Source organism: Eumetopias jubatus, unplaced genomic scaffold (genome assembly GCF_037043125.1).
Source record: "Eumetopias jubatus isolate StellerSeaLion01/CBP00866 unplaced genomic scaffold, mEumJub1_p1.0 scaffold_10, whole genome shotgun sequence".
In the NCBI taxonomy this organism is placed as follows: domain Eukaryota; kingdom Metazoa; phylum Chordata; class Mammalia; order Carnivora; family Otariidae; genus Eumetopias; species Eumetopias jubatus.
This window is the reverse complement of record NW_028274816.1, coordinates 74001181-74244973: the sequence shown is the minus strand read 5'-3', so window position 1 is coordinate 74244973 and position 243793 is coordinate 74001181. Positions and strand designations below refer to the sequence as shown.

The window sequence follows — 243793 nt, the reverse complement described above, 5'->3', positions numbered from 1 at the left end:
TTGGGGTCACAGGCCTCTGTGGGAACGAGGAAAGCTCTGTGTCCCCCAACCTCCCCGGTGCACACACATTCCTAATGGTGCACACCGCATTAGGCCCCGCGGGCCGGCCCGCAGCCCCGGGGCAGCACTCCCGCCCGCCTTCCCTCCTAGTCGAGCACCGGCGCCCTGGGCGGTTCTGCGGCTCTGCAGCTGGCCGGGCTCCGCGTCAGGCGCGGGCGGGGGCGTGCCAGGGGGCGTGTCCGGGGCGGGGCGGGGGCGGGCTCAAGGCGGGCTCTGGCCGCGCCCCTCGGCCGTGCGAGAGGCCGAGCTTGCTGCATTGCAGCCGCCGCGGCGCCGCTCGGCTCCTCACTCCCAACAATGGCGGCTCCGAGCCCGAGCGGCGGCGGCGGCGGCTCCGGGGGCGGCAGCGGCAGCGGCACCCCGGGCCCCGTGGGGCCCCCGGCGCCGGGCCACCCGGCCGTCAGCAGCATGCAGGGTAAGGAACGCGCCAGCGCCGCGACCCCGGTCCCCCCGGCGCGGCCGTCGGCGTTGTCGCGGCCTGTCCCCGCGGCCGCGGACACCCCCGGACCCGGCGGAGGAAGCCACCGGAGCCGCCCGCGCCGGCTCCCCGCCCTCCCTCGCGCTTCCCGCCGCGCGCCCGGCCCTGCCCCGGCCCCGGCCCGGGCCCCGCGTGCAGGCCCGGGGCCGCGGCCTCCGCCTCCGCCCGCGCCCGGCGGCTCGGCGCCGCCGGCCCTGCGCGCGGGGCCCACCTGGCCCGGGACCGCCCCCGCAGCCGCCCCCGCCGCCGCCGCTCACCTGGCGCCGCGTTTCCGGGCCCGCGCCCGCCTGGTCCCGGGGCCCGGCCGCGCAGGTAGGCGGCGGCGGCGGGGCGGCGGTGGCGTCCCAGCCCCAGCCCGGCGCCCCCCGGCGCTCCGCCGCCGCCGCCGCAGTGGGGCCCCGCTCAGGGCCATCTTGGCTCCCCGCGGGGCGCAGCTGGAGCCGGCCCGCCCGCCGAGCTGACCTCCCCTCCCGGCGCTCCTGCGGGACCCCGCGCCTCCAAACTTTCGCGGGGGTTCTGTGCGCCGGGAGGGCGAGGGGGGTGGGGGAGGGGGTGCTCAGGCCTGTGCCACCTGTAAGGTGGCGGTGTAGACAGCCGCGGGCCCGGGAGAGGCGGTTTGTCCGGGGCCGGGGGTGCCCGTGTTGGCATGGCAGGCACAAAATACCAGTACAGAAGCGAGAAGAGCGGATTCGGTTTACATGGAGAGGTGCAGGAAATAGAAAGGCAGGGGCCAAAGTGGTACTGTGTCGTGTCTGGACATCCGAGGCAGCTTCCTAATTAATGGCTTTCCCCACTGGGAATGCGCGTTTAGATCCGTATAGCTCCTGACAAGGGGGGGTGTTGTGAAAATACCAGGCCCCAGCCCATCGGGGGCCATTTCCTTAAGTTTCCTGTGGAATTTCGAGTAGTAATGTTATTTTTAAAACAGGGAATCTCAGAAATCTCTTGGCGACTTCAGCTAACTGCTTATGTTACATTATTAGAGGAATCCGTCGGGGTACCCTTGGTGGTCAGTGTCGCCATGGTTACTCTTTGATGAAAATCTTCCTAAAAGGCGCTTTGGTCTATCTTAACCGTGTGTCTAGGCGCGTCTGAACCGTGTTAGGTTCAACTGTCTATTTCGTGTTTATGAGAGTGTCTGTGATTCGGGAAGCAGAGACAGGATTTTATTCATTTTTATATCTCGGTTGCCCTCCCTATGAGATAATTTTAATACGCGTAAAAGAATGGTGATATATAGACAGGATGATGTCAGAGCTCAGAGGACACTTTCTGTGCAGGCTCTCATAATTAATTCAAATTGAATTAGTTATTGGATGCTACTGTGTTGCACAACATACTATACAGACGAAGTAAAATATGGATATCCTGATCTTACAGCTTTTCAGTCTAGTTGTTGCTGGTGGGGAAATGAAATAGCAAAATGACAACTTAGGATTGTATTGCTTATGCAAAATGGGTGACTTACAAAGCTTATAAAAATAATGCAAGTTTTTTTTGGCAGGGAGCTCATGGGGGAGGGTAGGAAGGCTGATAGTTTGAAAAAGATGTATATAAATGTATTCATTTTTGTTGTTCAAAAAAATTTATTGAGCATCTGCCCAGTGCTGGTCATAGGGTGTAGTGCCAGGTATACAGAAAAGAGTGAGCGGGGCAGTCGCATCCCTGGTGGAGCTTACCCTCCAGGTGGGATGGGGGAGGGAAGACAATCTGCAGGTAGATAATGGAGAAAAGTGTTACAAAGGTAACAAGCTGGGTTTGTGATGGAAGGTAATGGGGAAGGGTAGACTGCTTTGATGAGATGGTTTAAGAAGACCTGTCTGATGACGCTAATGCTAAAGGCAGAAGAGAACAGTGTGTATGAAGGCTCTAAAGTGGGAAAGAGCTTGGAGTGCTCCAGGAACGCAAAGGCCTTGTGGCTGGGCACTATTCTGACATTCTCCATTCTTTTCCGCCACCCCTGAGTTTCGGTGCCTCGTAAACTAAACTTTCTAATAAGCCGAACCTATTTTCAAAGGAAGAAGGAGGACGTAAGACTTCTCTTTGAATTATTGATGAATTTTCTTTTACCACTATGTCTAGCCTTGACTGATTCAGGAACCTGCTAGTTATGTCTTGTTCTTGAACCTGTTTCGCTTCCTCAGAATGAAGAGAAACATTTGAAAGTCTTAGGATGTTGTCTAGCACAGTCCAGGTTATAGACCATGAGCTTAACAGCAATTTAGGATCTTTTTTGGTTGTTTTGTATGGGTAGAGCCTAACCTTTCATGCTTCATCTACCCTAGAGATCTTCAGTTTTAAATCAGACTTCAGAGCCTTAGAACGTTTGGTATATAGTACCCCCTTCCTCCAGTTTACTACTTGTCACCCAAAAACACTGCCTTTCTGAGAGGTGTTAATAACCCCCCCTCCCCCGCCCCAAACAGCTAGTTGTAGGACATAGGGAATACATTTCATCTAACAGACATTAGAGGTCCTTCTGTGTGATAAGCCCTGTCCTGGGCACTGGATAACCCTGTACACTTTTTTCATGTCTTGAGGTTTGTGGCCCAGGAATGGCCCAAGTTGGGAAGCATTGTTTTCTTAATATCATGTTTCAGAACCAGAGCTCTAGAATACCGGATTTGAATCCCCTCATCCGGATTTAAGATTTTTGTGAGCTAGGGCAAGATACTTAACTTCTCCAAGCCTCAGTTTCTCATTTGGAATGTAGGAATAATGCTTACGTCACAGCTTCTTTGAGAATGCACGTAGAGCATGGGCCTGACATATAGTAAGGATGTGATACATGCCAGCCATCACCATTGTTAATAGCAACAATGCTGTTATTTGTAAGGGTGCCATTAATGGTCTCTTTCATTATTAGTAGAACATGTCCCTAACCCCTCACGATCCACTACAGTTTCTTCAGCTTCATTATTACTGGGTCCTACTCTTCTCACTAATCTGTTGATTTCCACTTTTCATTATTGAGCCTTTCCTTTAAGAATATTCCTGATGAGTTTTTATTCTACCTGGATCCAGGTAACTGCTCAGTCATGTACAAGCTCTGTGACTTGGGGCTATTACTCACCTTCTCTGAACTCTGAGTTTCTCATCGATTAAAATAGGGATACAACCTACCTGACAGGGCTGTTGTGAGGGTCACATTATTAGATTAAAGCACACGGAAGTGCTTGGAAAATTATAAACTCTAAGTATGTAAGGATTTTTTTTCTTAAGATTTTATTTATTTATTTATTTGACAGAGAGACACAGCTGAAGAGGGAACACAAGCAAAGGGAGTGGGAGAGGGAGAAGCAGGCTTCCCACGGAACAGGGAGTCAGCCCAATGTGGGGCTCGATCCCAGGACCCTGGCTGGGATCATGACCCGAGCTGAAGGCAGATGCTTAACGACTGAGCGAGCCACCCAGGCACCCCGGATGTAAGGATTGTTAATAGACATGGCTATGTACCTGCTTGAGTTACCAATCGCTTAAAATGTATAAAGATCTCATAAATACAAGAAGTTTATTTTAGAAGACTTAAAGTAGGGAAAAAATAAAACTTATATAAACTCAGCTGAGAAGTGTCAGTTTTTAAAACAATTTTTTATTTTTATTTATTTATTTATTTTTTAAATATTAGAGAGAGAGAGAGAGAGAGAGAGCGAGCACATGAGAGGGAGGAGGGTCAGAGGGAGAAGCTGACTCCCCGCGGAGCAGGGAGCCCGATGCAGGACTTGATCCAGGGACTCCAGGATCATGACCTGAGCCGAAGGCAGTCGCTCAACCAGCTGAGCCACCCAGGCGCCCCTAAGACAGTATTTTAAATGTGGTTAGAATAGTTAGAATCTACAGTTGATTCTGAAAAACCTGGAGGCATTTGGAAAGTACTTGTTACAGGAAATAGTTATAAAGTATACATTGTAGGTACCTCTGATTCTCTTAATGAACTGTTCTAGGCAGGCAGTTTTTCCTTTTTTCTTCTTGGGTCTCAGATGTAGATTCTAACAACACTTATGGACTAGTCTAGTCCTTGCTTACTCACCTTCACCTGAACAATATATAAATATCAATTTAAGTAAAAAGATGATTGCTTGGTTCTCCTTAAAAAACACACTCATACGGGGCGACTGGGTGGCTCAGTTGGTTAGGCATCCAACTCTTGATTTCAGCTCAGGTCTTGATCTCAGGGTGATGAGTTCAAGCCCCATTTTGGGGGCCACGATGAAGTGTAGCCTATTTAAAGACAAAAACAGGGCACCTGGGTGGCTCAGTTGGTTAAGCGACTGCCTTCAGCTCAGGTCATGATCCTGGAGTCCTGGGATCAAGTCCCACGTCAGGCTCCTTGCTCAGCAGGGAGTCTGCTTCTCCCTCTGACCCTCTTCCCTCTCGTGCTCTCTATTTCTCATTCTCTCTCTCTCAAATAAATAGATAAAATCTTAAAAAAAAAGACAAAAACAAAACCAGAAACACACACACAGTACTGTACAGCATGGCACCTATCGTTAATAATACTATATTGCATATTTGAAAGTTGCTAAGAGTAAATCTTAAAGTTCTCATCACAAGAGTACAAGTTCTTTGTGTATGGTGATGGATGTTAACCAGACTTATTATGGTGATCATTTTGTGATATGTACAAATATCGAATCATTAAGTTGTACACCTGAAACTAATGTAATGGTGTATGTCAATTATACCTCAGTAGTAAAAAAAATTAAAAGAAACACAACACTTTCAGGTGTAATGTTGCATGTCTGTTAAGAAAAAAGATTTAAAATCAGCATACTTTTTTCCTCTCAATAATATTTAAATATATAAAATATGTGTGAAACATTCTATTTGTGATTGTATTAGACAGTTTTACCATTTAGTCTGTGGTTTCCAAGAACCATAGGAAGATGCCTTTATCTGGATTTTAAAGAACTGAATTGTGCAGACAATGGATATAGTCCCAAACCCTAGAATTGCTTGCCTTTCCTTCCCAGCATGTGAGTACTATTCCTTTAGCATTTATGTGACATAACCTGATACAAAGTCCAGCTCAGCAAATTGGTCCTCCCTCAAAGCACATTGTATTTCTCTGTGTTCTCTTAAAAATGAGAGCAACCCTAGTATTAAAAGAGAAAAAGTACAAAACAATGCTTTCAAGATACTTATTTTCTCACCTTTTCCTCTCATGTACCTTCAAGTGAATGTGTACTAAACTCATTTTAAGATGGGATGTTAGTTAATCCTGTATTTTGAGTCCTGTTTTCTTTTCTGATAAATTTCCCTATTTTCCTTCCGTTTCTTTTACCTAATGTGAGAAGCTGGATTGATTTGGGCTCATAGAGTTTTCCCTGCTTCCTAGGGGTCAGGAGATCATAATCAGCTCCATCATACATAACGCAGGTAAATCTCTGAAGTCTCCATCTCTTGGACATAGAATTTCAGCCCAAGTTACACAACCTGGGAAACCCTAATTCAGATTTAAAGTTAAGAAGGGAAACTAATAGTCAACACAGCTGTTTTTCACTGTCTTTGCCTAATTTGATGCCCATAAGCACCCTTTAGGGTAAGTGGGCATAGTGCCCTTTCATAGATTAGGGAACTAACTTTCAATAAGGTTATATGCTCTGGTGGAGGTGGGTTTTGACCCACCCATGTGACTGGTAGCCTTTCTTCTTCTTATTGCTCAATGACACAGGTTCACACAGGTTTTTTGAGCTCGAAGCCGTTTCAGCCATTCAGGTCCGGGAGAAGAATTTTTGCCAGAAGTGATGCAGATTCAGGAATAGAAAGGGGAAATTATTTTAGGTTTCAGTCGGGGGTGGAAGCTCTAAGCAGCCAGCCATGTTTGGGTTGATTTTGGAGCCTTGTTGCTTCCTGATGTTCCTTTATGTTATAGAGTTCTAAACTTGCTGTCGAGGTGACAGTGGCATTTTGAATTAGGAGGCATTTTGATTGGAAATCTACAAGTAAGTAGAAGATTTTAATTAGGCAACGGCGCAGGAGGCCAGTATAGATTCACAAGGTAATAGAACTCTTTCAACACTATACATAATATGTAAAAGGAACCCATTTAGCATAAGAGTTAATAATTTATGTTGCCATCCTGACTACATTTGTCATCTGGGGCAAGTGACCGTCCTGCCAATGGGCATGGGTTCGCTTCTACCCTTGTCCCCCACCCCGGGAGTCCAGAAAGTCTTCACGTGTTGTCTCTTCACACTCTTGGCAAGGTAGAGAATTAATGTGTACTTACAGAAAGGCTTCAAGGGCCAGGAGTTAAAAGATTGGCCTACCTTGTGGCCACACAGTGAAAGGGACCATTGGTTAGTAGTTAACTCAAGATGGGCCTCTTGAAAGAAGATAACATTCATATCATACACAGCTTGATTCCTGACAAGCACACCGTTCCCCACTACATGGAAAGGTGATCAAAGTAGGCACCAAGCAGCTTTTTCAAGGCATATTATGTTTCAGCTTACCAAAGATCACTCAAATAAAATTTATAAAAGGGAGAAACAAGAGAAGTGTTACCAGATATAGCTGATATGCATTCATTGTCTGACTTTATCCTAAAAAAGAAGTGACATTAATTGGCTCCCCGCTGTGTGCTGGTATCTCTGAAATCTGGTTTAGGTTCCTGCCAGGGAAAGTATCCGCCTTCTTGGACACCAGAACGCCAGGCTGTGTCTGGGAAGGACTGCAGCAGAATGTAAAGCCTGGGGTGGGGATCCCCATGCTGTCTGGAGTCCCTCCCTTTTACCTCTCTCAGGGTGCCAGGGAATGAAAGGAGAGGGGCTGGTTTTGCGTGGGTGGAGCTGGTCTGATGGGGAAGGTGCCACAATCATTGCTCACCCGAGGGAGAGACCAGGAATGATCACTATGATAATTACCTGCATTATTCCAGGCTCTGTGTTGGACATCTTAGATATATTGCTTAATCGTCACAAAGCACTTTTAGGTATTGCTGTTTATTTTACAGATGAGAACATCGAGGCTCATGGAGGTTAGATACCGGCCCACAGTCACATAGTTAATCAGTTGCCCTCCCTGGGTGCACTCAGGATTCACTGAACAGGCTGGAGATGATAATATAGCATTTAGTTACATGGCCAAAGAGTAAATGAGGTAGTCATTGGCCAGAGGCAGGAAAAAGAAATGACTTATGAGGACTGACATGATCCCAAATTAAAAACAACTATAGAAAGGATTTGATCAGTATGTCAAATCATGAATGGTTCTGGATGATGCAAACAAGCTGGGATTAACTGAGTTAAGGTGGCTCCCCCTTAAGTTTGAGAATGGTGAAGCAAGGAAAGCAAAAGGAAACAATGCAGCAGGAATCAGATCTTGTGGAAACCACTCTAAGGACAGTGCACATAACAAATTTCAGACAAGCCGAGATAAATCCTTAGATGTAAATCCTTAGATGTTAGAGCTGTAATGATGTACGCTCAGTAACTTTGCAGTTGAGGCCACAGGCCACAATTTTGAGGTTGAATTTGGAAGGCAGCAAACAACTAGACTCTTCATGCTTGTGTCAGAAGGAAGACTTGGTAGCTTGCTCTATGGACATGGCCCAGTAAGGCGGCTCCGATTTTTTTTACACTAGTGTGGCTTCATTCTGTAGTTCATAGTCCATTGTCAGCAGTACCCAAATCTGGGATGTCCAGGAAGCTGGAAGGAACCTCTGAGGAAGTGGGAAACCACTTACACCCCTGCCCTACACTCTCTCTGGGTTTATACCATCAACCCAGAGAAGGGGACCGGGGGGAATGCACAACCCCATAGGGGCCATTACATGGGCAAAGTAGGTGCACACACACTGTCTCCAAATTCTAAGATAAGATTACCTTTTTTTTTTTTTTTTTAAAGTAGGCTCCACACTCATGGAGCCCAACGCCAGTCCTGAACTCACGACCCTGAGATCGAGACCTGAGCTGGGATTAGGAGTCTGACACTTAACCGACTGAACCACATAGGTGTCCCATCCTGATACTATTTTTAATTTTATAGTTAAAGAAGGAAACTGGGTCTCAAGTGAAATGACTTGACTTTCACACTTGGAACTAGGACCCCGGGCTGACATTTCTCCTTTCATTTTTTACTTTCACAAAGACTGTTTGCCCTTTGTTTTTCTATACACTTAATGCACATCGTAAACAGCCTTCTGTGCTAACGTAGACAAGCTCGCATTATCTGGCCAATACGGTAATGGTGGGTTTTGAGTCATGGCCAGTGAAGGGCTGTCACGATTGAGGTAAGAGTGTGAGAATGAGGAGGAATGTGGGAAAGCAGGTGGCCCAGGGAGAAGGAGGAGAGGAGAAAGCCTCACAGAGCTCCGTTTCTCTCATCGGCTTCCTCACACTGCCAAATGTATACTTCTGGATCCTTAATCTTGGGGTCTAAGATTTAATGCAAGTAAACTCACCTGGGGCCAGATAAAAGGAAAAAGACTCAAATTCGAAGCAGAGGATCTTGTAGAATTTAGACCCAGCGTACAGACACCAGGATAAAAAAGAAGGAGGCACCTGAAATATTCAAGATTAACTGGTTACTAGCAACAGATTCAACTGATACCTAAAGTGTTTGGATGGGAAGGCAGAATTTAGACAGAATTTCTGAGATACAGGAGACCTCAAAAATGGAACATGTATGTGAATGAATATTAATGGACTAAGTATGGAATACCCACGACTGGCTTTGTATATAGCTGAGGGTCTGGAAGTTTTCCTCACTGTTTCTTTCCCGTTGTCTTTCTGTTCTTGTATAGGATTGCTGGCGGTCCCCTCAGCCCCTCCCTGCCCTTTGAGTATAAGGAGCTAGGGGAGGTCTAGACAGATTTAGCTAATAGCCTTTTATCTGATCTAATCGACAAGACTAAATGGAATTCCAAGGTGAGCCATTATGTTTGAGTTTGTTTAGCCTTCATTGCCTGTGAACTCTGGGTCTGTTAGCATGTTTTTTCTGAGTGAGAAATGATGCAGAGGCCTCAGAATCCGTTCACCTGGTCACTTTGTCCGTACTTAGATAAAAAGAGCAAGTCTTGTAGTGACGCTGTGAGAATTTCAGCCTCCTCGCTTTTTAGCTACCTGCATTGATTCTGTGCTTAAAGTGGGTTGAATCCGCATGTGTTAGAGCAGTAATTGTTGACATTCTAACATTGTCAGTTACATCTACCTTTACACATTTTTTCTATTTCTTAAAATTATCCTGTAACTTATTTTTATATAATTGTGCAGACAGATCCAGCTCATTCTTTTTCCTATACCTTTCAAGTTTATTTATCTTGCTCTTCTGTTTGCCTCTCCTCCCACCATTTATTTTTTGCTACTTAAGAGCAACCAGTGAGCTAAGAAGAAAAGAATGACTGTTGTCTTAAACTTGTTTCAACCTTCCCTTCACTTCCTCTCCAGTTGTTGCAGGTGAATTTTCCCTTCTCCCCAGGGTAGAGGGAGGGAGGGTAGTGGGAGACCGGCTTCTGACCCCCGACCCCCGGGGCTGAAGCTCCACTTTGCTCTATCTCTGTGTATGTCTGTCTGCTTCCAGAGAGCCAGTTTCTTCTCCTGAACCTGTGCTCTCCTCATTTTGCCCAGTAGGAGGCTGGCTGGCATTTAGTTGCTTAGGCTTCTAAGACCTGTGGATCTCCGACTTTTTTTCTCTTTCTGAAGTCTCTTCCTGCTGTACATCTGGTGGGGTAGTAACTTGAGCTTGAGGGGTAGCTGTGTCCAGTTTTGCCCCCAGGACTTCTGCCCGTGAGGTCTCTCCATTCCCACTCCCTCCTGCTTTGTCATTTGTGTGATTAGGTAGTAAGCAGTGGGTTACCTTTGCGCAAAGTAGCTGCCTTAAGATTTTTCAGGTTTTGTACATTATAAGTGAGATCTTTATCTTAGGATCTTAAGCATTTTAGTAATTGGATGGAAAAGACAACTTAAACACATCCTTCCTTTAGTCCTGGCTCTTTTCCTCTAAGTTTTGATTGTGTTTGCATAAATACAAGCTTGAGTGATCCTCATTCTGAATTTCCCCATGTTGTTCCCTAAAGCATTAATAAACGCAGGCATAGATAGACTACTACGAAAACCAAACCCGCTTAAACCGAGGGGGTGAGAGCATATTTTGAGAAGGTTTTGTCATAAACAGCCTATTTTACTGAGTGCATTTTACAAAAAAATTACATCCGTATGAATGTAGGCATAAGGTATAACCAGGTCCAGCTGGATTTGAGAAACGAGTTCAAGTTCCCGAGGAGAATTCACAGGTTTTCTTCCTGTAACTTGTAAGGTTCTATTCTGCTGTATCATTCCTAGGGACACAGTCTTCTTGTCAGGCCTCCTTTAGAAGAATGTCAGCTCCTCCTCAGTAGTTCACTGTCTTACGCTCGAAGTTAGCGAATTGACTAGAAAATGTTGCTTCACAATTTATGAACTACTTTTGAAGCTTTTGAATCAAAGGTAGCAATTAATCATGAATAGTTCTAAGTCAGTAATTTCAGTTAATAAAAATAACTGGTAATATGTTATGAATTTGTAGATTGAAAAAATTCACAAGATTATTTTAAAAGTTACTCTTGACATCCAGGAGCTGGTAGCTATTCTATTTATCGGATAGATGTGAAAAATTAAGGTAATGGCAGAATTTAGAATTTAAACTTGTCTTCAGCTCCGCTTAATAAAGTAAAGGACTTCTAAGCCTGTATGTCACAGTTATTGTGATGGTGGGGTTATGTGATTTGAACTGTGCTTGAATTGGTTTTTTTCAGATGTAACATAAAAATGCAATGTCATGTTCTAATTTTGGTTTGTTTGATTTACAGTCAATGAACTGGAACTTATCTCTTTTACTTTAGGCTTTCAGATAAACTTCTGTGAAAAGGCACAAAGTAAGCTACAAATTTTATGATACTATGCTACTTATTTTTTTTCATATCCATCTTGGTATTGGGAATGTGTCCACTATTGTTTCAACTAACCAACCATGGCAATTTGACATTAAAAGAGCTTCCATTTCTCATTCTTTTTCCAAATAAAAACAAAATTGTGTTGTTATATTCTTGATTGTAAATTGTTCTTGTTTTCACTTGAAATTGAAATAGAAAGATACAGGCATCCAAATGTTTGTAAGTATAGAAAGACGTATATAGATATGCAGCTGTATTAGAAATTGAGATGTAGACAGGTGCAGAAAGCAGACTAGAGTTAGAAAGGTGTGCACAGGTGTAGGAAGATTTATTTATGTGATGTAGTTATAAAAAGATATACATAGGTATTTGGACTTAATCATAATTTAGACTACAAGTTGAGGAAACTTAATATCGTGGTGCAAAAAGTATGTAACTACTCAGAGGTTTCATGCTTTTAAAATTGATTTTTTTGATCCATACGTTTAGAGCATTTTAACTTTTTTCTTTGAAACAAAATTTGTTTCTTCCTCCTGCCTCCCCCATCCCAATATAGACTAGTGTTCTATATTAGGATGCCAGTCATTATAGAATACAGAATAAGTTTTCTATTAAGAAAGCAAATTTTTAAGCTAAAACAAATTCATTTTAAAGTTAAATATCACTTGTAGAAATGCAGTTTCAAAAAGTCCTCATTCAGGGAGGCTACTCTCCAGTTAAACATAAAAAATCCCAAAATATAATGTAACTGGTTTCATCTTCTGCTTATTTATTCACAGAATGAGGAAGAATGGGGACCACTTTTTGATATACATCATTCTTTCCCCCACCAGCTTTATTGAGATATAATTGACATATAACATTTATGTGAATTTTAAGGTGTACAGTGTGATGATTTGATACACTTATATATTGCAAAATGATTATCACAGTAGGGTTAGTTAACACCTCCCTCACCTCACATAATTAGTATTTCTTTTTGTGCTGAGACCATTTAAGATTTACTCTTTTTTTTACTTAAAATTTTTTATTGTTATGTTAATCACCATACATTACATCGTTAGTTTTTGCTGTAGTGTTCCATGATTCTAAGATTTATTCTTTTAGGGGCGCCTGGGTGGCTCAGTCGGTTAAATGCATGCCTTCTGCCTTGGCTCAGGTCATGATCCCAGGGTCATGAGACCCACTGCAACCTCCCCTCCCCCCCTCCCCCCCACCGTGCTGTTCTCGCTCAGAACGCAACAGCAGAGCAAAGGTGCCCAGTACACCTGTCTTCCTACACCACCCCACCCTGGGTTCAGCTGCTAGTCAATCTATAGCATCAGCAGCTGAACACTCCAAACCAACCCAGGATCAACTCAAGTCCACTACACTGCGAGTCCCCTAACGGCAAGGACCTAACTTGTTTCTGGACCAATCATTTCCCTCTCTTTATGCACCAAGGTGTCCAAAAGGCGTTTCGTGAATGAATGTATCAAACTGTGTTGAATCCCAAAAGCTGGAAAACAGCCCTAAGGGCCAGCTCGCTGTACCCCCCGCCCCCCACACTGTGCTGTTCTCACTCAGAACACAACAGCAGAGCAAAGGTACCCAGTACACTGATCTTGGAAAAAAGTTAATGTATGTAAGCAACTGAAAACTTACAGTTTAGTACAAAAATAGATGCTGTCAACTTAGAGCTGGCCATACCAGGGATGGAGCCGTAGGGCCGGCTCCCTGCTCAGCAGGGAGTCTACTCCCTCTCACACTCTCTCTCAAATAAACAAATAAAATCTTAAAAAAAGATTTACTCTTTTAGCAATTTTCAAGTATATCATAGTGTTGTTAACAGTAGTCACTGTGCTGTACATTTTAGATCCCCCAATATAGATCATTCATTTTTTTTTAAAGATTTTATTTATTTATTCATGAGAGACAGAGAGAGAGAGAGAGAGAGAGAGAGAGAGGCAGAGGGAGAAGCAGACTCAGGGAGCCCGATGTGGGACTTGATCCCAGGACCCTGGGATCATGACCTGAGACTAAGGCAGACGCTTAACCATCTGAGCCACCCAGGCGACCCCAATATAGATCATTCTTAAGTTAGTTAGTTCAAAGGAAACAATGTTTTACCTAGAGAAAACATTTCTGCTGTTTTAAAATTTTCTGATGGAATCAAAATGTTTATAATTTCCATTGGTTGAACAATGTGACTTCCTTTGAAATGTAGCTAGTAAAAATTTATCTCTGGAATGGTTCACTCGTGATAGAGAGTAGGGCAGCTAAGCCCTAGGATAAATTTTTTTTAATTGGTTCATTATTATCATCCTTCTCTTACCTTTAAAAATATTATGCGATTTCCTGCCCATAATGAACCTACATGTGTGATATACATCTATATGTAATGAAGTTACAACTTCTGTTTTATGCTGTTTTTAATTTTAATACACTTCAACAATTTTTAGTTTAAAAATATTTCTGTTCAATGTTTAATATAATTTTTACTTATGTATTGATAAAATCTAAGAAAAATGCTGACATTTTTAAAATTTAAAGCTGCATTCACATTGTTGTCCTTTTTTCTAACTTAGCCCAATTGTGGACACAAAACAAGAGAAATGTATTCATTTTATTAAGTTTAAAATTGTGTGTGCAGTGCCCGTGAAAGGCTCTGTAGCTAGATGAAAAGTGCTTCCATACCGTCTAGATGGTTCTGTGCCTTTTCCATTGTTACAGAAACAGTAGATTGGCAGTGCCACCCACATGGAAGTGGGGAACGAGGAAGCCCATATATCCCCACTTTGATACTCACTTTTGGTTGTTTTCACGACCCCTTCACCCAGCCTTCTCATGTCTCCTTTTTTGCTCTCCCCACTCCCACGTGGGAGGTTGGCCTCTTTGTTTTCCAGCTTTTGGGATTCAACACAGTTTGATACATTCATTCACGAAACGCCTTTTGGACACCTTGGTGCATAAAGAGAGGGAAATGATTGGTCCAGAAACAAGTTAGGTCCTTGCCGTTAGGGGACTCGCAGTGTAGTGGACCTGAGTTGATCCTGGGTTGGTTCGGAGTGTTCAGCTTCTGATGCTATGGATTGACTAGCAGCTGAACCCAGGGTGGGGTGGTGTAGGAAGACAGGTGTACTGGGCACCTTTGCTCTGCTGTTGCGTTCTGAGCGAGAACAGCACGGTGAGGGTGGGGGGTGGGGGTGGAGGGGAAGTTGCAGTGGGTCTCATGAGAGCTGCTTTCCTGATTGGAGAAAGTGGCTCAGAGATCCAACAATGGGCCTGCCCTACTTTGGAGTTAAGCAGAGCTGTCTGTGGCTGGGACCTCAGTGGAAGACTCCAGGGGAGCGGGCACGCATATCAGGGAGGGTTGGAGGAGGGATGTTGGTAGGTATGGCCAGCTCTAAGTTGACAGCATTTATTTTTGTACTAAACTGTAAGTTTTCAGTTGCTTATATACATTAACTTTTTTCCAAGATCGGTCGTGCCTTAAAAAATTAAAGTACGGCTTTGTAATGTTTGCAGTCAGTCTTACATTTGAAATATAGACATTCACTCAATATTAAAAGTGGTCATTGTCTCTTTAAAAATAAAGGGCTTGAAATCACTAAGGTAGTCTTTTCTCATCTAATAAGGCATACTGTAGTGCCAGAATCTTCTGTTTTATTCTAAGGATGTTTCAAAATTATCAGAAGACCTTATATTTAATTCATTAAGAATATTTATATGTCATACAATAGTTGTAGGAGGGGATGGGGCTCAGAGAGCACAAAATTAGATATTGTTAAAAGTCAGTGAGTGAGTACAACCGCTTCAAACGTTCAGTTCTCCACCATAAATCAGAAGGACTTATTGTAAGATGATTCTCATGACTAATGGAAGCTCTGAAGGATTAATTTTTCCCATTGTTTGACTTTCACATAGTTTTTGTTTTTTTATATTGTTGCATCACTATTCCAATTAGTTTATTACAATTGCCTGTTATAAGTTAGTGGAGTTTTATTGGAAATGTGTGTGTGGATATTTACACACACAGTATGAGATTGCATATTTAATTTTGGAACCAGATTTTCATAGAAATTCAATAAAAATCCACTTTGCACCTCATGGTCTTTTTTTTTTATCAATTATAGTTTGCATTTATTTGCTTTTTGGTTTTCTAAATATATTTGTTTAAGATAATATGCATTTAAGATAAGTAAATAAATGTTATAATTAAGACAACAGTGTTATATTTCTTTCAACACTGTTGGATTGTCACATCTTTCTGAAGTCTGAATGTAAGACTACGTTAGGGAAAAATATTCTTTTTGATTTAGAGTGCCTACATTTAGAAGGTTGATTAATTCATCATTTATCATTTGGAGATAATGATTTTGTACTTGTAAAGGTGTTTATGTGACTTCTGACCAAGTTTGGATGATCCTATCTCGATGGCTTTAATCAGCTAACCTAAACACAGTTCTTTAGGATATGATTTGCTTTGCTTTGTAAAATCTATTTTTTTTTTTCTTTTTGATGGGGGGGGATATGCCTAGAAACACTTTTTGAGAAGTGCTTTTATAGATGTCAAATTTACCCTAGTGTATTAGCATTCTGATTTTTTTGTTTGGATGAGAATTATGACTTTTTAAGGAGCCCATGCTATAGGGTTGTTGAGTGTTAAGACAAGTTTGGGTAGTCTTGCAGCTTTTCTGTAGCCTTTACTCTTTTGGTAGCTTTGAAAACATTTCTTAGTGGCTTTTAAAAATTGTTTTACTTGGGAAAGTTTACTTAAACAAGAAGATCTTTATTTAGAAAATTTTGTGCTCCAGAGCTGACTTTTATTCTTGAAGTCACTAATAGAAATTGGATTATAGGTAGTGATTGCTTTTGGTAACATTGCACATCAGAGTATTTGGAGAAAAAAATGGAGGTATCCTAATGACAGATTCTCATTTAATTGTGAAACTACTCTTTAAAAAAAAAAAGATTTTATTTATTTATTTGAGAGAGACAGAGAAAGCATGAATGGAGAGAGGGGCAGAGGGAGAGGAAGAAGTATACTCCCCGCTGAGCAGGAAGCCTGACTCAGGGCTCGATCCCAGGACCCTAACTGACTGAGCCACCCAGGTGCCCCGAGAAACTACTCTTTACAATAAGTATCCCTAATTGTCTTTAAGTTGATAATAATAAAAAGGAAGCCATAAAGAGGAGGAAGGATGTTTTGTGAATCTTTCCAGAACTTTAAGGAAGTCATTAATAAGTTTACTGACCTGATAAGAAGTGCCTATAAAAGATGATGTTTTGCTCAAGAGAATATTTTACTGTATTGGAGGTAGAGTGTGTAGAAAATCAGGAAGGAAGAAGTGGAGGGAGAGAGTCAAGCCATCCTGCATTTAAGCTAAGAGCTTAGAAAATTCAACTGATTACATTTCTGATTTTCCATTTTATGTTGCAAAAATCTATGCCCAATGGCCAAAATTTCATCATTTGGAACTTATAAAACTCAGCTAAGTTTTTAGCAATCATAAGAAACAGAATGCTGCTATGGGAGGCTAACAAGTTTTATTTAAATTTATATAGTTTACATAGAATTTAATATTTGTATTTTAAATTTATATGCTGAAGTTAGTTTAAAAATGAGACTTTTGTAGGATTTGCCATAAGCCAGACTAGCATCCAGAATATTCATCACTATCTTTGTGGACCATAATAAACTGCCAATGGAAAATCCATCTGCTTGGAAACAGTTTTTATACAAATTAAGCCCAAGAATTGTTGTAGTGGTATAGTCAGAGTCAAGGTTCACACAATCCCTTTATACCATATATCATTCCAAGGGGAATGTTGCCTAATTGTCTTTGATCTTCAAAGTGATGGGAACATTAATTCCTCCTGAAGAATGGTTTTTGTTGCTAGGAGAAGGAAGGTTTTGAGGAATAGCTATTGTACCTTAAAAATCTTTTGAAGAAGCTTAATGTGTGGTATTTTTGAGCGAGAAAAAAGTGAGTGATAATCCCACAGTGCAGAAAGTGTCCCTTCACCAGCCCATTGAACTTGACTACTAGCAGTGTGGGCTGTTGGACAGAACTTTGTAGTTGGGCAGCTACAGGGCAGAAATGATGTGGAAGGTTTCCAGAGTGTATTCCCAGCTAAATCTCCAGTTAATCAAAGTGGTTTTTAATTTAGCTTATAAATTTAGGGTGATGGTTTTCAAACAAGGTGTAGCAAGTACTTGAGATTCTCATGTGCTTTCAATTTCCAGTGCTTTTACAAGTGCTTCCAGTGATCTTACAAGTGCTTTCAAAATCCAGACACAAGTGTCTAGATGAAAAGGTGTACTAGAAGAAACTTTTACAAGAAATTTTACACAACCCAGGTTGGTGTGGATCTTCTCATTAGGTAGAATTTGGTGAACATTAATCAGAAATGAAAATCAAGTATATATAAGGATGTTCTCTGCCCTGTAGAGAACCTTGTATAAGGTTAGATAAACAGAGGCACAAATGTAACATTTAACAATACTGCTAATGATAAGAGGCACTGGGGTCTTTAAAGATGAATTCGATCTAGAGCCTACTCTGAGGGAGCTTATGTTCTTTGAGAGACTGAACATGTAGAGACAGACTGACAGAAATGATAATAATAATAGGTAACCCATTTACTGTGTGCCAAACCCTGTTCTGAGCATGTTCTGTTAACTCCTTTAATTCCTATAACCTCATGAGGTAGGTATAGTAACTATTATAGAGGAGTAAACAGAAGCACAGAAAGGCTAATAAGTAAATCTTCCAAAGTCAGCCAGCTAATCAGTGACAGAACTGTGTGACCTTGCTCTGGTCACAGTCGACATGCTGTAAACCATCCTGTTTTCCTAATTCTTGAAAGAAAGCAGGGGTGCTCCTAGGATTGATTTTCTTTTTTCTTTTTTTTAAAAATTTTTTATTGTTATGTTAATCACCATACATTACATCATTAGTTTTTGATGTAGTGTTCCATGATTCATTGTTTGTGCATAACACCCAGGGCTCCATGCAGAACGTGCCCTCCCCAATACCCATCACCAGGCTAACCCATCCCCCCACCCCCTCCCCTCTAGAACCCTCAGTTTGTTTTTCAGAGTCCATCGTCTCTCATGGTTCTTCTCCCCCTCCGATTTACTCCCCTTCATTCTTCCCCTCCTACTATCTTCTTTGTTTTTTCTTAACATATATTGCATTATTTGTTTCAGAGGTACAGATCTGTGATTCAACAGTCTTGCACACTTCACAGTGCTCACCATAGCACATACCCTCCCCAATGTCTATCACCCAGCCACCCCATCCCTCCCACCCGACCCCCACTCCAGCAACCCTCAGTTTGTTTCCTGAAATTAAGAATTCCTCATATCAGTGAGGTCATATGATACATGTCTTTCTCTGATTGACTTATTTCACTCAGCATAACACCATCCAGTTCCATCCACATCGTTGCAAATGGCAAGATCTCATTCCTTTTGATGGCTGCATAATATTCCATTGTATATATGTACCACATCTTCTTTACTGTAGGATTGATTTTCTGAACCAGATGGCTTTCGGGCGGCCTTCACTTGTAAATGGTCATGAGATCTGGACTCATCATGTGTATCATTTCTGATTTTCTGGCCCTGGAGAGTTTCATAGTGTTCTCTAATTAGCCTGGCTGAACGTTAAGTGGAAAGAAAGATTTCTTCTTCTGTCTCTGAATTTGGGACATAGGGGATCTATCACTAGGAGAAAACTGTTTAATTAAAAAATATGTATTATCCTGGCCTAGACAGACACAGAATGAATTGCTTCAGGATTCTCAAATGACTTTGTATGTCCAGGGAGCAGTTGACCAAGATGAGACACGAGAGTCAGGGAACCAGGTGGCGTAGCCGTGCACTGCGTGGGGATGGATTTGTGTACAGACTCTTAACAACTCACTGATGCTCTTGGCAAAAGATTTATGTGCCTCTGACTTTCTGACCATTAAGGATGGAAGAAAGAACATTGTTTAATTTTTAAAAACTTGAGATGAAAGACGTTTTTAAGCCTACCCAACAATGGAATAGTATTCACAACCCCCCACGTACCTATTACGTCACAGCCGCGGTTACCACCATGTGGCCCCTCTTATTTCATGAGTTTTCCTCCCTCCACCTGCGTCTACTGAAGTGTCGTCAAGCTGACTCTGATTTTCATGATGTCATCCTCATCTGTGTCAGTCACAGTCTTCTCAGTGATAAGGACTCAAACACATAACCTCAGACCATTGTCACTCTGGTAATAAATAAAACAATATTATCAGGTAGGCTCTCGGTGTTCAGATCTCCTTAGTGCCGTATGGATGCCTGTTTACCCTTGATTTGTTCAAGTTAAGATCTCAACAAGGTCCACACATACTGCATTTGGTTGATATGTCTTCTGTTTCTTTCAACCTGTAGCGGTTCCCACTTCTCTCTTTTTTTCTCTTGTCATTTATTCCTTGAAAAAATTGGGTCATGCATTTTGTAGCATTTTGCATATTTTGGATTTGGCTGATTATATCCTTTTAGTAATTAGTGATTGACAGGTTCCTCTTTGCCCTGTAGCTCCTGTTAATTGGCAGTTAGAGATAGAGGCTTGATCACATAGAGATTCAGGGTTTTGGCAGGAACGCTTTAATAGGTGGTGCTGTGTATTTCCTGTTGCATCACATCAGGAGGCATATGATTTCTTATTGTAGCTCTTGTTAAGATTAATCACTGGTTTTAGGTGCTGTCAGTGAGAAAGGTCCCCATCAGCTATTCACCTGATGGTTTTGGCCATCATCAATCATTTTTGTCTAAATTATTTCGTTAGGGACTGGTTAACTCATACTGCCAAACATTTGTGGGCTCTGCAAATAGTAGCTATACTCAGCCAAAAAAACAGCATTTGTGTTTGGGCATACCATGGAATGCAGATTAAATGAAGCATTAATCATCTCTGACTTGACTGCACCAGTGTTGAAGAAAATGAACGTATGTGTCTCTGGGCACACACATACACACAGACATTTATTGTGCTTTGAATTGAGACTGGAAATCATTCTATATACCCTGGAACATAAGTCAACCTCTTCTTTAATTGGGGTTCTTTTTCATTTTTTAAAATCTCTGAAGCTCTGAAGATCATTAAAAAACATGTCAAATACTTATTCTTGACATTTTTTGGTGAAGTTGAAGAATCAGTGGGTATGTGAGACCAGTTCTGCCAAATTAGGATCCAATTCCAAACTGGAGTCTGGCTTTGTTTATTAATTTCTATTCAGTGCTTAGAATGCTCAGGTCCTCTAGGGCATTGCCTTCCCATTACTTGGGAGCCAGCATTAGTCATCAAAAGGCAGGTTGGTGAGAATAGAAGTAAGTAAGAGCTCTCATCCAGGATATAAAAAAACCTGGGGAACTACTTGGCCTTCCAGTGAACAATTGTCTTTGCAGTGATGGTATGGGCTTGTCCAACAGGTGTCATCCGTCACCCTTCAGTAGCAGCAGTGTCTTCCCCAGCTCTCATTTTCCACTATCCTGTGTAGTTACCCATCTTGTAACTAAATTATCGAAGTCTCCCCTTTATGATGTTCTACAACTGATTTGATCACGTCCGATTTATAAATAACCAGTTGGAGAAATTGCCTCCAAAGGAAGCAGAAGGGATACAGTGTATCCTCTTTGAGTGCCATTTATTCTAACCTTTCAAAAACCCTCAAATCATAGGATACATTCATAGGCAACAAATAGTATTTGTGTTTGCTAAGAAATGAAAGTGTTACCTCTTAGTGTTTTTTTTTTAATTGAGAGGAATTATTCAGTGGTCCAAAGAAGCTCTTCAAATGCTAATAATGAGAGGAGTATAATAGTGTTGTAGTTGTTGTTTGTACGTATATAGTATTAGCTTTGTGTGCAAGATGCTTACTCATTTTCCACCTTTGTTATTTGCTTTGGTAGTAACACAGTTGGATTTGAATTTCAATTTAGATCACAGATTATTACTTAAAAATTAAAAAGTATATATAGTGTAATGCAGCATTGAAATGGAAAAGTCATTTGAGTATACAAAAGATTGTCACATGTCATGCAACCCAAGGCTATTAAAAACACCAAGTATCTGTGGTGCCTGGCAGGCTCAGTCAGTAGAGTAGGTGACTCTTGATCTCAGGGTTGTGAGTTCAACCCCATGTTGGGTATAGAGATTACTTTAAAAAAATCTTAAAAAATAAAAATAACCCCTGCCCCCCAAAAAACACCAGATACCTTTTTTTCCTTTAAATTTTTTTATTATGTTAATCACCATACATTACATCATTAGTTTTTGATGTAGTGTTCCATGAGTCAAACACCAGATACCTTTTTGAAAGCCAGAACATGGCTGACTAATTTATGTGCCATGAAATTCTGTCAGGAGCATTTCTCTAGCTAAAGCTTCTGGCTAACTTCTTCAGAGAACTTAGTTAATTTCTAGTTACACATATTTTGATTAAGGAGAAAAAAAAGCAAAACTCGAGCTTGGATTACTCATTTATTCAAGAAATATTTGCATTCTTGTGATACGCTGTTCTGAGAAGTACTGAATCACTGGAGTGCTAGATCTAATTACCAATGGTCAGAAATCATCCAGATGAATATATAGGTTCTGCACATGCTATATTCAAATGTTGGCTGTGTTCCTGAAGAGAGAGGCTGTTGTATCGATAAAGGATGACTAATTAAAAATGATATAGTGTGTTTTCTTTTTTCTTTTTTTTTTTTTTTGCCCCTCCTCTGCAGTTACTAAATTATTGCTGAGCTACTGCTGGTGTGTTAGAATTGGGGAAACTAACTTCGAAATAAGGCTTTACTTCTGCGTTAGGTAGCTCAAGCTACCAGAAGAAGGCTTATATTCCACTGCTTTGCAGCAATAAGTAGTGAGTGAGTTTGGGTGCAGGTTGTCTTTTCATCAGTACCTATAGTCAGTAAAAGTTAACCTTCTTGTCATTTAGGAGTGCCATTTAGTGGTAAAAGATTACCTGAAGGCTCTCCATATTATCTTAATTGAATGAAAATATATGCTCATATATGTATGAACATATGTATATATGTATGCTCATATACATATATGAACATATATGAATATATGTTCATATATGTATATGAACAAAATTGATTTCTGCCTTTACCTTTCTGGATTTCTAAGGACATATGGTGGGAAAAAGAAAAAAGGGTATTACAGGTGAAATTTGATATGCTGTTATGAACTTTTTGCTTTGGGATAAGTGAATTGGGCAATAGGTTAAGGGAGTCAGGTGTTTCCTGGAGACCAGGGAGAAGTCAGCTTGGAATAAAAAGTTAGCTGTGATCATTGTGGAGCTAGATAGAAAGGAAAAGAAGTAAATAAGACCCTCTATCTGATTTCCCTGAGCTAGCCTAATGTGTTCATGTATGTTCATTCTTTTTTCTAGGAAGACCTTTCTTAAATCAACTGAATAAGTTGATAATATGTTATGTCCATTCAGTTTATAAATTGACTATTGATACATATATCAATAGTCACATGTCATGCAACCCAAGGCCATTAAAAACCAAGTAGAGAAAATATATTCATAAGCCATATTTTCCTACTTTAATTGAATTGTAATATTTTAAACCCGTTTTTAGGCTTGATTATAGATTTGGATAGCATAAAAAATCAACCACAAGTATTAATGGAAATATGAAAATACTTATTTCTTCAAACTGACTTAATATTCATCACTTCTCAGTGTTTCAAATGTTGACACTGCAGTGTTTTCTGACACCAAGCAGTACTCCAATTTTTTTATGTCAGCTGGGTGTCCCAACAATTCAGTTCCATTCTGACAGTACCTAGCTGTAGTTAGCATCAGATCCCCCAAGTTAAAGGGGTCAGCCCCACAAAACTGCTCCCACTTCAGATCCAGCTGCAAATGGGGTGCCCAGTTCTGCTGGGCCAATCGTGAATTAGAGGCTCCCATGATTCCACCCCCAGGTTCAATTATTTGCTAGAATGGCTCACAGAACTCAGGAAAACACTTATTTTTATCAGTTTCTTATAAAAGAAACAACTCAGGAATAGTAAAAAAAAATGGAAGAGATGCGTAGGGCAAGGTGTGGAGAGAGGGCGTAGAGCTTCCCTGCCTTCTCTGGGTACATCATCCTCCTAGTACTTAGATTGTTCACCAACCTGGAAGCTCCTGGAACTTGTTGTTTTGCGGGGGAAAGGGGGGTTATGGAAGTTGCATTGTAGGCACAATTGTGTTGTAGGCACATTGGCCATTGGATGATGCAACTCAATTTCTAGCCCTTCTCCCCTCCTTGGAGGTTAGGGGGTGGGGCTAAAAGTTGCTCTTATCACTAGGTTGGTTTTTCTGGAGACCAGCCCCCTATCCTGAAATTATGTAGGTGTAGTGCCTGTGGGGGAGTCCCCCTGCCCTGTCACCTCATTAGCATAATCTCTGGTTTGGTGGAAAGGGGCTTGTTGTGAATAGCAAAAGACTCTTCTATCACTGGAATATTCCAGTGTTTTTAGGAGCTCTGTGCCAGGTACCTGGGACAAGTACCAACTATATTTTTTATTATATTACAGACACTGTAGCAAAACTACCTTGCACACAACAGACCCATCGCTTTGAATCTGTAAGCTTTCCACAAGGGTCAGTCTACACTTACACCTAGAAAGAAGAATGGGTACGTATCATTGAGGCATTGGATGGTTGATTTTCTGTTGTGAAAAGGATCAGTATGCCCCATCCCCTAGGACCATAGGGGTACCTTCACTATGATGCTAAATTACAGTTTTCTTTATCCTAACTTACTTGTTAGTGAAGTTCATATAGGACCGAGTCTGGAAGAGTTATTTAGGACTGGTGGGAATCCTCATTGGTATTTCAGGCAAACAGAGGAAGAAATTAATGTTTGATAAAAACCTGACTTTGTTTTGTGGCTACTATTTTTCTAAGTAAACTCTTCAAAAAGGAGAAGTCCAATCTGGTTGTTTTAGTGGCTCCTCAATTTGAGTGCAACTGTGAATGTGTTACCTGTCAGCTGAAATGTAGCTTGCCTTGGCCTGTGGCCTGGAGCTATTCGCTGGAGCTCAGGTCAGTGGCCTTTAGCCAAGAACAGACTTGTGTTTCCTCCCCTGTGTTGTACAAGTGTTCTTTCCTTCACATCATGGCACATACAAAAAGGTTTGAAGCACTGATTGAAACAATACTGATGGCGTAGTTAGGAAATACGGTTAACGTGCTTGTTTCATTTATGGGGGGCCGGAAGTTACAATGGTCGTGATAGGATGTTGTGGGGTTTACCAAGCAGGAGGAATAAATGTGGCCTGAGACCAGTGGGCACTTTGGCTCCTTGTTAGAGTTCAAGCTATCTGTTCTGAGAATCTCTGCCGTGTGATGTGTGCCTCCACTGGACCGGTGAGGTGGGCTGGAAGCTAATGGCGTGGGCTCTGGGGCATTGGTGACAGCCAGAACAAGCCTTGTGACTTTCCTTGCCCCAGTTTTTATAAGTGTACGTGTTATGTGCCTTGTCCCACTAGAAAGATGGCTACCAAGAAGTATGAGTCCATCATGTGGATGATTTTCCAGAAATCCTAATATCTTGCTACTGGTACATGGTCAGATAGTAACTTGAAACTTTGGGGAGCTGATGAAGAGCTTAAATAGAATGTTGAGGGGTCTGATTGGGAGGCAGAGGTCACCACACGGCCTGTGTATATCACAGAAGAAAGGATCACTGACCATCCTGCACAGCAAGTTTTGTTGGGTTTGATCAACACAGCATTTATGTCTCACTTGTCCCCATGGGGCCCCCGTTGATATGTTCAGAGATTTAAGGCTTAGTGTAAATGCCTTGTGGGTTTGGCCGTTTTAGGCATGACATGGACTTAAAGTGTTCTGAGCACCCGGACAGGGTGCTGAGTACCTTTACCAACTCACTGTGCTTTAAACATTCCCCCTTCCTGGCTAGGACCCTCAGCACCCTAGCAGCAGCTGTGTATCTGTGGGAATGGCATTTGTGCAGGTGTGTAGCAGGTCAGGCCTGTTTGTTTTTTTTTTAAGATTTTATTTATTTATCTGATAGAGAAGGAGAGCAGGGGAGAAGCAGAGCAAAAGGGAGAAGCAGACTCTGTGCTGAGCATGGAGCCTGACACAGGGCTCGAACTCGGGATCCTGTGATCATGACCTGAGCAGAAACCAAGAGTCCGATGTTCAAACCAGCTGTGCCACCCAGGCACCCCCAGGTCAGGTCTGTTGTATGAAGAAAGAGTTGTGAAGGGCGGTGGTAGAAAAGAGAACTCTATGCGAGCTGGAGACAAATGAAGAACTCAGAATTATTAGCACATTCTTTCTTTTCTCCCCTGAACTGGGGGTGGACCCGTGCTGGCAGTAATGGGTGACATCTTTTGGGTATCCGTTGGAACCTTCTCAAGGTGGGTTTTTAACTGGAATTCCCACTCTCAGATTCCCGTGGAGGCTGTGCTTCCAAAATCATTGGTGCATGAAATTTGGAGGGAAGGAATTGTGTTGGATAAGTTTTTCCTGTTTTGCTGGAGATTAAAATATTGTTAACTTTAGCTGATACACCTTAAAAAAAAATCTCAAAAGATATCATTTTTGAAATATTACCAGGTTTTAGGGGTATGGAGATGTCCCGAGTTGTATGAGCAGAAATATGAAAGTGCCTGTATTTGTATTTTTTTTTTAAAGACTTTTTTTATTTGACAGAGAGAGACACAGCAAGAGAGGGAACACAAGCAGGGGGAGTGGGAGAGGGAGAAGCAGGCTTCCCGCTGAGCAGGGAGCCCGATGCGGGGGGATCCATCCCAGGCTCGATCCCTGGGATCATGACCTGAGCCAAAGGCAGTCGCTTAATGACTGAGCCACCCAGGTGCCCCGCCTGTATTTGTATTTTTAAGGCCATTTTACTTATTCTCTAGGCCTCAGTAAGTTTGGGTTTAAACAGATTGGTCTCTTAGAAAAATCTGTTTTGAGTATCAAGGAGGTTATAATTGAAACAGAAACAGTAAATGCTTAGTGTATAAAAACGGAAACACAGAAAAGTAAAAAAAAAAAAATCACCTATAATTCTAGCACCTTCAACTAATCACCAGTTGTACTTTTTGGAGAATGACCTGTGTATATATTATAAATGGTTATATGCACATATGCTTCACTAAAATAATTTATCAGACACATTATTTACTGCTTGATTGAAAAAAAAAGACCCTTACTATTACTAATATTTCCTCACGTCAGTAGTCTTTTATGGTGTTTTTTTGGGTGGTAGTGTAGTATTCCGGGTATGGATGATTTTTCATGTAATTTAACATAAATATCACTGCTTTCAATAACTTTCCTTGCATAATCCTTAACTTCCTAAAGGTTGACTTCTTAGGAAATGGAATCACTGCAGTAATCATCAAGGACATTTTGAAATGTTTGCAAGATACTGTCCTCCAGAAAGTGGGGCAGTTTATATTCACAGCAATAATTTGTTCATTTATTTGCCTCTGTTCATTTGTTTACTGAACGGACATTAAGGATTTACACGTCAGGTGTAATTCTAGGCATGGAGGCTACCTGTAGAAACTCATAATCGTGACATTGTGCATCATTGAGGCAAAATTACTGGTGACCATAGAGGGGCATGTAATCAATGTCAGAGTTGATGGGTTAGTGGAATCCGAGAATGAAGAACCAGTATGAGTTTCTAACGTTAGGTTCGGAAGAATGTTAGGGCATATTGTGTGCTTCATTTCATGAAACTTGGTAAACTCTCCATTTTACTATGATGGAAGATGAGTTAAAAATTTTTTTTTCCTTGTTGGACAATCCCCTTTGGGAGTGAGTTGGGGGCTTTTCAGTGTTCACACTCTCTCTGAGGATTTTTGTTAACCAAACAAGGTCTCCTAGTCAAATGCAGTCTCCAGCAAGTAAAATGCTTCTTTTGCCTTTGCGGGGAGTCCACAGACTCTGCTAGAAATTATTACATCTTTGTGTCAGAGCAGTGCCCCTTCAGGCACTGACAGAGGAAGGGCAGAGTCTTGGTATTCCAGGTTACAAAAATCTTTCTACCTGAGGAGAGCTGTATGAATCATCTGTCAGAGGTGGGCAAGGCTGAAAGTGAATTGTTTCGGTTCTTTCTTTAGCAGCAGAGCCTCTGAGGCCCAAGCTTGAGGTGAGGAAAATGTTTAACGTTTAGGAAGCACTGGTGTCAGTGACCCCCCGCCCTGGTTCAGGACTTTGCCACTGTAAACCCAGACACAACTGATAATACAAGGTGGGAACCAATGGGTGACAGCTGACTGTCGTCCGCAGTAACACCTTTGCTCCTGCCAGCCCTGCTCTGAGGAGGGGACCATTAGTCCCATGTGGCAGGAATGGGGACGGCGGCAGAGAGGTGAAGTCACTTGCCCAAGAGTACATAGCTAATCTGCGCTGGAGCTGGGCCTCAAGACTAGGTAGCCTGGCTTTACCACTCCACAGTGGTTTTCCTAAGCTTCTAGTTGGACACCATTGGGATGTTGGCTTTGGGTAAGAACAGGGATTTTTATTAGCACAGGAGTTAAAAGGAATCTTCAAAGCAAGCTGAATTTCTTTCTTTCTTTGTTGCTCATATATTTTGTTGGCTTAAAAGGTATCAGACACATTCCAGTTTTTTCCTTTTTAGAGAATTTAATAATTTAATGAACTTTTCAATTAGATTTTAATACAGTTAATATCAGAGTAGTTACCATTTTTTCATAGTTACTGTTTACCCGCCATTGCATTTTTAAGGTGTGTGAATGCCCAGCACAGCGTCACACAGCAGGTCCTAAGGGACTATTTTTCTCTTGGTTTTACAGATGTGTCAGGTACTTGACCCCAGAAACACCCCTGTTTTATCTTTATCAGTATTTTAGTGATAGTCATTTAGCATCTAGCAGAGGTAATTTTCTCCCCTATTCCTGCCATTTAGCCTCCTCCTACCATGTTCCTTTTTAATTTTGCTAAGATACCAGGCAAACAGTCTTTGTGCACAGGTCAGCTGCCTTCTCTGGCTTTTTGTCTGCACTACCTGGCACGACAGCTGGTGTGTAAGTGTGATCTTTCTGCACCTGTGGCTGTGCCAGTTATCAACCCCCCACCCCCGAATCCATCTTGCACACAAACGTGTTGAACTGGGTGCTGAAAGGGCCTGTTGGCATATTTTTGTTTGTTTGTTTCTTAAACTCAGAACAATCCAGTTTCCAAACTGCTTAGCTGCATGGATGAATGACCGTGTTTTCTTGATGGGAGTTCAGAGTTCTAAGTGAGATTTTTATAAATTTTTGGAACTTGTTCACTCTTATGTATCTAAGGCTGGAGGAGGAGATGGACAATATAGTATTAGCTGACAGGGTCCCATCTAATATTTGGATTGCCTGAGCCTGCAGTCTGGGAAGGAACTGACAGTCATCCGTTTCTTCCCATTCCAAGTCTCTCATCCTTCCTGTCTTATTCTCTTGAGCTTATCAAATAAGTTAGGGCACTCACCACTGTAGGAATTGTGGTAGGAAAGGGAATGGGGGCAAGTTCTTGTCCACCACTTTATTTCCTCATTTCTGAGATTGTTTGAATATAAAGTTGCTTAGTTGAAATTGTGTGTTCCTCATTTTATAACCAGTGATTGCAGATAATTTAACAAGTGACTTTGGGTACTCTGTTTTGAAAATGAGGTACTAAGAGTTAGAGCCAAGAGAGAAATGAGAATTTCAGGCAGTCTTTTTTCCCTCCGCCCCTGGTGGGATTCTCTGGTTCCTGGTAGGTCAGTCACTCATGTTTTTGAAGGTATTCTATGAGCGACTTGTACATTGTAGTGCCAGTTCGCACTTTTTCCTATGCTAGGTTCTAGGAAATCCCTTGTGGGGGCAGTGGGGCTTCCTTAAGAAGGACTGATTCTTACTGCTTTTTGATGCTTCCTCCCTAGCTCCTTTGGCTTCTGGGTAGTGATTTTAAAGAGCAGCTGTTTAATTTTTATGATTCTGTTTGTTAGTTGGCTGGTGGTTATGCTGGTCTCGCCCGGGCTCTGTAACGTGTCTGCGTTTAGCTAGTAGGTCTGGTGGAGACTAAGCCCAGACAGGATGGCCGGGACCTCTGGACCTCTTGCTGCATGTGGATTTCCATCATCAAGGAAGCTAGACTGAGCCGCTTCATCTTTAGACTTGGTCACTTTGCAAGAGGGTGAACGTGGAAGGCTTAGCTCTGGAAGTCCTACGACATCCTTTCTGCTATATTCTTGGGATCACAGTGAGTCCAAAGCCCAGCCTGATTCAAGAAGTACAGAAATAGACTCCACCTCTTGATGGGACGAGCAGTAAAGTCACATTGTAAAGAGGTGATTCTTTGGTGGCTCTTTTGGTAACAATCTAGCACATAAAGCACGGTGATCCATTAACATTATATCAAAAAGGCCACCTTCTAGATGCATCTATTGCCCATCTTTCAGTCATCTTTATCGCCAGCGACAATAAGAAATTTTACTGTTGCTTTTTCATTTGGTGAAATCACTGGTGTTGAAGATATGTAGATTGACTACAATAGTTTGGAGATGGTCTCCATTCTTACAGGTTGGGTGGGAAGATTCTGGTTCTCTGATTCTTACTGTAAGGATAGCAGAATCTTGCTTTCCTATGATATAAAAGGAAATAAGCCCACTAGGTTGTATGAGAGGGTAGTGCAGTGTTGGTAAAAAAAAAAAAATCTAATAATTCTAATTCAGTAAATGTTTGTTGAACTGCCATTTTGTTGTAGCTACCCGTTACAGGTGATTTGTAGAATTCAAAGATAAATCAAGATAGTTAGACATTTAGAACAGAAAATTGCTCACAATTTGATGATGGAACAGGCTCGAGAAGGATGAGAGAGGTGACCAGGCGGACCCCGTGTAAACATAGCATCTCTCCTGAGGACAGGCTGGTTTTGATGTTTTGGAAACTAGAGATAGTGCTTAGGAAATGCTACTTTTTCCTCGTTTGTGGAAGGATAATCTAGGTTATCCCTAGATTGCAGAGAGTGGGCATCATCCATAGCTGATGGGTTGGTAGACTCTCAGCTGCCCTTGGATGGAATTTTTGGCCAAGGTTGAACTCAACTACTGGGTCAGCTTAGCTGATTGTGGAAAGTGATGTTAAAGATTTTATTGCTTGAGAAGTTAATGGAGGGAGAATATTCAGGGCTCTTTGTCCTCTTGCTTAAGGCTAAATAAAGTTGAAAGATGTCTTCCTTCCACCGTTAGTATTCTGTGAGTCTGTGAGTTGCTCTCTGATCAGAATAAGAGCAAACACATTCCCAGGCCTTAGTGAGTCTGGATATTCTTGGATAAATCCTTGTTCTTCAGAATCATGGTTTGGAATCTTCTTCAAGATCCCACACTTGATACTGCTTCTCTCATGAGAAGCCTGAAGAAGAAGTTGGATATGGATGATATAGGAAAGGTTGTTTAAAATCTATGGATGTTTTCTTAAGACAGAGCTTTGAAACCAGAACCTTAAGGGGGGTGCAGAGAGGTTGACCCCCAGTCTTTGGAGTGGCAGCGTGGGGCATGAGGCTGCTGAGCCACTTCGCTCAGCCACTGAACCGACTGTGATTTTGATCCTCCCAGTGTGTTGAACAGGTGTCCTCATATTCTGTATGAGCCACGGCTGATAATAAAGCTGGGCGGTATTACCCTCAGGGACATAGCAGTGCCTTGGACGTATGATGGGATGACGACAGGTGCTGTTGTCCTTAAGAATCAGGGTCCTGGAATACAAACAGCAGAAATAGTCTAGCTAATTTGCCCCACATCGGAGTTATCTGGGGCTATCCATGTGAAATTTATTGTTAGACTGATCTAATCCACATTTGAAAGCATTTTCTGTATCGGGTGCTGAACTTAGTTTTTAAGTATACAAAGACAGTCTTCTCTCACAGGAAGCTCCTTCCGTATGAATAATTTAAGATGTTTAATCATGCCTGGTTTCTGTCCTGCTCTAGATAAAGAGGAGGCTCTGTTTATCTCTGCTGATGGGTTAGGAAATGATTATTTGGTGACAGTCTCACCAAAGGGGGAATTATGATCACAAATGTATAATCTCTTTTGATCAACATTTGTTGTACTAATACTTTAATCTCTGTTAGCCTCTAAAAATCTCCCCAGGCCGTTTGTAGTATCACTTCCTCCCTTATGCCCTTTATCCCCGTGGAAGTTGTTGCAGGCTTTTGAAAAAAATCCATATTGCTCTAATGTCGTATTTGCTTGTAGTTTTGGCTTTAAAAATAAGTGCGTGCATAGGGATGGGTTGGTTGCCTTTCGGGTTTAGGTTTTGTGGGACCTTGAGAAAGAGAAGTAAAGATGAGAAGGACGAGTCCTAATAATATTTCCTACTTAGAGAAAGCAAATGGGAGAAGAAGAAGTGCTGGGGGGGGGGGGGAGAAAAAAAAAAAGCTCATCAACAGCCAGAGGTAGCCTCACTGAAGTATTGTAAAAGCTGTCTCTTTCTGCCTCTCCCTGAACCTCGTTCTTGACTGACTGGGGTCTTCCTTCTCCTCCTCAAGACTGCCTTGTGAGTTAGTCTCAAAATGAGCATCCTTTGGAGAGTGGGGAGACCTGCTGGAAGAGCCCACGTAACTTGACCTTACCCTACACCCCCTGGCACCAGTTTCAAGCACTGAGTCAGCTCTGCTTATGCCGTGAACTTTTATAGAATTATTTAGCACATTTTTGTTGGTAGACGATCAGAATATATGCTTGGACAGTTCTCAAGATAGTTGCAGATGTGTTTGAAGTGTGGAGTGTGTCCACATCTAACTTATGTAAACCACATTGTGTTGCATTTGTGTGCTTGTCCATTTATGCAGGAAATGTCCTTTAAAGGCCCCCGTTTATTTTTGTTTAAATGTGAATGCAGTGCTGAAAAGAATGTGTGTGTGTTTATATAAATATTTATTTTCAAGGAAACAGTTCGAGCGAGTTTTAATTGCTGTAATAGAATTTATCTGCCTGCAGAGGTTAGCTACTGTCCCCTCAAATGGAGCTTTTGAAGAAAGGGCCAATTTTGGTGTTTTTCTCTGGATGGTTTTCACGATGATTCTGCGTTCTGTTATTGTCCTGCCTTTGATCCTAGTGTGTTTTCAGTTTTTCACCATATAGAGATTGTCGTGGTTTCAGACATACCACGTGACAGGTGGTGTTCAGCTTTTGATTTGGGGAGTTTGTGGGCATTGAGCTCATTCAGATGTATGATTACAAAGGTCCTGGGATTGGGCCCCACATTACCTTATTTTTATCTCCAGAAACCTTGCCCTATAAAGTAACATTCATAGGTTCCAGGAATTGGTTAGGACCTGGTGTCTTTGAGGGCTACCATTTTCACTTACATCTCACTTACAGTACACGTCCGCCCCATGCACAAAGTACGTTCACACTGCTCCGGCATCCCCCGGAGTGTCAGCTCCTTACGGTGTCAGCACGAACCCACATCTGATCTAGACACCATCTGCTCCACAGGCTCCAGTCTCATCAGAATCATCCATATCAGGTGTGGGCGAGATGGAGCCTGATCCATTCTGACACAGAATTCCTCTCCCTCTGCAGACCTGGAAACAAGACAGGTCGCTTGCTTCCAAACCACAGGGGTGGGTCAGGCTTTGGAACCCGGTTCTAGAGAGACTGGTTTAAAACGGGAAACACTGGAGGAAGAAAGGAGGCAGCCGACCCAAGCAGTTTCCAAATCCAGCAGGCAGATTCCATTAGGTTGCAAGGCCTGGGGACAGTCCTCTGCCTTTAAATATTTCCTGAAGACACATTTCTAAGAAGTAAAAGAGCCAGTTTCATGAAAAGTTTTTTCTTGTATATTGCTGAACCTTTCATGAGAAAAACTTCTATCAGTTTACTTTTTTTTTTTACCAGCAATGTATTGTACTAGTGATTCTTTTACCTGTCACGTTGATTAGCACATTATCATTGAAAAAAAATTGGTGTATGTATAAAATGAGACCTAAGCTTTGCCAATTTCACATGAACAAAACCTTTTTTTTTTTTTTTAAGATTTTATTTATTTGAGAGAGAGAGTATGTGGAGGGTGGGGAGGGGGGTTGGGAAGGGGCAGAGGGAGAGAGAGAATCCCAAGCAGACCCTTCACTGAGCATGGAGCCTGATTTGGGGCCCAATCCCAGGACCCTGAGATCATGACCTGAGCTGAAATCAAGAGTCAGCCACTTACTAGACTTAACAGACCAGGCACCCCTTGCATAAATAAAACTTTTAACTGTTTTTGGTGTTAGTGAGTGCCTTTCATAATTTTTTCTGTTTTGCTTTACTGTTCACACCCTTGCCAATTTTTCTATTTTTCTTGACTTGTATGATGTCTTTTTATATTTAGAGTTTCTCATTTTGTATTGGAAGGATTTTCCCCAGCTTTCATTTAAATTTTTTTAAGTTTTGTTGTGTTTTTTTTTTTCTTTTGGTAATGTACAGAGTTTGCTTTTCAGTACAGCCAAATTTGCTGTAAAAAGAGTACCTTTTGCATGTATAGGTTGACTGTCCTTCCTCTGCTCGCTGTCAAATAAAACTTAATTTAAAACTCTTGTGAGGATATGTATTAAAATTGATATAAATCTAATCTGGGGAAAGTTGGCCTCTTACAGAATAGGTTCTTATTATCGGGAAATGTTGTGTCCCTTCACGTACTAAAGATTTTTAAGTTACTCAGGAGAATATTATCATTTTCCTCATAAAGATGCTATATATTTCTGGCTACATTTATTCTTTGTTACTATTATAAATGGGATTTTTTTCTATTATTATTTTCAAACAAATTTGTCTTGGCATAAATTAAAGTTATTTCTCTTTAATAATTTGATAACCAGGAGCCTTTACAATTCTCTGTAGAGGGGGCGCCTGGGTGGCTCAGTTGGTCAAGCGTCTGCCTTCAGCTCAGGTCATGATCCCAGGGTCCTTGAGATCCAGCCCCGCATCGGGCTCCCTGCTCAGCAGAGAGCCTGCTTCTCCCTCTCCCACTCCCTCTGCCTGCCCCTCTGCCTACTTGTGCTCTCTCTCTGTCAAATAAATAAAAATCTTTAAAAAATAAAATATATGTTTCGTACCTGAATGGGCAAGTTACATAGGAAATTCAGGTTGTAGTATGCTTACTTCTGAAAATGTGTCTGGTCTTCTTGGGAATTCACGTTATCCTGCAGACAGGCCCATCCCTGAGAGCTGATCCAGGGGCCGCGGCCAGGAGCTCTGTGCTCTTGTCTACAGTCCTGCCCAACTGGTATGGCACGGTGAAACTTGCAGATCTCACTGAAAGCACCAGGCCGAACAGAATGAGCCCCTTCATACATCTTCCAAATCCACTGAGGTGGGAAAGTGGATTGCAGAGGAGTTGTTTGAGAAGGCAGATAAAGGCATAATAAACTATGAAGAGTATATGCTGGAAAAAGTATCCTTAATAGATCGGTGTGAAACTAAGATGTGCTACAAATGCTTAAAAACCCAACTATGTTGCAGAGTCTCCATACAGTACAATCCCCAAGAAATGATTTTTAAGATCTACTGACATAGTCATGGTCAATGAGTAAAGCATGTTACAAAACGTATTGTGGTCTGATTTTAATTGTAGAGAAAAAAATGTGTATCTCCATAAGGACAGTAGTTTCTAAGAGACAATGATTATTTTGGGATAATTGAACTTAGAAATGTAGGTAATATACATATATTTAAAAAACCCATATATTCTGTAGGTGTATATATAATATTTTGTATATTTTTGTTTTCTTTATCTTTTCTGAATTTTCCGGCTTTTCTGTACCAGACATATTTTGTTTGTATAATATAAAACAATGTTACCTCCCTATCCCAAAGAAATTGCTCCAAATAAGTGATTATTTGATATACCTGTGTTACCAACTTGAAGCTGACAGTGCCATGATGGTTTTGTGTTTTGTTTTTTTTAGCTCGTTATGGTTGTAGACTGCTTCTCGGATTCTTCACTCAGTTGTTCATATTATGTTTGAGGGAAAATCATTTTATTAAATGAAGGCGTTGAAGTGTAACCCTGGAAAGGTGGTAATGTTTTAGTATTTTCAGTGTATCTGTTGAGGTATATGATTTTTATAGTGGTATTTTCATTTGCAGAAGTGTTAGCATCTCTGAACAATATGAACTTGAAGCATTGTTTTGTATTGGAGCATAACAGGTGATTTGTGGTTAATAACTTTAGTTCATTTCTGTTCACATTTTCTTAATTTTGAGAAATTCTTTGTTGCCTTTCAAAATATGATATTAACTATATGTTAAAGCAAATTTTTCTGCTTTTTGGTGTGAATTTCTTATGCCCTCAGAATAGTATCTGTTTTATAGTACTTGAAACTTTTACTTTTTATTTGTTATTTCTTAGGTAAACGCAAAGCACTGAAGTTGAATTTTGCAAATCCACCTTTCAAATCTACAGCAAGGTTTACTCTGAATCCCAACCCTACAGGAGTTCAAAACCCACACATGTGAGTATTCCTGGTAATCAACTAAAAGGCTCAACTCAAGCAGAGGTTTCAAAGTTAATTGTATTTTATGAATTTTTCCAAGTCGAGGTGTTGGTATTTCCATTATCTTATGGGCCATTTGAAATATTACTATTTGAACTTAAATAGAAAGCTGTTGATTCTGTAGTCTGAAGTAGGTGAACACAATTTTCCTTGTTAAAGTTTACTTGAAGGGGAAAAGAGCAGAAGATCTAGATATATTGATATCTTTTCAGTTTTTCTCTCAATGAACTCTGAGAATGTTGTTTAAACCTTTCCTTCTGGATCTCCAGTTAAATTGTAAGTGGTATTTAGGAAACGTACCTCTCTCCTGTACATCTGCACAAATCATCCCCACTTACTGGGTGATCAAGTAGAGTCCCATTCTGGTTAAATGACATTCCTGTAAGATTTTCATGTCACAGTAAATTGAAAGAATGTGTATGTGTCGGGGTATAGGTGTCAGTGATTACTTTTAAAATTTGTTCCCTAAATATATATATATATATATTTTTCCCCTAAATATTTTTTATTAAAATACAAAAATGATGTTTTAGCATCTCAGTGAAGGTCATTTAAAGTATTAGAAACATCTGTTAATTTAAAATAATACCATCAGAGTAATATTTATAGACCTTTGAATTGAAGTGATGTATTAAATAATGATGCCTCCCTCCTCCCCCCATAAGACCTATCAGGAGCATGAAGGGTCAAAGCCAGTGGCTTTGCATTTATACTCATAAAAATAATTTTTACGTAGTTCTGTTATTGAGAACAATAAAGCAAATGATGGAAGGTATGGTTAAAAAAAAGCGGTCAGAATATATTATCTTACAGTTTTTAATTCCTCAACAATTTTTATTCAAGCCTTATTAGACTACAAATATATTCATGCTTCCCCAAAAGGGCACATTTATTTCTGGTTCCTTTCCTTTTGATATCTGGCATACATTGTATTTGCAAACAGTAACAGATTGGTAGAAGGTAGAGTGTTCTGCAGTAGGAATGCTGAAAATATATTGTGATTTTTAAAACAGTCTGTGGAAGGGAGCAATGTGGATGTGTGTGTATATGCTTTTAGGCTTTCACCTGTAACTTTAAAACAAATGAAAACTGGAGTAACAGTTCACTTGCCTGGGAATAGTGTCTTTTAATTTTATTAAATCATAAAATCATAATGAGATTTCTTGTCGGAGCTCAGCTTAGAGTCCTAGCCTTTTTACCTCCTTTGAAACATCGAGTGGGGGCTATGTTGAGGAAGGAAACTCTTAGTACCTCTTAATTAGTCAGAGCTCTGGCAGCAAGGAAACATTCTTAAAAGAACCTCCTTCCTCATTTCCTAGAATTTCTAGTGAAAGCTAGTACAAAACTAATTCTTGAACCCGGTCTATTTCTATTACCTTGATAGCTAGCTGAACCACTATTCCGAGTCTGAGAAAGAAAAGATACGTGGTTACTGCCAGACTTAACAGCTCTTTCTTTGTTTCTTTCTTTCTTTTTTTTTTTTAATCCCTTTTGGACACAAAGAAAGACAACCTGACTTTCATTTAGAATTGCAAAAACATTTACGTACTTAATACTCTCTTCCTTTGAGAGTTTCATGTATTAGGGAATTCATGGACAAGATCTTCCCCCCCACCCCCAAATAGTAAACTGAGTGGAAAAAAGCTTTCTTCCAAAGCTTGAGTCAATCAAATTTTTTTTTTTAACCTAACCACTTTATAATATTCCTATAACCACCTAGGGTTCTTATCTTTTGTCTCTTCCCAGCACATGTTAAAAGTTTGAGAGGACATGGTAATAAGCATTTTTACTTTATGATAGAATCTTTAGGGGCGCCTGGGTGGCTCAGTCATTAAGCATCTGCCTTCGGCTCAGGTCATGATCCCAGGGTCCTGGGATCGAGCCCCGCATGGGGCTCCCTGCTCCGCGGGAGGCCTGCTTCTCCCTCTCCCACTCCCCCTGCTTGTGTTCCCTCTCTCGCTGTGTCTCTCTCTGTCAAATAAATAAATAAAATCTTTTTTTTTTTTTTAAAGAATCTTTAGATTTTGATTCTGGTATGTAAAAATTTTAGATCCAGACCTTGTTTGAATTTTATTATTGCACTGGTCTGTTGTTATGTAGATCAGGAGCGGGTAACTACTAGCATTGATATTCGTCAAAGACAGTTGTTTCACTACTTAGGGCAGCATATCTCCTTGACCTCCCTACCCCCTTCCATAAGGGATCCTTTTGTGTTATTCCTTTGAGTTGTACTATCAGGTAGTAAAAACCACTGTCGGCCACTGTTTGGGGTGGGTAGTTTGCAATTAGAAAATATAACTTGCAGTATGTGGGGGTTTGAAAAAGATACCTCTGTGTCACTTACCTGTGTTTCCTTCTTCTAAAATGTCCTTGAAATTTAGTTACAGATATAAATAGAAAACTTGCTCATGAATTTAGGAAAAGATAAGATGAAATGTAAGCAACTAAATGAAGTTAAGATATGCTCCAGGAACTACTTTCACATCCATCTGGCATTTGATGTCTTCTGGGTGCAGATTCTGTAGAAGATTTAAAATTTTAAGACCGTGTCCTTATTTTCTGAGAACCAAGAGTTTAAATAAAATTCTAAGAAATAAAGTTGGGTATAGCAATTCAAGAAGTGAGGCATAAGGTGATACAGATTGAATGTCAAATGGATGGTGCAGGAGGGGGTAAGATCACTTTAGGATAAACAGCTTGGTGAAACACTTCACAGAGGAACAAGATTTGAATTAGATTTTGAAAGACACGTAGAGAAGGGAGAATGGCATTCTGGTGAGTGGATGTAGAAGATAAGTTTTGGGGACTATGTATAGATCTGTTTGATTACAGCAGTGATGTTACTTATAGATTACCTATTTCTATCACTGGAAACTTTTAGCATTTTTTTCTTTATTCTTGGTGTTCTGCAGTTATATGAAGATACATCTAGGTCTGGATCATCTTTCTGTACACTAGAATTTAGTTTCAAGATTCACGTATCTGTTTCTGAGAAAATTTTTGCTTTTCTTTTGATTGATTCCTTCATGTTTTTCCTAGTCTCCTGTTGTTTGGACATTGGACTTTTCTGAATTTCCTGGATCTGTGACTTTTTTCCATACTTTTTATCTTTGTGTTTTCTTTTTCTATAGATCTTTCTTTCTTTCTTTCTTTCTTTCTTTCTTTCTTTCTTTCTTTCTTTCTTTCTTTCCTCCCTCCCTCTCTCTCTTTCTCTCTCTCTTTCTTTTCTTTTCTTTTCTTCCTTCCTTCCTTCCTTCCTTCCTTCCTTCCTTCCTTCCTTCCTTCCTTCTTCCTTCCTCCCTCCCTCCCTCCCTTCCCTTCCCTTCCCTTCCCTTCCCTTCCTTCCTTTCTAGAAAGAGAGAGAGTGCACATGACCGGGGTGGGGAGGGGGGCAGGGGAGGGGCAGAATGAGGTGGAGAGAGATAATCTTAAGCAGGCTCCACCTGCAGTGCAGAGTCTTATGTCTGGCTCAGTGTCATGACCCTGAGATTGTGACCTAAGCCGAAGTCAAGAGTTGGATGTTAACTGACAGCCACTCAGGCGCCCCCCTTTATTTTCTGATCCTTCTATGAAATACTCTATTTTGGCAATTGATTTTAACTTCCAGGAGTTGATTGTGGCTTCTTCTTAGTATCTTATTCTTAATTTATGGATGTAAAATCTGGAATTTTGAAGATCTTTCTCTATCCACTAGGCAGTCCATTTCTTCAAGGGTCAGTTTTTCTTTAATCTTTGTCTTTCTTCTTTGTGTTAGTTGTTTTCCATGTATCTTGTAATTCTTGGTTGTCTACTGATAGTTGAGGATGAGGAAATTAGAAGGCTGGTTGGTAGCTCTGGTATAGGTGGTCAGCTGGTGCACTTGACTACTTTTCTGTGAATGGTTTGAGAGCTGGCTGTTAGGTCAGGAATGTTCAAATGCCTGAATGAGTGGAGCCAACATTCACCCTAGGAGGACTTGTTCTCTCCAGATAATATATTTATTTTCCTTAAAGATATGCCCTCTTTCTATTTTAGGGGGAAGGTGGAGAGAAAAGGAGGAACTGACTAGACCTTTCTTAGAGAAAGAATTTTAATGAACTCTTCTGCTTCTAGGTGTTCATACCTTCAACTTTGCATCCTCTCTACAGTTCTGTTGGGATCATTGTTTATTTCTCATCTCTGCTGCATGTTCCCCTCCTACCATGTGTTATGGGTAGTACTTTTCTCTATTACTGTTTCATTCTTTTTTTTTTAAGGGAATTCTCTCCTTTTTTTTTTTTTTTAAAGTGATGGGCAGGGTTCAAATTTTAATGAAGATGAATTTTTTTTTGAAGATTTTATTTTTAATCTCTGCACCCAACGTGGGGCTCCAGCTCACAACCCCAAGATCAAGAGTTGCACGCTTCACTGACTGAGCCAGCCAGGCCCCCCTATTACTGTTGTTTTTTTATTGTTTTTAACTGCTTATTATGGTAAGTTGCAAATATATCCAGAACTAGAGAGTGATAGATGGATCTGTATGTATTTATCAATCAGTTTTAGAAGCTTCAGTAGTTAATTGGTTTTATCTGTTCCTCCACCCTCCTTATTTTTAACCAAACCTCAGACATGATTCCACCTATAACTATTTCGACATATATTTCCAAAAGATAAGGACTCCTTTTTAAAAACATAATCACAATACCATTATTATATCTAGTAGAATAATTCTTTAATATCATAATATAAGTAGGTTACTTTATCAAAAAAAATTTTTTATAGTTTGAAGCAGGATCTAAAGAAGGTCCTCCACTGCAAATGGCTAATAAGTCTTTGAGACTATGAAGTCCCTTCTCTTGGAGTTGATTAGTTTTTGCTTTGTCTACACATTTTTGTCTGCTTTCAGGCATTCAGAAATTTGCCAAAATCTCTGTTTTTTCTTTTTTTTTTTTCCCATTGTTCTTTTCCTGTGAGTCCTTAGAGAGTGAGGAGACAACCTGAACAGGAAATGTAGGTTCTTAATTATCACTGATTAAAATTATAAGTATTTCCCACACATTAAAATAGAAAAAAGTGTTGTAATAGAGACTCTTGAAGCTACTACCTGGATGTAGCAGATGTTAACATTTTGTCCTTTGGCTCTTTAAATGAAAGATTAAGCTGTAAACATAAAGAGTATATAAGGAAAAGCTAAAGGAAAAATGTATGGCTACCTTTTAATTTCTGTCAGGATTGAATTATAGGAGGTGCTATAGGTCTCTGATACCACAGGGGTATTGTTATAAATAGGGCAGACTTGTGCTATGGTCTTGTTCTGTATATAAATTTGACATGAACAGAAGTTAGGTATTCTACTGTTAGGTCTGTGCTTTCATCACACCCAGTAACTGTGTGAGTGCTGTCAGTGCACTGAATCATTGAGAATGCATCAAGTACAATTGTTACCCTGAAAGAACAGCCCTTTCATCTTCTCAACATATCAGAATTGTACAAGAAGAAACACTAGCTTCAATGCTGACATGAGAAATAAATAATGATGAGGACAGATACATTTTGGGGCTTGAGCTAAACATTTTGAAACCGTATGTTCTAAGTTTAAAGGAATCTCTTTGTTGAGACCAAGAAGATGTCTGGGAGCTCATTTATCTTCATTACATTTGAGCACAAAAAGGCTCACTTGTGCTATCGAACATCTAGGAAGTAGTTTTAAAGAAGTTTTAAAGTCCCCAGTAATAACTAGTGGTGTTCTTAATTTCATGATAACTCTACCCAGTAGAGCTTTATTGTAAAGCATAGAATAGCAATTACAAACTATCTAGCCACTATTCCCAATGAAATTATGGATACCTTATCTTTTAAACTTTATTATTTTGAATTAACCATTTTAGTTAATACTGAAGTCCTGGTTTCTGTCTCAGCATCATCAGCATCATCTCTGTGACCTTGAGTGTGTCACTTAGCGCTTTGATGTCAATTCAGGTATTGAATTAGAAGTGACTTTCGTTATTTTATTTAATTTATTTTTTTGAAAGAGGGAGTTGGGAATGGGAGGGGAAGTGGCAGAGGGAGAGAGAGAGGTTTTTTTTTTTAAAAAGATTTTATTTATTTATTTGGCAGAGAGAGACACAGCAAGAGAGGGAACACAAGCAGGGGGAGTGGGAGAGGGAGAAGCAGGCTTCCCGTGGAGCAGGGAGCTGGATTCGGGGCTTGATCCCAGGACCCCGGGATCATGACCTGAGTGGAAGGCAGACACTTAATGACTGAGCCACCCAGCCGCCCCAAGAGAGAGATTTTTAAGCAGGCTCCACGCCCAACGCAAAGCCCAACTTGGGCTCGATCTCAAGACCCCGCGATTGTGACCTGAGCTGAAATCAAGAGTTGGATGCTTAACTGACTGAGTCACCCAGGCACCCTGTGACTTTCGTTCTTTTGGATGGTGAATTAGGGGAGCGAGAGAAAGCCAGGTTTGTACTACTTTCTTCAAATAAAATGTTATGGACAAGCCTCGTAGGCTAAGTGTTTCTGAGGAGGGAGAGAGCTCTGTAGTCTTAACTGCCCTCATTCCCTAAAGTAGCCCCTTAGGACACCTCTGGTTAATTCCTAAGTGTGAAAACCATGAGTCTACATGAGCTTAAAAGTTTTTTTCCCCATCTCTGAGATTTTTTTGATGCAGTCGTAGTAATTTGGAATCTCTACACTTCTGTGGTAGAGCACTTTCACAAAATGGCAGTCATCGTAGAAATATTTATAGGTACAAAGTAGTACTCCAAAATTGAAAACACCAAATGTATGAAATTAAGGGGTCTTTTAACTTTTGGCTGATTTAGATTTACTGCTGTAAACTTTTTCTTTCTGACTCTCTGTTCTAAATATACACAACACAACATTTACCATTTTAACCACCATCTTAACCATTTCCAAGTGTACAGCTCATTGGCATTAAGTATATTCACATTACTGTACAACCGCCATTACCATCCACCTCCAGGACGCTTTCATTTTCTCCAACTCAAAGTGTATTCGTTAAACACTAACTTCGCCTCCCTCTTCCTGCTGGCCTTGGTTCTTTTTTTTGTTTGTTTGTTTCTAATTTTCTGCTATTTTATTTTTTTTTATTTTTAATTTTTTATTGTTATGTTAATCACCATATATTACATAATTTGTTTTGGTGTACTGTTCCATGATTCATTGTTTGTTCATAACACCCAGTGCTCCATGCAGAATGTGCCCTCCTCAATACCCATCACCAGGCTAACCCATCCCCCCAGCCCCTCCCCTCTAGAACCCTCAGTTTGTTTTTCAGAGTCCATCATCTCTCCTGGTTCGTCTCCCCCTCTGACTTACTCCCCTTCATTCTTCCTCTCCTGCTATCTTCTTTTTCTTTTTTCTTAAAATATGTTGCGTTATTTGTTTCAGAAGTACAGATCTGTGATTCAACAGTCTTACACAATTCACAGTGCTCACCGTAGCACATACCTTCCCCAATGTCCATCACCCAGCCACCCCATCCCTCCCACCGCCCCCACCACTCCAGCAACACTCAGTTTGTTCCTGAGATTAAGAATTCCTCATATCAGTGAGGTCATATGATACATGTCTTTCTCTGATTGACTTATTTCACTCAGCATAACACCCTCCAGTTCCATCCACGTCGTTGCAAATGGCAAGCTCTCATTCCTTTTGATGGCTGCATAATATTCCATTGTGTATACCACATCTTCTTTATCCATTCATCTGTCGATGGACATCTTGGCTCTTTCCACAGTTTGGCTATTGTGGACATTGCTGCTATAAACATTGGGGTGCACGTACCCCTTCGGGTCCCTACATTTGTATCTTTGGGGTAAATACCCAGTAGTGCAATTGCTGGATCATAGGGTAGCTCTAGTTTCAACTGTTTGAGGAACCTCCATACTGTTTTCCAGAGGGGTTGCACCAGCTTGCATTCCCACCAACAGTGTAGGAGGGTTCCCCTTTCTCCACATCCCCGCCAACATCTGTCGTTTCCTGACTTGTTAATTTTAGCCATTCTGACTGGTGTGAGGTGGTATCTCATTGAGGTTTTGATTTGGATTTCCCTGATGCCGAGCGATGTGGAGCACTTTTTCATGTGCCTGTTGGCCATTTGGATGTCTTCTTTGGAAAAATGTCTGTTCATGTCTACTGCCCATTTCTTGATTGGATTATTTGTTCTTTGGGTGTTGAGTTTGATAAGTTCTTTATAGATTTTGGATATTAGCCCTTTATCTGATATGTCATTTGCAAATATTTTCTCCCATTCTGTCGGTTGTCTTTTGGTTTTGTGGACTGTTTCTTTTGCTGTGCAAAAGCTTTTTATCTTGATGAAATCCCAATAGTTCATTTTTGCCCTGGCTTCCTGTGCCTTTGGTGATGTTTCTAGGAAGAAGTTGCTGCGGCTGAGGTCGAAGAGGTTGCTGCCTGTGTTCTCCTTTAGGATTTGGATGGACTCCTGTCTCACGTTTAGGTCTTTCAACCATTTGGAGTCTATTTTTGTGTGTGGTGTAAGGAAATGGTCCAGTTTCATTCTTCTGCATGTGGCTGTCCAATTTTCCCAACACCATTTGTTGAAGAGACTGTCTTTTTTCCACTGGACATTCTTTCCTGCTTTGTCAAAGATGAGTTGACCATAGAGTTGAGGGTCCATTTCTGGGCTCTCGATTCTGTTCCATTGATCTATGTGTCTGTTTTTGTGTTGCTGGCCTTGGTTCTACTTCGTCTCCGAATCTGGTCATTCTAGGCACCTCATATAAGCAGAATTATACAGTATTTGTTCTTTTGTGTCTGGCTTATTTCACTCAACATAACGTCTTCACACTCTATCCATGTGTAGTATGTGTCACAATTTCCTTTTTAAGGCTGAATAGTATTGAATTTATATATGGCATCTTGTTTATCTGTTCATACGTTGATGGACATTGGGGCATTTCTACCTTTTGACTCTAGGGAATAATCCTGCTGAGTGAGATCATCTTCCAGAGCTTGCATTATTGTACTTCTTAAAGTTCAGAGGTATTTAATCTTTTCCTCAGTCCCACATCCTACCTTGTGCACCTGATGGTTGTGGTATGTCTCCTTAAGTTAGAGATTCACGGGAGACGGGATTCTCAACAGAGCATAGCGGTAATAGCTGTGGTTGAACTGAATCTCTGTGTGGGCCCCCACCCCCCAACCCCACCCCTGGAGATTCACTAGTATAATTCTCCTCAAGCTGGATGTTTATAGCTGAGATATTGGGTGTTTGTTCTGGAATATTTCAAGAAATTAATAATAAATGCTGTTTAGTTGCTTGTCTACTAAAAATGAATTTCGTTTTGGTGTTCTAAAGTGTCTTTGTTCTTGAGCCAGATACTCAGGCTGACCTTGAAAGGTGTCCCTGATTCTTTAACCTATAGAGCCGCAAAGCTCTGTTCTTTAAAGAAATCTGATTTCTTTGTTTTTCATGAGCTTTTCAACTGTTTCTGATCTGGCAGTAAGACTTTGAGTTCCGATTTAGTTCAAAATGCTGTAGAAGTCCTTTGCTTTTGTATTGTAGGCATATTTCTGGAAACCTCTCTTTTAATAAGGAGTTATACTATTTGAAGGAGACATTGTATCTTTTCAGAGTGTTCTTTTTTATTATCGTTTACAACTGAGTCAGTAAGATTACATTACTGTTCTCGTTCAAATTTGTTTTCCTCAGAGTTAATAATTTCCCCATTTAATGGTTCACTGTGAATCTTCTCTCAACATGAAACAGTAGGTGATCATTCAGTTCTTCCTTTTTTAAGAGTTGTCTATCCAGCCATAATCTTGCTGTAATCTGGAGTGGTTGCATATTAGGCTAGCTTCAAAGGCTGTTGGCATTGGTTTGTGAATGTCTGTATTACTCTCCTGATTTTGATTCCCTGGCTTGGGATTTCGTGTATGTATATATGTATGTCTTTCTGTCTTTTTCATTGGTTTTTAGTTTCCCTCCATTTTGAGGGATTGTCTTCTAATAGCTTCCCGAGATAAGTTTTCTTTCCTAGTAAGTAGGGTTTTGGGGTCTTTGCAAGTCTGAAAATGCCTTTATCTAACCTTCTTGATAGATTAGTAACTTTATTGGCCTTAGAATTTCAGGGTAGAAATTGTTCTTCAGAGTTTTGAAGGCTTTGCTCTAATGTTTTCAACCTTCCAGGGTTACTATTAAAAACTTATATGCCATTGTGATTCCTGAGCTCTGGAATGTGACCTGTTTTTTCCTTTGTGAATGACTGTAGGGTTGGGCTTTTTCCCCCATGTCTGAAATCTCACTTTCCTGCTTTGGTTTTATTGTCCTTTCTTTTCCCTTCTTCCTTTCTTCTTTCCTTCCACTGAGCTCTTGGTGTGGTCTCTATCAAACCACTATCTTTCATTCTAGAGTACACGATTTATTCTTCTCTTATTCTTTTCATTTTCTCTTTTCCAGAAGCTCTTCTACTAGAACCCTACTTCAGGCTTTGGATCTCTTAGTTTGAGCCCCTAGTTTTCTGAAAGCCCCTAGGTCCTTTCAGAAAAGGACCTTTTCTGTCCTTCAGCTTTGTATTTTCACTTCTTTGTTCTTGTCTTTTTTGATCCTTGTCTCTCTCTCTCTCTCTCTCTCTTTCTCTCTCTCTCTCTCTCTCTCTCTCTCTCTCTCTCTCACACACACACACACACACACATACGTAAACGCACACACAAAATGAGGCAACAAAAAGTTGATTAGAAACTTTGTGATTTTATTGGGAGAACTCATGGTGAGGTGAAGGAGAGAGATCTGATTATTTCCTTTGGAAGATTCCCAGATGTCAGATCTGAAGGTCTTCTTCTCTTTTCTTGTGGGCAAATCTCTTTTTTTTTTTTCCTAGGGGAGGAAAAAGCGAGGAGGGGATTAGCCTGGGTTGCTGAGAGAAGGTATATATGTCAGGCTGCTAAAATTCTGCAGGAGATCTAAGCAAAGGAGGCTACGTATATCTCTGTTGTATAGGCTTTTACTTGATCCACCTTACTACATTTTCTTCTGGTAGTTTCTCTAAAATATACAGCCTTGTTTACCAGCTGAGGGAAAGGAGAGATCATCACCTGGTTGGGGGAATCCAGGGGTCTAATTGCACAATATGTAGATTTTAATACTGCCTTTGGATTTAACTCCATCCCTCATCCCTAACTGATACTTCTCATTTTTGAACTTTTCTGGGTTTCTATAGTACAAATCAACTTACTTTTTTTGGTATCCTCTGTTTGCAGGCAATTTTTAGTTTTACTTTTTTTCTGCCTTGTTAAACGTTCATTTACTTTTGATCTTCCAAAAATGTGTTGCAACTTCTCACGTAGTGTGGTCTCTTCTAGTCTCTTTTACATTGTGAGTTTGGGTATTTTAAAAATCCCTTTGTGTTGTTACACTGGTGTTTCAGGAGAGAGGGGAGACTGATGACTGTTTATCTGAAAATCTCTTCATTAATAGGCTTTTAAAATTTAAAATTAAGATAGTAGGAAGGGGAAAACGAAGGGAGGGAAATCGGAGGGGGAGACGAACCATGAGAGACGATGGACTCTGAAAAACAAAGTGAGGGTTCTAGAGGGGAGAGGGGAGGGGGGATGGGTTAGCCTGGTGATGGGTATTAAAGAGGGCACGTTCTGCATGGAGCACTGGGTGTTATACACAAACAATGAATCATGGAACACTACATCAAAAACTAATGATGTAATGTATGGTGATTAACATAACAATAAAAAATTTAAAGAAAACTAATGATGTAATGTATGGTGATTAACCTAACAATAAAAATTAAAAAAAAACAAAATAAAATTAAGCTTCTTGATGTAATAAGAATTATGTCGAGCATTATATGCTTCTTTTACAACTAATCATCTAAATATTTGTTTATTAATTTAGGGATAAAAGAAATGAGCATGAATTAAGCTCATTTGAAGGACTGATTACAGATTCTGAACAAATCAGAAAGAAACAGGAAGTGTGATGATATTGTTCCCAAATATTTATATGTCTAGGCAAAGCACAAACACAGAATCACTGGAAAGAGTAACAAAACCATCCAGGAGTTAGGAAAAGATGAGCAAATGAAACCCAAAATAAGTAGAAGAAAGGAAATAATAAAGATAAGAGTGGAGAGCAATGAAATAGAAAATGAACAAATTCAAAAGTTGTTTCTTGGAAAGGTCAATAAAAGTGATGAACACCCCAACAGGACTGATGAAATTGAAAAGAGGAAGCTCAGGTTATCACTGTCAGGAATGAAAGAAGGACTATCGCTACACTAAAAGAGTAATAAGGAAATATGATAAATAATTTTATGCCAAAAATTCAGTAACCTGAATGATGGAGACAGATTCCTTAAAAGGTAGAAGTATCAAACCTGACCCAAGAAGAAATAGAAAATCTTGAATATCCCTATATCTGTTTAAAAATTGAATTTGCAATTAAAATCTTTCACACAAAGGAAACGTGAGGTCCCAGATGGTTTTCCTGGTAAATTTTACCAAACATTAAAATAAAAAGATTAAGCTTCCACAAATTTTTCAGGAATAAAGGAGTAGGGAATATTTTCCACCTCATTGTATGAGCCCAGCATAACCCTGATACCAAATTAGAGAAAGATATTATTAAAAAAGAATACCACAGACCCCTATCCCTCATGAACATACACTTGAAAATCCCCAACAAAATATTCACAAATGGAATCCATCAATATATAGAAAGGACAATACATCACAACAAAATGGGATTCATTTTAATTTTACACTGGAAAATTATCAATATAATTCACCACATTAATAAAATAAAGGAGAACAATTATGTAATCATTTCAGTAGATGCAGAAAAAGCATTTGACAACATTCAATATCCATTCGTGATAGAAATTCTCATTAAAGTAGGAAAAGGGGAATTTTTCAGCCTTTTAAAGGACGTTATGAAAAATCTATAGCTAATATACTTAATGTTGAAAGACTTAAAGCGTTCTCTGTGAAAACCAGTGCTATTCAATACTAGACCGGAGGCCCTACCCAGTGCAATAAAGTAAGAATAGTAATTGAAAGACAGAAAGATGGGAAAGAGAAGCAAACAGCCTTTTTTTTTTTTTTAGATGATATGATTGTAAATACAGAAAATCCTAATTAGAGAACATTACGAGCATTATTGAGTGACTTTAGCAAGGTTGAAGGATATGTGATCATTGTTCCAAAATCCATTAAAAAAATACACTTGGAAAAGTGAAATTAAAAAAAATGATTGTAGTACCATGAAAAAGTATAAAATACTTGCAGATAAATTTAACGTCAGTTGTGTAAGGCTTTTCTAATGAAAACTTTAAATCATTGCTGAGAGAAATTAAAGACCTATATTTGGATCAGGATGCCATGCTTGTGGCTTGGAAGGTACGGTATTACTAGGATATCTGTTCTTCCCACATGGATCTACTGATTCACTGAGATCCCAAAGAAATTCCAGCAAACTTAAAAAAAACATGTAATTTGACACAATGATTCTAAAATTTATGTGGACATGCAAAACACCTAGAATAGCCAAAAGCAATTTTGTAAAAGAAAAACTAAACTGGAGGACATATACCTGATTTCCAGATTTACTATAAAGCTACAGTAATGGCTTTGTAGGAGGACATTAGGATACATAGATAGATCAGTGGAACAGAATAGGAAGTCCGATAGGCACGCACACACATAGTCAGTTGTTTTTTGATCGGGATGCGATGCCTGTACAGTTCAGGGGGAGAAAGGATAGACTTTTCATGGTGGTGGAACAACTGGAAATCGGTGTGGAACAGAATAAATATTGATTCCTGTTTCATATCACGTGCAAAAATTCGTTTGAGATGGGGCATAGTCCTAAAAGCAAAAATTCTGTAATGCTTCTCAAAAAAAAAAAAAAAAAATCTGGATATATTTGTGATCGGGCATAGGCAAGTACTTCTTTTTTCTAAAATTTTAAAAAGATTTTATTTACTTATTAGGGAGAGAGAGCGTGTGCCCATGAGCCAGGGGAGGGGCAGAGGGAGAGGCAGACTCCCCACTGAGCAAGGAGCCCAAAGCCACCCCAAATCCAGGACCCTGGGATCATGACCTGAGCTGAAGGCAGACGCTTCACGGACTGAGCCACCCAGGCGCCCTGGGCAAATATTTCTTTGACAGGACAAAGAAAGACACTACCACTACAAATCAATAAATCAGATTTTACCAGAATTAGAAATTTCTGCTCTTCAGAAATTTCCTAAGAAAATAAGTAGCCAAGTTATAAACTGGGAGAAAAATATTCCTAGTTTATATCTACAAAAGCCTTTAATGTATGTCATGAACTACAACACAAAACAAAGAACCCATTTAAAAATACAGGTTAGAGATTTAATGCATTTCACAAAGGAGGTTTAGGAGTAGATAATAAGTACATGAAAAATGTGCTTCACAACATTAGTAATTAGGGAAATGCAAATTCAAACCACAAGGAGATACTGTTTGCAAATGAAAAAACTCAGATTTCCCACCAGTGTAAGGGAAGAACCCAGATCAGTGTGTTTCTTCCCCGTGAGTCTCCTTTGCTTCTCTCACAGAACACTTCACTCTGACATTTCTGGTCACCAGATGTGTGTGGGGTTTTCCCACAGCAGCAACCAAGTCTCCAGCACTAGCTGGGTGTCCTACAGTTTGCCTCAGTCTGACACTGTGCAGGGGCAGAATCAGATCCCATAGGTACAGGCTCAATCCTACAAGACTACCCCACTCCCTACTTCAGCTGCCAGCCAAAGCCTCTATTGCCACCTGTGCTGGCAACTTGACTATAGATCAGAGGTTCCAACAACCCCCTTGGGTTCGATAACTTGCTGGAGTGGCTCACAGAACTCAGGGTAGCACTTAGTTTTACCAGTTTATCTGAGGACATGATAAAGGATACAGATGAACAGCCAGATGAAGAGATACATAGGGTGAGGCACGGAAGTGTCCCGAGCACCAGAACCTCTGTGGAGTTGGGGTGCATCACTCTCCTGTTGTGGGTGTGTCCACCAAGCTGAAAGCTCTTTGAACTCCTTACTGTTGGGATTTTATGGAGACTTTGTCATGTGGGTGTGATGAATCATTAATTCCACTACCAGCCCCTCTCCTCTTTCTGGAGGATGGGGCAGGGGTGGGAATGAAAATTCCAAACTTCTAATCCTGGCTTGGTCTTTATGGTGACTGGTCCCATCCAGGAGCCTTCCAGGGTTGTCTCTTTAGGTCGAGAGATGCAGCTAGTGTTCTTATCACTCAGGAAATTACAAGGGTTTTAGGAACTCTGTGCCAGGAGCTGGGGGCAGAGACCAAGATATGTATTTTCTATTATCTGACATTATTACACACCCCTCAGAATGGATAAAGTTTGAAAGACCACACAGTGTATTAACAAGTATGTGGTATAGCCAGAATTCTCATATATTATTGGGGAAGCAGACAATGGTACAACCACTTTAGAAAGATCTTTGATAGTCACTTATTTAAATTAAACATACACCTGCCCAATAACTCAGCAGTTCTACTTCTTGATATTTACCCAAGATAGAAATGTCCTCAGAAAGACTTGTTGTATATGAATGTTCACGAAAACTTAATTCATAATAACCCTCAAACTAGAAACAACCCAGGTGTCCAATGAGGGAAGAATGGTTAAACAACTTGTGGCATATTATTCAGTGAAATACTTTTCAGCAATATGGATGCCTGTAATTACATTGGCAAATCTCCAGAAATGCTGAGCTGAAGTCAGGCATAAGAGAAAACTGCTTCATTTTATCTGTATGAAATACTAGACAAAACTAACCCATGGCGATCGAAATCAGAGCAGTATTTGTCCGTGGAGGGGACTGATAAGAATGGCTTGAGAGAACGTGCCAGGGTGATGTTCTACCTCTTGTTAGGGTGTGAGATACAAGGGTGTGTGCATTTGGTGACTCAGCCAACTGTATACTTACGATTTGTGCATCTCAGTATTTGAAAATGACACTTCAATTAAAAACAGAAAACAAAAAACACCAGAAGGGCACCTGGGTGGCTCAGTCGGTTAAGCATGTGACTCTTGATTTTGGCTCAGGTCATGATCTCAGGGTCGTGAGACTGAGCCCCACGTTGTGCTCCACGTTCAGCTGGGAGTCTGCTTTGGATCCTTTCTTCTCCCTCTGCTCCTCCCCCAGCTTGTGTGTGTGCTCTCGAAAGAAAGAAAAGAAAGAAAGAAAGGAAGAAAGAAAGAGAGAAAGAGAGAGAGAGAGAGAAAGAAAGAAAGAAAATCTTTGAAAATAAAAAGGCAGAAGAATAACAATAAAAATTATGTGTAAATCATACCATTTACTTTCATTGAATGGTACCTGTGGTTTTCTGTTCTTGTTCTTAAAGCACCCACATATTTCAACAATCACTCGATAAGTATACGAACACTGTTTTTAATGAATTCAGCTCTTAGGCCCATAGAACAATACTGTGACAAATTTTATTTCTGCCCACTTGGTTTCCCTTGTCATGACGTTTGAAACAAGCCTAGAGTGAAATTCCTAAGAAGTTATCAAATGTCATCTGAGGATTAATGTGTAGCGTCTGTGGAGTCACATTAGGCCCCTGAGTAGTTGGAGCCCCTAGAAGAAGTGTGGGGACATGTGAGGGGCGCCTGGCTGGCTCAGTTGGTGGAGCGTGCAGCTCCTGATCTTGGGGTTGTGAGTTCCAGTCCCACGCCGGGTGAGAGATTACTTAAAAAAAAAAAAAAAAAAAAAATCTTTAAAGAAAATAAAAAGAACGTTTACTAGTGTTTCTTTTCTTTTTTTTTTCCTTCTTCCTTTGAAGATTTTATTTATTTGAGAAAGAGAATGAGAGAGAGCACAAGCAGGGGGGAGGGACAGAGGAAGAGGGAGAAGCAGACCCCCCGCTGAGCAGGGGACCCAACGTGGGGCGCAATCCCGGGATGACCGGAGCTGAGGGCAGACGCTTAACCAACTGAGCCACCCTGGCGCCCTTTTTCTTGTCTTTTTTTTAATACAGAAAAGTTTAAAGAAGAAAACCAGAATGCCCCATAATCTTACCATCCAGATAGTTCATGTTGCCCTTTTAAAAATGAGTAATATATGCTTCTGGTAAGAGAATTCAATTGGAACAGAAAGTTATAGAGTAAAGTAAAAGCCTCTTGCCCTTCCTATTTTTCTCTAAAGATAAAACCCTATTAAGGGTAATATGTCCTTAGAGAAAAACTTGTTCAGATACCAAAATATATAATAATTGATATAAATCCTTGAAAATATTTATACAAAAAGCAGTTTAGTACACTACTTTGTAGCTTGATTTTTTCACTTAGTAGATTTTGAAGAAATTTCTAAATTAGCACATACCTTATTCATTTTCAGAAGTCAGTTGTATATATCTTTTCTTTTTTTTTTAAGATTTTATTTACTTATTTGACAGAGAGAGACACAGCGAGAGAGGGAACACAAGCAGGGGGAGGGTCAGAGGGAGAAGCAGGCTTCCCGCGGAGCAGGGAGCCCGATGCGGGGCTCGATCCCAGGACCCTGGGATCATGACCTGAGCCGAAGGCAGACGCTTAACGACTGAGCCACCCAGGCGCCCCTGTATATATCTTTTCATTACATTTATGTAGGTGTATTATATATTTAATGAGTTCCTTACTGATAACTATTTATTTATTTTTAAAGATTTATTTATTTGGGAGAGAGAGCAGGAGTGCGGGGTGGGGGGGCAGAGGGAGAGAAACTCAAGCAGACTCCACACTGAGCACAGAGCTAATGCAGGGCTCAGTCTCAGGACCCTGAGATCATGACCTGAGCCAAAACCAAGAGTTGGATGTTTAAATGTGCACCCCAGGCGACTCCCCCGCCCCAGATTTTATTTTTAAGCCATCTCTACACTCAACCTGGGGCTCAAACTTACAACCCTGAGGTCAAGAGTTGCACAGTCCACCAACTGAGCCAGCCAGGTGCCCCATGAGATGTTACATTTCTTTGATTACATAATGTCTGATCCTTCCTAGACTGACAGTTTTTGGCCCTGCTGTCTTAGGAAGCAGCTGTATCTTCTCAACCTTGGCACTATTGACATTTTAGGCTGGGTAATTCTGTTATAGGAGACTTGGCCTGTGCATTGTAGGATGCTTACTGGTATCTGTAGACTCTACCCACTGGATAGATGCCAGTAGCACTCTCCTCCCCCAGCAGTAACAACTGAAATTGTCTCCAGACATTGCCACCTGACCCCTGGATGTGCAAAATTGCCTGTGGCTGAGGACCATTGATACAGAGAAACCTTGCAGGTTCATACAAATGGCAGCTAGAGCCTCTCTCCCCACCTAGGAGCTGCTGAAGTCAGATGTCAGTGGTCTGTTCCTCCGTATCTTGGGTTTTGATTGGATGCAAAAAGAGAGGGCGCTTAGGGGATGCTTATAGGGGTATCTCAGGGAGTCCAGGGAGTGCATCGAAGCTTTGTGAGCAACTGACTTGATAGCTGTCAGAAACCAAAGCAGCCCAGTACATATTCTATTATACATTCAGCAAGTGTTTGTTGAATGCCTGCCATCTGCTAGATACTGTGGTGGGCACTGGGTATGTCATGTTGAAAAAAAGAGATGCTATTTGCCACTTCATGGAACTTAAGGTTTAAAGGTGACACATTCAGGAAATATGCTATTGAAGGAAAAGGACCAGCCATGAGAGTATATAAAAGGGGCCTGATTGAGAATGGAGATGGTAAAGAGGTAGTGTCCTTGAAGGCTCCTGAACCCCGAGTAGGCTTTTACTAGACTTGGGGAAGGGACTGAGGAGTGTTCCAAGTGCAGGGAGTAGTAGGTATTTAGGGTTGCAAGATACCAAGGTGGGAAAGATTCAGCTTTTCATGGAACTGAAAAGACACCAATGTGATCAGAGAAGGAGAAGGAAAAGTGGATTTAGGGGTAGAGAAGTATTCATGGGCCAGGTAACGTGGGGCCTTATAGGTAAGGAGTTGGGATGGCACTCAAAGGGAGCGGGAAGCTGTGCAAGGATTATAAGCGGACGAGTGACACCATCTGATAACCTCCCAGTGTGATAATTTTGACCGTTGTGCGGAGTATGTGTTGGAGGGAGGCAAGAAAGGAATTCAGGAGTCCTCATAAGGCTATGTGGTGGTGTCATAAGGCTGTGTGGTGGTGTCATAAGGCTATGTGGTGGTGTCATAAGGCTGTGTGGTGGTGTCATAAGGCTATGTGGTGGTGTCATAAGGCTGTGTGGTAGTGTTATAAGGCTATGTGGTGGTGTCATAAGGCTGTGTGGTAGTGTCATAAGGCTATGTGGTGGTGTCATAAGGCTGTGTGGTAGTGTCATAAGGCTATGTGGTGGTGTCATAAGGCTATGTGGTAGTGTCATAAGGCTATGTGGTAGTGTCATAAGGCTATGTGGTAGTGTCATAAGGCTATGTGGTGGTGTCATAAGGCTATGTGGTGGTGTCATAAGGCTATGTGGTGGTGTCATAAGGCTATGTGGTGGTGTCATAAGGCCATGTGGTGGTGTCATAAGGCCATGTGGTGGTGTCATAAGGCCATGTGGTGGTGTCATAAGGCCATGTGGTGGTGTCATAAGGCTATGTGGTGGTGTCATAAGGCTATGTGGTAGTGTCACCGGGTGATAATCATATTAGGTTGGTGACAGTGGCGGTAGAGGGAAATGGACATATCACAAAGGAATTTTGAAAATAGCATTAACAAAAATCAGTAGCAATTTGAACGTGGATGGTAAAGAGGGGAAGATGTTCCTGGCGACTTCCAGAATTCTGGGTTGAATGATGGGTCCGGTTGCCATCGCAGAAATGAGGACCACGGGGTGTGGAACATCTGTGGGTGAGAACACAGAAGTGCAAGAGGTCAGCTTGACATATATTAAGTTTGAGATGCCCGTGAAATATCCTCTTAGGTCAAGGAGATAATAGAGCGCACACTCTGGTGTTGGAAATATGATTCTGCTACCCAGAGGAGAGGGGAAAGTGTGGAGATTAAAGGTTGAGAATTGTCAGCACGTAGATGCTAACGTTGTCTGGGAAGAGTGTATCTTGATGAGGGAATTGGATCCAGGGCTGAGCCCTGAGGAAATCTAACATGTCGAGGTTGAATAGAAGAGGAGCTGTAGGCAAAGAAAACAAAGATGCTGGAGAGGTAGGAAGCAGATCGTTAGGTGTGATGTCAGAGACCAAGCATTGTTTCCAAGGGCAGGTGGGAAGGGGCTGTAGTCAGCTGTGTTACTGTTCTGAGAGTACTAGTAAGGTGGCTTTCTTGGAGCCTCCTCCTGAGATCGACTTTTAAGGACTCCGATTTCTTATATACTAGCAGGGAAAGGGTTTTAGCCACCAGTGGAGATTGGGGCCCAGACAGGGAAAGGATCTAAGGAAAACTTGTAACCTGTTGGTTGAGGGCAGCTTTCTTAACTTTCTCTATAAGAAGCATAGCCCAGAAAAACTGTTCTAACAGTAAGCTCTCAGTATAGCTGACGCACGTTGAGCTCGGAGGGACTGTGCTGTCTGGAGCAGCAGGATGCAAACACGAACGCTTGCCTCACACATTCTACTATTACTCTTTTCCTTGGTGGTAAAACACTGCTGTCTGCTTCCTAAATCAGTACTGCTTCAGAGCGCTGCAGATTCGTGTAATTAGTATCTCCTGTTCACTGAATACGAATATCAGAATGTGAAAATTTATATTTGGAGTGTTTGAGCAATTCTTCTGGGCATCTCTCTTTTTTCCAATTCTTCCCTTTGCCTCATCTTAAATCTGAGCAAAGATACTCATTTTGTTAGCAGTGCCAGGAAGCAGGCAGTTTCCATGGCAACTGACAGACCGGGTTTACTGTGGAAATTTCCGGAATTAACAGAGCTGCATTGCAGAAGGATGCATAAAGCAGTATTCATCTAGGGATCCTAACAGTACGGACACAGAAGAACAGTTGCAGTGATGTGCAGGGTATGTGTTCTGTTTATTTTCCTGTAAGGAGGATTACGAGTTATATATATAGATATATGCTGAGGAGAGCGTACAGCGGCTTGAGGCATTTTAGTGTGTGCTGGCTTGATAAAAATCAAGGAGGCTTAGGGGAAAAGGAGGAATAAATAATTTGGAGAGAAAGACATGTCTGATAGCATTGGGAGGAAATCAAGATTAAGATAAATGAAGAAGAATGTGGTAATGAAAGAAGGGGCGAAAACACACGTCAAGCTAATTAGATAATAGAAGGTTCTGGGCACAAGGAGATATTTATTTATCAAAGGAAGATCTGTAGGCAGTGGCAGGGTTGGGGAATCAAGTTCCCATGTGCAGGAGGAGGAAATGGGGTAAGGTCATTAGCTGTTACTTGCTGAAGGATACGTAGATGGGAGGGGTGGCTAAGGCTTCGAGCTAGTTGATTTACCTATGAGGTGAGAGAGCCACGGATGGGTTATCAGACCCCTGCCTCCACTGCCTGTTGATTTGTGTGTGTGTTGTGGGGGGGGGGTGTTGGGGATTAAGAAAAAGCCAGAAATGTATCTCGAGATTAATTCTAGATATAAAACTGTAAGATTTGGGTACATGACTGGCGTTTCTTATCTCTTATCCAGATTTAAGACTGGAGCATAATTGTAAATTTGAAAGAGGAAGGGTACAAAAAACGAATAGGTACAATACAGATCATTTTAACGATAGGTGTCACTTAGATCATGGACACAAACTACAGCCCAGGGGCCAAATGTGGCCTGCAGCTAGTTTTTGTAAATAAAGTTTTATTGGAACGTAGCCACACCTGTTTGGGTGTGTAGTTGCTACAGAGACTGGCTCGCAAAGCCTAAAATACTTACTATCTGTTTCTTTACAGAAAAAGTTTGGTGACTCGTGGTTTAGATGGTGTATTGGATTCCTGCAGCTACTGTAACAAATTATCACAGATCTGGCGGCTTAAAACAACAGAAATGTATTCTCTTGCAGTTTCGGAAACCAGAAGTCCAAAGTCAGGGTGTTGGCAGGGTGATGCTTCTTCCAAAGGCTCCAAGGACGATCCTTCCTTCCCTCCTCCAGCTCTAGTGTTCCTTGGCTTGTGGTAGCATGCCTCTTACCACAACCCCTGTCGCTTCCTCTGTCCTTGCCTGGCATTCTTCCCTGTCTCCCTGTGTCTCCCTGTGTCTCCCTGTGTCTCTGTCTTCTTTTTTGTCTCTTACCGGGATGCTTGCCATTATATTTAGGGTCTGCCCGAATCCAGGATGACCTTTTCTCAAGATCCTTATCTTAATGATACCTGTAAAGATAAGGTCACCTTCTGAGATTGCAAATGGACAAATCTGTTGTTGGGGGCGGATGGATCCCAGTTTGGCCCAGTGCACGTGGTATTGAAGGACTGGGTTTTGGCTTCTCGGACCATATTCTGTGTCAAGAGTAGCTAGCTAGCTCCTGGCAAGTGTCCTTTGGAAATCTGTGGAGCATATGCTCTGCAGTAGACTTGGCCTGCTGGAGAGGATGTCACACTTGCTCTTCAAGGACAGAGTGGGACAGGCACAGTTAAAATCAGAGCAGACAGCCTCTGGGATGCAAACCCGGGTAGCAGGGTAGAGGTAGTCCTAGAACAGCACAGGAGAAAAAGTACCAAAGTCTTCGCGGGAAACTGAGCAAGGCCAGGGTCTGATGCTTCATACCAGTCTCTCCTTGGCTCCCACCCCCCAAACCAACACAGTGGATTTGGCATTCCATTGAAAGACAGTTGGCATCAACAGAATCAGAGTTCTGAGGAGTTAGACTTTTGTCCCGATTACGACAGTGGGGAGTGTTGGTGTGGTGCAGAGTAAGTAGACTTCGTGAGCTGCGGAGGAGTGCCAGTGTGGGACGTACGCGGCGGTCCACAGGGCTGTGAGTCTGAGCCTTGACTCTGGGTGCGGGGGTCTGTGTCGTGGTGGGAGGGGGCAGGAGGCGTCCGTGGTGTTCTCCTCCCATGAGTGGAGCGTCTTCGGACGCTGTGGTGACAGGAGTAGACGTCTGTCCTTGCTTCCCTGGGCTGCTTCCTTTAGCACACCTGGGCGTATTTGGGAATGTTTAAGAAGTGATACACACCCGCGGTGAAGAATATAGTAGAAGACAAGGGGTTCCAGCGTGGATGCCGGACCTGCAGGGAAAACCCTCTTTATTCCGTCATTTGAGGGACCCTGGCCTATTGCCCTTATCCTCACCTGTGTCCCTTAAAAGGAAACCTCTGAGTTAGACTCTGTGGAGATAACTATCAGAAGAGTTAAGCAAAATGGTTAGAAGTGGATCCACATTAGGGTTCACCAAGAATACGCAGTACCAGACTAGCCTAGTATACATTAAAACAAACAAAACGTGTTGCTGGGACTGTAGATCAGGAATTTGCCATGGACTGGGTGTTTCTTCATTTCAGCATCTGTGGGTCCCTAGGAGGAACATTAGGCCCAATGCAGGGTTTTCAGGCAGAGTTTCCTGAAGGACAAGACTAGATGAAATCTTTATTTCCTTTCTGATCGCATTCTGTTAGTCTCTGACAGTGTGTATTTTGGACACCAAATTGAAAGGTCCAGAAGCTGTGAGGATGAAAGTTTTCTTCTTTTTCCCTTTCACAGAATATTTTGCTCATTAACTACCACACATTTTGAATTGCATGCTTTAGCTTAGATAGCTTCGCAGAAAAATTCAAATTCAACTGCAGTTAGATTTTAACTATTTGTATTTTTCTCTTGTCATCTAGAGTACACATAAGGAAATAGAACGAGTTAAGGTTTAAAGCATAGACTGGTATTAAATTAAGCTGGTTTGATCATAGTTCATCCAAGCTAAAACTTAAGCACTATAAGAGGTTCAAAAATACCCTCAGTTTCAAGTAGGTATATTACATAAAATAGCATGTGTTCCTAAATGTGTCTGTTAATAAAGTTTATTTCTATAAAATCTTTTTTTCTCACTGACTTGTTTGGATAAATGTCTCCCCCCTCAGCCCAGAATAATAAAAGTAAGCTTCAGAATGTTTCATAGTTAGGTGTTTAAAAGACAATTCATGTAGCTTCACGTTGGGACTGAAAAGTAGTTAAGACTCTTGCTTCTTATTTGCTTCAGGGACTAAAGTTCTGACTTTGTAAAAGCAATTTCAGATTTATAGTGCAAAATGATGTAGGAGTAGCAGCATCTTGCTAAAATATTTATTAAGAAACAAGGATGAATATATGAAACACAGAAAATTAAGACAATTTGATCCTAAACTCTATATATAGGATCTCTGTAGGAATAAAGAAAAATGTATAGAGGGTTTCTCTTAATAGCATTTCTTTCTTTTTTTTAAGATTTTATTTATTTTTATTTATTTGACACAGAGAGAGAGAGAGTGAGAGAGAGAGCACAAGCAGGGGGAGCGGCAGGCAGAGGGAGCGGGAGAAGCAGGCTCTCCGCGGAGCAAGGAGCCCGATGCGGGGCTCGATTCCAGGACCCTGGGATCATGACCTGAGCCGGAGGCAGCTGCTTAACCAACTGAGCCACCCAGGCTCCTCTCTTAATAGCACTTCTGCAGACCGCGGGAGGAAAGGTGGCCTCTTCTGAGCAGGGGCTTTCAAATGTTTCAAAGACAGAGCACCTTTACCCCTTCCCTGCCCTCCCCGCTCACTGGTAACTACCGGAAAATAGCCATGGGGAGGGGTGGGAGGAGGGAGGCGAGATGGATGCAGGAACATTGTATTTGAGCAGGGTGATCATTCTGAGAAGGGTCGTAGTGGCGCAGTAGACAGGATTGTATTATATTTGCTACTGTCAGTTGAAGAGTACAGTATTTGAGAACAAGGAGATCAGGAGAGGAGAATTTGCCTTTGGAGCAGGGTGTGCTCTGATTGGTAATAGGCTGAGCCCTGAGGGCCTAGAACTACGGACATGGTTTGAACTATAGACACATGATAGACCAATAAATCCCTTTCACACAAAAGAGGGAGAAAGACAATCTCTTTCTTTTTTCTCTTTCCTATCAATTTTGTTGAGGTATAATTAACATACAATAAACTGGATAGTTGAAGTGTACAATTTGCTAAATTTTGACGTGCACACACCTGTGAAACCATCACTACAGGCAAGATCGTGAACATACCCATCACCCCGAAGATTCCTCCTACCCTGCTGTAGCTTTTCTATCTAGATGTTTGACTTCGTTCTTTTTTGCATATTCCATGTTTGTTTAACGTATTCTCTCTGTCCTTTAGTTTCTCGAACACTCAGAATACAGTAATCAACACAGTTTCAATGTCGTTGTCTACTAATTCTAGCATCCCTGTCGTTTCTGAATCAGAACTGAGTGATTTTTCTCTTCAGTTTGGGTCGTGTTATTTTGCTTCTCTGCATACTGGGTGAGTTTTAGATTGCAGGTCAGACGTCGGGTGCTGGATGTTTTTGCATTCTTTTTTTTTTTTTTAAGATTTTTATTTATTTATTTTTTTTGAGAGAGAGAGAACATGGGCAGGGGGAGGGGCAGAGGGAGAGGGGGAAGCAGACTCCTCACTAAGCAGGGAGCCTGACGTGTGGCTCGATCCCAGGACCCTGAGATCGTGACCTGAGCCAAAGGCAGAAGCTTAACTGACTGAGCCACCCAGGTGCCCCCGTTTTTGCATTCTTATAAATATTTTAAAGCTTTGCTCTTCAGTTAAGTTACTTGGAAATAGTTGGATCCTTCGGGTCTTGCATTTGAGCTTTAGTGGGTGTTCTGAGCCTGGGTATTTTCCCCTCTAATCCTTTTGGATGGTTCTTCCCCCAGGCTTGTGTAGGTTCGTTGTAAGGGTGTGCTGACCAAGGGTATTTGTGGGGTTCTCTTTCTCTGCAGCTCCCTCTCATCCGTACTCTGCCTCTCGGACTCTAGCGACCTTGGTCTCCTCAGGTGCCCAGATCCATCTCCTCAACACAGGAGTACTGCCAGGGTCCCCTGACCGCCATCACAGTCTGTGAGCCCTTCCAGACAGGAAGCTGGGGGCAGTTAGAGGGCTCACCTTGTGTATTTCCTGTCTGTCGGTGTTCACTGCCCCTTTGTTGTCTGTTGTCCAGTGTCTCCAAGACCGTCTCATGTTTTGTCTGTTTTCTGTGGCTGTTTCAGGTGAGAGTAAGTCTGCGTGCTGATGCTCTGCAGTAGCCCCGGCACGAGTGCCACATGGGTCCTCCTTGTGAGATAGGAGTAGGAGTTAGGGAGCTTGGGAGCCACATCTGCATGACTTTGAGAAAGAGCATCTCTGAATATGATATTTTGCAGCTTTCCTAATAGAGTAGAAGACATCACGGTATTTATAAAGAAAGGATTGGCAAGTCTCGAGGAGAGAGCAAATGTGGATAAATGGGCAACAGGACTGCTGATAGGGTGATAGAAGAGAAGAGACGCCGTTGTGGGAAAGCTGAAAATGCTGTGGTGAAATGAAGCCCACATTGCACGCGGAAGTGAATGTAAATGGGACTGCGTGGCAGCAGAGGACAAGAATGGAATGGAGTGATGGATTTGAAAGCATATACACATTTCTGAATTTTTTAAAGAAGATTTTATTTCAGAGAGAGAGAGCGCGCTGCATGTGTGCGTGCGGGGCGGGGGCGGGTAAGGGGCAGAGGGGGAGAGAGAATCTCAAGCAGACTCTGGGCGCACGCCCGATGCGGGGCTCGATCTCATGACCCTGAGATCATGACCTGAGCCAAAATCAAGAGTCTGACGCTCAACCAACTGAGCCGCCCAGGCGCTCCCTGAATTTTTTACATGTATAAATACATAAATAGAATGGGGAAGTAGACAGCGCCCTGGAGAAATATTTACAATGCAGGACCAAGAGTTGATCTGTAGGTTAATAAATGCCTCCTGTCAGAAGTAGCAAAGGCAAAACAGACTCTGGGTAAGGGGCTCAGGGTCGTTCCCTCAGGCAGTTAACCAACGAAGGGAAAAGCTTGTTCACCAGATGGCAAAAACTATCCGACTCTAAGGGTAAGAAATCGTAATGCAGCTTAAAAGAGTGATGTCACCCTTCTCACCTTTCAGGCTGGCATGAGGGAAAGGGTGCTGTGGCCAGGGCTCCATGGGCACTCGCTGGTGGTGCCGCTGACTCGGGGCTGACTGGCCGAGCCTCACAGCAGTAACCACGTGGACCAGGTCATGGCTAAAAGGTCAAAAACATACAAAGTGAAGTCTATCAAGCAATAGGTGTGAGATCTCATTTTGTATCCTCACCACATAGTACAGAAAGATACAAAGGGTGTACGCTAAATTGTTGAGAGTGGTTTGCTCTGCATTGTGATTGAGTTTTCCGTTTTTCCTTTATCTTTTACCTGTGTGGCATTAGGAGGGATTTAGGATGACATGGTCGGGTGGGAAAAAGAGGTTTGCGTACTTGTCCTGCTGCTGGATTGGCACAGCAGAACACTGGATTTAGCAGAGGGTGGCGGGTGGAGGGTGTGGCTAGAGCTAGCCCAGGTAACCTGGGCTGTGCCGAGTGTGATTCTTCGGAACACAGGTCGACGTACCTATGCGCAAAGCCCCGGGCCGCTGCATTAGACACTTCAGATAGAAATAAAGCTTTTCTTGGTGCCCAGGCTGATGAGTGCTCTGAACATTATGTCACAACTTCTTGTTTTTGGGGGGAATTGTCGGATTTCAGAAATTAATAAATCAGTCTGGGTCAGTGAAAGGATGATAGCTAAAACAGTGGTGACGAGTCAGTGTTTGCTAAGTAGTAACTAGACAAGTCGGTCGTTTCTACCTGGAGGATTGGCCATCAAAGAAGGTACACAGAGGACTTCTGTGCAAACACGTGGGCTCAGAAATGACAGTTTTTGGGTTTTCATGTAACAAGATAATTCCCTGATTTCAAAAAGTAATTTCTGTATATCGAATTGTGTTTTAATAAGGTCTGTATTGCATAGATTCGAACATTCTACCCATCATTTTGCATGTTTTGTAAGAAACACACCTATTCCACTTATTTGCAACGCCCATAGCATCTGTGTCCGTTGTTTCTGTGTGTGTGTGTGTGTGTGTGTGTGTGTGTGTGTGTTGTTTGCCCTAAGTATGGAACTGCTGGTCTCTGGGAACACAAAAGATTAGGTATGGGATTTAGGTGAGCTGTAAGAAATCAGAGACACCAAGGCTAAGGATTTTATTCAGGAAGTGTTTTTGTCCTGTTTGTAACTGGCCTGTGGGTCTGAAGCGAGTCAGCATCATTGGTCATCAGCCACTAAACGCTCGTAGCACTTCCCAGTCATCGTGATGACCAGCCTGTGGCCTGTGGCCTCTTCCCTCCCTCCCCACCACTTCCAGATGCTGGATACCTCCTTCTATGACAGTCCCTGGGAAATAAAATAGTGTTAGGGGCTCTGTTAATTGGAAATAAGTCAGTTTGCATATAAACAACCTGAAGACAAATGATGGCTTAAATAAGAGTTTCTTTCTTTCTGGGGATGCGGTCTGGAGATAGGCAGGTCTAGGGGTGGTATAACGGCTTCACGGTCATCAGAGTCTAGAGAGCTTTAATTTCTTGCTCCCTCATTCTCAGTACATGAGTTCCCTTCTCAGGGGCCTTGAGGGTGGCTGGAACTCCAGGCGACAAGGAGAAGGGGGGAAAGAAAAAAAAAAAAGACCTTCCGACTGAGTCAGCTCCTTTTCAATACTCCATTTTATTACTGCTTCTAACTGCAAGGAAGTTTGACTTCTTTGTCTGCTTGGGCCATCACAACAAAATACTACACATTGGGTGGCTTAAACATCAGAAATTTGTTTCCAGTGGTTCTGGAGGCTGGGAAGATCAGGGTGCTGACAAGGTGGGTTTCATTCTGAGGCTTCTTCTCTTGGCCTCCGTCTTGCTAGGTGCTCACGTGACCTTGGTATAAGTATGTGGGTGGGGGAGAGACTCCACTGGGAACAGCTGTGTGGTGTCCTTCTTACAAGGACGCTAATCCTACATCAGACCAGGGCTCCATCCTTATGACCTCATTTAACCTTAATTACCTCCTTATAGGCCCTGTCTGCAATTCAGTCACACCGGGGGTTAAGGCTTTGACATGAATTTTGGCGGGACGGGGGAGGGCTCAGGTGCAATTCATTCCATAGCAGTTGGGAAGTGTAGCGTGTTAGCTGGGTGTATTGCTGCCCCAGCAAAGGAAGACCCTATCAAGAAGAGGATGGGTGTTGGGTGGCAGCTGGCTCAGTTCCCCTGCTGGATCATCAGGTGCTTGAAGTTGGAACCCTATGGAGTATTCACTGAAAGCAGCTCAGGATAGTCTGTATAAGATTATCCACAGAGAACTGGGAAAGGGAGAGCGATTTAGAAGTTATTGCTGATAAAACACAGCCCCTCTTCTCAAGAAAGTGATATCCCAAGGAGAAGTCAGGAAACCTTTTTTCTCCTTAAGAGTGTAGCCAAAGGCAGTTTTAAATTGCCGCTGGTTTTTCCTTTTTCCCGGTCTTCTTCCTGAGTGTGTTTTCTGCTGTTCATATATTTTTTTTTTCCTCTAGGCCTGCTATTTAGTTTAGGACAGAACTTGTATCTTAGGACAGAAATCGCCATCAGCAGACTGCACATAATCTCCTTGTTGCCCTTGAGACTCTTGGTGAACTTTTTCTAGAAGTGGAATAAACCGGGACTTTGAAGCCACAGGTATAACTCAGGTCACCAAAAATATTTGTCTTTTGTGCTTCTGTGAAATTCTGCAACGGGGCTAAAGGGAGTTGGTTGTAGGCTATAGGTTCAGTTGCAGAGCTCTGAAACTCTTGGCTCCTGGAAGCTCTTAGGTCACATGGAAATCGTTCATTCTCTCCGAACTCTAGGAATTGCATGCTTGCATTTCGTTTTCTTACTATCCAATACTTTGTTAACATTTTCAAAAGTTTTGGGTTTTGGTTATATGGAAGTCTAGTTAAAAATGAAAAAGTCTCCTTTCCATTTGTGTTTGGCACCAATTGAGAGAGATGCAGGAGCCAGACATAGGGAGATTATAAGATTTATCATATTCTTTTTTTTTTAAGAATTTATTTATTTATTTGAGAGAGAGCGAGCTCACCTGTGTGCTGGGGAGGGGAAGGGACAGAGGGGGGGGAGAGGGAGAGAATACCAAGCAGACTCCCCGCCTGAGGTGGAGCCTGAAGCAGGGCTCGATCTCATGACCTGAGATCATGACCTGAGCCTGAGCCGAAACCAAGAGTCAGATGCTTAACCAACTGAGCCACCTAGGCGCCCCAAGATTTAGCGTATTTTTTTTTTAAAGATTTTATTTGTTTATTAGAGAGAGAGAGAGAGCATGAGCGGGTAGGAGAGGGAGAAGCAGGCTCTCCACCGAGCAGGGAGCCTGACGTGGGGCTCGATCCCAGAACCCCGGGATCATGACCTGACCCAAAGGCAGATGCTTAACCATCTGAGTCACCCAGGCTTTCTTGATAAAATTGGAAATGTAGCTCTGCGTTTGAGGCCAGAATAGTTCTTTGAGGCCAGAATAGTTCGCTAACTCCTCCTGGCCTCACATACATAATTAGACTTACCCATCCCTTGAGTGCAGCCTCTTATAAGGGACAGCCAGAGCATATGTACTGTCTCTGTAGGAAGGCTGGCTTTAAAAGGGAGGAATTGAACGGAGTGGGTTCAGTTTTTTCTTCCATATTCACTGGTCAGTCAGTAGGGCTCAGGTGAGAGGCCCGATCCCTCTCCATGGAAAGATGAAGCATGGGGTGGGGTGGGGGGGGAGTGTTCCCTTAAACAATTGGGAGAGGTAAGCCCTAAAATCTTTAATTTTTTTTCAGTCATTCATGTGGCATCCCTTTACAAAGCCAGGGAATAGAGTCTTTGGAAAAGGAACGTGAACATACTAACCACAGGGGACACGGACCCAGCCTGTTTACGTTAATCAGCGAATCTGGTAGTAAGATGCAGCATGTCCATGAATTGATTTTCCAAATTTGATTCGAATCAATTAATAAAGTTTTTTGTGCTTGGGTTTTGTTAGGTTTTAATCCTTCGTGTTGGTGTCTGTAGGTTTCACCAAAGTTTGTAATTGCCACTAAAGTTCTACTTACCATTATATGGGAGAAAATATTTTAATGGTGACATCAGTCTGTATCTGAACAGCTTCCTTGGTGGTAATGTCTGTCCCCAAATGCTACTCTTGGAAATACTGTGTTCAACAGAGGTGCCCTTTCAACCAGGTCTGTGATCTGTACGCATTACAAAATATAGGTGTATAGCTAACTTTTTTACTGGAATGTGTATCATATGATAGTCTAATTACAAGTCCTGTTACAACAAAGACCACTCTAACTTGTTTTCATATTAAAGGCTCCTAAATCTAGAGGAGAATGTCACCCATTTTCTTAGGGACTTTTCTGTGTACGTGGTTAGATATGGGGCTGGGGATTGTGCTCCTGTATGAGATTTGGGTGACATTGAGACTTGGAACCTTAGTCCCTTGCTTGTTTCCTGAATAGAGCCCAGCAGAGGGAATGGTGAGATGTCTGGGTTAAGAATTGCTCATGTGGAGCCCTTAATATACATTTCAGAAGGATGAACGTGAGAATAAATATAAGGTCATAGGCTGAACTTAGTTACTGTTGAGGCAGAGGCATTCGAGCTAACTTAACAGGTTTGTGGAGTTGAGCTGAACTGATTTTCAGATAAATTAATAGTGAAATCTGGGAGTTTTTGACCCTGGCTAGTAGAAGTAGAACTTAAATACCGTTTGACACATTCACCCCGAGATCAAAAATTGCAGCCAAGGTCTTGGACACTCAGTACAGTTGCCTCAGTGATTGACTGCTCTAGTGTAATGGTGAACGGTCAGGTCAGGCTTCTAGGTGCGGCCACCACAGTGCCGCATCTCTGTCCAGTCCTTCTTTGGAAGCCGTCAGGGCTGGACTAACTCTTAAAGCAATAACTGTGAGTTCGGACTCAGTTTCACAGGAAAGATTGCCAGCCTGATATGAGTGGAGACTCCATGAACATGCCTTCATGATGGCATAACCATAGCATGTTTTTCTGTGGTTTTCTGTTAAATGAGAAGATGGACTCTGGGGAATAGCCACATTGTGCTGTTCATCTTTTGTTTTAGCAGCTTTATTGAGATATAATTCATGTATCATGTGGTTTACTCCTTAGACTCTACAATTCAGCTGCTTTTCCTATATTCAGAGTTGTGCGTCTATTTGCATCAGCCCAAGAAGGTAACTCGCGTCCCTTAGCCGTCAACCTGTTCACTTGAAAAAAAAAAGACCTCATCCAGAAATTACACAGTAGACTACAGTAAACCGAGCTATTAGTAGAGATATTCCATAATTCTAAAAATTATCTTACAGTAAAAGTTAATATTGTAACTGTTGTTATTCTGTGGTTTATATAATAGTGAAGTACCCCATGTCTCAGGAATGCTGGCAACAGATGCATTCAAACACAATGTATTCATGCGAGTGACATCCTTTGCCATATTCTGTTGGTTAGAAGCAAGTTGCAGGTGCAGGTCTTGTCCCCACTCAGAGAGAGGAGCTTACACAGTGCTGTGAAACCCAGGGAAGTGCAGTTCATGGGGAGCACCTCAGAGCCTGTCTGCCACGTCCCGTGAATTAGTGAATAATGTAAAAATGTTGCTTCCGATTTTTTAAAAAGATTTTATTTATTTATTTGAGAGAGAGCACACGTGCCAGGATGAGTGGGGGAAGGGGCAGAGGGAGAAGCCGACTCCCCACTGAGCGGGGAACCCGATGCAGGGACCCTGGGATCATGACCTGAGCCAAAGGCAGATGCTTAACTGACTGAGCCACCCAGGAGCCCCAAAATGTTGCTTCTAATTTGCACGTAATTTAAACTAACTTTTTTCAGCTACCCTCAGCAATTAGCCGGTGCTGTATATTTTACCAGTGATTAAACTGAGCCACAGAGATGGTGTTTACATGCCAGTGATCATAGAACAATAATTATTGCAAATGAATTCCTTTGTGTCAGGATATTTCTACGTCATGAAAAAGATTGCTAAGAAAATTAGTCACTAGGCTCGACTGGTGGAAGTATGTTGTAAACAGAAAAGAACTTGTGTGAAAAAAAGCTGGTATTATGACTTACTATGATCTGGGAATCTGGCACTTGGAATGCTGGTTCACTACGTGGTTATTTAGACAAAGTGTATTAAGTCTTTGAACTATAACCCTGAATCATGGTTATTATTAATACTAGTATATACAGTAATTCTGGGGAAATGATTTTGAAATTCTGAATATTTTGAGAACCTTAAAAGTAGCTGCAAAAAACAGTTCTGCTAGCCTGAGAAAACATTTCTAAATTTCGGAAGAAGAAAAATAAATAACCAAGCATGTAAATTTTTCTTACTTGTATTACTGGATCAGATCTTAAAGAGTCTATTTAATATGAAATTGACAAAATGTAGATGATCGTCAGTGGAATCTTTTTCTCCGTGTATCTTGCACTCTCTAGTTTGAGACAGTTCATTTCTACACATTGGTGTCTGGGGAGCGGGAGGAAAGAGAGAGAAGAATGAGATTGTTTTTACATTTTTCATTGGATTTGCTTTTTTACAAAGCGTGGTTACAAGTTAATGCTTTGATCTCCAGGTTGGAATTTAATTTAATGAAAATCTGTTAACGAGATTTTTATCCACGAATCATTTGTTTTTCACCTTATCGCTCTATCTAGGCTGACGGGTTCAGTTTTGATTGGTATGTGACAGTTTTTCTCCTAGATCCAGCTGCCGTTCATTTAACTGTCCCCCTACCTCAGCGTGGCATTAGCAGGAACAGGGCAGTATGGTAAGGTGCTATTTCCCAGACTTTGCCAGAATCGCCTGGGGATCTTTAAAAATACTGTTTTTTGACTCCTGTTCCCAGATACTCTGATTTAATTGCTATGAGATGATACCTGGGCATCTGGATTTTAAGAACCTCGCCACGTAATTCTAACGTGCAGGAAAGTTCAGGAGCAGCTGTACTAAGGATGGAGGGCCTGGGGTCATTAATGTCGGGTAAGGTAGGATAAGAACTTTTTGGAAATGAGGTTCGTAGCTCCTGGGATTCTGCACTTGATAACGCAGTTTTGCAAAGTTTGAAAAAGAGCTTGTATTTGGAAATGAAAACTGGTTTACGTAATTAGTCTCTTCGATAACTGGAAACTTGGTTTTCTGAATCTTATTAAAGCTGTGTTTATTGACTTCCTAAGTTTAGGCCTTTCTTAATGAGTTCAGTGTGTAAAAAACCAAGACGATGTAAACAAAAAACTCCAGAAACCTGGAGGTCAGATTGTGTTAGCAACTTGAAAAGCAGATTTTCCCACGCATTCATCAGTGCTAGCTATAAGAAAAAAGTCAAAACCTATTTAAAATGTGGAAAAATTGCTTCCCAATATTTTAACAGAGAGAGACTGAGAACACACAGCATTGAATCATCAGGAAAACTGAAGATCTCCCCTGAGCAACACTGGGATTTCACAGCGGAGGACTTGAAAGACCTTGGAGAAATTGGACGAGGAGCTTATGGTTCTGTCAACAAAATGGTCCACAAACCAAGTGGGCAAATAATGGCAGTTAAAGTAGGTGAAGCCCATCATTCTTTTTGGCGCTTTCCTCCATTAGGTGCAATTTCTTGGTGCAGTGATACCCCTGTTGTTCTGTTCTTGCTTGTGTTTGTAAAACTGTTTCTCCAAATCCTTTGGGGGCGTTTTGTAGGGAGGTTGTCTTGTTGGTGGCACGTTTGCTATTGCTCTGGACCGTGAGTGTATGAAGCACGCATGTTCTCTGCCCCTTTGCCGTGATGCATTAACGTGTTTTAAACTTCAGGCCCTTCCACTGCCAAGGTGAGTTCAGGCCGGGCGGCCGCACCCCTGGGAGCAGGGCAGTGCTGCACTGAGCCAGGCGGGGAGCTGGAAGAAGAGGCAGTACACTGGGTTGGGCAAGGTGCGGGGCTAGGGCTAACAGCAGTCTTACTGAAGGTTTCCCGGAAACCACGCACATGCTGTTGCCACTAACCTCAACCTTACTCGGTCCTGACCGGCTCGGCTCCTGTTTGTTTATGTCATCTCCACTCAGTACTGCCCTGTTCCCTGGTTTGAAAGTTGTATCGAAATGCATACCTTGTGATAATGCTGTCACCTTCTGTCCTTGCTGTGAGTGCCATGCCACTTAATATGTTCGTTTAAAAAAAAAAAGTCAAGAATGGCCAGAAATGGAGATTGGCCCGTAGACTGTACCTGGCAGGCTGATGTGGGTACCTGTTATGAACTGATTGGTCTCCACCCGACGCCTGTGGGCCCATGTAGTTGTAATGTGTTCACCTGTTTGTTTAGATGTTGAACAGATGTTTGCAGTGTGTAAAGAAAATCGACAATGTCGGGGGCGGCAGTTTAAAAAGAAAAAGGACAAATGAGATATATCCATTCCCTTATCAACTGAAAATCCTTAGGGGAACCAGTAATGCCTCTACACAATTGAGAATGGGTCTACAGACAGTGTGAGCTCATCAGCTTCCTGTCAGTGCCCTATTTGGAGAGTTTGTCGCAGTGACCTAGGGATAGGGGAGGAGCCTCAGTTTCGTAATTGACTTTTGGGAGGGGATTTGTATCACATTAATATGAAATGCTATCTGTGCTGAACTTTATTGTGAGCAAAATGTTACTCTGACTCTTTTTGCCTCCTTCATTGTTGAGCATTTCTGTTTGCTGGGTCATATGAAACTAATAAGAAATTAATGATGGGGGGAAAATTTTATGATTCTCCTTACGGGTTCTTAACCTTGTTTTTGGTCATAGTTCTTTTGCAATGTGCTGACACCCATGGACTTTTTTCTTAGGATTACGCATACATAGACAAGATTTTGCACAGAACTGGTGGACCTCTAAGGAAGCAGAGGCTAAGGCCTCTGCTTTGGATTATCTGTTGAAATAAAATAGTGTTTTTCTTGCAATGTGGAATGATTTCTCTCTTTTTATTTTATGCCACTGCAGTGTAAGTGGAAAGTTACTTTATTTAGATTTCTTTGGATGGGTGTTGTATTGCTCTTATGTACTGTCTGCACGTGACATCTGCTTTTCCTTGGCTAGGTCTTAAGGGAGAGCTAGCCTATCTAACTAAAGTTCTAAACTTTTTTTTCAAGATACTAGGGAAAGAACTTTTAAATAATTATGTACTGCTTTTTTCACTCTGTGCTCTCTGCTTTACCATGTTGATCAACATCATAATCTGTTTTAGTAATCTGGATAGACTTGAGCCATGGTCAGTAGGTTTTTAAGATAAGGAAGGGGGACTTCATTGTGACTTGAAAAAATTTTTTCCTAATTTGATAACATTTGGAACTGTGTAATGCTTACTCGAGTTTTGCAGGAATTTAGGAGTGAATATAGGGAATTGCTGTCTGCCACTTGTAATTTGAACTCATTTTGAGAGCGCTGGTGGAATGCCTTTAAAATCCCAGCTCTTAAGAAGTACTTCTGAGGTGGACATGGGACCCACAGACTGGTAACTGTCACATCTGTACCTACCCGTTGACACTTTCAACCTTCGTTTGTGACCTTGAATTCTTGAGCAAGCATGTTAGTCTAGCATGGGGAGGGTGGTGATACGACATATCCACCAACTTGTCAGTGGGGCATAGCACTGGATTCCATGACATCATATAATACTTGAAGAGAGTTTTTCTCCCTTAATATACATTAGAGTTTGATACCAATTTGATGATTGATAGATGACATCTACTATTTTTATTTATTTATTTATTTTAAAGATTTTATTTATTTGAGAAGGGGAGAGAGCACAAGCAGCAGGGAAGGGCAGAGGGAGAGGGAGAAGCAGGCTCCCCACTGGAAAGGGAGCCCAGTGCAGGGCTCGATCCCAAGACCCTGGGACCATGACCCGAGCCAAAGGCAGAAGGTTAACCGACTGAATCACCCAGGCGCCCCTAGTTTTTAAATGTGTATCTTGTTGGTCTCTGAAAAAGCTTGGCCTTTTGTCACACCTGAGAGAGTTTGTTCCTTTATCATGAAGGCCCACGAACCAGAATGATAAGTACACACACAGGGGCAGTGTGTGGTTAAGGAGTTCTGTTTGACATTTTCCATGTAGACAGTTTGATGACTAAGCACCCGCCATGTTTAGCTTTGAGATAAGGACTATAGAGATTTAAAAGAGTGGGAGGCAGTGGTTCACACTCCTGTGAGTTTTCCATTGTTGTTGGTAAAATGAGAAATGCATTTGAAGTGCCTCTATACTAGTTTTTTTTTTAATTTTTTGTTGTTATGTTAATCACCACACATTACATCATTAGTTTTTGATGTAGTGTTATACTAGTGTTTTAATATGCGCTTTAACAGGGAAGGATTACTTGATTAGATATTAAGCTTATCTTGGAAGTACATTATCCTTAAGGTTTACTTGCAGTATCTGTACAGAAGTGAACTGTGCTTTTAGCCTGGTTTTTATTATTCTTTTTCTTCCTCATTTTTAGTTTTGAGGGAGCCCTTTCCCAAATTTATTTTGCCACATAGAAGAAATGCTTGAAAAGATGATTTGTTACCAGAAACAGTGATCTCCAAGACGTAATTTAAAAACCAGTTAAGATCTAATAAATCAGATTTAGCAAGATAACACACAGCATGTGTAAGAGTTGTACTTACAACAATTTCATGACCTTTGGCCTGAGGACAGTTCTTCAAGCTGCCAGTGAGGTTCTGCATTAGGCCCTAAGATGGGGAAAATTTTGAACCTTCAGTTTTAATTTCACACGCCTGGGGAAACAGGTCTTAACTCTTCTGCGAGTGGGAGGGAGTGTTATGACTGGTTTGTCTAACTGCTTGAATGAATCATGGGGCTGTGGAGGGCAAAGCCATTCCTGCCATAGCATCTTCTGAAGCTCAGGAAGGACGACCTTGGTCTCTGGTTGGGAACATCAGGCTTCGCTCAGCATCCTCTGCAACTAACGTTTATTTAAGGTCCCATTTTGCGTGACAGTGGAATAACCACTGAATGATGATTACGTTTCTGGGCCAGGGTCAGAGAAATTGGGATCTGGGAGAAACACCCAGCAGAGTCAGGTCCACAGATGATTTGCACGTCAGAGCAAATCTGGGGATGCAGGAGTAAAGTGTTAGGAAGAGTGGCTGCAGGCCGTAGCTCAGGCCTGTGGGCTGGAACGGAGCAGTAAGATGGACACAGGTTGCTGACAGAGGGAGGAATGAGCCTCCAGGACCTGACAGCATGTGCTTCACCTGACCCTGCCTACAGCATAAACCCTGTACCCACACTAGACTACCAGCTTCCCTGTTGTTTCCTAACAGACCGTGTACAGATTGACTCTTGAAGGTCTCCTTGTGTCTGTTTGTGGCCTTGTCGGCAGGGAGTAGACAAGAATGCAGAGGAGAGGGAATCTAAGGGGGTGATATTGATGCCCCCAAAGATGGAAGGCAGTGGGATTGTTACTTAGAGGGGTGACCCTGGAGTGAAGCTGTCACGTAACGGGCCAGTGGAACGGATGGTGGGCAGGTAGCTGGGGATGGGAAGGTGTCATGTTGAGGTTGTCACGGTTGATATTCACGGCTGAACTTCCAGTCTTCTACCTAAGAAGTCATCTGTGTTAATCAGGGAGACGGCCTGGCTATTTGAGGTTAGGTGCTTAGGTCAGCCTGAGTGACCGAAGTGAAGGGTTTCGGGTGTTTTCCCTTTCTTGCTCGTGGGCCTAATTGGTCTTATTCCTTCAACCCTCAGGGTGTTTTCTCTACTCTTGCAACTCTTCTGTTGCATTGATTTGAGTCCTGACTGATCCTAGGCTGATAACTTGACCTCGATTCCTGCATTCCTGCCTCTCTGTGGTATTTGCATCGTGCCTTCCGTGTCCTTTGGGAGTTGAAACGTAGGTCAACCCTCCTGCCTGGTGGGAAGCACCAGAGTCCTCCGCCTGCCCATATCAGCAGCCCCCCCAGCTCCGCCCTTGCCTGAGCAGTGTGGGGCTTCCATCTGCTCAGTAGAGAGGCCTCCTTGATGCGGACAGTGCTGCATGTGTGGGAACGCAGGGGTCAGCGAAGGACGGTTGCTCATTTTCCCTGCCACTGCAGACCCCTTGCCATTTCTACCAGAAGTTCCGTTACTGAATAATTCTGGTAGGAACTGTGAGCCTTCTTGCACGAAGTTCATTTTAGTCCTTAAACATTGGTCTTGCACACTGTTCTGAAAGCACTAGAATGATAGTTGACAGGAGTGGCCTTAAATTGGAAAAGCTCCTTTCTGTGAGTATAGAATGCTTTGTTAGGCAATCTCGTTGAGTTTTAGAAGCCCACAGTGCTAGTGTTTGATATTCCAGATCACTTGTGGGGTGCAGAAGTCGTGGCTGTCTGGTTTTGATTTGAGACTTGATTCCAGCACCTTCCACTCTTACTTGATTGGCTAGATCATGTGGCTTAATTAAGAAATCTGTGGTTGGTGGAACCGAAAGAAGCCATGGTGTGAAACCATACTGTTGGATGCTTCTTAAGGTTGCTTGAATGTTGCGGTGTTGCAGATGAAAAGCGTTAAGTGGAGCCCTTCTGGGAGCGGGCAGATCCAAAGGACGCAGCAGGGCTGTCCTTCCGTCAGCCTTGGTTTTGAACTCAGGTACCTTGTGTGGTTGGGGTTGGAACTCCTCATATACACATGTTTCTTTTGCTCCTAGGGGTTTTCACAGCATGGCTTCTTTCAGTTAACAGAATTGTATATAGACCCTAATAAATAATATAGACAAAATAGCACTTTTTTGGCCAATGTAAAGGGATAGGAGATGGTAACCCCGGCTGCCCATATTGGAAGCTCTTGGGACATGAACTCTGAGGAAAGCTCTGGGATCTGTATCTCAGCTGATGTAGTAATTTGGAGAAAAACCTTACCACACTTCACTCTAAATGAGGATCATCTCACCCCATACTTGATATACCTTCTCCACATTTTATGTCATTTTTGTTGTGGTGGCCTTATGGCCATGCCTCCAAAATTGGTTATACATCAGATTTCCTCTCGTATCGCACTTTAGTGTCACGGGTACCGAAGTAATGATCTGTTGTTTATGATCTTCAGGCCCTTGCAAAATGTTAGTGCTAAGATTGTGCCCTTAGTATGTGGATGATGTAATTAGTAAAGAGGAAGAAGATGATACCATCCTTAATCAAGACATATCCAGCTTGTCCCATCAACTTTGCCCTCAGGGCAGCTCTGCCCATGATGTAGTAAATACCCCATGTATTTTTGGAACTGATCTCCCAAATTCTCAGGTGATGGGTAACAGAGCCTGTGTAGAGCTAGGAATTAATTGGGCCTCAATACCCTCAGTGAGGAGAATAGGAGGTATTATTGTTAATTAATTTGATTAAGATACAACTGAGAGTTCACTAAATTGATTCTAAAGACTTGGGTGATTTTGTGATTAAGAATTAGTATGCTTTCTTCCTGCCTTAGTAGAAACATGTTTTCATTTAAAACAATCGATTTAACAGACACTTGTTCCTTGTTACTCTTTGACATGAAAGCCAGTTTTGCATCTGTGATCAGCATTCCAAATAACTTGGCTTTTTTAAACTGTTTCGGCTAATGTTGCTCTCTGCTTTGACCTCATTAGTGATGGCATTGTGAGGCAGAGACAGTGGACATTTTTGTATGTGATCTATTTAGAAGGCTCTAGCAGCTGAGGATGAACCTGTGTAGCAGGGATAAATAAGTCTTCCTGCCTCTGTGGGATATGGAATCTTTGTTTGACCTTAGGAACGTAAGAATGCCTGAGATTTCCTGCAGCCCAGAGGAAGGGGTCATAGCACACTGAGGTGCTGCAGAGGTTTCTGGGGTTTTCCATCTTTGTATTAGAACTGACTTCTGGTTGTTTCTGCTGGGAAAACAGTGTATTTGCAGGGATCCACTGGGGCACTTGGGGATCTGAGTGTGATCCTCGCTCTCCTGTCCTCCACATCAGTGATCCATGTTGGCCTGAAGTCAGCTACTGACTGGCAGTACACTCCCCTTCATATCTTATTCACAGATACTAACCTTAGGAGGGTTTTTTAGCAAGGGATTCTTAAGGAACAGGGTGCACTCCTGGCTTGACAGTGTTGGGTTTGTAGGTTCCAGGAATAGCACACATTTTCAAAATATTATCACAACTGTTTCATTTAAGATAATCCTTATTCTTTTCATGTTTTGATTTGATTTTTTTTTAAACATTTATTTATTTTAGAGGAGGGATGGACAGAGGGAGAGGGAAAGAGAGAATCTCAGACTCCCTGCTGAGCGTGGAGCTTGAGGTGGGGCTCGATCCCACGACCCTGAGACCATGACCTGAGCCGAAATCAAGAGTTGGACACTTAACCAACTGAGCCACCCAGGCACCCCCTCACCTTTTGATTTTAAATGATATAGTTGCTGTGGAGAGGTGTTCCACCTAAGATCCCACGTGATCTGCTTGCTCACGTACCAGTTCAAAGATTTCTGCATGGGTGATATTTATCAACGTCTGCTTGGTACAGAAGGTCAACCCAGGGAGCTTTTGGTTTCATTCTTGTCCGGGGAGTGGTTGTTCTAGCTGTCATACCACTCTGGCAAGACATTTGGCAATTACTTGAAACATGGAATCCTAATGTTTTGGTAACCTTCGAAGATGATGGGTGCTTACGCGGGTAGGAATGAGCCACAATCATGGAGATGAGTTTTAGCTACCTGCCAGTGATTGCAGATCCCACACTGCTTTGCTGAAGAGTATATACCTTCTGGTGCTCCGATTTGGCTTGGTGGCAAGTTGAAAATGACACTTTGCCATGCTAAGGGTCGAAATCCTAATAGCTGGCATCATTTTATCTGATGTCAAATTATCTTAATCAATGCCTAGATAGTCTTTGAAGCCATCCACTGATTTCCTGTACGGTGATTGAACCTGTCACCTTGCTGAGTCTTGTCGTATCCATGCCCTAATTTCTCATCGGCGAACCCACTTCTCTTTTCACTTTGAGTACTCCAGGTAGCTGAAGAGGAACATGTGTAGCAGGGCTATGAGTCACCGACCTTACTCCTACGACCTTGTTATACTGCCCTCTGGATGTTCAGCTGAGTCCCACGCAAACCTGACATGAATTTGTGAGAATTTAGACACCTTGTCTACTGGGACTAGCAGTCGTGCCCTTCCGCATTAATTATCCCATTTCTTCTGTTTTCCCCACATCTCATCCCCCCCATATATTTTCTCCATTTCAAAATAAAATCCAAACAAGAATATCAGAATAAGTAGATATTTTGTATGTTTCTTTGAGTGTGTTGCTGTTTTCAAGTCTGCCTTTCTAAAGTTCCTTCCTGGACTCCTCAGTTCTTGATTCCTGATCTGTTTGCAGATGACTTGTATCTTTTTTGCCTGGAATGATCCGATCCTAGGAACTAACATCTGTCACACACATTGTGGAGCTGCTGTTTTTAATCAAGAGCATCTATGACTTGTCATCAGTTTTGCCTTATTCTGAGTTTTTTGAGCATATGATGAGCTCTTTCCCCTTTTCTGAGCAGGAATGGGATCAGGTAACCCAGAGGGCCTTCCCCACACCCACATTGTCCAAGAGATAGAGCTTGTCATCTGTCTGACCTTTCCTTATACCTTGAGTTCCTTATACCTTTCCTTATACCTTAAAGAAGAACTCTGGGTTTTTGGTGAGGGTCAGAAGTTCTCACACCAGGACCCAGACAGACATGGACTGGGTCATTGCAAGGCAAGCCCTAGAGCTTTGGTGTATACCTGGCCTCTCCAGCAACTGAGGTATCTTTGAGGACTCTGACATGGAGATGTAAGGGTTAACTCTGAGTCACAGTGAGTGGTGTGCACCACTAGCAGCTGGGTATTTAGTTAGCACCTAGCAAAATGTTCCTTGGTGATCTGCTTCTGAGGCCCTACCCTGTGGTCCTGTCTTATTTTGCTTTCTCTACAGCGTGTCCCTTAGCCATTGTGTTGCAACCTTTCTTCCTTTTCTCTTTGCCACAGTTGGGCCGTCCTGGCCTTATCTCAGAACAGTGATTGGGTCATCATGACACTCTTTCCTTTTATTCCTTCTCATGTTTCTTCTGACCCCTGAAAATCCATTTAGGAAAGGAAGAGAAACAAAAAATGAATGAATGGTTTCTTTGAGAGTGTCTACTGCTTGTTTCCATCCATCTCGTTTGCTTCTCCCCCCCAGTCCTTCAGTGAATGTAGTTTTAATAATTCCCACAATCCTTTTCCATTAGAACAACGGGTCTTAATCTACTGGAAAGTTCTTCCTACATATGTTAGTTTTATCCCTACCTATTCATCCCTGATGGGTACCAACAAATTGTGTGGGGGAGATTGGGTTGGCTGGGTTTAGAGATGATGTGCAAGAACCATCTCCGCGTGAATGTCCCAGTATATTTAGAGGCCATGTGGAACTACGCCACATTTAAATAGTTGTTCATTATCAGTAAAGGAGTATTTATGCTTTAAATTTAAATTGTTAAACATCGAGGCATTCCAAATGAAGGCCAACTATAAGCTGCCAACATTTAAATTTACCAATGACTTCCAGATGCCATGTTGTGCAGAGAGAAGGAAGGCAACCTTTCAACCAGGTCTTGGTATTTCTGTCTGCATGATTTGGACTGTTCTCAGAGTGGACATTGTTGTGTCTTGTGCACGAGGTAGGACAGGGCAAGAAGACAATTTCTAACTTAAATTTTTTAGCTTGTCCCATGGAACCTGTCCGCTTTCTATCACTGCAGCTTAATCTGTATGGAATTCCTAGTATCTGAGTTTGTGGCTGCTGCGGCCAATGGCATGAATTGGGTGGGCTGTCTTAGAAAAGTGAAGCTCTGTGGACTTTTAAATTTTTTTAATTTTCAAATTTTTAAATTTTTTTGAGAGGGAGAGATGGAGAACAGGTGGGAGGAGGGGTGGCAGAGGGAGAGGGAGAAGAGAGTCTTAGGCAGGTTCCACACCCTGTGTGGAGCCTGACACAGGGCTCGATCTCACGCCCCTGAGATCATGACCTGAGCCAAAACCAAGAGTCGGACGTTTAACCGACGGAGCCACCTAGGCGCCCTTGGGCTAATTTTTAATTTTTAATTGGCTAAGAACCATGTATATAACTCCAATAGTCATAAAAACAGAGAACTGGGTATTTATTCAGTTTGTCCTTTTTCTGTGTCTCTGGAAGACTTCATTGGAGTTATTTTGATGTTGCTGATCTGTAGCTACATGTGGTTTTTATTGGCATTTACCTGCTTTTGTTTGGAGTATGAAACGACCTTCAATACAAATTTGGACGACAAAAAATTTTTTTACCTTCAAGTATATCAATTTCTTCACTGTGGAAAATAGCTTCTAATGTAGGGTAGTAATTCTTGTTTTGGTTTGAAGGGTTTTCTCTGTATTTTGTTCCAAATAAAGTAAATCTTGTGATAATTTGAAAATACTTTATTATTGGAAAAGCTGTGTGGATTGATTTTCAAAAAGTATAATTTGTCCCGAGAGCATGTAATAACTGGAGCTAGGTTAATGAAATAGTGACAAGTAAAAGAGCTCAATAGTCCCATAGTGAAAAAATTAGTGATTTTAATGAGTTCTGATATTTGGTTGAAAATGAAACTTTTTAAAAAAAACTTAAGGTTCGGGGCGCCTGGGTGCCTCAGTCATTAAGCGTCTGCCTTCGGCTCAGGTCATGATCCCAGGGTCCTGTGATCGAGCCCTGCATCGAGCTCCCTGCTCAGCGGGAAGCCTGCTTCTCCCTCTCCCACTCCCCCTGCTTGTGTTCCCTCTCTCGCTGTGTCTCTCTCTGTCAAATAAATAAAATCTTTAAAAACAAAAAAAAACCCTTAAGGTTCTTGAGATGATTTTCTTAAATATTTTGTGGTCTTGTATGAGCTTTTCAACCCCATTCTTTACGAGGAAGAAATAAAAAGGTTTTCCGAACTCAAATAAACATCAGTCTTATTTAACTTTTAAATTTATGATATAAATAAAAGTTTTCTTTGATTCAAGACATTTATCAGTACATTTGCTTTCCGAACATTCTAATTATGAGAGATTTTTATGTATAATTGGTGTCACCTTTGGGCTTCCATTTTCCATTCTCCTCCCTCTATTAAGGAAGGCTTTTTTCTTCCTCCTTAATTTGGAGATCTAATTGGCTTTTATGAAATGATTCATGAATCAGGCAGGATCTCATCTAGCAAGGAGAGGGGAGCTCCCAAGGACAGTTTCATAAAGGGAAGGGAAGTTTGTTCTTGTTCATGTGTTCCAATTTGGGTGATTATTCTCCCTTAATATTAGAAAGTCCTGGCTGTACTTATTTCCAGTGATAAAAATCTTATCCATACACATTGTTTTGTTCCATTAGAGAAGCGTTCCTGGTCACGACTCTTACTATTAAGAATTCTTTCATTTGAGTCATTGATGATTGTTAAGTATTCTCCAACTTGAACTTTATTTTGAATTAATTGAGTTAAAATAACTAATTTGAAGTGACCACTGTTGTAGGCGTGGGCTTGTGGTTAATCCCCTTTCTGAGTCCTTTAGGCCTTTTGAATTAGTTTATTTTATTACGTGCTCACATATAATACATGTTGCAGTATAATCCTAGAACTTCTGTATAATGAAGAGTTAGGTCACTTGCTTAGCCGCAAACAATTCTGATGCCATACCAGCAGCTACTCCTCTACCCGCTCCCTGTCCCTTGGACCAGATGTTCAGAGAGCACGAAGAGATGATGATCCGTTGACCAGTGTCCAAGAGCGGAGTCCATTTCCTGGTAGACCAGTAGGCCATCCAGCAGCCCCGTGTTCTGTTTTGTACTACCGGTGGCATTAAAGAATAGTTTACAGATGAATAGATTTTACTGCTGTGCTGATGAGCTCAAAGGTTTGAGCTGTGCCAGGAACTCTGTCCATTCCGGTTCATGCTAATCTGGTCCAGGATTGAGAATTAGATACCGATCCCATGCTGAGACTTCAGTCAGGCCTCCAGGCCGTGCAGTAACATGCATCCTTTCAGTAGCTACTGCAGTATGTGTGGAAATTGTCCTCAAGAGTCAGTTATTGATGATAATGATCAAGGTTTTGGCTGTAATATGCTTTCCAGTAGTTGAAATACAAGCATTTGTACAAATGGAAATTTAGAAAACCGTATAACCAGTTTGGGGAAACAAATTAGGAAAGAGGACATCTTTTATAATAGTGTCCTGTGAGTGTGAGTTAGTGTATTTATACTTGCCCATATAGCCGTACAAGTGAAAATAGAAAAAAAATATTTTTAAACCTTTTAATAGTGAGAATTCTTTGGTTGGTGGAAATCTTCCCCAGAGTATCATTTTCTTTTTCTTCTCCATTTGTCTTTAGTTACCCGCTCTCTTTTAAATGTAGATATATGAAGTTGTTAAGTTTTTATTAAAAAATTGCCTTCCCAAACTAGTATTTTCACAGCTATCCTTTTAGTGTTATTGTTTTAAAAACAGGAATAAATGTAATTAAAATGTTTACCAAAATTATCGATGTCATGGTTTTGAACTAATAACAAATTACATCTCTGGGCTATTTTGACTTTTTAAAAATACACTTTTTGAGCAAACATTATCCTGATGTTGATTTAAAAGAAAGCCCATTAATCTCCAAACTATGAAAATATAGAAATGAGAGAAAGGAGGCAATTTTTCTTAATTTTAGAAGGATCAGTCTTATTTTGTCGTTATTTTTTGTTCTTCTTATGTATTTATCATTTCTTGTTTATCTGGGTAGTGATATTCAGTGTAAAAGTCTTAAATAAATCAGTGTATACAAAGACGGATGCTAGTTAGTAAATTTTATTTGATATGAAGTGCTGTAGCTAGCAGGCTATAAATTTTAAATAGCAAAATTAAATGTGTTTGTATTTGGAATATATGGAATTCCTCATTTAGTGGGGAGAGAGGAAAATGCAAGAACCTGCCTCTATTCCTTCTGCAACTGCTTATCATCATGTTACGTGGAATACATCTTTTGTATCTCTCTGTGCCTCTGGTTTCTCTTCTGTAAAATGGGCTCAAGAATTTAATTGTCTGCCTTCATCCCTTTCAAGAACATTGAGGACAGATACCTTGAAGTCTTTGGAAGACAAAATGCCACCTTGTGTAGTTTTTGGTATACTAACTTGCCTTGTAAGTATGTACTATGTGTTGTACACAGTGGCGCGGTGTGACATTGTGAACTTTTTTTATGGAAAAAAGTTGTTTGCATGCCTTGATGTGAAACTATAACTTCATTATTCATGTTTTACGTTTCCTGAACTTGATTCTTTCCTATCTCTCTCTCGTGCAGCGGGAACTGTCCCTCTGAACGTCTCCGTGTACCCTGCTGTTCCCGGGTGGGCAGTGGGCGGTGGGGGTACTGGTTTTTCGCGGCAGTCTTTTAGAAGTGTGCAGAGAAATTGTACAGGTGGGTTAGGGTTATACTGCAGGTCTGCCTTGTACAAAGAAGAGGGCCTCATCAGTGTAGGAACAGGCAAAGAGCCCTCCCTCGTCTGTAGGTTTTCTTCCACATGTTCCTGCTGCCCTCCATTCTGACCCATGGGGTGGAGAGTCAGGTAGAACTTTTTGTTCTTAGCATATAGAAAATGTGGTGAAGGGGGAGAATTGCAGCATAGGATTTGGGAGGCTGGGAATGCTGTCTGTGTGCTGCACCTACACTGATTCCCATTGTGACCTGTTCTGGATTATTTTCCATCTCTAACGAATGAGGATGCTAGGCGGTAAGGTTGCCAGGGAGCAAGGAGGGCTGTTCTTGCATTGAATACCTAGATTCCATACAATAAAGGTATCTGTGAAGCTGACTATGCGCATGAAAACTGTTTAAAGTATAGCTCCTGACGCTTTTCTTTATATTTGCATGTGAGGGTTAATTTTCACTGCTTAGGAACTTCGTTACATAACTTCCAACGTCATCCGTGGATGCTTGTGGTTAAAAAGCCCTGTGTCCTTTAAAGAATTCCTAAGTGCTATTTTGTTTAAAAAAAAAAAAATCCTAAGTGCTATTTTGTTTTTCTGTGATAAAAATTGTTCTTGTAAAGTCTAAGGAAGATGATAATTTTTATGTCTGGTTAGTATTTATGACGTTTGCTTAGAAATTTTTAGTCTTGTTGTGGTAGTGGTTTTTCTTAGGTTTCTAAAGTTGTTTTATGTTTTTGTGACATCTTTTGTCATTCTTTTCCAGAGAATTCGGTCAACAGTGGATGAAAAAGAACAAAAACAACTTCTTATGGATTTGGATGTAGTAATGCGGAGTAGTGATTGCCCGTACATTGTTCAGTTTTATGGTGCACTCTTCAGAGAGGTAGGAATAAACAATTTGGGGTTTTAGCTGACAAATAAATATCTCATTGGAATAAATAAGAGGATGGCAGGCTTAGATTCTAATCTTCAGCTAATTGTCATACATCAGCAATAAGCTGATTTCTCAATATTTTAGTATATAGGCTGTGAAAATCTACACATTCATTTCTGGCACTCATTGTTCCTTAGTTAAGGGGTGAATCTCATACTTTTCAAATATATATTTATGGGTGTCACTTGTGAATCCCACATTTCCTTTCTTCACTTGCAGTTTCTGTTCTTTAAGACCCCGACAGATCAGCTGACTTCTGAATGTTAACCCTTTGCCATAGATTGAGCTCTCTCTCTCTTGGCTTTGAACTCCCTCAGCGTTGCCCCCATCCCCTTTTAAAAACTTTTATTTATTTGTATCATCAGCTGTATCTGCATTTAAGGTAAGCATTTACTCGCCCTCAGTACAGCCCATGAGGAACTTCACAAGTACGGTAGACATTCTCTTAGCCAAACTTGTCTGGATTTTTGAGTAGAGACTGTATGGTCTCGGGATCACGTGTCTCCTTTTGGCCTCTGGTTATTCTGTGTCCTGATGTAGCTCGTCACTTCTGCCTCCAGCTGTCAGACCCGCATCCTCACTTCCAGTCATCCCACTGCCTGAAGCAGGGAAGGGAGTTAGGGCAGCGGCTAGAGCCGGAGCTGGGCCTGAATGAGACACTTGACGGTGTCAGGACCGTCCTCACACACTTGTGATACTTAGGTGAGGAGGACTTCAGCTGGATGAACCCCGAAGCGCTTTTAATACTCTTTATAAAATACCATTCTCACTCTGAAAATGTTAGGATTGTGGTGGTGGGGTCCTTATGAGCCGGTGAGAACCTCCCCCTTCTTCTTTTTGGGACAGGATCACAAAATATGTATGTAGCTTTGGGGGTTTTGTTGTAGTTACTAACTTAAAAAATACTGGGTTGTAAGATAGGACTGACTGTCACACTGACTAGAAATATATGTACTTGTCATTGGAGACGACCTTTGAGGTTAGTCAATTAATTGCCCCACTCAGTCCCTACATTTTTATTTATTTGTTTTTCTGTGCTTCCTAATAGGTAACACTAGTAGGTGGAAGCGTCCATTGCTTTGTTGAGTCACTGATTAATCACTGTTAATTCTAGACTCCTGTAGTTTCTTTCTACTTCTGTCCTGGTACTTTTTATGACTCGAATCATTGTTTTTGTGACCAGATACACCGAATTTGTGAACAGCACCGGTAGTACCTTGCAACAGTATGCAGTCGTGTATTCAGGGCCATACCTGTATCCTGGACCGAAGTTTTCCATAATGCCGTGCTGTTTGTAAGATCGCAGATCTGGAACTTTCTTCACGTTGCACAAGAGTCTCCCTTCTTCCCCCAAACCATGAATTTAGTCTTTTTTTTTTTTTAAGATTTTATTTATTTGACAGAGAGAGACACAGCGAGAGCAGGAACACAAGCAGGGGGAGTGGGAGAGGGAGAAGCAGGCTTTCCGCGGAGCAGGGAGCCTGATGCGGGGCTCGATCCCAGGACCCTGGGATCATGACCTGAGCCGAAGGCAGACGCCCAATGACTGAGCCACCCAGACACCCCGAATTTAGTCTTTATAATCACTAAATCCTCTGGCCGTGTTACTCTTCAGATCGTATGCAGAGCAGGGGATTGGACTAGAGTTTCTGTCCTAACTGGATTCCACAGTCAGCTTTTCCAGTGCTCTGATCCCTGCCCCTCGAGGCTCCTACTGGCTCTAACTGTATTTCACCTCCATAGAGCTCAGGGACGCCAACCTAGTTCTCATGTTCATTGTTTAATTGTCCCTTTAAGCAGCATTTAGGTGTATAACCCCAGCCTACACAGGGTAGAAGTCTGATTTTATGAAAAGAAGGCAGAGTAAGTGATACTCAGGATTGCAGAGTATTGGAAACAACACAGAAGGCTTGGAATAGTATCTGAACAGTGTCCTCATTGTTTCTTAGGAGAAGCTGGGTAAAATTCAGTGTTAATATCTCAGGGAGGTTGAAGGGAGCTGAGATATGCAGCCGTAAGCACAAACATCTGTTGAATGTTCTATAGTTTTCACGCATTTTCTCTTTGTAACAGTCTCAGGATGTTCGGGGGCATTATCCCCTTCTCCAAAGAGGAGGCCGAGGTTTGATGGGAGTCACATAGCCATTATGTGGCAGAGATGGGACTTCGGGGACAAAAATCTCACTGTTCTTTCTGTTATAGAACAAGTGGTCCAGGGATGAGGAACTTTCAGCTTCATTAAAAAAAATAATCTACTTTTTAACATTGCTACAGTTTTTGAGTATGATCAGATGAAGGCTGAGGAACTGTACAGTTAAGCTGTATAAAGTCACAAAATGCCCAGAGAGGCTGAACATGAACTCCCCCTCCCCCAGCCCACCCCAAGAAGTAATAAGTACTTTCTGAATTAAAAAAATGAAGTTTAGGGGCACCTGGGTGGCTCAGTTTAGCATCGGCCTTCGGCTCAGGTCATGCATCGGGCTCCCTGCTCGGCAGGAAGCCTGCTTCTCCCTCTCCCACTCCCCCTGCTTGTGTTCCCTCTCTCGCTGTGTCTCTCTCTGTCAAATAAATAAAATCTTTACAAAAATGAAGTTTAGAAGCAAAAAGTTCACCTTCAAAGAATGCATAGGCAGAGTGTGTTTCCTATGGTTACAAAGGATAAAAGTGTTAAACATTTAATAAGGGTTTAGAGAAACATTTTTCTTTTGAGATTGATCACTTTTAAAAGGATCTTTTTGGTGACATGACCTTCAGTTCTAATAATAGACCCACCATTCTGGGTTTATGAAAGGAAAGAGTAGAAGTGAACATATGCAGTCTGGACTGCTTCCCTAGCCACTCCTGTAAGACAAATGGCCTTTAATTCCCGTCTCTGAGGAACCCTCCAGAACATTTCATTTTATAATTTGTATCCACATCAGTTCGTGGTCTGGTTCAGTCAGCCATCAATCAAGGAGCTTGTGAGATGTTTTCTTCTTCTGGCAGCTTCTCTGTAGAGATTAATCTTGCTGGTGAGTAATAATTGAGCCTCTGCAGGATCCATAGCTTTGCTCAGAGCAGTGACTGAATAATATTTAATACTGAAGCTGGAAACTTATTTTTTGCCATTGTCTCCAACCCTTTATACTTCTTTCTGAATGGAACTGAACTCAGATAAAAAGCTCAAAGTACAACTTGGATTTGATGTAGAAAAATTCTATGACACCTAATTGCACAGGTTTCTAAATTCCTTTTCAGACTTTGTAGACGGGAAAACAAAGAGCCTGACAGTACTGAATAATAAACATAACTCCTAGCCTATAGCTTGCATCAAGGTCCGCAACTTCCATTTATCTTATCAACACTGAAACCTGGAATCACTTGAAAAATGTCCTTTAATATATACATTTTCAGAACTTAAAAGCATGGAAGCCCTTACTTCAAGTATCTTTTGAGGTTGGAGAAATTCTAGTGAGGGAAATACTACTCTGAGTAACTTGTGATTATAGAAGGTCATTGGACTATGTAAGAGGCATTGATGTTAGCTGCGTTTAGTGTCCTCCTTCCCATCCCTGCTACTGCTCATGTTCTTTCCTTTCCTTCCCCCTTGCACAGCCTTATGGAGGTAAAATCAGCAGACGATAAAATGCACATATTTAAGGGGAACAGTTTCATATGTGTGAACAAGTGTTTGCACGTGAGGAATTATCACCGTAATCAAGATGGTGCACATTTCCATCACTCACACGTTTCCTTGTGCCTGTGGGTCATACACACTTCCCTTCTGCCGCTAGACATGAATGTGCGTTTTCTAGAATTTCGTGTAAATAGAATCATACGGTGTGTATGTTTTGTGTTCCTTACTCTGCAGAATTGTTTGCAAGTCCCGTTGTGGTGCGTGTCAGCAGTTCAGTTACATTGCCGAGTAGTGGAAGTAGTCATATCCCATGGTGGGGTACACTCTAGTTGGTTTACTCCTTCACCCGCTGAGGGGCTTCTGGATTTCTCTGGTTTCTGTCTGTTATAAATAATGCTGCTATGAGTGTTTGTGTACAAGTCTGTGAGCGGATGTGTGCTCTCACTTCCCTCGGGTAAATACCCGGGAGTGGAATGGCTGGATCATGTGGTAGGTGAATGTTTAACTGTTTAAAACTGTTTTCCAAAGTAGTTGTACTATTTTCAACCTTCACCATTAATGTTTGAGACTTCTCTTTCTTCCACATCTTTCCCAACACTTGGGATGGTCTTTTTATTTTTATTTTTATTTATTTATTTATTTTTAAGATTTTATTTATTTATTTGATAGAGACACAGCGAGAGAGGGAACACAAGCAGGGGGAGGGGGAGAGGGAGAAGCAGACTCCCTACTGAGCAGGGAGCCCGATGCGGGGCTCGATCCCAGGACCCTGGAATCGCTTAATGACTGAGCCACCCACGCGCCCCTGGGATGGTCTTTCAATTTTTAGCCATTGTAATTAGTGCAGACTAGAATCTCATTGTATTTTAAATTTGTTTCTTTTCTTTTTTTTAATTTTTAAATTTTAAAAAATTTATTCTATTTTTTTAAAAGATTTTATTTATTTGAGAGAGAGTGTGCATGCATGAGTGGGGGTATGGGGATGGGGGCGGCACACTCCCTGCTAAGCAGGGAGCCTGACGTGGGGCTCCATCCCAGGACCCTGGGATCACGACCTGAGCTGAAGGCGGCAGACACTTAACACAGCCACCCAGGTGCCCCAAGATTGATTTATTTGAGAGAGAGTGAGTGTGTGCACTCATGCAATAGTAAGCAGGGTGGGGGCGGGGTAGAGGGAGAGGGAGAGAAGCAGATTCCCACTCAGTGTGGAGCCCTACAAGGGGCTCGATCCCAGGATCCTGAGATCATGACCTGAGTCCAAATCAAGAGTTGGCTACTTACCCAACTGAGCCACCCAGGCACCCCTAAATTTGTGTTTCTTTAATGGCTAGTGATGTTGAAAGCTTTTCATGTGCTTGTTTACTAACCATATGTCTTCTCTGATGAAGTTCCTTTTCCAACTTCTGTCCATTTTTTAAAAAAACTTGTTTTTTGTTTCTTCTTGAGTTTTGGGAGTTTTTATGTTTATTTTTTAAAGATTTATTTATTTGAGAGAGAGAGAGAGAGCATGCATGCACAGGGGGAACGGGTGGAGGGAGAGGGAATGAGAGTCCCAAGCAGACTCTGTGTTCAGCATGGAGCCTGACTTGGGGCTCGATCTCACAACCCTGAGATCATGGCCTCAGCCGAAACCAAGAGTCAGACACTTAACTGACTGAGCCACCCAGGTGCCCCTTGGGAATTTTTAAAACAAATCTATTCTGGATATAGGTTTATTATCAGATATATGATTGTAAATATTTGCTGCCGCGCCTATGGCTTATCCATTATACTCTTAACAGCATTTTTTTTTTGGAAAGTGAAGGTTCCTAATGCTGTTGTAGGCCGGCTTGTTGGTTTTTTGTGTTTTTTTTTTAATGTATTGTGTTTTTGGTGTTGTAGCAAAGGAATCTTTGCTTAACTCAAAGTCATTCAGATTTTCTTTTATGTTTTCTTATCGCAGTTTTATAGTGTCAGATATCACGTTTATATTAATCATCCATTTGGGGTTAATTTTTATATGGTCGAAGGTATGGATTGATGTTTGCTTTTTTGCATGTGGATATCCTTTGCACTTTTGTCAGAAGTCAGTTGTCCCCATCTGTGTAGGTCTATTTTTGGACTGTCTAGTCTTTTCCATTGATCTGTTTGTTCTGTATTTATACCAATTCCACACTGTCTTGATTCCTTTAGCTAGTCTTAATATCAGGTAGTACTGGTTTTTAAACTTGATTCCTTTTAAAGTTGTTTTGGCTCTTTAAGGTTTTCTCTTTGTTTGTTTTGTTTTTTTTTTTTAACACTGGGTATGGAGCCTAACGTGGAGCTTGGACTCACAACTGTGAGATCAAGACCTGAGCTGAGATCAACAGTCAGACACTTAACCGACTGAGACACCCAGGTGCCCCGTTTTATTCTGTTCCTCTATGAATTTTGGAATCTGCTTGTCAGTTTCTACAAAACACAATCCCTGGGATTTTGATTGGGATTATGCTGAATCTGTAGGTCAGTTGGAGGAGTATCGATATTTTAACAACATTCAGTCTAATGACTCATTAACATGGTATTTTACTTCATTAACATTTCTTTAATTTTTCTCAGCAATTTTTATAGCTTTCACTGTATAGGACTTTCTCTTTTTTTGTTGAATTTATCCTTGTTTTTAATATTTTTTGATGCTTTGCTAAATGATACTTTAAAGAAATTTGTCTCCTCTTGTTTTGTGACTAACATAAAGAAATACAATTGATTTTTGTTTATCTTGTGTACTGTAACCTTGTTAAACTCACGAGTTCTGGTAGCTTTTTGTAGATTCCATCACGTTTCAGATTATCATGTTGTCTGTGAATAAAGAGAGTTTTCTTCTTCTTTTCAATTTGGGTTCCATTTATTCATTTATGTCTTGCCTTATTGTGCTGGCTAGGTCCTCTAGTCCATAGATATAGTGACAGTGGACATCCTTGTCTTGTTTCTGATCTTAGGGAGAAAGCATTCAGGGTTTCACCAGGAAGGGTGATGTTAGCTATAGGTTTTTCATAGATGTTCTTTATCAAGTTGAAGAAGTGCTCTTCTATTCCTAATTTGCTGAGATTTTATTTTTTTTAAGATCAGGCATATATGTTAGAGTTTTTTCCCATTCTTGTTCTTTTTTTTCCCCATTCTTTTTCTACATCTTTAAGGTGATTGTATGGTGTTAAAGAAATTCTTTTTTTCATATAGTAAGTTACACGGATTGCTTTTCGTATGTTAGACAACCTTGCATTTCTCGGATCAATCCACCAGATTATAATATATTACCTTCTTAATATATTGTTGCATTAAATTTGCTAAAATTTTATTTAGAAGTTCTTTTGTAAAATTTTTATTATTTATTTAAGTAGGCTCCACACCTAGTGTGGGGCTTGAACTCACAACCCTGAGATGAAGAGTTGTGAGCTCTACCGACTACACCAGCCAGGCATCCCTATTATGAAGTTTTATATCTGTTCTTGAGAGATACTGATCCGTAGTTTTCTTACAGTGTTTGTTTTTGGCTTTTTATCAGTGTAGCCGTTTGTATCAATGCTATAGCTGTACAGAATGATTTGGAAAATATTCCCTCGTTCGCAGTTTTCTGGGAGACTTTATATAGAATTGGTATTATTTCTTCTGTAAATGTTTGGTAGAATTCCCCAGTGGAGCCGTTTGAATTTGGAGTTTGCTTTGTGGGAGGATTTTTAACTACAAATTCAGTTTCTTTCAAAGATAGAATTCTATTCAAGTTATGTTTCTTCTGGAGTGAAATTTGGTAGTTTGTTTCTCCAAAGAAATTTGTCCCTTTCATCTAAATTGTCAAAGTAATTGGCAATTTAATGGGTAATTTCCATCTTTTCTATTTTTTCCTGATGGATCTGGCTAGAGATTTATCAGTTTTTTATCGATCTTTCAGTGAGCCAGCTTTCAGTTGTATTACTTTTCTATATGGTTTTTCTGTTTAAAAATTTTTTCATTCTGATCAATCTTCCTGTTTTCTGCATATTTTGGTTTAATTTGCTCATCTTTTTCTAGTTTCTTAAGGTAGCTCTTGCTTTTTTATTTTTATTTATTTATTTATTTATTTAAAGATTTTATTTATTTATTTATTTGAGAGAGAGAATGAGATAGAGAGAGAGCATGAGAGGGGAGAGGGTCAGAGGGAGAAGCAGACTCCCCGCCGAGCAGGGAGCCCGATGCGGGACTCGATCCCGGGACTCCAGGATCATGACCTGAGCCGAAGGCAGTCGCTTAACCAACTGAGCCACCCCGGCGCCCCGGTAGCTCTTGCTTTTTTAAAATTGTGAAGTATTTCAAACATATAGAAACTTCTACGGGAATCACAGTGTACCCAGCACCTCAGATGAGCACTTTGGCATTTTTACTCTTTATCTGTATTTAAATTATATAGTGGAAGACCTCGTCCTAATCCCCCTTTCACTTTACAGATCTAAACACTACCTTGAAGTTAATATTTCCCTCCACTTCTTCATTTAGGCTTTCCATATATGTATCGTTCCCTAAGTAATGCATAGTATTGCTTTCTATATTCTTAAAGTTTACATAAATGAAATTATCCTGTATGTATCCCCCATAGCATTTTTCATTCAGCAGAAATTTCAAGATTCATCCATATAAATATAGATTTTTAATATATAGGTTTGGTTAATTTATTATTTTATTTATTGAGTTTTTAAAGTAGGCTGTATGCCCAGTGAACACACACATGACCTGGAGATCAAGAGTTGTTTGCTCTACCAACTGAGCTGGCCAGGCGCCCCTGATTTGGTTAATTTATCTTAACCGCTTTGTAGTATTCTGTAATTAAATATCTCTTTTTTAATGTTTCTTTAATAATACTAATATAGGTTGTTTCTAATTTTTTGCAGCTATAAAATGTAAAAATGAACTTGTTTTTGCATTTCTCCTTGGCAGCATAGGTTTCAGATTCTGTATAGCCTATACCTAGAAATACAATTGCTAGGTTAAATGATATGAATTGTTTTCAACTTTATATTGTCAATTTCCTCTTCACAGTAGTTGTACTGACTTCTGTTCCTACCCGTAAAAATGAGGATTTCCATATCAGGAATTGTTTTCAGGTGTCAGCACTGAAAGCTGTTAGTGGTTTACTGAGTTTGTGGTTTACGTCGTTAAGGTTGTCCTGTGGTCCCAAGTTGGCTCGTAGAGTTCAACTGTAATGTCCACACAGAGGAAGAGAAGAGGGAAGAACCAAAAAGTCTGTTCTGGAATCATCAGCCAATTGTGTTGACATCTTGTTGGCTGCCCTTCTCTACATAGGAGACTGGGACATATATTTTCAGCTGGGCACATTGTATATAACAAAGAGGGGGTGGTTGTTGGGCAAGCCATAAACGTTTATTGACACAGATCTTATTGCTAACATTTGGGATTATTAAATGTTTCATTTTTGGCAGTCAGGTAAGTTTGAAGTGGTATCTTAACTTTTAAAACGACATTTCCCTAATTACTGGCAAGGTACAGAATTTTTTACATGTGTGTTCAGGTCTTCTTTTCTGTGAATTGCCTGTGGAATGGATATCCCTTTGCCATTATTCTGTTAAGTTTTGTCTTTGCCTAATTAATTTAGCATAGTGCTTTAGTATTCAGGGTACTAATTCTTTGTTTATATCCAAATAGATGCTTTTGTCTTATTTTTGAACTTTTGGTATGGTATCCTTTGTCATACAGAAATATCCATTATAATGGAGTTCAATTTAGCAGGTCTTATCCTTTGTGATGTATTCTTTTCATGTGTGATTTGTAGAAGAAATTTGTCTCCTACCTGAAGTCACGAAGAACTGTTATAAAAGTGTTTTAAACTTTTGTTTTTCAAAAAGTCCATTTGGGATTTTTTTGTGTTTTTATTTGTTAATGATCTGAGGTAAATGACCTAATTTAACTCTTTTCTGTCTGGAAGGCCACTGGTTCCAGCAACATTCATTACATATTCCATGCTTTTGCAGCTGTCTGCTTTGCTACATCTATCATCCTTCCAATTTCCATGTGGGCATGAGCTTTTGAGTCTGTTCTATTGTATTTTTACTACCCCCTCTGTATCATTCCGCTGCCTTTTATTATGACAGCTTTTTAAAAAGACTTTGTCTAGTAAACTAGCCTCTCTTCTTTAAAATTGTCTTGGCTATTCTTGGCTCTACTTTTTCTTTTTTAAAAAATATTTAATAAATTTATTTGAGAGAGAGTGCGTGCACATGACTGTGGGGTGGGGCAGAGGGAGAGGGAGAGAGAGGATCCCAAGCCGATTCCGCACTGAGCGTGCAGCCTGATGCAGGGCTCTGTCCCAGGACCCTGAGATCATGACCGGAGCCGAAATCAAGAGTCCGATGCTCAACTGACTAAGCCACCCAGGTGCCCCAGCTCTACTTTTCTAGAAGTTTTAGGATCAGGTTGTCCAGGTGCATGATAATTTTGATTAGAATCTACTTGAGTTCTTAAGCTAATTAAGGGGAATCTGACATTTTTATGATCTTGAGTCTTCACACTCGTCAGCATGCTTTGCCTCTCTCTTTGGTCGCTTGGTATGTCTTTAGTCACATCTACCACACGTTCGCATAAACGTTTTGCCTCTTTTGTTAGACACATTCCTAGGGGCTTTACAGCTTTCCTTTGTATTGTGAGTGGTATCTTTTTAAACAGTTTATTTTCTGAGTGGTTACTGTTGGCGTATAAGCATGCCTTTGTTTTTATCTGGTTCTTGTCTCTAGGAACACTTGATCTTAGTGGTTCAGGTTTTCATCATCCTCCACCTTTCTTTTCGGTAAATCCATATTTATTAATTCCTGCTTTTGCATTGCAGTCGTGTGGGTGTCCCGTCGTCTTGTGCTTGGCCATGAAAGTAAGGTTGCTGTCCTGCTTTTTGAGGCAGCTCAGACCATCCTACCCCCCTTAAAGCAGCTCCCTGCTGCTGTTACCTATTCTCAGTTATGGTCAAAAGGAACTGCCACAAGAAATAAGGAGTTATATTAGGTTCTGTGCCTTATCAACCACAAAGATTTCTCTGGGGCTGATTGCTGCTCTGTTCCCGCCTCCCCCCGCCAAGTTCCAGTTTACTTCCTACCTTTATTTCCCCTGTTCTTTGTCTCTCTCCCTTGGCTGCCTTCCTGTTTTTCCATCCTTCCCCCTTCTCCCCTCATTTTCTTAACTGGCATTTTTCACACCTGCCGGACACTTTATTTTGTACTTTATGTATGTTAACTCATTTGATTTTTGTTCTAGTCTATTGAGGCAGGTAGGACAACCCTGTTTCTGAGATGAGGGACTGAGGGGCCCAAGCTTACGTAAGTGGGGGAGCCTGGGTAATGAGTCAGGCCTTTTCAGACCCTAATATCGGTGGTCTTTCTGCTTTGTTATACTACTGAAACTAAGGTCCTTCCTTATTGTTTTTCTAAGGAGATGCATTAAATGTGCTATCTTTTGCTCTAATAAAAGAATTCTAGTGCATCTATTAAGATGGGGTCTTTAGAGTCAAATCAATTCAAGTGTTTATTTTGGGCGAAGGGTGTTACTCGAGTCTTTTGTGAGCGTCCATCTGCAAGAGCACCCAAAGGAAAGAGCCACAAGAGGGAAGAAAGACTTAAATGAAGAAACTAGAAGTAGAAGTTCACTGTGCCAGATATGTTTTACACATAAGCCTTGTGTGAAGCCGTGCAGCTACATGCATGCGCTAGCAGGTGTCCGTCCTGTTGTCACAGCACGGTTACCTGTCTCCGTGTTCAGGCCAGCCTGCACTTCCAGCATGTAAGGGTAGCGCCCTTGCTTTGTAGGTGTTGATGGGAGCCAGGAGCTCAGTCAGCTGATTGTGTTCGCGGCTCTGCCAATGATTGGCGTCGTTGTCCTGGGCACACCGTCGTCCTTTCGCGGGCATTCATCTCCTACGTGGTCAATCCACGTGGGAGATGAGTGGTCAGACATCTCCGAGGATACAGCTGGATCCATAAATTAGTAACAACACCCAAACTCGTTTGAGACCATTTTTGTCATCATCCTGATAGCTGTTTTCATGCTCGGAAGGTCCTTCGTGGCCCCTGTTCCTGTGTTTACATCCTTTCAGATCATAATAACCACGGTGTCTGCTCATATTCTGTGTGTTCTCGAGCATTCCTTTCGCCAACCATGTAGTTTTCCAAGGAACGGAAGATTAGATAATCCCTTGAATGGTGCGCCATTCCCTCTTGGGACATCGTTCAGGGCTTTTGAGTTTTGTTTCTGGGTTTTTGTTTTTTTTTTTGGAGTTTATGGACTATTTGTTTAATTAGATTTCCAGTCATGAGACGACTGTATCAAAGGGTATAAATACTTTGTTTTCTCTTGTTTTATTGTCAAATTGCCTTCCACCTGGTTTAAAACACACTATGATGCTGCCAACAGTGTTTGGATGATTCAGTTAAAGTATAGACAGCATTCATTCATCTAGGGAATGTTTACCGAGGCCCTGCACTGGCGGAGTGTGTGTGTGTTAGGTAAGGGAGATGGATGACAAACATAACAAATATTTTCTATTAGAAGATTTCAGCACAGAGCAGGGGAGAGGATGCTGAGAGTTGGCATGGCCTGCATTTTAAATGTCAGCCACTGAGAAGGTGGCATTTATACAAGGATGGGAGGCAATGGGGTTGCTCTGTGTACTTTTTTCTTCCTTTTTTTTTTTTTTTTACTAATTTTAGAAGTTTATATAAAACCTCCAGATTATTGTAATTTACTTTCTTTGTTAATGACAATGAACAGTTTCCCACATTTTCTGTTTGTATTTAATTATGGCAAAATTTGATATTCTAACAAAAGCACAAAAGTTTCTATGTAAGACTGTCCCTGTCTTTACAGTTAAGAGTGGGGAAATTGGGAAATAAGTTTATGTTTACACAGGAGGAGACTGTTCTGCCCAGGGCTTTAATGAGGAACCAAGAATTACCTCCAGTGTAAGATTAAGAAAAAGAAGAAGATTGCTTTTTCTCTAATTGTATTTCTAGTTTAAGTAAAGGAAAACATGGTACTTAATACTAAGATGTAAAGGAATAACAGATATTTGTTATTTTATAGGGTGACTGTTGGATCTGTATGGAACTCATGTCTACCTCGTTTGATAAGTTTTACAAATATGTATATAGTGTATTAGATGATGTTATTCCAGAAGAAATTTTAGGCAAAATCACTTTAGCAGTAAGTACCTGGTTTTCAAATTGTTCATTCTGTATATACTTACATAAAGATGCTGCTGGAGTTTTGAATGCACCTATCTGAATGTCTTTCACAGAATGTTGTTGACCTTCCTGGAAAATCATTTGTAATAGGAAAAGAAACAAAATCACTTCTGTGGGGGTAGTTAATACAACAAGTCATAAGAACAATTTTCAAAATATGTTCTATGTAAAAACTACAATATTCTGTTCTTTAAAATCACAATGAACCATAACAGACTGTGCTGTAAACAAAACCAGAAAAAGAAAGTTTCTGTTCCTTTTTAGCCCCGTTGCTGTACTTTTAAATAGGTTATATTCTCACCATTATCTCTAAATTACTCAGAATCACAGCATTCTCCTTGAAGTCCCTTCATTGAAACTCATAGACAAAATATCTTTCCTGTGTTTTAAGATTTGAGCTGTCTGCTCTAAAATACTGACATTTTTGACTAGCAATTTCAGTAACCAGCATTGCTATCAATTTGGCCAATTCACTTTTCTCAGAGTACCGGAACGAAAAGAGGTGCTCTTTTACATGTGTGTTTGTAGTTTTGAAAGTGAATTTCTGATCGTTTTCTTTCTTGCTCTGAATCTTTTAGTTGACAAAGGTTGTTCACAAAATTCTTTTCAATGGAGTAGAATTAGGTTCTTAGAAAGCCCTAAAAATCTGAGCTAATGACATGATGTAGGTTAGTGGATGTGTAAACTAAGTTTTATAGGAAGTTGTAAGTTAGATATTCTGGTTGCACATAATTTTCTGCTGCTTCCTTTCCTGCGTCCTCCACCTCCAGTATAGTCTGCCTGCTGATTGCCAGTTGATCCTATTTGGTCATTAAGAGTTAATGTAAAAATATATAGACAGTTTCTGGACTGCATTTTAGTTGTGAAGGGGGTGTGCGTGCGTGTGTGTGTGTAATAGGAATTTCAAAAATGAGATTAAAGTCATCTTAAGTTTCATGTTAATATTTTAATTTATTTAGCCAAATTGGTGCATAAATTTAAATATTTTATGAGCTAAATGTTACATACCCCTTCGTATGATTTTATAAAAAGAAGCTGAGTTATTCTAGGAACTTGTTTATTCTTGGGAAGATATATGACATTTTATATTGATCAATTTTGTCATCTCTCTCTCTCCAGTATACCAGACCCAATATTATCTTGGAACTTTTACTATTCATAATAATTATAATGGAATAATAGTAGAATAATGAGAGTAGCTAATGGTTATTGAATGTTTATTTGCATCAGGCTAAGATCTTACGACATTTTAACTTCATAGTGACTCTCTGTGGTGAATAGTGTAACCCCCTTTTTACAGATGACAGATCTGGAGCTTTATACAGTTGTAGGTGGTAAATGATTTAAGCCCAGCAGCCCGATCCCAGAATCCTGCTCCTAAGCACTGTGATCACAGGATGATCGTGAAGTTGGAAAACATAGACAAAATTATTTTATTGTATATTGCAGTGTGTGTAATATAGATACACAGATAAATCATTGGTTATATATTTGCCCATGTTTCTAGACCTGGTGATCATCCTTTCTATTAAGCACAACATTTAAAATTACTTTGTGTTAAATCTCTTTTTGCTAATAACCCAGTGCACACAACAAGCCCAGCTACTTGAAACATGACAAGTTCTGCATTCCTGACACCCAGCAGCTTGATGGGGCAGAGACTTGACCATTTGATAGCAAGTGGTTGGCATGTTCTTTAGTTCCCTTTTGGTTTGAGGTTGTGGGAAATTTTAATTCAAGTCCCTGTTTCCTGTATTCCTGGAGAAATGCCTGATTTTCTGATCATGAGCAGTGATCAAACAATATTGTAAATTCTGCATAAATTGCCATAGTGGTTGAGCAGAGATACTTTGACTTGGCCAAAATTACTTTGAAGGCTAGCACTGCGCAAAGGTGAATGAATACGAGAAACCGAGGAAATTTGAAAAGACTTATTTAAATTAGAGTTGATAGTGGAACCAGACTGTGGACTCTCTCGTACTGAATATTTCCATTCTTGAGAAGTTTGAAGTTGCAAGAAATGTACAACTTTGTAATGACTTATTAAAAAATTATCAGTTATTGGGTTCTTTTTAGCTGTCAGGGAACAGCATGTAACAGTAACTAAGTTTTCAGATCTAAAATAATCAGCATCTTTAGTTAACATAAAAAGTGGACAGAATATTGGAATTATTAAGCTTAAAAGAATGCAAAGGGCTACTAGAGCTGTTACCTATGATGAGCTGTGTGCTATGTGATTAAAAGGATACTGATTGTTTACCCCATCTTTGCTTTTTCTCCCCAGACTGTGAAAGCACTAAACCACTTAAAAGAAAACTTGAAAATCATTCACAGAGGTGGGTATGAATTCCTTTTTATAGATTAGAAATTAATATTTTTCCTTAATAGGAAAACATTATTGAAAATTACAGTGTCTCTGTATAAGCTTTCCTGAAATAGCTGTTTTGTTTTATTTTTAAAGATTTTATTTATTTATTTGACAGAGAGAGACACAGCGAGAGAGGGAACACAAGCAGGGGCAGTGAGAGAGGGAGAAGCAGGCTCCCCACTGAGCAGGGAGCCCGGTGCAGGGCTTCATCCCAGGACCCTGGGATCATGACCTGAGCCGAAGGCAGACGCTTAATGACTGAGCCGCCCAGGCGCCCCTATTATTATTTTTTCTCTAAAACTTTTGTTATTAATTTAGGGTATTTTTTTTTCCTTTGAGATTCTATAAATTTCAGCTTATTAGTTTATTGAGCTTAGGAATTGAAACAGATTTTGCTGCAAGTTTCTTCTTACTCTTAGTTGAAAAACAATTATTCATTTACTTGATAGATGATGTTTCTCTGTGTATTCAAATGGGCCCAAAGGTGGTCCTGGGGACATTCAAAGGATCTGGAGGATGGTACCTGGAGCATTTTAAAGGCATGCTACTGTCCCTTTCGGGTGTTTCTTCTTTACTATAGAGGATATTTTTGCAAATAGAGATGCTTTAATTATTGTACATTGAAATTCTTCTAAAGTGTTTGTATTTGTGAGAACAATGATCTTGGACTTGTTGGACACAGGTCCAAATATAATTTGATGTAGATTTATTGGAAGCTAGTGGGAATCATGAAATTAATTCAGCAGATAGTTTAAATAGTGGCTCTTTTTATTACTGTGCTAGACTCGGGGTAGTGCGATGGTGGCTTTGAAGAGGCACGTAAGTTCACTTTCCTCAGGAAACTTGTAGTGGAGAAACCCGACAGTGCACGACAGTGTGGGATTCAGCCTGACAATAAATAGAACAAAAAGTAGAAGGTTGTATTCAGAGAAGTGAAAAGCCTTACATTCCAGGAAACGTAGTTTCTAGTGGTTAAAGAAATTAATAATTGGTGCATTTATTTAAGTAATTTTAGTTTGGGGTTAACTCAAGACCACTGCAATTAGTTAACCTTGAACATCAGAATATTTCACTTAATTTTGCTTTGGCTTAATGCTTGCTAAAAATAATTTTTGATAGGCTTCTCATTTTCTCTTTTGACCTAAAATCACGTAGAGTTAGGTCCCTAAACAAAATTATTTTGTTCTTCTTGTAGTTCATTGCATTCTTGTTTTGGGATTTTTTCCTTCCTTTTTGATTGTGTTTTGCATTTGAGAGTAGTATCACCTTTAGAGCATTTAACCGTTACTTTGGAGATACTTGTCAATTACAGGAAAGCACTAAGATGGTGACTGAGGAGATAACTGAATAAATGGAAAAGCTTCAAAAATAACCTTGGTTTTCCTATTAATAAATAAAATGATGAGTTTATAGCAGCCTTTTTAAAAAAAAGATTTTATTTATTTATTTGAGAGAGAGAGAGCACAAATAGGGGAAGGGGAAGAGGGAGAGGGACAAGCAGACAGCCCGCTGAGCAGACGCTTAACCGACTGAGCCACCCAGATGCCCCAATATAGCGGTCTTTTTATTAATTAGGATCAGTTAGCTTTTTTGCTACAGTTAAGAGTGCAAAAAATCCTGTTTATCCCGAGTTACAAAAAATCCTGGTAACTGCCTTAAACTTCAAGGAAATTCACTATCTGTCCTAACAAGCCCAAGGATAGAGTGGCTCCAGGCACAGTATGTTTAGGGCGCTTAAGCACCCTTCCTTTGGTTCTACCTTTCTTAATACGTTGGCTCCATCCTCAGGGTGGTAATGACCAAAGCAAGTCCCCAGTGTCACATGTAGACATGACAGCCTCCTGGAGAAGCACTCCCTCTTCCTACGTGGCTGTCTTAGGAGTTGGGACATCTTCCTTACATCGCTCTAATGTTTTCTCTTGTCTCATTCACCAGAATTGCTTCACGCCCTTACCCTAAACTGGTTCCTGGCAGGGACCATCAGGCGATCCTGATAGGCTTGGACCAGTCACACCTCGTTTTGGGGAGGTGTGGTTATGGCTACATGGAGGAGGGGATCCCTCCATAAAATCAAATGCAGGTTCTATTAGAAGGGATGGGGTTGGTGGGTAGGATGGATGCCTATCAAGATAGGCAGTCAGCATTGTCAGTGACGGCAGGAGACCTTCTCTGGATCTTTTGGTAGATCCCCTTCTGAGTTATAGACAGATGTTTTTATATCTTGTATTTGTATCCTTTTTATTCATTGAGCCATGACAGTGACAATGAAATGTATAGAAGCATTGAGACAGGGATGGAGAATTCATGAGCAAAGGGGGAGAATTGATCGGACAGTGGATTAGTACATGGTGGCGGTGGGCTCATGGTCAGTGAGGAAGTGAAAATGAATCTCAAGGACGACTGGAAGAAAGGGTTGGTTGGGGGAAACTTGATGAAGTCCTCTAAGGTCAGAAAAAAATCTCTCAAGGAGAAATAGTTATTAAGTGGATGCATTTATTGAATACAAATAAAGTTCAGGTACTATAATAGGTGTTTTAATTTCCAGAATCCTATGAATTAGCAATTGTTTTCATTTTGTAGATGACAAAATTGTGGTTGCTGAGTCAAAGTTGAGTAGCTTGCCTCAGGTTACACTGTGAATTTTGGACCCAGATTTTGAACCTTTGCTTCTCTGATCCCAAAGCTGTGGTCTTTCCGATATACTGGATTGGATACTTTCCTAAGTTAGATAAAACTCGATTTTATCAACTAAATTGTGGGTGTATAATTGTATAGTTTGCATTTAGGTGGATAGTCTTTGACATACTCTAAAGTAACTTGGTGTACTCTTATAGATTAAATTCTTTCCTCATAATGTGACCAGTAAGTAATGAATTTGAAGCAAGTAATTGTTGAGTCTTTTTTTTTTTTTAAGATTTATTTATTTATTTATTTATTTGTGTGAGAGAAAGAGAGCATGAGCAGAGGGGAGGAGCAGAGGGAAGAGGGGAAGCAGACTCCCAGCTGAGCAGGGAGCCCGACGTGGGGCTTGATCCCAGCACCCTGAGATCATGGCCTGAGTTGAAAGCAGATACTTAACCGACTGAGCCTCCCAGGCACCCCAGTATAGCAGTCTTTTGATGAAAATGAAGAAAGCATTATAGAATGCCTGCATTTATTGGGAAATATTTTTGATACTGAGGTTTTAAACATTGGCAGTCAGAGTACTGTTTCCTCATTTTTCCTCATCTTTTTATACGTCTGAATTTTAAGGATTTGATCACTTGTCTAAGGTTTTTTGGTATTTTTGCTTAACGCACTTCAGAATGTAGCTCATTTGATCGATCACTTGTACACGAAATGACATCTGTCTCTCTCTCTCTCGCAGATATCAAACCTTCCAATATTCTTCTGGACAGGAGTGGAAATATTAAGCTCTGTGACTTTGGCATCAGTGGACAGCTGGTGGACTCCATTGCCAAGACAAGAGATGCCGGGTGTAGGCCATACATGGCAGTAAGTACAAAGGCCAGACCTTCCTGCTTGGTAGTCTTTGCCCGGAGAGCCCGTGCCCTTGGATGTTCTCCTTCTAAGGGGTGTGCCATTGGTCATACAGTTTCACCATACTAGAATATTTTCCTCTACCCTAAAAACCAAACTGAGGTTCTAGCTTCTCCACGAAACTATGATATTATCCCAGTGAACTCCTGTTTCATTGTCTTACTCTATTTCACTCATCCACTAGATGGTTGATTAGTTCTCAGAAGGCCTCCATGTTTCCAGCACCCCATATGCTCTCATGACTGTCATAGATAACATTGTAGGATCATGGATGCTATGGATCCTGTGTCCACATCATCCATTAACACATGGAAAATGTGGCATAAGCCACTCAGTGATGCTTCTCTTCCAGATGGAGAAGAATGGGAGACTGGAGTTCCCAGAGTTCCTAACAGAACTCAGTATGACTCAGAATCTGAAGCTATGTTCTGAATATTGTTGTTCCTTCCTTAGAGGTGGATGAAGCACACTGACAGATTCAGGGGTGGAGGTCTTGGGCATTTGCCAACCTAGAACCTGTTTCCCCTCAGGGAGACAGACTTACACTAGCCTTTGACACATGTCACACTTCTCTTGCCCCAGCATATGCACATATGCTGTGCCTAAAGGCTGGATTTTGATCTGTATCTGATTGGAAATTTAGTGTCTGTATTTTAAGCACTTCCCTTAGGTGTTGGCATCTTCTTTAATGTGTCCATGGTTCTTTGGGGACCAGCACGCTGCTCTTGAGTGGTGACACATAGGCTGTGCAGACTATGGAGACATTTCCGTCAGCAGCTTCGGCTGCAGTGTTTATGGACTTGTGTGTGCACAAAAAGAGACTTCCATTTAAAGTTTGGGCTTTGTGGATGTTGACTGGTGAGGCAGATTATTGGGAAAACTTGGAAGGTCTTGTATTCATTATATTAGGGGATAAATGGAACAACAATTTCAAAAGCAAGAAATAAAACATATTAAACACGGAGCATTTGGGAAGTCATACAATTTACGCATTTAGTAATGATGCCGTGAGAATTAACTAGAAGCTATTATTATACTTGTAGGGCTTGTCACAGTACTGAGGACTAAGTGTTTTTGCTGTGTGACACTGACTAAGAATTATGTTTGATTTATGCAGGTTTTTTTTTTTAAGATTTTATTTATTTACTTGAGACACACAGAAAGAGCGAGCGAGCATGAGCACACATAAGCAGGGGGAGGGGCAGAGGGAGAAGCAGACTCCACACTGAGCAGGGAGCCTGACGTGGGGCCCCATCCCAGGACCCTGAGGTCATGACCCAAGCCAAAGGCAGACCCTTACCTGACTGAGCCACCCAGGTGCCCCTGATTTATGCAGGTTTTAAAAATGTAACTGCAGCCCAGGTAGAGCTGAATGTTTGAATTCAGGTAACTTTTAAGAGAGAAGTAGACTTTCAATTTTTGTGTGGAAATAAGGTTTACAGGCGCAGGAGGGGCAGGGCTTTCCTTTCCCTGCTAAGCTTCTTCAGCCTTGGAGTCAGCAGGCTGATAATAAACTCTCTCTGTGCCTCTGATCTTTATTGGACTAAATGAAATGCTTCTTTCCGTTCTAGTCTTTCAAGGCCCCATAGATGGACAAGAGTGTGATTGGCATTCTTTTTATTACAAGCCTTGTGTTTACTTGACTCTTTGATGCACTTTGACCATAGGTCTCAGAAATGTATCTTGTCTTTTTATTTAAGATTTATTATTTGTCTTTAGTCTATAGGAATTATGATTTCTTTTTACACTGTTTAACATAAAGATGTATAAAATGTAGAGTCGAAACACAAGTTTTTCCATAAACCAATTGTTAATGCTAACATTTTGGGGCCTCCGCACCTCCTTATCTATGTGTGTATATACAGATGTGTCTGTGTGTGTTCTGGGCCATTTGAAAGTAAGTTGCAGATATCATGAATTTCATTCCAAACGCTTCTGAGTGTATCTCCCATGGAAAAGAGTAATCTTCTGTATAACCACAATACCGTGACCACACCTAAAACAGAAACCTAAAGTAATGAACGAGAATTTCATGGCATCATCTGATACATTGTTCAGAAACAGATTTCCCAGGAATGTCCCACATTCTGGATTTATCTGATTATCGTTCCCTCATGAGGAGTTTCAGGCTATATATTTTTTCAGCATGGATACTTCGTAGACGATGGGCAATTCATATTGCATCACATTGCAAAGCACATCATGTTAGGTTAGTTCACTAATTGTAATGCTTATAGACGTGTTTTTTTTTTTCCTTTTAAGCAGTTGAGACATTTGTAAAACAGAAACTCATTTTCTCAATTTTTTTTCTTTGTTCCTCTTTTCCAATTGAGTAATTGATGATCTTTTCATTTTCAAAGGATTCCTTCACGCACTAGCCTCGCATGCTTCCCCTCTGCTGTCCTCCAACATGAAGTCACACCAGCTTCCCTATCTTTGAGCAGCATTTCCTCTAGTACCTCTCCTTCTGTGATAGAAGCCCATCTGTATTAGTTTGTAAGATAACTTAGTCTTAATTGGTAGTAGAAGTAGGAACTTGTTTCATAGCAGTACTTTCTGAAATATGTCAATTCATTTATCTTGGGCATTTCTCAAACCCTGATGTAATCTCCTCTTAAAATAGATACAGCCTATTAGGCATGAAAATCTAATCAAGATCTATCTCATAATAATTATAGATATATAATTTTCATTTTCCACTTGTATATAAAACTGAAACAGTGGTATTCACTTTTTTCTCTTTGGAAGACCATTCACCTTTTCAAAATGTCTGGTAAAGAAATTATTTACCAGTTCCTATAACACTTATTTTTGTTGGGAGGCTTCTATGACAAACCCCATTTCTTTGCTTGTTCTGAGTCTATCCAGATTTTCTAATTCTTCTGAGTCAGTTTTGGTAATTTGTGTGCTTTTAGGAATTTTTCCATTCCGTGTGACTTTGTCTTATAAGTGTGATGTCTGTGCTTCCTCAGGTAGTTTCTAGTTTCTCTTCGTGTCTCCAGTGAATGGGTCATACTTTCCAGTTTCTTTGCGTGCTTTGTATTTTTGTGTGGTAAGAAACTGGACATTTTGAATATGAAAATGTGGTGATTCTGGGAGGTGTCTGGGTGGCTTAGTCAGTTAAGCTTCCGACTCTTGGTTTCAGCTCAGGCCGTGATTTCAGGGTCATGAGATCGAGCCCCTCATTGGGTTCTGTGCCAGTGGGGAGTCTCCTTGAAATTCTCTCTCCCTCTGCCTGCCCCCCTCGCCCCTGCTCTCGCGTGCTCTCACTCTTAAATAAATAAAATGTAATTTTGGAACTAAATTATTAATTCTGGAAATAAAATATGATGATTCTTTCCCTCTCCTCATGGTTTTTGTTTTGTTCCTTTCTGTGAGATGTAGTTATTTCTCTAGTGATTTTTTCCATATAGCCTTATTTTAAAGTCTGTATTCTTACTCCTATGTGGTCTCTGATGTGTTTTCTTAGCTTGTGTTCAGCTAGTATTTTGACAGTTTTGTCTTTTGTTTTCTTAGGGGTTTTTTTGGATACCAGGACACAAAAAGAAAAAAAATCCATTAAAACAAAGGGGGGAAAAAAAAACCCCAAATATTCCAGTCTTTCCAGATTGGCTTTGTGCTTGGGTCCTCCTGCTTAGCCCAACCATTTACAAACCTGCCTTCACTTCTACTTCTTACTTGCCCTGAGTCTGTAGATCAGCCAGAGGTTAAAGCTTAAGTTCTTCTCAGGTCTTTCTGAGTGTGTGTCCTGCCCTGGCCATGCACATGGCTTTCTGAATTTCTCAGTATACACAGGTGGTTTTGAATGGCTTAATTTTCCAAAGAGACTCTGCCGTCTACTTTTCCCGCCATACTTCTGGTGCTCTCATCTTTTGCCCCAGCCGTCTGCGGGTCATTCACTTACCTTACAGCATTTTCGAGGAATGTCCTCTGCTTTTCTGCCTTGAGTGAGTTCCAGGTTAGGCAGAACAGAGGCGGACACCACACCTAGTCTTCATTGCCCCGAGACAGGTTGGAACTGACAAACACAGTTCTGCTCTGTTTCCTCTTCCCTCTGAACCCAGTGCCCAGGGTCTGACCCTGAGAACACTGGCTGCCATCTTCAAGACTCCTGTTGAGCTGGAGTAGGGATTGGGATGGGGTCAAGTAAAAATGCTGCAGATGTTTCTTACCATTTTTAAGTTGGCTTGTTCTTGATTCATTGTTTGCTTGGCTGTTAGAAACTTTGGATTTTGTCCAGAATTCTGACAGAGTTGGTTATGTCTATAACAACTTTATTCTTCCCCTCTCCTCATGGTTTATTTTTTTGCTTTATTTTTTTCATGTTTCTTTGGAGGGATGGTCCCTTGGAGATACTTGCTCTGCTGTTTTTGCTGTGGTCACTCTATATATCATTTTTATTTTTTTAAAGATTTTATTTATTTGAGAGAGAGAGAGAGAGAGAGCCCAAGAGGGGGTAGGGTCAGAGGGAGAAGCAGACTCCCTGCTCAGCAGGGAGCCCGATGTGGGACTCGATCCTGGGACTCTGGGATCATGACCTGAGCCGAAGGCAGTCGCTTAACCAACTGAGCCACCCAGACGCCCTAGATATCATTTTTAATGAAGGCAGTGTGGTTTCACACAAATCCTGTTCAAATAACTGGGAGATAGCATACAAAGTGGGTTTTTAAAAATTTTATTTCTGGATGACATGTTATGGGTATTTTATCAAGAAAGCTTTCTAGGGCCAGATAACTAAGTGGGAATCACTGTGTGTCAATCAAAGTGATATAGATACATCATGTATATTAGCACACTAATTAAAAATACCGAGAAAAATCTCAACAAAGAAACATCTTTTCTAATCTAGCATTCCCCAAGTATTTGTCAGTGGAACCCACTTCATTTTATGGCCTGCCTGTTAATAACTAGAAGAGATTCTAGTCTATGGAAAACAGTTTATTCAGTAGTGTTATAAATGACATAACTGTCTCAATTAGGCTTTTCATTTGGAAAAAGTAAGTTTTCTTCAGGGTAGTTAGTTATTGCTTTTACAGCTTCGTCAATCAGTTACATTCCAGTTCTTGCTTTAAAAATTGAAGACTTCAAGCCACAATGAGGTACCAACTCATACTCACTAGGATGGCTCGAATCAACAAGTGAGAAACCGCCATGTGTTGTTGGAGGTATGGAGACGTGGGAGCCCTCGCACACTGCTGGTGGGAGTGTGAGAGGATGCAGCCACTTGGGAAAAAGATGCTGGCAGTTCCTCAAACGTTTCAACGTGCAAGTACAATAGGACCCAGTAGATTGGACTCCCAGGTATATACCCAAGAGAAACGGAAGCACGTGTCCACACAGAAACTTGCACATGAGCGCATAGATGTATAAGAGCCAAAAGGTAGAAATAACTCGACCGTCCATCAGTGGATGAATGCGCAAACAAGATGTGGTCTGAGCGTACAAGGGAATATTACTCAGTGTTAAACCAAAACGAAGTACTGATCCATGCTCTGACATGGGTAAACCTTGAAGACATGATGCTAAGTGGAAGCAGCCAGCCATAGAAGATCACATACTCTGATTCCATTCATATGGAAGTCCAGAATAGTGGAACCTAGAGCGACAGAAAGTAGATTAGTAGGTCTGGTGGTGGGGGCGGTTGTAGTACAGTGAGGTGGTGATGGCCAAAAGTGTGGGGTGGGGTAAGGGTTCTAGAACTGACTGGTCATGGTTGCCCAGCTCTGGGAATATAGGAAGAGCCATTGAATTGAGTGCTTCCAGGGGTGAATTGTATGGTGTGTGGATTATATCTCAGGAAAGCTGTTTAAAAAACAGCAACTAGAGGCCACCTTCTTTGAGTCAGTAGTGAGTCTGCGCTTGGGCACACAGTCCCGGAGAATTTTGACTTCACAGAAATCAAGCTTAGGAAACACTGTCCAGCAACATTGCCATCATCTTTGGAAATGCGGATTTGTGGTTGAGTAACCAGTACCCTTTCTTTGTTCAGCAGTTTGAATGCTTATTTCTGAATGTTAGAAAACAACAGCCCCACCCACCCCATCTTGGGTGTTAAGTCCATGATGATTTTCTTTCTTTTTTTTTTTTTTTAAGATTTTATCTATTTATTTGAGAGAGAGCTAGAGAACACAAAGGGGGGAGGGGCAGAGGGAGAAGCAGACTCCCTGCTGGGCAGGGAGCCCAACATGGGCTCCATCCCAGGACCCTGGGATCATGACCTGAGCTGAAGGCAGATGCTTTAACCGACTGAGCCACCCACATGCCCCAATGATGGTTTTCTTCTAAGAAGAGCTTTCTACTTTAATTTTGAATTTCTTTTTTTTTTAAGATTTCATTTATTTATTTGAGAGAGAGAGAGAGAGAGAGAGACAGCATGAGAGGGGAGAGGGTCAGAGGGAAAAGCAGGCTCCCCGCTGAGCCGGGAGCCCAATATGGGACTCGATCCCAGGACTCCGGGATCATGACCTGAGCCGAAGGCAGTCACTTAACCAACTGAGCCACCCAGGCGCCCTTATTTTGAATTTCTTAAAGATTACATTTTTTGCCTAGTAAAACATTTTGGAATAATTGAGGAAAGAGTCCAGATCTGATTTTTTTTCTCCCTTGAATGCATTCCCAAATGAGGCTCACGTGTCACTTTTTCTGTTTGTACTCATAACTTTGAGATGAACAGCTTATACCCAGTGGCTTGATATTTTCACTTCTGTTGACTTTGAAATCCCATTGCATTATGCCTGTTTTTAAAAAGGTTAAATGAAATAACTCTACATTTGAAGAACTCTGCTATTAAGAGTTTTATAAATGTGTTTCTTATTGGAAGATTATACCCCTGTTCAATACATAAAAGATAAAATACAGACTTTTAAAATGGAGAATTAATTACCCATGATTCTCATTCATAAAGGGAAAAAATTGGTGTGGGCATATGTCCTGCTACATTTTTATGTAAATTTAATCTTATTACACATATGCTTTTTATCTGCTCTGTAGGCATTTGCAGGCATGTTTCCAGGCTGATGCATCTTCATATAAAATGAGTTTAGCCACTAAAAATTAACTGACTTTCTATTTTTGCCTGCTTGTGGATTTTTTTTTTTTTTAGTGTTTTGTTATTCTAAATATTGCTACAAAATTTTTAAGCTATGTCTTCACACAACTCTTTTCTATATTCCCTTGGCTATAAAAGGTTCATGCCTCTCGAGACCTTTGGGGAAACAATGTACGATTGAAAGGGTGTGTTTTTTTAAATAGGTGTCATTATGGGTTAGAGTGTTACAGTTTTATCTTTGTTGAGTTGATAGGCCAGAATGGGATTTGTGAAAAATTTCCTGGGATTTTTGTTATGTATTTTAAAATCATTGAGAAAATTAGATACTTTTGTATTTTTTCTTATATTTGGCCACTTTTATATATTAAACTTTGCCCATTTTTCTATGAGGATGCTAATGAGAATTTTAACCCTTTTCTTATTGGGTTACATATGTTTTCCCAGAAGGTGTCCTTTGTCTTGAAATTTTACATATTTTGTGGTTGACCTGAAGAAATAGAAAAATTCCATGTGGTGAGCTTATCAGTGTTACCTTTATGGTTTCTGGCTGTTAGCATGTCTTGAAAAATCTTTCTTATGCCAAGATTAGACATGGTTGCAGAGTCACATTGGAGTACCTAAGTTTAGGCTTTTGTTTTTTACATTTTAGGTCTTTAATCCTTCTGTGATTAGTGTTGGTGTGTTAGTAAGGGGGAAGAGTGTAACTTTTCTTCCCACAGATGGTTAACCGTTAAGAATTTTTTTAAACTTTTGTTTATTTTTATTTTTATTTATTTTTAAAGATTTTATTATTTGAGAGAGGGAGAGCATGAGCTGGAGGGAGAGGGAGAGAGAATATGAAGCAGACTCCTTGCTGAGCACGGAGCCTGACACGGGGCTCAATCCCGTGACCCTGAGATAAAGACCTGAGCCGAAACCAAGAGTCGGATGCTTAGCTGACTGAGCCCCCCACGGCCCCCCCTTTTTTTCTTAATTCAAGAATAATTAACATACAGTGATGTTAGTCTCAGGTATATAATATAATGACTCGACAATTCTATGCATTATTCAGTGCTCATGGCAACAAGTGCCCTGTTAATCCCCTTCACCTATAAAATAAAAATTTTATTTTTAATTATCTGTTTATTCAAACTCCATTGTGTAGAATCAGTACTCTTGTACTAAATTCTTGGATTTGGGACTGTTTCTGGACTGTGTTGTGTCATCTTTTTGTATGTTTCATATGAACAGTGTATCATTATTAAAAATAACTCAGCAGGAATCTAATTGGCATCTCATTAGACATATAAATTCCTTTGGTTATTGCATTTTTATGTTCTTGAGTCTTTCCAGTGAAGAATATGTTGTTTCTCTCTATTCTGCTGGTTATCTTAATGTTTCTTGTTAATTCTTCTTACAGGCTGTACACATTTTTAAATAAATTCTTTCAAATTTTGTCATTATTTCTGCATACTTGTTTATACCCACTGTGTGTACTTTTTCTTCTTTTTTTTTTGTTTTCAAGCCCAGCGTGGGGCTTGAACTCACGACCCTGAGATCAAGACCTGAGCTAAAATCAAGAGGCGGATGGTCAACCGACTGAACCACCCAGGCACCCCCTTTTTTCTCCTTTTATTCTTTTTGGACCCATCCTAGTGGGTTCTTTTGCTCCCATCACTGCATTTTAACTGCTGTCATCAGAGCGAACACCATCTTTTATGTTGCCGAAGCCTGTGGTGAGTTTTGAGTCATGATCTTCCCTGGTTTTCCTGTAATGTTTGAAATGCTATACTCATGAAGGACTTTTGTCACTTGGTTTTGTGACATACGCTCTTGGCTACCTTCCTGGCTGGACTTTCTCTCCTGGTTCTCTAGGACCTTCTCATCCTCCCGATCTCTTTACACTGGTGTGCCCCAGGGCTGAGTATTCAGTCTCTTTTTTTTTCCTCTTAACTACCCCCATTTTTTTTTAGAGTTCATCCAGTGCTAAGGATTAATACTTTCTTTCTCTTTTGTTCAGCGAAGTGCAGCATCTGTCACTTAGTGGATGCTCAGGAATGGTGAATGCCGATGATTTCTTTCCTGCCCACACCTCGCCTATCAATTCCAAAGTCATGTATCTAGTTTCCTACTTTATAACCGTTCTTAGATCCCTTAGAAGTCTTAAATATAAGAAGTCCATTACTGAGTTCTTGGCCTCATCATATCACCTCTCTGCGCCCTATAAGATCTGGGGGCTGCCTCCTCCCCCACCCCCATTTGTCTATATTTCAGTAAATACCAGCTCCCTCTTTCCAGTTGCTCAGGACACAGACTTAGGAGTTTCGTTTCCTTCTACTTCCCATATTCTGCATCCTGTCCATAAGCAAAGGCTTGTCTGCTTTACTTTCAAGGCATGGAACCCACCCTCTTTTTTAAAAACCATGGATGTTCCTTGGCCCGGCCACTGGCATTCCTCACCTGCCTGATTGCTGCCATCTCCAGGATGGCCTCCGTGCTTAACCTTGCTCTACTGCATAGTCTGTGCTCAACAGAGCAGACAGTTGTCCTTTCCAAGCAGTTGTCAGATGACACCCCCTCATCCCCAAACCCTCATAGTGGGCCTACAGGCTCTGCATGATCTGGCCCTCAGCTGTCTTCCTAAATTGCCCTCATGTTACCTTCAGCCTCGTTTGCCCAGCTCACTGACCTCTCCGTTCCACATGTGTGTGGAAGCATAGTCCTCCCTCAGGGTCTTTTCCTTTCTCCTCTGAACTCTCTCCCCTGTGAATATTTTTAATTTGCCAGTTTTTCACTTCAGTTAGGTCTCAGAGCAGATGCTTCGCTAATCCTGCCTGGACCACCACATCTGACGTGGTGCCCTCCGTTTCTTACTTCCTGGACCCTGCTCTGCTTCGTAACTCATCACCACCTGATTACTTGCTTTAGTATCTGTATCTCCCAAACGGATTTTGAGCCCTCTGAGACCCGAGTGTTTGTGCCTTGCTGTGTTCTTGGGTGCTAAGACAGGTTTTTGTTGCTATTTTGAATGTAATGCGGTCTCTTTTCCTACAGTTGTTGATATACAGAAGAAAGCTATTTCGATTGATACGTTAATTTTATAACCAGCCAAATTACTCATCTACCTCATTTTTGAATAGGTTTCAGACGGTACTCAAGGTACCATTCTGCAAATAATTTTTGCCTTGGCCCTCTTCATATTTATTGATCTTTCTCATACATGTGTATGTATTTACTTTTCTCATATTTACTTCTGTTGCTTTGCCTAGAACATCTAGATGTTGAATGACAGTATTGATAGTAGGATTCTCGTGTTTTTTGGGACTTGAAAGCAAATGCTTTTTTTCTGATTTAAGTCTGTGTGCGTTTCTGTGTGTATGTGTGTGTGTGTATGAGAGAGAGAAGATGAGAATGAATCAGGAACAGCTGTTAAAATTTTATTAAGTGCCTTTTTGGTATCAGTCAATCCATGAGGAAATGTTTCTTCCTGCATAGCTACTAATAGGATGATCATAGTAACATCTATTTCCTGTGGTTGAACCATTCCAGCATTCGAGAAATAATCTCTACCTGGCTCATAGTTTATATGTTTAATATATTTTTACATTTGGTATGTTAGTATCTATAATTTCTGCATGAAACTGTTTAAGTGAGATTGGTTTATAGTTTCATATAGTGAAGGTTTTATATGGGCTGTGCTAGCTTTAAAAATCAAATTGGGAAAATTTCCATCTTTATTTTATTCATACAGTAAAAAGTTAATGATTATCTCATGATCTCATGAGCAAAACATCTTTGACCTCCTCGAGCTCAAATAAGTTTCCCCAGACTTCAGAACAACTGTGGTAGCATAGTTTTCTGTTCTTTGAGATTGAAATCCATCTTAGCCAGGAGTCTTTGAGGTAATATAGAGAATTCTTCAAAACCTGTGAAATTTTACTATTTCCTCAGCATCAGCAAGCGTGTGGGTGTGTATGCATGTGTACATGTGTACACATACATATTTTTGTTTTCTTAGTTTTAAGTGTTACCTGTAAGAGCTATTTACTGGAATGTTTTTTAATATCCAAATGTATGGTAGTTTAAACATTTGTCCACAAGTTCTTTATTACACCTACCTTTAAAAGGTGGAGACCAAGTACTGCCTGACGCATGGACTGAACTTAGTGAGTCATTTCTAATGAAGAACATATGGCAGAAAGGACATTGTGTCCCTCCTGAGAATAGGTCATAAAAAAGCATTGTACCTTCTGTCTTCTTTCTTCCTTGGATTGCTCACTTTGGGGAGAGCCAACTACCATGTTGTGAAGACACTTAAGCAACTTTATGAAAGACCCATTTGGTGAGGAACTAAGGCTTCCTGCCAGGAACTGTGTGAATGAGCTTGGTGACAAATCTCCAGAACCCAGTAAAGTCGTCAGCGCTACCCAACATCCTGACTGTGGTCATGAGATACCCTGAGTCAGAACCACCCATCAAAAATAGTCCCTGAATCCCGAATCCCGGAAACTGTGAGATAATAAACGTTTGTTGTTTTAAGCTACTGAGTTTTAGGATAATTCGTTACACATCATAGCGAACCACTACAAAGTATTTCATTGATTCTTTTTAATCTCTTGGCTTTTTACTTCCCCTCAAAGCTTTGTAGCCTGTGCATTTCTGCCTTTTGGGACATACTGAGATTCTTTTTAGCATGATCAATGACCAGTTAAAAATGAAATATCGGAAAAGGCCTGTTCTGTATTATTAACTACATTTATTCCAAGAAAATTAAAGATTTGTTCAAAATCTGTTAACATTACAATTGTCAGTTTCTCCTTATTTCTTGGTTTTTATTTTACATATTTCAATACAGAGTAACTTGAGTTGTGTATTTATTTTTATATATACTTTTGGATATAAAATTGTTTTATCTTTTTTTGTTGTTGCTCCTATTTTTGTTAATGTTACATACCCTATTCTCTGAGTTGATGTTTTCTTTTAACTTTATACTTTTTTTTTTAAGATTGTATTTATTTATTTGACAGAGAGAGATAGCGAGAGAGGGAACACAAGCAGGGGGAACAGTAGAGGGAGAGGGAGAAGCAGGCTTCCCGCCGAGCAGGGAGCCCGATGCGGGGCTCGATCCCAGGACCCCGGGATCGTGGCCTGAGCTGAAGGCAGACGCCTAATGACTGAGCCACCCAGGCGCCCCTAAACTTTATACTTTTAAAAAGCTTTTTGTTTTTCAAACCTACACTTTGGATTTAGGTTTAAGATGTAGGGTCTTTAAATAATTTCGTGAATCTTAAGTATCTACTCCTCTCAAAGAATAATTTTCAAAATGTTAAAAATATTATGCCTACAAGTAAAGAAAGAACCTGTCAAAAGTACATTTAACTCGTTCATAAGAGCACTGGACAGGGAGGAAGGTGCGACTAGCTCAGGAAGATTTGTGTATTTCAGTATTTGTGGTCCCTGAGGAAAGAACGCTGGGATGGGGTGGCTCATTCAAATACAGTACTGCTCCTCATCTCCATGTCCAGAAAGAAGTAACTTCTGGGGTTACTGAATAGAAATCATTTGCATCGCCTATGGGCAAAAATATACCAGTAATCATGTAACTTAAGTTTCTGGCCCTAACGAATAATAAATATCAAGCAAAATGAAATGACACGTAAATAATCCTTGGGTAGGTTTGTTCGTGCTCCAATATGATCAAAAGGAAGTGAAATCCTCGTTTGACTTATTTACAGGAGTTGGGTAAGTTTTCTTACAGCACACATGTGCTAGAAATCCCAGCTCTTTGACATAAACATACAGCAGTTTCAGAAGGACATGACCGCCAGAACCACAAATGGTAGGCACCCATTTTAAATGTACACTTTGGATTTTGACACATGTAGTTACTCATGTAATGACCTCATCAATCAAGAGATGACCATGTCTGTCACCAAAACAAGATCTTTGGTCCTGTTTTCTGTCAGTGTCAGTTGGATTTGCTTTTCCCAGAGTTTCATCTAAATGTCATCTTAGGCTATGTACTGGTTTGTGTCTTGCCTTCTTTCTCTCAGCATAATGTTTTGAAGAGCTAGCCATGCCATTCTGTGTGTGAGTTCATTCTTTTTATTGCTGAGACATTCTGCCTTGTACTGATAGACCACAATTTATTCATCCATTCACCTGTGGATAGCTTGGCATTACCAAGTTTCTCAGTACCTGCTGTTTCTTTGTTTATTGAAGTCATTTGCTATCAGCAGTGTTTTGTAGTTTTCAGGGTAGGAACTCTTGAACTCTTAAATTTATTCCTAAGGAATTCATGTTTCTTGATGCTCCTGTTGTAAGTGGAATTTAAAAATATATTTTCCAGTATTTTTCTTTTTTTACAAAAAGATTTTATTTATTTATTTGAGAGAGAGCGAGCGGGGAAAGGAGCAGAGGGAGAGGGAGAAGCAGACTCCCCGCTGAGCGCAGAGCCCGACTCGGGGCTTGATCCCAGGACCCCGAGATCATGACCTGAGCTGAAATCAAGAGTCAGATGCTTAACTGACTGAGCCACCCAAGCACCCCTTCCAGTATTTTTCCGTTGTTGTAGAAAAGACAGACGATTTGCATATTTTGTTATTGTGCCCTGTGTCCTTGCTAGTTTCACCATTAACTTTAGTAGGGATTTTCTGTATAAATGGTTGCAGAAGTTCAGGTGTCTGTGAGTAAAATAGTGTTTTGTTTTTTTGTTTGTTTTCCTCCTTACTGTTTTGTACTGGCTCAGGACCTCCAATATAAAGCTGAGTAGAAGTTATACCTTGGGGGCGCCTGGGTGACTCAGTTGGTTAAGCGTCTGCCTTCGGCTCAGGTCATGATCCCGGGGTCCTGGGATCGAGCCCCACATCGGGCTCCTTGCTCAGCGGGGAGCCTGCTTCTCCCTCTCCCTCTCCCTCTGCATGCCGCTCCCCCTGCTCATGCTTTCTCTCACACTCTCAAATAAATAGATAAAATCTTAAAAAAAAAAAGAGAAGTTGTACCTTGTTCCACATTTAATTGGGAAGGGAGTGTTCTAGGTTTCACAGGTAAGTATGTTGTTAGCTCTCGGTGATTTTTGGATGCCCTTTGTGAAATGAAGTTTCCTTCTTTTCTCTTGGTGTGCTAAGAACTGAATTTTGAATTTTGTCAGATGCCTACATTTATTGAGATGATGATATGGTATTTCTTCATTTTTATGTAAATATGGTGCATCACATTGTTTTTCAAGTTTTAAGTCAGTATTGTATTCCTGAGATAAACATCACTTGTTAGTGATTATTACCTCTTCACATGTTGTCAATTAGATTTTCTCATTATTTTTGTTAACAGTTTTTGTGTCTGTGTTTAAGAGGGTTATGAATTGTGTTGTAATGTCTTTTTTTTTTTTTTTGATGTAGTGTTCCATGATTCATTGTTTGTGCATAACACCCAGTGCTCCACGCAGAACGTGCCCTCTTTAATACCCGTCACCAGGCTAACCCATCCCCCCAACCCCCTCCCCTCTAGAACCCTCAGTTTGTTTTTCAGAGTCCATCATCTCTCATGGTTCATCCCCCCCTCCCGATCCCCCCCCAGATTTGTAATGTCTTTATTAATAAGGTTTCCGTAAGTGATTATATTGGCCTCATGCAACATTTTTGAAAGACATTTGTGTGAGACTGGTGTTGTTTCTCCTTTGCATGGTTCAAAGAGTTCACCAGAACCCATCTGGGTTTTGACTTTTCTTCATGGGAGGGTTTTTTTTTTAAATTTTTATTGTTATGTTAATCACCATACATTACATCATTAGTTCTTGACATACTGTTCCATGATTCACTGTTTGTGCATAACACCCAGTGCTCCACGCAGAACGTGCCCTCTTTAATACCCATCACCAGGCTAACCCATCCCCCTACCCTCCTCCCCTCTAGAACACTCAGTTTGTTTTTCAGAGTCCATCGTCTCTCATGGTTCGTCTCCCCCTCTGACTTACTCCCCTTCATTCTTCCCCTCCTGCTATCTTCTTCTTCTTCTTTTTTCTTAACATATGTTGCATTATTTGTTTCAGAAGTACAGGTCTGTGATTCAACAGTCTTGCACAATTCACAGTGCTCACCATAGCACATACCCTCCCCAATGTCTATCACCCAGCCACCCCATCCCTCCCACCCCCAACCACTCCAGCAACACTCAGTTTGTTCCTGAGATTAAGAATTCCTCATATCAGTGAGATCATATGATACCTGTCTTTCTCTGATTGACTTATTTCACTCAGCATAACACCCTCCAGTTCCATCCACGTCGTTGCAAATGGCAAGATCTCATTCCTTTTGATGGCTGCATAATATTCCATTGTGTATATATACCACTTCTTCTTTATCCATTCATCTGTCGATGGACATCTTGGCTCTTTCCACAGTTTGGCTATTGTGGACATTGCTGCTATAAACATGGGGGTGCACGTACCCCTTCGGATCCCTACATTTGTATCTTTGGGGTAAATACCCAGTGGTGCAATTGCTGGGTCGTAGGGTAGCTCTATTTTCAACTGTTTGAGGAACCTCCATACTGTTTTCCAGAGTGGTTGCACCAGCTTGCATTTCATGGGAGGTTTTTAATAACAAATTCATTGAAAAAGTAGTTTTAAGTCTATTCACATTTCTGTAATATTTTTGATAGCTTTCATTTTCAAATAATGTGTCCATTTCCTCTATTTCTGGAAGAGCAGTAGTAATGTCCCCTCTTTTGTTCTGATTTTAGTCATTTGATTGTCTCTCCTTTTTGCTCAGTGTAGCTGAAAGTTTGTCAGTTTTGTTTATCGTTCCAAAGAATCCCTTTGGGTTTTGTTGTCTTTTCTCTGTGGTTTTTGTTTGTTTGTTTTTGTCTATTTTACTTGTTCTTCTGTTTCCAGTTCCTTAAAGTTGTAGAGTAAGGTACTGATTGCGATCTGTCTTGTCTTACAGTATTTGTATTTGGTGCTATCAATTTCCCCCTGAACACTACTTTTGCTGCATTTCCCAACATTTGATGAGTTCTGTTTCATTTTCATTTAGTGCTAAGTTTTTTGTTGTTGTTGTTGTTTTTTCCTTGAGGCTTCCTCTGTGATCTGTGTGTTGCTTAGAAGGTGTCGTTTAATCTCCAAATATTTGGGGATTTCCCAGGTAACTCTCTGTTACTGATTTCTAATTTAGTGACTTTGTGATCTGAGAACATGCTTTGCATGTTTTCTCTTTTTAAAAATAAGGCATGTTTTATGGCCCCGAGCATGGTCTATATCAGTGGATGTTCCATGAGAGCTTGAGAAAAATGTGTATCCTGCCGCTGTTGAACCGAGTATTTTCCTCTCTTGGTTGACTATCTGGGACTTTTTTATGTAATTCATATCTTATCTTAAATACATATTTTTACAACTAAAAACTAAGTAGCTTCCAGTGAATATTGATGCAGCCACAGTACTCATGTTCAAAACAAAAATATGTAAAATAGGTCTCCAAGCCAGTTGTTGCTGACAGGCAGAAATTATAACACAGTCAACTCTTGTACTTCTGGACATTTCTTCCAATAGCAGTGACTCTCAGCCTTTGCCCAGGACCGTTGTCAGCTCTGAGCTACTGGTTCTCTCTTTTCCTCTCCATCCCTTACGCACTGTGTAAATAATGGTCCCTTATCTCAAAGAAATACAAAGAATGCTCCCAAATTACCAAAGATGATTTTTGCTGTTTGCATGATAGGATAATATATTTTGACAGTGCCTTAATTTGGTTAAAAATGACTAATAGATATCTTTAAAGATATGCATAGTGATGCATTTAGCTTTATGATGAAGAATGGGTAGAGTAATTATAATGAATTTAGCTCATGTTTGCTCTTGTATCTCAGATATATTGTGGTGTGGCCTTATTCAGTGAAACAGAGAAGACTTAGTTTTTTTTTTGTTTTGTTTTTTGTTTTTTTCTGTCTACCACTACTTGCTTACTAATCTGACCCTGTAATTCTTTATTTTTTTCACTTTTCCAGTTTTCTTCCTTTTTTCTTTGTTCTCAGCTTCCGGTTTGTAAATGCTGGTGAGTCCTTAGGGGGAGAAATTAGAAGAGTTGCTTTGTGTTCCCTTTATGGAGGTGGTATTGGGTTGGGTTTTGTTGTTGGTGGTGGTTTTCAGTATAATGATGGCTTCCTGTTACTCCCAGTCTGACCCTAGACGTGGATTCTTCTAGGAGTAAGCTGGCATTTCGGCTCCCTGCCCAGCTGTTGCTTCCGTCCTGTTCCTTGAGAGTGTGCATAATGAATGACCATGGCTTCTCTTTCTGTTCCAGCCTGAAAGAATCGACCCGAGTGCATCACGACAAGGATATGATGTCCGCTCTGATGTCTGGAGTTTGGGGATCACATTGGTATGTTTGTCACGGTGGTGTAGCAGGAAATTTAGAATTGAAAGAAAATCTTATCAGCCTTCCATCCCTCATAAGAACTGCTCTTTTTTTTTTTTTTCTCTCTTCTAGTCTTTGGCTTTATTTACCTATTTTTTTCTCTATGGTTATAATCATAGGGATTATGTCTTCTGGTTGTTGAATAAAAGTCTGTGTTTTACTGTAAAAATCAAGCCAGAGTTAATGGTTTCCCTCAAAGTTTTATGCAGCGCCTCGGGTCCTTCAATGTCGCTCTGGATCTCTTGGCCAGAGATATTAGGAGTCATCACCTGCATCAGGAACAGGGACAGGGGAGGGCGGCTCACCTGCAGTCAGGGCAGCGGTGCCTGGCTCCTCCCACCTCAGGGAAGAGCAGTGTGTCCGGTAATACTCTGTACAGGGTGGGTATTAGGCAGACATGTTTACATGTACGAAAATAGTTTCTGCTTGGAATCTTCTGTACTCTGAATAGAATGAATGAGTGAGCTGAAAGTAATTCAGTTCTGGAGGAACACTGACTACCTAGGTGATAATTCTAATAAAAGTTCTACCTTAAACCAACACTGAGAAGAGTGAGAAAGCTACTTAATTTGCAACTAAGTTCAATGAAGTAAACTCTTCTTTCTCACCTGCAACTGGACTGAAGTTTTCCTTTTGTCTTAAAAGTATCTTTATTTGCTTATTACTTCCTATTACTAAATTTTGTTTTGAAATTTTAGATTTATTTTCTTGTGCTTGCTCTCTTATAGCTCAGTGGCATTTTTCTGACTTTGGACAGCTGCTTCTACATTGTGGGAATTTCCCATCACTAGATGGGGCTGTGTTCTGTTTGGGAGGCAGCCCAAACTTTTCCTTTCATTTCCTCCCATTTTTAATAAGGTCCCACGGCCCAGAGGTAACACAGGTTCTGAGCAGAGAATTTTTTTTGTAGCTTACTAAATAATCTCCATCTGTTCATTGGCATTATGTGGTCTTGAGGTCTTCCTTTAGATGAGAATCACATACCCTTGTTAGTGATCCTGGTGAGTCACATTCCCGGGCCTAATGAATTCTCTGTCCCGAGAGTTGAAGGCTAGTAACTCACCTCTGCAGAAGACTCCGTCCGGTTTCTCTCGTGACCTGATATGGGCAATACCTCCTGGAGTCTTTTCTCATTGTGAAGCCAACTGACCAAAGGAGAGACGTAATCCCTTCTTTAGTTAGGAGAGAACATGAAACTTGGGCATCTTTTAGGTCTGGTGACTGGTCCAAAGGCCTACAGCACGACCTGTAGCATCCCACTGAGGTACCTAACCGTGTGCATATAAAGGATATTCACGATTCAGAAACACCTGTCTATGCCCAAACCAGTTTCGTTTAAAGAGAGTATTTACTTCATCATAAAAAGAGAATTTTATTCTGTGAAAAGTTTAACAGGAACATTTTCAGCAACTTCTTTTAGTATACCTGGCTAAACTTTGTTTAAAAGCAAGGCATTCAGTACTTATAATAGTTTCATAGTCTATTTTCCATATGGATGATCTTAAAAAAATTAAGAAATGTGTGAAATTAATTTCTAAGTTCCAAAGTCCTTCACTTTCTATGGTGCATTTTACCGTTTCCTTCTCTTATTAACATCTATTCTCAAGAATGAATCTGATAAAGTTATTCCTAGTGTTGTGAATAACCAATAAGGTTTACTTCATCCCGAGCATTTGTATTTATATCAGAAAGAAACCTCAGCCAGAGGACTGAATTTCTGCGTGTGTGTGGCATGCCTGCCCGCCCCCCACAGGCATATGTGTGTGTGTGTCTGGGGATGGTGGCAAGCTGAAGGTGCCATCTTAGGGTGAAGAAGGACTTCCGGCCCCAGCCTCCCACTGGAGGATGCCCTTGTTGTTGCTTGGTAGCTTTCCTTTCACTGTATAAACCAGTAATTTAATACTCGACTAAATCAACACCACCCGATATCCCTGAGCTGAACAATCTCTGAGACAGTGTCCTCAGACAGCGCTGTCTCACAGATGTCTTCTCCCAGTGAGCTTGGGGGTCTCACCCTCCCCTAACAAGTCACCTGTCAGTACACCCAACATGGGGCTCATTTAGGCCATGCTGCAGATTTAGACCTATTTTTTGGAAAAAGCACAGTTTTTTTGTTTTCATTATCCTCAGAACAGGGCGAGAGAAAGATGAGAATACAGTCCACAAATATGTTTGACCTTTGGTGCATTGGGACGTACGTCCGTAAGATCCTACAGATCTGGTTTGGTGTGGTTTAGAGATACTGTCCCAAGCATCATTGTTGGGGTTCGGGGTTTGACCCAGACTTGATTTCTTCAGTTATAGTAATAATCTGCTTGTGGGTGAAATTGTTGTAACCACAGGATGGCTGGAGTACAGAATTTCCATGTTGCTTCCTTTGAGCTCCGGTTGGTCTTTTGTTGCTTGAAAGTTTGCTTACCTTCAAAATGATTTTGACCACTGTTCTGGACATGGCCTTCCATTCAGATAACTACAGATTGTGCACACTTCACACCAGGAAAGTTCTAGAACCAGCCTTCCAGGATCCTTCATACAAAGGATTCAGAATTGAGGGCTACCCCCCATGCGCTTAGGCAGTGGCGACACTGTCTGGGTTTAAATCTGGTGTTTCCTTTTAGTCTCAGTCCTGGAACTCAGTTGATCTTATATTATCTTGATTTCTAAATACCCCTTCCACTTAGCCTTCATAACTGCGAAAATTTCACCTCACCCTCATCTGGGTTCGATTCAAGGCTTTACAAGAATTTTGCTTGGAATTCAGATTTCAGTGTGGGTGTTCCAGTGAGGAGCAGTAAATAATGCCCAGTATATTTTGTTTTTCCCTCTGTGTTCTCTTTAGTACGAGTTAGCCACAGGCCGGTTTCCTTATCCAAAGTGGAATAGTGTATTCGATCAACTCACACAAGTCGTGAAAGGGGACCCTCCACAGCTGAGTAACTCTGAGGAAAGGGAGTTCTCCCCAAGCTTCATCAATTTTGTCAACTTGTGGTGAGTACTTGATTTCTGAATTCCCGGAAACCATGTGGTGAGGACAGCGAGCCTTACTTAGCCATGTTGGTGCTTCACACTGGGGAAGGGGAGCTTCTTCCCATCACTCTGCCTCCTAGCTGGGACTCTGGGTCACACCGGCCGCAAGGACGGTTCCAGCTGGCCTGGAGAGCATCACTCTCTCACTCTACGACTGGATACTGATGAAAAACAGATGGTGGTGGGGAGGTTGCTGCCTCCAGATTCCTAGTGCCTTGTAGCAGAAATACAACCCAGGCGAGACTGGTCGTCTTAGTCTGATGTGGTTCTAACAGTGAAGTTGTACTGGAATCACCTGGAAGCTTTTCCTAAGTCAGGACCCTCCCGGGTCAGACTGCAAGTTGCAGGGTGGATCTCCGCTCTGATGTAGCCTGTAACACATGGGGTGCGCGTGGTAGAGCCAGGCCCCGAGCTCAGCTGGTGGACAGTGTATTGGCTCTCTGAAACCTTATTCCGAGGGAGGTGTGAACCTGACCCCTGGTGGTGTTTGTTCACCTTTAGTGGGTGTGTGTGCACATACACATCCATGTGTGTAGAACGTAAAAATAAATACGTGCAGATACGGCAGGAATACAGTCGTGCTTTTTACTGTTCGAGTCTGTGTTTTAAATGAGACCTGTTTTGTTACCATTTGAATATCTTTGATAATTTATCCAACATGATTTAAAAATAAGATATGTTTTTGAGCAAAAAGCCTTCTTGAAAATGCTTTTCTTGCCAGGAGTGCTGTTTCTCGCTCCTCTCTCTCGTCCCTTTAAGACTTAATATTTCATGGTCTAGCATTGCCCTCTTTTCAAATAATCAGGAAATATTAAAATAATTAGAAAATACAGTTAGAAAATATTTCATCTTCTGTAATTAAATTCTCCTTTTGCATTGGTTTTCCAGAGGAGGGAGGAATACCTCAAGGTTTTCTAAGATGACTTAGATCGGCTGTTTTTCCTTTTTAAAAACAATCCACTTCTACCAGTTTGCACACAAATATGCAGTTTATAGAATTGCATGCGATCATTTTATATATTCCATTTTAATGAAATAATTCGTTTAAGTAATCTGTGTGAGTCATGGAGCAGAGTTTCTAAAATGATCACCTGTGAACCCTCCACTAGAGTTGCTTTCATCTTAATCCCCTGTTCTCCTTACTGGTTTTGTTGGATACATGTGTAGTACTTGTGTATTTTTTCTTTCTGTGTCCCTTGGTGCAAGTATACCCCTACAGATAATGGTTATAGACATCAGTGTCTCATTGTTTTCCCTGAGTAGGTCCATGCTTCCAGCTCATTCCAGATCATCGGGGCCGTAGTCGGAAGTCCATCTGTGTTTAGGACCTGCTCCTATCAGCTCTCCATACTTGTCTCTCCTCCCTTCCGCTGTCCTTGGGCATTTTCTGTCCTCTCTGACCTGGATCATTCAGGTTTCTGTTGGCTTTTCTCATAAGCCAGTATCACTTTGTTCCAAACCACTCTTCTTCTTTTTGTCAGAGTTGTATTTTTTATGATACACATCTGATCGTGTTACTTTTTGTTTAAAACTGTCTAGAGCATGCATTTTTAACAGAGTGATATCATCACCCCAAAGGGGGCAAAAATTTGTTCCGGAGAGGCAGAAACTCTTGGATAACATGGAATATAAACAGATGTGCAGTGTTTAAATTTCCCAGGAAATTTAATGATAAAAGACTGGGGAGCTCTGGTCCAGAGGCTGCCCGTGGCCCTTAAAAAAAAAAAAAGGTCTCAATTAACCTGGCTTTCAAAACCCGTTATGATCTGGACCTGGTTTTTTGCGCTAGCCACATTTCTCAGTCCTCCCCTTGAGCTTTTTCGGCCAAACTGAGTTTCTGCAGTTGTGTAAGTTAAACATGTATGGAAGATACGGGAACATGTTCTCATGGCCTTTGGCTAGATTAAGATTTCTTCAACAGCACACAGAAAGCAACTAAGCATAAAAGAAGGGATTTCATTAAAATTAAGAATGTCTCTTGATTAGAAGACACCACTGAATGAAATGCCGACGATGCAGTGTCCTTGCCGTACAGACACTTGAAAAAGGATTTTCATTCAGAATATGTACAGTGCTCATGAGTACAAAACACTTATAAATATGAAAGTGACAACCAAAAATGGCCAAATACTTGAAAAGGTGCTTAAAAAGATGACATTCAGGTGCTCAGTAAACATATAAAAGGGTGTTCATTTGGCATTATTAGACATCAGGGGAATGCAAATCAAAACTACAATGAGACATGATTACGATCAGCAGAAATGACTACAGTTTAAAAGACCAACGGGTACCAGGGCATCTGAAGCAACTGGAAGTCCCATACAGTGCTTGCAGGCCTATGAGTTGGCACAGCTTCTAGAGAAGCTGTGGCAGGATCTCCTAGAGCTGGTGCACGTGTTACCCTCCAGCAGTTCAAGTCCCAAGTATGTGCCCCGTGAAAGCGCAGACAGAGGCATGCGTAAGGACGCGCAGAACCACATATTCATGATCACCTCCAGCTGGAAAGAAGCGCCTCTGTCAACAGTAGAGTGGACAGTGAGCTCTAGCATTGTTCACACGGCGCTATATAGCATCGAACATGGGCTGTTGCTATGCTCGCAACAGGGGTAAATCTCAAGATGGCCTTGCGTGGTAGAAGGAAGACAGAAAACAGTATGCATGATTTCATTTACATGTATTTTAAAAAGCAGACAAGGTAATAGAGTCAGAATATTGTTCCTCTTATTTTTTTTCTGTACTTAGAATGTGTGTTCTTTGCTGAACATATGCTTCAATTCAAAGTTTGCTTAAGGAATAAAAAGGAGATGAGTGCTTAGGGACCAAAGTGACAATACCAGCGCACAGTTTATGTTCCTCCCTGCTTTAAACTTCCTATTTAAAGCATTAGTGGAATTTTTAAAAGTCTTTACTTGTTCTGAAAAAGGGCGGAAGTACTATCCTTGAGGAGTTCTTGTGAAATTGGGAAGATGAGGCTGAATTCAGGGATGGCCGACTGGTCTCGAGTTTTCCGTGTGCAGAGGGAAAACGCCACGGGCAGGAAATGAGAGTTGCACTGGAATTCCTCAGCTTGGCACAGAGCACCTGCGACAGGAGGCCCAGGCCATTAGGAAGCAGATCTTGATCCTAAAAAAGTCTTGAGGGAGTGTTTTCTGTAGTGGATCCCAGACACGGCTGGGACTCTGGCAGTATTCACTCCTGCCTTACACTTGGCTCAGGCTTTGCTGCAATGACCCCTGGTAAGGACCCTTGTGTTGGTTAGAGGCCGGAGAGCATGGCGGAAGCTGTGCTCACAGACCCAGGAAACATCCTTTGGCAAGGTGGTGATGCTCTAGGGATGGCTGTCCACTCCTTCTCCCAGTCACCGAGGACTGTGACCAGGGTCAGCTCCTGATGGTCGGTCAGCATTGATGCCTGTGGGGCCTGGAGAAATAAAAGGAAGATGAGAATTGTTATCAGTCTGAAAAATTCGAACAAACATCCCCTTGTGAAATTTGCCACTGAAAAAGTCAGGGAAAAAAATTGGTGAGAATGGACTAATTTGAATTGAGGAAAAGTTTTCAAGTAGCGGACATGGTTCCTTAATCAAAAGGGGAGGCAGCTACATAGCATAGTGGGTGTTGCAGGGTTGACCAAATCTCTGACATAGGCAACACCCTTGAGTTTATCTTGCAGATGAAAGGAATAAAAAGATGAACAGGAGAAAAATGATGAGAGACCTGGAGAAAAAAAAAAATCCAGGAGATTCCACTTACCTGATAGAGAATTAAAATGAAAATTATCTTTACTTGAAGAAAAACTGGAGTCCTTAAATTAAAGTACCAGACCAAATTAACTAAAAGGAGAAAAAAAAAACCCACTGTATCTAGGGATGTTGTAAGATTTTGCTGTTGTTTTATGCATTTCAAAGATAAAGAAAACTTGACAAGCTTCTATTTAAAACAGGCACACATGTGGGGCGCCTGGGAGGCTCAGTCGTTAAGCGTCTGCCTTTGGCTCAGGTCATGGTCCCAGGGTCCTGGGATCGAGCCCCACATCGGGCTCCCTGCTCGGCGGGAAGCCTGCTTCTCCCTCTCCCACTCCCCCTGCTTGTGTTTCCCTCTCTCACTGTCTCTCTCTCTCTCTGTCAAAAAATAAATTAATTAAAAAAAAATTAAAATAAAAATAAAACAGGCACACATAAATGTACACACCAGCGAAGAGCCATACCCGAAGAGTGGAGAAACAGCTGTGGAATGATGAGTGTGGACTGCAGATTATTAGAGTGGATTCAATCTTGGACATAATTGCACTGAAACTCCTAAAATGCTGGATAAACATTTTGTGCTCTCTTTTTATATGTATCAGCGTTGGTACAAGACTAAGGAGTCCACAGAGTTCTAAAACTCAGTGAAATCAGAAACCACAGGAAATAAGATATCCGATAAGGGGTGAATATCCAAAATATATAAAGAACTCACACAACTCAACACCAGAAACCCGCAGATAATTCAATTAAAAAATGGGCAGAGGACCCGCATAGACATTTTTCCAAAGAAGACATCCAGATGGCCAAGAGGCACGTGAAAAGGTGCTCAGCATCACTCATCATCAGGGAAATGCAAATCAAAACAGCAATGAGATATCACCGCCTACCTGTCGGAATGGCTAGAATTAAAAAGGCAAATAACAAGTGTTGGCAAAGAGATGGAGAAAAAGGAATCCTCCGTGCACTGTTGGTGGGAATGTAAATTGGTACAGCCCCTGGAAAACAGTACAGAAGTTCCTCAAAAAATTAAAATAGAAATACCATACAATTCAGTAGTTCTACTGGGTATTTAGCCAAAGAAAATGAAAACACTAAATCAAAAAAATATATGTATACCCCTGTGTTTATCACAACATCATTTACAGTAGCCGAGATACGGTAGCAATCTGTGTCCATCCATAGATAAATGGATAAGGATGTGGGGAGTGTGTGGGGGGGTGTGCACATGCACACATATGTGCAGTGGAATATTACTTGGCCACAAAAAGAAGAAAATCTTGCCATTTGTTACAACATGGGTGGACCTAGAGGATATTATGCTAAATGAAATAAGACAGAGAAGGACAAATGTCATGATTTCACTTATACGTGGAATCTAAAAAGCAAAACAAATGAATAAACAAAAAGCAGAAACAGACCCATAAACACCGAGAATTGATGGTTACCAGAGGGGAGGAAGGGGGGAGAGGTGAAATCTGGAGCGGAGTGGGAGGCCCAGGCTTCCAGCTGGAGAAGGAATAAGTCATGGACAGGAAAGGTTCAGCGTGGGGAACATAGTGATGTTGTCGGAGCGTTGTGTGGTGACGGGGGGGGGGGCATAGCGTAACGTATAGACTTGTTGAATCACTGTGTTGTATACCTGAAACCATTGTACCATTATGTGTCAATGATGCTTCAATTAAAAAAGTGGCTTAAAAAAATAAATTAGGGGAGTAAGGATTGTAAGAGGCAGCTGATTGGAAAGACTCAAGTCAGTCGGCAGAAGCAAGACCAGATCCTTCAAGCTGGGACCCAAGAATTCCCAAAGATAAAGTCAAATGTAATATGAGTTGTTCAGAAGAAATTCCAACACTCATACAAGAAATGAGAATTAGTAGAAATGACTGATGGCAGGAATACATCTGAGGACTTCAGATACGAGAATAATGAAAAACAAGTTTTTTTATAATCTTAAAGGAAAAGAAGCTTGGACATACAAGCAAGAAACAGAAACTTAACAAAGCACCAAATTGAACATCCTGAAATAAAAAGCATACACTAAAAACTCAGCAGCTGGATTAAGCAGCAGATAGATTAGGTGTAATTGAAGGGAGATCAGTAAACTGAAAAGTGGGTCTGAAGCTGCCGCAGAACTTTTGGAGGTGATGGAAATGTTTCACAACCTGCTCTGCCCAGTGTGTTGGCCAGAGCACCTGAGATGTGGCCAAGGAAATACATTTTAACATTTCATTTCATTGGAATGAACCTGACAAGTCGCGACCTTATTGGACGCAGGGGTCTTAACTAGTTGGGGTTAATGTGATAACTGATGGCAGCAGGAATTCTGAAACAGAGGATAGTCAGTGTTAATAATAATTTGGTTGAACATTTCTACTCACATGGCATCATGAGTTTCTACATTGGCGCAGCTTTTTGCTCCAGTAAATGACATGGAAAAATCGAAAACCAAAACGTCGGGGCAGCTTTATGAAGTGGATACCAGTGTGGACGGCAGCTGGATGGAAGGATGTATAAAATGTTCTGGAGGTCTGCAGCTTTGGCCTTGCTCTCCCCAGGTCTAGAAGCAGGCAGTGGGAGCTGGGACATTACTTCCTGCAGGATCAGCGGTCGACAAGTGCCCTTTTCTGGACACGAATCCACAGGATCAGAGTCTGCTTAGAGTCAGGATCCAGGGAGTGAACGAAATACGCGAATCAGTCACTGCCTGGGCCACAGTGTGCTGCAGGGCTCCGGAGTGGCAGGCTCAGAGACAGTCGGAGGACTGGGTCTGTAATCATCCTAAAATCAGCAGAAGATAGGAGCTTCACAGACCCATTACGGGACCTTGTTCAGTGCTGGTGGACCCGAGCTAAGGAAGCTGGTGCTCGTCTCTCTGCCTGCTGCTTTAGTTCATTGCACTTAGCAGGCACTCGGAGAATCGTTGAACAGATGTACGCGTAAGCGCGCACACCCTGCAAACCAGAAATTCCAAAATGCATGGGGTCTAATGCTAAGAAAAGCAACTAACAAACAGAACACGAGTTTATGTTACATCAAGCTGAGTTTGTGGAATAGTCTAAAATACAGTTCAGAATAAAATAAGTGTATTTAGGGTGTCCAAGGAAATGAAGGTGGAGGTTCTGTTAAAACTGAGGAAGAAGTAAAACCCCAATGAAACAAATAGTTGGATATGAAAACTAATTAGACGTTTTAGAAAGGAAAAAACATAGCTATCGTTACAGAGGATAGCAGATTTGTTGTACTCTAGACTAGAAACAATTGAGGACGGAACTGGGGAAGTTGGCAGAATCGGCCTGCGGGATTTCCCAACACGACACAGATTACACTGTAGCAAAGAGTAGTGAAGCACCAAGGAGAATAGAATGGGAACTTCTCGGATGAATGTAGTGGAAATGACAAGATGATTCTGGAAGTGGGGAAGCGATATTGGAGACACTAGTGAAAAGCATTTGAGAAGTGATCCAGGATATGTTCTCAGATTGAAATTAAAGTCTCTCTACCATGTAGGATAAACCAAGGTACATTTATACCTAAATGCACTGAAGTAAAAGTGCAGAACAATAATAAGGGATAAGTTAGCAGGAGGATAGAATGTCTGTGAGGGAGTGATTAATTAGACTGCCACCAGCTTGTTATTAGCAACAGTATTTGCCAGAAAACGAGTCATAGCTCCAGGGTATAGAGGAAATAGAATTGTTAACCTTGTCCTACAGTTTTATACTTGGGCATTCAGTTATCATTCAAAACAAGGAGGAAATACAGATTTTTTGGGGGGGCAATGGAAAGACGAGTTTACCATTCATAGATTGTTAGAAAAGATAGACTTGGCCAAGGGGGGAGGTGAACCCAACAGAAGGGGGCTGCAGGTTGGCTGCCTGGAAGGCAGAGAACAGCGTGCAGGAGGCCGATGAGGTGGTAGCGACCTTGCAGTCAGCCCTAGCGAGGTGAAGTTGGGCTGTAGCGCATTCTCAGCGGGGGCCTCGGCAGACCCCGGAGCAAGCCATGCCGCTGGGTGGCCCTCTGAGGTTGGCCTGACGTGGATGAGGATCTGGATTTGTCTACCCCTTTTTGGGGCGGTCACTAGCTCAGGCTGCCCCAGAGGGGCTGAGGTGGCTGTCTTCAGCCGAGATCGCCCCTAAGAGGCTGGTAGCTGTCTGCTGGGGGACGCTCTGCATTCCGGAATTCTGTATAGCTACACGCTGTGCGGTACAGAAGGTGCGGGGTGTAGAACACGGCACCGGCTGTAGAAATTGGTGAACTATGTTGCCAGGAGTAACTTTTTAAAAAAAGATTTCTTTATTTGAGAGAGAGAGAGAGAAGGAAGAAAGAGAAAGAAAGAACAATTCGGGTGAGGGGCAGAAGGAGAGGGAGAATCTCAAGCAGACTCCCCACTGAGCGGAGAGCCTGACACAGGGCTCGATCTCACGACACTGAGATCACGACCTGAACCAAAATGAAAGAGTTGGATGCTTAACAGACTGAGCCACACAGGTGCCCCTAATTAACTTTTGATTGTAAAAAAAATGAATCTAATTGACGTTGGAGGAGAGTGGTGATTAAGAAATGGCCCAGGACAAATTAAGGAAATAGAAACAACATGAAGATACTTCCCGGTAACATTAATTAGACAAGGTAGGATTCAAGGGGAAAATATCAGGGCAGAGGGTTCAATAAATCAGTATAGTCCTTAGTGAGGTTGCACGGTTGTCAGCTTTTGGACCAGAGAACACAGGATTGAGAGGCAGAATGCAAAACTTTTAAAAATATAAGGATACATTGATAAAATTTATATATAGTTTACTTCCCAGACTCTGGTTTCTCTTAGGTAGTTCTGTACAAGTACTCGTGTGTATGTTTAGAAAACACATGCACGCACACACACAATTTTATACTTACACATTCGTATATTTAACTGTGTAGAACTCTGCCATGCAGCTGTGCTGTAAGTTACCCGATTTTCAGTAGTTACCTTGTTTCTGATTTTTCACTAATGCTTCTACACTGAATATCCTAAGGAAAAATCCTTAGATTATAGATTGTCTAATTTTTTGTGTTTTTTATGTTCGGTGGGTTGTTCTTGTTGTTACTCTTGTATCTGAAGGAAAAAAACTGCTTGATTCTTTGTAATATTTCATTTGTGAAAAGAAAAATACTTGGGTAACTGTGTCTCCGTTTTATTAATGGTATTTTTATGTTATTTTAGCCTTACCAAGGATGAATCCAAAAGGCCAAAGTATAAAGAACTTCTGGTGAGTATGAGACTTTGGGAATCTTATTTTATTTTATATTCTATTTTTTTTTTTTTTTTACTTTTGGGAATTTTAGATATTTCCTCACTGCAAATTCTCTTAGCATGCCAGTTCACTAAGCAAATATTAGTCCTCTCCGTCCTAGACAAACAGCTTGGCCTAATTGAGTAATTTAAAAAAAATGTTCGAAACAGATATATGGAAAGAGAGAATTGGAAGTATAACTTTCCTACCAATTTACTAGCTGGATTCTCACGGAAAATTTTGGCCTTGACATGTCATAAAAATTACCCCCAAGAGTTTTAACACTCACTTTAAGGAGCCAGCTTCAACCGCACGGTCTGTGTATGCGTAACATACCCGTAAGACTTTTTTGGGCTTCTGCTTTCATGAAATGTGCTCACGCAAAGTTACATCACACAGAAAATTCCCGTGTCTTTGACAGTTCACCCATCCCCGGGACTTGGGCGTCATAAGCAGTCCTGGATGTGGCATCGGTCTCGGCAGTGAAGAAAATACTGATCTGATTATGTGGGGATCTTTTAGGGAAAGACCCCATTGTCTAGTGGCCAGGTTACGATGTGCTCCAACCTGTGGTCAGCGGCAGCAATGACTAAAGATACGCGGTCAGCATACTTAGAGAAGCCGTGAAAGAAAAGTACTGACGGAGATGGCATGTGAAGGGAGAGGGGGGCTTTGCAGGGGACAGGGCAGAAGCTCATAGGATGAGATCCCATTGAGCCTCCTGGAGTGGGGTCTGAGGCACTGGCAGAGTCTTTTCTCTAAGATCCTTCTGCTGCATGTGGGGAAATGGGACGTGAAGTTGACGTCTGTGTCCCAAGAGGAATGGCGACTGGTATTCCTGCAGCTCTTCTTGGCTCTCAGATGGCGGCAGAGGCCCCAGCTCTGGTCTCTGCCTTAACAGATGCTCCCCGGTGTAGAGAATAGTTTCCTGACTTCACTGCCCGGACGGCTCTTCCAGATCAGGCATGCCCGCACCCAGCACCACGTCTTGATGAAGTATGGGCCATGCTTGCCTCTCTGAGCTGGTGCCACAATACTGTGCAGCCACGTGTGGTTGGAGCCTTCCGTTCTGTGCCCTGTCACGATCTGTGGCCTCTGACACGAACTTTGATGTTTTTCTTTTCTTTTTCTCTGTTCCATTTTCTTGCAGAAACATCCCTTTATTTTGATGTATGAAGAACGTACCGTAGAGGTCGCCTGCTATGTTTGTAAAATCCTGGATCAGATGCCAGCGACTCCCAGCTCTCCCATGTATGTCGACTGATCTCGCTGCTACGTCAGACTCGAGAAAAAAGGGCTGAGAGGAAGCAAGACGTAAAGAATTTTCATCCCGTATCACAGTGTTTTTATTGCTCGCCCAGACACCATGTGCAATAAGATTGGTGTTCGTTTCCATCATGTCTGTATACTCCCGTCACCTAGAACATGCATCCCCGTGACACCCGATTGATCACACAGTGTTAGTGCTGGTCAGAAAGACCTCATCCTGCTCTATTGTGATGAATTTAGTCATGAAATGTGGAAGTCAGTACGATCAATTTGTTGACTGTGATTAGATCACATCTTAAATTCATTTCTAGACTCGAAACCTGAAGACGCAGCTACTGGAGTGGTGTTTTGTCAGACTTCCAGATGCCGGAAGAACACGGTGATGGATGTACTATGTCTGAACAGAGAGACTCGGGCTTGAGTGAGAAGAGCTGGTGCAGCCGACAAGACACACGGCCCTCTGGAGCTGGGGGACAAAGGAGGAATTTACTTTCTTCACCAAGTGCAATAGATTTACTGATTTGATATTCTGTTGCTTTACCGTCACAGTCGATGTTCGGGGATCGATGTGCTCAGCCAAATTTCCTGTTTGAAATATCACGTTAAATTAGAATGAATTTATCTTTACCAAAAACCATGTTGCGTTCAAAGAAGTGGACAGTGAAATATTGAGACAGGACAGAATGTGTTCTTTTCTCCTTTACTGGTTCTTCTGCTCTTCATCGGGAAGACTCAGGAGTCTGCCACTTGTCAAAGAAGGTGCTGATCCTAAGAATCTTCATTCTCAAAATTCGGTGTGCTGCCAACTTGATGTTCCATCTGCCACAAACCACCCGGACTGAAACAAAAACGTACTGAGGGCAAAGTGTACAGATGTTTCCATTTCTAGCATCTGATCTGGAACAACTCGTAGCAGCTATGTATCCCCCTTGGTCCCCGTCCCAAGCCTGATACTTTAGCCACCATAGCTCACTCACAGGGAGAAGCAGCTAGAAGCGATGTGCCTTGACTGATTACATAGAGGTTGCTTGTAGGCAGCACAAGACCAAATCCCAGTCTTTTGCTCTCACTGGCCCAGATCTTTGGTTTCTGAATCCCTGTCCCCTCCCGCCTGGTCTGTTGCCGCTCTGTGACTTTTGCTTAATCCAATATTTTGCCTTTTACCCCCTCCTATATCAAAATGCTTTTTAATTACCAGGGACGGTTAGCCCCACATCCCTCCTATGCTCCAACGTTTAAAGGCTCAGAAACGTGGGGCCCTGCCGATGTGGTAGGTGATGAAGAAGCATCTTCTAGAGACACATTTGACCAGATGAGGGTCCTTTAGAGAAGCTCATCACCTGTGAGAGTCTCTGGCAGATCACTGTTATTTTTTGGAATTGGAATTCTATTAAAAACAAAAAAAAAACCCCACAAAACCCCAAACACACCAAACCCCCAAACCGCCCCAGAATAGTTGTGAGGCCCCTGAAATCTGACCCCTGTTGCTGTGCTTCTTCCCTTCCTCATTAGCCAGGTTCCCCTTGGGCATCGCTGTGGCCGTGCTGGCCCCGAGCGTGCGGCTCTGTGTGGCAGTGCACGCACAGAGAGCAGGCCCGGGCCGAGGCCGGTGGTGCCGTCCGAAGCAGGTGACGGCCACCGGTGCCGGGGGCCCCTCCCAAAACCGTCGAGGGAAAGCGGTGCTGATTCACGTTACATCCCTGTAAATTTCAGAATTCAGAAATGAATTATTGCTTCGGTCCACTCGCCTTGTTTCCCCAATTTCCCCCCACCCCGGCTTCCTAAACCTTAGACTTCCCAGTGTTCGGAAAGGAAGCGTTGCTGCGCGTCTTCCTTCGACCACACCAAGCCATCATCCTCCGTTGCTCCCGGGGACTCAGGAGGAAATCTCTTGCTCTGCTGTCCACTTCCCGTCTGGCTCCGCATAGGGTCACTTTGCCATCGGACACGTGGGGATAAAAGCAATTCTGACTGTCCAGGAGCTTCATCTGACCGTTCTCTTGTGTGGATGACCACATCGAAAGGCAATTTTAGTGTATTAATCATAGATTATTATAAACTATAAACTTAAGGGCAAGGAATTTATTACAGTGTATCTTTATTAAAACAAAAGGGTGTATAGTGTTCACAAACTGTGAAAATAGTGTAAGAACTGTACATTGTGAGCTCTGGTTATTTTTCTCTTGTACCATAGAAAAATGTATAAAAATTATCAAAAAGCTAATGTGCAGGGATATTGCCTTATTTGTCTGTACAAATGAAGCTCAGTAACATACCTGCTTCTTGGAGCTTGGGAATATTTTATCCTGTATTCTTGTTTGAATCCCTCCTCTATTTAAGATATATACATGGAATCGAAGTGTTTATGTAATAGTCCTATCCTTTTGCCTGCAGGTCAGTTGTAATAAATCTAGAATGTGATGATGACTTTGTAATTTGTTTTCCTGAAGTCAGACCCTGAGAGGGGAAAATCAAGTAAATTCCATTAAATTATCTGTGCATTTCACGTTGGGAGAAATTCTCTTCTTCTGGAAGTGTTTATGGCTCCGTTCATTCTCTCCTCCCATCTTGCGGTTGCTCTAGCTCTTAGCTTACTCATCTTGAAACCACAGGTGTATCCGTGAAGCCCCTGCTTTGCCGTCTGTCCGAGCAGGTGGGATGCGGTCTCTCCTTCAGGTTTGTTCCTTTGTTGGTTGCCCTCACCTGCCCTAGCTTTCTTGATGCTAAAGGAAAAGGGTACCGTTCTTCCACCTGTGACATGCTGGCGATTCCCCAGCCCATAGGAACCCAGGCTGCCTCGCCTGGTGGCTGCTCGCCAGCCCTGCCTTCTGCCCCAGGTGCTGTGGCTGCTGGGTGGGCACGAGACACCAGCTCCAATTGCCATCCCCACCACCCAGGAGAGAGGGATGAGGAGGAGAATTCTGGGTCAAAGACCTGTGGAGGTCAGACCTGGGAGGTTGTTGGGTGGGAGGACGGACGGAGCTGAGCAGAAAGCCACAAGAGGACCGGAAGCCATGGGAGACAAGAGCTTCGAAGCTCCGGGGCTGAATTTATCTGTTATGCTACCACCTCCCGGTTGTTGACCAGATCCTGGCTCACTGATCACATGCAGTTCCGGCACCTTACCCTTTTCCTATGCCTGTTTCTAACCTGATCTGAGATGCAGGAGGTAATTGCTCCAGAACCAGCCGCGGTAAGTATCCAGCGTTCTCCGAGGGTTGGCTGTGGATACCCTGACCTCCCCAGCTCCACCTTAGCTGCTAGGGGAAGGGATAGCCCGCGGCGCTTCCGGACCCCAGCTGTGCAAGACACAGTATCGTGAGAAATAGGTAGACTCCGTGCTTCATGCTTCGTGGGACTCTACCTGTACTTTTCATCCCAGTTGATCCTGACTGTAGCCTCCCAAAGTCAGGTTGCAATGTCCCGTTTTTCTAGAGAAAAAAACAGGGTTGGGAGAAGTAAACTTCTGTCTCTGTTAACAGTACGGAGGGGAACTGAGATTCAAATCCAAGTCCATGACAGGTGCTGTAGGAAATACTGCATCAGACAGTGGAGTACAGTAGAGTTGAGCAGTAGGAGTGTCCAGCTACACCTGGACATCCTCTGTTCATAAACCTTACCAGGCCACCTTTGTGGTCTTGGGGATGAGTTGACATCAGAGGTTCTGGGGGCCACAGTGGGGCTTGGTGCACCAGCCCCATCCATAGCCTCTGTGCTCGTTACTTGGGATGTAAGGGATCGAGACGCTAAAACCTATTGGTCTTGAACTTGTTAACTCCTTTAAATACCTCATGAAGTGGTTTGAGGGAAAAATCCAATAGCTAGTGACTCCTAGAGTACACTCCAAGAAACAGGTGTCATGGAAAGTTGGCGCGAGACTACGCGTATAAAGAATACCGTTAGTGTGTGAGCCATCAGCCTCTGTAGATCTTCTAAATTGATGTATTTCTTTCAGATAAACGAGCATCCAGGAATTCTTTCTGACAAACGGATATCCAGGAATTCTCATCTCAAACCTTGAAATCATTATAAGGTAACGCAATTTCGGCGTTAGCATTTTTATTTTGTTTTTCAGAGGACGTGCCAAAGTGTATCATACTTCTTAACTGTAAGATGCGACCCTGCTATCTAAAATTGTCTGTGTAGCACAGTGTGAAGTCACAATTGAGTCATGAGAATGTAGAAGGAATTAAATTTCTATCTGCATTTGAAATTCCTGTCTACATGGACATTTTGCTGAAGAACTGCAAAATGGGACTTCTGGTTTGCCTAGCTCTTCTACACAGATGTAATGTGAACACAAGTCTTTGAGGTAGACAGTCCCCCACGCAGGGTCCCGGTGTACAAGAACTTGGTAGTGAAACCATCTAGGTCTTTTGATGCTTGTCCATAGTCTACTCGTGAAACTGTGTGTTTCCTATTTGGCAATGTAAGAAACTAGAAGATGTGTTATAAAGTGGCTAGGTTTTGTTTTTGTTTTTGTTTTTTTAGGCCAAGATTTGTTACATGCATGTGATTCCTACCTATTTTATAGACTCTACATTTATTCCAGTCCCTGGAGCCATTGATAACATTTTTCATTTCTTCAGAAAAATGATTTTAGGCATATTGGTTAGAAGCATCATTACACAATTGTCCCTGCTCACTTTTAATCCCAAATGGCATTTCCCAGCTTAATTTCTTTACTTTCGAGATTGGATCCCAGTACACTTTTGCCTGTTTCTATAAAGTGAATCCAATTTCAAAGCATGGAGAGTTGTTTCAAGTGAGGGCAGAAGAAGCATTCAGAACGTGTTAGAATCAGCTTCCGTTCCTGAATATCTTACTTCCAGTTAGGAACCAAATGCTTTAGATTAGATCCCTTAATTTTCCCTAGTTCCTTTGTTTCTAGTCTGGTTGACATGACACACTCATTTCTCACCGTGAATTTCCTCCTGCTTGCTGGTCTTCCTCACGTTCCTCACCCCCTTCATCTGTCCCCACTACTGCTCTTCATCTTTCTAAAGTGCTGATTGAATTGCATCATTCTTCAATTTAAAATTCTTTAGTAAGTCCTGGGGATGTGCAAGATGAAGGCCAAGCTTTTATGTCACTGGGTGTATAGTTTTATTTAATCTGAACACATGGGTGGGAACTCTTCTCTCCATGTTAAAGAGGAAGTGGGCTCGCTGCGATTGGTAACCTGTCCTAGTAACTAGGACTAGTAACCTGTGTGCCATCACAGAGCCAGTGAGGAGTCGGGAAGGGTCAGAAGTAGGGCATGAGTCTGAAAAGGTGGACAGGGTCTTAATCGTACCTGAAATTGCACATCATGCCAAGGATGAGCTTTTTCTCCTGTGTATTGGAGAACCGTATGGGATTTTAAGTGACGAAACGGTTTGACTATACTTTAGAAAAAACATTCCAGGGGCGCCTGGGTGGCTCAGTCGGTTAAGTGTTTGCCTTCGACTCAGGTCATGATTTCGGGGTCCTGGGATCGAGCCCCGCATCGGGCTCTCTGCTCAGCGGGGAGCCTGCTTCTGCCTCTTCCTCTGTGTCCCCCCCCCGCAAATAAATGAATAAAATCTTAAAAAAAAGAAAGAAAAGAATGTTTCAGTGACGATGTAGGCTGGAAGTGGGGAGATTTGAAGGCCACTTAAGAAACTTGCAACATTGGGGCGCCTGAGTGGCTCAGTCAGTTAAGCATCTGACTCTTGATCTCAGCTCAGGTCCTGATCTCAAGATCATGAGTTCAAGCCCCGCATTGGGCTCCAGCTGAGCACGGAGCCTACAAAAAGAAGAAAAGAAAGAAAGGAAGGAATGGAGAGGAGGAGGGAGGAAGGAAGGGGGGAAGGGACTTGCAATATTCCAGGCAAAAGTTGGTGGAGGTAAAGTCGTGGGAATGGAGAAGAGAGGATGTAAGAGAAAATGTAGGAGGTGGAATTAGCTCCATGGGTTCCTGATCACATGTGTAGGGTAAAGAACGAGGTAGAGGAGCCAGGACAGATGTTGTTTTTTGGACAGATGTTGCGTTACAGATCTGTTGTGGCATGGACGACCTTTCATGGTTCGCCAGACCTGCTATCTGCCCTTCCATGCCTTCTCGTTGTCTAAGCTCGTTCCTTCTGTTGGAAACTCTTTTTTCCACTTGTCTTTTGAGGGCATCTAGTCATTCTTTAAGACCTGAGTTAAATGGCACCACCTCTGGGAGGACTTCCCAGTTCCATCCTCTGAGCTCAAACCTCTTTCTTTCTTTCTTTCTTTCTTTCTTTCTTTCTTTCTTTCTTTCTTTCTTTCTTTCTTTCTTTCTTTCTTTCTTTCTTCTTTCTTTCTCTTTCTTTCTTTTTCTCTCTTTCTCTCTTTCTCTCTTTCTTTCTCTCTTTCTTTCTCTCTTTCTCTTTCTTTCTCTTTCTTTCTTTCTTTCTTTCTTTCTTTCCTTTTCTTTTCTTTTCTTTTCTTTTTTCTTTTCTTTTCTTTTCTTTTCTTTTCTTTTCTTTTCTTTTCTTTTCTTTTCTTTTCTTTTCTTTCCTTTCCTTTCCTTTCCTTTCCTTTCCTTTCCTTTCCTTTTCTTTCTTCTTTCTTCTTTTCTTTTCTCTTTTTTTTCTATATCTCCGTGCAGCTTTAGTCATGTGCAGGGATGGTTATCTCCTCCCTTACTTGGCTGTGAGTTACCTGAAGTCAGTCTCAGACTTCCTGTGACCCAGGGAGAGGGTCACCTTAGCCATCATACGGTGATAGTGCTCTTCTGTTAAACAAAAGCCATATAATCTCCATGTTCTCATGCTTGTTAAAGATCGCACTTCATTCTTTTGAGCCTCAATGATTTTTCCCCAGAACAATGCAGAATGAATCAGATTTCTTTATCCGTGGTATATTTCTGCTGAAAGCGAATAGGTGAATATAGATTTAGCTGACCACGTAGTCAATAGTTAGTAAGCAGAGTTTAGGCAGTGTGTATATAGAAGCAGGCACTTTCTGAGTGCAGAAAATACCAGTGCCTTCCGTCTCTGACCGGACGCTGCAGTAAGATGCCATTAACGGTGTTCCTGATGGATGTCTTCACATGGGGATCCCGCTTACTTGCTTCTCTAATACTCAGCCATCCTTGAAACCAGTCTTTAATTACTAGGATAAACACAGCTTGCTGGTGTTTAAGATTCTTGCCTCCATAATCCTGAGTGATATGGGCCTATTGTTTTCCTTTCTCGTAAGACTTTTTTTCTTTTTTTTAAATCAGATTATGTTTGCCTTGTAGGACGAATTGAAGTTTTTCCTCTCTTTTCTCTTGTCTGGAAGAGATCACCCCGATTTTATACATAAAATTGGGATAATGTATTCCTTGAAATCTTTTTAGAACTTTGCCTATAAAACTATCTTGGCTTGATGTTATCTTTGTGAGAGGATTTTTTTTTGCCTTTTTTTTTGTTTCTTTAAATTTTTATTGTTATGTTAATCACCATACATTACATCATTAGTTCTTGATGTAGTGTTCCATGATTCATTGTTTGTGCATAACACCCAGTGCTCCACGCAGAACGTGCCCCTCTTTAATACCCATCACCAGGCCAGCCCATCCCCCACCCCCTCCCCTCTAGAACCCTCAGTTTGTTTTTCAGAGTCCATCATCTGTGAGAGGATTTTTAATCACTGTGAATTTCTTTAGAGGATGATTTATGAGAATTCTTTTTGCATCAGTTCCTGGAAGTTGATTTTCCTATGTTATCTATATTGTTACATTTGTTGGCATGTGATTATTATTACTGTTCCTTGATTATTATAATTTTTTTAAAGCCAATTAAGAAACTTGCAATATCGGGGCATCTGGGTGGCTCAGTCGGTTAAGCATCTGACTCTTGATCTCAGCTCAGGTCCTGATCTCAGGATCATGAGTTCAAGCCCCGCACTGGGCTCCAGCTGGGCACGGAGCCTACAAAAAAAAAAAAAAAAAAAGGAAGGAAGGACGGGACTTGCAATATTCTAGACAGAAGTTGGGGGAGGTAAAGTAGCGGGAATGGGGCTTGATCTCACAACCCTGAGATCATGACCTGAGCCAAAATCAAGAGTCGGACACTTAACCAAATGAGCCACCCAGGTGCCCCTCTGCTCTGTTTTTGTTTTTGTTTTTTCTCTTATATTTAATACCTCTTATTTTCTACTCCTTCCTTTAGGTTTATAATGTTATTTCTCTCACTTCTTAATATGGACAGCAGACTCAGTGATTGTGAGACTTTATTCTTTTTAACATAAGCTCCGTTTTGTGCTCTGTACCTCCTAAGACCAGCTACCAACGAGCCCCATGCATTCTGATACATGGTAGTTTCATTATTGTTCTGTCTTAGGCTTTCTTTACATTTCCATGATGGTTTCCTGTTTTGCTCAAGGAGTTATTCAACACGCATATTTTAAAATTTCCACACATCTTTCCGTTACTGACTTGTATTTCAATTACATTGCAGTTACAGATAATGATATACGTGGCATGTATTTGAAATTTGACACTTTTTAGAGCCAGTAAGTGATTTCCTTTTTAATGTCACTCTTGACTTGAAAAAAATATGTATATTCTGTAATCAAGTGCGGAATTTTCTAGGTGCATTAGATCAAGCTTGTTTGCTTCATTGTTCAGGTCTTCTATGTGTATACTGACTTTTGTTTGTTTAGTAGCAGAGGAAATCCAAAGAAAATAGAAGGAAAGAAAGAATGAAGAGCAGAAATGAATGTGGGAGGATCCACAGACAAAATTCTGTGGAGAGAACCAGTAAGACAACATTGATTTATCTGGAAAGGGCAATGAAAGGGTAAATCCCTGGCAAGATTACTGGATAGAGAAAGAAAAGGTGAAAATCAGTGTAGGACTGAATAGAGAGCTATAATTGTCACTGGACTTGATGTGGAGACTAAACATATCATGATTAGTTCTGTATCCATTAAAGTCAACGAAACATAGTTTGAAAATCCTCAAAAACACCACCATACCGGATGCCTGGTTTTAGGGGTAGTTTGCCCAAACATTTATGGAACAGAGAATTACAAACTTTGCCACATCTTCCAGAGAATAGAGTAAGAGGGGGTCATTCTGCATTACCATTTTTTGAGGAACTGAATGGAGACATTAGGACGAAACTCAGGCATATACCAAAAACTCGATCTTCATGGTGTGGGCATTGCTTGTGGCAAGAGGTAAAATTGTGGCTCTAGGACAATAGGTCTTTAGGATAAAAATGAAAAAGTGAAATTAGAGTCCTCTAATTTTACACTGTACACAAACATCAATTCCAGATGGATCTAGAATACCAACAGACTGCAGAATTTTAAAGCTTTAGAAGACAATGGAAAATCACACCTTAATGACTTGGGGCATCCACGCTATATAAAAACTCTTATGACTCAATCAGAAAAGTACAACCAACCCAATAAAAAAAATGTAAAGGCATTAGCAGGTGTCTGAATAGGAGACTGTCGACATATGCAAAGAAGCTTGATCGTAATTGGTATTCAGGAATGATAGATTAAAACCATAGTGAGATACCATTTCCATCCTCTGTGGCCTTAGGAACATTTAATTTTAATTTTAATGTCCATAATTAATTTGGATAAAACCAAATGTTGGTGGGGATGAGGAACTCTGAGAATTCTCATTCACTGTTGTTAGGAGTATAAATTGACAAACACTTAGGGAAAAAAACTGCTGTAACCTAATAAATTTGAGTATGTTGACAACTTCCAATCTACCAGTCCCACCCTAAGCACACATTCCAGAGAAGCTCTGCCAGCATCCACCAGGAGAAATATCTAAGAATGTCTATTTTGTTTATACTAACAAAACCCAGAAACCCTCAAATGTCCACCAGTAGCAGATATAAAACCGTGCATCTGTAGGTACCTACAGCCACAGCTAAATGTGATCTCTTATGATATATCTGTATGTAATAATAGGATATTATAAAGAATTGAAAGTGGAGGACTCCTCCATGTATCAACAGGATGGATCCCAAAAGCATAACATGAATATATGATGCAGATCACAGAAGGTTCTATCAGCTGTGATTTACATAAAGTTCAAAACCGGACAAAATGGAGGAAAATATTATTTTAAGAACACATTCAGAGGTGGGAAAACTCTTAAGCAAACCAAAAGAATGATTAATTCAAAGCATCAGATACTGGTTTTTCTCTGGGCAGAGAGGCGGGGAGACAGACAGAGGGACCAATACCTCTAAGATAGTATTAATAGTTTCTTAAGCTGGATCACAGTGGGGACATTGGTGTTTGCTTTATTCTTTAGATGGCACATCTTTTTTAAATTTTATTATTATGTTATGTTAATCACCATACATTACATCATTAGTTCTTGATGTCGTGTTCCATGATTCATTGTTTGTGCATAACACCCAGTGCTCCATGCAGAACGTGCCCTCTCTAATACCCATCACCAGGCTAACCCATCCCCCCACCCCCCTCCCCTCTAGAACCCTCGGTTTCTTTCTCAGAGTCCATCATCTCTCATGGTTCATCTCCCCCTCCGATTTCCCCCCTTCATTCTTCCCCTCCCGCTATCTTCTTTTTTTTTTCTTAACATATTGCATTATTTGTTTCAGAAGTACAGATCTGTGAGTCAACAGTCTTGCACAATTCACAGCGCTCACCATAGCACATACCCTCCCCAAAGTCTATCACCCAGCCACCCCATCCCTCCCACCCCCCACCACTCCAGCAACCCTCAGTTTGTTTCCTGAGATTAAGAATTCCTCATATCAGTGAGATCATATGGTACTTTAGACGACACATCCTTTGTATACGCTTGTTTATCGGAAATATTTCACAACAAATTGTAAAAACCTACTAGGGGACAGGAACACAAAAGTTGTAGGGGAAGAACCTTCGCGATCCTGCTTGTGTTAGACAAAGCAGTTCGGGTGACATGCCCTCAGACAGCCGCAAAAGTAACCCATGACACCACCTTCCACTCTTGCCCGCTGAGTGACGGTCTCCTGGATCATGGAAAATCAGTCCAGCCCTCGGCCACCCCACGGCAGGGCCTGGTGTAACCAAAAAAAAAAAAAAAAAAAAAGAGTGGACCCATCATTCATTCTTTGTCAGGACCGCACACAGAGAAATACTGAGATGAGGAAGCAGGGGGCAGTGGGAACCATACTGAACAGAAGCATGGGAATGGAGTGTCCCCAAGTTAGAGGACACATAGTGTGCACATCGTGGGCAAGTCCGAGTCCAAGTGGGCAGGAGCGATGAGGTGGGGAGTAGCCACGCACAGAGCAAGCGCTCTTCTTCGTGCAGGAACAGAAACCCATGGCGTAGAGACAGGCGGTATAGAGTGAAATTCCTTTGACACCCCAGCCTGATGGCCCTATGGCTGCCACGGACCCCAAGCAACCTGCAGGGCCAGTGCCTACTGTAGGTCCTGCTTCTGAATGTCCTGCACCCCAGACCCCCACCGGGATCAATACACTACCAGCTTCGGGGCAGTGGGCTGAGTTCTCACTTCTTTCCACACTAAGCCCAGCTAACGAGCAAATCAGTCGTTCTTTCCAAGATACCGGAACCGCCCGGAAGGCTTCTGGCCGGCTGCCGTGCAGGACGCCCACTCCAGCCCATCTCTCCCTCCAACGACGGCCAAGACCTCCAGGCAGAATTCAAGAGGCAGCCTACCTGAGGACTCTGGAAAGCACGCGGGAGCAGGTGCATCGGGGAAAGATGTCGAAACTTGGAGACATGTCTATGCTTTGTCCAAACTCAGAGAAATGTATACCCAAATGAGTGAATTTTACTAACATAGAATATTAATTTTTAAGCAACAGCACGCGAGAGAGGGCAAAGACTGAGATGGGTTTCCCCAGGCTCCGCCACTTTCTGGTCACTTGATCTCAGTCACTTAATTGAACCCCAAATCAGAAACATTCTCCAGAACCGCCTGGAAGCAAGCAGAGCAAAGCAAGCTGGTTTCGGTACACTGATCCAAAGGAACCAGCAGCAGATGATACTCCTTCCAGGCCTCCTGGCTTGAGGGGCCCCGTGAGGTGGCCGATAGTGTGGGGCCAAGGCTCTGGGGTCCCTGGGGCCCTTGGCTGGCTGCTGAAATCCTTTCTGACCTGAGGTGGGGAGCAGGGAGGCTCTTCGACTTTTTCCACAGGCAAGTAGACATTCATAACCTCTCCCGGTCAGGTGCCAACACCAAGAAAGCTTTTTTGGCCTTGGCTGTTCATCCATTCTTATTCCTGATGGACACAGCGGTTGAGAGTTCAGACGTTCATTACCCTCAGACCGCCTGGGTATGAATCCTGGATCATCGCTTACTGTTGCAACCTTGATCCGGTGTCCGTTTCCTCCTCTGTGAGGTGGGGATAAAAACATGATTGCCTCCTAATGTTTTGGTGAGGATTTAATGAGAGAATGCATCTAAAATGGTAGCCACGGTGTCTGAATGATGTCTATGGGCTCAATTAATAAGGGCCTGACATGCAAGCTGCATTCACCCCCGCTGACCACTTGGGGGAGCCATCTAGCCGAAAACCAAACCAGTTCCCAGAAAGGTTAAGGTTTCAGTTTCTGACAGAGGGAGAGTTAAGGGTCAATCTAGTTGTTCCATTACCCCCTTTTTCTTTTTCTTTTTCTTTCTTTCTTTCTTTCTTTTTTTTTTTTTTTGCATTTGGGCAAACAGGCTCAGAGAGGAGAAGTGATTTGCTCATAGCCAAGCAAGTAACCAGTAATCTGAAGGCTAGAGTTTGTTTTTTTCCCAAATCATTCACAAATCACTTGATAAACATCAAAGTTCATTACAAGCCTGTTTGCTTCCAAGCACGGTGAAATGTACTCCTCCTCCTCACATGTCTGTGGATGGTTTAAAATAATCTGTCTTCCCAAGCTCTTGGCTGATGAATTAGTGGTGCATGTTTTATTTTGTTGAGGTCTGTGCTTAAAAAGTACGAGCTTAATATGCTATTTAATATATATCCTGCCCTGATGTATACACAGTTCTTACAAAATACAGGTGATAGGCATTGCTTTGAAGAAACTTAACAAGAATAAGGACACACACATGCACACCCCTTGGATCATCTCATTCAGCTTCAGAACTCTACCCCCCTATAAATGGATAATTCTCAAATTTATATTTCCAACTTCAGTCTTTCCCCTGGACCCAGGCTCATTTATCTAACTTCTTACACAACATTTCCACTTGGAAGCCTGTGCGGCATCTCATGTCCTGTTATTTACAGTTGAGTGCCTTATCTTCTCCCGTACTTGTTTCTCCAACAGACTTTATTTGGGTGAAGGGCAACTCCGTGTCTCCGTTTGCTCCGCCAGAGCCTTTGAGTTGCCCCGATCGTTGTCCACATTCATAGGCAAATCCGTTGGCCCTGCCTTCCAGCCAAATCCGGATCCCATCTCTTGCCACCTCCGCTGCTCCCGTAACAGTCGCGGCCGGCATCATCTTCTCCCCGGTTCTTGCCTCGCATCCTACGGACCTCCTGCCCTTGTCCTGCCATAGCACCATTCTTCGCAGAGCGGTGCTGCTGCTTGTCTCAGGACCCCCAGTTTGTCCCCTCTCACTCAGCCCTGAGGGCTGCCCCCCCCCAGCGGTGTCCCCAGAGGTCTCTGACCATCCCTCCTTCCCCACCTGGCCCCTCAGCTTTAGCCACATGGACCTCCTTGCTGCTCGTGAGCCACTCGGGAGCTCTCTCCCCTGCGCTCCTGTGTCACCTGCCTGCCCTGTGCTGACCACCCCCCCATGCCTGCAGAGACCCCCACTCCCACTTCCTCCCCCGTCTACACCCTTGTCACCTTTAGCTCACTTCTCTTTCAAAGACTGCAGTGCCCTCCCATCCCACTTCCTCCCCTACTTCCGTAGTACCCACTACCCAACATTCTATGCATTCTACTCACTAATTTTGTCTAATGATTACCTCCCCCTTCTAGAATGTCAGCTCGGGGAGGGCAGGCGTCTTGTTCACTGCTGTGTGTCCAGTGCATAGAACGATGCTTAGCGTGCTGCAGGAATGAAAGCAAGTCGATATGGTTGCAGAGCAGAGGTCGGGGCGGGGGGGAGGGTGAAATCAGTAAAGGGGATCAGAGCTACAAACTTCCAGTTATGAAATAAATAAGTCACAGAGGTGAACAGTAATATCGTCAGTAAGATCGTAATACATTGCTTGGGGACCGATGCTGACTACAGTTATCACGGGGAGCGTGGAGAAACGTGTAGGATTGTCCAATCATTACGCCGTACATCTGAAACTAATATAACATTGTAGATTGATTATAGTTTTAAAAAAACCGTAAGTGGGTGTGGGGCAAGGAGTGCTAGGAAAGGAGTGAAATGTTTTGGGCCTGCTTATCCCTGTTTGATTTTGGGCAAGTGACAGAATCCCTCTTGGAGCGAGAAGTCAGCTAGCCCAGTTACTGATTTTGCATATGAGGATGCAGGGGTGTCTTTTTGCTCCAAAATGTTGACGTTCTGAGCTCAGACCCTGCAAACGGTGATGCATTGCCCTCAGATACCGCATGTGGGATCGTCATTATGAGGCGGGACGGAGTGCCTGAGGCTGAGTCGGAGGTCACAAGGCGGACAGCCATGTGGCATGCAGGAAGTGTGTGCAGGTGGGGGAAGGCAGGCCGGGTGATAACAGAAGAGTTCCTGGGGCGGGGTGTGATGGGGAACACGTCTAAGAAGATAGGTCGAGGGCGTGTTTGCAAGGACTTGTCTCCAGGCCCAAGTCCAAACCCCTTAGTCTGGAATTTCATGGGTGGGGCACAAACAGTTTTAAGCAGGAAAGGACCCAAATCAGAGCTTAGAAAAATTAATTTATGCAGGATAGAGTAGAGGAAGGGGAGTTCAGGGGTCAGGGGCCAGTGAGGAGGCTGTTAGGGATTTTTATTCCTCAGATGGTAAGGGTGGGGGCCAATATGGCGCCAGTAGCCCTAGAATTGGGAGAACAGATTTGAGAGATGTTGTGAGGGGGAATGGAATTACTTGGAACTAGAACGTTGGAGGAGAAGGGGCAGAAGAGAAAACTTACTTAGGTATGCAGACCAGCCATGGAAGGAAGAAAGGGGAAGGTGGAGAAGAAACCAGGTTGTGCAGGAGGGAAAGAGGTTCATGGACTGTCTTAGTGCGGGCAGCTTGGACAAAAACCCTTAGACTGGAAGGCTTAGACAACAAGCACTTACTTCTCACGGTTCTGGAGGCTGGAAAGTTCAAGATAAGGCAGATCTGGCTCCTGGTGAGAGCTTGCTTCCTGGCTTGTAGGCAGCCACCTTCTTGCTGTGTCGACACAGGGCAGAGAGAAAGAGAGATTGTGTCTCTTTCTCTTCCCCTAATCCCACCATGAAAACCCAGCCTCACAGTTTGATCTAACCTGTTACCTCCCAAAGGCCCCCCCTCCAAATACCAGCACACTGGGGCTTTTGGGTGGATGCAAAACAGTCTATACTATTGACTCTCAGCATTTTATAGGAGAGGAGACTCAGGGTTGAGGTCCCTTTTTGAGTATTCCCACGTGACACAAGATCAATGGATCGATAATGTTCAAGAGAACATTCTTTTCTACATGGGAAGACCTGTGGTTGTTTGAAGGCAAGAGAAAAGGAACCAGGGCAGTCAGGAGAAGATGGAATATAATAGGTAAGGAGCAAAATTGGCGAGGTTCTGCTTTATGAGGAAAGAGGTCTCCCACTCATGGAGCATACAGGAAATGCAGGCAGACTGGAGAAAGAGAAAACATTTGGAGGTAGACTAGGGAAAAATAAAGGAGCTGATTGCTAGGTGCTAATTCCCAGTGAACAAGGAGGCACAGTTATCTGGCAGGAGTGGGATAAGACGCAGAAGTGGGATTGGGGCTTACCAGAAAGGGGAGATGTTGGGCACAAAACAGTCATTCCAGAGGATATGCACCTATTGCTCAGAGGTCTTCCATGACCAACAAGTTTGAAATGGCCCCTCATCTCTGCCATGATCATGCCTTTACCCTGCTTTCTTTGCTGGCTTGTATTTTTTACTCTGTGACATCATCTTATGTATTTATTTGAATACTCATCTAGATCTTCCTCTTTAGAATAGAAATACGGGGAATCTAATATGTGAATGACAGCAACAGCAAAGTCACTGGGAGAGCCAAGCCTGGGGGCCAACACTTGGACCCCATGGGACTTTCAAGCCATTGATCTTACCATCTTTTCACCATCCCTTACTCCTCTCATGGTCTTGCTTCCTTCATGTTCTGCTTAATATTCACAGCTGATCATTTAAATCATGTCCCCTTGGTAGATAGGATCAGTCACCCCAGCCAGGTTAGTAACTCCCTACTTCACCTGTTGATTCAGAGGCATGAGGGTCTCAAAGTGGCCAAGTGGTAGTCTTAACTTCCAGGTCAGTGGAATCATTGTTGTATTTCATGGTTGGGAGCATTCCTTCCTTTGGAACTAAGACCTATAGACCAGCAGATCGGGGGGACGAGAAACAAAACCTTTGCTATCGTAGAAACAGGGTTAAGGGTGAGTGCTGCTGTGTCCATTTCCACTCCTTGATTCCTGGACCCATGAATCTTGGCTATGAGAGAAACAGCACCATATATTGGGTGTGGATTTGGGGCATGTACAGACTCCTGAGAACCTTGCCTCAACCCTGCAAGGAATTGCAACCTAACTGGTGCCGTAACAGGCTTCAAAAGGGGAATCCTCCATTATATCAAGTCAGCAGCTTCAGGATAAAGAATAATATGGAAAGATCAGCAAATTCCATGAGCATGGGCTCATTACTGTGCTTCATTTGGTGTGAAATGAGTTCCTTGATCAGAAGCAATGCTGCGTGGAACGCCACGATGGTGGGTAAGGCTTTCTGTAAGTCCACGGATAGTGGTTTTGATAGAAGCACTGTGGGAAGGCAAACACATATCTATAGCAAGTGTCTGTTACAGTGAGAATAGATTGTTTCCCCTTCCATGAGGGAAGGGGTCCAATGGGGTCAACCTGATGAATGACTAACCCCAGGGAATGGTGCATATTCAGGGACTCAGGTTTGGTCTCTGCTGCTGGCAGATTGGGGCACCTGGCAATGATTGTAGCTGTGTTGGCCTTGGTGAATAGAAGTGTCCGTTGCTGAGCACATGCATTACTTCCATCCCTGTCACCATGCCCACTTTGCTCATGGATCCATCGGGCAATAACAAGAATGGTTGAAGAAGGAGACTGACTGGTATCCATGGAACAGATCATCTCATCCACCAGGTTATTAAAAAGGCTTTGGCCAAGGTCACCTTTTGATGAGCAGTCATATAAGATACAATATATGTATGCATGCATGTGTGTATTTATTTACTTACTTATTGACTCATTTATCCATTCAGAAAAGTCTATCTGCATACCTCTTCCTCAGACATCCTTATCATTGAATTTCTAATTATGGTCCTTCCAAGTCCCTAGACACCCAGCCAAACCATTGGTCACAGCTCACGAATCAGTATAGACTCCTACCTCTGGCCACTTCTCCTTCTAAGAAAAATGACCAGTCTGATGCATTGCCCAAAGTTCTGATCCCCGGGAGGATTTTTCTTCACCGCTGTCTTTCAGGGATGTCCCAGGAAGTGGCGCTCCAGTTGTCTACTTCTGAATGGTGCCTGTATATAAGGCAAAATAATCTGCAAACCATGCCTGAGTTTTCTCCTTCTTAGTCAGCTGATTATAGGGAGTCCCTCTCACACCTCCCCTAACCCTCACCCCCATAAGGCTACAGGTGCTATCTAGAGAAGGTAATGTAGCAGGAATGGAGACCATGGGCATTTGGGCTACTTCTTCCTGTGACTTACTCACACCACTTCCCTTTGATGGTGGAGTGCTGCTGTGCTGGGTTGAGGAAGGTGACCCCAGACCTCTGGGTTTCATCCCCCTACAATGGAACTTCTGAAACAAGGAGCTATGTGGAGGGATGGGAACTGCAGGCAATCTGCTCCTCCCAAGGGGAAACGGCATCCTCACAATGAGAGCTGGGGAAGAGGGACCCCTGTCTTCTTGGCCACATATTCCCAGAGTAGAACTTCTTTTACACTGAGCTGGATGGGGTGGGCATGTAAAGAGTAGGTTGTGGCTCAAACACACAGACCCTCTCACTGTCTTACTGTCTTACTGAGATTTAGATTTTCTTGAATAAATGTCTCTCCCTTTGTGGTATACCTTTAGGACAGTTTCTAGAGACTTTAGATGATTGTTTTTATAATTTTCACCAGTTATGGTGGTTTCACTGGGGAGAGTACTATGGTTGGAACGTGTGTCCCCCTCTCCCTCCAAATCCACATGTTGAATTCTAACTCCCGAAGGTGATGGTATTAGGACATGGGGCTTTTGGGGGGAATTAGACAGAGCCCTCATGGTTGGGATTGGTGCCCAGTCATCTCTAGAGGGATCCCTAACCCCTTCCACCATATGAGGATACCATGAGAAGTCTGCAACCTCATAGGGGGCCCTCACCCAACCACACTGGCACCACAATCTTAGACTTCCAGCCTCCAGAACTGTGAGCAATAAATTTCTGTTGTTCAAAAACTACCCCGGTCTGTAGTCTTGTTAGAGCAGCCTGAACAGACTTAAGACAGGTTATATGGAGCTTCTCAAACTGCCATTCTGAAGCGCTTTTTGAACACTGTTGTGTTCATGTGTTGATCTTGTGTCTGGGAATCCTGCTGAACCATCCCATCCATCCATTCATTCATTTATTCATCTGTTCAGTGCACATTTATTAGTTTGATTACTCTGAGTGTTCTGTGTAAATGAGCATAACCTCGTCAAATAATAGCATCTCCTACTTTTTTCAGTCTTCTGTTTCTTTTTTATCTTATTGAATTAGATGAGACCTATCAAACCATGGCAAACAGTAGTGATGAGAGCACACACTTGCTTTGTTCTCTACCTTCTAAAGAGTCTCCAGTATGTATTTTGTTGGCTATAGTTTTCTTTTATTTAAATTTTCTTATTGTTATGTTAATCACCGTATATTACAGCATTAGTTCTTGATGTAGTGTTCCATGATTCATTGTTTGTGCATAACACCCAGTGCTCCACGCAGAATGTGCCCTCTTTAATACCCATCACCAGGCTAACCCAGCCCCCTACCCTCCTCCCCTCTAGAAACCTCAGTTTGTTTTTCAGAGTCTATCATCTCTCATGGTTCGTCTCCCTGTCCGACTTACTCCCCTTCATTCTTCCGCTCCTGCTATCTTCTTCTTTTTCTTTTTTCTTAACATATGTTGCATTATTTGTTTCAGAAGTACAGATCTGTGATTCAACAGTCTTGCACAATTCACAGCGCTCACCATAGCACATACCCTACCCAATGTCTATCACCCAGGTTGGCTATAGTTTTCGAAAGGTAAACTTTATCAATTTGAGAGCCTCTTTATTTTTTTTATTTTTTATTGTTATGTTAATCACTATACATTACATCATTAGTTTTTGATGTAGTGTTGCATGTTTCATTGTTTGTGCATAACACCCAGTGCTCCACGCAGAACGTGCCCTCTTTAATACCCATCACCAGGCAACCCATCCCCCCACCCCCCTCCCCTCTAGAACCCTCAGTTTGTTCTTCAGTGTCCATCGTCTTGAGAGCCTCTTTATATCCCCGTTTTTGGAATGTTTGTAATGAGAATGTGTGACACATATAACATGCTTTTCCATTATCTGTTAAGATCATCATCTGAGTTTTCCATGTTAATTTTTGTGAATTAGATTGATAGTTGTTCTGATGTTGACTCATCCTTCAATACCTGGGATAAACTCTGATTATGATGAATTATTTTGAAATATATGTAGGATTCTGTTGGTCAATATTTCATTTAGGATTTTCATCTCTTCATAAGTGAAACTGGCCTATAATTTTCTTTTCTTATATGGTCCCTGTTTGATTTTGGTATCAAGGTTATATTTTTTTCCCCTCCTAAAAAAAACCTTTTTGTTGGGGAGGTAACTAATATAACATGAAGAATAATTATTACTTGAAGGTTTGGTAGCACTCACCTTTCAATCCTTCTGGGCCTGGCTTTTGTGTCTGGGGGTGAGGCTAGAGAGAAGGTTTTTTTCTTATTTTCTTAATTACTTAAGCATTATTGGTCTAAATAAATTTTCCAATCTTTCATATTAAAATTTTTGCATTTTATACTTTTTAAACAGTTCACCCATTGCTTCTGAGTTTTGAAATTCGTTGGTGTCTGCTCATAATATTATTTTATAGTTACTAGAATATGTTCTATGTCTGTAGTTACTTCTCTTTTTCTGTTTTCTTTTATGTTTATTTGCACCTTCTTTTTCCCCTTAAACACTTTTTCTAAAATTCTTTTTTTTTTTAAAGATTTTATTTATTTATTTATTTGGAAGAGAGAGAGAGAGAGAGCACAAGCAGGGGGAATGGCAGGCCAAGGGAGAAGCAGGCTCCCTGCAGGGAGCCTGATGCAGGACTCGATCCCAGGACCCAGGGATCATGACCTGAGCTGAAGGCAGACGCCTAACCAACTGAGCCACCTAGGCGTCCCTAAAGTTCTTTTATTAGCCTTTGGTATGAATTAACTTTTGTTAACTATCTATATGTTTTTGGTCCTACTTTGTTGACCCTTGTCTTTATGATTTCTGTAAATTTTTCCTCCATGATCCATCATCAACACCAGTGAGTCCATTAGACTCTTTCATACATGGACAGCTTTTAAGATAAGCTCCCTCTGTTGAAGAGAACCACAGATGTTCTAGAACATCGCCTCGTAAGAGTACTTAGAGATCATCTATTCCCCTGAAGGCAAATATTCAATGGGATTCTTTTGAATACATTTTTACCACATTCACCTTTCCTCCTCTGGGGTTGGATGCATCCCCAGAACCCCCAGCCCGGTTCTCTGAGCAGACTTTACCAGTGGAGTGTGGACATAATCAGAGAGAACCCTGCAGGTGAGGACTCCTTGCCATCATGATTCCTCTTCCTGCTTAAAGTGAGCTTCGTGGATCAATAGCACTGAAATCAACTGTGAGTTTGTTGGAAACACAGAATCTTGGGCCCCACCACAGGATTCTGATTCCAAATTTGAACCTGTGTTTTATCAACAACCTCAGGGGAATAATTTGCACATTCAAGTTTTTTTTAAGGATTTTATTTATTCATTTGAGACACAGAGATACAGAGAGAGAGCATGAGCAGGAGGAGAGGCAGAGGGAGAGGGAGAAGCAGGCTCCCCCTGAGCCAGGATTCCAACATGGGACTCGATCCCAGGAACCTGGAATCATGACCAGAGCTGAAGGCAGACGCCCAGCTATCTGAGCCACCCAGGCGCCCGCACATTCAGGTTTGAGGAGCAGTTGGTCTTACCCCTTCATTTCGCAGGTGAGAAAATGAAGATCTTCAGAGGTAAAGTAATGTAGCCCAAGCATGCCCAAGGAAGGGGTTTTTATAGCAAAATTTGGGGGCAGAGAGAGTGCGTGAGAGAAGGAAAGCCAGTTAGGAAAAGTGGGCAAGGACAGGGAGGGGAGCAATCTTCATCCACACACAGCTCATCTAAGGCCAACTGTGGGCATGCTGAGTGGCCAGGAGATGTTGGATTTGCAACAGTACAAGTGTGTCCCAGTGTTCTTGGTATCACACTTGAATGGCTGTCAGAAAACACACTCAGATTTCGGTAAACCTCAAGTTCTTCTTCTAGCAGTGAGCATAGCAGTGAAAAAGCCAGAACATGGGAGCATCTGTTAATGTGGTTCTTGAGGTACCCAGGTGTCCCAGCCATGGGACCAGCTGTCCCTGTGTAGCATTTCCCCCAGACCTCCCACTGTCTGCAGGCCCCGGCCCGCGCTGTGTAGAGTCTGTGGACTCGAGGACACGCTCATAAATCTGCAGTGACCCTACCTTGTCTGAGCATGGAGCTCCTTTCCAGGAACATCAGGGATTATTTATTGCAGCCCATAGAATTCTCTGTAAGGTTTCACCCACAGATGCAGGAGATGCATGTTCTATTTCTGTTTGACATCCCATGTCAGGAGTGAGCCCAGGAAGAGGCGTAAGTAATTCAGCCTTATATACAGAGGGTGAAGTTATGTGCTTATATATCAACACCAGGCACTGGAAGTCCTTGGAAATCAGGAGAGTATAATTTTAGAATGAACGTAATGAAAATGTTAAGAGGAGATCCATTTTTCTCCTCTACCCTAAGATGTGCTAAGAAATAATTGGTAGAATTTTTCAAGTGTGGATGAGTGCCTTATGCTGGAGTTACCCCCTTGAGGAGGATGCCGAGTGGGGAGAGAAGAGCTGGTCTCACAGTCCTGACCTCTGTGCACCTCCCAGACCAGGATTTCCAGCTGCTGTCACACATTCCCCCCCAGAATGCCCTGCCTCGGTAGCACCTGGCATTCACCACGTCTGAAATGGAACTCATCATATTCCTCCTTCATTCCTCCTCCTCTGTCTCATATCCAGGTTATTGGCACCATTACTTCCCTATTGCTCAGGCTCTAAGAACTGGCCATCTTCACCTTCCCTTCCCCTCCCTCCTCCCGTCTGAAGAGTGGCTGGTTCCCATCAGTTCTGCCTTCCAAGAGGTTCTCGAATCCATCCTCTTTCCATTCCAAACACAACGGACCTCCAAAGGTCCTCCCTCTAGTCTCTGTCCACTGTCCCCAGGTACATCTTCTGAAAGTACCTGATGGAGCATATCTCTGCCTCCTCAGAGAACTCCCCTCTCTCTGGTCTGATAAAGGACACACTTCAGAGCTCTGAACACAAGTCTTCCTGCAAGCTGGCCCCATCTCCCACTTTTACTTCCTTTGCTTTGGTCACCCCAGCCCGTCTGCTCTTCTTCAAACTCTCACATTTTAATACCTCTGGGCATCCTATTTCTAAGGTCTGGAATGCCCTTTCCTTTCCCTGTATATTAAGAAAACTATTACTTTAACAATTTTATTCTTGCCCCCTCAGCTCCCTGGGGATATGGGCTCCTCCACACTTTGGTGAAATCCTGGGTGGCCAACAGAGTCAGCCAGCTCATTCTTAAGAATTAAAAGGTCCTCTGGTCATTTTTAGCCTCAAGAATATTTTTATTTTAGTAATTAATATATCTAGCCCAGTGCAGTGTTTGAGAAAAAAAAAAAAGGCCTCCAATTTATTCAAGGTTAAAATTTCTGTCCCCTCTCCCATCCCAGCCATGCCTATTATGGAAGGGGTGTGTGTGTGTGTGTGTGTGTGTGTGTGTGTGTGTGTGTGTGTGTGTGTGTGTGAGAAAGAGCATGCATGTGAGTGTGTCTGCGTTGGGTAGGGAGTGAGTGGGAAACACTCCTCTTCCTTCTGCCCTGCCCAGCATACTGGCTGAAGTTTCTAGAAGACTCTCCAGGTCTGAATGGGGGAGGAAGGAGAGATGGCAGCCGGAAAGGTCTAGCATGACTAGTATTCATGTAATCGAGTGTTGATATTTCCAACTGTAACAAGTTAGTAGATGAGCAAAGCAGACTTATTTTCTTGGAGTTCATCTGTGGGTTCTTTGGGTCTGTACTGGGAATATTCAAGTATGCTTCTTGTGGCACATCTGATATGTTTACTCCCAGAGACCACTCACATTTCCTTCCTCTGCTGTTAGGAATTGAGGCTTAACTACCCACCTCTGGCTGAGGTCTTCATGCCTCTGTAGGCAGGTCTCTTGGACAGTATTTAGGTGGTCCTATGAAAGTCCCCTCTCTCCTGTGGCCCACGACTGATCCTATATGGACACACTCATGCACCTCTGCCCCTGACATGGGTGGAAATGTCTACCTCTTTGGAGTCAAGCTGCAGCTGTCTTTTAGAGGACTTATCTTAGCCACAGTCCCCACCCCTCCCTTTGGTATGCCCTGCAACCTGCTTTATTCATGTATGCTCTCTCTGCCTCTGTAGAGGCTTTCTTTTGGGATCTTGCCCTGAACTAGGCATTTTCAAATTTTAGCAAGGATTCTTTTTTTTCTTAAAAAAACAACAAAATCTTGTGCAAAGTTGAATATGTAAAACCCTTGAAAGCAAAGCTGCTTTGGTTGAAGGCCAGGAAGGGCAGTTGGTGGCCCTTTATCCCCTCATGTCCACGATGTGGAACCTCAAAGCTCTGCAGAATGTCATTTGAAAAGCCCTACCCTGGACCATGGAGTCCGTCTGAAACCTCACCCTACCCCCACTTGCTGATTCTGGCCCGACAGTCTGCAACCATGTGTACAACCAGCTAGACCTTTGGGTCTGCGGTGTCCCTTCCCCTGCCCTTGGCCCTGCCCAGCAGCACACAGTGCTGTCTTTCCTCTGCCGAGTGGACAAATAGCCCTGTGTACCTGGGTCTGTGGCCTTGTGGCTGAAGTGGCCCAGGAAGGACTTGCAGGGAGACACTTTTATAAAATGCTTCACAGCTATTCATGTTTCCTCTAGCATTTCACAGAACTATTGGGTTTTATTGTAACTTCAGTCCCTGTCTAATGAATTCAAACAAATGAGGCAAATATGAATTAAATACTCACATGAAGTGGAAACAGTTCAGGAGGAGGGCCCTTGGTCTGTATATACAATAGTCCCCATCTTCTTGTTCCCTAAATATTTGCAGTTCTGCATGCCAAAGGGTGAGCACATGAATGAAGAATGTGAGCTTGTGTTTAAGACGTTTTGAGCCCAGGCCAACTCGAGGCCCTGCCTTTGGTTTGGGCTCGAGCAGTGGGTATTTGTTTATTCTGCACTTTACTTGTGCCTCCGTCTTCCTGAGGGCCTGTCTTAGGAATAAAGATTGCTCTTTTGCTTGGTCTGACATTGTATGTGCCCCTTCTGAGGGCTGGAGGCTAGCTCAGTGGTCCTTCCTATACTCATCTTCCTCCCAATTTGGCTTAGAGGCTGTGGGAATGCAAAATTGTTTTCTACTTTGGAAAACAGTTTAGCAGTTTCTCACGAGCAGTCACAGGTATTTACCCAAGTGAAAAGAAGATGTCTCTTCAAGGACCTGTACTCAGATGTCCACAGCAGCTTTATTTGTAATAGCCAAAAAATACAAATAATCCAAGTGTTCTCATGTGAACAGATGACCAAATTGTGTTCTCTCCATGCAATGGAATACCACTCAGCAGTAAAAATGAACAAGCTTCAGAAATATGCAAGGACATGGATGAATCTAAAAACCATTATGCTAAGCAAAGAAGCCAGACACACAAAAAACTCAACTGAATGTTGTGTGATTCCACTTTACATGCATTTGCCTCCTTGAAAAAAGGCAAAACTATAGTGACAGAAGCAAGGAGATGATTGTCAAACATATGGGGAGGGGTGGGGGAGAGGGTTGGCTGCAAAGGGGCATGAGGGATCATTTCAGGATGATGTTTTGTAATTTTAGCTTTTACGTGTAGGTCTGTGGTCCGTTGTGAGGTAAATTTTGTGTGTGGTGTGAGGTGAGGATCAAGGTGGGTTTTTGTTTTTCGTTTTTTGGCATATGTATATCCAGTTTTTCCAGCACCGTTTGTTGAAAAGATTCCAATCACTTCCCCATCAAATTCCTTTTGCACCTGTATCAAAAATCAATTGGCCATATTATGTATATATATGTTGGTGGATTGTAATTATTTTTAAAATCACAGAATTTAAGTTTGTAATTTTAAAAATCTGAGTTTCTCTCTAGTTGTAGACCCTGCCCTTTCTGTCGTGGATTCCTACTGGTGATAATAGTGAAAATAACTTATTGAGCAATTCCCATTGACCTGGCACCATTCTGAATCTTCTGCATATAGCAACTAATATCCTCACAACTATCCTGTGAATTGTTTTTTATTTGTCTCCATCTTATAGAGGAGGAAACTCACACTCCGTAACATGAAATAATTTGCGGAAGCTAAAGTAGCCGAGCAAGGATTTGACTCCAAGTGCTCAGGCTCTCATGCATTGCTTAAATTCCACACTAGATCTGCCTCTCTGTCTCTTTCCAGCTCCTGGCATATAATAAGTGCTCAACAAATATTCATCAAATCAACATAATTATAACACTGTATTTTGATTGTTTACCTGTTTATCACTACAAACTGTTGGTGTGCCTGGGGCAGGTGGATGTACCGTTTATTAATTCTAAAATATTCAGCAAGGCTTACTATTATGTTAAACAGTGTGCCAAATGGGAGAAATATGAAGATTAACAAATAGACAATAATGAAACAGATGAACAAGTACATTGGCTTTATTTAACTGGTAGATTTTTGTTCCCCAAAGGGCTGACTTCACATGCAAAAACTGCCCATATGATTTCGATCCTGAGTGGGAATCCCATTGCTTGCTTGCTGCATCTTCAACCTGACCTTTTGTCTGATCGCTCACAGCACAGGGCTAATAAAACCTGCCCCGTGTACCTCTTCAGTAATGCTGCCCATGAAAGAATTCAGGAAAATATACAGAGCTAAGCAGATATCAGAGGCTATTCCCTTGACTTTAAACTTGTTGCAGGTGGTGTGAGGCCAAGTGTGTGATCTGCTTATACGTATGGTTTGCAGCCACTGTCTGGGAGTGGTTAGGGTGGCAGAGAGCAAATCTCGGGTTGGTGTGGAAGGAGCCCCAAGGGCTGAAGAGGAATCTGGCCTGGAAAATGATCAGTTGATTCCGTGCTGGCTACCAGGACCATGACAGTCCTTCTGCACACCCTGGTTTGTGGCCTGAATATAATTCCTTCCCACAGGTTGAAGTACTAGATGAAGACATGTGTTTGCACAGATGGTACAGCAGTGGATGAAGCTGGGCAAAGAAAAGCCTCCAAAGGAGACTGATTGAGAGAATACTGGACAGAGGCTCTAAAGTCCTTTGGTTTGGGAGATGAGCGTTAACTCTGTCAATACAGTAGGCTATTGACTTATCTCTGGATTAGAAAAAAAAAATGCATCTTAAGCCAAGAACACTCAGTGCGGAAAGGATAGTCTCTTTAAACAAGTGGTGTTGGGAAAACTGGACAGCAACATGCATAAACGTGAAATTGGACTTGTATCACTCATACCACTCTCACATCACTCCGAAAAATGGACTCAGAATAGATTAAAGACTTAAACTTAAGACCTGATAGCGTAAAAACTCCTACAAGCAAACAAGCTCCTTGACATTGATCTTGGCCATTATTTTTTTGGATGTGACACCAAAAGCATAAGCAACAAAAGGAAAAATGAACAAGCAGGACTACATTAAACTAAAAAGCTTCTGCAAGAGCAAAAGAAACAAGCAACAAAATGAAATCTGCAGAATGGTAGAAAATATTTGCAAGCCATATATTGGATAAGGGGTTAATATCTGAAACATATAACTCATTCAGCTCAATAACAAGAAAGCAAATAATCCAATTAAAAATGGGCAAGGGGCTGAATAGATATTTTTCCAAAGAACGCACCCAAATGACCCAACAGGCACATGAACAAACGCTCAGCGTCACTCATCATCAGGGAAATGCAAATCAAAACCACAATGAGATATCACCTCACACCTGTCAGAATGGCTATCGTCAAAAAGACAAGAAGCAAGTGTTGGTGAGGATGTAGAGAAACGGGAACCCCGTGCCCTGTTGGTGGGAATGCAAATTGATGCAGCTGCTATGGAAAAAAAATATGGGGATTGCTCAAAAAAATAAAACTATAACTACTACATGACCCAGAAATCCCACTTTTGGGTGTATATTCAAAGAAAATAAAAACAGGATTTTGAGAAGATGTCTGCACTCCCATGTTTATTGCAGCATTATTTTACAATAGCAAAGACCTGGAAACCACCTGCATCTGTTCATGGATGAATGGATAAAGGAGGTGCATATACAATAGAATAATCTTATTCAGCCATGCAAAAGAAGGAGATCCTGCCATTTGCAGCAGCATGGGTGACCTTGGGGGCATTTTGATAAGTGAGATAAATCAGACCAAGGGGGACCAGTGCTGTGTGCATTGTCCAGTAATATGTGGAATCTAAAAAAGTTGAACTCATAGCAGCTGAGAGTAGAATGGTGGTTGCCGGGGGTGAATTGGGAGGTGTTGGTCAAAGGGACAAACTTGCAGGCAGAAGATGAGTAAGTTCTGGGAATGTAGTGTACAGCTTAATGATTATAGTCATCATCAATATTGTATTATATACCTCAAAATTGCCAGGAGACTAGATTAAATGTTCACACCACAAAGAAAGTACTTGTGTGTTGTGATAGAGATGTTAGCTGGCAGATGGTGGTAATCCCATTGCAATACATAAATGTATCAAATCAATACATAAATGTATCAAATCAATATATAAATGTATCGAATCAAAACATAAATATATCAAATCAGTACATAAATGTATCGAATCAATACATAAATGTATCAAATCAAAACATAAATGTGTCGACTCCACACATAAATGCATCAGATCAATACATAAATATATCAAATTGATACATAAATGTATCAAATCAATACATTGTATACCTAAAATTACACAATGCTATGTCAATAGCACTCTCAATTAAAAGTATTCATGTTAATTCCATAAATGCTTATTGAATGATCAGGATGTGCCTGGCATTGTACTGAGTACTGCAGGGACCATAAAGATGGACAAGACCCCAACCATATCCTCATGGAACAGACGTGCCCCTGGGTAACGGAGGCGCAGAGGAACAGGACTTCTAAAGAACTGTAACCCACTGAAGTTTATCCTTCACTCAGTTTTGGTTTCACCTTGATCTTGATTTAAGCCTTGAGCTCTTGATTTCCACAAGAAAACCACACACTATGCGTCAGGATCAGTAGGCCTGTTTGATGCTTTACTGAGGGTTTGTGAAGGCACGCTGGAGGGAGGATATTCTTCAGCACTTAGAGTTCCCCCAAAACATTCCCTTTTTAAAAAATTTTTTATTGTTATGTTAATCACCATACATTACATCATTGGTTTTTGATCTAGTGTTCCATGATTCATTGTTTGTGCATAACACCCAGTGCTCCACGCAGAACATGCCCTCTTTAATACCCATCACCAGGCTGACCCATCCCCCCACCCCCCTCCCCTCTAGAACCCTCAGTTTGTTTTTCAGAGTCCATCGTCTCTCATGGTTCATCTCCCCCTCCGACTTACTCCCCTTCATTCTTCCCCTCCTGCTATCTTCTTTTTTTTTTTCTTAATATATGTTGCATTATTTGTTTCGGAGGTACAGATCTGTGATTCAACAGTCTTGCACAATTCACAGCGCTCACCATAGCACATACCCTCCCCAGTGTCTATCACCCAGCCACCCCATCCCTCCCACCCCCCACCACTCCAGCAACCCTCAGTTTAAAACATTCCTGTTTGACAACATCCCTCCCAGGCTCTGCTGGGAGGCCCGCCCACCCTTTCTTTTCTCCTTGGGGAGATTCCTTCTGTACCACTGCGACCCTGGGCTCCCCACAGGCCCGGGAGGAGGCTCCGGTCTCCTGCAGCACATTCATCAATACCAAATGTCTTCTTTACCGAGAATGCTGAGAGCAGTGCTTTCAAAATGATGCACATATATAGGATTTATGAGTTATTTTCTTATTGAGATAAAATACACAGAGCATGAAATTCCCCCTTTCAATCATTTTAAAGGGGACGATGCAGTGGCTTTTAGTATCTTCACAATGTTTGGCGACCACTATCGCTACATAATTCCAGAATATCTTCATCATCCATCCCCCCCCCAAAGAAAACCTGTAACCAATAAGCCATCATTCCCCATTTCCTCCTCTACGACTTACTCCTCTTCCCACTTAACCAGACATTGGGAAAATCCTTCCAGTTATAAGGACTCCATCTTTTAAGGGACTGCAGTATGATTTTATAATATGCCTGTTTCTGCAGTTAGCCAACCATCTCCCTGACACAGGGCACTGCCCTGGGGAAACATGTTCCCATGGCCCTGCTGCGATTTGATTTTAAAGGCTGAGTCACAAAGCAAAAGTGCTATTACTCTTCAACGTAACAGCTATCAGCATATTACTCCCCAAAAAGGTTTGTACCTTTTTTTTTTTTTTTGGAGTCTCAGACGACATTTTATTCTCTGTTGAAAATGACATTGCACACCCTTTGTTCATATAATGTCACCCACGTGTAGGTGTTTTTGTGAAACCTCCTTTTTTCACCTGAGCAGCACTTGTCTTATTTATTTATTTATTTATTTATTTATTTATTTATTTATTTGAGGGGGAGAAAGCACAGAGGGAGAGTGAGATGAAGAAGCAGACTCCCGGCTGAGCAAAGAGCTCAGTGTGGGGCTCGATCCCAGGACCCTGGGATCATGACCTGAGCCGAAGGCAGACACTTGACCAACTGAGCCACCCAGGCACCCCTTGAGCTGGATTTTAAAGGCAGTGGTGGGGCAGAAGCATCCAGGCGGGAGAGAGGGTTTGAGGGAAGCCAGGCAGGGCGATCGTGAGGCGCGCACGCAGGGCCCAGCAATCGGTCCCCCAGGGGGAGGCATGTGGACGATGGGGGAAAGCTCTAATACATCGTTCAGGGCACGTGGGCATGGCTCTTTTGGAAAGGGCTCTCATCCGGGAGGACGTCGTCTTGTCTCTTTTTTCAGGCCTGGCAAAGGAAATGGTTTTTCAGGGAGAGCAGAGACACCCCTCGACACTGCCTAAGTCCAGTGTTTTGTGGGAGGGACTTCCACTGGGCTGTCCTCTGCTCTTGCCTTTCTCAATAAACAAGCAACCTAAGTCTGCTCTCACACCCATTGCAGAGGGCTGTGGCCTCGATGGGGTTATTAAGGGACGTAACTTTTAGACTATATTAGAGATTACTTTACAAAGTCAGAAAAAAATGCACAGTCCTACCAACATTATATTACAGTGGCTAAAAATATCCCATGGCCATTGGTTGGCTCAGACCAATAGATGTCCCACAGACTAATTTAACCGTTGGCAGGAGGCCATGCAGCCTCCAGACAGGATCAGAATCAAACTGGGGGCTGCTAAATATAGAAATATAAATTTGGGTTTGTTTAGAATCATTTGAAAACTGAAAGAACACATAAGCCAGTATGCAAGCATGGTAGAATATTGCAAAGGCTTAGCTCTTGTGGTTTCTCGTCATCACCTTGCCCCTGGGTCTGCCTGCAGTCCCGCCCTTGATGTTGGGTTTTCAATGGGAATATTAGACAGGTCTTCTGTGTCCGAGAGTCGCTGCAGACTTGCGAAGTCACCTGGGTGGGAAGGAGGTTTCCCTTCCAGATATACCATTCTCAGAGGCTTACTGATTGCAGGCATGACTGCAGCCATCCTTCCATCCCTCAGGCTCCTTAACGCCGTGTCTTTGCCCAGGGTCTGTGGCTTCTCTTTGAATTTCATCCAGGGCCAGGAGAACAAGGAGTCCCCTAGGGCATGGTTGCATGGGGGAAAAGGGAACAAAGAAAAAAAAATCTTTCTTTGTAATTGTTGTGCCCTGCGTGTCCCTCTTGTTCAATGTTTGTTGCGAGAAGATACCTCAAAGCACAAACCTGCTTCCCCTGAGGAGCTTTGGGTAGGCAGGGATTCAAGCGAATGATGAACAGGGACGAAAGGAGAGTGGGGAGGCTCACTCATGTTGCTATTGGGGACATCACTCCTCATATCCCCCAGGAAACCAGCAGAGTCGAGTTAAAGGGCTCTTGGGCACACGTCGGGACAACTGACCAGTTTAACCAGTCCAAAGTGCTTGTCAGGTGGCTTGCCATGACCCTACAAATCTGTCCTCTGCTACCTGCTCACGTGATTCGTGACTACTCCGCTCTTAGCAGGCCCGTTGCTGTCCTTTGGACATGCTAGAACCTTCCAACTTTGAAGCCCTTGCCTTCCCATCCTGCCTGGGATGCTCTTCCATCAAGGATTTTCATGGACTTCCTCTCCCTTCTTTTAGGGGTTAGTTCAAATACCATCCACCGAGAAAAGCTGTAATACTGAAGCCACATCTAAAGCAGCTTTTTTTTTTTTTAAATAATTGTATCCCCTCTGTCTGCTTTACCTCTGATGGAACTTTTTATTACCTATTATACATCATATCGACCTTTGCTTATTATCTGTCTCCTCCACTCAAATGCACACTGCATAAAGGGACTCCAGTGTCTATGCTGGATGAATAAACGAGTCATGGTTGTGTTCATTCCCTATACCTGGATAAAACTGGACCGCAAATTATACCTTTGCATGGAAATCCCAACAGGAATTCCCAGACTCGTTCTTTCAATATGTGATTTATTCCTCCTGCGGTATTGTAACCACACTTGCAGATGTGTAATTACAGGCTGAGAGTTAAACACCAGGTCTGAAGCCGGGTAGTGTGGACCACGAGAGGAAGGGCACCCGGAGAAAGAGACCCTTGACCTGGGGATGGAGAAAACAGTGTGTACCCTGTAGTTTCTCATTGCTGGGACACACACGCCCCCCTTTCTGAATTTGGGATGAGTCTCAGCATGGAGGACTTCTCACGATCGCTTCTAGCCAGGCGACAGTACTGACATAGAGTCATTGCCTGCCCACCGGAGCATTCCGCTGTTGCTCGTGAAGGCGCAGCTGGACAGTTTAAGAGCCGTTTCGAGAAAGGACTATGGCTTGATCGTCCTCTGCAAACCTCCATTGACACCTGGCTCCACCAAGAAAGCGGCGACATCGAACATTGCAGAATGCATGTCCGTGGCCACAAGCAAATCTCCAAGACCACCGAGGAAGAGACCCCATGTCACCAACACTCCCGAGGGCGTGGAGGACGGACTATGTGAAGGAACGTGGACACTGGAGACTCGGAGTTGAAAAGAGATTCCCCCGGGCCAGACTTTCCACATGAAGGGGCTTTAGAAATAGCAAGATCAGTTCATTTAGCACGTAGTTTCCTTTTCACATAGGAGTGGGAGCAATAAATGCTTTAGTCCTCCATCTACATATACATAAGCCTTAAAGGAATTCTTTATTTTTTTCTTAAAGATTTATTTATTTGAGTGGTGCCTGGGTGGCTCAGTCAATGAGGCGACTGCCTTCGGCTCAGGTCACGATCCCGGGGTCCTGGGATGGAGCCCTGCATCAGGCTCCCTGCTTGGCCAGAAGCCTGCTTCTCCCTCTCCCACTCCCCCTGCTTGTGTTCTCTCTCTCTGTGTCAAAAAAAAAAAAATTTATTTGAGAGCGAGCGAGCAGGGGGAGTGGCAGTGGGAGAGGGAGAGAGAAAATCCCAAGGCGACTCCCCGCAGAGCACAGAATCCAACACGGGGCTCGATCCCACGACCCTGAGATCATGACCTGAGCAGAAACCAAGAGTGGGGCACTTCACTGACTGAGCCACCCACGTGCCCCGAGAACTCTTTCCAGCGAGTATAAACCAGCACTTCTGAACGTTAAGAGAACATAGTGTCAGCCTTTCATGGACAGGGTTTTTTTTTTTTTTTTTTCCTCAACGTCAGGTACAGTAATTGGGCATCTGAGAATGAGTGAGATCCTGGATTTGACACAGTACCGGCAAGTGAGCGTGGAGATCGGAGCGGAGAACAGCACAGGTGACAGGGACAGGTGGTGAGGGGCACCCGGTGTAGTGGGAGGTGGCGGGGGGGGGGGGGTAGCCAGGCTTGGGAGGGACCGTGGCTCTGAGGACCTCTGGGGCTGTTCCCTGCTGCATCGGTGCAAATCCCGTTTAGCTGTCCCTCCAGGTCATTCGGTGTTTGCAAGCAGTAAACGAAATCGCCCAAATTTGTTTTCTCATGAAAATGTCAGCTTGAGTGCTTAGAGTGAGTTAATTCTTTTCTTGGGGCCCGGAACAACAACAAAAAAAGTCCTTTTTATTTTGTTGCCCTGGGGACAAAAGAGGCTTTCTGTTCCTGTTCCATGTTTCCGGTTTGCTGGGATTCTTCAGATGTGCTTACATGGAGGGCTGAGATGAATTTCCAGGTGGAAGAAATGAGATGCTGACATGTTTGGTCTGAGCCAGACCTGTCACCCCAACCTGCTGGGGCCTCAGAGGGACGGGGCTCTTGGCTTTCCCTGTGCCTGTTCCCCAGGTGAGACCTGCCACCCCCAAACGCTTCTTTCTTGCAAGACATTTTAATAGGATGGGGCATAAAAGGGAGATGGCGACATAATTCTTGTTAATGAATGTCTTGTTTGGTTACCTTCCATTAATTATTCACTAAGCCAAGACAGCTGTCAGACCTTGTTTGGGCTCAAGCCTGAAAACAACTTGTAGCTCTTGTTGGAGGGCTTGGTTTGCTGCTGCTTCCTCCCTCCCCGCGCCTGTTCCCCCCTCCTTCCCCTCCCCCCTCCCCAACCTCCTTACATTCTTTTTTCCCAAGACTAGAGCAGAGAGACCAATATTTAGTTGTCTGGCTCCTGAGAGAATCGTCAGCTATTACAGCTGGAAAGGAGGTCAGAAATCACAGAAACAGGGTTTTCAAACTGCTCTGAGGAGTCTGAGAATTGGGCAGGACTTTGGCCCCACCCGGTCTGATTCAGGTTGATTCTCTTCTCCATGCCCCGTGGGCCATCTTTGAATCCCGGTGTGTTAGGAAGACGAGGATTTGAGTCTTGGGAAGGTCTGAAGACGGCCGATGCACATCAGGCCTCTCATTTACAGAGGAGGGCACTGAGGTCCAGAGAGGGAGAGCAGTTTGCCTGGGGCTGCCCAGCTTCTCTGTAAGGGAGTTTGGACCGGGAGCCTTGCCCTTCTTCTGCCGCTTGGCTCTGAGTAGAGCAGGGAACTGCCCTGAGAAGCAGCAAGAAGGTGGGAACGAGGGTGTTTCCATCTCTCTGGTATGCGAAGCGGGATGGGTGTCTTGAAACACTTCTTGGGCCACAGAAAATGGTATTTCCCTGTGGTCCCAGAGAATAGCAGTGCACACGTGGCCAGGCCCGTGGTCTCCCTTACAATTGGATGAGGACACGGAGTGTCCGGAGTCCGCGGTGTGGGACTGAGCCACTAACCAGTTTCACTGTAAAGAAAGGGTTTTTTTTTTTCTCTCTTTTTTTTGTTTATTATCATTTTGGGGGTGGGTTTCAGCAGGGGGAGCGTTCTGGAAATATGCACCAATTCTACCATATTTCCAAGTAGTGTGAATTTAATTTTCAGGCTGGAGTCTTACTTAGGTCGATTGACCTAGAGAAAGTTTTTTAAAATAAATTTTTAGATGTAAATTAAACTGTTCTGTTTATTCTTTAAAGCATTTCCTTTGCGGTTGGAATTAAAACAGTACAGTTATCTTGGGGGATAATATAGGATAGTATTGTGATAAGAGGCTGGAAACCTAGCTCTGCTCTTATGCTGTGTGACATTGGGCAAGTCACTTACCCTCTCTGTGCCTCGGATCACCGTCTCTGTAAAATAGGGACGGTAACTATACCTTCCATATGGGGGCGCTGTGTGGATCACGTGCGTTGCTATAGAAAGCCTTCACAACAGGGCCCAGCGCGGGATGTATCGTGATTCATGGACCTGAGCATTGGTGTCTGTGAACAATTCTAGAAAATTCTTTTTTTTTTTTTTAAAGATTTTATTTATTTATTTGACAGAGAGAGACACAGTGAGAGAGGGAACATAGCAGGGGGAGTGGGAGAGGGAGAAGCAGGCTTCCTGCTGAGCAGGGAGCCCGATGCGGGGCTCGATCCCAGGACCCTGGGATCATGACCTGAGCCGAAGGCAGACGCTTAACGACTGAGCCACCCAGGTGCCCCCAACAATTCTAGAAAATTCTTGCTCTACATTGCTTTAAATATGATCTCTTCCCCATTCTATTCAACCTTCTCAGGACTCACAGCACGTCTTTTATTTTCCCATCTCTGTCTCTGGAGGGTCTCCTGGATGACTTCTTTGGTTCTACGCTTCAGTTCCCTGAGATTCTGATGCTCTCCGTCGCGATGCTCTGTAATCCATTCGTGATGGAGACAAGCAGCTGTGCACAGTCACTCATCCTCTGCTTCTTCCCTATCAGTTGTATTGTAGATGGACACACGGCTCCTCAGCCGAACGGCCCTTCCCGCGCTCCTTTGTGGTTGGGTGTGGCCATGGGACTAAGTCTTCCGTAGAGTGAGTGGAGGTGGTGGGCACCACTCAGCGCACAGTGTGTCTCTCCCGTACTTTTTCTCCCTCTCCGCAGCTGGGATGTTGTTCAAAGAATTGTCTGCGGAACACAGCGGGTGCAAAAAGTGTCCCCGCTTTGCAATGGGATTAGTTAAAAAATAGAAAAGCGTTTAGATATTTATAGCAATTCAGCCCTCTCACAATACCCGAGCGTTCTGGTAATTCTTCTTTATCTTCTTCCCCCTCTTTCTCCTTCACTTCCTCCTTCCTCTTTCTTCCTTCCTCCTTTCTCCTCTTCCTTCCTCTTTCTTCCTTCTTCCTTCCCCTCTTCCTCCTCTTCCTTCCTCCTTCCTCTTCCTTCCTCTTTCTTCCTTCTTCCTTCTCCTCCTTCCTGCTCCTTCTTCCTCCTTCCTCTTTCTTCCTTCCTCCTTCCCCTTCTTCCTCCTCTTCCTTCCTCCTTCCTCTTTCTTCCTTCTTCCTTCCCCTCTTCCTCCTCTTCCTTCCTCCTTCCTCTTCCTTCCTCTTTCTTCCTTCTTCCTTCTCCTCCTTCCTGCTCCTTCTTCCTCCTTCCTCTTTCTTCCTTCCTCCTTCCCCTTCTTCCTCCTCTTCCTTCCTCCTTCCTCTTTCTTCCTTCTTCCTTCTCCTTCTTCCTACCTTTTTCTTCCTTCTTCCTTCTCCTCCTTCCTCCTTCTTCCTCCTCCTCTTTCCTTCTTCCTCCTCCTCTTTCCTCTTCCTTCTTCTCCTCCCTCCTCCTTCCTCCTCCTCCAACTCCCCCTCCTCCCTCTCCTTCTTTTTATTTTTTATTTTTTGTATTTTAAAAAAGTAACGGTCCAGAAAGAATCGAGGGGGAAGAAAACTGTCCTGTCACCTGTGCCTGTGGCCGGATGAGGGTGATGGCCTAGGGGGTGGGCTGAGCAACAAGATGGAAGGAACCTGTGTCCTTGAATGACCCCCAGGGGCAGAACTGCCTGCCAACCTGGAGTGCTCACTCCAGACCATTACACGAGAGGGAAATGAAGCACCGTCTCTTTTAACCCACAGAACTTTGTCAGATCCCTTCCTGTGACCTTCAAGCCTTACCCCATGGCATGTCCATCATGTTTTAAATTCCAATTATTACACATTTACTTCTAAAAATCATGTTTGGTTCTTTCTCAAATCTCTTTCATTGTTGTTGTTGTTGTTGTTGTTGTTGAATAGATTCTCATTCCTTGATCATATTTACAAGCCTCTGTTGTTTTTAAATCATACATTTGTTAAAATAAAGTCTTGTTTAAGCACCAAGATAGAACAGATATAAACTTTCAAACAGAGGTGACAAATTGCCATATGCAGATATTCATCAGGAATTTCTGAGAACTTGTTCTCCAACATTTAGAGTCTTTCAGTGACTTTGAGAATATAAAAGGATTAAGAGAGCAGAGGAGAGAAAAGATTTCAGGGAGAAGAGACCTCTTTAGGGAAATTGATACTGAGCACTTTGTCCTCTCTCCCCACCCAAGTGGTCCAGCGTCAGAGTTGGTGGAGGGCAGAGCCCTTTGGGGACAGCTGATGTCTGGGTAGATTCTGTCTCATTAGTTAAAAACCGGTTGCAAATATCTTGCTTCTGTTTCTCTCTCCTTTAATTGGCGGAGATGGGAAATCATAGAAGTTGCACACGTTCGTTTCTCAGGGCTTCCCTAACAGAGTACAACAGACCGGTGCCTTGAAATGACAGAAATATATTGTGTCACAGCTCTGGAGGCCAGGGGTCCAAACTCAGGGCATCGGCAGGGCTGTGCTCCCTCTGAAGCCTCAAGCAAAGGATCTTCCTTGTCTCTTCCAGCTTTGGGTGGCCCCAGGCTTGCCTTGACATGGGGTGGTATCACTCCAAGCTCTGCCCGCGTCTTCACACGGCGGTCTTCCCTCTGTGTCTGTGCCTTCCTATGTTGTTCTCTGTGTGAGTCCATGTCCACACTCCCCACTTCTTATACTGACCCCAGTCATCCTGGATTAAGGGCTCACCCTACTCCAGACCGACCTCATCTTCACCGGTTACCCCTCTGACAACCCCATTTCTAGATAAGGTCACCTTCAGTGGTCCTGGGGATTAAGACTTCAAGATATCTCTTTTTTGGGGGGGGGCGCAATTCATCCATAACATAGGGAGACATGGTAAAGGATGTGGGGAGTCACAAAACGGACGGGAAATTCATCTCTCAGCTTCTGCTTCCTGTAATCCCTGCTTTTGTCTGCCTCAGTTGGTCTAGGTCCTGAAGACTGCCTCCCACTCCCTCACCCCGATGACACGTCCCTGGTCTCCAGGGGCAATGCTGCTCGCCTCCCCACCCAGCCCCACACCTTGGCTGGGCACGCAGACAAAGTCACGGCCCTGACCCTCCTTCCACTCCCAACAGGACACATATCCCGCTTCTTTGGCTTCCATCCCAGCACAGAGTGAACCCTCACATGTCCAGAAGGCTTACCCTTGAGTGCCCTTCCTCCCTGACCTCCCCGATCAAACCATCTGCCGGTTGCTGGGTCCCAGCCATCTGCTCAAGGCCCGCTTCCATGTCTCAGAGCTTGTGAGCCCTGAGGACACCGCAGGGATGGGAGTGTTCTCACGGTGGATCCTGGGACCATCAGGACTTTCCATCACGGCTGGTATGGCAATGATACGTGTTCACCAAAAGCCCAGGGACCCAGTGCTTGTGGAGGGGAACGATGGAACTGTTGGAGGACCATTTCATGTTAGAAAATCTCCATGTGGAATGTCTGAGGTTCCACTGGGGACCAGAGTTTAGATGTCCTGCCTGATAAATCCTTTGTGTGTCTATAAAGTCACTGGTAGAAGGTGTTCCCAGTGTATTAGAGAAAAACTATGTCAAGCTTTTAGCTCAGGTTAACCCCTGGCATGAGGATTAACTTCCTTCCATGGTATTTCTCAGAGAAGATGCCTCCCAGAGGAGGAAAGACATATATTAGGATGGCGAGAGCTTTGGACCAAGTGTTGGGGAGACCTCCCTTCATTTTGGGTTTCTTGTCTGCAATATGAAAAGATGAGCCTATTCACAGAATCTTTTTAGCCCTAACATTCCGATTATTTAAAAAAAATCAAAACTATTATCTTTTATTTTTAAAGCGTAAGTAACAGTTTTTAACAGCACTATAAAATCAAAACATTTTAAAGTGTATTACACCTCAAACCTTTTAAATATCTGCACCTCAATTCAATATTTACACCCTTCTGTTGCCAGCAAAACTCCAGTGACTTTTTATTTCTGCCCTAATATTCCAAATCCAGGAGAGAAACACATCTACAAATTAGTTACGGAAAATTAAAACAAAACAAAACTATATGAACCTGGAAAACTTAAAACCCTCAAACTTGATAACATTCACATTTTTGTTTCTCTCCACCCCCCAGACACACAGGCAGTCTGACAATTGTTTCATCTGGACACGTTGTCCAGATATATTTTGACCCATCCCTCTTGTGGAGCAATTCAGCCAAAACTCCCCCCCAGAAAAGCAATTCTGAATCAAACCAACTTTGTTAATGCCTCAAAGGAGAAAGAAGCATTTCTGAATGCTGCAAAAAGCCATTCGGACCTGAGACTGCCCTTCCCTTTTGCCCTAGTGAATTTAGGATTAAAATCTGGGAAAATGTCTTCGAAGACTGTTCACCACTGTGGGTCTATATGGATAGGGCCATTCAAAGTAGTTTTTGTAACACGAGTTTCAGGGCATTTGGAGGTCTCTCAAAATCAATTCTGTGCCTTAAAAAAAAATTTATACTACCAAAGATACAATAGATGTGTGCAGAGACTAGTAATCTGGCCAGGAACTTGCACAGCCAATTTAGGACCCGGGGGTCCGGTGGTAACGGGGAGGCAGGTGGGGTTGGCTGGTTGCTGCGGATGTTCAATGCATTTGGCATCCATTTCTCTTCCTCTCCCTGCCGATGGGCAGCCGGAAGTTCCTTTGGGAAACCCTGCCTTTGTTCAGAGCTCCAGGGCTGAGCCCCGTTTGGGGTTAGCCTGTCGAGGAAGCCCCGCCCCCTCACTCACCAGTTGGCCAATAGCTTTCCTCTGGCCGCAGGGACTGGTTCAAGAGGGCTCAGGTGGTGCAAACACCTGTCCTTCCGAGGGGCGAGGCCCTCTGTGGATGTGAACGAGGCAGCACGAAATAAAGGCCTCCCAAGTCACTCTTCGCCTGTGTATGCTTGTTAGGAGAGGGAAAGAGACGTTCACCTTCCAGCTTCCCCACCTCCCACACTTGCCAAGGAATGTGGTCCGGGATGGAGGAATTTCCACAGCTGTGCGCAGGGCGGTGCTCCGAGGGCCAGGCGTCCGCTGGGGTAGTTAGCCCATGTGGAAGACTTGGCCTTTGCAAGCCGGTCAAGGAAACTTAGAAAAAAAATAATAATGAAAGGGATGAAGGCGAGAATGGTGGGCAAAAACAAAAAAAGGGAACAGGATTTGGACGATTTCTCCTGGAGGAGAGGATTCTAAAAGCAGACGACTCACTTAGTAGCTTGGTTTTGGGGAAGACCCTCTCTCTTCCTGGGTTACCATTTGCTCCTCTGGGACATGAAACCAATTGACTGTAGGATCCATATGGTGGCTTCGAGCCCTAAATGCTGCGATTCTAGGCATCACTTTTACATGTCAGAAAAAAGTTGATGCATAAGGAGGTGTGGTGGTGGTTTTCCAATTCCACTGCAGCGAGAGAAGAAAGTAGGAGAGCTGGGGTGAAGCGTCTTGACCTTGAGAGCTGTTTTGACCATAGGAGAGCGCAGTGGAGATGAGGAAATCTCACTTCCTGGAAATGGATAAAGAAATAATACATGGTTATTTTTCTGGGATGGGATAATCCTCAGAAGCCACTCCCTAAAAAGATGAATTTGAATGGCATGACGATTAACATGTTGAAATCTAACTACTGTGTTCTAAGCTCTTAAAAAAAGGTTCTTGCACACCAACAGGGAGGTCTGGGGTGATTCTGACTTGTTGGCTCTGCATTTTCAGCTGCTTGAATCCCTCGTAAAGAGGAGGTGCCCTCTAAGCCAAGCAGTGGGGTTTCTGACGGCGAGATGGGCAAAGAGTAAAATTTGGGAGAATCGGGGTGTTGTTGTTGTTGTTTTTAAATTAAAACAATGCTCTAAGTTTAAAGGGTGGCAGGGAGTATCATGACCCCCCCTCAAGATGTGCAACACCTAGTCTCAGGAACGTGTGACTATATTACTTCCCATGGCTGAAGAGATTTTGCAGCTGGGATTGACGATTTTGAGCTCCATTTATTACGGAGTGCTCGGATATGCCTGATGTAATCACAAGGGTCCTTAAGGATGGAAGAAGAGGGAGAGGCAGGAAGAGGGAGGCAGGAGGGCCAGGAAAGATGCAACAACAGAAACAGGTTGGGGATGTTATAACTGCTGCAAGGGGCCTTAGCCGAAGACTTCAGAACCTTCTAGAACCTGGAGAGGGCAAGGACACAAGATTCTCCCTTAGAGCCCCTGGAGGTGGCGGGGCCCTGCTGACGCTTTTATTTTGGTCCTGGGAAACCCATTTTGGACTTCTGACTTCTGCATCTGTAAGATAGTCCATTCTGATTGTTTTGAGCCCCTGGACCCGGTAGTAAGTTGTTAAAACATTAATGAGAAGCTACTACACAGAGGAGAAGGCAGAATGGATTGATGCAGAAGAAAAATCGCTTTGGGAAGAGAAGTACTAGTAGCAGGAGTAGAGACATCATTCCTGCAAGAAGAATAGCCCTGACAGGCTAACAGTGCTTTCACGGGGCTGTGTTGGGTGGCCTGGGGGTTAACACCAGGTGGCAGGCTCCAAGGAACAGGACCCGGATTTGGGTCAGATAGAGCTGCCGAGAGTGATGTCTGGGGCCCGATGCATTTGCATGGCGTAAATGGCATTCCTGGTCACCGTGAACCTCTTTCTTTTTAATAATTGCTCCGCTCCTACTCCGCCTAAAACAGAAAAGAGCACTGAACTCACACGCAGCCCGTGTCTCCCTCCCGAGCCCGGAGCAGCGGGGCGGATTTGGCTGGGCCTGGAGAGACAAGGGTCCTCCCCTTGAAGAATCCACTGGCAGATACGGGACATAGTGCACATTTGGGTTTGGGCTTCCAAGTTCAAGTCGCTGTACCCGGGGGGACCCAGTTTTCCCCTGGCCATCGGCCTTCCTCACTCGGACCTTCCACCTGGGCTTGGGCTCGGGCTGTCGGCTCTCCGCGTCACAGGGGACAGTGTCCTTCCTGCCCCTCTCCATGCTGGGGGTGGTCCTCCGCTGTGATGGCTCCTTCCTCCCTGGATGCCCCTTCCACTCCTGGGCCTGGCCTCCCGGATTGCCCCCTGTGCTCCATGCAGGTCTCTCCCGAGAGCCCCAATTACCGCTTGCCTGTCTCTGGGTCATGTTTTGATGGTGAAAGGGTGGACTCTTTGCTTTCCACAGTGGCAGCTAGCCAATCCATTTCCTCCTCGCTGTCACCGTGGTTGCTTAGGTGCTGGGCTGATTTCACAGGGCTGGGGAGAAATACAATCCGGCTTCACTGCTTCCTGCCAAAGTGGGTAAGACTGTGGCCCATGGTGCCTGCCCCCGAGGAGATGGGTATTTAAGTAGCCTTGCACGCCTCCGAGCAGAGGTTCAGTGCCCGCGGCAGAGTAGAATCATCTAAGGGACTTAAGTACTAATTCGCAGGCTTCAGGCCAGTACATCAATTTCCCTCCCCCCTCCCCCTTCCCTCCCTCCTTTTTTGGGGGGATGCTGGGTATTTCTATTCAGTTACTCATTCATTAAACAGCATCGAATTAACAATTACTTATCGAGCTCCATCTGAGTGCCATGCACTGTTCAGGGCACTGGGGACACAGTGATGACAAGACAGACCAGCCCCCCCTCCCGGTAAATTCTAGTTGAGGGGTGAGGACAGACAGTAACAATGCAATAAAATAAATTACCAGAGTAACCTCAGATAGTAAAACATGCTATGGATGAAAGTGGGGGATGAGACGGAGAGAGACTGAGGGTCTTTCGGGACCTTAATATAGATGCTTCTGGAAGGCTCGCCGAGAAGGCCACAACGGCGCTGATACTCAGAGGACTAGAGGTAACCATGCTGAACTGTCCGGGGCAGGTGTTCGAGGCCAAGGGGACCGCAAGGCCAGCCGTCCCTGGGTAGCAAACCCATTTGGCGTTTTCCAGGAACAGAAAACAAGGCCACTGTGGCTGGAGGGATAAACTGGGTGCACAAAACTCAACCAGAGCGGGGGTGGGGGTGGGGGAGGATGGAAATAGAGTGATCTCGGTAGGGTGTAGCCTTGCCGGGAGAATGTGGTTTGCTTTCGCGGCCGCGATTTACTAACCTGGAAAAGCAGGCATCCTGCCCGCCATCCACGAACCTACTCGTGCATCCTGAAGCCACTGGGTCCCTCTCACGGCCCCCCCCCCCACCAACCTCCTCCTGTCTCCCAGGATCCCTGTGCAGGCGGGACACATAGCATGCTCCATTCTGCTTTTCCCCAGCGCCTGGAGAAGCCCGAGCCTTCTCTCCCCTGCAGGAGGGATCTGGACTGTGGAGGGGGCGGGGGGGGGGGGACGCTGCTTCAGGACTTCCTGCGCGCCCTCCAGGAGGGTGTCATGAGGAACCAGTAGGGTGCCACCAGGCATCCGACCCCCAGGGCATGCTCAGCGAAGGTTGGTCTCCACTCCCCCCCAACAAAGGGCGGGCAGAGACAAGACACTGTCCCATCCCCACCTGGCTTTTGAATGAGAGTTAACAGAATTCGGTCTTGACGCCATCGAATCGAGCGAGAAATAATGTGCGAGTATGAGGACTTTCAAACCTGGGGCCTGGCTTCTGCTCATGCTGAGAAAATGGAAAATCCTATCCTTATCAGACACCCAGAATAGCTCGCTCCTCCCAGCTCGGCTCTCAGAGTTAATCTCGGCCCCAAGGTGGGCCTCCTCCTTCAGGGGCTCTCTGCGCTTCCTTATCAGACGGAGAGCATTGCCCCACTCCACTGGCCAACCTCAGCGGCCCTTCCCCTGAGCCAGGTGATGCACTTGTAACCTGGGAGCCCCGAGAAGGGCGATGCAGGTGTCCATGGTTATTTAACACACACGGGTCCAGCGCTGGATTCTGCATTCTGCTTCCTGCCGTGAATAATGCTCTCCAGCGCACCCTCCTTTCCCAACAAGGAGGAACGTGCGGGGTGCAAACAATCGAGTGTTTTCCTGCCTCTAGGTGGATTGCAAGAAGTTAAAATTATCGGGGGGGGGAGGGGAAGAGGTGCCCAGAGCGGTGTGGTTCTGACAGCCCGCTCGGGCGCATTGTGGTCCCTGCAAAGCACCTGCCAGGCACCTCCTCCCTGGCCCAGCGCTGAGATGAGATGTGTCCCACGTACCCGCCGTTTTGTTCTCGCTACTCTGTTGCAAATGCCTCTTGCGTGTGGCCATTTGCCCATACAGATGCCGGCCACCACCTGTGGTCACATACTCGAGGTGTAACTTGTCCCGCAGGGGAGTGAACAGAAATGAGGTGGAGTGGGTTCAGCGCCGGACATAGAATCTGAACACCCCGGTTGCGAGTCGGGGCGTGCCACTGTCTAGCCCCGTTCCTTCTGCATCTTTGAACGGGAGAGAGGACCTGACCGACCTCACAGCAGAATCCAGGCCGTGCTGAACATCACGATCCCCGAACGGCCTTCATCCTTTTGTCTTCATGTAGAAAGTCATTTACACCGAAGTAGAATTGAGATGGTTGGATCATCTCAGCTGCATTTGGAAAAAAAAAAAAAATGCATTTGGGGACATACTTACACTAAACATTCATTCTCCATTTATCTGACATTCAAATTGAACTGGGCATCATGTGTTTACATTTGCTAAGCCTGGCAACCCTTACCGGAGAAGAAATTCACTGCATGTTTGTTTATATTTGTTAAACTGAAGGATGGCCACGTCCACTCGTGCTGGGTCTCCATTTAGAGGCAGCGTCTGAGTGTTTCCTGGGAGTTCTCAGGAAGACTGAGCTATATCTGCAGCAGGGCCAAATCTCGATATGAAACCAGAACAATTCAATCACTTCTTTGCAGTCGAGATGTTCGCACTGGCTAGACAAAATATCAAGATGTTTGGCAGGATTGCTCAATAGCTTTTGAGTTCGCCCTGTGCCTGGACAGTATCTACAAACTCAGTTCTCTGATCTCTGCTGACCCTGTGGTCCCTTCTTCCCTCCTTTTCCAACGAAGCCCGGGACATGCTACTAGAATGTTCAAGGATTCAGCTGAAGTCTGGACGTGCTTTGCATTTCGTTCATTTTTTGGCCCGAGGCTCGCATGTATGTACAGTTGTTTTACTTCAGTCTGCTGATAAAGCTCAGACTCCTGCAGACTCCTTTTGCTTCATTTCTGTTGTGCAGGAAACCCAGCAAGAAAAGTCAAGATTTTTTTGTTCTCCCCCGGAGCACAATGAACTGACATAAATCCTGTTCGTGTAATAACACTCTGACCCCGTTAGGAAGATGGATGGAGAACAGTGACTTCAAACAGCACGGGAAGCCCCTCACAGCTTAGAGCTTCTTCTGGGAAAAGGATTCATCAGTCATTCATTCGTTCATTCATTCAACCAGTTTTATGGACCCCCTCTGCCGCCTAGGAGAGAGTTGGGGGGACGAAGCAGCTAGAAACACCACCTCTCCAGTCACTTGGCCTGGGTTCTGTTCTTGGTTCTGTTGCCCATTAGGTGTGTGGCCTTGGGAATTTTCTCTTCTCTGCACCTCCATTTCTTTCCTCTGTAAGATGGGATGAATGATAGTGTTGACCTGCAGAGAGTCCTTGTGAGGGTGAATGGGAATTCGTGCAACAGCTTGAGAACCACGTCTGACATTCAGTAAGTGCTTCATCAGTGTTAGCTGTGGATGCGTAGCTGGATGCGTAGCTGTGGAGATAATTTGATCTCAGAATGGGTGGGCTCCTGTCCCCAGAAGTAAAATTCGGAGTTATTGTTTGACAAACCCGATTCCAAGTCATGGCAGGGGAGCCTCATCCTGGGTCTCAGAATGACCCGTGATCTTGGTCCCCTTGGCTAGCAGTTGGTTGGTCTGGGGATGGCCCTGACCCAGAGTTCTGGCTAATGAGATACAACTGGATACCTTCTTGCTGAGACCTCTGGAAAATCTTTGGTTTTCCTGATTAGGAGACAAACAGTTGGCCTGGAACACTGTTAGGGGGATGGCTGGAGGGGCAACAACCATTTGGTGACCCTGAGGTTACAACATGAGGACGAAGGCCAAGGTGCTAGGGTGGATAAAAAAACAGAGATAGAAAGAACCCAGGTCTCTCGAAGGGTGTATTTAAGTAACTCCCCCAGGTCACCTACCTCCAGACTCCCTACTACGTGAGGAAAATTATTTCTCAAACTGCTGTGATCACCTTTTTATCGCTCACAGCTAAGTGGATTTTTCACTGATGGGGCCAAAAAGGCAAAAATGTAGTCTCTTTCTTCCCAGAATCCTAGCCAGATGAAGGAAAAAACACAGTGGATCCCGGTACAATAAAATTTCCTAGCAGAGTAACCAAAGTGCTTTGTGCACACAGAAAAGGAACATTTAGCGGGGGATGGGGTATCTCACTGGATTGTAAAGACAGAGGTCTGCCCCCTCTGAAGTAGACTCGACCCCAATGCACAGACCTGCCATCCATCACCCGGTTCCCAACCAGAATGCATTCCATAGAAAGGAGAGTTTCCCCACCTTAAGGACCGATGACGACCCTATGATCTGTGCTTCCAGAGTCAGTGCTGAAATGGCTGGTGTCTCCCTCTTGGCCCCAGCTCCCAGGCTGTTGAGCCTCACTCTGTGGCCTGGATCTTGCTGCTCTGCTCTTTTTCCACTTACACTGAAAACCTGCCTCAGTTGCTGACTCTTTGTGACCTAATAAGAGATATATATTTGGTCTCTGCCCCCTGGACACAGAGCTCCTAAAACTCTGGCAATTTCCAGAGTGATAGGGTAACTAGGGAGCATCTTTTGCTCTAACATTTGGTCTTTGACCCTGGTTCCTGACACAGAGCTCCTAAACCCCTTGGAATGTCCTGGGAGAGTCTTTTGTTTTAAGGAGGTAACTCCTGGGGGGCTCCTGGATGCCTCCAGGAGAGGGCCTGGTCACCAGAAAGACCAAGCCATGATTAGAAGCTTGGGACTTTCATCCCCACCCTCATCATCCCTGGAGGGAAAAGCCAGTGCTGACTGAGTCAATAACCAATCCTGCCTACCTGATGAAGCCTCCATTTAAAAAAAAAATCCCTGAACTCCAGGCTCCAGAGAGCCTGTGGTTGGTGAATGCATCCACGTGCTGCACCCCAACAGCATGAGACAGAAGCTCCTGCCCTCAGGACCCTTTCACACCTCACCCTTTTCTTCTGGCTGTTTCCCTGAGTTGTGTGAGCTGCTCTAGCAAATTATCAGACTTGAGGACAGGGTCAAGGGAATGCTGATTATACAGCCCGTTGGTCATTAAGTACAGGTGATGGTCCGGGACGTAGGCCAGCATCCAAGGTTTTACAGGACCATGCCCTTGACCCGTGGGGTCCACGCTCACTCTGGATAGTTAGTCTCAGGAATGAGTTGACTTGCTGGGCACCCAGTTGGTGTCTGGAGAGTGGGAGACTGGGTTGGTGTGGGGAAATCTCCCAGGTGTTTGGTTTGGGGTCGGAAGTGTTGTGAGTAGAGAAGATAAACAACATGATTGTTTGTACCATCTGTTTCTCCTGCCTACCTCCGGCCCACCGTCCTTTCTGCGAGAGCTATCTGTATCTCGTTTGGGTTAAAGACGAAGACACAGGATTGGTAGAGAGGAAGGGGATGGGCTGGGGCCCGAGGACAGCACTGCAAGCATCCTAGAGGCAAAGGTGAGCAGAGAAGTTGGTTAGAGAGGGTGGGCTGAGGAGGAGAGGGTGACAGGCATGTGGAGGGGCTGGTGGAGGACAGGTTTGGTCTAGGAATGGCCCTGACCCAGAGTGCCAGCAGGGAGTTCAGCAACAGCATGCCTGGCATCAGGGTGCCCCATGAGGTCCTGAAATGAGAGAGTGATGATTTGGGCAGTTGGGGGTAGGCTGGCTGGAAATATGTAGTATTGATTAAAAAATCAAGGGAAACAGTTGAAGATTTGCAGGTTTTTTTTAACGATTTTATTTATTTATTTATTTATTTATTTATTTATTTATTTATTTATTTGAGACAGACACACAGAGAGAGAGAGAGAGAGCAAATTAGGGAGGAGGCTCAAGGGAGAGGGAGAAGCAGACCCCCGCTGAGCAAGGAGCCCAATGTGGGGCTCGATCGCAGGACCCTGAGGTCGTGACCTGCGTTGAAGGCAGACACTTAACTGACTGAGCCACCCAGGCACCCCCAGACTTGCAGTTATTAAACAAAAGAAGAATATTCCAGGAAAAATGTCAGGCATAATTGGCCACTTCAAGGTCGATGTGGACGCTGGACACCTGACTGAATTACTTCGGGGTTGCATTTCAACATAAGCTTTGCCGACAGAATTCACCAGTAAGTTTCTGCTAAAAGCAATTGACTGGAAAGCATAAGCCTCAGTCAGGAGATGTCTTAGCTACACAATTTACTTATTTTTCACTCAACCAGGAAGCAGTTTCTGTCTGAGAGACAACCTATGGGAAGATTTCCCCTTGCTGCCCTGACCTGTCTCTCTAGTAAGAGAAAATTGACTCAAATGGGAAAGTTAGAGGTATGGTATTGTACAGCAGTTCCTATGAAAATGTTTAATCTTTTCTTAAAGAGTTAGCTGTGTATCTGGTATGTGTATTAACTCAGTTAAACACCCGAGAACTTCTATGAGGTTGGTACTACCGTTAGCCCCATTTTGCAGATGAGGGGACTGAGGCTCAGAGAGGTGACAGGTCACAGGGTAGGGGAGTGTCCTTGGCTATTAAATGGCAAGGCAGCATTTGAATCCATGCTACACAATCTGTGATTTTAAGCATGATACTATGCTGCCTCTCATATTTTAAGCGAAATGGCCAGAGAGGATGACCAGGTCCCTAGGGTGTCCGGCAGACACTTTGGGGTCTGGAGTCAATGGAACACCAAAAGGGGAAAACGTCCATGCTCTCCATCCTGTTATTACTGGTGCGATGCTGGGTTGCAACTTGGAATTTTGGGGCAGCATGAGCCCTACTGATGAGCAGAGACTGGGGAGCCTGGTGGGGTGATCACATCCCAGGGTGAGCGATTGCCCCCTAGGCACTGATGGAGCCTCTAGAGAACTGTATAGCTTTCCCTAAAAACAAAACAAAACAAAAACTGACCAAACAGTTGGGGGGAAAGGCCTAAATCCAAAAGGGATATCACATGAAATTTATGAGAGTTTTCTAAAATAGTAAAAAGCCATGTTAAGATCTGATGGACCCTGAAACTTTTTTTTTTTTGAGAGAGAGAGAGAAAGTGTGTGCACTCACGGGTGGGGGGAGGGGAGAGGGATAAAGAGAGGAAAACAAAGCTCAAGCAGACTCCCCGCTGAGCACAGAGCCCCAGGCAGGGCTTGATCCCACCACCCTGAGATCATGACCTGAGCCAAAATCAAGAGTCGGACACTTAACCATCTGAGCCACCCAGGCGCCCCTCAAGTGCATCTTTAGCAGGCAAAATTCCTTTGTGTCTCTATGGTCAAGGATCACTCGCTGTACTTACAGAGGGGTAAAATAGCTCAGTGACCATGCATGGCACAGATCCTTATAGAGACAAGGAAGAGAACGGATGTCCTTAGTGTTTGATTGAAAGGACACTCACAAAACTCATTTGCTTATTTCAAAGTTCTTTCACAATTTTTCCTGACAGTTGAATGTATGTGCTGAATCAGAATGTGGGTTTCAGGCAGGAATCAAACAACTATATTCTTAGTGATTGAAGATTATGATGAAAAACGAGTTGGCTGTAATTAGTGGGATCACATGGCCAGCGGGAGAGGAAAAAGCGCGTCGTGTTAAAGCAGGCTTCTGCTAGCAGGTGTGTGCGTGGGAGCGAACAGGTTAGTGCTGATAGCCAGGGAATCGTGGGGAGGTGCATTCGGTGTCAGCAGGGGCAGAAGAGTGTCTCAGTTGTTCACCCGGGGGCCCATGAGATGTCAGTTTTGATATGAGCGTGCCAGAAATCCTACACTTTTCATAAGTGATTTGGGATTGGCCTTGAGGAAAATTGGCAGAGGAAGAAAAAGAAAAAAGAAAACACTTATTAGAACAAGTTAGGTGTTGGGTTGCTAAACCGGAACTGATTTTGGTCTGATGTTCCTACATTTTCATTCTTTAATAGGGGAAGCCCAAATGGTGCTTTTATGCTCCCGAGCCTCACCAGGTGTGTAGAGCCATGCACCTCCATCTTTAGTCACTACCCTTAAGTCATGGATCAAAGTGCCATAAAGCAGTCACACCTCCCATCCCCATGAGCACCTAAGGCACAGCCTGTAGAAGAAGTTCTCGACCAAAATGTCCCCTGTGTCTGTGGTTATAATCGTTAACCATTTCCCCCTTTAACCTTTCCTTTATACTTTTAATTTTGGAACAAGTTTTAGGTTGCATAGCAATTGTAAAAATACAGAGAGTTTCTGTATGCCTCTCACCCAGTTTCTTGCATTACTGTGGTGAATTTGTCAAAACTAAGAAACCTTACTCTTGGGGCGCCTGGATGGTTCAGTCAGTTGAGCATCCAACTCTTGATCTCAGTTCAGGTCTTGATTTCAGGGTCGGGAGTTCAAGTCCCATGTTGGGCTCCACACGCAGTGTGGACCCTACTTTAAAAAAAAAAAAAAGAAAGAAAGAAACCTTACTGTTAACTAAACTTGAGTCGTTATATGGATTTCCACTCTTTTTCCATTAATGTTCCTTATTTCAGGATCTCTTTCTATTCATGGTACCACATTGCAGTGAGTTTTCGTGTCTCCCGTGAAACCTGTGGTCTCTGATAATTCTGTGCTCTGTGATAATTTCTCATTCATTTCTTGTTTTTAATGGCCTTGAGAGTTTGGAAGAGTACTGGCTGGGTATCCTGCAGAATTTCTCCCAATTGGGGTACCTGATGCCCCTGGGAATGTGAACCCTCATCACTTGATGGACATGTATTTGCAAGTTCCTCCACTGTAATGTCTCTGTTTTCCCTTTCTCTTCTCTATTCTTTGGAATTAAATCACTAAAGCGATTTGTAATTCCTACCACCATTCTCTAGAAGGGTTTGGACATTCTTTTTTTCTTTTTTCCAGGAAAGTTCTAAAGAATCCTTTCAAAAAACCCCTCTGGGCCTAAACTCTTTTTGGAGATAAAAAAAAAAAATTTTTTTTAAGTTTATTTAAGTGATCTCTACACCTGGGATGCCTGGGTGGCTCAGTTGTTTAAGTGGCTGCCTTCAGCTCAGGTCATGATCCCAGGGTCCTGAGATCAAGTCCTGCATCGGGCTCCCTGCTCAGTGGGACGCCTGCTTCTCCCTCTGCCCATTGCTCACTCTCTCTGACAAATAGATAAATAAAATCTTAAAAAAAATAAGTAATCTCTACACCCAACGTGGGGCTTGAACTCACGACCCCAAGATCAAGAGCTGTGCACTCCACCGACTGAGCCAGCCAGGCACCCCTGGAGATACATTTTTAAGAAACTTTTCCAAAACTTTTTCTGATTATTTGTCTGTAACGGTCTCCTACATCTTCTATTGTCAGAATTTGGGGTAATGCAAAAAAGGAAAATGATCCATTTCATTGTGATTTTGAGATTTGTTAGATAGTGTTTTGCCTCGCATTTTCTACTCTTGTATATTTGGTACCTTTTCTCCCCCCTGATTTCTAACACAGATGTGCATTTTCTTTTCAGGAGTAGGCATGCTTATTTCTGTTGTTTCATTGGTGGAGGAAATGGTAGGGCACTCCAGATTTGTGAAGTCTCATGTGTGAAAGCCCGGAAATGGGAATCAGCAGGTATGTATCTGGAAGCAGTGAGCTAGAGGCTTTACTGGAGCAAAGAATGTGTGAGCCCAGGAGCAGATCCTCGGCTACTTAGAGCTGGTCTAGATGATGGTGAGCCACTAACACTTAAGACTAAGTGTATCCTCACTTCTCTTAGAAGCTCTTTTTGGCAGGTATTTTAGTCTGAGACTGGAGATGGATCGTAGCACCCGGGGAGAGGAAGCAAGACTGTGCTTCCTACCCCCAGCGCCTACCACCCAAATGATTTTCTGCTAACCATTGTCAGACAGTTCTTGGGTATGCCGCCCCCAGGGGACTTGCCACCAGCTTGAGGATTAGTGCCATTTTGCACACATTTTGCACTCTGCTGGGAATGCCTATTCTTGGAACTTCAAGGCAGAAAAAATTATCGGCTGTCACATTTGTGGGGGACCTCTGGTTCAGAACTATCCCCCTCGCCCCTTGTTTTAAGGCTATGAAAACTGAGTTTAAGCAAGACAAAATAAACTTTCCAAATGCCCAGAAGATCCCAATTTCTTTACTCTTGGTGGAGTGTTCTTGACATATGCCACACTAAACTTCCTTCTGACGGAGCAGATCTAGAGGCCATACAGATGGTCAGAGACAAGCTTAAACACAGGAACTCCAGGGAGATTCCCCTAGCCTGGGTGTGTCTGCACTCTTCATGGTGGATATATGGTTGCCCGGGGACCTGTCCTGGTCCAACGGCTCATAAAGGGATTGACCCGAGAATCTCCCTCCACTGCACTTGACAAATCCCCATGGAAAACAAACGCATATTTGGAAGAGTTGCTTTATCTCTTTCATCTCCTTCTGAAGTAATCCTGAACTTTTAGCTTGAGGCCAAGGGCTGGGCTCCTTGCCAGTCCGTATACACACTGTCCATCTGCAGGGATATACCAGAATGCAGGCTCAATGGAGAGTCTCTCTTTTGGCTGCCGTGTAGCTGTCTCTGACTGTGTATCTTGAAGCAAGATCCACATTCTTGGCAGGTCAGCTGTGAAACGTGTTTGACGTTGGTGGAAAAGAGCCGTTCTTGGATCCAGGGGTCTTACTGCTGTGTCTGTCTGCGCTCCTGAGGAGCAGGCCTGATTATGGCCCTTTTGCAGAGCCAAGTGTTGGAGAGTCTGTTCAGCTCTCTCTTGGACGCTGATGGAATGGAGCAGGCTGACTCCTGGCTCAGAAAGGTCCCTCTCCTCTCCTTTGGGCAGAACACAAACAGCCCGGCCGATGACGAGTCAAATGGGGATGTTCGCTGCCCGTTTGAATTCACTCTTCACAAGAAGGCTTATTATGGGAAACACAAAGCAAATTGAGGTTATGCTCTCCTGGTATGGGATAAAAATTCAATGAGGGGAAGACTATTTGGTCCCCTGTTGACCTCTAAGACCCAGGGGCATGTTGATTGGTTTTTACCACATTCCATCTGTTTGTGGAATCAGACTGTAGCGTAATAGATTTTAGACCCCAAATTCTGGGCTCCTGACATGAAGCCCGAACTAGACGTGGGTTTTCCCTCCAGCACCAACTGCTTGAATGACTTCTGATGGCCCATTTGGAGTCCTCTTAAACTTCTGTTCCCAAGGTAAATAAATTATCTTTGAGGGGAAGCATCCTGTTAATAGACATGCAAACCCAGAGTAAACAAGCAAAGGTAAAAAGATGTAGTCCTCTGAGAATGTGCTCTGTGCTTTGTAAAATCTTTTCCAAGTGGCCCTTTGGTGGCTTTCTAAAATGATGCTTCTCGTCCTCCTGCAGTCCTTGCTAAGACACATTGACTGATGGGGGTCACTGCTGTGCCCCGGGTATGCAAGACAGGGCAGAGGCTGCATTGCATAAATAAAATCCAGGTCCTTAAGCAAGATATGGGCCAATTCTAATGAGGAAAGTGGAAGGCACTCAGTTAAGCACATGCTTCTCTTGTTCGACGTTCAGTGTAATTCAGACTAGCTGTACCAAACAAATCGGCTCTAAATGCCATCCTCATTCTATACCCAGCAGCTACATGTACAAGATAAAATAATCTAGCTTCTGTGGCTTCCAGAAGAAATGAGGGTGAGGGTGGGGCAGGGTGGGTAGAGAACGCAAGAAAATGCAGTGAACTGACGGTTTGTCCCATGCCGACATTCAGCCAAGCTCTGTGGATGTTTTCATCTGCTATGAAAGGAGGGGAAATTTCCCTTGCTCAGGGAACTTATCTAGCAGCTTACTTATTCAACCCATTTAAACAGGAAAAAAAAATTCAGCAAAGTTTTAAAAGGTTTTATTTTGACCCTAAGGACATCTTATTGCTAGTTGTATTTTTTGTGCTTCTCCTAAGTCCGTGAGTTCAAATCTGCACAGAGGTATATTTTCATGTTCGCATCTTTGAGCCTCCTTTGATCTCTTCGTGACTTCATAGGTAAATTCAAACAGGTATAAAATCTTTCAAATTAGAGGTGAGCTAGATCCTTATCCTGTTTCAAAATTCTGTCACCCCTGCCATCCCAATGGAAAAATGCAACTATGAGAGAGAGAGACTTCAGGGAAAAGTGTTAAAATAGCTTTTAAAAAACACAAATGAAAACAAAAGTTACTTAATATGAATTTTGGAATGTTTAGAAAACACAAGATGGAAGTTAAACAAATTAAGCTACCATTCCACCATCTTGACTTCAACATTTTGGTGTATACAATTTCAGGAGATAGGTAAGCAATGGCTGCTTAGAAGTCATTGTTACATAGTTTATTATATGCTTTTTCTTTTCTTAATGTTTTCTGCCATAATAGCTGAATGGGTAAACATTATTCCATCATATAGGTACACTATAACTTACTGAATTGATGCTCTATTGTTGGAAATTTAGGTTGTTTCCAGTAACTCGCCATTATTACCAGGGCTGTGATACCATGATGACCATCACTGTAGCCATATATTTGTACACGATCATGATTATTTCCTGATGATAAATTCCTGGAAGTTGGGGTTGCTGCACCAAAAGGTATGTAAAAATTCTAAAACACATAAACATATTGTCTGATTGCCTACAGTCTGTGTAGATTTATCTTCCCGCCCCCAACCTGTGAGAAGGCTGATTTCCCCCTATTTTTGTCAAAAACTGGTGAATTTTTAATTTTTTGCTAATTTGCTGTGTAACAAATACTCTATGGTTTCAGTAAGCACTTACTTGATAAGTAATGGGGACACATTTTTTTGTGTTTACTGTTAATTTAACTCACAGGTTTTAAGTTACTTTTTCATCTTTTTCAATTTTTTGTTTTTTTTTTTAACCATTTTGTGAATAGCTAATTTATTGAATCTCCTTATTAGTTGAATCATTCTTTAGCCATTGCTTTTAGATTTTCTGGGAAGATAATTATGGAATCTTTAAATTATGGTAATTTTTGTTTCTCCTTTCCAGTATTTATACTTTTTTTTTTTTTTTCTGAGTACATTGACTAGAACTTCTCTTTGTCCTTTCCCTTAAGTCCTGGAGGATTTCTTGAGCTGGTTTTAATTCCCTGCTTACTTTTCTTCAGCATGTAATATGTTGCTCATTACTCCATTGTGTTTTTAAATTTGATGTTTATATCTTTTATTGCCAAGTATTTTTTCCTGGTTTGAGATTTTTTTCTCTGTTTCTCCTCTGGTTTTATACATGCAGTGTGCTCTTGAATCTCACTGAGATGAACATACTAGAGGTTTTCCTGAAGTTTTCTTATTTCCTAAAATAACGCATGCTTTTAACTTATCAGATTTCAATATAGAAGAGAACTGATAAGTTCTCTATAAAAATATAGATATTTTTGCTATATTTAGGGATTTTTCTTTGTTCATTCTTAGAGTGAGCACTCTTCATGCATTTCCAAAATGAAGAGTGAAGATAGTCTTTGTCCAACATAGAGTGGGTGTTTGTTCAAACACTTAACATGTTAGTCCAGATGCTGGAAGCCACCTGCCTTCATTACCAGGCCCTTTGTGTTCACTGGAAGTTGTGGGGTCAGTGTGTTTCTAATACTTGCTTGTTTTATCAGAGAAGCTGGTTAATGCTTTCATTGACTGCCTCATGGTTTGCCCACTGTCTTAGTTGCTGTAACTCAGACTTAGGGGCCATTCGTGGTGATTCTTTTACTTCTAGCCTCTCTTTTTTTGGCCTGTCTCTTAAATGTCAATGCTCCATGGACTTTACCTTTAGTCTCCTTTTTCCTTATTCTCCACCCTCTTCATTGTCTCTATTGCCCCCATACTCAGCTTCAACTACCTCCTGTATGCTTATGACTACCCAAATCTATATCTCCAGCCCAGACATCTCTCTTGAATATAAAACTCAACATCTTGTGCATGTTCCTCAGGTGATTCACACAGAACATGCACAAAAATGATTTTATAACAGGAGACTCCTGGGATGTACAAATAGTCTTCATCCTCTCTGGAAGTCACAGTGACAACAGCAACAGAACATTGGCGAGCTCAGTTGCCACCTGCACACTTATGTTCCTACCGGAGAGTCAGTCATTTTCTCTCACACTTGGTTATGTCACCAGCACTTATCATGCAAAACAATGAAATATGAGCAATGAAATATGAGCAAGAAGGGTTGTTGATGCTATGAAAACCCTATTAAGAAACTTTACAAAGAATCTGATAACTTCGGTTCATTTAAAAATGCTGCTGAATTAGATATGACTTGGTTAGCCATAAATCCAGGGACTTTGGCTTTGACCATGTTGGAGTAATGAGTACCAGGTTCACCCTTCCACAAAAACAATGAAAAATCAAGGCAAAATATAGCAAGCAATGGTTTTCAGACATTGGAAATCCGGTAGCAGAGGACAGGGATCATGAAAGGGGAAACAAAGGAGGTGAGCCCTGTAAATTCCCAGCAGTGGATCCCCCTGAGTCTCAGGTGAGGGCTCAGCAGCTCAGATATGTGAAGCAACACCCCCAAAGCTGGAGAAGGAACCACCAGATGGATTGGAGGAAACGATGCCTATGTTTTGCCTTTGAGGGCGGTGTTAGACCTACTAAGGTTGAAGCTGAGAGAGACCAAGAAGAGTCGTCAACAGGATATGGGTGAGGAAGTAAGTCATGGAGGACTCATCTTTGGGCAGAGTGGATATTCTGGGTGTCCCATGTTTTGTTTTTTTGTTTTTGATGTTGTTTTTTAAGTAGATTTTTAATTGGAGAAAAACATACATAAGAAATGTGTACACACTATAATGTGCTCATTGAGTTTTCACTAACACACTGTGTAAACCAGGTCAAGAAATAGAAAGCTCCCAGAAGCTCCTTTCTTGCTGCCCCCTGTCATTGAGCCCCTCCCAGCCCCCTCTCCCCATCACCCCTCATTTTCCTCTGCTGGGCCCCTTTACAGTCTTCTCTAGGCTGCTGATGCTGCTTCTCTGGTTGATACTGACCAGCCAGTTATGAGCTCTGTGTGGCGTGGCAGATGTCCAAATGCTGGCTGTCTTGGGGGTGTTGCTTGAAGCCTTTGGAATGCCCTGTAGTGCCTCCCCTACTGCCCATTTCCCTGACACAGGCATTCTGGCTCTGGACTGACGTCCATTCTTCATCAGCTCCATTACTAAAGTCCGCTCGCCTGGCAGGCAGCCTTCTTGGTGGGGTACCGGAAAGATGGCCCAAGCCCAGCTGCGTTCCACAGTGTCCCCTCAACCCATGGGAAACGTGTGTCCTGGCCATGCCCAGCAGTGGGCTAAGGCCTGCTCTGTGCTCCCTCTCCTGCATTTGCCTCTGGATCTCTTTTATCCTGTCCAGATAGACACATGTGCAGCTTAGCAAATCTGTTAAGAATGGGGATCCCCAGTTGGAGAATGCCACAGTGGATCCCCTTCCTGTGGGCCCTCATCATCACCGTAGGAGATTGTCCTGGATTCTCTCCCCTTCTTGTTTAGCATGACACCTATACCTACATCTCTCCCCTTTCTCTTCTCATTCTTTTTTTTAAAGCGGGTAGGGGTGGAGAGTCTCTGGGGAGCAAGGCCAATGTTTTAAGGGTATCAGAGGCTTCTTTTAATCAGGCACGGTGGGGCATGTAGACCCAGAAATGACTGTCATCAAGTAGGAAGTTTATTATGCTCACAGATTCCCTAGAAACAGGGGACATGGCACACAGGGCCACATGGGGAGCCCCAGAGTCAGTCTGGAGCCAGAGGGGGAAGAGGGAGCTGTGGGCAGGAGCCTCTCTTGTGGTTTCTGTGGGAAGGAATAGGCAAGGCAGGGTGAGCAGGCTCAGGATTGGCCAGTTTGAATAGTTTCAGCTGCCTCTGGGGCATAGGGGCTGTCCCTAGTTGTCTGGTACCTGGCCCTGGGGTGATTAGGGCAGGTGGACATGGCCCATAGTGTGAGACTCTAAAAGAGGGAGCAGTTGGGAGTGTGGCCTCTGGGTTGGTTGGTTTGCATCTGAATGATAATCTCAGGTGCACTATGTTTGCAGTCACAAGGAACTGAGTCCCTCCGTGGCCAGCAAAGCTGCAAGATGACAAAGCAATCAGAATACAAAAAAATCAAAGACAAGGTTAATACAGCCAGTTTGTCCCATAACAAGCTCTGAGGGAGGTTTCTGGTTGTTTTGGGTTCTCTTTGGAATGTATGATATTTTCTACTTCTTTGACTCCAGTTTGGGGTCCTGGCTGTTAATTCTGAGACAACAGGAAATAGCCCACCTAACATCCCATTACATGATCATCAGCGAAAAACACATTATATTTCATATTACCTAACTTTTACATTGGAACTGAAGGAATTATAAATGAAAGTAGCAGATGTCGAAACGGACTTTTGATTGGGGTCCCGCAGCTGAATTCTTGGGTTGCAAGCAGCAGTACCAGGCATCGGATTAAAACAAACAAACAAAAATAACTTGTTGATTGAATTTGGAGTAGCTCAGGTAGAAGGAAAGGTACCACCAGGCTTCTGAAAGCACAGAGAGCCATTGTTGGCATAGATCTGCTCCAGCATTTTCAATATCCAGGAGTCAGAGTCCAACGAGGGGAATCCTTGTCTGGAGATTGGAAGATGGGGAGGATCTTGAGCCATTCTTATCAAGACTGCATCATCAAGGGAAGGGCTGACTCCCCAGAGGAAAACAAGGTGCACTAGAAGAAGAAGTTGGCACCACTTCTGGGTAGGCAAAAGCAAGAGGTGTTCACTACAGGTAGTCAGGTGAACCTCAAGATCACAGATCTGGCTTCAGAAAAGCCACGTTTGAAATCTCTGCCACGTATTATTTTGGTCGTAATTTCTGTGGGCTCCTGTTTTTCTCAACTGTCAGGGAGGGAAATAGTAGCTACCTTGCCACACTGTTGAAACAGGTAACTAGAAGTGCTATAAAAATGACACCTTGCTGGCTGATTCATGGGCTACTAGCACCAGCTGTGAGATTCTGTCTGCTCCTGGATCTCCATTATTCTATAGGTGAGGTGCATCTTTGTCACGCTGTTTTAGGGCTTCCCGGTTAACACACACACTGACTTGACAGTCAAGCATAAAAATTTTAAAAGGCCCATATAAGAAAGGCCAGTATGTTCTGATGTAGTAAGTGCTTAGGCCCCCCCAGATCCCCAAATGGAGTGAACTTGATACACGGTTGTCAATCTCTGCATCACCAGCTCTAAGTGACTGTAAAAAATCTTATTTACCCAGATCCCCTATTTATCTTGAAATGGACAGGAATTGAATCAAGAGGACTTCATGCTTCTCTGCATGCAGAATGCATGCCAGACAGATCTTATCTGACCTGTTACCGCCCCCGTGCACAGCCCTGAGCGGCTCCGGAATCTGTGTTGACAATATTCCAACGTGTTCAGCTGATGTGCCAAAACCTATTGAAAACCCTCGGCCTGGACTGTGCTAGCACCACCCTTTAAAGTCCTTGAAATCCAGGCCCATCTTGGGAGGAAAGAGGCCTAGGAGGCGCCTCATTTTTCTTTTTTTTTTCTGTAAAGAAAAGAGTGGAATTTAATCTTTATTTACAGGACACTGCAAGAGAGGAGATTCTACATAGAAATAAGAAACCCACTGAGGAGGCGCTTCATACAGGTTGTACAGTTTGGAACTGGTCAAGTAGAGTTTTGTTGTAAAAAGTGCTACAATAACAAAACACATTTAAAAAGAGTTCTTAGTAGAGAAACAGTAAGACAAACTTCTACCAAACAGAGTACACAACAAACAACTTTCTGCCTCAGCTGTACAATCTAAAAGTTAAAAGTCCCGGGAGTGCCATCCTGAACTTGGAACGTACAGCCTTCAGAGGTAGTTTCTGGCACAACATTCTGATCTTCCTCTTCCTCCACAGAAAAATACTTCTCAATCAAGTTTAATGAACCTTTGTACACGGACTCATTTTCATGGTTTTGTAGAGCTTCAGTTTTGTCCAAACCTCCACATTCTTCAATCATGATACTAAGTTTCTCAGTTTCACCTAGTTTCTCAGCAGCCTGAAAGATGTTTGAAATGGCATCCAGAATAACCAGAATAATTTTGGTGTCTTTTGCAGTTAAGAGGTTCATCAATGGTTCTATTATGCCACAATGAACGAGGTATACAATCTCTTCAACTGTCCCACCACTTGTATAGTTGGTCACAGCCCAGACAGCTTCCTTTTGTGTCTTAAAGTCTGCCTTAGAGAGAACACCAACGAGGAATGGGACTAATCCATGATTCACAACTTGCTGTATCGGGTCCTGGCGACCAGCTGTGATGTTTGACATTGTCCATGTAGCTTCCTTCTGAATATTAGTTTTGGGGTTCGTTAGGAGGCTGGGAAAAACAGCAAATGCTCCTGCATCTATTACAACCTGAGTCTGTTCATCTGTCCCAGTAACGATATTTCCTATGGCTCTTAGTGCAGGAGTCACAATGGGCAATTCAGTAGCTCCTAGAAGCTTCACAAGCTGAGGCACACCTCCTGTTTTCACAACCATTTCAGTCCGTTCATTTGGACCATCAGTAGGTAGGAAATGGCCCAGCAGGTATCTGCCAATACTTCTGGATCATCATGATGCAGGAGACGAACTACGGTAGGAAGAATCTGCTCAACAGCATCTAGTGGGGGTGCAGGATTCTTGTTGCGACAAAGGTTTGAAAGTGTCCAAGTAAGGTTAAAGATGACATATCAGGAATTGCAAGGAGAGCCAATAGTGGGTCAACTGCACCATACTGGATAACCAAGTCTCGAAAAACTGAACCATCACCTGCAATGTTTCCTAGAGCCCATACAGCTTGTTCACTGATGTGGGCATGGGAAGATGCCAACAGAGAAATGAATGCCGGGATAACACCTTCATCTACCGCAGCCTTGGTCTGTTCTGATGTCCCAGAGGCAATTTTAGTGAGAGCCCAAGCAGATTCAAACTGAATGGGACTACAATCAGTTCTGCCCAAGAAGGACACAAATTTTGGAATCAAACCAGCCCGGATTATGTTGTCTATGGGGGGCTGTTTTTCCCTAGAAAGCAGTTTCCTAGCAGCTTGAGTAGCCTGGAGCTGGCTTTCCAAATTGTTGCTATTTATGCCTTTGACAATGTCATCAACAGACCAATTTACAGTGCCCCGGTTGTTGTGGTTTTCCTGTAGTGGAGAGGTAGCATCATCAGGAAACGAGCTTACGTTTCTCCTTTTCAGCATCTGGTCATCCTTCTTAGCTTTCCTCAGCTCCACATTAACTTCTATTCGGCGCCGCCTCATTTCTGTACAGTCTTTCCCCTTGTTCTTGAATCTGTTAAGGCGAGCAGCTGGTGAATTAGCATTCTCGTTGGTGGACATGGTTACGAGACAAAGGGAGAAAGCTACACAGCCGGCTCAGGCTTCCACAGGAGGCGGTCCGGGGTGCGCAGGCTGCAGGACAGCTGCCCTCAAAACGTCCACCACGGATCACCCCAAAGACGGTGTGGCCGCGCCTCATTTTTCTTAACAAGAGACATGGCAGGAGCCTCCCTGGATCCAGAGAAAGCTTTGGGCATTGTGATGACATCCCCCTTTGCTAGTGGACAGGAAGAGTACATGTTGCTAGGCTTCAGCTTTACCTCTGAGCTGTGGGATCTCCTGCCACACAGGCTGAACGTGTGCGAGCCTTTGCATGAAAGTCTGAGGAGCCTCTGGTGAGAAAGAAAATTGATCCTGAGGGAATGCAAGGGTCGGGCACACTCTTTGTGGCCTCGATTCTCGGTTGTTCGAGGAATGGGGTGATTCTGAGAACAGGATTTCTTGGCCCACTCTCCCCATGGTTGGGGTATGGGGGGCGAGGTGTGGGTTTCTAATGGTTGTTGTGGTTATAAAATAAACCTTCGCTACTGAAAATCAAGTCATAAGTCAGGACACAAACAACATCGCTTCGCTGTTGGTGTGAAACAAAGCAACGCAGCAGGGAAAGAAGTGGGTTCGATTATCCACCGCCACCTGACAAAGCCTATTCCAAAACTCAGTGGTTTCACACAACCACCATTTTTTTAGATCTCAGGGTTTATGTGGGTCTTGAGGCTGGACAGGGCTTGGCTGGGAGTGGCATGCATCTATTAGACCGTGTGCAGATGTTGATCTGATGCTCACCTGGCCCAAGATGGCTTCACTCACATCCCTGGCATGTCGGCAGGGGTGGCTGGATGGTTTGGCTCAGGCGAGCCCCCACTCTTTCTCTGGGGCTTCTCTGTGTGGTCTCTCCAACAGCATGGTCATGCTGTAACATGGCAGCTCAGGGCCCCGAGAGACCATGGCAGAAGCTGCTAGTCCTGTCACGGGCCAGAATGGCATTACATTCACATCGTCCAGCCCACATTCAAGGGGAGGGTTAGAAGGAGGGTCAAAGGATGTATAGTCCTGTTTAACCTGCCATTTGAGGCATTCTGCCCCCTTCTGCAAGGGAATTTGGGGCAGCTCCTGCCCAGTGTGGGCTCCGGGGAAAGCACCTGTCACCTGTTTGCGTGGTGTAGCCAGTGCCCTGATGAGGAAGCTGGCCTATGTGTGATGCAGCAGGTGGAGATGGGGTCCTCCCATGCAGCCCCCGCACCCCCTGCTGGGAGGGGAAGAAGATGAACTAGCAGGTGCTAGCTGATGACTTGGGCACATCACATGGCAGACACCCCTTGGTGACCCCCAGAAGTACTTGGCAGTGTGGCATGGTGGGGATCCCCTGCAGGGATCTTGAGGTACAAAAGCAGACAAGGGTGGTAGAATCGGATATTACTGTAAATGATACAACGCATGGATGCAGCCTCCCCCCATCTTACACGCACAGTGTGGGCAGATATACTTTGTGGAAAAGTCCATTACATGTATCAAAAACTCATCCCAGCTTGGTGGTTTCTTCAGTGTCTACCCCTTGGAGGGCAGCAGGGCAGCAGGAATGGCCCAGCACACCCCAGTCCACCTCTACAGTGACGTCCCTTGAATGTAATGGAACCCTAGTGAACACTACGGCCCTCTGTTGAGGGGCTCACCAGTATTTCCTGTGGCAACTTCCTGTCCACTCCATGAGTTGTCATGTCCATGCCCTCAATTTAACAGATGGGGTGAGGCTGAGAACTCACACAGCTCAGGCAGCTCATCTGACTCCCAAAAGCCGTCTCTCCCCAGAAGCCTGTCCAGGGACCTGCACATGATCACCCTTAGAGGCATGCACCACCCATCTTTCCTCCTCCAGCAGGATGTCTTCAGCTGAGTTCACAGAGCCTGGTTTTCTTTAGCAAAGTGTTCTGTGTGGCTCTTGAATGAAGATGGTGCAAGACAAAGACTTGGTGCTTCCCAGGCTGGATGGTCCCGCTGGGTTTTAGCAGGTCTCCCCCATGGTGAGATTGCACAACAGGAGATGAGAGGAGGATCTTCTGGTTTCAAAACTTTTCTGTTACCTTCAACAACCTCACCCAAGCTCTCCCATGGGGGGACTTCCAGGAAACAATATTGATTTTTCTGGCTGTTGACCAAGTCTCGGATTGTAGGTACTGCCGCATGTGGGACTTGTGGCGCAAGGGAGTCAACGTCGATTCCGTCCAGTGTCTTTGCCCGGCAGAGGCTCCACCATCACTGTGTAGGGCATCCAGCCTCCATTTGGAGAGCATGCCCCCTTCGTCCATGGTGGGCATCTGCTGGGAAGCACAAGGAGTCATGGATAATGTCAACGAGAACAATGCTTTTCTCCATTTTTTTTTTTAAAACTGTCAGACCTATGATGCGACATCCATTGCCATTTTTGCAATGCTGATTACTGAAGCCAGTCTCAAAGTCCATCTCAAGAATCAGTTTCAGTTGTGCTATTGTGTGTTCAGGCTTTGCTATTTTGGCAGAAATCGATTCTGAGGACTCCAACCTGAGGCAGGTTTGAGCTCAAATTATCGCCTGGCCTTGTGGAATCAGTGACTACTGGATGTTAACCAGGCATCTGACAGCTGGGGACAGGGAAAGGGCTCATCAGACTTCCCTCCTATTTCCCTCCCTCTGGCCCTTCCTCTCTTCCTGGTCTTCTCACCTCTCCATGCATCTCATAGCTCCCAGAAAAATAAGACTCGGCAAAAGTTTAGGGTCCTAAAATTAGAATGCGCTCGTCTCTCATGTTCTCTAAGCAGACAGACGTGAGCCCCTCTATCTGCCCAACCGTTAGCTGATGATTCTTGCTGGTGCATGGCCATGAGCATTTCATCCCTCTGCTTCAGTCTTCCTGATTGCATATGGCAGACGATCCATATTTCTTAATGTGCACTCAAGGTCGTCCATATGCCTGCTCCAGCTTACCTGTCCAGGTTCGCCTTCTCCAAAAATACTTTCTACAGCTGTGCCTCAGTAGTATCAGTTCCTCTGTTTATATGACAGTGCCCTTCCCCGCCACTTTTAATTTTCAAAAGATAACCCATTTCTCAAAGCCATGCACAAATTTCTGTCCTCTTGCGGCACCTGGGTAGCTCAGTCGGTTGAGCATCTGTCTTCGGCTCGGGTCATGATTTCTGGGTCCTGGGATTGAGCCCTGCATTGGGCTCCTTGCTCAGCAGGGAGTCTGCTTCTCTCTCTCTCCCTCTGCTGCCGCTCCCGGCCCTTGCTCGTGCACTCTCTCTCTCTCTCAAATAAATAAAAAAAGAAATCTTTAAAAAAACCCCAAATTTCTGTCTTGTTAGGGAATCCTTCTTTGAATTTCACAGCCCGCATCAATCTTGCCTTTCTCTGTTCTCACAGCATTTTTAAAGTACTTTTCTTATAGCTCTTATGTCGTAGGGGCTTGGTAATGTTTGTTGAGTAGTGAATCAGTTATTTGTGTATATTATCTACATAATTACTGAAGTTCAGGGACTATGGTCTTGCTTGTCTTTGGGACCTTTCCTTAAAACCAGTAGATGCTCAATAATTCTGTGGAATTAAATGACGGTCGTTACCACACATATTTCTTTCTTTCTGAAATTGCCTTATATTATCTTGAAAAATGTTAATAATCTTCTATTTCGATCAAGACTTATATTTTACTATTCAAAAGTAGACCATTCTTAGTTCATATACTGTATTTGCTGAAGAGATGGTCCATTAATCGCAGGCACAGATTGTTTATTTTTAATGTGAGCATGGCATTTACCACCACTTGGTGGCAGTGTACCCCAATTCCAAGACCTTGCCAAAGAGCATACTGGACCCTGATAAGTGCTAAAATTACAAACCAGAAGCCAAGAAGTGACAGTAACAGCCCATATCTAGATTCTATTTTAGTGACAGAGATTCTAGTTCAGTCAACGTCTTTGGGTATGTCACTATTCCCCTAATGAGCATGTATTACTTTTCCTTTACTTATGAAGAGTAGAGATACAAGATTCTTATGAAGCAAAGCCAAAGAAAATTCGTCATTAACAGCAACAGCACTACCACCACACTTTCCTTTCTTAAGGGCTTCTTTTCGTTAGAAAAATTAAAAGTTTTGTTAAAACTGTTTAATTAAGGGGCGTGTGGGTGGCTCAGTCGTTAAGCGTCTGCCTTCGGCTCAGGTCATGATCCCAGGGTCCTGGGATTGAGCCCTGCAATGGGCTCCCTGCTCTGTGGGAAGCCTGCTTCTCCCTCTCCCACTCTCCCTGCCGTGTTCCCTCTCTCGCTGTGTCTCTCTCTGTCAAATAAATAAATAAAATCTTAAAAAAAAGATGTTTAATTAATTAATTAAAGTAGGCTCCACACCCAGTGTGGGGCTCAAACTCACGACCCTGAGATCAAGAGTCGGAGGCTCTACTGACTGAGCCAGCCAGGCGCCCCATTATTAAGAATGTTTTAAATGTTTAAGATAAGGTGTTCATATATGACTAGACAGGTTTAACTCATCAATGAGATTTTTAAATCTGTGCATAAGGAGGAGTTCTTTGTAAAATTTTATATTCATCCAGAAAGTAATTCAATACAATTCTGAAAGAGACAAGAGACACTTCTACGTCTGAGAACATCTAAACCCACAAGTCCAGGAAACATCATCTGGGAGTATCACCTGCAGGGGCAGTTTGGTAGGATTTGGGAGGAAATGGGTTGACTTTGGACTCTGGTCACCTTCTTTTAAAGGCATGTGTTTGGCCCTGTATGTGCTCCTTTAGTTATGTAACTAAGATTGTAACCAGAAAAGATGAAGCTGTGTTTTGCATTTGAAGGGAGTTGGAGATACCAAGAGAGAAGCAGCAAGACTAGGGATCTGAAGAATCAAGCAGACATGGAGGGAGAACTGGGAGGTGGCAGAGAGCATGTGCTCTGTGTCCCCTTTCATGGGAGACACTTGCTCCTGCAGGGGTGGGCAAGCAGAGCTGCTTAATGGCATCTTTATTTGCAAGCCCAACTTCTGAGCCAGGGTTAATGGGAAGTCAGAAAGCAGTGAGGATGCTGGAAGTGGAGGTGATTTATTTTTATTTTATTTTATTTTGATTTAAAAATAATTAACATATAGTATATTATTAGTTTCAGAGGTAGAGTTTAGTGATCCGTCAGTTGCATATAACACCCAGTGCTCATTCCATCACATGCCCTCCTTCATGCCCATCCCCCAGTTACCCCCTCCCCTCCAGCAACCCTCAGTTTTCCCTAGAGTTAAGAGTCTCTTATGGTTTGTCTCCCTCTCTGATTTCATCTTATGGAAGTGGAGGTGATTTAAGTTTTGCAAGGTTACCAAGGACCTCACTTCTTTGCTTAATAGGAAGAGAATAGGACTATATGTTTGATATGTGGGGGACCCTGATGGCAGGAAACACTCTGGATGGCTTTATTGATAGTTAAGATTTATAATTTTATATATGATTTATATATTATACGTTTATATATGATTTATATATTATATGCTATATATTATATGTTATAATTTTAATACATTTGTATTTAATATATCTTGTAATTTTATTTATAATTAAGATTTATTATAATTAAGATTTATTTATAATTTTATATATTTATAATTTTAATATATTTTATAATTTTATTTTATTTATAATTTAATTATAATTAAGAGGGTAGGGAAAGATGGGATTTTACAGGATAACTTTTCCTAAGATCAGGATGTATAATTTACAAAACCTGTTCTGAGTTTAGCATCATTTAGTTAAAATCCTTCTGACTAACAGATCTTGCACTGAAAAGTAGAATAACAAACAACACAAACTCGTATGGAACTACTAATACTCTTACCAGACTTTTATGGGTCATATTACATTGTCATTTCACTGAGTCCTTCCATTACCCGTAAGTGACAATTGTGACCATCTCTCTTGTAAAGATAAATTACTCAAGGCTCAAGGAAGTTAAAGAACTTGGTGAAGGTTAGACAGCTAGTCAGTTGTAGAGCTGGGACTCAATTCCTAGTTTCCAGTCCATCTTGATTTCCTCAAGGCAATCAGCCTTTGGGGACAAATGGGCCACAGAAGGAGGGGAGCAAAGGTTTGTTGGCGGGCCCACCACACTGCACGAGTCCAGCAGGAGTAGATGACTACAGGGCACGCTCTATTCTTTTTTCTTAATTTTTAAAATTTAAATTCAATTAGCCAACATATAGTACATATAGTACATCCTTAGTTTCAGATGCAGTGTTCAATAACTCATCAGTTGCGTGTAACACCCAGTGCTCATCACATCACGGGGCATGCTCTATTCTGAAAATGGTGCCCCTGGAGTGGTGCGGCACAATGGGGCACTTTGTTTGACTGCCTTCTGATGTAGAAGAGGTAATCCAATCTGTTCCCATTTTTGGATGTTATAAGTTATATCACTAGAACCATAGTAAATGAAGATGCCCACCTCTCTGGAGTACTGAGGTGTTTTGTTGACCAGCGTCTTGACTTCATCGACCTGCCTGGGTCCTGGAAGCTTGCCTGTTTGAGCTTCTCTTGGCCAGAGTCTATAGTGACATTCTTTATTATATGCCAAGCATTTTCTGTATATTGTTACATTCAATCATTACAATGAATTTTTATTTAAATCTTCATTTTATAAATGAGGGAATGAGAATCCCAAGAGACTAACAGGCTACTCAATGACAGAACTAGGCCTTGAACCCAGGGCACATGATTCCACAGCTCATCTTTAATCAATAATCTTTGCTGTGTTGGTTAGCAATACAACCTTATATATGGAGATGGACATGATATTGTTGGAAAGGACTTACTAGCTCTAGGGACACTGTCCATCTGGCTTAGGAAGTCTAGCTTAGAAAAATTTTCAACCATACTAAACTGGATAAAAATCCATTCCTTACCAGCTGTGTGATCTTGGGCAAATTATTTAATTCTTCTGTGCCTGTTTTCTCACCTATAAAGTAGGGATACTAATAGCAGCTACCTCTTAGTAATAGTATGGGGCATAAATGAGATAATGCATGTGAAATGCTGTAAAATCCTGGCATATAGTGAGTGCTTACTAAATGCTCGCTATCATTATCAGCTACAGCAGCAGCAGCATTATTATTTGGTGAACACTATTCCCATTTCAGCTACTGCATTCAAGAGGAAGCAAGAAGAAAAGTGAGAATGAAAAGCCAATACAACTAAGACATAATAGCAGTGTCTTTTGAGATTTGACATGTAAACTATGAGGCTTCAAGAAACAATAATAGTTGAAGATCCTAAAGATCCCCAGAGCATTCCAAACACTGTATGTAGGGGAAGCTGCCTTTTGAATTCAGTTGTAGAACTTCCTGAGCATTCTAGAACTAACCTCTTCACCACCGCTGCACCTAGGTGAGGCGATGTGGGATTCTCAGGTGTTCTTCACCTCATGGGCATCAGCTCTTGGGAAGTCCACATGTATTCCCACTTCAACATTTACATTGTTATGTAAAGTAAGATCTTTATCAGAGAGGGTAGTATCAGCAAGAGAAAGCTACCTTCAAGATTGGGAACTCATCCATCCACCCATCCATCCATTTATTCATTTATTGAGTTTTTTTTTAGCACATTTCTAGGCACCACCAATAGAAAGATTACAAAATAGCCCCTGTCCTTAAGGAAATCACAGAGGAAGAGGGGAGATAAATGTTACTGAATAACTATCAATTTTATGCAGTATCAGTATATGTGCTGAGAAAGATGATGGAACAAAGTGGGCAGAATGCCAGGTTTTCTACTGGGCTTTGAGAAATTGAATCCCAGAAAGTGTATGCACTAAAGCCCTGGCCTATTTGGGTGTGCTGCAACTCTGGCCTTCACCCCACAAGGACCCCTTATCTGTTCTCTCCAGAGGACAGGCTGTTCTTCTACCCATAGGCTGGGGCAGGGATAACCATGCTCTCTGCCAAGAGGTCTACTATTAATACTTTCCTTTTGGTTGTCTAAGCAGGACCACATTTAGTCTTTGCCAGATCTTGGAGTTCTTGGAAGGGGTCACCCGGGTTAATTTGAAAGTCTGGGCAGCAGGGCTGGGCAGGAGAGAAATCAGGGGGCCAACCGAGGGCTCTTTTGTGGCTTCTAGAGGCAGTAGCATTAGGTCTCATTCATATTCATATTCATATTCATATCCATTAGGTCTCATTCATATTCATATTCATATTCATATCCATTAGGTCTCATTCATATTCTCTCTTAGGCTAAATGGAGGCATGACTCCTTCAACAGACATGAGAGTTCATGTGGGAACCCCTGGACACCTTGGAGGTTCGGAGGGGAATCTAGTTCAGAGGGGAAAGTGCAAACTTCTACTATGAGAAGTCTTCCACACTCTTGCTTTGGTGCATTTTTCCATTCTTTTCTCCCATCAGCTCTTCACATGGACCATCCACACTAGCTGTATAGACTTCCATGGGTTCCCAAGCAGGCTTCATTCTCTATTGCTCTTTCCCTTCATCTTGGAATATACTTCTTAAAACTTGTACCTGGTGGACTTCCTGTTGACTTTGGAGGCTCAGTTTAGATGCCAAAATGTAAGCTCATTCATGGATTCCTGGTATCTTCCCTGTGCTTCCTGATCAGAACAGATAGGTTTTTTTTTTTTTTTTCTGAACCTAACTTAGAATTTTTTAGTTGCACAGTTCAGTGGTATTAAGCACATTCTCATTGTTGTACAGCCATCACCACCATCCACCTCCAGAGCTTTTTTCATCCTGCAAGACTGAAACTGTCCCCATTACACAAGAACTCCTCATTCCCCTCTGCCCCAGCCCTTGGAACCACCACTCTACTTTCTATTTCTGTGAATGTGACTATTTTAGGTACAGTAGTCTGTATGAATGGAATCAAGCAATGTTTTTCCTTTTGTGACTTTTGGTGACTGGCTGCTTTTCACTCAGCCTACTGTCCTCAAGTTTCATCCATGTTGGAGGAGGTGTCAGGATTTCCTTCCTTTTTAAGGCAGAGTACTGTTCTGTTATATGTATATACCACAGTTTTCTTATTCGTTGATCTGTTGGTGCACATTTGAGTTGCTTCCACTTTTTGGTTATTGTAGATAATGCTGATATTGAGTGCAAATTTTTACTGCCTTGTTTGGTAGCTACGTTTTCTCCTGAAAGAAATATGAACCAGCCAGAAAAAGGGGATTATAGCTTATAATATGAAGAGAGAGGGAAATTTACTCTCCAGGGTCAGGGACTGGCTCTCTTCTTCTAGAAATCCACACAATCCCTCACGTGGTGAGTCCAGATACCCCAGAATGTTCTCATTCCTCAGCCATGGTGGTTCTTGCTTCACAGACTTAGCTGTGTCCCTTTGTGACTGGAGGCTGCTTGCGGTAACACTCAAGCAACTTAAGCATTTGCTACAAAATTATAGTACAAGAGATCAATTGGAGAGTCTTCGGAATTTGTGGTGGTGGAATTCAACCTCTGTGATGAAATGCGCCAAGCAAGAATGCAATGGATTCTGGGAAATGAGCAGGTGCTAGAGCAGTGGTGAGAATATCTCCCATCAGGGAGCCCCATGGTCAGGTGATCTGTTTCCTTCAGTCTTACCTTTTCTATTCTTGTGTTCACTTACCATATCTCTTTTTGGGAGTCTGTTGTATACTGTAAAAGGCACTGTGAAGATTATTGAAGAGTATAACGACTTCATCTTTCAAAGCTTTATATTATGAGGAAAGAGCAGTACTGCCTATAGAGGAAAATGGTGGCCAGAGCAGATGTGATTGAGTCCAAACTATTCAAATTCAGTGGCTTTGGTATACTTCAGCGGGAGGGGTCTTTACCTTGGATACAATCTGGGAAAGCTGCTTGAAGAAGGGAACATGTTTTATTTGGATTCTAAGGAATGCCTTTCTCAGTCTGTACTGGGATGTTTCCTTGTTAAAGACACTTCGATGATTTCTCAGCCAAGAAGAGAAAAAAATAAATGGTAACATGACTCACCAAGGAACTGCTGGTACAACTGGGGTATGGCAGTTGACATTCACTGTCTTGACTTTGAAGTTTGACACTTTTTTTTTTAAGATTTTTTTTTTTTTTAAAGTAATCTCTACCCCCAGTGTGGTATTCAAACTCACGGCCCCGAGATCAAGAGTCACATGTTCTTCTGACTGAGCCAGCCAGGGACCCCTAAAATTTGAGAGTTTCTGAGTCCTTTTAGGTTTAGGATTTTATTTTCCCAGAGTTTTTGGAGGATAGGAACCAAGCTGCAAACTTACAGTTCAGTTGAGAAGAAAGAGTTATGGAAAAAGGCTGGCGACATTTCTCTTTCTCTTCATCAAGTTTATATCAGAGTATTTCTTTTTACCAGATTCTCATCTTTGAATTTTAATCCAGTAATCTTACAGGGATTTAAGAAACTAAGGGGCTGGTGCTCTGGCAAAGATGTGGCTGAAGAACTTGCAGGCAAAGCTACACTTGTATAAAAAGGGGAGAAGGAGTGAGAAAAACACTTTAAACACACAATATGTGTGGGGAGGTTAGCAGTGTGGTTGGGGAATGGTCAGTTAAAGATGTAACAGAAATGAAAAGGAAGTTCATTGATACGAATTTGCTCACAAATGCCCTGGGACATAGTTTAGAATAAAAACAAGAGAATTCTCAGGTCTTATTCTCTTTCTTATGATAAGGAATTGATTGGTCTAATCTGGAAGCAGAGATAATTGAGGCAAGAGTGCTTGGCGGAAGAATCCTCAGGTTAATTACTAAGGAGTTTAGAAAAATACCGAGGCTAGGGTAGAATGAAGTGCAAGAGAGACTGTGTGCCTGTCTCCAAACACATTTCCCTTCTCTTAGGCACAGTGAAGTCACAGTGCTCAGCTCAGCTCCTCACACAGTAGAGGCAGTCGAAGTTTGATTAAGGAATTTATTCCTTCCCTTATTTATTCATTCAACAAATATTTATTGAGCACGTCTAGGCGGTAGGTAACTTTTGAGGCTCTGGGAATATATATACATATATATCAGAGAATATAGTTGTTCCTGTCTTCTATAAGGAAATCATTCTTGATGAAGTCAGTCAATAAACAAATGCAATACAATGCAAATCAGATGGTTGTGTGGTCTAGATAAAGACAGGAATGTGAGGAGATTGCATTAGTTTTCTTGGGATTGCTGTAACGAAGTATCACAGACTGAGTGGCTTGAACAACAGAAATCTATCCTCTCATAATTCTGGAGGTTAGAAGTCCAAGATCCAGGGGTGGCAGTGCCACGGTCCCTGTAGGGAAGGATCTGTTCCAGGCGTTTCTCCTAGCTTCTCTTCGTTCTGTGGCTCGTGGCAACATAACTCCAGTCTCCACATGGTGCTCTCCCTGTGTCTCTGAATCCAAAGTTCTCCTCTTTATAAGGACATCAGTCATATTGTCTATTGGATTAGGGCCCACCCTGATGACCTCATCTTAATTTGATCATCTGCTAAGACCCTATTTCCAAATAAGGTCACATTCACTGGGGGTTAGGACTTAATGTATTTTTGGGAGACAAAATTCAACCCATAACAAAGGTTAAGTAGTTGGTGAGCTGATGTTTTATATGGATGGTTAGGTGAGACATGATAAGGTGACATTTGACTATGGGCCTGAAGAAACTGAGGCAATGACCCATGCCGATATTCACTTTCCAGGCAGAGACCAGAATGGGAGAATGTTCCTCATCTTCCAGGAACAACAGTAAGCCCATGTGATGGAAGCCAGCTGAGAGACAGAGAAACAATGTGAGATCCAAGAAATTATGGGGTTTTCCCTGTAAGTAAACTGGAGAGTCACTGGGGGATTGGAGTAGCAATGTATCATACTGGGTGCACATCTTGGAAGAATCCTTCCAACAGTTCTGTTGCAAATAGACAGAGGGGGTGAGGTTCGAGGCAGGGGGGCCATTGCAGGGGAGAACTGATGACAGCCTGAGCCAGAGCTGGAGTGTTAGAAGCAGTGGTCAGATTCGAGACATGTCTTCAAGGAAGAGCCAATGGGATTATGGAGGTAATAGGATATGGGGTGTGAGAACAAGAAGAGGCTGAAAGATGATGCTTAGGCTTTTGGCTCATGCAACTGAAAGGATGGATTTGCCATTTGTTGAAGTGGGGAGAAGAGGTATTACTAAGATAGAAATAAGAGTTTAAGATGTGTTGAGTTTGAGATAATTTGGGATCCAAGTAGAGATGGGGGGTAGGTGTTCAGAGATATGAATCTAGAGTTCAGGAAGTTGTCAAATATGATGGTATATAATGCCATGGTTTGAGATTAAATCAGCCAGGGAACAAACAGAGCTAGAGGAGAGGAAAGGTTCCAGGATGGACCCTTGGGTCCTCCAGCATTTAGAGCAGAACAAGTAGAGGAGAGAAACATGCATGGCCACCAGAGCAGGAGGAAAACCAGGGAAAGTGGATTCCATGAAGTTAAGTGAAGAGTGTTTGGGGATGGGGTGGTGGGATCTGTGGCCAGCATGACAGCCACTGGGAACTGGCCATGGGATTTGGTAATGTGGGAGTCACTAGGGACTATCATATGGGCATGTTAGGGAGTAAATGAAATGAAAGCCAGATTATACTGGGTTCAACTGGGCCTGGGAGAGGGATTGTCCATACTTAGTGTCTCCAATTCCTTCAAGAATTTATCTTTATGGTAAGTGGAGAAATTGCTATAACTGATGGTGAATATAGGGTCAAGGGAGAGATTCTTTTTTTAAAAAAATGGAAGGTAATATAGCATTTTATATTCTGATGGAGACAATGGCAGTAGAGAGGGAAAAAATAATGATGGGGAGAGATGGCAGAATTGTTAAAGTTATTGCTTTGAACAGGTGAGAAGTTGTGGGATCCAGTATCAAGATTAGCTGTATTGGGGAATACAGATAATTTGTTCATTATTAACAGGAAGACAGGTGAAGAAAGGAGGTTTAAATGGGTACAGACATAAGTTGCTTGGCAGAGGGGGTGGTAAGAATGTATAGAAGGATTCTTTTTTTTTTTTTTTTTGGTGGTTGTTTCTTTTGTTAGACAGATTAGGAGCAGGGTATAGCAGAGAATGAAAGGGAGATGTTTAAGATTTGAAGACGGGGTGATGATGTGAAAGGGTTTCCTAGGTACACAGGAGCATGACTGGATTAGGGAAGTATGGTGAATGGCTGAGCAGCACCAAGCACCCATCTGAAATAGGTGGCCATGAATTGAAGGTGAGTCTGGTGATCATGATGGGCTGTTCTCCTACAGCCATGTTCAGGTGCACAGATAAGAGGGGAAGAGGGGAAAAAAGGGGGGGGGGGCGGGAAGAGTGCAATTAGCAAAGAGAAAAGAAGAAAAGGAGTTGAGGTCATATGCAAGTACATGATTATACTGGTGGACTGTAGGATCTAAGCCAGGTAAAGGGGGAAGTAAGGACAAGAATAGAGTGAGGGACAGAGAGAGTTCACGGGATGAATGGACTGAGGTCCTGGTGGGGGGCACAGGATTGTTGGAGTTGGGGGATAATTGGAAAGAACGAGCTGGGAAATAGGTGGCAATCATGAGGGAGTCATCAGGTCAATGGGAAGTGGGTAACAGTCATGAGAGAGTCAATCCCCTTAGCATTGTGGAGGGTGGGTGCAATTATAGGTAATAACCAGGTCTATAGCCATAAAGTGGGTGGCTGGGAAAAGGCAGACGACAGTGTAAGTGGAGGCAAGGAGAACAGGGATATGAGAAACCAGGGTTTTGGAAGGACCACACACTTAGATGGTGTAAGTCTGGATGACTGAAGCATGGAGGGGCTGCCCAATGGTAAAATCTGAAGGCATGAGCTTTGCAGTTGAGGGTGTTGGGGAGGAGAGTGGGACAATGGCTTGGGAAGAGCCTGGGGGAGCAGGAAGGGCATAAGCCCACCTTCAAGTCCCGTGGCATGAGCAGCATGAAAGAGAACATAGTCAACACTTTGGAGCCCCACAGGGAAAGCTGTGCCCTCGGGGGTGAGCCAGGTTTTAGTTATAGCAAGAAGGGGATGGGAATGTTCAGAAGGTTCGGAATGTAGGGAGTTTGCTAGCATTGGGTGAGTATAGGGAGGTGGGGAAGCGTGAGAGATGGGGTTGGGCTCAGAGAGGTCCAGAGGGGCGGTGTGATGAGGGATGAAGAAGCCCTGGAGAACCTTGGGCTTCCTGCAGTGACCAACTTCAATGGAGAGACAGGCCAGCATGCAGTCTAGGGCCAACTGTGGTAATGAGTCCACTGGAGTAGTAGCATGGGGCCATCATGGGTGGGCTTTTCTCAGGAACATGTGTGGTGGCTGGGGGGACTCTGGACCCCTGCTTCATTCTGCTTCTGGTATTTTGCCACCTGGAGGGATTCAAATTACAGCTTGGACTCTGGGGCCCTCCTACATGTCTGCTGCTGGCTGTTTTAGGGCCACAAAAGGAGCTTGCCAGCACACCCCCAAAGTTCTGCAGATATGACATGGAATAGCCTCAAAGTAGAGGAGAGCCTCCTTTTTGGAGGTTGGTTTAAAATGAGATGGTTTGTTGAAAAGTAATGACTGGCTAGATGGGGAGGTAAGCTCATAGTCATTATGTATCGGGCCTAATGTTTGGTTACTGCCATTCGTAAATGGGCTTTGAGATTTTATTCCGTTATCTAAGTAGATTCTAATTATCCAAATAGATGCACGGGTTTTGTTTTTTTTTTTTTTTTTTTTGCATGATTGAAGATAAAAGTTCATTTGTCCCTAATGATAAACAAAAAGAATGTTTTCTCAGCTGAATAAAAGGTTAAACTGCTATTCGTTGTGTTTTGTCTTCAAACCTTGATAGAAGAAACTTTCTTACCATTTATAGCTATGTAAAAAAAGGTAGAGTTTTGGGTTAGTATAGTTTATGAAAGAAATTTCAACACATTTGTGATTTGAATAGAAAAAGCAAAAGAACCAGAGTCTGCTCCATAGAAGGGCTGAAATATCTCTTCTAGGCTTTTAGTTTTCTTCTTTTTTTAAATGACTTCAGAGGAGAGATTCACTGCTAAATCTAGACTAACAAAGGGAAGGGATTATGAGAAAATAATTTTTGAAATGGGACTTTTTAGGGTGGGAAGCATTTATGATGGTGTCTGGGAATTATATGGGGAGAATGGTGGTTAGTATGATTTTAATAGAGAGACAGAAATGGAAAGTTTTACCAAGCCTCTTACAAACAAATTTTAGACTATCATTATTATTTTTTCTTAACAGAAAAGCTGTGCGTGGAAGGTTTGCCAGCAAATTGGTAGATCTACCTGACTTGGACAAGGCATCACAAATGCCTAGAAATTCTGGATAAATTCTTATAAAAGATATTTGGTAATCCCTAATCAAGTTAAAAGAAAGAGGAGGAAGTCATAAGATGAGAGAAATTAAGAGAAAAATCTAGGCCAGAACAATAAGTAGGAGCGGTGAGGCCCAGTGAGCCCCACGTACAGGCCCTGGGCCAAGGGCTGGCATATTGCCCGTGTGGCGCGGGTGGGATGAGCAGGACCCACTGAAGGGGGGCTGGAGCGGATCTTCCTGCATAGAGCCCAGAGCCTTCAGGGGCTACTCCTTCGGAAAAACCTCTCCAGCTACTCTCTAGGGAAGCAGCAAGGAAGTTACACCTGGAGGTCAAACCCCAGGCTTGCACAACCATGCAATTAGAAGTGATAGGAGATTACTTGGTGTGAGAAGACTAAGCCAAGAAATTAACAGAAAAACTCTTCTAGAAGGAACGGAACCTCCAAAGTTATAGCAAAAGCAAACCCAATACTGCTTCATAGGGGTGGTTTCACAATTCATGGCGTAGTGTCCACAGGGGAGATGAAGAACAGTACACTGTGAGGGAGAGTCTGCATATGCTTTAAAAAAAAATCCTCCTCACTCTCTAGGTGATATCATACAATATTATTTAAATACTCCCTTCCATATTTATGTCATCAGCCTGGACCTTTCTCTCCTCTTCAGTCTGGATGGTCCTCAAGTCCAGATTACCTTCAAGACAGCTGCACTAAGGCATCTGAGAAGAACTTTGAGTGACACGTGTGTGGCAGCTAGCCCCCAAAATGGCCCCGAAGATCCGGGCTTCTGCCATTTGCAGCCTGAGCGGTCCCTCCCATGTCCCACTAGGGGCTGAGTAGTGTGATAGATGGAGTATGGCAGGAGTGACATTATTTCACATTTGAGACTAGGTTGTAAAAACACCGTGGCTTCCATTTGGGTTCCTCTTGCTGTCTCTCACCCTCTCTTGGGTCTCGTGCTCTGGAGGAAGCCAGCTGCCATGTCTTCACACTCAGGCAGCTCATGTAGTGAAGCACTGAGACTTCATGAACAATGGCCAGCATGAACTTCCCAGGCTTGTGATGGAGTGACCCTGAGAGCATATTCTCCAGCCTCAGTTGTGCCTCCAGCCCTGGTCAAAGCTTAACTGCAATCTCATGAGCCATCCTGAGGCAGAACCAACCATGTAAGCCAAGCTCTGATTCCCAGCCCTCAGACACTGAGAGATAATAAGGGTTTGTTGTTCAAGCTGCTACATTTGGGTGCAATTTGTTAGGCAGCATTGGATAGTGAATACAGTGCATCCAAAACCAACTCCCTGTCTTTCCCCAAACCTTGTCCTCCTATAGTCTTTCCTGTGTCTGTAAATGATAACTCCGTCCTTTCAACAACTCAGGCCAAAACCTTTGGAGTCATCTTTGAATGATGAGAGGTAGAGAGTTGTCCCTGTGTTTCTCACATCCCACATCTGATTTTTCAGCAAATCCCTGTTGGCTCTATCTTTAAAATATATGCATAATCTGACTCCTCCTTACCCCCTCCCTAGATACTATCCTGGTCCAAGCCATGATCCTGTCTTGACTGGGTTATTGCAGTAGCTCCTATAGGTCTCCCTGATTCTGACCTTGTCCAGTTTTGGTCTCTCCACAACAAAGCAGCCAGTTATCTTTTAACATTATAGATCAGATATGTTACTCCTCTGACCAAATCCCTCTGATGGCTTCCAGTATCACTTAAGATAAAGGCCAAATTCCTTCCAGAGACTCTGGTGGTAGTTTTGGCCTTCCTCTGACCTCACCTTTGACTGTCCCTCTGGCTCCCTTTCCTCCAGCCACACTGGTATCATTATTTTTACTCCCAATAGGCAAGGAATAGTCCCGTCTTAGGTCCTGCTTTATTTTCTCCCTAGCTTTACCATCATCTGACATACTATGTATTTCACATATCTTATATATTGTCTCTGTCCTTCCACTAGAGTGTGAGTCCCATGAAGACAGGGAATTTTGTTGGTTCTGTTCACTGATGCATTCCAAGTGTCAAGAGCAATGCCTGGCACCTAGTAGGCACTCAAATATTTTTTGAAAAATAGTTGAAATATTATTTGGAAAATGGGAGGCAAAATACTATATTTGGGAAACAGGAAATTTGAAAGAGAGTATAAAATAAAAAATGTTTAAAACTATTAAAAGTGAAAGGAGTGAGAAGCATAAAAAAAAACAAGGCATTCTTCAAATCAGTCAGATTTGAAAAACAACTGATTTCACTTAAGAAATGAAGAATACAGCAACTTAAAAAAAAAAACAAACATAAGGAATCAGTTAGATTTAGAAGACATATCTGAGGAAACCACGCAGGATGGGGCATAGACATATGATGAGATTAAAATATAAAAAAGAAGTTAAAACTTGGAATGAGAAGGCCTGGCATGTGTTTAATAGCTATCCTGAAGGGAAAAAATAGTGACAGTGGAGGAGAGGTGGTATTTAAAAAAACAATGGCGGAGACTTTCCCAGATTTGAAAAGCAAAACAAAATATAAATCTTCAGATTAAAATAATATATGGAGTCCCAAGCAGGATTAAAAAATAATTTATATGTAGACACATGAGGGTAAAACTAAAACATTGCAAAGGAGAAAAATTCTAACTATAGTCAGAGAATGAAAGGGTAATCTCAAAGGAGCAAGTATGAGATTGACAGCAGACTTTTCATAAGTAACGATATATGTCAGAATATAATGTAATTACACCTGCAGTCCGCTAATGGAAAAAACCACCATCATAGAATTCTATACCCAGCTAAAAGTATCATTCAAGACTGAGGGCCAAATGAGAACATTTTCAAAAGAACCCTCATGGACCATTGCCTGAAATAACCACTAAAATGTGTTCATCAGTAAGGAGAAAATTGAACACAGGAGACTGGAGAGGCACTGGAGTTACAATGGAAAGAATGAAATTGGTGAACATTTTTATAACTGTAAACGTTCACTTATAAGCAAGACATTAATTTGGAGGAGAGGGTTAAAATTAAAGAGAAATCAAAATACTGAACAAGATGGCACATGGGAGGAGGGAGATCAGAACTGAATTGTTTCTTCACCTGAAGGATAGAGATTTTGATTGGATTTTTTTAAAATGTCAAGTATGCATTTTAAGTATCTAAAAGAATGAAATATAAGGTATAATTTTCAATCTAGTAAAGGGAAAAGGAGAATGAAAAACACTAACCCATTTAATAAAAGTCAGGAGAGAAGAAAAAAGATGGAAAATTAAGAGAAAAAAAAAAAAACATGTACCAGGAAAACATTGAACAAAAGGAAATTTGGTTACTGATATTCTTAGACAATATTAATTGTAAGGCAAAATGTGTTGATGGAGATAAAGAAGATCATACTGAATGATAAGTGAAAAAATTCACAAGTAAGATACAGCAATCCTAGTCTAATGATCTAGACTCAAATACATAAGGAAAAAAATGGACAGAAGTACAAAGAAAAACTAACAAATTCACAATTACAGTAAGAGATATTAAATATCTCTATCAGACACTAATGAAAAAGAAGACAAAATATTAGGAAGGCTGTACTAGATATGAAAAACATGATGAACAAAGATGACTTAATGTTTAAGTCATGATTAACAAAGATGACTTAATGTCAAAATACGTATTCCTGGACAAAACCTTCCCCATTTTTTTTTAAAGCACACAGAACCTTTATGTTTACTGACTACATACACCACATAATTGATAACATACAGAGTATATTCCTTGACCACAGTGCACAGTTTTTAAAAAGTAAAAATATAAATCCCTTGTTCTTTGGAAACTAAATAAATACATTTACAAGAAGTGGTTAAAGAAGAGATTGTATTGAAAATTCTGAAATAATTAGTCACATAATAATGACTGCAACATTTGCCAAAACATGTGAAATTCAGATGTATATAATGGGAAAAAACATGAAAGATTGAAAAATGAATGAATGAGGGGCACCTGGGTGGCTCAGTCTTTAAGCGTCTGCCTTCAGCTCAGGTCATGATCCCAGGGTCCTGGGATCAAGCCCCGCATCAGGCTCCCTGAAGCCTGCTTCTCTCTCTCTCTCTCACTCCCCCTGCTTGTGTTCCCTCTCTCGCTGTGTCTCTCTCTGTCAAATAAATATAAAATCTTTAAAAAAAAGCAAAATGAATGAATGAATCACTCAAGTCATAAAGTTAGCAAAACAGAAAACCAAAAGAAACCATCTTGACAAAGGTAGTGGAAGCGTTGCTGCACCCTTCCTTACATAAAGTTTGGATTTTGAAGCAGGAAAAATGCTTTGAAAGTGGTAATGGGGTAAAGGAAGACTCCTACTCTATTTTTTAGGTCTTGTTACCTGTGGATTTAGGGACAGAAAAACCAACTTGAGAGAGTTGGTTAAATACATCAGTATCATCTGGGGTGGCACCAAGGTTCAAGTTCTCCTCTCTGCTTAGGTACTTCAAGAAACAAGTCTTTCCAGGGCTCACGGTTACTGATTAAACCTTTCTAACTGAGCAAGGCAGGCCAGAATTTAAGAAAAAAATCTCTAGATGAAGGGAGTTCAGTTATATTACATTTGTCAATGTCAATTATGTTTCTTCTATCTTCCCACCCCTAAAACGCCCTCTGGGCTTGATCCCCACAGGAACCAGCAGGGACAGGCTTATTTTCCCTCAATACCTGAGTGTGTTTGCTGTGGCTTCATTAAGAGACCTTATATGTGCTACCCCATCTTTGATCCCAAGTTTATTCTTATAGAAACTCAGATGACTCAGGCAGGATCTACCTGCAGAGTTTTCAGGTGATAACTTTCCCAAGTGCTCACAAACTCGGTGTTTTACAAGTGCATTTGCTCCTTGCAGACTTTTGGCTGCACTATAAGCCTTGGGCTGAGAAAGAATAGTTGACTCTGGTTATCAAAGCTTTGTCTAAATAAACTGGGACCTCACTATATCTCTCTTGGCTATAGAGCTAGGTATATGGACAATCCATCTTGGATGCTCTCCAATGTGGGGATAGTTATTGAAGTGTAAAAAAAGACCTCCTTATAAGGAAGTTTTACCTAGAAGGAAGAGCCTCCAGCACTGGCTTAGCAAATAGCATTATAGTGTATCTCCAGGGTACCAGAGCCAAATATGATTCTCCCTGCCCTCCACCAAAGGCCCAGCCTGGTTTTTATAGGCCAGACATAAATCTGAGAAAGTGTTTATAAAATAGACTGGGTCTATCTGGAAGTTTTAAAAAACAACTTTTATAGGTTAATTCTTAGGAAATCGATTTGAGGCTATTTAGAGACATTGCTTTGCAGGGAATGGGATCCATCTCCTCTTATCTTGCACTGTCCACTTGAGGTGTGTTGTTCATTCAACAAAACAGCACAGTTAATTTTAGGGAGGCCTGCTTTATTGTGCCAGCATGAAAGGACGGGGGAACCCTTATGAAGTATTTATTAGTGGACCTCAAATCTCAATGCTTTCTTTTCCTACCTTGTTACGCCATTTCAAATCTGCATTTGCGCTTGGTAGTCCAGTTCCCCGTTGTAACAGGGATGGCTGGAATCGATCTTAGAACTCGTGTGCTGGTGGTGACTTTAAAGCATATTTCACTAAACTTGCCAATTTTATAGATGAGGAGACTGACGCCCAGAAGGAACTGACTCTCTTAGCAGATACCACTGTGTGCAAAGCACCAACACATGGCCCCTGGTGGGACACAAACATACAAGGGTCAATGTTCTTGTCCTCAGGAGCATTATCTATGATAAAGGAGGTAAAACAATTTATAAATAACTAATGTGTGATGTGATAGGAGCTGTAAATGAGGGAAAAGACCAAAGGCATTGTGCTGGAATTTGGGTGTTAGCACTTCGTTGGGGGAGAGTGCAAACTGATAATGATCATCGGGTTCTTGGCACGTAAGGGCAGTCGGGGTGAATTGGTAGGGTTTGTGCCCAGTGCTGATGGGAATTAAAGGTAGGCCTACTGGGATGGGAACTTCCCTGGCATGGAAAGGAAGCAGTAGGCCATCTAGTTTATCAAGACAGTAAACTACAGTAGGGAAAGAGTGGTACGTAAGGTAGGAGGCATGGGTTGGGGCAAGATGACAGAGACCCTTGGAAGTTGGAGTGAGCAGTGTGACTTCATACAGTAGACAGTGGTCCAATGTGTCCACTGCTTCCAAGGGGTGAAGAGAATGACAGAGAGATATTGGGGCAGGGGCCCGATTTCAGGGGGTTGGGCAGTGGGTGCTTGAAGAGAATATAGAGACAGACTCTGGAAAGTTCTTATGAGTAGTTTGCTAGTAAGGAAAAAATTAAGTTAGGTAAGTAGTTTGTGCGTAGGTGGGGGAGAATAAGGTCTACAGGGAACACTTATATGTAAAAAGGAAAAAAATTAGTTGCAAGGAAAGCCCAGATTTTCAGATGGCTGGAACCCTGATGAAAGTGGGTGCTAAACTTCTGGATGTGTTTTTTTTTGTCCACGGAATTAGTATGGCAAGCATTTCCTAAAACCTAAAAACCTGAAAGTGCTATTTCATCTTTTTATGTCATCACTAATGATCTTGGGTTTGGAAATCTGGACCCAATCTGACCCTTACAGCATGGGGAGTTGCCCCCAGGATAAGTGGGGCTCTTGGGTTGATGAGCAGACCAGGGTGGGCTCACAGCTCTGTAACTCACACATCACTGGGGACCCCGAGGTTGTACCTTGTAATGGCAGGCACTCACAAGGATCTGCAAAACACAGCAAATAGCCATTTGGATTATCCCAACTCCACAGGCCAGATCAAAGGAGATTAATTTGACGCGTTGCCCCCTTGACTCAAGCATTTGGCAAATGTCTCATTCTTTTAGAGATGATTTTGAGTTTTGTAGAATTAAGACCCTTTTTTTTTTTCTCTCCAAGCATATTTCTCTCAGTTTTCAAAAGGTTGGGTACTTGTGGGAAATTTAATCCACATGTTTATGATTCATTTTGACTCCACTCCTTTCAAATTTATCTTTGGAGCATGAGTTGGTACTTGAGAAGCCTTTTAAAGTTCAGGACTTTTAGAACCAGATAGTTATTTTGCTAGCTGTGTCTTGAAAACACATTCAAAAATTTTCGTTAGGATCAAAACCTGGAGTCTGGAGGGGCGTCTGAATGCAGCGAACCCTCAAGGCCATGGCAGTGTATTTTCCACAGCAAATCCGTAGGCAAAGGATGGGGAGAGTAGACAAGGAGCCGTTTCCTTAGTGGTGAAGAAGGGGTATCTGTGTTTATAGGAGTGTCATCCGGGTTGCTTCAAATATTGACCAAGACAGCATGCCTGGGAAGCATCATGGCATCTGTGTCCTCCCTAGTAGGCCCTGCTTCTTTTTCAAGATTCTTATGCATAGATCTTTGAGCTGCTGGGATATTCCAGATCACTGCAACCCCCTCATTTTATAGATGAAATTGAAGCTCGGCGAGGTTCAATGTTTTTGCCCCAGATCTCACACATTTGAAGTTGAGATCCTCTGCAGGCTTCCATGATGCCCGTTTCATCCGAAAGAGAAGAATATTTGATGAAAATCAAGGGCACACGGTGGGGACTTGGGATTGGGTCTGGGCAGGGGGTGGTGCCGTTTTGGGAGCGTGAGAAAGAGGTTGAACCCTTACTTCTGCATGGCGTACCCTCTTTGAGTGTCTGTCTCTTTTAGATTGTCAGTTTGGGGTTGCATCTCCTCTTTGGAAGAGGGGTGTGTGAAAGAACTCTGAAGGGAATGGGCTTTCAAAGTCTGTTGCCAGAGTAGTGTCACATAGAACATTCTGATGCGAAGCCCTATTTCTACAGCATTATTTAGCAAAGAGTCTTAGAGCAGGCTGATTACTCCATACACAGATGCCTTCGATGCTCAGATGGATACATATTTCCTGTTCCAGAACATGAATGCCTATTGGATGAGTCAGTGAGTGACCATTCTAAGTATGTTGGATCCACTCAGTCACAGCAGGGGAAATCTATTGACCTTGGATACAAACTTTGGCCCAGAAAAATGACACTTCGTTATTTAGTTGTAAAAAATGTGGGAAATAGATGCCTATCAGCAAAGGTCTTGGTCTTTGCTCCGCAAGGAAATTCGTGGTGAAATTTATGAAGGTTTTTTATCAGAGTGAGGTCAACAGAACATATTCACACACAGGCCATTTAAAATAGCGTTTATTTGTTTAGTAAATGATTATAAAAGTACTATATGTTCATGGTGGAAAACTCGAAAAATGCCAAAAGTATAAAGAAGAAAAAATAAATTACTTTTAATTCCATTACCAATGCTAGAGAAACCAATGTTAACATTAATGTTTGAGAGTTTCCCGGTTTTTTTAGTGGATGTATAGATTCTTTTATTTATTTGTTTATTTATTTTTGTACAAAAGGTACTCTTTTTCCTGTTGTATACTGTTTTGTTTTTTAATTGTAAAGGTCAAGAGGAGATAAATGTTTCATAAGCATCTAAGACCAATAGCCAGGATTTAGTTGGGTCTCAGGCCCCATATGAGATCCAAAGCATCTGTAGGATCCCAAACAGCTGAAGTTCATAGATCTTTTCTCCATGTTGTTCCCTTTACCCTCTGCATACTTTTCTTCCCACGACTGATTACCAATGTCCATTTTTCCCTACCTGCTTGCATCTTCTCACACATGGTTTCTCATTTCTTGTAGATTTGGTTGGCTTTGGCTCACACACGGGGCCTACCTTTGGGGCCTTTTTCTCTGCATACCATTTATATGACATTTCCAACTATTCAGAGAGAGAATCTGATTTATTCGGCTAATAACACTTATCTTTACTTGAGTATAGTTTGGCACACAGGCTCTACCATAAATTGCTGTCGAGCTGGGTCAGTTACTTCTCTGATCTATTCAGGGATGGGCAGATGAGGAGGGGATTCAGGTAACATTTAGAAAATAATATCGAAGGGCAATTAAATCACCCCAAACCCTGCTCTTCGGTCACACACGCTGTTTATGTTTTTATGATTTTTCCTTTACATCATTTTTCTATGATAGGTGCATTTATACACATGCGTGTTTGCATGGGAGAGTATATATTTTTAAAATGTCATCACATCTCTCTTTCCTAGCTATATTCTGAAGATTTTCTTATGCATTTAGCTATTTCCAAAACCCGATTTGTAGAGGTGTACAATGGTTCATTTTATGGGCATACCAGTATTTGATTTCACAATCCTACTATTACTGGGCATTTTATGGTGTCTGCAGTGGGAGGAGGGACCGCTCCTGCATCCCATTAAGACAAAGTTTCTTATCATTGGAGGTCATGGGCGGCTGCTAGGAGGGCAAAAAATGGCTCATATCTACTGTAGGCTCTTCCGGTAGATAATTTAGTTTTGTGAAGATAAGGATACTTGCATTCTGTCTGTTTGTCTTAGTCTCTCTCTCTCTTTTTTTTTCAAATTTATTTTTTTAGACCATTTGGGATTTCTTTTGATGTAGGGCATAAGGAAAGACTTTAACCTTTACATTTTTTCCCCTAAAAATTTAATCTAGTGCCCCAGACCATTTTATTCATTTACTATCCCTTATTTCTCAACTGATTTAGAATATCATGTAATTGAATCCCTTGATTCTCAGATGCAATTGACTATGAGAGTCCCCTCTCATTTAAAACTGGAGCAATTTAAAATTCTTGAGTCGCATCCTGATATCAGAAATATTACAATCCAGAAAGAGAGTACCAAACTGTCCCATCCACCTAGCTGTTTCTGGGTTTTCTATTCTCTGGCACTGACCTATTTTGGAGCATATCACTATTTCAATAGTTATGAGTTAAAATTTGTTTGGCACCTAGCATATTTATAATTTTTAATATTTTACTTAAGTACAGTTATAATTCTATTAATTTTTTTTGCCCAGTCTTGTCCATTTGTGATTCTGTGTGATCTTCCAAGTGAATTCCCTCCAATACCATTCTTCAAAGAATTACATTAAATTTGCTGTTAGCATTGCCATAAATTTGAAAGAACTTGTCTGTTGACACTATCAAATCCTTTGATAACTTTGATTTTTTTTATCCTGCTTATTATTAATTCTAATAGATTTTCAGCTGGTTCTCTTTAGTTTTCCACATGTGCACTGATTTGATATTGAATATATTATTATTGTTGTGTCTGTTCTTAATGGAAATCCTTCTGGTGTTTTACCCATTCTGTAGGATACTGTCTATTGGTCCAAGATAGGTCATATTGTCATTTTAAGTAAATATCTTAGTTTTTCTAAGAGTTTGAAACAGAATTAAATGTTGAAAAATAGTTTGATGTTCACTTCCCTCTATCAAGGACATACTATATATATTTTTTCCCCTTTTTAACTGACCAGATTTTAAACATATAGAGATACTTTAATTTCATTATAAACTCTACTTTGCCTTTGTGTATTATATTGGTCAGCATTTACCATTATGCATCCATGTTCATAAGAGAGATTTAATCTATAGTATTTTTGGTTTTTCCTTTTTCTTTTTGTCCTCTTAGATCATCTCTGCTATAGAGGGTTGAATTATTGAGATGCCTTATTTTGTGGCACATTTTTGTCATTGGTCTGTGGCAGTTGTCACTACGTATTTATTTATCTGTCTGCCTGTTTATTTCCATCTACCCCCATCCCCTATTCTCCTTCCCTTCTCTCCCCCTCCCTCAATAAACAAACATTGTGACTTTTTTTTTTACATGTTTTAAAGATTTTATTTATTTATTTGAGAGACAGAGCGTGCATGCACGAATGGGGGAAGGAGCAGAGGGAGAGGGAGAAGCAGACTCCAGGCTGAGCAGGGAGCCCGATGTGGGACTCGATTCCAGGACTCTGGGATCATGACCTGAGCCGAAGGCAGATGCTTACCTGACTGAGCCACCCAGGTGCCCCAAGCATTGTGACATTTTAAAAGGGCACTTATTTGACTGGGTCCTTTGAAAATGTGCATTGCCATCATGCGGTATGTCTTATTAATTTATTTCGTTATAGACCTCATGCTCTTTTTAACTTTTTATTATTTTTATTATTTTTTTATTCTTTTATTTTTCTTAGCACTGCACACATTTTTTTTTTTTTTTTTACTGTTTAAACTAAGCCCCCTGGGCTTAGGACCCACCCATGTTACTGTGTTTCTGACAGCTACCCAGCACTTCCATATGTCACGCAGGGAATTTCTTTGACTGCAGATATTGGTTTTTTGTTTGTTTGTTTAAAGATTTTATTTATTTATTTGACAGAGAGAGACACAGTGAGAAAGGGAACACAAGCAGGGGGAGTGGGAGAGGGAGAAGCAGGCTTCCCGTGGAGCGGGGAGCTGATGCGGGGCTCGATCCCGGGACCCTGGGATCCTGACCTGAGCTGAAGGCAGACGCTTAACAACTGAGCCACCCGGGCGCCCCGACTGCAGATTTTGTAACATGGTGATGCCCACTCCATTAAAGTAAATTTTGCAACATACCATGCTTTATTTTTTAATATTTTGGAACAGAGTCCAAGCTCCTTGAACATTTACAAAGCTTGAAATTTCACTTCATCCATAACACTGTTTGCACCTGATGTCACTTGGGGACTCGTTGTTAAACACACACATACCCTCTTCCATCCTTATTGGTTTGTTTAAATTTTTTGGCCTCTTACTGGGAAGTTTTTAATAGAAATTTAATAGAATTTAATAGAAAAATTTTTTGAAATTTAATAGAAGTTTTTTGAGAAAATATGACTTTTCAAATTTAATAGCATATAGTTCTTAATAATATTTCTTATAAATGCTAGTCTTTTTCACAATTATGGTTACATTGATTTTTATGTTCCTGATGCTTCATATTTGTGTTGTTACTCTTGTTTGTTTGTTTGTTTATTTATTTATTTATTTATTTTTTTACTCTTGTTTTTTTTAAAAATCAGGCTTCTACTCCTTATTTCTGGTATAGAAGTTATATATGCCTATTGAACAAGTGGGCTTGAATGATTTTCTTTTTGGGCAATTAACCTTGTCCAGAACTGGGTCTGTGCTATTATTTTTAAAAAAGAAGCAAGTTTTTTTATTGATTGGTTTACAGTCTTTTTAGTTTTCTAAATAAATTTTTATTATTTTTAAAAATTTTTTTATTGTTATGTTAAATCACCATACATTACATCATTAGTTTTTGATGTAGTGTTCCATGATTCATTGTTTGTGCATAACACCCAGTGCTCCATGCAGAACGTGCCCTCTTTAATACCCATCACCGGGCTAGCCCATCCCCCCACCCCCCTCCCCTCTAGAACCCTCAGTTTGTTTTCCAGAGTCCATAGTGTCTCATGGTTCATCTCCCCCTCCGATTTCCCCCCCTTCATCCTTCCCCTCCTGCTATCTTCTTCTTTTTTTTTTTCTTAACTGATACTGCATTATTTGTTTCAGAGGTACAGATCTGTGATTCAACAGTCTTGCACAATTCACAGCGCTCACCATAGCACATACCCTTCCCAATGTCTAAATAAATTTTTAAAAATAATTTTATATTTGTCTCTTTCTTCCACTTGCATTTTTTAGATTTATCATCTTGGGCTCTTTCAGCTTCCTGAATTGGATAGTTCACATACTTTCAGTCTTTCTTGCTTTGAATGCCATTGCTTCATCTGCATTGTTCTGCCCTCTGCTGTAAGAAAAGCACATCCAGATAGGGGCCACTTCTTCATCCCAAGTCCCTGAACCGAGTCAACATGGAGTACCACAGCCAAAGTGTCAAGAATGTATAATGTGAGTGGGAAACAAACCTTTGCTGTGGCCTCTGAGATTTTGGCATCATTCGTGAATGCAGCATCATTTAGGGACAAATATGTACATGTCCCGTTTTATCCATCTGAGGGTCTAATTACGATCCCAGGTGCACCTGGGTGGCTCAGTCATTAAGCGACTGCCTTGGGCTCGGGTCAGGATCCCAGGGTCCTGGGATCGAGCCCCACATGGGGCTCCCTGCTCCGCAGGGAGTTTGCTTCTCCCTCTCCCTCTGCCTGCCACTCCCCCTGCTTATGCTCTCTCTGTCTCTCTCTCTGTCAAATAAATAAATAAAATCTTAAAAAATAAAGATCTCGAACAGACATAGCCCCCTCTCTTGTTTCACTTAGGGGAGGTGGAAAATGTCTGTAGCGGGTACTGTTAAGCCACAGTTTACATAAGATTCAAGAGTAGCCGATAGTTTTCTTCATATAGAATCTGCATACTTCTTGTTAGGCTTTTGCAAAATATTTTGCATGTTTTGTTATTGTGAATATAAGCCTTTTTGTTATGTTATGTAACACACGTAGGTGGTATATGGGAAATCTACAGTTTTTTTAAAGATTTTATTTGTTTATTTGAGAGAGAGAGAGAGAGAACAAGTGGGGGGAGGGGCAGAGGGAGAAGCAGACTCCCCGCTGAGCAGGGAGCCTGATGCGGGACTCAATCCCAGGACCCTGGGATCATGACCTGAGCCGAGGGCAGATGCTCAACCGACTGAGCCACCCAGGCACCCTATAATCATATTTCTAATAATAATTTTGCTTCTTTGTAAAGATTATAATGACTTTCCATCTTATATCTCATTTAATTGGCCAGATTTCCATAAAAATGTTAAATAATAATGGTGAGAGCAAGCATTCTTGCCTTTCTTCTGATTCTGATAGGAAAGCCTCCAGGGTTTGACTCTTAAGGTCTGACTTATTGAAGACATATTATCTTTGTCATGTCAAGAAGATCATTTCCTGTCTCTACTTTTGAGTTTTTATTCTGAATATGCGCTGCATTTTATTTATTTTATTTTTTTAAATTTTTTATTGTTATGTTAATCACCATACATTACATCATTAGTTTTTGATGTAGTGTTCCATGATTCATTGTTTGTGCATAATACCCAGTGCTCCATGCAGAACGTGCCCTCTTTAATACCCATCACCGGGCTAGCCCATCCCCCCACCCCCCTCCCCTCTAGAACCCTCAGTTTGTTTTTCAGAGTCCATCGTCTCTCATGGTTCGTCTCCCCCTCCGACTTACTCCCCTTCATTCTTCCCCTCCTGCTATCTTCTTCTTTTTCTTTTTTCTTAACATATGTTGCATTATTTGTTTCAGAGGTACAGATCTGTGATTCAAAAGTCTTTATGTGCTGCATTTTAAATAATGCCTGCTTACTGTGATTGCACATCTATCTTTGATGTATTTTGTTAATTGCTTTCCTAATATTAAAATACTTCAGCATTTTGGGGTTCCTGGGTGGCTCAGTCCCGTGAAGCATCTGACTCTTGATCTCAGCTCAGGTGTTGATCTCAGGGCCATGAGTTCAAGCCTCCCATTGGGCTCTATGCTGGGCAAGGAACCTACTTAAAAAATATATATATTCAGTCTTCCTTAATAACCTAGTTGATTTGGATGGATGATCTTTTAATATACAATTTCATTCAGTTGGCTGCTACTTTATTTAGCATCTTGAAATTTGGGTTCATAATGGGTTTGGTATATTGTCCTTTTCTGTGGGCTCTATCTTTGTGAGGTGCTGGTATCAAGACGATCCTTACTTGCAGTGAACATTTAAAATTTTATTTTATTTTATTTTTTCATTATTCAGGAATAGTTTATATTGCCTGAGGATTACCTGTTCCTTGAAAGTTTCAACTGACTTCATACTAAAACTCTCTGGGTGAACATCTCTTCGGGAGGTGATGTTTTAGTAAGTTCCTTGGTTTCTTTGATGGGTTTATTTTCCAGATCAGGTTTTGTGCTTCTAGAATCCATTCTGTGGTGATTCCTCCAGACCCGGATTTGTTTCGGATCTGAGTCCATCCCTTGATGGAGCATTCCATCCCCTGATCAGAGTATGCCTTTAACCGAATTCTGCTTCTAGAATCAGTATTTGCCTTTAGTCCCAGAGGGCTGGGCATTTACTCGGTTGCTTTGGCTCATTAATACTTATTTTCAGGTATGCTAGGATTTGAGTTGAGACTTTTGTCTTCACTGTAACATACATCAGTGTGGGAGACAGACATGGAGACTCACAGGCTCCTGGCATTTGGAACTTGCTGGTATTCACCAAAAAGAACCTGGAAATTGTGAGCAGCCAGATTGGCTTGGGTTCATATGTTCTCCGAATTCCTCTTGCTCTACGTGAATGGCATTGGGAGAAGGGTACTCTGGTTGCCTCGAAAAGGGGGCTCCTCATGCAATGAAGAGAAAGAGCTACCATTGCCATGAGACTTGAGTACCCAAGTGTCTTCATTTCCTTGGGTTGCCATGCACAGTACCACATACTGGGTGGCCAGAACAACAGATCTTTCTTGTCTCACGGTTCTGGAGACTAGACGTCTGTAGTCAAGGTATTGGCAGGGGAGGCTGTGTTCCAGGCCGTTCTCCCAGCTTTTGGTTGTTTTTCTGTTCTTTGGCTCAGAGCTGGATCACTTCCTAACTTAATCTTCACACGATATTTTTCCTTGTGGCTCTTCACTTTGTCTTCCTTGCTTGCGTGTCTGTCTGTGTCCAAATTTCTCCTTTTATGAGGACACCAGTCATACTGGATTAGGGCCCATCCTAATGACTTCATGTGAACTTGATAACCTCTGTAGGGCCCTTTTTCCAAGTAAGGTCAAATGCTGAGGTACTAGGACTTCGGACTTCGACATATTCTTTTTTTGGGGGGTGGCAGACACAATTCAACCCATCACGCCGAGTAAGACTGCCAGTAGAAGGAAGGTCAGAAGGGCTTTGGATTCATCATATTTGGATTCATCACATTTGGATTCATCATACAGCAAACGAGAGTGGGTACACCACCAGCTGTCTTTCTGAATCCACTCCATCAGCCTTCTTAGTTGGTTTTTCAGGTTCTCTTGACAGACTGTTCCAATCTTCCCAACAATATTAAGCTCCAGGGGCAGGGGGAGGATTTGGGGCTTTGGCCATTTTTTGTGTGTCTTTAGCAGTATTTTTCTGGGATGAGGAGAGGGGTCATATCAGACACTGCCAGTTAGAAGCTGAAAGTTGTAAACCAAAAGTTGTTCTGTCTTGGGGCTCCATCTTTCTGTCTTTACTTCTCTCCTGTCTGCAGGACAGTGGATGGTCCTCCCAGACCATACCTCTGGCAGCACCAGCCCTGCCCCCCATGCTGGGGGAGCAGGGAACAGGTCTCGGATGCAGGGCACCCTCTATGCAGACTGCCAACAGAGAGATTTCTCTGGGGGTTAGAGCTTCTCTGCACACTTCTGGTGTCATACCGATGGTCTCTGTGTCTCCTCTTCAGGGATCCCCAGCTGTCTTGATTGCTCACAACTCTATTATCTTCTGAAGGCTCACAGCCTATAAAATAGCTGTTTGGGACCAACGCCGTGCAATAAAGAATCACCCTCGGCTCGCACAGTTTGCCTTCTCTCTCACGAGCTAAATAATGTGACATTTCAAATTTGGAATTTTCAAGTGTAGCTTACATTTTTGGCTTTGCTAATTTTATCAAGGTCTTCCTGGGATGCTTGTCAGTTTCCAAAGCCCTCCGATATGATCTCATCTTATTCTCGCCACAAGCCGCTTTTCTGCTCATTTTTCACGGCGATAACTCACAGAAGTTACTGGAGGCACAGGGGCGACTTGGCCGAAGCCACAGAGAGAGCCAGAGCGCCAGCACTGTGATTCTCAGCCTGGTTCCTTTCCATTAGGTCACTCTGCTCCCCTGTTACCTCACCATCAGGCCAAGTCTCGGCTCTCGCTCAAGAGCTCAAAATACCACCACCTCCTCCCTGGAGCCCTCTCAGGTTAAGCAGATGGGAATAAAGGAACAGCTCTTCATTATATTACTTATCTGAGTAGATCAGTGGCTGGCAAGTTGCTGGCCCATGGCCTGGCTTTTCTAGTCTAAGAATGGTTTTATTATTATTATTTTTAAAGATTTTACTTATTTATTTGAGAGAGAGAGAGAGAGAGAGCATGAGAGGGGGGAGGGTCAGAGGGAGAAGCAGACTCCCCGCCGAGCAGGGAGCCTGACGCCGGGCTCGATCCCGAGACTCCAGGATCATGACCTGAGCCGAAGGCAGTCGCTTAACCGAATGAGCCACCCAGGCGCCTTCTAGTCTAAGAACGGTTTTCACATTTTTTAAAAAAGATTTTATTTATTTATTTGAGAGAGAGAGAGAGCACGAGCAGGGGGAGGAGCCTGATGCGGAGTGCGATCCCGGGACTCCAGGATCATGACCTGAGCTGAAGGCAGACACCCAACTGACTGAGCCACCCAGGCACCCAAGCCTTTTACATTTTTAAAAAGATTGTCAAAAAATGAAGGAAGAAGAGGAAGGAGATGGTACAGAGACCCATGTGTGGCCCACACAGTCTCAACTCTTTACTTCCTGACCCTTTACAGGTAAAGTTCACCAGCTCCTGGTGTAGATAACTGCCTCTCCTTTTATCCACTTTAAAAATTCACTTACCCTCCATTCGTATTTATGACACCAATTTTGGTCGATTATGTATTTATTTGTTGGTTGTGAACATTCAAAGTTTCTCTTGCTGTCCGTCTTATTTTTCTCCCCGCTTCTGTCAGACACTGAGGAGCAGACACAGTGTGGAAGGAAGCACCTGTTACAATTTATTCGCAAAGAAAGTGAGGGCCTTGGCATCAAATACGTTACTTCATACTGTAGACCCAATGAATACTATGTATACTAGGTACTCTTGCAGCTCAAGGGAGGAGAATTCTTGAGGACTGCTCAGTGAGCCCATGAGGACAGGGAATGTGTTCTTGTTTACAGCTCTCCCCAGCCTGAATTAACTGAGGAAGCTTTTGGGTCAGAAATGGGACTTTTGCTGAGATATGAAGAAGGGATAAAAATTGAGTAAACACCTAAAGGAATGGAGATTGTACTTTGGGCAGGTAGACTGATATAATAAGAAATAGCCCAGCGTGTGTCTTCTTCATGGTATTTCTTACCAGTGAAATGAATTAACAGTTGGTAATCTTGATTTTTAATGATTTTTAGAGAAGTTTGAGGTTCATGACAAAATGGAGCAGAAAAGACAGAGATTTCTCACATACACATGCATCATCACCTCCCTGTTGCCAACATGCCCCATCCAACTGGTACGTTTCTTTTTTTTTCTTAAAGATTTTTTTTATTTATTTGTCAGAGAGAGAGAGAGAGAGCACAAGCAGGGGGAGTTGCAGGCAGAGGGAGAAACAGGCTCCCCGATGAGCAAGGAGCCCGATGCAGGACTCGATCCCAGGACCCCAGGATCATGACCTGAGCCAAAGGCAGATGCCTAACTGACTGAGCCACCCCGGCATCCCAAGACTGGTACCCTTCTTTACAACTAATGAACCTACATTGATACATCATCATCCAGAGTCTCTAGTTTATATTAGGGGTCACTGTTGGTGTTGTACATTTTACAGGTTTAGACAAATGTTCTACCATTATAGTATCATACAAAGAATTTTAATTTTTGATCTAGCAAGAAACAGTAAGCCCCTGCATGCAGGGACTTTGGCTTGTCCCCTGCCTATCCCCACTGCTCAGCATGGTGCCTGCAATGTAACAGGGACTTGATCACTATTTGTTGAAAGGAATGATGGTCTGTAAGGCTAGGAAAGCAGATTAGGGTATGAGAGTGGGCCATCTTCAATGCCAAGCTAAGTACCTGGACATTTATCCTGTCTATCATTCAGGGGTCCACAAACTATAGCCTGGGGGCCAAATCCACGTATTGTCTATCTGTGCTTTCTGGCTCCAATTGCAGAAGAGCAACAATGGAGATGGTGAAGTCCATCCCCCTATATGGATAGTTTGCCAGCATGGGCTGATGGTGGTGGAGAAAGGGATGGGGAAACATACTGCTTTCATGAAGGCAGTGCTGGGTTTCTAGGGGTCCGGAGGGCTGGCATGATGAATCTATCAAGGCCCCAAGTCCAGGTGCCTCCCCAGCCCAGGGAGGGGTTCCCTGGGCACCCCTGTCTTGGCCAAGAACCCTCCTGGTCACCTTCGGAGAGTCAGTCCATTCTCAGGAAACATCACGAGCTTTGCTCACATCTAAATAGCTCCTTCACATTCTGTGCATTGGTTGCATTTTACAATTTTCTGAGAGATATCTAGCAAATAATTGCCTCGGGGATTCCCCAGCCTTCTTTATTGCTCATAACTCTCTCATCTCTGAAGGTTAGCAGTTTACAAAATGGAGACTTTGGCCAACGTTGCATAACAAAGAATTGCATTTGCCTCCTGGCTTGTCTCCCTCCTCTCTGGCTAGTGGAGGAATATGGTGTTTGGAATTTTGAATCCTTGTGTTTAGGTACATTTTGGCTTTTTCCAATTTTATCAGTGAGTGATCATGCAGGCAGCTTCTTGGGAACTTTTCTGGTTATTCATGAATGCACTGTTTAAACTCTGAGAATTTTAGGCCATAAGGGTGCAATTCAAAAGATGCTCCAAAGAGTAGAGTTTCCAGAAAAAGTAGGTTAGACCCAGGGAGGTTACAGGCCGGTGTGTGATGTTTTGTATGACTCTCCCAGCTCAGCTGTGCCTGATACTCTAGAAACATTCCTTATTTATGTTCTTCTTACTTTATTCTCATTAGATGGTGTTCTTCTTTAGACATATTAATAACTCTTGGGACTCCAATATTGCCCAGCTATAACTTCATTAAGTTTTTATGTTCCAGCATAGTTTAAGATGATTTCAGGGCCTTCGTTGAACAACAGGGTCATAATATTTGGGGTAAAAGGTACAGGTGTGTTCATTACTCAATAGACCAAGTGTTGGAGCAAGCAATTTCATGGGATGGCATCTACGATCTCACGAAGGTGTCTAAACCACATGAAAGCTTGCTCTTTCTACCGGTAATACAGAGAATTTTCACAGCTGGAGCCTTGTCTCCTCTCATTCTGCCCCCCTCACCTCACTAAAACTGTGTGGATTACATAATAATCTTCCCCCAAATATGGGCCTTCTAAAATTTGAATATTTACTCCCATGGGACTTTTTCTTATACTTGAGGATTCCAATTTGAGTGGCGATGGGTAACAGGGTATTTGAGCTGGGTAGGACCTAGGATGTGGACACCACTGGGGAGGAAAGTCATCTCCTTTTGTCTTTCAGACTCCCCATCCTTCTGACCCAACTGAGCTGGGAGTAAATCTACCTTGACTCGTGTACATAGGGGTTGAGGATTCCCTCTGGGAATATAGAGAGGGACATTAATCCCACTGAGTTTTAGGGATAGAAAGATACTTGGCAGATGGAATTGGGCCCAGAATGAGCCAAAATTGCAGGGGGAAAAAACCCACCTGAGTCTCTGAAAGGGAACTAACCCTAAGGCAATAGGGATCTAAGTAAGGCCTTAGCAGCAAAAGGATAGTGCCAAGTTCTGGGAAAATCCACGCCCAATGCCACAATCTCCCATCCTCAGCTGTCCTGATACTGGCAAAATGAAATAAATTACAAAGCATAAAGTTAAGTTGTTTTGTTTATGTATTTTTGTGCACCTCTGATTAGTACTGTGCATACTTCAACCAGGCCATACTTTTTTTTTTTAATGTAATATACTGTATCATTCTATTTTATGTTAAAGAGAGAAAATGAAGGTGGGTTATTGAGATTTAGAATAACAAATATAGGGGCGCCTGGGTGGCTCAGTTGGTTAAGTGTCTGCCTTCAGCTCAGGTCATGATCTCGGGGTCCTGGGATTGAGTCCCACATTGGGCTCCCTACTCATCGGGGAGTCTGCTTCTCCCTCCCCCGTCTCAAATAAATAAATAAAATCTTAAAAAAAAAGAATAACAAATATATATTTGGTTTTTGTCCCTGCCACAGAACACCTTAGAACCCTTAGAATTGCTTAAGTGATGAGTGATAAAGGTGTCTTTTGTGACGTTAATGAGGTCACTTTTGGACAGCCCCCAGGTCACCTAAGGACGGGGGCTGGTTGCCAGGGGAACCAACCAAGTGATTATAAGATTGGAATTTTCAATTCCCCTCCTCTTGACCCCCTGGCCAATGATTTAATCAATTGTGCCTATGTAATGAAGCTTCCTTAAAAACCCCTAAGGATGGGGGACATAAAACCTCCAGGCTGGTGAACACGTGGAGATTGGGGGAGGATGGTGCCCCCAAAGGGGGTGCGTGGAAGCTCCGTGTCTTTTCCCATATCTGCCCTCTGTGATCCTTTTATCATAAACTGGTGATCCAGTGAGTAAATGGGTTTCTTGAGTTCTATGAGCCATTCTAGCAAATGAATTGAATCAGAGAAGGAAGTTGTGGGAACCTCTGATTTAAGCCAATCCGGCAAGATTTAGGGAGGCTAATGCATAGCAAAGACTGAGTTCCCTGCCAGCCAAACAGATGGGGGACAAAAGCACCATGATTTAGGTGAGTAAACAAAATGAGATCTCAGTTCTCACCAGTTGATGAGGTCAGGGATGTTTCATTGACGGAAGGATTTTGAGTGGTTACCAAGGAAACACATGATCAGACGGAGTAAAGGTTTCTGCATTGCAGCCTTGGGAAGGGCTGAGGAAGGTGAGTCCAGATAAAGGTCAGGCTCTGAGCCGGAGCTGGTAGGTGGGAGAGGCGATGATGACACAGTGTAAGCCAGAGAGTGAGCCCGGCCAGAGGGTTGTTCCAACATGCGCTGACATGACAATATGGCTGGAACTCATAATTCTGCAGAGTGAATAAGTAAGCATTAAGCAAAGTATCTTCTTTTTCTTTTTCAAGATTTTATTTATTTATTTGAGAGAGAATGAGAGAGAGAGAGAGAGCACATGAGAGGGGGGAGGGGCAGAGGGAGAAGCGGACTCCCCGCTGAGCAGGGAGCCGGATGCGGGACTCGATCCTGGGACTCCAGGATCATGACCTGAGCCGAAGGCAGTCGCTTAACAAACTGAGCCACCCAGGTGCCCCAGGGTATCTTCTTTTTCAAGCAACTAGCATTTTCTGCATCCCTGGGACACAGTAGAGTGTTGATGTTTGAAAAAAGGGACGTGTACATAAAATAAAGTCCTACTGGCAAGGCCCATTACCTTTTTTTTTTTAAGATTTTATTTATTTATTTGAGAAAGAGAGAGAGAGCAGGACAGAGGGGGAGAGGAAGAGGGAGAGGGAGAGGGAGAGGGAGAAGCAAACTCCCCACTGAGCAGGGAGCCTGATGCAGGACTTGATCCCAGGACTCCGGGATCATGACCTGAGCCAAAGGCAGGCACTTAACCAACTGAGCCACCCAGGCGCCCGGGAATGGCCCATTATTGTGTGACTTTCTTATTGTGTCTTTAATGTAAAACAGAATAATGTAGTTGATTACATGAAAACACAGAGTGTAGCCAGGTCAAAGTATGCACCACTGTTCAGATGGGCAACAAGAACAATCTGAATTTCTTTATACTTGGTAATGGATCTCATTTCTCTGGTCCCTTTTCTTCCTCAGTGTCTGGAAAAGAAACTCCTTTTTTGCTTTTCCTTTTTTGCATGGTTATCCCCCACCCCCACCCATGTCTCTTGCCTTCATTAGCCTCCCATAACAAGGTAATATTGACAAATCAATGTACATATGTCATATTTTCCCTGTACACATATAATTCAAAACCGATTATGTATCTACAAATAAACACACACATATATTGGGGTGTTGGATTTTTTAAGAATTGGTATACTATTGCACACTTTTCTGCATCTTGATTTTTTTTCCCCATTCGGTTATGCCTTATGGAACTCCCTCCGAGTCAAGGGGATGACTCTGATTTATGATTTGTGTTAGTAGCGTAAATATTCCATGTTGTAGATGTAGTAACAGTATACGTGGCCATTTTTCTATTGAGCTGCGTCCACTTTGCTCCTAGTTTTTTCCTTCAAACATTGCTACAATAAACATTCCTGTGCGTATCGTCTTACAAAGTAATAAATCAAAGTAGTTTCCTGGTTGGGGTGGGGGAAGGGGTTGGGGGTAGTCCAGATACGGACTCAGCTGGAGCTCTTAAGAATCTCTCTTAATTTAGTTGATTTAAACTGAGTCTAAAATAAGCCAGAATTTAGGGTTCCCCATTCTCGTATCAACCCATTTTCACCAGCTGAGTGATACTCACCATTAGGAAACTGCTCATTCCTTTGTTCCTTTATTTTGCCAATCTATCTATCTGCTTGGCCATTCATCCATCCATCCCTCCAGCATCCAAACATTAGTTGAACATGTATTATGTACCTAACACCATTTTAGGAAAAATAGATGATACAGAAGATATATATTTGTGAAGGGGCTATAATATAGGGTAAGAATATATAATATATATGTAGGAGTAGCTTGTCCAACAGCAGAGGACCTAGATTATAACTGAAACATCAGAGACCTGCTGGCCAAATCCAGCTCATGGCCATCATGTTGGTTCTTCCCACCAAAACCAAACCAAACCAAACCCAACCAAAACAGAGAAACAAAACCAAAAAAACCCAACATTTAAAATCCAGTGTATCGCCCCTAAAAAAAATATGAAATTTTTGGCTTCTCTCCAAAAACCATGGGAAGGTTGGTTCAAGCTGTGTCTACCTGCCAGTCCCATCAAACAAAACTTGGCTAAAGCGGGGTGGTGCTTGCCCCCTTCAGACAGGAAGCTCACTCTTGTTCATCACGGTCCTCACCATTCCCTAATGTCACCCTCCCAGGTGAGCTGTCTGTGGCCAATTATCATTGCGCCAGGGTGCTCGATTTTTTTTTTCTTTCGGTGGAGAAATACACTGCCCGCATCTGTGTTAAAACCGGGAATGCCAATGAGCTGAATGTTTCAGGAAAACAGCAGAGATCACACAGAGCCAAGACAAAGTGAGGAGTCATCCTGGGTGTTTCCTACACAAACAGAAGGATCTGCACTTGCAGGCTGTGGCCGGTGGCAGCCCGTCCCTCCCCCACTTAGGTGACCCCGTGTCACTGCCAGATAGACACAGTACCTCAAGCTGCACCAGAGGAGAACAAATTAGGAGCCAGCTCTAAGGAAGGGAGGGAAGAAAAAGAAAGGGGGGAAAAAAAACAGAAAGGAAAAAAAAAATACGAGGAGAGTGGGTGCTGCTATTCAGAGAAACTTCTTTGCTTCTGCAAAGGCAGAGTCGTGGAAGGCTCACGGTCTCTGATTTCTATACGGTTTTTGGCACATCGTTTTAATCAAAAGAAGAAAAGGAAATAGTGCAAAGCCTTCAAACCCTAAACACAATGAACTGGCAACGGGAGATGCTGTTAAGTCATTCCAATAATATGCCAGGCTCAGAATAACAACATCTGTTCCTGCGGGGCAGTTAGCAGAGGATTAAAAACAAGAAAGAAACCTTAGAGTTGAACGCGAATTAGATTTACTCACTGTCGACTTGGAGCTTCGATCTGCGTGGTAGTTACCATCAGCATCGCTGTGCCCAAATGCAGGCTGCACGGGGCTGGGCACGGTCATGGGTGAGTTGGAGAGAAATGCCCCCCTGACCTGCATGATTCGTAATCTGTGCACAGAAACACTCTAGTGCATTAAAGAATGCCGTGGGCTTTCCTGGCAGGAGGTCATAGAAACCTGAAAGATTCCCTCTGCTTTATATAAGAGAGGTTCTGAACACCCTGTGGACTCACTGCATTTGCTCTGGGCATCGGTGCAACAGAGAGCTCTAAAGCTCCTCTCACTCTAGTTCATCGAGAGAAGCCTTCAATTAGGTATTAGTCATGAATATCTAATTTCCCTCAAACCCTAGGGCACATCTTTTTGCTTCAAGAAATCTAGGCTTGCAGAAGTGGCAAATAAGTATAAGATCTTTCAGTGACCAGCTCCTTGCCCCCGCATCCTCCCTCCCACCCCCTGTAGCTTACATTTCCGAGATTTGAACCCAGGACATGTCAACTTCTGGGCCAATCTATATTTTGGGCATCATCTCCTTTGCAAATCCTGTAGTATATTTCATTCACAGGTCCGCCCCTGCCCCCCACCTGTGTAACCCTGGCACATTCTTCAAGGATTACTCAAGGATCATCTCTCCCAGGATGCTTGTCCCACTCAGGCTCAGGTGAAGTGTCCGCCCTGCGTCCTTCCGTGGGTTGGGTGTTTGCCTCTGTCAATGCACTTAATACACCGCAGTGTAGACAGGAAATTCTTGCACCATCTCACTATGGTGAGATGTGTTTAATCGAATGACTGCAATCATTTGTTTGGCTTTGCTTGGCTTTGTCTGGTTTGTTTTCCTTTCTCATATTTGTCTCATGGGGCATATAATGAAGAACTAGTCTTCGTCTCCATCCTCAGTGGACAAGGGAGAAAAGTGTGTCCCCAAATCATCACATTGTAGTGGGCATTCTATTGCTAGATGCAGTTGGAAGCAAAACATGTTGAAAATAAACTTGTTTCCCTGGTTGTTCATGAAGTTTGCCAGTTTCTTCTGACTCGTTGGTGATTCCGTTTCTCCAGTTTCCTGTAATATGGGAAACCTTTTAGCTGCCAAGGTCTGCATTTCTGAATCACTCTTTCAAACATCCTCAAACTCTCCTACCTGAGATACTGGAGATTTCTGCCCATTTTTCTACTCCCGGTGGAAAAATGTGTTTCTTCTGTAGATGACATGGTCAAGGGTCTAAATCCAGACTAGTCAATCTCACCTTCGGAACACCTTTCTTGTCTTGAATAGTGTTAAGCGAGCCTAGATTTGAATCGTGGCTCTAGTGCTAGTTAATTAGGTGACCTTAGGTGAAGGTACGTAATCTCTATGCCTCAGTTTCCTCTTTGTAAGATGGAGATAATCCTACACAATTCACAATTCAGGATTGTTGCAATTATTAAGATAAAGCAGATTGGTAGCATAATATTTATTGCATGGGGAGCGTTTAATAAATGTTAGCTTTTAAAAAAGATTTTATTCATTTTTTTGAAGGAGAGAGAGAGAAAGAGTGAGGGGAGCGGCAGAGGGGGAGGGAGAGGGTTAAGCAAACTCCATGCTGAGCATGGAGCCCGATGAATGGCTCGATTCCAGGGCCCTGAGATCATGACCTGAGCCGAAATCAAGAGCGGGATGCTTAACTGACTGAGCCACCCAGGCGCCCCTAAATGTTAGCTTTTTAATGACTGTCTCGTCCTCTCATCCCAGCATTCAGGCTAAACAGTGGTTTTATTATGGGTATAATCATACTAAAATACTTCATGTGTAAGAGCAAGTTATTGCTATTCACCCCGCCCACCCCCCCAGGGTGGTTAATTTTAGCCAGTGAAGCGTCCTAATCAGATTCAATGCTAAGTTTGTGCAAATGGTATGAGGCATACTTGGACGTAATTTTAGATCGATGAAATTTGTAGCATTTCAGCTATGTGATTCATGAGAAGTCGTGGAACAGTCTGCCTACCTTGCGTGAGAAAGGTAGAGGGAACCAACCAACCCTGAAGTCTGTGTCCACTGCAGCAGTAAAAGTGGGAGCTCACCAGCCTCACCTCACCTCTCCACTTCAAGGCCCCTACCCCCACCTCCTCTGCTGGGACACCTGCCAAATGCACGCTTCTGCAATTCTAAGACTTGATCAGAACTGGTATGGAGGTTGTGGGGGGAATGGGAAGGTCGTCTCACTTATCCCCACCCACCAGACTTCATAACAAGGATCCGACTTCGCCTGGATGCCAGACCAGCTTAGATGGGTTTTCTTGACCAGTCTCCTCATACCTTGCCCACGCTTTGCTAATTCTTTTCTTTCTCAACAGTTCTTCCTTGACTCTTGGGTCAAAACTTGGCTTATATAGGAAGTGTTCTTCATGTGCTCTGTGAACAGTAAAGTCTTATACTGATGGTTGTTACCTTTTATACATTTAATAATTTACAAAAGCCTCACTAAAGATATTACAGATAAGTCACTGACTTTAAAATAAATAATACTACTTACACCGTATACTGGTTGAAGAAAACACCAAGATTCTCTGTGGTGTTTATTGATTTATTTTTGAAAATATTTTATTTATTTATTTATTTGACAGAGAGAGACACAGCGAGAGAGGCAACACAAGCAGAGGGAGTGGGGGAGGGAGAAGCAGGCTCCCGGCTGAGCAGGGACCCCCCCCTCGGATGCAGGGCTCGATCCCAGGACTCTGGCATCACGACCTGAGCCAAAGGCAGATGCCTAATGACTGAGCGACCCAGGTGCCCCTCTCTGTTGTGTTTAAAACTATTTCTATTTTAACTGAAGTTGGAAGAAATGAGATTTTTCCCCCAACCTCAACAGGACCTGACAAGTTTTTTATACTGGCTGAATTAAGTCTATCATTTAATGATTCAATGTAATTTTCTATCTCAAACAGTTAAGTGAATGTTATGGACTCAGGGATAATACAAATGTAACAAGCAACCACTGCAATTATAGTAGAATTTGACAGGAATACTGTTTGTAAACGAATTACTGAATTTTAGGATGACAAGACACAGAATAAAGCATACATATGGCAAGAAAACATTCAAAGGAACTGGCTTAATGTTTAAATTCTCCCTAAGTTCAAGGTAAATGTCTTGCAAATACTGTTATATATGTAACAAGATAAAATGGCTTGGTACATCATATTTTCAAAGCCTTGTGCTAATAGCTCAGCTTTTCTTGGTCTTCTGTATTACAAACTTAGAGACCTTTTAATCTTCTCTGGTGCTAAGTTAAGTAATTTGTATCCCATTATTTTACCCTCTGTATTTTATAATCACCAAGTGCATTGTACAATGTTGTTCTCTGTTGACACATCCCTCTTCTTTCCCACTCACCTCTCCCACCCTGAACAAGACTTCCCAAAGCATCCTGTTCTGCAAGTCAAAATTGAAAGCATTGACTGTTTCTGGTTTCTGGCCAGCTCATGGAATCCTCATAGCCACACAACCCGGGGTGGGGCATTATTTAAAATTATCCACATTTCAAAGCTGGGGTTGCTGAGGTTTGGAGAAGTCAGATGTCCTGCCAGATATAACAGCGCCAATCAGTGACTTGCATTCCGAATTTCCCCCATACAAATTGCACATTAGCCACACAGCCCTCTGGGGATTGCAGGCCAAGTGTGGTCCTCCACTTTTCTCTGAACCCTAGATTTCTCCTTTCTACCACGCTGAAGTAACGAAACAGGGAAGGACGCATTGTGGAATGGAAATTTTCACCAGGAGCTAGGTAGGATCTACTGATATCCCAGGGCGGATACATGCCATTAAGTATGGGGAAACATGCATGTTGAAATTACGAGCACCTGATGTAGTAAGTCACCTGTGAAATCAAGGCACCTAGTTAAAGACTAGTTTATGTCAAGGGGGCCCCGGTGAGCCAGTATCCCAGTGGTGCCATAAGGCCCCAGGGGAGTTTTATTTCTGAGACTCTTTATTTTACGTCCTGCTTCCTCTTCCAGTTTCTACTCTATTTCAAGACATTCCCTTTCTCTCTCTCTTTCCTTATGTTTCTGAAGCCTGTGGCTGTTCTAGCATCTTTGTCTTTGAGAGCTAGTGGGCCAGGAATTTTGTTTTCCAAGTGTCTAGTATTTTTGCTCTTCATCACAAATTCTTCCAGGACTCTTAACACAATGTTTTAAAATAGCCTTCAGGATTCCTGGGGGTTATTAACTTACAGTGTGACGGTTCACTTATCCTGGAACCCCCATGCCTACATTTTTTCCCCCAAAGTTCTATTTTCAAACATTAAATAGCTATGCGATGAGCATCTCTCCTATAGTATCCTATTCCATGGAGAGGCTATAGATATGTCTGTCATTGGGGCAAGCAGGGAAGGGAGTGGGGTGGGGTAACTGAGTTTAAAATGAGAAAATGAGTTTGATGCCCTTTTTGTGTGTGGTACAAAAATAAATAGCAACATTTACAATTTTTGTCATTTTAAGGGGATAGTTCAGTGGCATTAAATTCATTTACATTGGTGTGCAACCATCACCACCCTCCTTCTCCAGAGTGGATGGTGTTTCAAAATGGCCTGGCCCCTTGAGACAGTTACGTGGTTGAATTAGGGAAAATGTTTGTATCCGTCAGCCCACAGTGCCGTGACACAATACCGTAGACTGGGTGTATTAAACAACCGAAATCCATTTCTCACACTTCTGGAGTCTGAGAAGTAGCAGATCAAGGTGCAGGAAGGTAGGTTTCATTCTGAAAATTCTCTTGGCCTGTAGGCACCTGCCAGCTTGCGTGTGATCACATGACCTCTTTGTGGGTGCACAGGGAGAGAAAGCAAGCTCTTGGGAGTCTCTCTCTCTCTCTCTTTTTATTTAAAGATTTTATCTATTTACTTGACAGAGAGAGAGAGAGAGAAAATAAGCAGGAGGAGTGGTAGGCAAAGGGAGAGGGAGAAGCAGGCTCCCTGCTGAGCAGGGATCCTGATGCAGGACTCAATCCCAGGATCCTGGGATCATGACCTGAGCTGAAGGCAGACGCTTAACCAACTGAGCCACCCAGGCGCCTGGAAATCTCTTCTTATGGGGGCACTACTCCCATTGTGCAGGTGCTGCTCTTATGACTACATCTAACCCCTAGGTACCTCCTAAAAGCCCCATCTCCAAATACTGTCACATTGGGTTATTCACCTTATTGGGTAGTTCACCTTATGAATTTTGGGGGAGACACAAACATTCAGTCCGTAACGGTGATTTATCTGATGATAATAAAGGGTTCAGTAGAAAGCGCTGGGATCGGCAGGGTCCTAATGACTTTGCTCAAAAATCATTAGAGAGCTAGAGAAGGGGCTGGTCTGTGGGGAAGAAGATAAACTACCAGGGTTTGGAAATAGCTGAGGTGCCCAGGGAGCCCTTCAGTCCACTCTGGTCATTTGGAGACACAAGGGAAAAATAAAGAGCCCAGTGCCCTGAGAGCTCTCTGCTGGTGGATGGTCACCGATGACGTGACCACGTGCAGGCTACTGCAGCATTTCATCACACAGATACTGAAAATACATTGACCCACGGAAGAGCAGAGAATCAACTGAGAACATGTGCTTAGGAGTTGCATTGGAATTTTGCAAGCATGAATTTAAGAAGAAACACAGAGCACTTTTTAAAAAAAATTTTTTTTATTGTTATGTTAATCACCATATATTACATCATTAGTTTTTGGTGCAGTGTTCCATGATTCATTGTTTGTTCATAACACCCAGTGCTCCATGCAGAACGTGCCCTCCTCAATACCCATCACCAGGCTAACCCATCCCCCTACCCTCCTCCCCTCTAGAACCCTCAGTTTGTTTTTCAGAGTCCATCATCTCTCATGATTCGTCTCCCCCTCTGACATACTCCCCTTTTCTTCCTCTCCTGTTATCTTCTTCTTTTTCTTTTTTCTTAAAATATGTTGCGTTATTTGTTTCAGAAGTACAGATCTGTGATTCAACAGTCTTGCACAATTCACAGCGCTCACCGTAGCACGTACCCTCCCCAATGTCTATCACCCAGCCACCCCATCCCTCCCACCCCCAACCACTCCAGTAACACTCAGTTTGTTTCCTGAGATTAAGAATTCCTCATATCAGTGAGGTCATGTGATACATAAAACACAGAGCACTTTTTATACTTTGTAGATTTGCATTCTCTTTTCCTTATAGTTTTAAAATTTGCTATTATTTAGTATAATCATGTACTCAGAATTAACACTTGTTTGGGCATATATGCTCAATCATTTCTATTTATTTATATTTTTGGTAGCGATTTTCATGCATTATTTTATATTTAAGACATGTGCATAGGCACATAATTCCAAAGGAACAAAAGAATATGCAGCAAAATGTCTCCTTCCCACCCTGATTTCCCTGATATCCAGAGACAACTACAATTTCTAGCTTTTTGTGTGTCCCTCTGTGTGTGTGTGTGTGTGTGTGTGTGTGTGTGTGTGTGTGTGTGTTGTGTATGGAGGGGTTTTGTTTTGTTTTGTTTGTTTTTACACAAATAGCAACTTACTATGCATATGCTTCTAATCTTGCTGGTTTCACTTGCAGTATCTTTCATATCAGTACATATCATAACAATCATAGAGCTGCCTCAGTTTCTAAAATAGCGTTATAATATTCCATTGTATATATGAACCAGAATTTGTTGTATTGGTCTCTTTTATTTGTTTGCAGTATGCCCTCACCAAGAATTATTTCCTTCCTTAAAAAAAGAGAAAAGAATTATGTCCTTCCTTGAATAGAGGAAGGATTTTGTTTTGCTTCCTGCTTTATCTTCGACAGTTAGAACAGGACTGATACATCGTAGGCTTTCAACAAATATTCATTCTATGGAATGTCAATTGACTGCATCATTTCATACCTAAGCAAGTTGGATTGCTGGGACTCTGGATATGTGTAATTGTAATTTTGTTGATCATGGCCATATTGCCCTCCACGGAGGTCATGATTTACTCTACCACCACCTGCGGTGGTTGGAATTTACCTGTTTCCTCACACCTGTGTGTGAGGTCCCCAAGCCAACATCCGTGCCTGCCAACACGGAGTGCAGCCAAAATTTATTTTTGCCTCTCTGATACAGGGGAAGCGTATCGTGGTTTTATATTTTTGCATTTTCATTATTCAAGGTCAAGTTACACACATTTTGTCTGTGGTTTGTGTGTGTTGTTTATGAAGGGAACGATCCCTTTGTGATACATGTGAAGAAGTATTTTCCCCAGTATGTCATATGTCTTTTGAGTTTGTTTATGGTATTCTTCCATTCAGAATTTCTCATTTTTCTTTAGAACTTTTCATTTTGATGGCAAATTTATCCATTTTTCTTTCAAGGCTTTCTGGCTTTTGGGAGGGAGGTGATCATAATTAGAAAAGTCTTTCTCACTCCAGGATTATTTAAAATTTTTTTCTCATGTCTTCAGCTGTCTCGTTCTAGTTTTTTAACGTGTAAATCTGTGATCACCTAAAATTTAATTTGGTGTTAGGGAAGTAGAGATACTTCTTTTCTTTGAGATTGGCTATGGATACAATTTGGTGAAGAGCCCATTTTCTTCCTCCCTGATTTGCTGTGTTATATTTATCACTTATGAAACTCACGTACATTTTTGGTTGGTTTGTGGACTCCCCAATCATTTCCTTTGATCTGCCTGTCTATTCAAGCATGAGTCCACATAGTTGCAATTATTGTGGATTTATTTTTTTCGCTGTGGCAGTCCTGGTTCCCATTCTTTTGTTCCCAAGTGTCCTAACTATCATTGCAGGTTTATTTTTCTATATGTATTTTAGAATACATTTTTCTAGTGTTATCAAAACCGTTTGTGACATTTGTTGCATTTATTACAGATTAATTTAGGGACATGTGAAATCTTTATAATATTGAGCATTCCTAGTCAGTAATTTTCCATTTATTCAGTTTTTTAAAAACTTTATCAGTTTCACTTATAATTTTTCTTGATATAGGTCTTGCCTATTTTAAGGCTTTTATTTTTTTTATTTTTAAGTAAACGCTATGCCCAACGTGGGGCTCCAACTCACAACTCTGAGATCAAGAGTCACGCGCTCCCCACAACTGAGCCAACCAGGCATCCCTAGATCTTGCATATTTTAAATTACACCTATTTCTAGCTCTTGTATCCTTTTCATCACTACTACAAGTGAAATAAGTTTTCAATTATGTTTTCTACTTTCTTGTGGTAAATACACAAAAAGCTATTATTTATGTTAACTTTTTATCTAACCAGTTTATTTATTTATTTATTTATTTATTTATTTTTTATTAGTACTTTGTGTTTTCTCTCTCTCTTTTTTTATGTTTTTTTTTTAAATTTTTTATTGTTATGTTAATCACCATATATTACATCATTAGTTTTTGGTGCAGTGTTCCATGATTCATTGTTTGTTCATAACACCCAGTGCTCCATGCAGAACGTGCCCTCCTCAATACCCATCACCAGGCTAACCCATCCCCCCACCCCTATTTATTTATTTTAATTATACTTCAATTTATTTTTTTACTTTCTTTTTTATTATGTTAATCACCATACATCATTAGTTTTTTACTAACCCGTTTATTTTTTTTATTAGTAATAGTTTTGCAAAGTAGAAATGTAAATCAA

At 42.5% G+C, this 243793-nt stretch overlaps 1 protein-coding gene and 1 pseudogene across 2 annotated transcripts; one reads left to right on the top strand and one right to left on the bottom strand.

The window, feature by feature from the left end:
* Positions 1-351: 351 nt before the first annotated feature.
* MAP2K4 (mitogen-activated protein kinase kinase 4) lies at positions 352-136274 on the top strand. Of its 2 annotated transcripts, XM_028089057.2 has the most exons (11): positions 352-475; positions 35804-35906; positions 70286-70460; positions 84100-84219; positions 96953-97072; positions 99398-99449; positions 102849-102976; positions 120341-120418; positions 123294-123442; positions 132430-132475; positions 133650-136274. In XM_028089057.2, exons 1-11 carry the CDS (start codon positions 358-360, stop codon positions 133761-133763), a joined length of 1203 nt encoding a protein of 400 aa, XP_027944858.1. In that variant the 5' UTR covers positions 352-357; the 3' UTR covers positions 133764-136274. The 2 variants fall into 2 exon arrangements, with proteins under 2 accessions (XP_027944858.1, XP_027944859.1); XM_028089058.2 differs by lacking the exon at positions 96953-97072.
* A 57517-nt stretch (positions 136275-193791) lies between these two features.
* LOC114197855 (importin subunit alpha-1 pseudogene) lies at positions 193792-195494 on the bottom strand (annotated as a pseudogene).
* Positions 195495-243793: the final 48299 nt, after the last annotated feature.

What these genes read in the sequence shown, in the direction of transcription:
- MAP2K4 (XM_028089057.2), top strand. Translation starts at nt 358, where the DNA reads ATGGCGGCTCCGAGCCCGAGCGGCGGCGGCGGCGGCTCCGGGGGCGGC. An exon ending in TAGGCAAAATCACTTTAGCA is followed by an intron (nt 97,073 to 99,397) that starts GTAAGTACCTGG and finishes TTTTCTCCCCAG; the next exon opens with ACTGTGAAAGCACTAAACCA. An exon ending in GGAGTTTGGGGATCACATTG is followed by an intron (nt 120,419 to 123,293) that starts GTATGTTTGTCA and finishes TGTTCTCTTTAG; the next exon opens with TACGAGTTAGCCACAGGCCG.